At 39.8% G+C, this 238,149-nt stretch overlaps 1 protein-coding gene and 1 long non-coding RNA gene across 15 annotated transcripts; one reads left to right on the top strand and one right to left on the bottom strand.

Moving 5' to 3' along the window:
• Positions 1-82,640: 82,640 nt before the first annotated feature.
• On the bottom strand, positions 82,641-193,908 carry EMSY (EMSY transcriptional repressor, BRCA2 interacting). 14 transcript variants are annotated; one of them, XM_037840747.1, is made up of 22 exons: positions 193,557-193,908; positions 191,741-191,849; positions 186,510-186,609; positions 184,967-185,041; positions 183,576-183,617; positions 179,891-180,066; positions 178,072-178,224; positions 175,843-176,102; positions 167,258-167,534; positions 143,424-143,678; positions 132,616-132,765; positions 130,128-130,298; positions 122,709-122,845; positions 120,005-120,178; positions 111,177-111,375; positions 98,761-98,925; positions 96,863-97,018; positions 95,747-95,788; positions 93,302-93,453; positions 91,062-91,625; positions 89,583-90,083; positions 82,642-85,761 (listed from the first exon to the last, which is right to left on the bottom strand). In XM_037840747.1, the coding sequence occupies exons 2-22, from the start codon at positions 191,808-191,810 to the stop codon at positions 85,567-85,569; spliced, it is 4,014 nt and encodes a 1,337-aa protein (XP_037696675.1). In that variant the 5' UTR covers positions 191,811-191,849; positions 193,557-193,908; the 3' UTR covers positions 82,642-85,566. The 14 variants fall into 14 exon arrangements, with proteins under 14 accessions (XP_037696682.1, XP_037696683.1, XP_037696675.1 ...); XM_037840742.1 differs by having other exon boundaries at positions 193,345-193,632; XM_037840743.1 differs by having other exon boundaries at positions 178,072-178,221; positions 193,345-193,632.
• On the top strand, positions 193,600-219,245 carry LOC119538044. The gene is made up of 3 exons (XR_005217501.1): positions 193,600-194,428; positions 217,388-217,469; positions 218,600-219,245. It is a non-coding gene; the product is annotated as an uncharacterized LOC119538044 (long non-coding RNA).
• Positions 219,246-238,149: the final 18,904 nt, after the last annotated feature.

Here is a 238,149-nt window from a genome sequence, read left to right as displayed (position 1 = left end):
CTTATGAAAAAATATATATCTTTAAGCTTTGTGCACTGAAATGCCTAGAAGCCGTAACCAGTCAAGCAGTACTGAGTGTCCTTGGCCCCCAGATCTGTGATGTCTAAATACCATTTCTCAGAAAAGAACCAGGGCTTCTTGGAGAAATAGCTGATTCCAGGCCTGGGGCAGAAATGCACAAGATGAACTTGGACATCTTATCACGTGTCAGAAAGTCAGGAAGTTACTAGAGATGACCAGAGTCATGACAAAGGGACCCAAGTGTTAATAGAAGAGGTCCCCACTAGCCAAAGATGGCAGCACGAGAGTGTTAGCAAGGATAGTAACTGCAGCGGATGGAAACACAGCAAATGTTTAAAAGACTTCTGAGATGATACAAGAAAACGCAAACATACAAAAGCTTCATGGTCACCTTTGGAAACTGCCAAGGAAGCAACTCATTCTGAAAACGGCTTAAGCATTAAGTATTTATCTCACCTTTCCTAAAAAAGCTATGCCTCAGAGAAACCAAATAGTTGATGAGAGAAGTTCCTCTCCAGCTAATAAATGACAAAAGAATAATAAAATTAAAATATCACTGCTTGACAAATCTCTAATGAAATAAAGGATCTAGGCAATGATCATCAAAGGCTTCTACCGCCACAAAAATAGAGACAACCAGATATTATGTGCCTCCTAAGGAAATTACACATCTCTGTGAAGTACTCTTGCCAAAACTGAATCTATTGAAGTCCTCGGATCTAATTGCTAACTAACAGGAAAGGCAGGGGACTGAAGAACATGTTCAATAACACCATGGAGATGCAGTCAGCAAAGTCTAAAAAGTGGAAAACTACATAGGACAAAAGACTTGGTTTCTTTAACAAGTAAGTGAAGAAAAAATAATAGAGGGAGGAGAAACCTATAGATTGAAAGACACTTAAGAGACATAACCAACAAACACAATGTCTGGACCCTGTTCAGATCCTGATTTAGAACAAACTATAAATGATCAATTATGAGACAATGGGGGAAACTTAAACACCACTGTATATTTGATGAGAATAAAAAAATGTTATTGGAATTATAGGGATGATGATAATAGTATTCTGGTTGTGACTTTGTCTTTTAGAAATGCATACTGCAATATTTATGGATAAAATTATTTGATGTTTTGGATTTGCTTCAGAATAATCCAATGGGGGGATATAAATGAAACAGGAGTGCCCTGAGTCACTATATAGATAACACCTCTTAGGTTTTAATGTATTGGAATAGCTAGAAGTAAATACCTGAAACTACCAAACTCCAACCCAGCAGTCTGGACTCCTGAAGACAATTATATAATAATGTTGATTACAAGGGGTGACAGTGTGATTGTGAAGACCTTGTGGATCACACCCCCTTTATCTAGTGTATGGATGAGTAGAAAAATGGGGATAAAAACTAAAGGACAAATGGGGTGGGATGGGGGGATGATTTGGGTGTTCTTTTTTTCACTTTTATTTTTTATTCTTGTTCTGGTTCTTTCTGATGTAATGAAAATGTTCAGAGATAGATTGTGGTGATGAACACATAACTATGTTATCATACTGTGGACAGTGGATTGTATACCATGGATGATTGTATGGTGTGTGAATGTATTTCAATAAAACTGAATTTAATTAAAAAAAAAAAAGAGTGCCCTGAGTTGGTGAGGGTTAAAGCTGGGCAAAGACTACCTGGGGTTCTTTGTCCTACTCTCTGTTTTTGTGTATGCTTGAAATTTTGCACAATGGGGGGGGGGGGGGCATGATTTAGACATGGTGGTGAAGAGATCACTGCCATCCAAGGCACCTCTGGGTGGTGGGGGAGGTCCCAGAGTACCAATGCCAGCTTCCCTCAGGAATGAAAATAAGCAGGAATGTGCCTGCAGAGGGAGGACACAGCTGGAAGGTGTTCCCAGTAGAGGGAACAGCATGGGCAAATCCAAGAAGAGTCCACAACCCAGGACGGCAAGTAATTTCTGCCTTGAGGGAGCAAAGGAGCCTATCGGGGGTGGTAGCTGAGGGGAAGCGGGCGCCACGGGAGTGACGTCTTGGGCTTTGTTTTAGCCATATCACCCAGGCAGCGGGACAGAGGACGGATTGGCGGAATAGGCCTGGGTGGGGGTCCTGGTGAGAGACAAGGAGGCTGGAGGAGATGGAGGTGAGGGCGGCAGTGAGGGGCGCGCAGTGGCGGAGGAGCCGGGTTGACGCCATTTTCTGGCTTGGGAAGCTGGGTGGATATTGGCGTTGTTATTGAGGCAGGGTTGGGGCGCAAGGAGGCTCTTCCATCCAGAGCTGGGCTGGGAGGTCTGGATTCTGTCCCCGGGCGTGTCCCTGCCACTCTGGCAGAGGGTTCCCCATCTGCAAAGCAAGAGGGTGGAACCTCAGGTCAGGGGTTCTCCAAATCCACCCCTGGACGGATTTGCGTTCAGCCCACATGTGCATCCTTCTTGCCTACGTGGGGATCACAAGTTCTCCTCTGGCCTCGCTGAAAGTCCAGTTGTGTGATGTCAATGGCATTTCCCCTCAGAAAAAGGAAACGAGGCTAGCGAGCGTGCTACCAGGAAAGGAAAGGAAAGCCAGTTGGGCCCCGCCCCCCGCAGGCCCTGCTCCCGCCCCAGCCCCTCCCCAGAGCACGCTAAGCCCCTCTGCCCCAGGCGGGGACAGGACCCAGAAGTGCCGTGGTTCAGGCAGAGGCACAAACATTATATGGGCGGGTGTTGTCTGACGCAGCTTTGACTGCTGAGCAGGGCCAGGCACTCTGGGGAAGTGGGGAGTGGTCAAGGTCACCGGAAGCTGCAAGGTTTCACTAAGTGTCAGCAAGGCCCTAAGATTAGCAATTTGAACATGCGGTCCCGGAGCCCAGAGAGAAGGGACCTGGCCGAGGTCCCAGGACAAGCCAGAGGAGGACCCCACGTGCAGGCCAGGAGGACCTGAGGGTTAGGTGGTTCCAGAAAGCCTGTCATGCTGCAGAGCTCCTGGGATGCTCTGCTCCTGGAGGATGTCCCAGAAAGCCCATCTTCGGTTATAAATGTTAAGTGTCTTTATTAAACTAAACCACCATCTCTGACCCTCAGCTTTTGACCAACTGAATATTTCTTAAACTGCTACTAGAAAGACAAAATGAAAGCCAACACCAACCCTCCAATAAAATTGCTGGTAAATTGATAAATTTGGTATATTCAGTAAATTGGTTATTTGAAAAATTAATCAACTGGCAAACTGGCCATCAAGTGACTAAATTTTTAGGGACTTGACCTAGAGCCTTCCCCTGACCCCACCCACTACCACCCTCGCCACTGAGCCCCTATGGGCAGGGGGCAGGTCCAGTTCATCTCTGCACCCCTTACCTCTGGCCCGCGGCCTAGCACCCAGTAGGTGTCGGGTGGTTAGTTAATTGCTGAGTAATTCTGATGTTGGACTTGAATGGCCCCATGGGCTGGAGGGGTTGATGGGAGATGGATTGGCCTTGGGGGCCCTGGTCATGTTGACACCGCGAGGAAACGGCAGAAGCAACCTTCACCTTTGCTCTGATTGCAAAAGTCAAATCGGGTCATACTTTCCACTGTGACCATGCAGGGAGGGCGTCTGGTTCACCCTCCCACACATCCAGGGGCTGGGAGTTTTCAGGTGAAGTGCAACTAGGTGTTTGTGTCTCTGCACATTTGCAGGGTCACTTAGCCACAAGGGCGCAGAAAAGGCGGTATGTACCCACAGTTAGTATAGCATTGGCAAACTTGGATATGTGCACGTAGGGGTGAGTATGTGTGTGTGTGTGTGTGTGTGGACGGCTGTGTCTGTGTGGTTTTATTGTGTCTGTACACATGCATATGTATCTGTGTTTATTGTTCCTGTGTGTGAATAGGTGTGAATGAAGTATATATGCACACCAGTGTTTGTATGGCCATGCACGTGTTTGTGTGAGCATCTACGTATATGCATGCTTTCACAATGTGAGTGTATGTACCTGTTTAGCCATGGAAGTGTATGATGATTTGGTGTGGGAGAAATGCATGCTTGTGATTTGTGATTTTGTATAAAAATATGTTTGTATATGGATGTTAATCCTTATTAATTGTGTGATGTGTGTATGTGTAAAGAATGTGTGTACTCTGTAGATCCATCTTAATGTTTGAATAGGGATGGGTGTGACAAGTAGGCACATGTGACTATAAACGTGTGTGTGGAGATCTATGAACGTGTGTGCATAGAGGTACTTGTGTGTGTGCATGTGTGATACGTGTGGTGTGTGTCCATGCATACAGCTGTAGGCGTAAGTATATGTATGTGTACACACAAACATACCTTGTCCTCCTTCTCTGTCTTTTCCTCTTGGGGAATTACAGAGTGTCTGAGGCCTAACCAGGGCTGGTGGCTTCCTGGACCTGAAAAGCAAGAACGTCAGAGGCAGCATCTGAGGGAGGGAGGAGGTGGGCCTGAGTCTCCAGCTCCTCGGAGAGCAGGGCGGGAAGCCCCCAGGGCTGCTACTGAAGAGCGGACTGGGGACAGGGGCTGGGACTCCTGGGGCCAAGTCCACCCCTTAGTAGCTGTCAAAGCCCTTTTTTTTTGGTAGCGTAACTGAATTTTTACAAGGATGATGCATTGGTGAGAATAAGATGCGTTAGTGGGAAATGCTCTGGCTGGAGAGTAGGGTTGGGCAGGGGTCAGGAGGGTCTCCTGAGAACACAGTTTAAGCTCCTAGCCTCAGATGTCCCTGGGGCCTGTCCAGTTTACATTCTAGTTTACCGTTTACAGCACACCCACATCTGTAATCTCACCTGGTCCTCATGACCTCCATTCCAGCCGTGCTTTGAGAGGCCAGAAGCAGAGCAGTTAAGAGAGCCGGCTCTGGCTCTATTTCTGCTCCTCTTCTAGCTGAGCAGCTTCTGCCTCCTGCAGCCTCCCTTACAGGGCCATCACGAGAATCACACCAGATAGCACCATGAGGTGTTCAACCACCATCTGGCACACGGTAAACCCCGAAATGTGGGCTATTGTGCTTACTACTGTCCCCGTTTTACAGATGAGCACACTGTGGCTCAGAGAGACTCCCTGGCCTGTCTGACGTCCACCTGGAGATGGTAGAAAGGAAGTGAGGCCCATCTCCCGACCTCAGAGCCCACCCTCCGTCATCAGAAGTGTTTTCTTTTTCATCCTGGGCTTGGCCAGGCCGTGGTAAACCCATGGCTCTGCATTATTACAACCATGTGGTTCGGTGGCTGCCCACACAGGCCTAAAAATAGCCAACAGGAGCCCAGGGGCTCCCCCTTGGTAAGTGGCAGAGGCCCGTTCCCCACAGATGGTCAGGTGCTAACCAAGGAGGGCCCATGTGGTCTGGTCTCCCAGGTATTATGTGTCAGTGGTTGTGCCAAACTGGAAATGGAGGTTATTTAATTTTTTTTTTAACTGTCTGTGATGTAAAGGTTATTATCTCATTGGACAGATGAGGAAACTGAGCCTCAGAGAGGCAAAGTTATCTTGCCCAAGGTCAAGGATCTTCAATAAGAAGCCAAGTTGGTCTGATCCCAAGGTCCATGTTCTTAATCTCTGGGGGCATCTGGTGCAGTGGCAAGGCCTTGGGAGCCACACAGGCCCGGCTTCAGGGCCCAGCCTCGCTGCTGACTCCTTGTGGCCGTGCTAAGTCGCTTCACCTCACCCAACGCTGGGAGCCACATTGCTCATTATATAGGATTACAGTGGGCACCACAGGAAATAAGGCATGCAAGTGCCCACCGTTGGGCCTGGCATGCAGTGAGTCGGTGGCCGTTCACCATCTGTCCACCTCCCACCACTTAGGACCATGTCCTACAGGTGGCAGGAGAGGGGCAATGTTGGTTGAGCCTCTGGAAGTGTTTTGCTAGGTTAGGGAAGTGGGACCACCGATGAGAGTCAGAACAGGAGTCCCTGTGGCAAATTAGATTTTCCAAAAATGGCCACAGGTGTATTTCCACTTCCACATGCTCTTCCAGAACCTTGTCATTCCCCATCCGGAGGTGGAGTCTGTTTCCCCTCTCTTTGATATTGGTCAGACTTTTGTGAATGCCCCCGATGAATAGACTGTGATGGAAGTGACATTACATGATTTCTGCGTCTTAGAAGGTGATACAGCTTCTACCAGACTCTCTGGTGCTGTCACTCTCTTTCTCAGGATGTTTGCCCTAGCCACTCAGCCCTGTATTGGGAGGAAGCCCAGGCTGCATGGAGGGGCCCTATAGGTGTGGCCAATGGCCCCTGCTAAGGTCTCAGCCAACAGCCAGCTTCTACCACCAGTCATGTGAGTGAGCGAGACTTCAGATGATTCCAGCTCCCGGACTTCACAGCAGCCCAGAAAGTGTCAAGTGGAGTAGAGACGAATTAGCCCCTCTGCCCACTGCCCAAATGCAGGCTTGGGAACAAAACAGATGTCTTTGTTTCAAGCTGCTAAGTTTTAGGGTGGCTTGTTACATAGCACTGTATAACAGGAACAGCCCTCCTCCTCCACTGCAGCCCTCGGCACCATCCTCTGCTAGGCACAGGTGAGACCCCCACCCCCGCCATGGGCAGGACGTGGAGTCAGTCCTCCTGCCCACCACTGGACCCTCCACGCTGAGCTGGCCAGCCCTGGCTCGAATCCCAGCTTTGCAGCTTCCAGCTGTGTGGCCGTGAGCAAGTCACCCACCCTCTGTGATGCTCAGTTTCCTAGGTGTTAAATGGCAATTAGAAGAGCACCTCTCAGGAGGTCTCAGGGCTCCTAGTGAGTGCTCAAGAAGTGGAGGCAAGGATGTGAGACTTGGGAGAAAGGAAGAGGCCCAAGATGTTGCCTCAGTTTCTGACTTAGCCGGATGCTGTAGCCGGGGTTGGAGGAGGAGGAGCAGATTTTCAGGGAGCCAGGTAAGTGGTGAGTTCTGATTGGATGTGTTGAGGAGCTCAGCCCCTGTATGGGATCCATTGGGTCCCCCATGACGAGCTGCTCTCAGGTTGCTCACAGATTGACCAAAATAGGGGAGGAAAAGGAGTGGGCTGGCAGGACCTGGTCAAGAGTTAATGGGGTGGAAGAGTGGAGGGCAGTGCAAGCAGGACCTGGAAAGGAGGAAGAGGGGTGGGGGAGGTGGGGTGCAAACCACACAGAGCCAGGTGGGCTCGGCTGCACCTGAGCGTGGGGCGCTGAGGCGTCTCAGAAGAGTGGGGCACCCTCCCCTCCCCCCAGACGGCGCTGCCTGGCCCTATCTGGGCAGATAAAGTCAAGTCACCGCGGAGGCTTGCAGACCAGACATCCTTATCAGCCGCCGTCGTCCAGGCTCCTTGGGAATGTAAACGCGCCTGCCACGCAGCCCCAAAATGTGCCGGACAAGTCTGGGGAGACACAAAGCAGACCCGCGGTGGGGAGGGGCCTCCCGTGTGCGCCCGCCCCCCCAGCCGGCAAGACTGGGAGGAGGACAGGGCCTCACGTGGTGCAGGAGACAAGCCCTTTGCCCCCTGGGCCTCCCCATCCTCCTCTGCCTATACCCCGGGATGTCTCCTCCTTCCGTAACATCACACGCAAGAAGCCTTTTCTGCTGCGGTCCTGCCGGCCGACATGCCCCATGTGGGGACAGCGCAGGCCCACCCTGCCCAGAGCACAGGAGGGGCTTGACCTGTGTGTGAACAAGAGCGAGTGCCCCCACACGACCGGCTGTCCTTCCTCACCAACGTGTACTGAGCCCCTCTGCTGGACCAGGCTGGGGCTGGGGTAAAGCGGGAACCAGAAAACCCAGCCCTCTGGAGTTCACTGACTAGTGGGTGGGATGGACAGACAAGGAATAATAATAACTACAGTGTTTTTGAGCAGGGACAGTGTGCAGGCACTGTCATCAGTGCTTTGTGCATCCTAAATCATGGAATTCACACACTTCTCTAAAGGAACACCATTAATGTTTCCATTTTACAGATGGGGAAACAGAGGCACAGGGAGGTTAAGGCATTTGTACAAATTCCCAAAGCTGCTGAGTGGCAGAGCTGAGATTGAAGCCCAGAGGGCCTGGCCTTATAGACAGCACAGTGAGGGCCGTGGTCCCACAGGCCAAATTGTGGCACAATCTCTGCCTTTCTAAAGGTATAATGAGCTTTAAAACTGACAAGGAAAGGAAGGAATAGCCTGGAGTAGGTGTCCCCAAAGGCTGTTGCCCACCCCTTCCCAGAGCCTTACGGGGGCCTTGCACCTCCTTTTCACTCCCCTTTGCCTCCACTCCCACCCCCTAGCCTCCAGTCGCCCCATTACGCTTGGGCCTATGGCTTGGAGCTCCCATGGGTCCAGGTGAGGCTGCCCCACATATGTACTCCCAGGATCCAGAGGTTCCCATCAGGCAGCTGGAGCAGGGCCTTCCCCCACCCTAGGAATGCACGGATGAAGCGGGTTCCTGAGAAGGAGCAAGGGGTTAGGACTCAGATGGACCTGAGTTTAAATCCTGGCTCTGCTCCAGTCTGACGGAGCAGCTCAGCAGTCCCTGCCCATCTGTGGGCCTCACTTTCCCCATCGATAACCCGAATGGTTTCCAAGGCCCGTTCCTTCAGCTCTGACATTCTAGGTTCTGTGTGAACACAAGTCAATCTCATGTGACTTACCTGTGAGTGTGCCATGCAGAGATACAAACAAGGGCTGGGTGGCTGTGAGGACAAGCTGTTTGGAGGTCTCCCTGCGGGGAGGAGGCTCTTGAGCAGACACCTGAAATAAATTCCTTCCTTTGCCCACCTTTCCTTTCTTCTACCCTCTTTTCCTGAGCCTAATCAGATCTGGTCCCTGGCGTTAGGTGCTCCCAGTCCAAGGCAGGGGCTCCACATTCAGTGTCACAGAAGCTCAGACCAAAGTCTGTGTAGGAAGGTACAGGAGGGATGGCTTATAGAGTGGGGTGGGGTCAGGGCCACCTTGGGGGGGGAACTGACTTGGGGAATCTTCAGAGGACATGATCCTTGAGGAATAAAAGGGCATCTGCCAGGTATACCAGGAGAAGGAGAAAAGAGGCAGAAGGAGCTGGGTGGACAAGGGCGTGGAGGTGGGCTCCTAGAGTCCAGCACGTGTGGAAAATGGCACACAGTGGGTCAGGCTGGGGGATGGGACTCACGAGGTTGGCAGGGGCCAGCAGAGAGTGAAGAAGGGCCTTGAACCCCAGGGTGAGGTGCTGGAACCTTACTCTCAGGGTACTGGGGAGCCATAAAAGGGTTCTGAGGAGAGGAGGGACGTGATCAGGAGTGTGTGTCCGAAAGGTCTTAGGGTACCGTGGGGAGGTTGGACTGGAGAGGGCACGATGGGTAGGAGGCTGGGAGGCCCCGGGAGAGACAGGTGCAGAGATTCAGTCAAGAGAGAATGAGCCTGAGCCTGGTCAAGGGCAGTAGTCAGGGATGGGCTATCTCAGAGATGAAGCAATGGCCTTGGGAAGCAGCTGGTTGTTGGGTGACCCCATGTGTCTGGTATCCACCACTGACAGAGACTAGAGGGTGGGGGGTACAACCAGGACTGAGGAACACATTCTGTTTGGGACACATCACGTATGGCTATAGGGTGGCCAGGTCCTGGGCTCAGAGGCAGGAAGACCAGAGCTCCAGGTCAGGCACCAGAACGGGGGGCTGGGGTAGTGAGGGGGTGGGAGGGCAGCTGCAGGGGCATGGTGGGTGAAGTGGTGAGGACAAAAAATGGGACACTAGGAAGATGCCAAAGGCTCCTCCTTCCAGGGGTTTGGAGAGGAGACCTCAGGGGTCAGGACAACAGAAGCCTCTGGGGCAGCCAGGTCACTGTGTCCATCCCTCTGCCTGTGGGCTGGCCTGCTCCTATAATTGAGGACAACCTGAGCTTTATGGGCTTCTGTTCTGTGTTTGGCGGTGGTGGCAGTGGTTGGGCCAGAAGACCTCTGACCCCTCCTTCTCTTTCTGACTTTTTCCAACTTCTTTGATTTCCTCCACCTTTTACTGACCACGTGGCCTTGTGGAAGGCTTGTCCTACCCTTGGCTTCATCTGCCTCCTCCATCCAGAGCTAGAAGAAGCCTGGAACGGTCCCTGCAGTTGTACGGCAGGCCTCAGTAAGTGTGTTTTCAGAGAACAAACGAGCAGATGCCCCCTGCCTGGGCCCCAGCCTCTGTTCTCTGAGGAGTCTGCGCTCAGTCCTGCCGCTCGTCCTGCCTGCCCGCCCCTCGGCCCTCAATTAGTCAGGAGGCAGGATCTGGACACAGAACCTCTGCGTGTCCTGGGGAGGAGCAGCCTGCAGGCCGGGAGGCTTTCTCTCCACTCTCAGGATTAGCGCCAGCTCCTCAATAAAACCCGACGCTCAGCAGACCCTGGGATTCAGAAAGAAGGCAGCTGGCGGCAGACAGATGACCTTCATCTGGGTTTTTTTTAACCCCCTTCACAAAGCGCAGGACGCTATCACACAGACCCTCCCCACTACGGCTCTGTGTGTTATAGGGAGAGCTATTACTATGCGGAAACTGTGGCTCTGAGAGAGAAAAATAATTTGCCCAGCAAGTGGTAGAGCTGACACTGAAACCTTGACTCTGCCACCAAGCCCATCCTCAGCAGAGACATCTGACAAGAGATCCCCATGGTTCTCCCCAGAACTCACATCCTATTCTAGGGATCCTCCGGGCAGGATGAGCAAGGCCAGGGATTGGGCAAGGGCAGGACAGTCTGAGCTTGGTAAGCCAGGTGCCAATGTGTGCACCACTGTGAGAGCATTGCCTGGCTCTCCCCACCTCCTTGTGGACCCAAGGAACTGCCCTGGCCCTTGGCAGTCCTGGATGGCCTGGCTCCAGTGGCTGTCCAGTCCCTTCTCTTCCCTCTTCCTCTCTGGCCGTGCAAGTTCCTGCCACATGGTCATCTCTGTGCCCTCAAACACAGCAGGCTCCCAGCCACAGGACCTTTGCACATGCAGTTCTCTAAACTGAATTGGCTCTCCCCAAGCCCCAGCCCCTCCAAGTCATGGTTAATATTTCATCATCCTTAGATCTTCTTGTAAGAAGCTTTACTGAGATGTAATTCACATAACAGACAACTCACCTACTTCAAGTATACGATTCAATGGTTTTTAGTATATTCACATCACCACAATCAATTTTAGAACGTTTGCATTATCTCCACCCCTTGCCACCCCACCCCACCCCCAGAAAACCATTCCCATTAGCAGTCACTCCTCTTCCCTTCGCTCCCACCCTCGACAACTGCTAATCTGCTTTCTGTCTCTGTAGAGTTGCCTGTTTTGGACATTTCGTATAAATGGAATCATACAATATGTGGCCTTTTGTCATTGGCTGCTTTCACTTGGCATAATGCTTCAAGGTTTATCCATGCTGTAACATGTATCAGTAGTTCTTGTCTTTTTATTGCCAAATATATTCCGTTGTATGGATATACCACATTTTATTTATCCAGTCATCAGTTGATGGACATATGAGTTGTCTCCACTTTTTGACTATAATGAATAATGCTCCTATGAATAGCCACAAGTTTTTATGTGGGCATATGTTTTCACTTCTCTTGGGTTTTTCTTAGGAGTAGAATTGCTGGGTCATTGTGTCTTACCTTTTGAGGAACTGTCAGACAGTTTTCCACGGCAGCTATTCCATTTTACATTCCCACCAGCAGTGTATAGGGATTCTTATTTCCCCACATCCTCACCAACACTTGTTAATATCTGTCTTTTTTATTATAGCCATCCAAGTGTGTGTGAGATGGTATCTCATTATGGTTTTGATTTGTATTTCTCTGATGGCTAATAAGGTTGAGCATTTTTTCATGTGCCTATTGGCTACCTATATATCTTCTTTGGGGAAATGTCTATTCCGGTCCCTTGCCCATTTTTAAATTGGGTTATATGTCCTTTTATTGTTGAGTTGTTAGAGTTCTTTATATGTTCTAGATACAAGTCCCTTATCAGAGTTATAATTGCAAAAATCTTCTCCCATTCTGTGGGTTGTCTTCTCACTTTCTTTTTGGTGCTCACAAAAGATTTTAATTTTGATGATGTCCAGTTTATGTGCTTTTTCCCTGCTTCTGCTTTTTGTGTCATGTCTAAGAAATCATCGCCTAATCTAAAGTCATGAAGGTTTAGATCTAAATTTTCTTCCAAGAGTTTTATAGATTTGGCTCTTACATTTAGGTCTTTGATCCACTTTTGTATATTTTTGTACAATTTTTGTATATGGTGTGAGGTAGGGGTCCAACTTTGCTTTTTTGCATGTGGTTGTACAGTTGTCCTAGCGCCATTTGTTGAAAAGACTATTCTTTCCAACTGAATTGTTTTGGCACCCTTGTCAAAAACTGTTTTCCTGTAAATGGCACCCTTTCATCTGAACTCAAGTAGTGTCACTTCCTCAGGGAAGCCTTTGCTGACATCCCTACCCCCTCAACCCCTGCTCAACCAGGTTCCTATATATGTACACACACACATGTAAAACACAGTGACAGCACCAGAGGTTATAAAATATATCTGTATAATGTCATAGTTACAAGCACACACCAGAAGGCCAAGGTTCAAATACCTGCTTTGCCACTCATGAGCTTCCTGGACCTGGATATATTTTTTCACTTATCTTTTCCTCAATTTCCTCATCTGTAAACTGGGGATTTACTTAACATCATAGGATTGTCACAATTGTTGGTACATGGCAGGTGGTGATGGTGATACTGTGTGGGCTCTTATCAATCACCGTCATCTCCCCCACTAGACTTGAAGCTCCATGAAGACAGAGACCCTATTTTGGCTTCCACCGAGTCCTCCAGTTCAGCACCACACCTGGATCATAGAGGGCACTTGATACATACTTGAATTAATTTGTGAATAAATTCATGGGTGAATGAATGGATGGGGCCGGCAGGAAGCATTCTGAGCCCCCCTCACCCTGTCTGGCTGTGTGACTTCTCTGGAATTCCATGAATGAGAGCATTGGACATAGGGATGGTTTACATCCTTTCTCTCTTTGGATGTGGAACCCTCTCTTCACTTGAAATAAGAGGACCCAATATCCAAAGCAGATAAGGGGTGCTGCTGCAAGAGAAGCCAGGGTGGAGGACTGAGCACCCCCAAGGCCCCCCAGAGCCTGTGGGAAACTGTGCAAAAGCCACCGGCCTGGACATGATCCCTATGTGTTCCCCCTGCTCTGAGCAGCCCGTGATTCAGAGGCAGCTGATGTCTGACGCCTTTAATTCAGTTCAAATGCTGGAGGTCTGGGTCTTGTGGTGTCGGGGAAGCGGAGGGGCACATTCCAAAGGGGAAAGCTTTTTCCTTCTCCTGCCCACAGGAAAGGAGCTCTGCTCCCTGAAGTTCCCATGCAAGGATGAGCACATCCTTGCTCTTACGCCCTCCCTCCCTCCTTGGTTTCCTGGCCCAGACCTGGAATCTCCTGGTCTCCTGGGCCAAGCTTCCTCCTGCCCACTCCTCCATCTTGATCTGAGACCCAGCTCACTTCCAAGGAGGCCCCTATATCCCTGCCCAGGTTACCTCCAAGCCCTCATTTCACCTGCAAGACAACCCCTGGGAGGCTGACAGAGGTCTGTGACTCATTCAAAATCATGGCACAGCAAATAAGTGGTAGAGTAATAATTCAAACCCCAGTCTCTTGACTCCAAGTCCGGTGCTCTTTCCCTACAGCTGCCTCCCATACATGAAGAGGGCACCATAGCTCAGAGACCATGGGCCCTGGGAGGAGACGTGGATGGAGGGTCTCAAGAGATGCCTGCAGGGCAGCTGTACCCTCACTGCCCCAAATCTTCCTCCCAAACCCCTACCCCGCAATGGACCTGATGCTTCCCCCAGGCAGGGGTGCCCTGGCCATAGGGGAAAGGGGTGGGGGAGAGCTTCCTGCTTGGTTAGGCTGCCGCTGCATCATCTGGGCCACCGCCAACTTCTCTGAGCCTCAGTTTACCCCCAGGATGTGAGGATTACAGAAGCCACATCACCAGGTTGTTTTTTCTTTTTTTAATCTGTGTAATGATAATTTATTTTCTGGTTATAAAATTAAGGCAAGTTCATTATGGAAATTTAAAGAGAAAATGATCTTTTTTATAGTCCAAACAATGAAATACAAAACTTATTAATAATATAAAAGCAAAATAATCCAAAGACAGTGATGGTAGGCACTTGACCAACATTCTATCCCCTCAGAGTTTTTCAAAACTCTCATCCATAGAGGGAAAAAGTAGTAAGTTAATATATCTAAAGGATGAATAATAAAAGTATCACCCTATGAGGGAATATGTCTTTTTTAAAAAAATTAATGGAAAATACCATATTAACCAGGTCGTTTTGAGGATTGAATTAGCCCTTGGCCCAGTGAGGAGCCACCACGTGAATGTAGTTATTATTACTGTCCTCAGTGCCGGGGATGTTGTCGATTGGTCCAGACAGGAGTTGCGAGGCAACCTGGAGAGTCCAGCAGGGCCCAGGAGGGGCCGTTGACTTCCCCGTGCCTCCTAGGTCTTTGGGCTCAGAGTGTTCTGCTTTAGGAAGTGTATTTGCCCAGGAAAAGGAGGTTTAGAATGCTCATGGTGTGGAAAGAAGAACTTCGGAGATTCTCTGGCAACTTTTTAGTTCATTTTTAAGTTTTTTTTTTTAATTCAGATTTCTTTCTGGACGTGAACTTCATTTGTCATAACTCAGGAGAGCATGGAAAAGGAATGCACATGGCGTGTGAGGAAAGGCCTGGGCTTACGTGTCACCCTGCTTTGAACCCTTGCTCTGCAGTTTACCAAGGGTAACTTATTTAACCTCTCTGAGCCTCAGTTTCCTCATCTGTAAATTAGAGAAAAATGAGATAATGCGTGGGAAGGGTCCAGCCCAGCCCCGGGCCCAAAAGCACGTGCTGAGCTGGAGCTGTCATTTGAGGCCCTTAAGGGGGACCCCATAAGGGAAAGACGTGTTCCAGCTGGGGCAGCCGGGGAACGCCTCCTAGAAGCAGTGCTGGCGGCAGGGCCTGATCCCAGCCGCAGTCTGGCTGTGACTTCTCCTGAACTCTGTAAAATGAGCGCGTTGGACGTAGGGCTGGTTTACTCCCCAGAAGAACACAGAAGGCTGCCGAGGTAGAGAAAACGGCTTGTGCAAAGGCATGGCAGAGGGAAGCCCTGCCCGAGATGTTCCCAGTTTTGGAGGATTCACGGAGGGAAGAGCAGGAAGGAGGTAGATGAGGATGAGGCTTGGGGCGTGCAGGTGACCGTCTGCTCCAAGGGCCCCGCAGAGGCAGGGTCCCAGCTCTGCCTTTCCCTGCACACCAGGCGGCTTCTGGGAAGGGCTCCTGGATCTATTCTCAGCTCCCGAGGGCAGGGAGGGCGCCGTGACTCAGGTCTGCTCTGCTGTTGACACTCGGCTTCCTGACACTCGTGTTGAGGGGCGGGGTCCCGGAGGTGTGGCCCACAGTAGGATCAGGGGAAGTGAGGTGTGACCCATGCCTGGGATTATTCATTCAACCAGTCCAAAAAAACCCAAGCCAACAAGAGACGCCCACGTCAGTAGTAAAAATAACAATTCCCTAAATGTTATCAGACACATCAGAGCTTGCTCTGCTGTTGGTGTGCCTCCCTGTGAGGTCATTCTCATCACCCTCCTTCTACAGATGGGGAAACCGAGACTCCGGCAGGGGGCGTGATGCCACCGAGGCCGTATGGGGAGTCGGGGCGGGCTGGTCATTCCAAGACTGTGCGTCTTCGTCCAGGGGTGTCTGGGGGTATTTCCGCATGTTTTGGGTGTGGTGGGGGGTGGGCACAGCAGGGAAGTGATCATGGACCAGGGACATTAACCCCACAGGCTGTCACATTCTTAGGGAGGGGGCAAAGAGGCCAGTTTACTGGGGGCTGGGCCCAGGGCCTCGCACTGCCGTCTCAGGTCTCCAGCAGAAGGAGCAAATCTGTCCACTTAGAGGTGATGTTTTAGCAAGGCCATGAAAGATGAGTCAGGTAAGACAGCTAAGCAAGAGGGAACAGACATTCTCAGCCATCAGAACAGCGGAACAGCGAGGCACGTGGTGCTTGGCCAGAGCTTAGTGTGAACGGGCTGAGTGGGGACTTACAGGGGCAGGGCAAGGGGAGGTGGGCTCTGAGCGGGGAAGTGGGGGCAGACCCCTCAGGCCATCTGCTGACATACGATGGGAAGCCTGCGGCCCAGGAAAAGAGAGACTTGTCTATCCCTGGGTGCACTAGATATTCCAGCCCGGGTCTGAAATGAGTTGCTTTTGCCCTGTGGCTTGGAAGCATCCCCATGAGGAATCCTGAAATGCCGGAGCCCCCGCTGTGTCACTGATGTAAGTGCAGGACTCTCCCAAGGGGGCTGCTTCCAGTGGAGTGAAGCCTGTTTGGAAGGATGAGTCCTGGATGAGCTGTGCGGTCTTCCTCACAGCTGGACCGGCACCTCCGATATCCTGTCTCAGGCAACCCTCCTCAGGGAGAACCCCTCCACCCCCCACTGAGGGTGGGGTCGGAGGTGTCTATTGTCTGATCACAGCTTGTTTGTGGATAGTAGGTTGAGTTTTGAACCCAGGCCTATGCCAGGAGTCTCTGGACCAAATTCTCCCCTTTGACCAGCTGCTATTCTCCTGGCCGGACAGCCAGGGCCAAGCCAGACAATGAGAGCTCTTGAACCACTTCCAGGCATGTCCAGATTTGGCCCTCCAGGCCTTCCAGGACCAGAAGGGACATTATGACCCCTTCCTGCCTGGCTCTGACTAACAGGCTCTTGGCTCTGTGAAGCATCACAACAGAGCCTGTTGCCAGGGAGACCTCCAAACTCAACAGCCTGGGACCTGGGGCCTCAGCCACGTCACACTGGCTGCTGGTGTTGAGCACGGTTGTGCTCCTGGGCTGTGCAGGGGGAATTAGGCAGCAGGGGAGCTCTCGTCTGGGCCTTTGGGGACATCTCAGACATCAGGAAAAGCCCTTGGCCTCTCCACCCCGCCCCAGGCCCTGTCCCCCAAGTCCTCTTTACCAACTACCACCCCATGCAGGTCACTTTTGGAGCCCAGCTACTTCTCCTGAGCTTCAGAAATGGCTACTGATGGCCTCCTGACTTCTCCAGCAGGAACCCTACATAGACTCAGACGGCATCCCCAACTGAACTGCCCCCAACCTGCTTCTCCCCCACCTCTGTCTCCCTGACACGTGGGCCAGTGCCCGGGGTGGCAGCACGGGTGCCTCCAAGCTCAACACCCTTCCCCACACTTTGTCCTATCCATCACCACAGCCCGCCCTTCTGCCTTCTCCAAAAAGCCTCTGGAGTTCTCCCCCGACGTCCCCCTTCCCTCAGTCCAGCTCAGGCTCCCCACTGAGCCCTGGTGTGGAACGTGGTCCTGCCTCCTCTCTAAACTCTGGGCCTCCAGGCCCCAAAGTGGCCTCAATCAGACCCCACCCCTTCTTCCTAAATCCCCCCCTACCTCCCCTGTCACCCTTGGCCACAGGGTCCAACTGGGTTAATGCCTGTCATAGTTGACATATGCCTTACCAAGAGCCGTAGCACCACGTGGAAGCAGCTGTTCTTGGCTGTGCTTTCTAAATCACGAGGCATGATTTTCAATTCCCTGCATGAGTTTTTTGTTGAAATTTGGCTTAACTGATACTAGTCAGTTGTTATTATAAACTAAACAGAACATGTTATGTTTTTAACAGATGAGTTCAAAACCCACTCAAAATGTTCACTTGGAAAGTTTTTAATATAGGTTACAAGATTCCATTTCCCTGTTTTAAATGTGCAGATGTTACAGACAGGTGATACGCTAACCACCACTTCAGCAACAAAATCATCCTGAAATAGTGTGAAAAATGCCCTCTTCAGAGCATGAGTTTCTTTCTAAACACAGTTATTTTCTCACTCGGTTTTAAAATGACCATGTTATCTATGCTATGTATTTATTTTTGTTTTACTATCTGCTGAGTACTACACCCTTGTTGTCACAGGAAAAGCCAGTGCATTTGGGTCATTTGTCCTCTTGTAAAAGAAAAAAGCATTAGTCAACTTTAAGGTAGCAATTCTTTTAAGCATTTTGCTGTGAGATAGCTGGCAAATTTCTGCATGGTACTAAAGATTTTTGTGGCCCCTACCTCTCTCCATAATAGGATTGGTCAAGATTCTACTATTTAAAGCCTTTGGTTTTATAAAAAACACCTCCCTGGCACCCTCCGGCAGGTCAACCGAAGGCATCATAGTGGGGAGTGGTGTTGTCACCCAGGCTTCCCTCAGGGGGCCCAGGGTATGGGACACATGACCTCTTATCGTGTGGACCGGGTGAGCACACCATAATTTAATGCTTTTTAAATATTAGTACAACTTAAATTTTTCTACCTTTTTTTAAGGTCAAAAAAGTTCTAGTTTTCTAGTATGTTCTTTCTACATGAAAGGATCACCTTGTGTGCTCCATTTTGGACACTTCTGGGCTGCATGACAGGGTTTTGACCAGGTTCACAGCTCTTCAGGGTCAGTTCAAGTCTTCGTCTCACCCGTAAAACACAACCCCGTGTTCCCTAGAACGTCACATTATGTCTTTGCACTAGGACTCTTTTCGCCTAGTGTGCTCATCCCCAAGGGAGTAGCTCAAGATTCTATCCTTGCCACCAGAGCCAGCCCCAGAATCACCCTTCTGATTCTCTGCACATTCATTCAACTATTCAACAAATATTTATTGAGCCCCTACTATATGCCAGGCATGGATCCCGGGGTTGCTGAGCATACAGCAGGGAAAAAACAGATGAAGTCCCTTCCGCAGGGAGCTTGCATTCTAGTGGGGTAGATGTTGATGTTCTAGGACCAGCCCTTATTCCATTTATCCATGAGCTCGATGGTCGTTTACGTGTTTGTCTCCCCAGGACAGCATTTGCTCCTGTGCAGGGATGAGCTCCAAGCACAGGTCCTGGCCCAGAGCAGGGCCTCAATGGATAATACTTGAAATTAAAGTGAAGAATAATACAGAGGTCACCCAATCCGTGGCCCCAGTCATGGTCAGAGACCTGACACCAAATTCAGACTGAGTCCTCAAAGGCTAGCCCGGCACTTGGAGCACAGACTCACAAACACACTGCTCTCAAGAAGCCTCGTCTCTGCCCCAGTGAGAAAGAACTGGACGGCCCCCCGCAGCTGACAGGAACCACTTCCACCTCCGAGTGTCCCTATATTTAGCTGTCTGCCGTGACCCCGCAGCCCTCTCCTCTCCATGGCCGGAGGGAATTGCCAAGGCAGCTGGGCCCCGCTTTGATGGCCTGTTTTCCCAGGCCCTGCTCCTGCTTCCCAGACCTTCGGCAACCCTGCGGGAGGTGGGGCTGAGGAGGGCAGACTTCTCAAGCCCAGGCCCCATTCAACTGGCAGGTTTCACATCCCGAAATAGCGAAATAGCATCGGCGCTTGGCAGGGAGAGTTAGCCACCTGTAGGGACAGAGCTGCCTCAAGGGAGGCGGGGCGGGGCCTGGATGGAAATCTCCCAGGTAGCACGCTCTACATCCCCTGATGCCCTTCCAAGTATTAAGTCCTTGGCCCCAAATTCTTCCACTGTGCATTAGCTCCTGCTAGCAAAATAAAGTCCGGAGCTGCATCTTCCATGATTCCTCTTACCCCTACAAACCCAATCCAGCCACCATAAACACATTATATCCCCAGCAGACAGTGTTCTTTCTACCTTGGAACCTTGGCTTACCCCGCCCACCCCTGCCGCAATGCCTTCTTTATCTGTTGAGACTCAACTAGACTGTGAAGAATCATTTCAAATGCTGCCTCGGCCACAAAGTCCCTCCTGATGCCATAAGCTCAGGGTCTAAGCAGCCAAGCCTCAGTGCTCTCCGTCCCTGGTTCAGGCCTGCCAGCCCTATAACTTCTGCTCATTTCAAAATGCCCCCAGACTAGGAAAAATTAAAAAAAAAAAATTTTTTTTTTTTTATTGCCCCAGACTAAGGTTGGAGGAGGCAGGTTCTAGCCTCAGCTAGCTGTGTGATTTCAGGGAGGTGCCCCACCCCTGCCCTCACCACTGTCTGGGCCTCAGTTTCCTTGCAGTGAAATGGGGAGTTGTATTTCATGATTTCTATGAGTCCTTCCAGATGGCAGAGCCTGTGATTCACCAATTGGGAGGATAAGAGCGTTTTGATAGAGGGACCTTGCCTTGACCGCTGAGCTGTTGGAGGTGTGGCCCCCTCCTCTTGCCCCGTTCTTCCTCACAAAGTTGGTTGCCTCTGGCAGGTGAGGGGAAGTTCTAGCTGCCAGCCGTGGGCTGGGGTGCTCTGGGCGGGCTGGCTTCCAAACCCCCCATGTGAGGCGGCCTCCCGCCCCTGCCCGTGGGGAAGCACCAGCCATCTGGTTCAGGTTTCTCTGTTCTGTCTCAGCTGGAGAACTCAGCCCACAGGTCTTCTCAGCTGGGATGAACCATCCCAACCACGGCATTTCCATGCTGTCGACTTCACGTGCGCAGGTCCAGGGGTCTATACAGACGGCACAGGATACTAGAAAATCCCAGCAGAAGTGAAGCTGACAGTCCTCGCTGGGATTCCAGTGAGGCACCATCGATTCCAGAGGATGTGGACCTCCACGGGCTTCTAGATGGGCCCTCTCTCCTTTCAGTAGAGATTTGCAGCAGCTTCCAGGAACTTTACCATTTAAAGAAAACCATACGAGGCTATCTAAACCAGACCATATGTCCCACCAGGACGTGGAGTATATTCATGCAATAAATGTTCACTGTGTCTTCTTTGTGCCAAGCACTGTTTTAGGCACTGGGGGACAACAGTGAACCAAACTATGCATTTCCCGCCCTTATGGAACTGATGTTCTGGTGGAGGGAAGTAGACAAATAAATAAATAATAGTCCAAGGGGTGGAAAGTGCTATGAAGAAAAATAAAGTGGGGCAAAGGGAGACTACAGGAAAATTGGGGGTAGGGGGCTAATTTTAAATAGGGTGATCTGGAAAGCCTCTCTCTGGAGTCTAACATTCGGATCAAGACCTGAAGGAATTGGGGGGGGGGCATCAAATACCTGGGGGAAGAGTGTTCGGGCAGGGAAAACAGCAGTGCAAAGGCCCTGAGGCAGGAGTGTTCCAGGTGTGATACAAGAATAGCAAGGAAGTCAGTGAGGCTGCAACAGGGTGAGCGAGGGAGCAGGAGTAGGAGATGAGGTAGGGAGGGAGGCAGGGGCTGGGGGCAGACACTGTTGAGCGGTGATTTTTTAATTTTTTTATTGACTACAACCCACAGTAAGAAATAAACTTCATATTACAATGCAGTACAAACATATCTTCAGTTTACTTCAGTTTTAAAGTAAATATATTTTTACTATATGTGATGCAGTCATATAGTTTATTCTACTCTCTTACTTTTAAAAAATATATACTGTTTGTCATGAGTTTAACAGTGTATAACAGAAGTGACTTTATGGCCTACTAAAGGGTCATGGCCCACAATTTGGAAAACACTGTTATTGGGCCCCACAGATCATTGTAAAAAGTGCAGTGGGAGCCATTAGATGGGTTTGAGCAGAGTGCTGATGTGTTCTGCTTTGCTTTTTTGTTCCATTTTCAAATTAACATGCAATTTATATACAGTAAAATATGCCCCTTTTAGTACACAGTTCTGAGAGTTGACGAATGCATACAGTTGTGTAAACATCGTGTCTTCCTTTTGAAGGCGTGGTCAGACAGCTGAGCTGAGATGAGCCTGGAGGGGACAGGGTGGCAGCAGGGGACCAGCTGGGAGGCCCTCGCAGCAGCCCGGGTGAGAGACACGGTGGTGTGGAGCTGGGGCCTGCTCAGATGGGCTTCTGGGTGTATCTCTGACTGGTGCGCTGATAGGATTTCCTGACATTTTGGATATGAGGTGTACGGGAAACAAAGGACTCAAGAATGACTGCAAGACTGTTGACCTCAGCCATGGGAAATTGGGGGGCAGGGGAGGTTTGGGGAGAAAATCACCAGTCTGGCTTCGACGGGTTAAGTGTGAAAGTCAATTAGAAAACGAGCTGGAGATGGTGAGGAGTCCAGGGGAGGGGTCTAGGCTGGAGATTTGCAGGTGGGTGTTCGTGGGGTCTTCATTGTCCAAGGACATTGAAACCATGGTCTTGCCTGAGACCCCAAGGGAGTGGGGGTTGATGGAAAAATAAAAAGCTCCCAGCAGGAGAGAAGAAGCTGCTGGGTGGGGTGGGGGTGCAGTGAGACCCAGGAGGCAGTGAACAAAGTGCCTCCATACCTCAGAGGGCGAGACCAGTAGCAGCCAAGTTGGGTAAGATGAGGGCAAAAACCTGACGACTGGAGCTTGCTTGGGCCTTGTTCAGAAGTCACTGGGGAGCCATGGTAGGTATCTGAGCAGGGAGTGGCTGGAGCAGAGCTGGGCTTCAGGAGTGATAATAATTTCTCTATTATTGTCATTGGTTGAGCCCACATTCCAGCCAGGCCTGTGCTAGGACTTTACACATAGAAACTCACAGATCCTCCCAACAACCCTGAGGTAGAAACGAACCTTCTCCCTGATTTAGAGGCAAAGACACTGAGAGGTTTCATGACTTGTCCAAGGTCACACAGCCAGGAAGTAGTGGAGCTGGGACTAGAACCCAAACTGGCTCCAGAGTAAGACTTGGCAGACGGGAAAAAATTCGCTTCTGGGAGCAGAGCCTGGATTCATACTCAGAGTGTTTGGTCTATTGCCCAGTGGCTGGTGACCTTGATAAGGTCACTGACTGGGTATGGGCCTTGACTTCCCACCTCTTAAGCTGGAGGCTGGATTGCCTGATTCCACGGCCCTCTCCTCTGACTTGGCTGCCTTGGGATCCTGGCACCACCCTCTGCGTGTCTCAACCCAGTGGACCAGGGTGGGTTTTGGCTCTAGGGCCCGGAGCAGCCCCAGAACTGTGGGCCTTTGCTCTTTGCCTGGCTTGGCCCTCCTCTGGAACCCACCCCACCCCACCCCTCGGCTCCAGAGTGGTGAGTTTCCTGAGGACTCTGTTGCCATCTGGTCCCCATGTGCTGCTTGTGGGTCTGACTGGGGCAGTGGAGGATTCCATTCCAGCCTAGAATAATCGTTACCAGAGGTGGGCAAGACTGCTGGGAGGGACGCGGAAGGGGTGGGGGCACTGCCCAGAGCAGCTGGGGCCCTATAGTGATTTGAGAAAAGGGAGAGTGAGAGAGAAGCAAAGAGAAAATCAGAGACAAGGTGACAGAGAGACAGCAAGACAGAGCAGAGCAGGACCAGGAATGAGTTAGAGCAGGAAGGGAAAGGGGTGGAAGTGACAGCAACAGAGTGAGACAGAGAAAGAAAGGAATTGGGAGATCGCGCCTCAGGGAGATGGGCAAAGACAGCCAGAAAGACCAAAATCCAGGAAGAGACTAAGAGAGGAAAGAGGAGCAGCCAGGGAGAAAGGGGGAAGAGGGGAAAAGTGCAAGGCCAAGAAAATGCCAGGACAGGGAGAGCTGGCAAAAACAGAAGTCTCAGAGCAGCCGAGCCCCCCAGGCCCAGACAGTCCCCGGCCACGGGCAGCAGTCCCGGGAGAGCCGTGGTCACCCCCACAGAGGTCAGCTCTTGCCCAGCTGGCCTGATCTAAGCCTAGACCACCTCCTCATGGAGCCCACTCCCTGCCCTGCACACTCCCCAGGGACGCCCTTCCTCCTGGGCCCTGGAGGCCCTAGTCTCTGACTCTCCCATAATCACCATCCCCACTAGGCTCCAGGAAACCATTTCTCCAGGAGTGGTCTTTGGAGGTGGGGAACATGCCGGACTGGGAGCTGAGACCTGCCTCTGTTCTCCATGTGACTTCGTATGTCCTCCGTCCCCTCCCTGTGCCTCAGTTTCTTCATCTGTGGAAAGGGCTGGGCTTAGTAATCACCAAGGACCATCCAGCCCTATGTTCTCCAGCAGCAAAACTGGGCTACAGAATCTATGGCCACTCCCGACACACTCTCGGCTCACCCACTCGCCCACCCACTGGGTTTCTCCTGCTTTCTTCCACTCAGGTACTCCACCAGCTCCTCTCCTTCTCTCCCTCCACCTTCTTCTTCCTCCCTCCCTTCTCTCCTCTTCCTTCTCTTTCTTTCTTCTTTGCGTTTCTTTGTTTCCTTCCCTCTCTTCCTTCCTTCCTTCCTCTCTCTTTACCATTCACTGAGTTCCCAGGCCCTGGACTGGGCACTGATCCTCAGAGGTGGATCCTACGGAGTCCCAGGGCTTTGGGCACAAGGTCTGGGGCCACCAGGTGCAGATCAGACTCGAGGCCTAAATGCCCCCTGCCCCAGGCCAGCGGACCCCGCTCATGCCACTTGGCCCAACCCCATATTTGTTCAAATAGCCCTGTTTTTGGCAGCTCAGCTCTGGACACTGACCCCAAGATACACAGGGGCTAACACTGCCTGATTAATGAGCTAGTCCTTACATTTCCCATGTCAGAGTCAGAGGAGGCCAGAGAGCCCAGAGAGGGGCAGAGACTTGCCCAAGTTAACACAGTCATAGCCTGACTCACGCACTACTTTGCCGTGGTCTGTCCTGGGGGCCTGGAGGCTATGCAAATCTGGGGTGAGGGCAGACTCTGCCAGACCTCTGCCCCGCCAGAGAAAGTCTAGTGATGGCCAGTCAGGGTGAGGTCACTGATAGGATCCATGTGTTCAACACCCACCCACCCCCGCCCCCCTCCCCAATACACAGCCCTCCCCACCCAGCCCCGGGAGGCCCGGGAGGTGAGGAGGAGGCTGCGGTGTGTCAGACCCGGCACTGCGCCCAGTGGTGATGAACAGTGAGGCTGAGGCTGAGGCTGCAGGAGAGAAAGTGTCCTCCCAGGCCCCACCCCTGCCACTGTGTACCTGCTGTTTCCTGGGATCACTTCCCGAATTAACTACCTGCAGCCTAATACTTGCTCAGAGTCTGCTTTGGGGGGAACCCAATTTACAGCAGCAGTCATGGACACTTTCTTGCAAAAGTGGAGAACACCAATGGGAAAGAGGTCCTATTGGCTCACGTTTCTTCCCGAACAATCCCAGCTTCGGGGAGAGAGGATGCCTTTGGAGACATGCAGCCCCTCCCCCAAGCCTCAGCACTGCAGCTTATTAACAGTGCAGCCTCGGACAAGTCCCTTCGCCTGGGGCAGCCTCAATCTCCTCAGCTGAAAATGAGCCGTCTGGGCTCTATGTGGGTCCCCACGCAGACCAAGGACTAAAGGAGAGCTGCAATCCCACTGCCCCCTCCCCACCACTGGCTGCCCCCTTGGTGCCCACCTCCCCTACTCAGCAGCTGGGTGAAACTGTCCCTTAACAACCACCACTGACTATAAACCAGATCTTGCACTGAGGGCCACATTCATGACTGCATTTAACCCCCAACAACTCTATGCAACAGGTGCAATGATCACGTCCATTTCACAGATTAGAAAACTGAGGCATAAGGAGGACAGGGCTGCTCCAGCCACATGGCTAGGGCAATGCAGAGCCTGGATCCACAGGCAGGTCTCTGACTCCTGAAGTCACACTCTTGAGCCACACACGCGTCTGCCTCTCACCCTCAGAACCCTCTCAGAAAACGCAGGGGATTCCTGGGGACTGACTCAGGGCCTGGGGCAAGAAACCGCAGCCCTGGGGTCTGCTGGGAGGGAGAAAGTGACGCCGAGGAAATTCCCACACAGCTTTGAGGCTCAAACCTGCGGGGAAGCTGGGGTTTGGAGGCTTTGTTGGCCACACTCATCCTGGGGGTCCGGGGCTCCACTTGGCTGATGGGGAAGCTGCATGATGTGGGGTGAGGTGGGGGGCAGTGAGTGAGGCTCTACTGAGTGAGTTCTGGAACCCAAGGGCCATCAAGGAGCAAATGCTCTTCAGAGGTTGCTGGGAATTCCAAAGTCTGCTTTTCCTGAGATCTTCCAGGAAGATGCCCTGGAAATGACCTTTCTAAGTTCTAGTGCAGAGCTATCCAATAAAATATAATGCAAGCCACATATGCAATTAAAATTTTACTAACAGCCACCTTAAAAAAGTAAAAAGACACAGGTGAAATAATTCTAATATTTAACCTTTTATATCAGAAATGTTATCTTTTCAATATGTAATCGATAATAAAAATTAATATCCTTTATATTCTTTTTTTTTATTCAGTCTTTGAAATCCAGTGTGTACTTTACACTTAAGCTCAATTCAGATGAACCACGTTTCAAACGCTCAGTAGCTCCATATGGCTAGTGGCTACTAAGTTTGGCAGTGCAGTTATGGGGGTCCAGGGGCGATTCGGGGATACTGGCTTCCCAAGAAGGAGTGAAGAGGGCGAAGATCAGTGCCAGGCGCTGCCTGGGCTGGAGACCCAGAGATAACAACAGGGCTCTAGGTCCTGGCCATATTTCATTTAGTCCTCTCAACAACCCCATGAGGCAAGGAGTATTATCCCTGGGAGGTAGATGAGGAAGGTAGCTCAGAGAAGTCAAGTGACTTGCACAAGGTCACACAGCAGGTTGGAGTTCAGTCACCCCCCAGCACTGAGAGTCATGTTGCATCCCACCTCATCCTGGGGGCAAAGAGGATGCACACTCCAGAAAGGCTGGACTCACTGATCCTATCCCTGGCCCCCCGCTCACCAACTCAGGGTCGAGCATTTCTAGGGAGACTCCCTGTGCACTCTCTCTCTCTCTCTCTCTCTCACACACACACACACACACACACACACACACACACACACATGGAAGAGCAGGGGGATGCCACCCACCCAGCCTAGATGTGGGGCTAGGCAGGCAGCAGAGGAGAAATGAAGGTGCACAGTGAGTGACTCACATAAGAACAAAAATCCCATTGGCTGATCCCAACCTTGGGCCCTGGGTGGGCATCCAAGGGTGGTAATGTGGCCAGAGACCACCCCTTCCCACTGCCGTGCCCCAGGACCTGTGATGCCTGCCCTGGAGATTCTCAGAGGCAAGAGATCAGTGAGACTTGGTCTCAGACACCTGGGAGATGTGTACGGGTCTCCCTGTGCCCCCATCCCCACCAATCATCCTGCATTCTGGGACCACCTCCCCCAGGGCCTGGAAAGGGGAAGAGACCTACCAGCAGGCACAGTGTCCCTTACAGGCAGGACACACCTGGGCCAGTGTCTTCCTGCCCCAGACAGCAGGCGAAAGAGGTGGGAGAGGGCCCTGAGGGTGGGATGCACGAGAGGGGAGGCTGGGGTGGATCTGGGAGGTGTCTCTCTGGAGGGGTCTGCAGCTTGGGAGGGGCAGCGAGGCAAGCATCGCTCAGCCTCCCCTCCCTGTCAGCCTTCCCAAACCCCCCCAACAGACCCCAACCCCTCAACACTTCCTGGCCCCTTCCCTGCTTGATTTTTCTCTATGGCACTTATAGGATGTAACACACTATTAACCCTTATTTAATTTACCTTATTTATTGTCTGCTCCCATGTGAGAGGATTTCATCTGTTTGTTTTCTCGTGCTTTGTTTTCCTGCTGGGCTCCTGTGCTTAGAACACTGCCTGCTTCAAAAATACACGAATGGATGATTGCCTGAGTTGCTGAGGGCTCAGGATGGAGCCTGGGGGGCATCAGCCTTTAAGGGGTGGTAAAGAAATAGGCACCAGTCAGTGAGGTCCACTGTGCCTGTCTGTAAAAGGAGGAAAATAAAACCTGTTGGGGGTGGGTGGGTGGGGGGTTGGCTTTTGGAGATTAGTGCAAGCTACTGGCCAGGCTAAGCCCTCCTGCCGTGACCACTAGGACCCATTTTTGGTCCCACTAACGTGGACCTGGATGCACATAAGAATCCCATAAAGAGTGTTCATAAAATACTGATGCTCAGGCCTCATCCGCGGGGAGTCTGATGTAACTGGCTGGCAGGTGGGGGGCATTTTGTAAGCTCCCGGGTGATTCTGACGTGCAGGCAGGGATGGGAGTCTGTGCACCAACTCTGTGTGTACATGAAACCTGCTTCCTCATCAGCAAACCCATGTGTGGCTGACACAGTTGCCACACAAACCCTGCCCCAAATCCACCTGCTCAGGGCTGGAGCCATGTGAGGACAGACAATGGGACAAAGAGGTTTTGTCCCCAGCCCTACACCCCAGGTGGAGCCCGGAGTGAGGAGAGTGGTTCCCAGGCTATGATTCTTAGAGCTGTGGGGATTATGCAGTCCCTGCTTTCCCAGGGATTGCACCTAGAAAGTCCCCTCCTGAAGCCTGGGGTCAGGGAAGGAGATGAGCTGAAGCTTTCCAGCCCCATGGTTTATAGGTGAAATCTGGAGGAAGTCAGAGATTGGGATGGTGAGAAGAGAAGGAGGGGAGAGGGCTGGTACTCAGAAAAGGAGAAAACCCATGCAAGGTGCAGAAGTAAAGCAGTGTATTGTGGCAGCTAAGGCACTGCTTCTGATATTACACCTGCATGGATTCAAATGCCAGCCTTGTATGGTCGGGAGACAAGTGGCTCAACATGTCTAGGCCTCAGCTTCCACATCTGTAAAATGGAAATGGCAGATATATAACACCTAAACTGTGTGTGTTTATGTGTGTGTGGTTGGGGGCAGGGGATAGTGTGAGAATAAAAATCAGAGCTGGCCAATACAGTCCTTTACTCTGTCTTCAGTGCTGTCTTCCCTGCATGAGACTGAGTTAACCCCTCTGCTCACCTCCCTGCCCCTGTTGGGGCATAGCCTTGGGGCCACACCTGGCCACACCATTCACCCTCACCCAGGGAGGCCCCTTGCAGTTTCAAACTCGCCTTCCTTTCCCCTCCCCACTCCCGGCAGACTGAGGGTCTGTAGGGGGTGGGGAGCTGGGCTTCACCCGTCTTTGTCCTGGGCCCAGGGTTTATGCTCAACCAACGGTAGGTCCCTTCTGAGAACCACAGCTGAAGTGGAGATAAACATCTCTAAGGGTTCTCAAGAAGTACCTTGCAGAACTGAGCAGCTCATTTTTTGTGTATGATGTATGCAACACCGGGCCAGAAATATGCTTTGTTTCAACAGGTGCTAGGAAGTGCTTGACTAAGGGCTGGATGGATGTACAAATGCGGCATTTCCCAGTGGGGTCCACAAATACTAGTCCCGTGGGGGGCTAGTGATAAGTGAACACTCACTAAGCGTCCACACTCTGCACCATACGTGCCCTCCTCATTTGCTTCTCAGGGCAGCCTTGGGGCAGGCGCTGCTACTCGTCCCTGTTTTGCAGATGAGGAAAGAGAAGCCTGAAGGAGGTGAGCACTTGCTGGAGAACTTCGCACCATAGCCGCTGCCCGCCCCACCCCTCTGCAGGCAGAGGACACCCGAGGGCATCACCTCATCCTGCAGGCCCCATGTTGGGAGGCTGCCCAGCACCCACCAACTTGTACCCGACTGTGCCTGGCTCTGATCTCCCACTGGACCAGAGCCCCCTGGAAGGCAGGTGCTGGGTCTGATGCATCCGGGACCCCCACACCCGGCCCAGCACCAGGCCTGGTGCAGACAAGGGTTTAATGAGTATATGAATGAATGAGAGAAAGCACAAAATGTTCAGGGAGTGGAGGACCTTGGGAAGCATCCGGATTCCCTTTCTGTATTCTCAGGGCCAGCTGAAGTGGGGACTTATGAAGATAATAGAGGGAAAGGGGCTTGGGGCACTAGGAGAGAAGTTTCCCCCTGTGCATCTCTCTTTGTACAAGGAGGAAGCAGAGGCCCAAAAGGGGCAGGGACCTGCCCAAGGCCAAACAGCTAGTTAGTGGCAGAGCAGGTTTAAGGCCAGGTCTCCTGGCTCCCCAGACAGGGTCCTCTCCTCAAAGTCTAATTGTTGAGATTGTTCCCTAGATATCGATGACATGCGATCTTGCCCTTTAGGAATGTCCCTGGGGACACCCTGTTGGAACTATAGCAGCCACTCCTGGGTGCACTCCTTTGGCCAGGAGGCCTTGCTCCACACCCATCTCCTTGTGTCACAATGATCTAGATCATTCTCCCTGGGTTGGGAATGATGCTGGGAGTTAGTTACTCAGGTGAAGGCACACGGATGGGGTGGGTGGGGGCACACTTGATATTCTTTCCCCTCTTCTGCACAGTGGAGAAATTTGCACCCACTCAGGGCATCCTGTAACCAGAGCACCTTCTGCCCCTTCCTGGAAGGCCTAGGAAAGCATTCATTGCTTCCTCAAATCTTTTCCTGGCTCCTGCTCTTGGGGGGCCTGGCTGGGTGCCGGCAACACAGAGGTGTGGCCAGCCTGGGCTCTGCCCTCCAGGAGCTCAGCACAGAGGCCCCCCAAGTGGCCGGCCATGGGTGGACTAGGGTCCACTGACACCTGCAGACCTCAAGGCTGGGCTGGGAGCAGAAGATGAATTGGTCAAGGATGAATAAAGTGTTCAAAAATGCAGTAGCACTTGCCCAGGGCAGGGAGAGCTAGCTCAGCTGACCTGAGGCTGTGACTCTGGGAGAAAGGAGGTGAGAGCTGGGGTGAAGCCCCCAGTCTCAGTGCAAGGTGAGGGGCCTGAGCACAGAAGCCCTGTAGGCCTGGATTGGAACACAGCTCTTTCCCTCACGCTTGGCAAGTCACTTCATCTCTGAGCCTCAGTTTCCTCACTCCCCCAGGCTTGTGAGAGGTCTATGACTTCATGCACATACAATGCTCACCTCCGAGATGAGCAAGTGCTCAAAACGGTATCTACTCTCTCCCCTCTGTCCCTAACCCAAATCGTCCTGAGCTCCATGCCCTCCACATGGGCTCTGTCTTAGCTCCGAGAACCCTCTAAGCAGTAAGTGGGGGAAAGGGAGGTGGTGGTGGAGAGATTTTAGCTGCTCTGGCCCCAGACCCATGCTCCAGGGCTGACTATGGGCTCCCTGCCTCCCTGGGCCCCAGCATGAGTCGCTCATGTGTCAGAGACCCCAGGCCCCCATTGCCATTGCCTTCCCTTCCTCTGCCACACTTCTTTCTGGTGGCCAGGCTCTCAACCCTGCAGCGTGGCCTGATGTCTGGCCCTGCTACCTGCACAAGCTTCCCACAGTTCCCCTGTCCTGTTACTAGGGGCTGCACTTGCCAGACACAGACACTTGCAGATGTCCCGGCTCAGCTGGATGTCACCTGGGTCCTGTGCTCCCCACTCTGTGGGAAAACATCAGGAGCATGAGGTGAGGGGTGGAGGCAAGGCCTTGCCCACCCTGGTCACAATGTTATCCCCAGCACAGGGCACACACTCCAGGCTGCTCCATGAATGTCTGAGTGAATAAAGAGTGAGTGACCCCTGAAAGAGAAATATCCCCAGCACCCAGAGCCAACTCAGTCTCTGCAGGGTTGGGCTGCCCCCAGGGCCTGAGCCAGGACCCTGCACTCAGGGGACTGACCAGTTCCACCTGCAGGGATGAATGTGGAAGCCTGGGGCGTGTCCAGAGGAAGGGGACAGGAGGAGAGGGCTCTAGAAACCACAGCTAGGAAGGGATGGCTGAGGGAGTTGGGGTGGCAAGTTATTACCCTGGAGAAGATGCCAGGGGCCTACTGATTCATTCATTCATTCATTCATTCATTTAAAACACTTTCCCCAGCAGTCTTCTCATGCCACCCCCTGACCTGGGCACTGGAGGCACAGAGATGACAGCTTCCTAGCCCTGCCCTGGAGAAGCTCCCAGGCAGCAGGGAGACAGCGCTGTGGCCAGGCAGGAACCCTCCCCATGCGGCTGTGGACACAGGCTGGGCCAGGGCAGGGGGAGTCCAGAGGAAGGGGTCCCCTGCAGCGGTTGGCCAGGGGGCACGGGGATGGCCTCAATGCTGACTGAGCAGCTGGATAGGTGGTGATCCCACCACAGAAATGGGGAACACATCAAACTTCTGGAAAAACATGGGGCGAAGCAATACAAAATTCGTTCGGACTTGAGGTGTCGGTCAGACATCCAAGGGGCTTCCAAGAGGACGAGATGGACAGGTCAGGCCCAGGCTGGGGCCAGGGTCCTGGGAACGCTCAGGGTCGAGATGGTCCTGGTGCCCCAGAGCAGGCGAAGGGGAGGAGAGTGGACACCGCACACGGAGAGGAAGTGCCTCCCCCCAGCCGAGCGGAGCCCACTTCCTCCCTCTGCTTGGAGCCGGCTGGTGGACAACGCCTGGCCTCGGGCCTCGGCCCCGGCACAGCAGGGCCTCCTGGCTCAGCAGCGGCAGCACACGAAGGAAATAACTTTATTAACTCGTGGATGAAAAACAGGAAATGTACGCTGTGACTCCGGCACCGGCCGAGTTTCACTCACATCTAGTTTCTAGGAAACAGTTATGTGGCCTCAGACTAGGTTGGGGTTTTCTCAGCCAAGTCTTTCTGGAAACGCCATGCTTTTCTCAGGAAAAACCATGTCCTGTAGGCCCCCCAGACTAGGGGGTAACAGCGTCAGACACCCCCGCCCCAGAAAAGGCCTCACTTCCCTTCCCAGCCCCCCATGCCCAAAGGCCTCCAGGAGGCCAGAGATTGACAATTGTTCGCGTCCTCAGCACTTACTACTATGTGCCATATGGTAGGAAAAAAAATGAATATGTTAGTAATCACAATAAAAAGATGAAGTTTATCGAACTAAGCAGGAAAAAAAAATCAACTCTAAGAACACAAAAGTTGAACGTCAAAGGATAGAACAAGATGCACCAGACAAATATTAACCAAAAGAAGCCTGGTGCAACCATATTAACATCAGACAAAGTAGACTTGATGACAAAAACATGACTGTGGATAAAGTGGACCATTATAAAAGGGTTAAAATTTCAAGGAACCAGGAAGATATAAAAATGTTGAATTTATACCACGTAACATAGCTTCAAATAGATATAAGTTTAAAACAGTCAAATAGTGGAAGATCTATTAAATTTTGATAGTTCAAGTAAACAAGAAAAACATCAGTAAGATTTTAACAACACAATTAAAAGGTGACTTAATACATGTACTAGCCCCCAATGACTAGATTTTAAAACTAGTTAACAAATTTTTTTTATCATTGACATAAACTTACATATGTAAAATGCACAGATCTTAAATACACAATTCAACAGGTTTTGAGAAACATGTAACCAGCACCTTTATCAAGCTATAGAACAGTTCCATGAATACAGAAAGTTCTCTCTGGACCCCTTTAAGGCATTTTTTATGCCCCAAACTCCATACAAGTAGAATTGTACAGGATGTAATGTGGATTTTTTGCTCAACATGAAAATATAAAACTAGTTTCAAAACTCATTTGGAATACCTTCATGGATTTATAAAGCACTAGGTCAAAAAGGAGGCTCCACAAATTCCAAAGAATCAGTTTCAAACAATGTTCAACATTAGAAAAAAACCTACACATGAATTGGTTTTTGTTAACAGATTAAAGGGTGCCCATATAATTATTTCAGTAAATATATAGAACACATTTGATAAAATTCAACATCTATTTCTGATTAAAAATAAAAGTTTTGGCAAACTAGTAATATAAGGAAACTTCCTAAACCTGGTATCTGCAAACACACACACACACACAACAAAACTACAGCAAACATCTAATTCTGAAATGTTAAAAGTGTTTCTTTTTAAATCAGGAATAAGACAGGATGCCCATTACCACCTTTTCTATTCAACATTGTACTAGAAATTCCAGGCAGTACAAGAAGACATGAGAGAAATAAAATTATAAGGATTGAAAAGGAAAAAAACAAAATGCTCATGTTTCATAGATTACATGATTTTCTATATAGCAAAGCAAAAGCATCTACAGTCAAATTATTACACTTAATAAGCAGTTTAGCAAATTGATGTAAGATCAGTATACAAAAGTCAACTGGTCTCTATACACTAGCATTTTTTCAGATAGAAAATACATTTTAAAAAGGATACGATTTGTACTAGCAATAAAAATATACAAAATCTTGGAATAAATCTAACAAAATATGTGCAAGATCTTTAATAGAGCTTCATAGAAAGACATTTAACAAGACTTAAATAAACAGAGATGTATACCACATTCATGAATAGGAAGGCTTATTATCTCAAAGATGTTAGTTCTCCACAAATTGACTGTAGGTCCAATGCAACCCCAAACAGAATTCCCAATGACTCGTTTCATTGGAAAAATACTCAGAATGGATTTGTTTCCTTATGTTTCCTCATGATTAGATTCATATGGAAGAGGTGAAGTCCAGGAATAGCTAAGGCAGAACCTCACTGGACAGAAAGGGGACAAATTGATTATCAAGGAGAATATTGACTGAAATGGAGCAAAATACTTAAAAATTAATGAGTTCATAATAATACTTTAAAATATTATTGTTCACCTTTGGAGGATGCTAGAAAATTCATTATTCTCTAAAACTGGTAAGTAAAGGGAAAGAGTCAAACATTTATCCTGACTTGTTATTTGAACTGTACCTTGTGGAAATGAATGAGTGTAATTGATAAGGAAGTTTCTTTTAAAAAGAAATTCTAGCCAGGAAATAAAGAAAGGGTAATAGAATTAGAATATCATCATTTTGCATTTCCTCAGAGAAATGGCTGAATATAGGACATGGGGCAGGAAAAGTACAAGATGAGCCTGGAACATCTTGTTAAGTCAAAAAGTAAGCAAGCATTTAAAGAATGACAAACTCTTCAAAACAATGCAGGAGCCGCTTGAAGGAACTCCCAAACTGGGAACAACTGAGCATCAAAACAAATAATGATAATAAAAAATTATAACCCACTGAATAAAACAGGAAACCATAAGTCCACACTGATTTAAACAAATAAAAAAATTGAAAGTTTGATGAGGAATGAGATATTTGCAGAGTTTCAAAGGGTCTCTGTATAAAATAACAAAGGAGAAAAGCATAACTGCACAGTGGAGAAGCCTGACAGACACCATCTTAATCAAGGGGTCAAAGCGAACACGATCAGTAGTGGGGAAAATCCAAATGTATCCAGATAAGATACAATGAGGAGAAACAAGTCACTTCTGTGACTCTCCCGCCAAAGATGCATAGCCTGATCAGGCAAAGATGCATAATCATGAGGAAACACCAGACAAACTCAACCTGAGAAGTAGTCTACAAAATAACTGACCTATAATTTTCAGTGTCAAGATCATGACAGTCATGAAAGTCAAAGAAAAATTGAGGAACTTTTCTAGACTGAAGAGGACTAAAGAGACATGACAACTAAACCCAGTGTGCGAGTCTGAACTGGATCCTTTTGCTTTAAAATGTACTGTTGGAGCAATTGGCAAGACTTGAATGGTGGCTGAGGAGTAGATGATAGTGATGATTCGATGTTAGAGCTCCTGGTTTTGATGGTTGTCTTGTAGTTATATGGAAGACAGTTCTTGTTATAGGAAATATATAAGATTTAGGAGGTGAAGGGGAATCAGGCCTGCAACGCACTTTCAAATGGTTCAGGGGAAAAGTTCTTTGTAATGTGCGTCCAACTTTTCTGTAAGTTTGTCATTATTTCCTTTTTTTTTTTAATTTTTAAAGAGACCAACTCAAAGGCAATATCTGGACCTTATTTTAGATCTTTATTCAAGCAAACAAATTATTTTAAAAAAAGACAACCAGGTAAATTTGACTTATTGGCTATTTTGTGTTATTTTAAAAATCGTTGATTATTTTAAGGTGTAAAGGAGTTTTTGCCTTTGAAAAATACTCACTGAAATATAGAGTCTGGCATTTTCTTCATAATAATCTGAGGCTAGGAATCCAGATGGAACACCGTTAGCCATGAATTGATAATTTTTGAAATTGGGTGATGAGTACATAGGGGTTCATTATACCATTCACTCTACTTTTGTGTATGTTTGACATTTTCCTTAATAGTTTTTGAATTTTGAAAGCGAATGTGATAAAAAGCTAATATAGTGAATGTGTGGTAAATATGGGTAGTGGGTACATAGGTCTATTAGATTCTTTGCTCTATCTTTTCTGCATTTTTACTTTCTTAAAAACACCCTGTTTAGGTTTTATTGTATTGGAATAGCTAGAAGGAAATACCTGAAACGATCAAACTCCAACCGAGTAGCCTTGACTCTTGAAGACGACTGTACAACAATGTAGATTACAAGGGATGACAGTGCGATTGTGAAAGCCTTGTGGATCACACTCCCTTTATCCAGTGTATGGATGGATGAATAGAAAAATGGAGAAAAAAACTAAATGAAAAATAGGGTGGGAGGGGGGTGATTTGGGTGTTCTTTTTCACTTTTATTTTTTATTCTTATTCTGATTCTTTCTGATGTAAGGAAAATGTTCAAAAATAGATTGGCAGATGAATACACAATTATAAGATGGTACTGTGAACAGTTGATTGTACACCATGGATAATTATATGGTATGTGAATATATTTCAATAAAACTGAATTTAATTAAAAAAAAAAAACAAAACCCTGTGTTGGTGAGAGTGTGAGCAGGCAGGCAGTATGATACAGTGCTAATGAGAGTTTAAATGGGTACAGTTGGGAGGGGTAATTTGTTTATTGAGGCAGAGCTAATGAAAATGAGCCTTTAGAAACAACACCAACGTATTTCAAAAAGGAATTGGTTAACTATGTTAGAATAATTCTCTAACATGGGATACTTGGCAAGTATTTTTTTTAATAAGGTAGTTCCATTTTTCCAGCATGAAAATATATGTGACATATTTCTAAGTGAAAATATCAAATTTCAGAAAAGCATAAGAAAAATGATTCCATCATAATGTATACGTAAAGGCATTCTGTGTATGTGTTGGTATATACACTGAAAACTTTTTATATAAATATATACCAAATCATCAAACTCTTACTTTCTCTGTTATAAAAACTTTAATGTGAATTCTTAAACTTAATAGTTACTAGTGTTAAGAGAACTTTTATACAGTATTTTAAGAGAACTTTTACATAACTTTATATATAAATGAAATGTTAAGAAATTTTAAAATGAAGATTAAAATACACAAAAAAGTAGCAAAGCCATTCCTGAAGAACAAAAGATGTTTTTTTGGAGGGGATGTGTTGGCTCTACCACATATGAAGACTTATTATAAAACTCTAGTAATCAAGACTGTGAGGTATAAATGCAAGGTCAGTTATAAGAGAGAGACGGCATTGCAAATCAGTAAACAATGCTGAGACAGTTGCATATCGATATTTTAAAAACGAAATTAGAGCCCACTTTGCACAAAAACCAATTCCATATGAATTAAAGGTATATTGGAAAAGTGGCATTTTAAATTTTTAGAAAAATATAGGAGCTTCTCTTAAGACCTCAGGATAAGAAAAGATTTTTAAAAAAAGACAACAGAAGTGCAGAGTATAAAGAGAAAGATGGATAAATTTCACAACATAAAGTTAAGAACCTCTGCTCACCAAAAGATACCATAAAGAATGTGCATTGACAAGCCCCAGACTAGGAAACATATTTGCAAAATATGTAACAAAGATTATTACCAGGTAGATCTATCTAAATGTTATATGTATATTTATATGCATTACACACAATTCATAAATTAATTCCCCGAAGAGACAGTCAACCCAGCATCTCCACCCAGTGGCCATCTACCCTTCATATATGCCCACCATGACATGGCCCTCACTCCCTCAAGGTAGGCTCTTCCTTGAGGACCAGCTCTGACTCAGAGAAAGTTCTTCCCCTCATGGAGCTAAGAACTGAGCTCTGGTCCCTATGTCTCTCCCATAGGACCCAGGTCTCCTTACTTCCTGAGGACGGAGAGGGGACAAACAGGCAGACCTCAGCTTCCTTTTATCTTCTCACTATGAGAAGCCTCAAGGCCCCAGGCTCATCACATCCACCCACCAGCCTCCAAGCAGGTCCTATCAAAGCCAGCATGGTACAAAGCACCTTCTTAGTGCCAAGTCATGTAAAATCATGTCCTGGGTCTGCTACTCACGGCTGTGAAACCTTGCCCGCGTCATGCCCATCTGAGCCTCCATTTCCTCATCTGTAAAATGGGGAGTGGTAATATATACTATGCAATATGAAAGGCTTGCTGTAAGGACCAAATGGGATGATGTCTGTGGAAATGCCTAGAGCATACTAGGCACATGGTCAACCTTCAGTACATATTCGTCTTCTCTCCCTCAGTATCCAAGAGTTCCTCCAGGACAGGAAGCCCAGCCATGCCTTCCAGTGGCTTGGAAGCCCTCGAGGGCAGAACTGTGTCATACACTTCTTAATTCCCCCAGTGTGTGGCCACTGCAGCTGTCCCATCAGCGTCACCAAGTCTGCAACGCGTGACCCTTGGGAAAAGACACCAAGAGAAAGCCAGTCACCACTGGGAAAGCAGTGGGTGTCTCCACACTCATGTCATGAAGCAAAGTCTTGACCTCAAGAAAGGAATTAGAAGGACAAAATCTGAACTTGTCAGTGGGCGGCCAGCCATGTCCCGTTCCCTTTCCCCTGTCTTTGGAGTCTGGCCCCATTGAGATTTGGGAGTGTTTATTTTTTTTGTGGGAAAACAGAGTGGGATAAAATATTTCCTTGCGTCTGGAAAGCTATTTTGAGCTGGGCCAGCAGGGTGATGCTCCCGGTGATGGACACGGCTGACCCTGGCTGGGGCCCTGCCTTCCGGCCTCATTCCCTCCCAGGGCTGGGTGTCCTGGCCCCAGAACCTGTGGGAGCCTGGGTTCCAATCCCAGCTGGTGATTCATCCCGAGGTGGTCTCAAGAAAGCGTTTCGTGCTCGCTGGACCTTGTCTCCCAAAGGAGAGCCGGAGGCCTGTCCTGCCCCCTCCTGGGGATTTTGAGAGAAGAAATCGGATCATGGATGTGAACATGCTGTAGAGCTATTTAGGTGGAGGCAAACCACAGGACTGCCACATAGCCTGTCCAGCGCAGGATCTCAGATCCAGAAGGGGCCTCATCGGGGGACCTTCGGACCCCCCACCAAATTCCACCCACCCAGCCATGCCCCCTCTGACTGTCCCTCTCCACTCAATGCCTCAGTGTCCTGGAGGTTCTATCAGATTCAGCCCCAAACTTGCTGAGCCTTTCACCAGCCTCCCACGCTCTTAGCACGAAGTCCTACTCCACCCTGCGGCTTTAGGCCCCGCCTGGGCTGGAGCCCCTCAGCCTCTTGTTTCTTGGGGCTCTGAAACCAGGCCAGCCCTCTGTCCCTTCCTCAAAGTGCTGACAAATCATGGAGGAGTTTCATTTGCCTCACCTTATTCCACCCTCACAATGTCCCTAAAAGGCAAGTGTACCCTCCAGGGCTGAGGGTTGGGGGGAAGTGATGTTTGCAAATGTGCCTGCCACACAATGGGACCTTAATAGATGTTGGTTTTCTTCCTTCCTTATGAACACACACCCTCTTTTCTTTACAAAACCCCAGTGGCATCCACATAAATCTCACTCCAGCAGCTGCTGATATTGAGCAGGCAAAGAGGGAGGGGCAGGAAAGCCCGGGCAGGCCCCGTGGATCAGCAAAGTCAGCAAGGCCTCCTGGCCGGGGGACTCTGCAGGAGGCCTGCTCCGACATCCTTCCCCGGCCTGCACGGTGGAGCCGGGAATCTGTGTAATGAGCTCCCAACATCCTCAAGAGAGATAGAGCTCTGTCTCCCCACTGATGGCAGGCCCATGGGGAAGGAAGGAGCAGCTTGAGAATTCTTGAGCCTGAAGGTGAGGCAGGGGCAGATGGAGGGGAGAGTCCCAAAGAGGGAAGAAAGCACTCCCAAAGAGAGGTTTCGGAACCACCGGGCAGCCTGGTATGGGGTGGGGTCAGGGAAGGAGGCTTCTCGGAGCACTTAGGGTTCCTCCAGGTCTTTGATCTCAAAGTGTGACCCCAGGGCCAGCTGCAGCCGCAGATCCTGAGAGCTTGTTAGAAATGTAGATTCTCAGGCCCTGCCCCAGACCAGCTGAATAAGACTCTGCATGTTTACAAAGTCCCAGTGATTCACAAGCGCATTCAAGTTTGAGAAATGCTGTTTTTGGCAATTCCCCATTTTACAAATAAAGAAATCGTGGCCTTGAGAGGAGAAATCTCCAGCCCGTGTTCCCACAGCAAGTCAGTGGCAGCTTGAACTAGCTATTCTCCATCCCAGCCCCCTGGTAGGAAACTGGCCTCCCTCCCTGGGTTGGTTCAGGACAGAAAGGGGCTGAAACTGGGGGAGAAGAGCCCTGCTTGGGGAGGCAGGGGCTCTGAGTTCAGTCCCGGCTCTGACATCTACTCCAAGTGTAACCTATGCTCTTGGGGCCTTAGTTTCCCCTGTGGTCTCCTGAGACAAGCTAAGGTAGGGAATACAATCAAGCATTAGAATCATCCATATTCCTTTTCCTCACAGCTGCCTGATAAGGCAGGAAGGCCAAGAGATAGCATCCCTATTCTACAGATGGGGAAACTGAGGCCTTGCAGGCAGTGGCTTACCTGAGGCTGCCAGCCCCAGCCACCCTGCACTGTTCTGCACAGCCCAGGAGAGTCTGAAATGTGCCCCCTCAACCCAGCTCTCCTCTCAAATGGTTCTTTCAGCTCCTGTCAGTTATCAGGGGGCCCTGACTCGGCTGACAGCCAGAGTGTCTGCTGTTGGTGCTTGGATGCCCACATTCCTGGGCTGTGACGGGGAGCACACTCAGAGCCCAGGCTGGGGGCACCCAGAGGGGTTCTGCTTGGCTGCAAACCCTGGGGCCTGGCTGTCTGGGGAGTGTCAGGATGCAAAGAACTTTCCTTCTCACTGTTGGGGGTAGGAGGCACATCTCTAGAGGCTGAGTATGATGGGGGCTGGAGAGGGTATAGGTTCAGCCAGGCCCCGAGGCAAGGCCTACCACTTTGGACTGGAGACTGGGAGGGTGAGAGGGCCAGGAATGGGCTAGAGGTCAGTAACTACCCAGGGGAGAGCTGTCTGAGCAGCAAGACTGAAAGACCTCGGGCTAGAAAGTCAGACCAGGCTGAATTTTTGTCCAAGCTCTATCACTTATTAGTGGCAAGTCACCCACCATTTCTAACCCTCAGTTCCTTTATCTGTAAAGTTCTTAACACAGTTCTGGCACATAAGTAGTAAACCTGTAACATAACCTATATGAAGCCAGAGGCACCCACGGTTCAGGCCAAGAGTGGCATGGCATTTGAAAAGCACAGTTAAACAAACCATTAAAATGACTCCTTCTTTAGTTGATTCTTTAGAAGAGAAAAGAGAATCTAGATACACAGTTCATGCAAAACTCTCAGAATCAACTGTTCTTCCTTTCTACTCCTGTCCTGTGCCTGATTTGGTTCCTCTTTCCTCAATCATCTTGAAAACCTTCTCCACTCCCAAACTATTCAGGCTTTTCTCCTCTTTCCTCCTGCTTTACCTCACCCCAATATTTAATTAAGTGGATCAGCTTGTCCTCTCATCCAGCAATAAGGAAAATAAAGGAGGTGGGGAAACTGCAGAGACCCCTCATAGGGTTCCCTTTGGCAGGTTTGGGGAGGACAAGCCCATGTTGATGGCCTGTGCCCCATCCCAATTATTATAACGATTCAAAGGTGTAACAGGACAAAAATTGCTAACATACCAGTATTCGAGGGTTTTTCCTAACCCTTGTCTACTAAGAAGACTCTGCCTTTGTCATTCAATTTCTTCCCCATCCTTGCCCTCTAACAAGGGCCTTGCAATGCCAGACAGGATCTTTGACTTGAGAATGAAAAATGGAGTTGGAGAGTAGGCAGAGAGGAACAAGAGCAGAGGGCAGGAGGGAAGGGGAAGGACTTGGCAAAAGAGGTTAAACTATTTATTAAGAATGGAAGGAAGGAGGTTTCACTACTGCCCAAGACATGGAAAGAGCATTGCTCCCATCCTAACAAGAAAAAGCCAGATAAACTACAGATCAGAACTTTTCTTGAAGCCATCAGAGAGCTGAAGTCACAGGACAATCACATAGCCTGAATCCCAAGGAGGAACAGGCACCTCCATGGAGAGATGAAACACGAAGACTGGTTCACCTGTGACAGAGCACAGAAAGAAGAGGCACTGGCCACCATACAAGCAGATGAGAAGAAGACAGCTAAAATTTTAATGAACTGCTGAAGGTCAAGTGTTGGCTAGCATGACAGTATAGAGCCCCAGACTCAAATAGAGTTTAGCATACCTTCAGGTTCTCTTCCATGGATCTCTACTAGGTACTTATGAGAAAGACTGGAGGAAGGATGAGAGATTGTAGAGAGCCACCTTCAGTAGTGCAGATGTGCAGGAGGAGATAAGTGACCACCCCAGGAGAGGTGCACAGCCCTGTCTGTCTGCAAAGACCTTTCTCTCATGTGGATCAAAAACCTTAAGCTACTAGAGGGGAGTCAGCAAACCCTGTTGCCCCCAAGGGCACAGGCAAGATGCCATTGCTGATGGGGAAGGATAGGAGAAAAATTCCTCTCCCCTGGCAGAGGGGCAAGAAACTCTCCTGGGTCCAGAACCCTAAACTACTACCACTAGAGATCTCCTATGGCAGGAAATCCTCTCTGGTACAATATTCACTGGGGATATAAGGCAGGGATTGGCTTCTGTGAGGAGGAGGGGCAGGAGTGCCGAGGAAGACCCTCCCCTGAGGCTCAGGCACACAGTGCCTGCCTAAGGCTGAAGCTGGAACATAACAGCAGAGAACACCTCTCTGCCCCAAGGATGAGCCTAGCAAGCTTTGAATAAGCAACATTAGTCTACTACTGGGGGAGGAGCAAGAATGTGGAGTGGGAGCCCCTCTGTGGTGCAGGAGTACAGGGATGGCTGAAACCTGAGTGGAGAGCAATGAGAAAAATCCCCCAGCACCCCAGCTCCGACTCTAAGCACGGACAGTTCTAGAGGAATTTGAAGACTGTGGTGTGCTGAAGATAAACAGTAACAACAAAACCTAAACCCAGATCAACTTCTGACTAGGTTGACTCAACTCCACATGCTAATGATCCAACAGAACAGGAGATATGCCTCCTTCCAGATGTAAATCCTGTTTACCTCAGTCTCTACTATTCTACAATGCCCAAAAATACAAGACATATCAAAGAAGCAAGAAGCAAACAACCCGTTTTCAAGAGACAAGGTAATGAATAGAACAGAACAGAGAACCAGACACACAGATGTTCCAGATGTTGGAACTATCAGAATAGGCTTAAAAATATGTTTAGAAACTATAAGATTGAGTCAACTGGAAACGCTCGAAATAAAAATCACAGTAACACAGATGAATTCCTTCAATAGCTCATCAGTAGACTCAATACAGCTGAGGAATGAATCAGGGAACTTAATAAGTCAATAGAAATTACTGAAACTTAAACACAAAGGAAACAAGAGTGGGGAAAAAAACAGAATGGAGGATCCAAGAGTTGTGGGACAATATTAGTCAAACATAAGTGTAATTGGAGCCCCAGAAGGTGAAGAGAGAGATTGGAGAACAAGAAATATTAAAGCAATATGGCTGAGAATTTTGCAAAAATAATGGAAGAAAAAAAACAAAAAACAAAAAAAACCCACCTCAAGCCACAGAATCAAGAAGCTAAGAGAACCCCAAAGATAAATGCCAAAACACAAACAAACAAACAAACAAACTAGAGACATCATATTAAGAAAAAAACAAAGATAAAGTGAAAAGCTCAATGACTACCAGAGGAAAAAAAGAAAGCACATTACTTTGAGAGTAACAAAGATAAGAACTACAATAGCCTTCTTACTAAATGATATCTTTAAATTGCTGAAATAAAGAAAGAAAAACTATTACCCAGAATTTGATTTCAAGTAAAACTATCTTTCAAAAATGAAGGCAAAATTAAGACTTTTTCAGACAGACACAAGCAGAGAGACATTATTGCTAGCAGACCTGAGCCATAAGAAATATTGAAAGAAGTCCAAGCAAAAGGAATATGATATCAGACAAAAATTTAGATTTACACAAAGAAATGAGTAGCTCTTGAAATAGAAAATAAAAATGAAGGTAAATAAAAAGATTTTTTTCTTTTCTATAATTGCTCTAAAAGATAATCGACTGTCTAAAGCAAAAGTAGCAACAATGTATTGTAGGGTTTAAAAGAAATATGAAAGCAAAATGTATGACGACAGCAGCACACAGGATAGGCAGGAGGAATTGAAAGTATACTGTTGTGAAGTTTTTCTACCTTTTGTGAAGCCATTTAATATAATTTGGAGATAGACTGTGACAAATTAAAGATGCATGTTTTAAACCCTAGAGAAACCAAGGGAAAATTAGAAGTAGGTATAACTAATAAGTCAATAGTGGAGTTAAAGAGAAATTTTAAAAATTACTCAATCCAAATGAAAAATAAAGGCAGAAAAGAAGAAAAGTGGAACAAATTAAAAATGGAACACACTGAAAACAACCAGTAAGATGGTAGATTTATATACAACTCTATAAATAATTACATTAAGTGTAGATGGTCTAAATGTACCAATTAAAAGACAGAGATTGTCAGATTGGATAAAAAAGTAAGACTCGACCATACGCCATGCACAAGAAACCCACTTTAAATGTAAAGATATAAATTGGTTGAAAGTAAAAAGATGGAAAAGAATATACCATGAAAACATTAATCAAAAGAAAGTTGGAGTGGCCATATTAATATCAGACAAAGTAGACTTCAGAACCAAGAAATAACCATGAACCTCACAAACAAAGTGTTGAGCAAAAGAAGCCAGGTACAAACAAGTACATGCTGTATGATTCCATTTTTATAACGTAAAAAAGCAGGCAAAACTATGTTGTTTGGAGTCAAGATAATGTTTACCCTTTGGCAGGGGATGGTGATGACTGGAAGGAACATAAGGGGGTTTTTGGAGTCTGATGATGTTCTCTTTCATGAACTGAGTGCTGGCTACACAGAGATGTTCAGTTTGTGAAAATTCATTGAGTCAAGTTTTCAATATGTGGAATTTTCTGAAAATTTTGAATAAGTAAAAATTTTACTTTTAAAAAAATTAAAATTTTTTTGAGAAAAAATATTTTACTTTGAGAAAAACTACACAATAACAATGGCATGTCAGTCAGGGGTGGGGGATAAATGTGTTTAAATACACATTTTTTAAAAATACAGTTTTATTGAGATATATTCACATACCCTACAATCATCCACAGTGTACAATGAACTATTCACAGGACCATCATATAATTGTGCATTCATCACCAGAATCAACTTCTGAACATTTTCCTTACTCCAAAAAAGAAATAAAAATAAAAGTGAAAAAAAAAAACACCTAAAACATCCCACCCACCCTCCATACCACCCTATTTTTCATTTAGTTTTTGTCCCCATTTTTCTATTATCTGTCCATACACTGGACAAAGGGAGTGTGAGCCACAAGGTTTTCACAATCACACAGTTACACCATGTAAGCTACATCATTATGCAATCATCTTCAAGAATCAATGCTTCTGGGTCACAGTTTGACGGTTTCAGGTATTTCCTTCTAGCTATTCCAATACACTAAAAACTAAAAAGGGATATCTATATGGTGCATAAGAATGCCCTCCAGAGTGACCTCTCTTTAATAAAGGTCTTTAATAAAGATATTAACTTACATTGGATTTTGGTAAGTTCAGGATGATTTTTTTAATTCCTGAAGAAACCACTAAAAAGATAAAAAATAGATTGTATATCTTCCAAATCAGTAAAGGAAAAAATGGAGTGATACCACATAATTGATCCAAATGAATATAAGAAAATAGAGAAGAGTAGAAAACAAATGGAATAAACAGAAAGCACAAAATAAATCATAGATATAAATGCAATATATCTGTAATTAAATTTAATGTAAATCGAGTAAATGTTTTAGTTAAAAGAAAGAGGCTTTCTGGTTATCAAAAGGCATTATAAAGAGTGAAAAGCAAGGCATTAAATAGGGAAAAGCATACCATCAGAAAACAACTTACACCTAGAATACAAAGAGAAGTTCTAAGAAAAAATAAGAAGAAAAGAATCAAACAGGCAAAAACTTGAACAGGCACTTCATAAAAAGAAAAATCAAATGATCAATAAATATATGAAAATACACTCAATCTTGATAATAATCAGAAAAATGAAAATTAAAAACACAATTACACTCAAAATCAATCTTTATTGGGAAAAATTCAAATTAAAACAATGATATTCCACTACACACCTATTAGAATAACTAAAATCTGAAAAACTGACAATATTAAATGCTGACACAGCTATAGAACCACAGGAACTCACATTCAATGCTGCTGGGATTACAAAATGATACAACCATTTTGGACAACAGATTGACAGTTTCTTATAAAGTTAAACATAGACTTACTATACGACCCAGAAATCACACTAATAAGTATATACCCAAATTAACTGAAAACTTATGTTCAAAAAAATCCTGCACATGAATATTTATAGCACCTTTATTCATAATTGCCCCCAAACTGGAAGCAACTGACACGCCCTTCAATAGGTGAATGTAAAATGAAACAGTGGTACAATGGAATACAAGTGATAGAAAAGATCATACAAAAGCATGAGTTCACACAAAAGCATGAATAAATCTTGATTGCATGTGCCAGTTTGGATGTATTATGTCCCCCAAAACACCATGTTCTTTGATGCAATCTTGTGGGGGGCAGACATATGAGTGTCAATTAGATTGAAATTCTTTGACTGAGTGTTTCCATGGAGATGTGACTCAATCAACTTCGGGCAAGGACTTTGATTGGATAATTTCCATGCAGGTGTTACCCCACCCATTCAGGTGGGTCTTAACTGAATCACTGGAGTCCTATAAAAGTGTTCACAGACAGAAGGAGGTGCTGCAGACGAGAGACACTTTGAAGAACTCACAGGAGCTGAGAGTAGAGCTGGAACACATCCTGTGACCAGCAGATGCCAGCCATGTGCCTTCCCAGCTAACAGAGGTTTTCCAGATGCCATTGGCCTTCCTTCGGTGAAGGTATACTTTGATGCCCTCATTTGGACATTTTCATGGCCTCAGACTGTAACTTTGTAACCAAATAAACCCCCCTTTATTAAAGCCAATCTATTTCTGGTATTTTGCATAACAGCGGCATTAGCAAACCAGAACAATGCATTTTGCTAAGTTAAAGCTTGGCTTGAAAAGGCTACACATATTGTATGATTTCATTTATATGACATTTTGGAAAAAGAAAATTAATTGTAGGGATAGAAGACAGCTCAGTATTGCCAGGGATTTAGGAAGTGGAGAGTTGACTGCAAGGGAGAAGCACAGGGGAAATTTTAGGAGATTGAACTAGAGAGGTGTACATAACTCTATGCAATTGTCAAAACCCATACAACTTTATAGAATAAAAAGTGAACTTCAATGTATGCAAATTTTAAAAAAATCAATCTACCAGGAGGTCAAGGGATCCCAGGATGAAATGCAGACTGTGACCAAAGAAAACCTTAACTGTTACAAAGATATGGTATAACATTTGAAAGGGGTGGAGAAAAAAAGGAGCTTACCTGAGTAACTTTGAAAAACAGCATTTTAACGGGAAATTGTAAAGCTAAAACCGAAAGGAACCATATATAAATATTGTGCTCTAGGTGGTAAAATTATTTCTCACAGGAATATGGGTTAACAATTCTGAAACTGCTGTGCATGTACACTGAGGCTGAACAAATAAATAAATGGTTGGTGGGTGTTTGGAGCCAGGTTTATCACTGTTGGAGAGGGCAGTTATAGATTAACAAGGGGGGAGGCTAGAATAAATAGTATAGTACTGGATTACAGTACTGTAGTACAGACATCAGTATGGACTCATGGTTAGCTTAAAATAGATACAGTTAGGTAGACCAGAAATAATTATAGATGTGTGTACTAGCAGGTTAGTATCCAAACATACATTTCCCAGCTCTGTCTGCTGAGATGTCCTAGATGCAATGGCACCCTAATAGCAATGAGCACATCCAGTGTTCAGATCTTGGTTTCTAATACTATTCTCCAATAAAAAGACTGGAGATCCTCGGAGAAGTGACTGGAGCAGGGGAAATAAAGATGAGTCCAGGGAATCTCATAGTGACAGAAAGTAAGGAAGCACTCAAAAACACAAAAGAAGGGGGGCCTGCCAAAGGGACGTAAGAGCCAACCTGAAAAAGCCCCCAATGGCCAAAGATGGAACAATTCAAACAACAAAATATATAATGTAGTACTAGATTATAAGCCCAAGTATAAAATACATATTCATGATTTCATATTGATATGAATAGATTATTGAATAAATAAATAAATGGGGAAGAAGAGACAAATCTCCTGTACAGAAGAATTTCAACTAATTTACATAGATGCTCTTCCTCCCAGAAGGTGGATCTTAATCCTCTCCCACCTTGAGTGTGGGTGGGGTGTGCTTAGTGATTTTCTTCCAAGATGAGAGCAGGGAAGGTGAGGGAGTAACTTTGCAGTGGAGAAACCTGGCAAACACTATGTTGGCCAGGTGATCAAGATTAACCACCATTGCTGTTTTAGTTTTCTAGGCTGCCCCAGCAAATACTGTGAAATGGGTTGGACTTAAACAATGGGAATTTATTTGCTTACAGTTAGAGTTCAGGAATATGTCTAAATCAAGGCATCACAAATGATGCTTTCTTCCTAAAGACTGGCTGCCGGCTATCCTTGGCTCTTCTGCCACATGGCAAGGCACATCGTGGTGTCTGCTGGTTTCTCCCTTCTCTTCTGGGTTTCATTGCTTTCAGCTTCTTGCTTCCATGGCTTTCTGTCTCCCTCTCCCTTTCCCTTTCCTTCTCTCTCTCCGGTCCATTTATAAAAGACTCCAGTAACAGGATTAAGTTCCATCCTCAATGAGGCAGGTCACACCTTAACTGAAATAGCCTCATCAAAAGGTCCTACTTACAATGGGTTCACACCCACAGGAGTGGATTAGATTTAAGAACATACAGCTTTGAACACAATTGCTGTCAGTCAGGTCAAGAGCAGGTACCCCTGATGTAACTCAATGTCAAGGGCACATCACCTCTGTGGTATTCTTCTCTGAAAACCATAACCCAAGTCTAACCACATGGAAAATATCAGACAAGCACAAAGTGAGGGACATTCTTCTTCAAAATATCAGACCAATACTCCTCAAAACTGTCAAGGTCATGATAAACAAGGAAAAGCTAAGAAACTGAGAAGAACCAGAGAAGACTAAGGAAACATGACCTCTGAATGCAACATGGTGTCCTGGGTGAGATCCTGAGACAGAAAAAAGAATATTAGTGGAAAAATTAGTAAGATCTGAATAAAGTGTAGAGTTCAGTTAACAGCAATGTACCAATGTTGGCTTCTTAGTTGTAACAAATGTATCATCTTATATTAATAAGATGTTGACACAGGAGAAATTGGGGGAGGGGTATACAGGAGCTCTCTGTATCATCTTTGCAACTTTTTTGTAAATCTAAAACTATTCTAAAAATACATTTATCTTTTTAAAATACAACTATGTATCCATCATATTGCAAAACATAAGTGTAAAATTACCAAGTGTTGGCCAAGATGGGGAGCACACAGTGTTAATGGGATTGTAAATTACTTGACTAGTTAAGAAAATTATTTGACATTATGTAGTAAAACTGAGTGACCCAGCAATATCTTTATCTATCTATCTATCTATCTATCTATCTATCTATCTATCTATCTCCTGTGCTTAGAGAAACTTTTCAGCATTTTCATGACAGCAAGGGAAACCATCTATCAACAGTAGAGTGGATAAATAAATTTTGATATATCCATTCATTGAAACACTACACAGCAGAGAAAACGAATCGCCACATCCATCAACATAGCTGTATCTTATGAAGACAATGTTGAGTGAAAGAGGAACATCATGGAAGAATAAAAAAGCAAAGTCATGATTATAACAAAAATCAGGAGAGTGGGTTTGTCAAGAGAAGAGGAATGTGACCAAGGAGAGTCACACAGGAGACTTGGGGGATGGCTGGTAATATCTTATTTCTTAACCTGGGTGGTGGTTACACAGATGCTTGATTCATAGCTATTCTTAAAAACTGTACATACATCTTTGTGCACTCTTCTGTATGTGCTATGTATTTCTAAATTTTAAAAATTGTTAAATGAGCGTGTAGGAGTGCTGCTGGCGGTAGTGTGATGCTGGAGTCACTGAGGCGTGGCCCCACCCCCTCCTGCAGATCTCCGTGCCTTGCTCCTTGGTGCCGCCATTTCTAGCCCTAGTGCATACCTCTGACAATTCCCTTGGGCCTTGGGTGACTCTTAGTCAACAACCAAGTGCTAGGCACTGTTCTAGGAACTGTGAATACAGCAGAGAACAAGCAAGATCCTTGACCTCAAGAGTTCACGCTGCATTCTAGTGCAGGAAGACAGACAGTAAGCACATCAATCAATAAATAAGGTGGTTTCAGGTACCGAGTTCCATGAAATCGATAAAATAAGTGTATGTGTGGTTGAAAGATAGTGTTGGCCAGTGTGGTCTAGAAGGGACTCTTTGAAGAGGTGACATTTCAGTTAAGATACGACTAATGAGGAGGGGGCAGTTGGAAGAGTTGGGAGAAGAGCCTTCCAAGGAAAAGGAATAACAAGTATAAGGGCCCTGAGACAGGAATGAGCTTGCCATGCTCAGGAATAGAGAGCGGGCCACCGTACCTGGAGGTACCTGGAGCAAGGTGAATGAAAACAAGAAGACAAGGTTGGAGAGGTAGGCAAGGGCCTGTCACACCCGAGGTAGAGACTAAGTGCAGCGAGAAGCCATTTGGTGTTTGTTTGGATATTTAACCCAAGATTTGTTTACAAAATTTAGCACTGCTTTTTAAAAAATAACAGTTTATTGAGATATAATTCACATACCTAATTCACATGCCTACCTAAAGTGTGCAATTCAATGGTTTTTAGTATAGGAAGAGTTGGGCAACCATCATCACAATCAATTTTTAGAGCATTTGCATGGCATCGAAAAAAAAAAATCACATACCCATCACCCATCACTCATCTCCCACTCCCATCCCCCAACCCTAGGCAAACGCTAATCTATTTTCCATCTCTATTGATTTTCCTATTTGGGACATTTTATATAAATTGAGTCATACAATATATGGTCTTTGGTGACATGTTTCTTTCCCTTAGCACAATGTTTTCAAGGTTCATCCATAATGTAACATGTATTAGTTCTTCTTCATTTCTATTTATTGTCAATAATATTCCACTATAGATACACCATATTTTATATATCCATTCATCAATTGATGGCTATTTGGGTTATTTCATTTTTTGGCTATTGTGAATAATGCAGCTATGAATATTTGTTGACAAATTTTTGTGTAGATATATGTTTTCATTTCTCTTGAATATGTTCCTAGTATGGAATTGCTCAGTCATATGGTAACTCTGTTTGACCTTTTGAGAAACTGCCAAACTGTTTTCCACAGTGACTGCACCATTTTACATTCCACCAACAGTATACAGGGTTCCAATTTCTCCACATCCTCACCAACACTTATTATTATTTATCTTTTTGATTATAGACATCCCGGTGGGTGTGAGGTGGTATCTCATGGTTTTGATTTGATTTGCATTTCCCTGTTGGCTAATGATGTTGAGCATCTTTTTACGTGCTACTGGCCAATTGTATAAATGTCTGTTCAGATCCTTTGTCCATTTTTAATTGGGCTATTTGTCTCTTTATCATTGACTTATAAGAGTTCTTTATATATTCTAGATACAAGTTCCTTATCAAAGATATGATTTGCAAAATTTTTCTCCATTCCTTGGATTGTCTTTTCATGTTCTTGTTGGTATCCTTTGCATTGGGTAGTTCAAGCAAGGAGATGATAAAATCTGATAAATACTTTAGAATCTAATTCTTGGATGTGAAAGGTGGATTTTAGGGTCCAAGAGTGGATACAGACAACATAGAAGGAGAATTTTGTAGCAGAAGACAGTTGATGATGACTTGGGCTAGACTCCAAGCAGTGAAGGTGGTAAGAAGTAAGTGGTCAGCTCTGGCATATATTTTGGAGGCAGAGCTAAATAGGTCTTCAGATGGATGGGATGTGGGGTGTGAAGGAAAGAGAGAGTCAAAGATGATGTCTAGGTTTTTAGTGTAAACAACAGGGTGGATAGTGGCGCCATTTACTGAGAAGGGGAAGATGCGATTGGAACAGGTGTGCAGATTTATGGGAGAGAAATAAGTACATCTGCTTTGGTCATGTGAAGTCAGAGGCGCCTATTGTCCATCCAAAGAAGAAGCTGAAGAGGCTGCTGGAGATGAATAAGATGTGGAAGTTCAGAGAAGAGATTGGAGCTGGAGTTGTAACTCTGAGAATCATCAATGTTAAGATGACAACTAAGCCATGGGGCTGGATAAACAACTCAGGGAAAGCCCTGGGATTCTCCAAATTTCAGAGTCCCAGTGTAGAAGGAAAAAGAGCAGCAGGTGCAATAAATAGAAAACCAAAAATATCATCGACGCTTAGGGAAGAAAATGTTTCAATATGGAGGAAGTGATCAAACAGGTCAAATGCTGAGAGATGAGGTGAAATGAGAATGTCAAGGGACCATTGGCTTTATATGATATGTGGGTTTGGCAACCTTTATAAAGAGAAGTGGCAGGAAAAGGGGATGACGTTCCAATTAGAGAGAGCTGAGGAGAGCATGTGAGGAGAGGAAGCAGGGATGACTGGTGTTGAAAACTCTTTCAAGGAGTTTTGCTTTGTAGGGTAAGAAAGAAATAGGGGGCAGCTGAGGTGGCATGGATTCAAGGGACTTACAATGAACTGCTGACTGTGATGACAGTAAAGTATGAGGCAAGGTCATCATCCAAGGGTAGAGATTTGAGGAGAGAGGCAATGTCACCCTCAGTCAGGGTGTCCCAAGTAAGACTGCATGGGCCCCATGTGCTACAGCTGTTGGTGATCAGTCTCATTTTAACACAGGCATGCACATGTGTGTGCACATGCAACAATTTCCCCACAGCGCTGAGAGTCTATAGGGCTGTATTATGGCACACAACAATAGGAGGCAGCAAGAAACACTGGAAAGAGCTCTCAATGTGGAGCCATAAGCCCTGGATCTGCTTCTTGGTGAGTTGTAAATTAGGAATTGGATTCTGAGTCGATAAAATGGTGCTAATTAACCACCTGGGATTATTGTGAGAATAAAGAGAAACAGCATGTGAGATCACTTTATAAACCCTAAAGCATCGTGCATATGGAGGAATTATTATCAGCAGAGGCTGCCTGGTACTTGTAAAATGCCTCCAAAGAGTCACTAAAGATAAGCTTCCCAATAAAACCGTGCAAGATCTCAAGAAAACCACAGGGAGAGCAATAAAGACTTGATGTTCAAAGAGTGCTCTTTGGACCAGCAACACTGACATTGCCCAGGAGCTTGTTGGGAATGCAGAACTGAGATCCCAGCCCCGATCTACTGAATCAGAATATGCATTTTAAAAAGTCCCCTGGATGATTCAAATGCACCTGGAAGCCTGAGGCTCCTTGATCCTCTATTGGAGCTAGGACCTACTTCTTTTCCCACACCAAAACCTCTGATTTCTGAGGCAGTTCAGCTGTCTCTGCCTTAAACTGTAGGCTGCAGTCTGGAACTGCTCCAGGGAGAGACTGAGCCTGCCTCCCAGGTGGCAGCACTGGATTATACCTTCCTCTTTCTCCTTACAAGGCTCTGAAGTCTCAAAGCTGAACTAGAAAACTATTATAACTATGTTCATAATAATGATTCTAAGAAAATAGATGGTAGAATGTTCAGAAAAGTGTGATAATGCATTTCTGAAATTTCCTACCTAAAATGGTTAAAATTAATAACAACAACAATAATGTTCTGTTGCTTAATTTATCTGACCTGTGGCAATCCGGAAACGTCGTCAGTGCAAAATGACTCATTCCTTCAGGGTTCTGAATAAGATTCTAAAATCACCACCCATGGTTTTCCTGCACTTTGAAGTGACAGAACAAATGACAGCAGAGATGGGCACTATCCTCTGAGTCCAGAGTGGCTGATACACAAACATCTCACAATAATAACATCCTCAACTGAAAACAATCAGAAGTAAGGATGCTATTTTGGGGAGTTGTTTATGCATTTTAGTTAATTTAAGCATTTGTGCACCCATGGGTAGAGCCCTGGGACCAGAAATGGTCTGGGGGCTTTTGTACAGTTGATCAACAAACTTGTTGATGCCTCCTCTTCTGAGGACTTGGAGATGAATACATCTCTCGGAGCAAAACTCTCATGGAACAAAAATTGGGACACCAAATGAGAAGAAGTATAAAGGCGATATGAATGAGAAGGCTAAGGGAAAGCAACCCAGAAGGTGACCATGGAGATGAAGGGTAAGACTGGCTTTGGCCAACAATCAGAGGAGGTAGGCACACTGCATGAAAAGGAAAGAGCCTGTGCAAGGGCCCGAGGGGAAAAGGGCTTGCCAGTGTTCTTCTACAAGCAGCACAATGATCAAAAGCTATGGAAGAAAAATTTAAGATAAGTAGTCCTTTTGACCATGTAACAAATTATGGGTAATTGGATGTGTCTTGACAGAATGCTTTGTTTGCATCTGGGTGTATGATAGACTCCAGGTAGCTGCTCCAAGTCACTGCTCCCTCTTCACCCCACACCTTGGCCCAGTTTTCCATGCCACATTTGGGTGCTCTGCCTGCTTCATTCTCCCAGCCCCTTGCCCATATGGCAAATATTTACACTCATCTTCCAGCCTCAGCTCTGGGGTTGCCTTGTTCTTGAGGACTCCACCCCATCCAAAAAACTGACTCCTCTCCTGAGCATGGATGAGGATGCCACAGACATAACACAGAAAGAAGAGTGAGAAAGAGGGAGAGGAGTTGATCTTAGTTTGGGACAACTTGAGGCTGAACTTGTAGGAAATCCAGATGGGGATGTCCTGAAGCAGTGGGATATACTTTTGTGACTCTGGGAAGAGAGAATGACTATAGATATGAATTTGGGAGTCATCAGAAAATTGAAGAAAATGCTTCTACCCACCTACGTCCTTCTATTCCCACAAATCTTTCTTTCCTGTCACAATGAATGAACCCAATGCCTCCATTAGATCCAATATCCTCTCATTATTCAAGAACAGTGTACCAGAAATTCTTCTCCTTCTTGCATCATAAATTCCTCCTCTCTATTGGATCAGTCTCATCAAGAATCCCAATTCCGTAAAAACAAACAAGCAAAAAAAAGACTTCCAGTTGACTAAATGGTGGTGTAAAATGCTCCAGGGTGCTGTTCCCCCACAGAAACTTTGGACAATTAGCAAAACCTTGTAGAGCCATCTTCCTCAAAACTCCTGAAAAGAATTAAAGGTTTGCAGTAATTGGGTGAGTGCCAAATCAAGAAACACAGCTTTAAAAATGGTAGGAGAGGAGAACCTAGGATGGTGGCTAGGTGAGACAGGGCAAAAAAACACCTCTGTGAAAATTACTAGATTAAAACCAGAAAGTGACCCAGAACACCAGTTTCAGAGATGCACCAGCTGGACAAGGTCTGCCAAAACCACAGGGACCGTGCACTTGGTGAAACTGGTAGTCTGCATTCTGAAATGAGTGAGTAAGCTGGCTGAAATCCCGCAGCCGTGAGGCGATGTGGGAAAACTGCAGGTTGGCGTTTGGAGACAGACTAGTTTTTTGTTTTGTTTTTTTTTAAAAAAGGTAAAGATAGATGATAGATGATAGATGATGAAGACTGGGACTGTATAACGTGGCAAAAACTGGAGTGGCCAATGACTGTTACCAAATATACAAATATAAAAATGTTTTTGCATGTGGGAAAGCAAATGAATGTCAACCATGTAGAAATTTGAAAAGGGGATGGTATTCAGGAAAAAACATAATCAAAGCAAACTGGAGTCTATGGTCAACAGTAACATTGTAATATACCTCCATTAAATGTAACAAAGGCAATATGCCAATGCTAAATGTATATGAGAGGGGGATATAGGGGAGGAATATGGGATTCTTGGTGGCGGTGTTATTTGCTGTCCTTACTAGTATATTGTATTGTATGACATGTTATTTTTCTTTTTATCACTTTTTTCTTATTGCTTAAAAAAAAACAATTTTTCTTGTAGTAATCACTATGTTCAAGTGCTGATTGTGGTGATAAATGTACAACTTTATGATGATACTATGAACAACTGATTGTACACTGGATAAATGTATGGTATGTGAATATAACTATAAAATTGTAGGAAAATATATATATATAGGAGTAGAAGTGTTGGAGAAAACATGGTGAGAGGGATGATACCTCACCAATATGGACTAACTACAATGTGTAAACTCAGAATTGACTCTTAGAACATAGCCTAACGTGGACATAATAATTGTAATAGTCCCTAGATTGTAAGCTCTTACAGCAGTTAACTCTATCCCTGAATTGTAAGGCCTATCTCTAAACTTTGAGATGCTGATCCCCTAGCATATAACCTGATTGGTCTCTGGAACAATGCATACCTCTGAGACACCTGAAACTCAGAGCTAGAGCTCGGCAGATATGAATGTCAGTATTAGTGCATACAGCCACTGTCAAAAAAAAAAGCTGAAAAAGAGCCCAGACTTCAATTAGTGATATGAATGAAGCAGGTCTGGTTAAGACCAGGGCAAGCCAGGCCAAAGGGTAAAGGTTGAAACTGATTGTGTTTTAAAACTTCAACTTCCATATGAGACCAAGGGAATAGATATCTATTTGGTACAGGATCTAAATTTTCTAAATGGTACAACTCTACAGTTGATTTGTTCAAACACCACAATTGCATGAACTTTGAATAGGAAGTGAGATACGGTAGGTTAGTATAGGCTGGAGTGAAATAGTGACACATCCCAGAGTAATTTGGGCAGATAATAAAAAATATATTTACAGCCTCCCCCTCCCCAGCCCCGAGGATCTGGGGGAAGGTGCAGATGTGTTGGACATCCTCACCTGGACTGGTGTTGATGTTGTCACAAACATTGGGACTGGCGGTTTGATGTGCTGAGCCCTTGAGCATGGGACTTGCCCTTATGAAGCTCATTACCACAAAGGAGAGTCTAAACTTGCATGTAATTGTGCCTAAGAGTCTCCCCCTGAGTACCTCTTTGTTGCTCAGATGTGGCCCTCTCTCTCTCTAACTGAGTCATCTCGACAGGTGAACTCGCTGCCCTTCCCCCATGTGGGACCTGACTCCCAGGGGTGTAAATCTCCCTGGCAACGCAGGATATGGCTCCCGGGGATGAATGTGGACCCGGCATCATGGGACTGAGAGTATCTTCTTGACCAAAAGGGGGATGCAAAATGAGATGAAATAGTTTCAGTGGCTGAGAGATTTCAAATGGAGTCGAGAGGTCACTCTGGTGGACATTCTTATGCACTATATAGATAACACCTCTTAGGCTTTAATGTATTGGAATAGCTAGAAGTAAATACCTGAAACTACCAAACTCCAATCCAGCAGTCTGGACTCCTGAAGACAATTACATAATAATGTAGGTTACAAGGGGTGACAGTGTGATTGTGAAGACCTTGTGGATCACACCCCATTTATCTAGTGCATGGATGAGTAGAAAAAGGGGGATAAAAACTAAAGGACAAATGGGGTGAGATGGGGGGATGATTTGGGTGTTCTTTTTTCACTTTTATTTTTTATTCTTGTTCTGGTTCTTTCTGATGTAAGGAAAATGTTCAGAGATAGATTGTGGTGATGAACGCATAACTATGTTATCATACTGTGGACAGTGGATTGTATACCATGGATGATTGTATGGTGTGTGAATGTATTTCAATAAAACTGAATTTAAGAAAAAAAAAAAAACAACAACCCAGAATCAGCTGCAGATACGGCAGTGAGAACAGCGCAGTGAAGCACTGCAGGAGTGGGCTGTAGCCAATGCCTCAGTGTCTGGCGTGGAGGATAGCCCTCCCCATACCCGCTGCTGATTGTCCTGGGGCCAGAGGGACAGAGGGGAGAGCCAAAAGGAGAATGAAACCGCACCCCTTGCAGCTGGCTTCCCAGCATGCTGGCGACACTCCTGCCCAGGGCCATACCCACAGCCCAGAGCCATGCCAGGAAACCCAGACTGATGGGGAGTGTATCCCATGGCACAGCTAGTGTCCCGGAGCTGTGAAGGCAGAGCTGTGTGAAAATGGGGGGAGTGGGTTGAGATGCCCCATTCATCCATTTTTGCATCAGGCTGGGAGTGCCCCTGCAAGGCCCAGCAGCCCTGGATTTCCCTTGAGGGAAGGCGTGCACTTGTGATGTAGCACAGCCTTCCCTCAGCAGAGGTCCTGGAAGATTATGGCTATCAAGCAAAGCAAATGCCAAGAGGCCAAAAACAACAGAAAATCTTAAAGCATTTGATAAAACCAGATGATATGGAGAACCCAATCCCAACACCCAAATCAAATGATTGGAGGAGACACAGTACTTGGTGCAATTAATCAAAGGACTACAGTCAAAGAATGAGAGCATGGCACAGGATATAAAGGACATGAACAAGAGCATGGCACAGGATATAAAGGACATAAAGAAGACCCTAGAAGAGCATAAAGAAGAAATTGCAAGAGTAAATAAAAAAATAGAAGATCTTATGGAAATAAAAGAAACTGTTGGCCAAATTAAAAAGACTCTGGATACTCATAATACAAGATTAGAGGAAGCTGAACAACAACTCAGTGTCCTAGAGGACCACAGAACAGAAAATGAAAGAACAAAAGAAAGAATGGAGAAAAAATTGAAAAAATCAAAATGGATCTCAGGGATATGATACATAAAATAAAACGTCCAAATTTAAGACTCATTGGTGTCCCAGAAGGGGAAGAGAAGGGTAAAGGTCTAGAAAGAGTATTCAAAGAAATTGTTGGGGAAAACTTCCCAAACCTTCTACACAGGATAAATACACAAAGCATAAATGCCCAGCGAACTTCAAATAGAATAAATCCAAATAAACCCACTCCGAGACATATTCTGATCAGACTGTCAAATACTGAAGAGAAGGAGCAAGTTCTGAAAGCAGCAAGAGAAAAGCAATTCACCACATACAAAGGAAACAACATAAGACTAAGTAGTGACTACTCAGTGGCCACCATGGAGGCGAGAAGGCAGTGGCATGACATATTTAAAATTCTAAGAGAGAAAAATTTCCAACCAAGAATACTTTATCCAGCAAAACTCTCCTTCAAATTTGAGGGAGAGCTTAAATTCTTCACAAACAAATGCTAAGAGATTCTGCTAATAAAAGACCTGCCCTACTTCAGATACTAAAGGGAGCCCTACCGACAGAGAAACAAAGAAAGGAGAAAGAGATATAGAGAATTTTAACAGACATATATAGAACCTTACATCCCAAATCACCAGGACACACATTTTTCTCTAGTAATCATGGACCTTTCTCCAGAATAGACCATATGCTGGGACATAAAAAAAGCCTCAATAAATTAAAAAAAAAAAAAAAAAAAAAACAATTGAATATATTCAAAGCACATTCTCTGACCACAATGGAATACAAACAGAAGTCAATAATTTTTGATTTGTAACTCCACTATTTACTTCCTACAGGATATAAAATACATAAACTCTAATGACAAATCAGTGGTTTTGGACTCAATATAAAATATGTAATTTTTAACAAGAACTATATAAAGGTGGGGGAATGGAGGAGTATAGGAACATAGTTTACAGGTCCTATTGAAGTTAAGTTGGTATCACAGAAAACCAAGATTGTTATGGATTTAAGAGGTTAAATTTAAGCCCCACAGTAAACACAAAGAAATTATCAGAGAATATGACCACAGAGATGAAAAGCAGAGTATGGGTTATGAGAAGTGGGGGAAGGGGCAATGGGGAGTTAAGAAATGAGTGTAGGGTTGCTGTTTGAGGTGAAGGGAAATTTCTAGTAATGGATGGTGGGAAGGTGATAGCATTACAACATTCTAAATGTGATTAATCCAACTAATGGAATGCTAGGGAGGGGGTGGAATGGGAAGATTTAGGCTGTGTATATGTTTCCACAATTGAAAAAAAAAAAAAGACAGTCTAAAGAGATGACAATTGAATGCCAAGGATGATCCTGGATAGCATCTGAGGGTGGAGGACAGGAGGCTCAAAGGGACACAGTTGGAACATAAGGGGAAAAAAAAGGAAATGTAGAATGTAAGCTTTGTATCAATGTTGAATTTCTTGAACTTCTTAGCTGCGCCTAATGGGATTGCATAAAAGAATGTTCTTGTTCATGGGAATTTTATATGTGAATTATAGTGTTTGTTCAATGATGTGTGCAGATTGCCCTCATATGTTCAGAAGACAGAGCAATAGATGATGGATGATAGGGAGGGAGGGAGGGAGGAAGGGAAAGAAAGAAATGGTGTGACAGCATGTTAAAGTTGATGGATCGGGTTATCGGGGGAGGGGGGTCAGGATATGCTGTGTATGGGGTTTGTATTGTTTTTGCAACTGTTCCTGTAACTTTGAATTTATTTCAAAATAAAATTTAAAAAAAAATGGTAGAAGAGAGGCGGGGCAAGATGATGGAGTGGTGAGGTGTGGAATTTATTTACTCCTCTAGGGTAACTGGGAAACAGCCAGGAACTGTAGGAAACAGCCTTTTTGGGGGTCTTCTGAGAACAGTCACACATTGTACACCAGTCTGGAATGGGCAGAATGGCTGAAATTGCAGTGAAAAACTATAAGTTTCCCCAACCAGGGGTCTGGTGCCCCTCCCCAACCCAGGCATGGCAGACTGTCTTGAAGCAGGTACCACAAGGGAAAAGGAAACAATCTGTGCTGGGAGCAAAGAGGGGAGCTCAACCAGGCCCAATTGCAGAATTAATTAACAACCTCAGGCCGCTGAATAAAAGTTCCAAGCATAGATAAACCAAGAGCAGTCACCAAAGAAACTGGGAGCAATCAGTCCAGCAGAGAGGAAGCAGGGCTAAAAACAATGAAAACAAAGCAAAACAAAACAAAACAAAAAACACCAGAGACTTTTGGAGTTGGAGGTGTTCAGAATACTGGAAAAGGGCTGGGCTCCAAGAAAAGGGGGTACATAGAAATGGGTACCAACGACCATCTGCAAACCTGGATTACTGGAGCCTGGCTCTGAAAAGTGTTTTGTTTTGTTTTGTTTTTTCTCTTCTTTTCTTTCTCTCCAACTCTTCATCTTTTTGCTTTTTAATAGCCCATCAGAGCTCTTGCTTCAGCATTGCCCTGGGCCAAGAGCAGAATTAAAGTTGTCTCAGAGTAACTATTCAGGTGAAAGAGAAAATAGCTTAAAGCGCTTATCTTTAAATAGCCTATGCTAGGATTGATAAAACTTGGGGGCTGGGGAAAGGCCTTGAAAAGGGATTTCTTTTTCTTTTTCTTTTTCTTTTTCTTTTTCTTTCTTTCTTTCTTTCTTTCTTTCTTTTTCTTTTCTTTCTTTTCTTTTTCTTTAATAACTATTCTAAGTAGCTCATTACAGAAAACTTCAGATATTTGCAACTGGCCTCTGGACCTAGGCAATGGTGGAACTAAGATAGATCTGAGAGACAAAGCAATGAATTTAATGGGGGAGACAATTTCCTAAAGGGCATAACTTCCCCAAGGAAAGGGGGCATGGCCCAGCTCAAGTGGTGGCCCTTCTTCAAAGAACTCAGACCCCCATGGCTGGAAAACAGAAACCAGCTTGAACCAGCCAGACCCTGGCAGGGGCAGGGTCTGTGGAGAATTAAAGGCACCTATGGCACCTCTTTACACTGGTGGGGTGTTGTGGGCTGACAAGTACCACCTGCTGGTCATGACAGGAAAAGCACAGAGTCTGGAGGCTTCACAGGAGGGTCTGACAACCTGCAAGGTCTCATTCTCAGGGAAACTTCATACTCTTCTCCTGAGACCTTAGCCTGTTTGGACTGGGAAAATCTGATTGGGGTTGGCCATATCTGGGGAGACCCTCTCACCAAAAGGTTTCATAGAGGCAGTGCAAGAAAAAGAAAAACAAGAAGTGAAAAATTCTGATCAACTAAACAGAAGCTATGTTAGAGGCTTAGAATAAGTCAAATGGAACACCAAACAACAGATAGAGAACAAAGCCAACCAACAAGAAAACCATAGGTAAAAGAGTGAAAATGAGCTCCAAAATAAACTAATCAAGAAAATCAGATGCCTAGACAGCTGAAAATAATGACCCATACTAGGAAGCATGAAAATATGGACCAGCCAAAGGAACAAATTAACAGTTCAACTGAGATACAGGAATTGAAACAACTTAAGATGTTCAAACAAATCTCCTAAACCAAATCAACGAGCTGAAGGATAATGTGGCCAAAAAGATGAAGGATATAAAAAAGACACTGGGTGACCATAAAGAAGAATCTGCAAACTTGAAAAAACAAATGGCAGAATTTATGGGAATGAAAGGCACAATAGAAGAGATGAAAAACAGAATGGAGACATACACCAGTAAATTTGGAAGAGGCAGAAGAAAGGACCAGTGAACTGGAAGACAGGACAATTGAAACAATACACATAAAAAAACAGATAGGGAAAGGAATGGAAAAATACAAGGAGGGTCTTAAGGAGCTGAAAGACAACATGAAGCAAATGAATATACATGTTATGGGTGTTCCAGAAGAAGAAGACAAAGGAAAAGGGGCAGAAAGAATAATGGAGGAACTAATCACAGAAAATTTCCCAACTCTTATGAAACACATAAAATTACAGATTTAAGAAGTACAGCATACCCTGAACAGAATAGAGCCCAATAGACCTACTCCAAGACACTTACTGATCAGATTGTCTAATATCAAAGACAGATAATTCTGAAGGCAGCAAGAGAAAAGCGATCTATCACATATAAGGGAAGCTTGATAAGACTATGTACAGATTTCTCCGCAGAAACCATGGCAGTGAGAAGGCCGTGGTATGATATATTTAAGGAGAAAAACTGTCAGCCAAGAATTCTATATCTGGCAAAACTTTCCTTCAAAAACAAGGGAGAGATTAAAATATTTTCAGACAGACACTGAGAGAGTTTGTGCTTAAGAGACCAGTGCTACAAGAAATACTAAAGGGAGTGCTACAGGCTGATAGGAAAAGATAGAAGAGAGAGGTTTGGAGAAGAATGTAGAAATGAAGACTATCAGGAAGGGTAAAAAGAGAGAGAGGGAAAAAATAAGCTATAACATATAAAATCCAAAAGACAAAATGGTAGAAGAAAGTACTGCCCTTACAGTAATAACACTAAATGTTAATGGATTAAACGCTCCAATAAAAAAGACATAGACTGGCAGAATGGATTGGAAAACAAGACCCATCTATATGCTGTCTACAAGAAACTCACTTTAGACACAAGGACAAAAATAGGCTGAAAGTGAAAGGTTGGAAAAAGGTATTTCATGCAAACAAAACCAGAAAAAAGCGAGAGTAGCTATTCTAATATTAGACAAATTAGACTTCAAATGTAAAACAATTAAAAGAGACAAAGAAGGGTACTATTTATTAATAACAGTGTCAATTCATTAAGAAAACATAACAATCATTAATACTTATGCACCAAGCCAGAGTGCCCCAAAATATATGAGGCAAACACTGAGAACACTGAAGGGAGAAGTAGATACCTCTGCAACAATAGCTGGAGACTTTAATACACCACTCTCATCAATGGATAGAACATCTAGACAGAGGATTAATAAGGAAACAGAGATGTTGAATTGTGCAATAAATGAACTAGACTTGACAGACATTTTAGAACACTACGCCCCACAACAGCAGGATACACATTTTTCTCAAGTACTCATGGAACATTCTCTAGGACAGACCATGTGTTGGGTCACAAAGCAAGTCTCAACAAGTTTAAAAATATTGATATTATACACAACACTTTCTTAGATCATAATAGAATGAAGTTGGAAATCAATAACAAGCAGAAGGTCATAAAATTCACATATATATGGAGGCTAAACAACACACTCTTAGACAACTATGGGGTAAAGGAAGAAATTACAAGAGAAATTAGTAAATACCTCAAGGCAAATGACAATGAAAACACAATGTATCAAAACTTATGGGATGCAGCAAAGGTGGTGCTGAGAGGGAAATTTATTGCCCTAAATGCCTATATTAAAAGAGAAGAGAGAAAAAATTGAGGAATTAACTGTTTACCTGGACGAACTAGAGAAAGAACAGCAAACTAACCCCAAAGCAAATAAAAGGAAAGAGATAACAAAGATTAGAGCAGAAATAAATGAAATTGAGAACATGAAAACAATGGAGAGAATCAACAAAACCAGAAGTTGGTTCTTTGAGAAAATCAGTAAAATTGATGGACCCTTAGCTAGGCTAATGGCGGGGGGGGGGGGGGGGGGAGGAGGAGACAGGGGGTTGCAAATAAATACAGGGTGGGTGAGATGCAAATAAATACAATAAAAAATGGGAAAAGGGACATAACTACTGAACCTGCAGAAATAAAGGAGATAATGAGAAGATACTATGAGCAAGTATATGCTAATAAACTAGAAAACTTAGAAAAAATGGACAACTTCCTAGAAAAGCATGAACAACATTGACCTAGAAGAAATAGATGACTTCAGCAAACCAATTACAAGTAAAGAGATTGAGTCAGTCACAAAAAATCTCCAAAAAAGAAAATCCCAGGACCAGATGGCTTCCCATGTGAATTCTTCCAAACATTCAAGAAATAATTAGTACCAATCCTGTACAAACTCTTCAAAAAAATTGAAGAGGAGGGAAAGCTAACCCAACTCATTCTATGAAGCCAATATCAACCTAATACCAAAGTCAGACAAAGATACTACAAAAAAAGAAAATTACAGACCAATCTCTATAATGAATATAGATGCAAAAATCCTCAACAAAATACTCACAAAATGAATCCAGCAGCACATTAAAAGAATTACACACCACGACCAAGTGAGATTTATTCCAGTTATGCAAGGCTGGTTCAACACAAGAAAATTAATTAATGTAATACACCACATCAATAAATCAAAGCAGAAGAACCACATGATCATCTCGATCCATGCAGGAAAGGCATTTGACAAAATTCAACATCCTTTCTGATGAAAACACTTCAAAGGATAGGAATAGAAGGGAACTTTCTCAATATGATAAATGCAACATATGAAAAATCCACAGCTAACATCATATTCAATAGGGACAGATGAAAGCTTTCCCTATAAGATCAGGAACAAGACATGAATACTCACTGTCACCACTGTTATTCAACATTGTGCTGGAAGTTCTAGCTAGAGCAATTAGGCAAGAAAAAGAATTAAAAGGCATCCAAATTGAAGAGGAAGAAGTAAAACTTTCACTGTTTGCAGATGACATGACCCTATAAGTAGAAAATCCAGAAAAATGTACAGCAAAGCTACTAGAGCTAAGCAATGAATACAACAAAGTGGCAGGCTACAAGATCAACACACAAAAATCTGTAGTGTTCTTATACACAAGTAATGAGCAACAGGAGGGGGAACCAAGAAAGCAATTGCATTTACAATATCAACCAAAAGAATCAAGTATTTAGGAATAAACTTAACCAAGGCCACAAAAGACCTATACAGAGAAAACTACAAAAAACTGCTAAAAGAAATCAAACAGAACCTTAAAAAATGGAAGAATATACTGTGTTCATGGATTGGAAGAGTAAATATAGTTAAGATGTCAATTTTACCTAAACTGATTAATAGATTCAATGCAATACCAATTAAAATGCCAACAACTTACTTTGCAGAAATAGAAAAACCAATAACCAAATTTATTTGGAAGGCCAAGGTGCCCCGAATAGCCAAAAATATCTTGAGAAAGAGGAATGATGTGGGAGGTCTCAGACTACCTGACTTTGAACTGCATAGTACTGGCATAAGGATAGATATACCAACCAATCGAATCGAATTGAGTGTTCAGAAATAGACCCTTGCATCTATGGACAATTGATCTTTGATAAGGCAGTCAAGTCAAAGCAGCTGGGACAGAGCAGCCTCTTCAATAAATAATGTTTGGACAACTGGATATCCATATCCAAAAGAATGAAAGAGGCTCTCTAGCTAAGCCAACTTGAAAGGTGGAATCACTGCCCTCTCCGCTATGTGGGATCAGACACCCAGGGGAGTGAATCTCCCTGGCAACGTGGAATATGACTCCCGGAGGAATGTAGACCTGGCATCGTGGGACAGAGAACATATTCTTGACCAAAAGGAGGATGTGAAAGGAAATGAAATAAGCTTCTGTGGCAGAGAGATTCCAAAAGGAGCCGAGAGGTCACTCTGGTGGGCACTCTTACGCACAATTTAGACAACCCTTTTTAGGTTCTAAAGAATTGGGGTAGCTGGTGGTGGATACCTGAAACTATCAGACTACAAGCCAGAACCCATGAATCTCGAAGACAATTGTCTAAAAATGTAGCTTATGAGGGGTGACAATGGGATTGGGAAAGCCATAAGGACCACACTCCACTTTGTCTAGTTTATGGATGGATGAGTAGAAAAATAGGGGAAGGAAACAAACAAACAAACAGACAAAGGTACCCAGTGTTCTTTTTTACTTCAATTGCTCTTTTTCACTTTAATTATTATTCTTGTTATTTTTGTGTGTGTGCTAATGAAGGTGTCAGGGATTGATTTAGGTGATGAATGTACAACTACGTAATGGTACCGTGAACAATCGAATGTACAATTTGTTTTGTATGACTGCGTGGTATGTGAATATATCTCAATAAAATGAAGATAAAAAAGAAAAAAGAAAAAAATATAAAAGAAAAAAAAAAGAATGAAAGAGGACTCGTATCTCACACCTTATACAAAAATTTACTTGAAATAGATCAAAGACCTAAACATTAGGGCTAAGACCATAAGACTCTTAGAAGAAAATATATGGCAGTATCTTAAAGATCTTGTGATAGGAGGTGGTTTCCTAGACCTCACACCCAAAGCATGAGCAACCAAAGAAGAAATAGACACATGGGATCTCCTCAAAATTAAACACTTTTGTACATCAAAGGACTTTGTCAGAAAAGTAAAAAGGCAGCCTATGCAATGGAAGAGAGTATTTGGAAACCACATATCAGATAAGAGTTTAACATCCTGAATATATAAAACAATCCTAAAACTCAACAACAGAAAGACAAACAACCCAACTGAAAAATGGACAAAAGACATGGACAGATACTTTTCTGAAGAAGAAATACAAATGGCTCAAAAACATATGAAAAGATGCTCAACTTCACTGGCTATTAGGGAAATGCAAATCAAAACCACAATGAAATACCATCTCACACCTACCAGAATGGCCATTATCCAAAAAACATAAAATTTCAAATGCTGGAGAGGATATGGAAAAAGAGGCACACTTATTATTCACTGTTGGTGGGAATGTAGATTGGTGCAGCCACTCTGGAAGGCAGTGTGATGGTTCCTCAGGAAGCTAAGTATAGATTTGCCATACAATCCAGCAATTCCATTTCTAGGTATATACTCAGAGGAACTGAAAGCAAAGTCACAAATGGACATTTGTAAACCAATGTTTATAGTGGCATTATTCATGATTGCCAAGAGATGGAAATAGCCCAAATGTCCATCAATGGACGAGTGGATAAACAAACTCTGGTATATACACATGATGGAATATTACTCAGCTGTAAGACAGAACAAAGTCATGGAACATATAATAACGCGGATGAACCTTGAGGATGTTATGTTGAGCAAAATTAGCCAGAAACAAAAGGACAAATACTGTATGGTCTCACCAATACGAACTAACATTAATGTGATGGTTAGGTTCATGTGTCAACTTGGCCAGGTGATGGTACCCAGTTGTCTGGTCAAGCAAGCACTGGCTTACCCATTGCTGCAAGGACATTTGTGGCTGGTTAATAAACCAACAGGCTGGTTTATTAAATCATCAGTCAACTGGCTGCAGCTGTGAGTGACATTTTGAAGTGCAGCTGAGGTGACATTTCGAAGAGGAGCTACAGCCAAGAGGGACGCTTTGAAGAATGCAGAGAAACTGAGAGTAGCTGCAGATGAGAGATAGTTTGAAGACGGCCATTGAATGCAGACTCTTGTTCCAGAGAAGCTAAGAGAGGACAAACACCCCAAGAGCAACTAAGAGTGATATTTTTGAGGAACTTCAGCCTAGAGAGGAATGTCCTGGGAGAAAGCCATTTTGAAACCAGAACTTTGGAGCAGACACCAGCCATGTGCCTCCCCAGCTAACAGAGGTTTTCCAGACACCAGTGAAGGCACCCGTTTGTTGATGACTTACATTGGACACTTTATGGCCTTAAGACTGTAACTGTGTAACCAAATAAACCCCTCTTTATAAAAGCCAATCCATTTCTGGTGTTTTGCACTCCAGCAGCATTAGCAAACTAGAACAATTAATGAGCAAACTTTGAGAGTCAAAAGCTGAGAACACAGGTTATCAGGAGATAGAAAGAGTGTAGAGATTGGGCATTTGATGCTGAAGGAGTATCGAATGGTCAACAAGATGGATTGTTTAGATCCAGAAATGGATAACATAATACTTTGTGATGGTAACACAATATTGTAAGTACACTGAACAAAGATATCTGTGAGCAATGCTGAAAGAGGAGGGCTAGGGGCATGTATGACACCAGAAGGAAAGATAGATGATAAAGACTGGGACTGTATAACTTACTGAAACCTAGAGTGGTCAATGATTGTGACTATATGTATAAATATAAAAATGTTTTTACATGTGGGAGAATAAATGAATGGCAACCTTGCAAGGTGTTGAAAAAGGGATGGCATAGGGGTAAAAAATATAATCAAAGCAACCTGGAGTCTATGGTCAACAGTAACATTGTAATATGCTTCCATTAAATGTAACAAAGGCAGTGTACCAAAGCTAAATGTCTATGACAGGGGGATATAAGGGAGGAGTATGGGATTCTTGGTAGTAGTGTTGTTGTCTGACCTTATTATTATATTGTATTGTTTGGTATTTTTAAAAAATTATCTTTTATATCATTCTTTAAAAAATCTTTTTTTGTACTAATGAATATGTTCAAGTGTTGATAGTGGTGATTGTGGCACAACTATATGATGATACTGTGAACAATTGATTGTATACTGTGGATGATTGGTATGTGAATATACCTCTATAAAATTGCAGGGAAAAATATAAACAGGGATACAAGTGCTGGAGAAAACATGGAGAGAGGGATGTACCTATTTACTGTTGATGGGGAAGTAGAACGGTGTAGCCCATCTGGAGGACAGTGTATTGGTTCCACTGTATGTGGGTGCCATAAGGTCCTGCAACCTTATTCTGGGGTATATACTTGGAAGATCTGAGAGCAGGGACACGAATGGACATTTGCACACTGGTGTTCGTGGAGGCAGTGTACATGATTTGCAATGAATGGGGGGCCTAAGGATATATTGGCTGATGAACAGAATGGTGAACTGTGGTCTATGCATACAATGGAATATTGAGCAACTGCAAGAAGTGAAGCTGTGAGACACACGACGAGGCGAATGGACTTTGAGGACAGCATTTTGAGTGAAGTATGCCAGAAATGAAAAGACAAACATTATAATGCCTCACCAATATGGACTAACTACAATGTGTAAACTCTGAGAATTGAATCTTAGAGCACAGCTTATCGGGGAATGCTTATTGCAATGATCCCTAGATTATAAGCTCTTACAGCAGTCACATCTATTCCTGAGTTGTAATGGTAATCTCTAAATTCTGAGATGCTGAGCTTTTTGTGCATAACTTGGTCAGTCCCTGGAACTTTGGGTATCTGTGTGACACCTGAAACTCAGAGCTAGAGCTTGGCAGCTATGAATGTCAGTATTACCGCACGCAGCACAGTTTAAACAGCTGAAAAAGAGTCCAGACTTCAATTAGAGATATGAATGAAGCAGATTTGGTTAGGACTAAGGCCAATCAGGCAAAAGGGTAAAGGACAATATTGACTGTGCTTTAAAACTTCAACTTCTGTGTGAGACCAAGGGAAGAGATGTTTATTTGGTGCAGGATATATATTTTCTGCAGCACACTAAATAATTTAACTTGTGTGGTCAGTTTATTCAAACACCATAATTACATGGAACTTCAAATAGGAAGTGAGACCTGGTAGGTTTGTACAGGTTAGTGTGAAATACTGATATATCCCAAAGTAATTTGGGCAAAGAATAAAAATATATTTGCAGGGACCCCCCTGAGGAACTGGGGAAAACTTCAGAAATATTGGACGTTCCCACCTGGGTTGTTACTGATGTTCTCACAAACTTTGAGGACTAACAATTTAGTAGGCCAAGCCCTCGATCTTGGGGCTTGCCCTTAAGAAGCTTGTTACTGCAAAGGAGAGGCTAAGCCTACTTATAATTGTGCCTAACAGTCTCCCCCAGAGAACCTCTTTGTTGCTCAGATGTGGCCCTCTCTCTCTCTCTAAGCCCAATTGGCAGGTGAACTCACTGCCCTCCCCCCTACATAGGACATGACTCCCAGGGGTGTAAATCTCCCTGGCAACACAGGACATGACTCCCAGGTATGAACCTGGACCCAGTGTCATGGGATTGCGAAAATCATCTTGACCAAAAGGGGGAAGCAAAATGAAACAAAGTTTAGGTGGCTGACAGATTTCAAATGGAGTTGAGAGGTCACTCTGGAGAGCATTCTTATGCACTATATAGATATCCCTTTTTAGGTTTTCATGTATTGAAATAGCTAGAAGTAAATACCTGAATCTGTCGAACTGCAACCCAGTAGCCTTGATTCTTGAAGACAATTGTATAACTATGTAGCTTACATGGTGTGATGGTGTGGTTGTGAAAACCTTGTGGCTCACACTCCCTTTATCCAGGGTATGGATGGATAGTAGAAAAATGGGGACAAAAATGAAATGAAAAATAGGGTGGGATGGGGAGCATGGAATGATTTGGGTATTCTTTTTTACTTTCATTTTTTATTCTTATTTTCATTCTTTCTGGAGTAATGAAAATGTTAAAAAATTGATTATGGTGATGAATGCACAACCTTATGATGGTACTGTGATCAGCTGATTATATACCATGGATGATTGTATGGTATGTGAATATATCTCAATAAAACTGAATTAAAAAAAAAATGAATTGGGAAAAACAAATAAACAAACCAAAGGAAGGGTGCACATTAAAATTAAGAGCATGTGTTTTGGGGGAATGTAATTCAACCTACTACAGCATGAAATATTGTGATTTGATATTTTACTCATAATTTCATTTTCAATAAAAACATGCTGAATTAAAAAAAAAAGAATGAACTTGTGAAATGCAAAACAACCTGGCTGAACCTCAAGGCATTATGCTGAATAAAAGAAGCAAGGCTAAAAAGGTTACATCTGGTACAATTCCACTATATGACTTTCTTGAAAGAAAATATTATAGTAACAGAACAGTTCAGGGGTGCAAGGGTGAGATAATGAAGGATTCATTTTTTTGAGGATGATGGAACTCTTCTGTATCTTGATTTTGGTGGTGATTGCTTGAATCTATGCATGTATTAAAATTCATAGACATACACAACAAAAGAGTCAATTTTACTGTCAATCTAAAAAATAGGATTAAAAATGATTTGATCGTACTTTGAAAGTTATCATTTTTCTGTACGTGTGTAATATCTCACAATTAGTAAATAACTGAAATTGTGGAACTGTAACCCATAACATTCTTTTAAATTTGTTCTTTAACGACTTGTTAAATCATACTTTGAAAGTTATCACCTTTCTGTATATATGTTATATTTCACAATAAAGAAATATATGATTTGAAAGAAAACAATACAAGAAAAAAAAATGGTAGCAGCAGCTTGCGGCATCCTTGTAGCCTCCTCCCCAAGCCCCTCCCCAGCACAGTGTGGAGCCAGTCTACACTCCCCTTGTGGGTCCCTAGCACAGTCCAGAGTGAGCAGTGTAACCCTTGTGTGCACAGGGGTGTCTACATGTCAGTGCCAATCTATTGGGATGCCAGCCGAACCACTAAACCAGGAAAGCAGTCTCAGGCTGCCCTCTCCCAGAACTTGCCCTGCAGGCAGAAGCAGTTTGTGGACAACTAAAGCAATGTAAGAAACAATTAAGTCAATGTGGCCTGGTGCAAAAGATGACCAGCTTTAAGACATACAATAAAGCACCCAGGAGGGAGGAAAGTCTATTTCATAGGGAATAGAGGGGGAATTCAGATTCCTGGGAAAATTCCTAAGGCCATTAGGGAGCACGAGCCCAGGACAAGATACAGGCTCAGAAAAGATGGAGAAGACCCTGCACTTCACTTTCATCATGATCTTCTGGATGGGAGGGCTAAACTCTGAAGGAAAGCACCCGCCAAAGCACAGTCAATTTGCAGACTGTGATAGGTGTTTTTGGCATTGGTTGGTTTGTTTTTGTTAGTGCCTAGCACTAAAGGAAATCTCTGTCATAGGATGCAAATTTAAGAAACAGCAGTCCCAGGAACTAAATCAGAGTTAACACATTAAAATACTTAAATATACAGTGTGCAACAAAAGTTTATAAGACAAAGAAACAGGAAATGATGAACCATCCAAAGGAATAAGATAAAAATTCAGAAACTACCAATGAAACTTTGGACATAGGGGACAAAGAATTTAAAAATTGACTTTTCAGGATGCTCAAGGAAGTAAAGGAAAACACAGAGAAAGAACTAAAGGATATCAGGAAAGAAATGAATGATCAATATGAGAATCTCAATAAAAAGAAAATTTTAAAAGGAACCAAACAGAAATACCGAAATTGAAGACCACAATAACTGAAATGAAAAATTCCCTACAGTGATTCAACAGCAGATCAGAGATGGCAGGAGAAAGAATCAGTGAACTCAAAGACAAGACAACTGAAATGATTCAGGCTGAGGAACAGAAAGAAAGAAGAACTCAAAGACACATAGCATTCAAACTGTTGAATGCCGAAGATGAAAGATTTCTGAAAGCTGTAAGAGAAAAGCAATGTGTTATATATGAGACAGCCCCAATAAGATCAAGGGCCAATTTTTCACCAGAATCCATGGAGGCAAGAAGGCAGTGAGAAAACGTTTAAAATGCTGAAAGAAAACAGTTGCCAATCAAGAATATTATATCCAGGGAGACTGTCTTTCAAAGATGAAGGAGAGATTAAGACACTTCCAGAAAAACAAAAGCTGATGGAGTTTGTCACAACTAGACCTGCCCTACAAGCAATGATAAAGGGATTTTTTTTCAGACTGAAAGGAAAGAACATGAGACAATGGACCAAAGCAACATGAAGAAATAAAGACCTCCAGTAAAGGCAACGATATGAGTAATTATAAATGCTAGTACTAATAACATATTCTTGATATGTAATTCTACTTCTTCTTCCATATTATAAAATAAAAATGCACCAAACATGATGAATCTATGGTTTAAACATACAACATATAAAGATATAATTTGTAACAAGTACAACAAAAAGGTGGGGTAATAGAGGGATATAAGAACAATGTTTGTGTATGCCATTGAAGTTAAGCTGGTATCAAATCAAATGTGATCACTATAAATTTAGAATGCTAAATTTTAGCACCATGGTAACCACAAAGAAAATATCTGAAAAATATATACAGAAGGAAACGAGAAGGGACTCAAAATGGTACACTACAAAAAATCAGATAAATATCAAAGTAGGCATTAATGGCAAAATTGAGGGACAAAATGGGATAAGACTTACAAAGACCAAATAACAAAATTCAGAATAAAGTACTGCATTATCAGTTTACTTTAAATGTAACTGGATTAAACTGTTTAGTCAAAAGGCAGAGATTGGCAGAAAGATAAAAATAACATGACCCACGGACGCTATTTACAGGAGGCTCACATTAAATTCAGACACAAGTAGGTTAGAGGTGAAAGGATGGGAAAAAAATACACCACGCATTTTAGTTTCCTAGGTTGCTCAAGCAAATACCATGAAACGGGTTGGCTTAAACAGTGGGAATTTGTTAGCTTACGGTTTTGAGGCTAAAAGAAGGTACAAATCATGGCATCATCAAGGTGATGCTTTCTCCTCGAAGACTGTGGCATTTTGGGGCTAGCTGCTGGTGGCTCTTGGTCTTCCTTAGCTTGTCACAAGGCAATACACATAGCAGCCTCTCCTGGCCTCCCAATTCTCTTGTGGGATCTGTTGATGACCACCTCTTGTTTCCTGTGGCTTTCTCTCTGTCTGAATTTCACTCTGCTTATAAAAGACTCCAGTAAAGGGATTAAGACCCATCCTGGTTGAGGGAGGCAACACCTTCTTAACTGAAGTAACCTCATCAAAAGTTCCTACTTTTAATGGATTCAAGCCCATAGGAATGGATTAAGTTTAAGAACGTGTTTTTCCAGGGTACATACAGCTTCAAACCATGCAAATAGTAAAATAAAAAATATACGATGCAAAGAGTAAAATGGAGCTGGGGTAGCTAAACTAATACCAAATAAATAGACTTTAAGTTAAAAATTGTTACAAGGGACAAAGAAGATCACTACATACTGATAAAGGTGTCAATTCAATAAGAAGATGTAACAATTATAAATATATATGCACCTAATGGCAGAGACCAAAAATATATGAAACAAATGTTTAAAGATTAGAAGGGAAATGTAGATGGCTCTATGTTAACAGTAGGCAACTTCAATACACCACTTTCAATAATGGATAGAACATCTGGACAGAAGATCTATAAGGAAATAGAACGGTACTATAAACCAACTAGAACCAACAGACATATATAGAACACTTCACCCAATAGTAGTAGAATTCACATTCTTCTCTAATGCACATAATTCATTCTCCAGGATAGACCACAAGTTAAGTCATAAAACAAGACTCAATAAATTTAAAAAGCATTGAAATAACACAATGTATCTTCTTTGGCCACAATGGAATGAAGATAGAAATCAATAACAGAGGAGAACTAGAAAATTCACGAATATGTGGAAATTAAATAACATGCTCTTAAACAACCAATAGGTCAAAGAATAAATCACTAGGGAAGTTAGGAAATATCTCGAGGCAAATGAAAATGACAACACAATATGTGAAAACTTATGGAATGCAGCAAAGGCAGTGCTGAGAGGGAAATTTATAACTCCAAATGTTTACATTAAAAAAAAAAGAGAGAAAGATCTCAAATCAGAGACGTAATCTCACAAACAGAGGATCTAGAAACAGAAGAGCAAACTAAACCCAAAGTGAGCAAAAGAAAGGAAATAACAAAGATTAGAGTGGAGATAAATGAAATTGAGAATAAAAAACAACAGAGAGAATCGCCAAAATCAAAAGTTGGTTCGTTGTAAAGATCAGTAAATGTGGCAAACCTTTATTAGAGTGACAAAGACAAAAAGAGAAAGGATGAAAATAACTGAAATTTGAAATGAAAGGAAGTACATTACTACTGACCCACAGAAATAAACAGGATTATACTATGAACAACTATATGCCAAAAAATTCAATAACTTAGATGAAATGGACAAATTTCTAGAACCGCACAAACTACCTACACTAAATCAAGAAGAAATAGTAGATCTCAATAGAAAATAACAAATAAAGAGATTGAATCAGGAATTAGAAACCTCCCAATAAAGAAAGGTTCAGGACCAGATGGATTCACTGATGAATTTTACCCAACATTCTAAGACTTAACACAAATCCTGCTCAAACTCTTCCAAAAAATTCAAGAGGAGAGAACACTTCCTAACTCATTCCATGAGGCCAGCATCACCCTAATACCAAAGCCAGATAAAGATACCACAAGAAAAGAAAATTAGAGACCAATATCCCTTATGAATGTAGATGCAAAAATCCTCAACAAAATACTAGCAAACTAAATTCAACAGCACATTAAAAGAATTACACATTATGATCAAGTGGGTTTTACCCCAGGTATACAAGAGTGGTTCAACATACAAAAATCAATTAATATAATACACTACATTAATAGAATGAGGAAAAAAAACCACAAGAGTACATTAATTGATACAGAAAATGTATTTGGAAAAAATCTAGCACCCTTCTTGGTAAAAACATTTGGGAAACTAGGATAGAAGAAAACTTCCTATGATATTTGGCATATATGAAAAACCCACCTCTAACATCATACATATTGATGAAAGACTGAAAACTTTCCCTCTAAGATCAGAAAGAAGACAAGGATGCCCACTGTTGCCACTGTTACTCAACACTGTACTGGAAGTCCTGGTCAGAGCAATTTAGCAAGAACAAGAAATAAATAGCATCCAGTTTGGAAAGGAAGATGTAAAACTTTCTGTATTTGTAGATGGCATGATTCTATATATAGGCAATCTTGAATAACCAACAACAAAACTACTAGAGCTAATACATGAATTCAACAAAGTGGCAGGGTACAAGATAAACATGCAAAAATCAGTAGTGTTTCTATACATTAGTAATGAATAATCTGAATAGGAAATCAAGAAAAAATTCCACTTACAATAGCAACTAAAAGAAGCAAATATCTCAGAATAAAGTTAACCAGATATACAAAGGAGTTGCATGTAGAAAACTACAAAATATTGCTGAAAGAAATCAAAGTAGGCCTACTAAATGGAAGGACATTCAATGTCCATGGCTTGGAAGACTAAATATTTTTAAGATGTCACTTCTACTCAAAGTGATTTACAGATTCAACATAATCCCAACAAAAATTCCAGCAGCCTTCTTTGCAGAAATGGAAAAGCCAATCATTAAATTCATATGGAAGGATAATGGGCCCTGAATAGCCAGAACCATTTTGAAACAGAACACTGAAGTTGGAGGACTCACACTTCTTTATTTTAAAACTTATTACAAAGCTACAGTAATCAAAACAGCATGGTACTGGCACAAGGACAAACATATACACCAATGGAATCAAATTGAGAGTTCAGAAACAGACCCTCACATCTATGTCCAGTTGATTTTTGACAGGGTTCCAAGTCCACTCAATTGGAAAAGAATAATCTCTTTGACAAATGATGCTGGAGAACTGGATATCCGCATGCAAAAGAATGAAGGAGGACCGCTACCTTCTACCATGTACAAAGATTAACTCAAAGTGGATCAAAGACCTAAACAATAGACCCCAAACTATAAAACTCTGAGAAGAAAACATATGGAAGCATCTTCAGAAGCTTGTGTTAGGCGGTGGTTTTGTTGCCTTTGCACCAAAAGCATAAGCAACAAGAGAAAAAAATAGATAAATGGGAATTCATCCAAACTAAATCCACATATCTGATCTGATAAGGGCTTAATATCCAGAGTTTTAAAAGAAAACTTACAACTCAACTACAAAAAGACAAATAATCCAATTAAAAAATAGGCAAATGACATAAATAGACCTTGCTCCAAAGAAGATATACAAATGGCTAATAAGCACATGAATAGATGCTCAACATTAATCATTAGGTAAATGCAAATCAAAACTACAATGAGATATGACTTCACACCCACTAGAAGGGCTACTGTTCAAGAAATGGAAAATAACAAGCACTGAGATGATGTGGAGAAATAGAAAACACTTACTTGTTCATTGTTGGTGGGCATGTAAAACGGTGCAACTGCCGTGGAAAACAGTTTGGCAATTCCTCAGAATGCCATATGACCCGGCAATCCCACTTTTAGGTACGCACCCAAAATAACTGAAAGCAAGGATTTGAACAGATATTTTCTCACTGATGTTCATAGCAGTATAATGGCATCATTCACAATTGCCAAAAGATGAAAGTAACCCAAATGTCCATCCACAGATGAATGGATAACAAAATGTGGTATAAGCATGCAGTGGAATATTATTCAGCCATAAAAAGGAATGAAGTTCTGAAACATGTGACAACATGGATAAACCTTAAAGACACCATGCTGAATGAAATAAGCCAGACACAAAAGGAAAAATATTGTATAATCTCACTGATATGAAATAATTTGAAAAAGGAAGTTCATAGAATCATAAACTAGAATATAGGTTACTAGGGGTTTGAGTGAGTGTAAGGAATGGGGACTTAATGCTTAATTGGTAGAGTTTCTGTTTGGGTGATGGAAAAGTTTTGATAATGCATGGTGGTGATGGTAGCACATGTGAATATAATTATCATGACTGACTGATTTATTTGAATATTATTAAGGGAGAAATTTCAAGTTATATATATGTTCCTAGAATAAAAATTTGTAAGAACCATAGGACTCCACCACACAGTGAACCCTAATGTAAACTATGTACTATAGTTAATAGTATAATTATAATATTGTTTCATCAATTGTAACAAAGTTACCACACGAATGCAAAATGTTAATAGGGAAAACTGGGTGTGAGAGGGGTTATATATGAGAACTCTGTATCTTCTGTATGATTTCTCTGTAAACTTACTTCTCTAATTGAAAAAAAAAAAAAAACTCTTTACCACACTTCCCTTCCAGCAACTGCTCCATTATCTCTGCTCCTCTTTACAGTAACTCATTGAATTATTTGTACTCTGGGTCCCCAATTCTCTCCTCCCAGTCTCTTTAGTTTTTGCCCCCAGCTCCACCAAAACTGCTCAAGTCAAGGTCACCAATGACTTCCACTCCATGAGTCCTCATCTTTCTTGACTTAGCAGGAGAAACACTTTTTTTCCACCTGTTTTCAAGACACCATAATCTCCAGTTTTATCCCGTCCTTTTGGTCATAACTTCTCAATCTCTTCTCTGGTTCTCCCCCATCTTCCTGACTCCTAAATGGGCTGAACTGCCCCAGGGCTTGGTCCTTGGACCTTCCCTCAATAGAAGTGACTCAACTTCTCCACTTGATGTCTAATAGGCCTCTTGTATTTAACATATCCAGTTGGCAGTCAATGTCTCCCACCACCACCTCCTGCAAATTATTTTCCCACAGTCATTTCCATCTTAGTTAATAGCCATTCTACTCTTCCAAATTTCTCAGGACAAAAACCTTTGTATCATCTATCATCTTTGCCCCCTTTCCTTTTCTCACATTCCACATCTGGTCATCATCAAGTCTTTTTGGCCCTTCAGAATATGTTCAGAATTCCACCACTCTTAACACCCTACTGTCGTCACTCTTGTCCGAACCATCATTTTATGTCACCTACACTATTGTCAATCCCTCACAACTGGTCTCTCTGCTTCTGCCTTTACAGACTTATCTCAACATCAGTCACAGCAATCCTGTTAAGATGCCTGATCATGTCATTCCTCTGCTCAAAACTTTCCAGTGGCTTCCATTTCACTCAGGAAAAGCCAAAATCCTTAGCATGACCTACAAAGCCCTAAATGTTTTGCCTTCCAGTTCTCTCTGACCTCTTAGCCTACAATACCCTCCCTCCCCACTCAACCTGATCCTATTATTCTCCTTACTGTTCTTTGAAATGGCCAGGCACACATCTCAGGGTGTTTGCCTTGCTATTACCTCCACTGGAGCATTCTTCCCACAGACACCAGCCTGGCTTAAATTTCACACACACACACACACACACACACACACACACACACACACACACTGGAGCATTCTTCCCACAGACACCAGCCTGGCTTAAATTTCACACACACACACACACACACACAGGAATTTCATATTCCCCTTCCCTGCTTTATTTTTTCTTCTTCTTATTACTCATCATTAAGATACTATGTATTTTATTTATATTTGTCTTTCTCACTGTTTAGAATACACATTCCACAGGGCAGGTGTTTTTTACTATTTTGTTCACTGCTATATCCTTAATGGCTAGAACATAATACGTGCTCAATAAATATATGCTGAATTAATTAATCAGTAGATAAGTGGAGAATGAAGCCATGAAACAGATGAAAGCCTCAGAAAGACTGTGCAGAGTAAGAAGCAATGTGGGTTAAGGACAGATCCTGGTGAACACCACCATGCAAAAAAAATAGCAGTTGATCCCATGGAGGACCAAATAGGAATGCTACTGAATTGAATGTGAGGGTGAATCTTGTCAAGACTATTAATGATCTCATTAAACTCTTTCCTGAATATTAACCCTAGAGATTCAATTCAAAGGCATAAGGGAAAAAGAACTGAGAAAACTCAGCACCTCTTCTTTTAGGCTGAAAGAATTTTTTAGAATGATTCCCTAGAACCTTACATTTCAAGCACTCATAGATGGTCATGTTGTGAGGGATTTCAAAGGAAACCCTCACATTGTGTGATGGTGGTATACCTAGAATTCCACCAGGTATTGTATAAGGAATTTGGTAACTTTTAAAAATAAAATTAGCCATACAAAGGACCCTCATGCATTGCAAATAATTTTTCAGTAAGTAACAAATGGTAAATGCTAAGTAAACGTGTTTTTCCCAAAATATTAGAACCTAAGAGTGGGGTAGGATGAGTCTTCATTGGAGATATCTGGGCAGTCTCATTGAAGGAGTTAGAATTCAAGCTGGACTTTGAGGAATGAGTGAGGTTTTCAAAAGCAGAGCACACAGTGTGTGTGGTGGGAGGTAAGCAGCAAGTCAGGGGTAGTGACATGAGATTTTGAACTAGAAAAGTAGGTTGATGCTTTGCCCAAGAGCCTTGAATGCCAGAATTATACTATATTATTGAGGAACCATTAAAGATGTTTGAGTAAAGGACATGAAACTGGCATGAAAAAAGAAATGTCAAATATATTTTTCTGTTCTAATGAACCAACATGGCTCCAAATATTTTGTCAATGTAGAAATGTATCTTGCCAACTCCAAAGTGGCTTAAAACTTTTTTAGTGACTTCCATTGCTCTTAGAATAAAGTCCCAAGTCTTTATCATAGCCTGCAAGGTCCCAACAGTTTGGTCTCCACTTCCCTCTAGCACCGCTATGCCCTTGTTCTCCAAGCTGCTAACATGCGGACCTACTCTGAGTTCCCTGAATGCACCACGCCCCTCCTACTACAGGGCTTTTACACCTGCTGTCCAATCTGCCTGGACAGCTTTCCTGCTTCTTGCCTAGTTAAATCCTAGTTCTTCCTCTTCCTTTAGATCACAACTCAAGCATTACTTCCTGAGGAAAACGTCCCCTGATAAGTCTCCCTTTGCCCTGCCCATTTAAATGCTATCACGGCAATTTGTATTTCTCCAACACAATACTTATCACTTATTACATTTTGTTGTGACCCTTTAACACATCTCCTTTACTAGGCTGGAAGCTCTGTGAGGGTGGAGGCATTTCCCTGAGTGACAAATGTATTCTCAATGTCTGCACATACTGAAGTGCTCAGTAGTGATTATTAGAAGGGAAAGAAAAGTCAGTAAGGATTTGTGAGGAGGATTGCTTATCAGCATTTTTTAAAAGTAGGAATCAGGTAATGCTGTACTAGAGTTCATTCCATTCTTTGCTGTTTTAAGTCTCTAGAGCTTGTCCAAGGTCACATGGCTTGTCAGTGTTCAAATCCAGTATTGTCTGATTAAAAAGAAAAAAAAAACAAAACAGCACAAGTGTTTTCATATTCTTTGTATACAGTGTGTGTAAGCCTGGAAGAGAGAAGGCAGAGTGAGCTTTCTCACAAGTACGAAGCTGACTTTACTGTTTCAGTTCTCGTTTCAATCCATAGGTCATCAAATCTCACTTAAAGGCTTATAAACCTGCAAGCAGAGGCAGCAGAACGTTGTTTCATTGTCCTTTCTGGGAAAGGCCTCATTTATATGGTACTTTTCTTCACTCTACTTCTTCCTAAATGGGATTTGTAACACATAATTGAACTAAAAAAAAAACAAAAACAAAAACAAACAAATCTACATTGAGTACCTCTATGTGCAAGGCACCTAAGGCTAGTGAAGAGTTCATAGTATACACCAACACCAAGTTCCTCTGTCATTTCAATGGCCAGTCCTGTATCTGATGACATAAACACATCCTTCTACAGAGTAGCAACTCGTGGCTTAGCCTAATAATGGAAGTTTGTGTATATCATTTAACTTCACTGAGCCCTCTAATTACAAAGTAGGAGTGATATAACTACTAGACTCAAAAAAAACCCAAGCACATAACTCAACTTTCTGTGCCTGGCATTTTTACATGCACTATTTAGCCTTCACAATAATTCCACGGAGTCAAAAATATTCAATTTGAATTATGGGCAAACTAACTCGAAGAGGAAATGTGACTTGCTCAAGGTCACATGATCAAAAAAGAGAGGAGTCTGGGACTCAAATCCAGATCATCTGACCACTATTTCCTTTGTACTGTCTCCTACCCTGACAGATTACTTTTCTCCTAAGAGTAGTAATATTTCCTGTATTTCAAAAGTTCTCAATTTATTTCTGTTTGGGGTGATGGAAAAGTTTTGGTAATGAATGGTGGTGATGGTAGCACAACATTGTGAATATAATTAATGCCACTGAATATACAACTTAAAAATGGTTAACGTGATATTTTACGATATATATATATGTCTATATCTATCTATCACAACAAAATTAAAAGGGAAAATAAGTTCTCAATTTAAATAATAAAACATAATTTAAAACCGGGCAAAGGACCTGAAAAGACATTTCACCAAAGAAGATATGTAAATGTTAAGTAAGGACAAAAAAAGATGCTAAAACATTATTAGCCATCAGGGAAATGCAAATCAAATCCACAATGAGATGCCACTTTGCACTCACTAGGATGGATATAATAAAAAGACAGGTAATAACAAGTGTTGACAAGAATGTGGAAAAATTAGAACACTTACTTGCTGGCAGAAATATAAAATAGTGCAGTTGCTTTGGAAAGTAATGGCAGTTCCTCAAATAATTAAACATAGTTACCATATAACTCAGCAATTCCACTCCTAGACATATACCCAAGAGAAATGAAAACATACATAAAACTTGTACACAATGTTCAAAGCAGCATTATTCTTAACAGCCAAAAAATGGAAACTATGCAAATGTCCATCAACTGATGAATGGATAAATAAAATGTGGTATATCCATGCAATGGGATATTATTCAGCCATTAAAAAGGAATGAAGTACCAATACATGCTACAACATGGATAAACATCGAAAACATGATGCTTAGCAAAAGAACCCAGTCACAAAAGACCATATACTGCATGATTCCATTTATATGAAATGTCCAGAATAGGCAAACTATAGAAACAAAAAGTAGATTAGTAGATAATTGCCTAGGGTTGGGAAGGTGGGAATGGTGGAATAGGGGAGTGACGGCTAAGGGGTACAGGGCTTCTTTTTGGGGTGATGAGAATATTCTAAAATTGATTGTGGTGATGGTTGCACAACTCTGTGATTATACTAAATATCTCTGAATTGTACACTTTAAATGGGTAAATTGCATGGCAAATGAAATTTCAAAAAAAACCTGTTATATATATATGTAAGTTCTCTAAGTTACCATAAAATGCATCTGCAGTACTAGGCACTTATTAAAGTTTACTTAAAACTGAATGGATTTTTCTTATTACTGCCTATAATGTCATTAGGATCCTAATAATTTTGCATCATTTTCATTGTAACCTCTGAATATCCCTCAAAGGTATGATTTTTAAATTACATTTAACTTATGGATTACATTAGTACTTCATATATATAGCTAAAATTTTCAGTAAAAGGATGTCTGGAGATCAATATATGGCATCACCACCCATCCAGTTAGAAACCTAGGTCATTGTTTCCTTCTTCCTTCATCCCTCACACTCATTTCATCAACAGAAAGCAAGGCCTGTTTGTAAACTCCATGAGAGCAGGACTTTGTTTACTGTGGTATCGTGGGGCTTAGAAATTAGTACCTGGCTCATAGAAGACACTTAATAAATATTTGTTGAATAAATAATTCATGCTTTTCTTGGAATTAGCAACTTAAAAAATATTTTAAATCCCTTACTTGGTAATTTATTAATATCTATCATCATCATATCATCACCATCATAATAATAAACATAGACTATGGAAGTTTCATTTGCCATTCCAGTTGTTGAAACATATTAAGACTAAATTCTCAAAGGGACACAGGTATGCTATGCTGCCAGAATTTGTAGAACATAATAACTTTATTCAAGTTTTCTCTTATTACCTGATCCATGAATATTTAAAAGATATTTTATTTTATAAAAACTTACATCTGTAATGGATTGACCAAAACAGAGGGCTTAATCTGGAATATACATAGATAGGCTTGAGGGCCCATGAACCCCTAAAATTGTATGCAAAATCTAACATGTATATTGACATGTGTATCGTTTTGGTGAGAGAGAGTTCATAGTTTAATCAGATTTTCAAAGAAGTCTATGACCCAAAAGAGGTTAAAAAATCACTTAACTAGAAACAGAGTCACAAAGTCTTTTAAACAAGAATTTGTACAGTAAAATATTATCCAACAGCTCCATCTATAGGTAAGTTCATTATCACCCAGTAAAATATTGACAACCACCAGAGAGATCAGTGCATCTTATGAATGCTTGTCTTTAATCTTCAGTGTCACTCTAATTGGAATTTATTAACTATAATATCACAGCTTTTTTTTCAGATGTAGATGCAAAAATTAGGAGACTGTTGATGAATTCTACTTACAGTACTTCAGCACCAAAAAACTGGGCAGTTATGCTGATATATATATGTACAGTTTAACATTTGTCAGTCTTAAAATGCTTATTTATAGTGAAATCCATATAAAACCGTTAAAAACTCTTCTATTTACATTTTTTAAAAATGAGAAGTATAGTTTCCTTTGTCACAACTTGTCAAAACTGACTCTTACCCTCCCCCACCCTCTTACCCCTCACTCTACTTGTGACAGACAGCTATCACAGGACCCAAACATATTGCTGGAACAAACTGTGTCCTAAAAAGGTAGGATGTTTAAAAACATTACATTTAGAACTGTAAATGAACTTATACATTTCAAAAGGGTTTAAAAAAAAGTATTTAAAAGTTATTTTCAAAGTCTCAGTCCAACATGAATGTGCAATTTCAATGTAAAACAGCATCATAAGGATGAATAATTTGTTTTCCTTAACATAACTGAACATTTCCTTTGGGTCAGAAAATATTTCTTTTCCTCTGCTTCACAATGAAACATTTTCTCATAAGTTGTTGTAAAAGGGGAGGTGTGGAGAAAGGGAAAGGGGAGGAGGGGGAGGCTGGAGGTGGAGAGGGTAAGCAATCCTGGTTTACAGGAAATATGTCAGAAGGTATACAGCCTGTTCTGAAATTTTTAGACTTAAATAAATACAAGGAAAAGTGTGCTGCCTAGAGCACAAAGAAACAATAACACAATAAATTAGCATACAACTGGTCAGAATGTACAAGCCACCAAAAAAGCACTTTCCACTGGTTAGTGATCTAATTTCCACCATCCAACAAGGATTTTTTAATGCCAGTATTTTTCTAGAAATTTTATAAACTAATTATGAACTGAGCAAATGTAAAATGCTAACCAATTCAACACTTCCAGAGATTTTCAAAAATGTACAAGATTCAAAAACAAAAACAAAACTATTCCTGACACACCATTTCAAAAATACAAACTCTTCACATTCTTCTTTTTTGATGGTGTTTTGCTCAGTAGAAACCAGCTGAGGAACATTCATAGGAAAAGTCTCTTTCCGTTGCAAGACAAACTTTTCCATCGGCCATGGTCCAACAGGGAAAGAATATCAGGTTGTAAGTCACTGTAGATGTGCATTTTTTTCTCTCTTTTTTTGTTTTTTCTTAAAAAAAGTACATTCTCTTGTGAGTTTGATTTAGTTTTAAAACATTGCTCCTACAGCAGTATCTTGTTGAAAACTCTGCTGTTTCAAGGTCCACAGCCTAATTATGGGCAAAGTGCTCTCTTCAGACATCAAAATACAAGGGCCTCCCTGGACACTTGGTAACCAAGCAGATTTTAAAGTGCTCTCCTGTGTCCAAATCACTAGGACCTTTCAGCAGAACTCTGAGAGGGGCTTGGTTCAGTTCCATCCTCTGTGCTACTGTCTATGTCCTGCTCCATTGCTGTCTCATCATCATCCAGCTGCTGACTAGTGAAATTGTTTAGCTCAAGGAGCCCACTGGGCTCCACCACCACGTTGGAGCTGGAGTGACAAGGAATAGCATACTGGGGAATGGCCTGGAAGAGAAGACACAGGAGAAGCTTTACAGGAAGAAAAGGTAACAGAAGGTTTCTCCAACAATGCTAAGGAAGGAAAAAAGGAAGTCAACATTTAATGGGCAATGCCAGGCACTGTGCTAGGTGCTTTCCCATATATTCTACTAAATCTCCATAACAACGCTGTAAGGAAAATATTCCCATTTTACAAATGAGGAAACTGAGAGGTTAAGTGACTTAATCAAAGTTACACAGTTGGTCAGGGGTAATGCCAGTATTCCAATCCAAGTCTTGTACAACTCAAAGTTCCACTCTGTATGGAGCCTCTTCTAACAAAGGAGAGGCTAAAATCTGTGGCCTAATGCAACAGACGGACTTTGAAGGACATTTTCACTTGATCATTAAGCAAATTTAAATATAAATGTAGTCAAATTTTGCTCTTTTCTGCAAGTTGAATGATTAATTTGCTGACACCACGATGTTTTTTGTCTTTTGGTAACCCTCTTGTAATACAAAGGGGAAATTATATGTCTGGGTCGCATAATAACAATTTTTACTGAAAATGAGAGTAGTGAAGGATTCACATACAAGAGAGGACAAAACTGCTTTTTAAAAATGAAAATACCAGTAGATGCAGACATATTATGGGCTAACATTACCTTGTCAGATTCTTTTCCTCATCTTTATTAGACAGCTCCTTTTAAAAGGTGTATCAGTTAATGTCATACCCCTGCTTAAAACTCAACAATTTTTTCCTATTGTACTTGCTATAAAATCAACCCCCTTGATCTTATGCCAAACTCACTTGTACCTCAGAGCCTTTGATCTTCCCCGCCTCCTAGAATACTCTTCCCCCAAATCTCCCTCTTGTCATCTGTAACTTAGTGCAAATAATTGGAAAAAAAGGCTTAGAGACACCTTCCATCCATGACCATGAAACCGAAAGTACTGGGCCATCCATTTCCCATCTCTATTACATCCTGTTACATTTTCTTCATTGCATTTACCATCTGCTTGTTAAATTGTTTCTTGCCCTTAGAATTTAAACTCCATGAGAACATGGACCAGAGCACAGATCTTGACTATCCTGTCCATTGCTAGATGCCCAGAGCCTTTTGAACAAGGCCTGTCTGGCACACATCAGATGCTCAATAAACATTGGCAGAATGAATAATAAATTTCAAACATTAAAAATCTGAGAGCAAAGTTGAATATTAGCACTTTGCAAATATACCTGGCCAAAACCTCCTTTACTGGAGGGAGATATAAATTTAGTTTTAACACTACCAAGAGAATAATGATGCCTAGGCATTCATTCTAAGATGGTAGTATTGCTTGTTTCCTCTGTTCCATATACCTAATCATTGGGAAAACATAGGATTGTGGAAAAAAGTATTAGATGGGGTCAGAACACCTGGATTAGTTCAGCTGTGGCTCTGACTTTCCTGTGTGCCTCTGAATAAGCCACTTCCCTTCTTTAAGGCTTAGTTTAATCTGGCATAAAATAAGATGGAGGAGATAGGCTCTAAAGATCCTTGCAGTTTGAAAACTCCATGTATTCCATATATGGAGACTCCATCAGGTAAGAAGATAAATCTATCTTGTTTACTCGTCCATCCCCAGCACGCAGCACAGTGCTTGGAACACAGTAGATTAATAATAGATGTGGAATGAATGAATGAACAAATAAATGAAATACAGATTGTCCACAAAGAACAATGCCACTCTTTCAAAGCATTTAATATTAAACTAAATCTTTACAATTGTTCTTTAAGGAAATCAACATTCTTCAAGGAGTCAAAGCACTTCTGCAGACTTCCTTCATTAATCCCTATAGGTATTTTACTAAATTAGTAAAATCAATAATTAAGATCAAAGCTAAGCATAACTAATAAGGTCTGAAAATGTTCTAGCAATATATTATTGATGATTATAACAAGCAGTATCTTTATTAGAATCTACTCTGTATCAGACACTTCACCAGGTGTTTTATATACATTTTTTCACTTAATCCACATAACAACCCTAGAAGGTGTTACTGTTTACATTTCACTGGTAAAGAACCTGAGGTAGAAATGTTAACTCAGTTGCCTAAAGACACAATGCTAGGAGTAGAGGCAAAATTCCAATCTAGGTATTTTTGACTCAAAGCTTGGTTCTTAATCACTATGCTGCCCTTCCCTCTGACATAGCACACGTAGCACATGGTACATGCTAAAAGTGTGCTGAGTATTCTGTAGAGAACCTACTCATTAGTTACCATTCTTGATACATGAAGCAAATCACATTTTAATCCTTCGTAATAAAGATACATAAAAATAATTTCCAAATAAGCTATCCAAAATTATTTTCAGTTTAGTGATTATACCAATCTAAACCTGCTATAGCCTTAGGAAATTTTAGTAAAAATAATCACAGCTACCATCCATTGGGTGACCCCTACCAGGTACTGAACTAGGTGCTTAATCTCAATTTTGTGCAATCCTCGCATTAATCCTGTAAAGTAGGTATGGTTTATTACCATTTTACTGATGACAAACTAAGCAGAGAGAGGTTAAGTGGCCTTGCCACAGTCACACAACGTATGGCAAAACCAAGAAACCATTCCTTTCTACTTTACCCTCCACCACTTTAGGGGGAAAAATAGTCACAAAAGATCCTTTAGTCAAGAATTGTTTCATTCACTAACATTTAGTTTTAGAGAGGGGAATGATTTATTTGAATAACTCAATAGCCATTTCTACTTTCCTTCAAGCATTTCTGCCATGCTTAATTATATTTTGTTTGATTTAACCCTGGTGAATTTGCATTCTCTCACAGACAGCCTAGACTTGCATAGGAGGAAAGTTTGCCACAGGAACTTCCAAGTCACACAACAATGATTCTATAGTTAATCCTACACTACCCATATTTCAATAAATCCAAATTCTCAATAAACTGAAATGTGCTGCTCTGATACCTTCCAAGCTCATAAATCAGTTTAGCAGAAAATGACAAATGACAAAACAACCTGACAGCTTGCAAGCTGAGAGGGAAATAAAGCACAACTTCCAGAGGATAGTCTGGAATCTGTAATTCCTTAGCTTTTATCTATTATGCACAATGACAGATGACTGAGAATGAAGGGAATGTGAGGCACAGAACATCTACTGCCAATGAATTAATCCATCATGATCTCTAGCTTGTACTTACCAAGGCAGGAAAATACCCATTACAAAATTTTTAACAACAATGAAATAAAAAGCAGTTTTAAGGTTAATCTCAAGTTAGATATAAAACTAAATTATTTAGAAACATTCCCATATAACATGTTTCTTCTGAATTTCCAGGTAATTGTGGTTTTATTGTCCTGACAACCATAAATTTGTTTCAAAAACAAGAACTATGTTTTTCTAAGGATGGTCCCTGAAATTAATTTGAAATAGAAGTGCAATCTAGTTATGTTTCAGGAGTTTTTGAGCCCAGATTGGGGGGCCCAAAGTTGGGACCCAGGAAACTGCTGATCTTTTTAGTTGACTTGCTGAGTTGACACAGGGAAATGTGACTGGCACCTATAAAAGCAAGCTACCGTATGGCCTCAGGACTCTTGATTGCCTCTAAGATACGCTGTGTGACAATACTCACAAATTTTCTGTGATTTTCTTCCAAAAAATAAATATAGATTTGTAAATTTTTAATAGGTATTAAGCCAAATTTGTCAAACATCATCTCAAAAATAATCTCTATGTCTCCTTGGTCATCTTGGCTCAAAACATCTGATCCTTCTTATGACATACCAAGACAAACCCAAACCCACAACCCCCAAGATCCCCAAGATTTTTCATTTCCCTTCTGATTCTTACCTGGATGATAATTTCTGCTGGGCTCTCTTCAGCTTTCTTTTGGCCTATATTCTGAATACGCATAAACTGGCCTGTGGTAGGCACTCCTGGTGTATCGATTTTCCTTGTTGTTAGGGAAGGGCCAACAGCAGATGGACTTGAACAGGATTCTCTACATTTCTGTTGCTGGGGACTGGAATTCACCATCCCTGCCACCACCACACGGGTGGAGGGTAACGATCCTGCTTCACCAGTGAGCATACTAGTGGCAAGAGCCTTCTTTGGGGGGTCCACTACCATATGCTCTACATTTGTATCAATCTGAGCTTCCATCAAAGACATTTTCAAAATGTCTGACACTGCTGTCTTCTCAGTGGCCTGCATGGGAGATATGCTTGTAACTGGTGATGTCAGCTTAGGCACAGAACTGCCACCAGTTATCTTTGTAACTGTGGGAGGCTGGCGCCCCTCAAAAGTTATCTTTGTAACAGAGGATCCTTGGGTTATAATTGGCTGCTCCACCTGAAAATAAATTGGGGTTGTGTGTGTTACAGCTACATCTCTTTTGAGAAAACCTCATCAAACACCCCAGACAATACGGCAAAAGAAACATTTGTGTGGTATTAGGAAGACATTTTGACGCTTGGTGTTTTAATAAGGGGGCTTGATGGGAAGTATCTGGTTACTTTTAAGGAACCTAGGAAAAGAGGAAAGATTGAAAGAACCTTTTTCAGCCAGCCAAGGTTCAAAGCAGTAAAGGAAAAAAAAGTCACAGCAGCCTTGTTTTCCTTTGGGATTTACATCCCCACACAGTATACCTTCAATCCACTTCAAATTATTTTGTATAATCTTCGGCTTTGCAAAATAAAAAGAAGTTTTTTTTTAACCTTTGCTTCAAAATACATTTATACAAACATTTTATATATATATATGTATTTATAATATACACATACACACATATATATCACTCCAAAGCCACTGATTTTCCCTAGTATAATTTTTCTTTTGATTACCCACAGATAATTCCTCTGCAATCTAGAAGATAAATCTAGAAAATAAATTTATTAACTAGATGGTGATGATGTAAACTTCAAAGGAAGACATTCAGTGAAGCTCCTTAAAAAGACTGCAGTTTACTTAGCATTATTGACACAGAAATAAGCATTTACAATCACAAAAATAAATATTTTATACCTAAAAAATAAATATAATTTAGGGACATCATTCTATGCACTGTTGGTCAATGCTGAAGTGATTTCATTAAAAACTGCCTGCAAAATCAAGTTCTGAGTGCTATCATTTTTTTTTCTTCCTATATTAATGTGTGCATTTCTTTCCTAATGTCAACTTTCTGATGGGGTAAAGTAATACCAGCGTAATGAGGCTTTTGGATTTCCTCTTGCCAGGAGAAAGCACTGCTATCATGATAGGATCGTGATGTTCTCATTTTTTTCCGTGAACAGAGAAGCTTAACTTTGCATGCTATCAATATTCCGTTACCTGGCTTGCCGGCTGTTTCTCTGATGAGGCTGGGAGCGGCATTTGGCTCTGGGGAGTTTGGGGTTGCACGTAGATTTTTGGTTGGTTCGGAGCCTGCTGCAGTTTAGGGAGCTGCTGCGTGGTTTTCACCGCGAGCACCTGCACTACAGTTTGCGGGGGCTGTGCCATTAAGGTAGGAAGCTGCCTGTCTTTGGCCACCATGGGATGCTGCGTGTGCTGTACATCTGTCTTGGGCTGTGCTTGTTCTTGCTGGAGAGGGGTGAGTTTTTGTTGCCTGATGGAAAGCTGGGGCATTTGCGGGAGTTTGTGCTGGAGCTGGTCTGCCTGCAGGTGGATGGTCTGCTTCTGTTTAGTCTGGAAGCACTGCAGAGTTTTTACTTGCAGCTGAGTCTGTTCCAGCTGGGGCTGGCTAAGTTTCTGCTGCTTAGCTGACTGTGGCTGAGTCAGAGCAGATCGGTAAAACAGACCTGTCTGAGGGTCTAAAGTGTCCATCTCTTCAACCTCGCCCTCCTCAGTTCCAAGTTCCTCGCTGTGTTTGGTAAAAGCAGTATGACTGCTTAATGCCTAAGTAAAAAAAGGCAAAAAGTAAGAATGAAGTAAGAAAAACTCCTACATTTCTATGTTTTCCTCAAACCAGAAAAGACTTGGTTATGAGATTCATTCAAAAATTTTCAGAAGGAACAGCCTAAAAAGACCAAGAAATTTCCAGGGGACTTTAGATTGAGACTCTTGTAACTCCAACTCTCAAACATTAAATACTGCAAAAACAAGCCTATTCACTTCTACAGGGTAAGTACTGGCATGCACAGAACTAGTAGATAAGCAGCATAAGGTTTCTCTGAAAGCACAGCCCAACACAGAAGAGGAAGAGAAAGGCTTCCTGGCTCAGGAAACAGCTCTGCCCAGCCTGGTCATCAGAACTGTTAACCCAGAGAAAAGCCAATATTCAGAGACGCCCACTTTGGCCATATGCATGCCCAGCACCATCTGGAGGGTAAGTGATATTGTCTGAGGAATGTGCCCATCCCAGTCCCCACAGGGACCCTTCCTGCTTGGGGTGAAGATGGTTCATTAGGCTTCACCAAGGTCTGTGTGAATAACCCACCTGACTAGCTCTCCTGGCCCCTTTGCTCGGATTTCAGGTCTACAGGCATCAGCTTCCCAGAGACTTGGATTCCAGAAAGGTAGGAAACTGGAGAGGGGTAAGAGCATTCCTAACAGCAGAATGGAGGTGGCCTTGTGTAAGTTATAACAGTGTTGGGAGAAGGCATCAATCTTGAGTGACACAGTTAGGGCCATCCTATCTAACCTCTCTAGGTATCCTGAGAACCTGTGCCAGATAAAGGCCAAACTCCAGGCCGAGACCTGCTACCCAGCAAAACCTCTGGCTGCTGGCTTTCCTCAGTGACACGTGAAGATCCACCGCATCTCCATTCTCCCTACTGCATTGTCATATGCTACACCTCCACTCTAAACTTTAAAACTTTGAGATTCAACTGAAACTCTCCATTATATAATAATGCCTTTACACATACAAGTTTTTAATTCAACATTTCTTCATTGCTTTTCAGGTATTTTGCCTACAATTAGGGTCAACTGCTACCAGTTGAGTGATGGTGATTTATTGACTACCATTAATAAGTCATGCATAAATCTGATATCCATGACCTATCTAAGATTTATATAATAAAAGAGAGGCAGTATGCTTGGAATTAGATCAGTTTAAATCTTGGCTCTGACACCTAGGGCAAGTTACTTAACCACTGTGAGCATGTGTTTCCTCATTTGCTTAAAAAAAAGAAAAAGGATAATAATATATCAGCCTTGCAGGATCATAGTGAGAATTTTAAAAGTTAATGTTTAGAAAGCGTTTAAAAGTTAATGTTTATAAAGCTAAAAGCACAGTATATGACATAAAATAAACATATAAATTCACCTTAGTGATAACTTCTTCTATAACAATAAAAACAGCAAAACACAATAAAAAAAACAATAAAAAAGTGGACAATTCTGATGTTGACAGATTCATCTTTTAAAATGCTAAGAGTTCACAGAAGATCCAAAATATGTTTCTTAAAGACCCTCAATTCATTTATTCCATTTGCTTCTCAAAGATGAAAGAACTACATAAACACTCTATATTTCAACTATTTCTCTTCTTAAAATAAGAGATGAAACAATGTTATTTCAGCTATGAGGAAGTTACAGAAGGTAGGAAGAAAAAGAAGAGAGAATACAACCTGCTGCATAATGTGGGTGATTGCACCAGTAGAAGATGCCGGGATGGATTTCACCACCACTGAAGTCTGTGTTGCAGTCTGTGACTGAGCCACATGCTGGAGCAGGGTCCGCTGGGGCTGGGAGGGTTGTTGGGGCTGGGAGCGATGGCTGACTGAAAATAGAGGAGGTGATGATATTTCTCCAGAAATCACCACAGCAACTGAAACCAACAGTCATTTTAAACAAATGTCTATGAGCTTGTGTCACCAAGAAAGTGTGGTCCTGTGAAATAGGAGGCAGAAGACCAGAGCATGCCCATCTATGAGCTGTGTGACTCTAAGAAAGTCACTTATCTTCTCTGAGACTCTGTCACCTTATCTGTAAAATGGCAATAATAGAGCTATTGTAAGGATGAGATGAAAAATGCATGTGGAAGCACCGTGAAAACTAAACTAATCTTTCAAAGGAGGAATAAACCCCTTCAGGTTACATCCTCCTGGCAGTGTACTCTTTTCTCCAATGACTTTTATTCCTATAAGGTAACAAATCAATAATCAGTTTCTGTAATTAAATCCCAGACTAATATCTTTAAGGATAGTTAGGCAGTACAAGTTCTTTAAACTCTTGGTCCTAGTTCCAAATGCAATACAAAGATAAGAACTCAGTCCTTTGTATGAAGTGATACTGTCTCAGAGTCTTACAGTTCCTAAAGATGTAAGAGGTCAAAGCGATACTGCAGAAAGAGAACTGGTCCAAGAGAACTTGGATTCTGTCTCACTCTGCCACCAACCAGTCATGTGAAGAGGTCACTTAACTCTATTAAATTTCTAAAATTAGAGGTTTTGTTTTGTTTGATTTTTGTTTTTTTAATGGAATAAAAAATAGACTGTTTCTACCTAGAAGAAAACCAAGTGAAATAATGGATTAAAATATGCTTTCTAAACTGTAAAATACTAAACAAATGTAAGGTTAACAAAAGAAAACAAAACTCACTGTTTTTTCATATTCCCCAAATTAGTTATCTGACACAAATGGGTGAGGGTGTTGTGTGGGAAACAACTCCACTTCTTACTGTTATGAAGGTCCCATGGAGTAACTGAAATTATATATCCACATGATGCCAATCTAACATCTTTTACCAGTCTCAATCTTAACTATCTAAACAGTAGAAACCACTTCTTATTCTACAGAGTTTTAAAAAAGCTTATGGTTACTGGGAAACCAACCCTTTAAATCAGGAACAAAAAGTGTAAAACAGATCTGTAAATTAGCTAAGGATTTTGAGAATATCAGTATCCTTTCATTAATGCACAATCCTAACACTCATTTACCTTGATCTACAATTTCAAATAGAACTGGTTACATCTTTGAAAGGTCATAGTGGGGTGTTCAAGAATAAGATAATCACTATAGAAATCACTGTAAAAATGTCATTTATATATTAAAAGCACAAAACTTCAAAACTATCCAGTGGAATATAAACAAACTGTTTTTATATGATATATCCTATCCATATTCACAAATGCAGTTTTTCTATTGTTGCTGTACATATACCTACATGTGATATATAAGATCAGAAGCAGCAGTGCCAGTTTTATTCATAATCTAAATAAATGGTGTTCTTTATATGTATGTTTTTAATTACATAAGTTAATAAAATCCTTAGGGCCTTATGTATCCAACTGAACTGAAAAAAAAAGGGAATCAGGGTTTACATTAAGGGAACAACTACTAAAATTATTTATAATATAATTTTATAAGATAAAAAAGAAATCATACCAGGATTAAAAATAAACAAGTAAATTAATGAAGTTTATTTTTGATGGACACATTATCAGAAATGTACGTTTGAAAAATATACAATAAATTCCTGATGAAATTATCTGATTATATGAAATATTTCTGCTGCCTATACTAATCTTCATAATTACATTACATTTTTCCATTAAGAAATGAAATGAATTAAATAGAAGATTGACTAAAACCATTTAAAAATAATCCTCATTCAAGATACTATAAACCTCTTCAAAGTTATTCCCCAGAGTTCCAGGAAATTTAGAGAAAGCCAACACCCACTGCAGGATGGTACAAGGGGCCAGGGCCAGGCAACTGGCTTTGAAGTCAAAAGAAAGCTCATGTGGCCAGGGTATGATGGGAGGAGATTGTGGAAGGAGATCACATAGTGAACATTCAAACATTCAGAAGACAGCTGAAGTGACCTTAACTGGGCCCTATGCACAATACAAAAACAGTCAATGATTTCCTTAAACAACTCTTATTCCAGATTTGTCATTTCTGAGAAAGAATCCCACTATTCTGCAAAATGAAAATCTCTCTCTCTTTCACTAAGTGGAGCTTACCTTTCCTCTACCAGATCAGAGTAGAGCGCATCCATTTAAGTGGTTCCCCTAATACAATGATCTTTTTACCTTCAATCATGCTACAAATGGATGCACACCACTTACCTAGAAGGGGAAAAGCAACCTCTGTCCCCTCATCAGTGCGTTCTGAAAAGGATAAGTAAGGGAAGAAATCATAGGTCTTTCATCTATTTACGTTTGATAATCTAATTTACCCCCAGAGGTTAATATTGATTTCCCCAACACTCCGGCCTCTGCTTAATTAGCTTCAGTGAAACATCGCTAAAGAAAGATCCTAGATGGTTTTCCACAATCTTTTTTTTTTTTAAAAAAAAACTGGAGTTTCCCTTTTTGCAAATTTAATCCATTAGTCTTAATATCTCCTGAAATGATGTCAAAGAATTCCTCTTCCTCTTTGGTATTTACATCCTTCAAACATTTGTAACTTATTTGTTTTCCTATAATCTCTTATGAAAACTTAAGACAGGAATCTTCACATACTGCCTCATGAGTATCTCTCCTAACTCTTTAATTATTCACATTACTATTCTCTGAACTGTTTCGAAGTAATGAAGTGTCCAAAACAGAAAGCAGAATTCCAGGTGTGGTCTCACCAGAATATGAGAGAAAGAATCTATTATCCTTCCTGTTCTACTTCTTCATGCATGCCACCCAAAAATCTCAGTGTTTCTGCTGCCACACCACATTTTAAACAAATGCCTAATTTGCTTTCCAACATAACTCCTCAGTGTTTACAGATATTTCAAGTTTTCCACATTTTTTCTTTAGGCTAAAAAAGGTTTAGCTTTTATACCTTCTTTCTCCCTTGACCCACCTCCCCACAAACTAAAAATTCCAGATGCACAAAATTACTTATTGTTAGAAAAAAGATATTTTATCCCTCTCTACAACTGTTGCCCTACATTCAAAGTATTCAAAGACGTTATTTATGGCCAACTTGCAGTTTTATATTGCTTGCAAACTTTGTAGCATCCTATTGACTTTTTTTTTCCTAGTCCTTAAAGATAGGGTAAAACCCCAAGGACAATGTGAATTTGCTCTAAGAGCAAACTGGAAAAGAGCTGGAAATATAAAGAATATATTCTTAATTTTATATATAAATATATGTACTTTTTCTTATTCTCCCCCAAATAAACCATCCCACAAAATACAGAAAGGTAGCTCTCCTTCCTTAATACTACTTTTCAATAGGACACCTACCAGTAGTGATGTATTCAGCAACTAGCTCTGACTCTACGACAGCAATGGATGGACTCTCAGGAGAATGTCTCTTTTCCTGGGTCATCTGGAGAGGTACTGCCATTTGACTCAAGTCAATAGTGGGTTGTCTTGGTTTAGATTCCAATTTTTCCTTTACTGCATAAAAAAATCAGGGGAAAAGTTAACTTTTATTACAAACAAGTACCAAAACCAGAGTTGTCCATGGGAATAGTGAACCAATCCTCTGGGGTGTACCCTGGCAGTGACTATGGAGGCAGAGAGTTGAAAAGAAAGAAGTAGAACTGTTATATATGGCTGTACAGTACTTTGAACAAAACAAAACAATCTGAGACTCATATACAATCAGACTAAAATCTCCCCCACCCCCAACAATTACCAGGCCGAACAACTGAGTCTGTTTTTTCCCTTGTCTACTCCCTTAGGACATTTCCTTTAACTTTCTTCAAGGTAGTCCCTGGTATTCATGAGTTAACCAACCTAAAAACAAAGAATGAATAAGGAGTACACAGTATGATTTCTTCTAGGACACATCTACCCAGAATTGTACAACCCAGTGACTAATTTAATTTAATCTATTAAAAACTCAAGATAATCTCCAAAGAAATGTTACAATGTCTTCAAGGGCTCTCACAGAATAAACATGTTCAGTGTTAGGAAAAAATGTCCTCTCTATTCCTGCAAAAATGTCTGAAGGAGCATTCTGGAATCAAGAATGGTTTCAGTGGGTAAACTTACTATCCATCTTATATTCGCTTTTTCTATAAAATCTACTCATTCGGTTCCTACCCTCTAACTTTTAAAGTTGTGCAAAGAGGACACTGATTGTAAGGCACTAATGGAAATGGCTGAGCATGTCAAAGAAGGAGCTGAGGAAATGCCTAAGGCCAAAATAACGCCAAAAGAAAGATTAACCAGACTTAAGTTAAATGCTAGCATTCTTTGAACAGTATAAAGTGGATGTTATAGTAAAAAATAACCAGTAATTAAGTCCACTGAATGATCATTCAGATTATTCCCACCCAGTATGTAATATGACTAAGTCAAAACAATCATTTAAACAAAGCAAACAAAACAAAACCAAAGAATACAAGTGACCCCACAAGTGGAGAAGACATGGAGGTAGGAGTCAAAAGACATGGAGTCTCACTCTGCCTCTAACCATTTCAGTACTTTTTCTGGATCTCAATTTACTTATCCATAAAATGAAAGGGTTGGATGAGATAATTGCTAAGGTCTCTTAAATACTGTGACAATCTTTGACCTATTATAACAGAAAAGTCAGGATAACTAACCAGGCTTGTCCTGTAGTCTATCAAAGATATTTAGTAACCAGACATGCTGATATCTTGTTGTACAAGGATAACTTGCTTGGATGCTCAAGCAGCTAACCCATATGAAGGAATAAATCTGAATATAAAACTAAAACAATTTGGAATGTAACCAAGAGGCCATTAATGGCATTTTATGACCACAAAATTCCTCCACCAACAACAAGGAGGATGGCAGGGGCCCTTCACTCTGCCTCTTGCTATTCTTGATTAGAACTGGCAGCGACACTGCATCTATCCTTATGCTTAGAAGTAATAGACCTTTCTGGGGGCAAGAGGCAGCAGGATTGTCCATTTTAAGCAGGAGACAGAAAGGAAGGAGCTCTGCCATTTTTTTTCTCCTTTCTACTATTTTCTACCTGTCCTTCAGTACTACTGTGCACACCTTAATGAACTGACAAGTAAACAGACTGTACCAATGATTACAGACAAGTCCTGAGAGGGGAAATGTGCTCAAGAGATAACAGAAAATATAACAGTGGTAGTATTTTAGCCCAATCCATCTCTAGAGAAAACATGCTTCATTCAATTGAGCATGTGAATCCATACCTGTTGTCTGTTGGAGTTCTAACAGAGCTTTGATTGTTGAAGTAGCTGATTGTGATTCACTGGATACATCCTGATAAATTATGGTGGGGCTAGTCTCCATTGCAATCTCATGTTCTGACCAATCCTGACGCCGGGAAGCAATTACATGAACTACAGGCTGGGAATCTGTTTTATATTAGTTAAAAAAAAACAAACCCTATAAACAAAGTTTCTTTTTAAAAAACAATTTGTTTTTTGTTTTGTATTTATTGTAAACTTCATGCTTTATCTCCCCAACAAGACTGTAAGCCCCCAAAGGGCATAATGTCTTTCACTGCTGTACTCACTTCTGGTTCATTCATTGATTTAACAAGCTGGGCACCTATGTGCCAGAATCTGTATTTGGCACTGAGGATATAAAGGAGCTCACAGAATAATGAGAGGATCTCAAGAAGCACACAATCTGATTGGGGAGACAGACATGTAAAAAAGCAAATTACAATTCAATGTTATGATTGCTATAATAAATAGGTGTGCATTTGGGTAGGTAGGTGCATGTTTGTGTATAATAAGAACAAAATACTGTAAGAGTCTTATTTACCCCAATGCATCTGAAAATGTGTTCTGTATTACAGCATGAATCAACTTATTGGATGGCTGAATTACTGAAAGGAAATCCTGTCCACCAACAACAGGAAAGGATAGATGACCTAGAAGCATCATGATATTATAGGAAAAGTATAACATTTGGAGTTAAAAGTCTTGGGCTATACCCCCCTACTTGGGATATGACTCCCAGGGGTATATCTCTCTGGCAACGTGGGACATGACTTGAGAGGATTAGCTTGGCCCTGGAACCATGGGATTGAGAAAGTGTTCTTGACTAAAAGGGGGAAGAGAAAGGAAACAAAGTTTCAGTGGCTGAGAGATGTCAAATAGCGTCGAGAGGTCATTCTGGAGGTTATTCTTATGCATTTTATAGATATCCCTTTTTTAGTTTTTAGTATTGGAATAGCTAGAAAGAAATACCTGAAACTCTTGAACTAAAATCCAGTAGCCTTTATTCTTAAAGACAATTGTATAACTATATAGCTTATACTGTGTGACTGTGTAATTGTGAAAACTTTGTGGCTCCAACTCCCTTTATCCAGTATATGGACAGATTAATAGAAAAATGAGGACCAAAAGTAAATGCATATTAAGGAGGGATGGGAGGGATGGGATGTTTGGGGTGTTCTTTTTTACTTTAACTTTTATTCTTATTCTTTTTTTGTGTGTGGTAATGAAATGTTCAAAAATTGATTCTGGTTGAATGCACAACAATATAATGGTACTGTCAACAAGTGATTGTACACTTTGCATGACTGCATGGTATTTAAATATATCTCAATAAAATTGAATTAAAAAAAAGTCTTGGGCTACAGTCTGGCTCTATAATTACTAGCAAGTTGATTCTTTGGGTCTTAAGTTTCATCATTTCTAAAAGAGAAACAATAAAATTACCTTACTACCTCATAGAAATTCTGAAGATAAAATGAAACGATGTATGTAAAAAAGCTTTATAAACTGTGAAGAACAACAGAAATGTTGGTGTAGCAGAACCCGAAAATTCTCTCCCAATTCTAAGACTCTTTGATAGTTTCAAAATAACTGCAGCTCTAATTCAAGGTTTGTCATATTCATACTATATGTATGCATAAAATACTAAATGTACATCAAATCAAACTACAAATTATTTTATTGAGTTTTCCATCTATAAAATAAGCAGGCTAGACTAGACTATTGCTATGTTTCTAACTTCCTTTGTCCAAGACACCATATAGGAAATTGTGGAGGATATAAAGGCATGATCCCTACTCTCACATTTAGATTACAATGAGGGAGACATAAAATAAAGATATACATATGACTTTGTATTTTGGGGTAAATATCAAATGATTGGGGCAAATAAGACAAAAAAGATAGGAAGTAAGAGACTGCTTTGAATTGAAATGGTCAGTGAAAGCACTGAAATGAATTCAGGTAGCCCCCAAACCAAAAATATAAATAAAAGTTCAACCCTCTACGAATCTCATATTTTTGAAAGTCATAAGTTGCCCAAAATATATGGTGGGTGGGGGTGGGAGGAGGCTCTTCAAACAAAATAGCCTTACTAAAGAAAACAAAATCAATATACAGTAATCTGGAATTTTAAATTACCATTTAAAAACTGTATTTCTCCCCCCACCACACACACACACACAAACACTAGGTAGAATATATGCCATCCCAAGGATGTAAACTTAAAAAAATACAGAAGACTGAAGGATACTGTCCTGCACTATCAAATGCCACATGAAGCATGCAAGTTTTTCTTTATTCATTCTAAGGAAATATATAGAATTTAAACTTAAGAAAGCTGATTATATTAGGGAATGATTCCTTTTATACAACTTAAGTTCTCAAGCTTAAGAAATACTCATGATGAAAGTATCTCTTGGTTAGGTAAGAAGAACTATAGGCAAAGAATGATTTTGCAACCCAATTCTATGAGACACAAACAGACATCCAGAAAACGGACTGTGTTTGTAGTGATAAGGTAAGAAGAGATTATAACAGGAAGACAAATTTCCACAAGGAAGTACCTATAGGACACCATCACTCCAAATAATATCATCTCATAGGGATGGAGATTGCTCACTCCCTTTCTGCCCATACTCAGTAAGAACAGCTGATCATCACAAAACATCACTGCAATAATGCCAACAGCTATGAACCCAGATGTGGAAACTATTCTTTGAGTGACTCTCTCTCCTACTTTTGGCTTATGCTTTGACCCACATAAATCTACTGCCTATGAAGTCTGACATAGGGTTCAATGAGTAGAATGGCTGGGTCACGAGGAGCCTGATCTCAGTAGTTCCATCTGATTATACAGTGTGCAAACATCTAGACTTGTTTCCCCACAGTTCATTTAACAAACATTTATTGGACACTTGTTACATGTTAGGTATTAAAGATACACACTATAGATACACAGCCAAAGGCAGACTCAGACAGGCTTCACTGTATGGAAGACTATTTCCTATGTCTATACTACAAAGGGCTAATACTACACTATCACAGAATCTTAAGACCTCTCAGTCAGGAGGGACCTTAAAGTGCATTTAGTACTTTCATTAGTCCTATACTAAAATCTTCACAACAATACCCCCAACCAGTCTGAGAACTCCAGCACAAGAGAATTTACTACTTTCTAAGACAGTTCCCTTCCATCTCTACACAGCTCTAACAATTAGAAATTTTTCTTATATTGAATGGAAATCAGTCTTCCTGTGACCTCTATACAATGACTTTAGTTTCCATCCACACACATACAAAGACCAATACTTTTTCCTCTCCACACAACAGTCCTCAAGATAAGTGATAACAGTAGGCGGTGGGGCAAGATGGTGGCATAGAGAGGTGTGGAATTTAGCTTGTCCTCTAGAGCAACTAACAAATAGCCAGAAAACAAACTAGTAAATAGTCTGGAATAACTGATGGGGTTATTCCAGAAAACATCGTGACCAGAAAACATCGTACACCAGCCTGGAATGGGTGGAACGGTTGAGATTACAGCATAGAAGTGTAAGTAAACATCCCCAAACTGCAGAGCTGGCACCCCTTCCCCACCAGCATGGCAGGCTGAGTTGCAAAACTTTGCTGTGGGAGAAAGAAGCAGTCCCTGCTGGGAGCAAGGAAATGTAGCTCAACCAAGCTCCAATTTTGGTTTTAATTAACAAATTTGGACTACTGAATACAGGCTATAAGCATAGATTAAACCCAGAGCAAGCAGGAAATGAACCTGATGTTCCTCCCGGCAGAGAGGAGGCAGGGCTGATAGAAAAGAAAAATAATAATAAATAAATAAAAACAGAGGCTTTTGGAGACAGCTGAGCTAAGAATACTGGAAAACGGCTGTGTACCAAGAAAAGGGGCACAGAGAACCAGGTACTAACACAGGTTGACTGCCAAAACTGGGGACAGGCTCTGAAAAGGGGCCTTCTCTCTTTTTCCTTTTTTTCCCCCTCTCATTCTAAGTAGCTCATTAGAGAAAGCCTCAGGCATTTGCAACTGTCATCCCTGACCCAGGCTAGGGTGGAGTTAAGAGAGTCAGAGAGACAAAGGAGGAATTCAAGTGCAGAAGATAACTCCCTAAAGGGTGCATCTTCCTAAGAAAAGGGGGAAGGGCCCAGCTCAAGTGGCTGCCCTCCTTCAGAGAATTCAGACCCCAGGGCCTGAGGGTGGGGGGCGGGTAGGGAAAACAGGAACAGCTTAAGCTTGGCTTCTGTCAGCCCCTGGTCAGGACAGGGTCCCCTAAAAATTAAAGGGACCATACCTCTTTACACCAGTGAGAAGCAGCGGGCTGACAAGAGACCCCTGCTGGGCAGGATAGGAAAAGCACAGAGTCTAGAGGCCTCACAGGAAAGCCTGAAAATCTGCTGGGTCCAGAGACCTGGGCCTGTCTGGTCTAGGAAAATCTAATTAGGGTAATCAAGAAAACCAGATTCCTAGACAACAAAAAATTACAATCACACTAGGACAAACGAAGACATGGCCCAGGCAAAGGAACAAACTTACACTTCAACTGAGATACAGAAATCGAAACAACTTGTTATTAATCAAAATCTTCTAAATCAATTTAAAAATCAAATCAACAAGTTGAGGGAAGATATGGCAAAAGAGATGAAGGATATAAAGAAGACATTAGGGCGAACATAAGCAAGAACTCAAAAGTCTGAAAAAAACAATTGGCAGAACTTATGGGAACGAAAGGCACAATACAAGAGATGAAAAACACAATGGAGACATACAACAGCAGATTTGAAGAGGGAGAAAAAAAGATACATGAACTGGGGGACAGGACATCTGAAATCCTACACACAAAAGAACAGATAGGAAAAAGAATGGAAAAATATGAGCAGCATCTCAGGAAATTGAATGACAACATGAAGCACATGCATGTACATGTCATGTGTGTCCCAGAAGAAGAGAAGGGAAAAGGGGCAGAAACAATAATGGAGGAAATAATCACTGAAAATTTCCCACTTCATCAAAGACATAAAATTACAAATCCAAGAAACACAGCATATCCCAAACAGAATAGATTTGAATAGACCTACACCAAGACATTTAATCAGAATATCAAATGTCAAAGACAAAGAGAGAATTCTGAAAGTAGCAAGAGAAAAGCCATCCATCACATACAAGGGAAGCTTAATAAGACCATGTGCGGATTTCTCAGTAGAAACCATGGAGGCAAGAAGGCAGTGGTATGATATATTGAAGATACTGACAGAGAAAAGCTGCCAACCAAGAAGTCTATATCCGGCAAAACTGTCCCTCAAAAATGAGGGAGAGTTAAAGCTTCCCCTATCTTCCCACCAGAGTAAATAATAAACCATCTTTTCTTCTTCAAAAAATTAGAGTTTAAAATATTCTCAAACACTGAGAGATTTTGTGAACAAGATACCTGCTCTACAGGAAATGCTAAAGGGAATGCTACAGGCAGATAGGAAAAGACAGGAGAGAAGTTTGGAGCTAGATATTGGGTGATGGTAGCACAATATTGTAAGTACACTGAACAAAGATAACTGTGAGTACAGTTGAAAGAGGAAGATTAGGGGTATGTAGGACACCAGAAGGAAAGATGGAAGATAAAGACTGGGACTGTATAACTTAGTGAAACCTAGAGTGGTCAATGATTGTGATTAAATGTACAAATATGTTTTTACATGAGGGAGAACAAATCAATGTCAACTTTGTAAGGTGTTCAAAATGGGGTGGTATTGGGGGAAAAATACAATCAATGCAAACTAGAGTCTATAGCAACATTCTAATATGCTTCCATTAATTATAACAAAGGCAATATACTAAAGCTAAATGTCTTTAACAGGAGGATATAAAGGAGAGGTATGAGATTCTTGGAATCCTTGTTGTCTGACATTTTTATTTTATTTTTATTTTATTTTTTCTTTTGTTGCTTTTTAGTTGTCATTTTTTTTTCTTTCTTTTTCTTTTTTTGCCTTTTCTTCTTTCTTTGTGGGAGATATGGAAACGTCCTTACACAGATATTGGTGCTGGATGCATAACTATGTTATTATACAGGGAACGACTGACTGTTTACTTAGGAGGGAATCTATGCTGTCTGAATAAAACCATCCAAAAAATAAACAGAGGGATACAAGTGCTAGAGAAAATGTGGAGAAAGGGATGTCCCTAATCACTGTTGATGGGGAAATAGAATGGTGCAGTCCAACTGGATGGCCACGTGGTGGTTCCACAGGAAGCTAGGCATGGGGTTGCCATATGGTACTGCAACATGGTTATTGGGTATATACTTGGAAGAACTGAAAAGAGCAGCAAGAATGGACAATTGCACAAGTGGGGCTTATGGTGTCAGTATTCATGATTTGCAGTGGATGGAAGTGACCTAAGTGTATATCAACTGATGAACGGAACGGTGAACTGTGGTGTATACGTACAATGGAATACTTAGCTGCTACAAGAAGTGAAGTTGTGAGGTGAATGGACATTAAGGACAGTATGTTTAAGTAAAATAAGCCAGAAATGAAAAGAAAAACATTATAATGCCTCACTAAAATGGACTAACTATAATGTGAAAACTGAAAATTCAGTCTGAGAGTAAAGGTTATCAGGGGTAGGTTTATTGTAAAGGTTCCTAGATTGTAAGCTCTTACAGCAGTTACATCTATTCCTGAGTTGTAACGGCTATTTCTAAATTTTGAGATGCTGAGCTCCTTCTGTATAACCTGGTCATTCCCTGGAACTTTGGGTATCTGTGTGAGCCAGAGTCCAGCAGCTATGAATGTCAACATTACCCCACACAGCAAACATTAAAGAGTCTGAAAAAAGAGATCAGACTTCAGTTATGAAGGAAATTATGAAGGAAATGGACTTGGGTAGGATTAAGGTAAATCAGACTATTACGAAGGAAATTATGAAGGAATATGAAGGAAATGGACTTGGGCAGGATTAAGGTAAATCAGACTGAAGGGTAAAGGATGATACTGATAGTGTTTTAAAAACTTCAACTTCTGTGTGAGACCAAAGGAAGAAATGTTTATTAGGTGCAAAATCTGTATTTTTTGTAACACACTATATAATTTAACTTGTATGGTCAGTTTATTCAAACAACATAATTACATGGAACGTTGACTAGGGAGTGAAATCTGGGTTTATACAGGTTAGTGTGAAGATCCAGTACATCCTAGAGTAATCTGGGCAGAGAACAAAAATGTATTTGCAAAGCTCCCTTGAGGGACTCGGGGAAAATGTAGAAATATTAAAGTTCCCTACCTGGGGAATTAATGATATTCTCACAAGCATTGAGGGGCTACCAATTTAGAAGGCCAAGCCTTCTGCAAAGGAGAGGCTAAACCTACTTAAAATTGTGCCTAAGAGTCACCCGCAGAGAACCTCTTTTTTGCTTAGATATGGCATCTCTCTCTAAGCCAACTCTGTAGGTAAACTCACTGCCCTCCCCTCTACGTGGGACATAACTCTCAGTGGTGTAAATCTCCCTGGCAACATGGGACATGACTCTTGGGGATTAGCTTGACTCTTGAATCATAGGATTCAGAAAGCACTCTTGAACCAAAAGGGGGAAGAGAAATGAAACAAAATAAAGTTTCAGTGACTGTGAGATTTCAAATAGACTCAAGAGGTCATTCTGGAGGCTATTCTTATGCATTATATAGATATCCCTTTTTAGTTTTTAGTGTATTGGAATAGCTAGAAGGAAATACCTGAAACTCCTGAACTAAAATTCAGTAGCCTTTATTCTTGAAGATGATTGTATAATTGTATAACTTATACTGTGTGACCATGTGATTGTGAAAACTTTGTGGCTCCCACTCCCTTTATCCAGTGTATGGACAGATGAATAGAAAAATGAGGACTAAAAGTAAATGCATAATAAGGAGGGATGGGGGGTATGGGATGTTTTCGGTGTTCTTTTTTACTTTAACTTTTATTCTTATTCTTTTTTGTATTTGGTAATAAAAATGTTCAAAAATTTATTATGGTGATGAATGTACAACTATATAATGGTACTGTAAACAAGTGATTGTACACTTTGGATGACTGCATAGTATGTGAATATATCTCAATAAAATTGAATTTAAAAAAAGATAACTGATAACAGCTCCCATAACTCCCCAATCAGCCTACCCACTCCCCCCATCTCCTCTCCAGGGTAAATTATCCTGTTTCCACCAATCATTCCCTATGGTTGAATTAATTCACAAGGAATCAGTTTTGTGATCATAATACACAAAATGATTCCTAGTTGCCTCACCCACCTAAAACATCTCATCCCAAGATGTCTTTATCCCTTCCATGATGTAAAATGTACTTCCCTATGAAGTACTGTCATAAAGCCAAGACCTTCAGAGTATTTACCTGCCTAGTCAAAACTGCCAAAAATGTTCCAGAGAACATTAGTTCCTCAAAATGGTCTACAGAAGAAGGGTTCCACAGTCAAAAATGTTTGGGGCACATTTCACATTATATTTCATTATTCTTCTTATACATATTAGCACATAATGGCTCTGGCAAGTCCTGCAGTAAGTATGTTTTGTTGAACACTGGTTTATTCCCTACCCTCACCCTGACCTACCAAGATAATGCAGCTTCAGGGAACATCATCTTAGAAACCTAATTGTGACCTACTCAAAGCAATATCTTTACAGGGTAGATTTCTGTATTTGCCTTATGCCTTGTCCATTTTAAATCCCTATCCTTGGTTTTACCTCTTTGTTCTCTTCTGTTTTTCTTAATATACTCTTGTGTTCTACTTACTCTACTCTAAAACTGTTGGAAATAATACAGACTGTAAGAAAGAAACCTTTAATATATGTGTGTGAGTACTGCTTGCATCTAAACTAAACTAGAACATTGAGATACAGAGAGCAAGGTGGTCTCACCAAAGGCAAATGGAACCCAGTGAGCCTAGGCCAAGCCAAGTGAGAAAGGGAAAAAAGAAGACCCATTTAGGAAGAAAGCACAGGAACTATGGGAGGTATATGGCCCAATCTTCAGTAAGTGACATATGCAAGTATGGCCTTAATTCATCATGCTTAGGCACCTAGTTATCTGTCAATATCTAAGCAATAGTCCAGGTATACACCACTTAAAAGGCCTGTCACAAAATTAGGAGTACCCTAGAGAGGAAACAACACTTTGGCCTCAGGTAACAAAAATAAGTTTGTATGGCTGAGGCTTAAACCCTATGCCACAGTTACTATGGTTGCCTTTCTGCAATTCATTCAGTGAAACTTTTACTGAGTGCCTACTCAGTGCTCACTAGCCTCTTTACTAAATATTGGATGTAGAGATGAATGTGACCCTTGGCCTTGAGGAGCTAGTAGCCTAGTGGAGAAGAAAATTATAATAAGCAAACAAAAAGTACAAAATAAAATGCCCAATGTTAAAATAGCTGGTAGTACAAAGTAATATTGAGAGCATAGTATGGAAGGAGTGATGAACTCTCCCAGGGGAATCAAAGAAAGTCTCATAACAGGGCAATGATGAAGCCCTCTATTCTAGCTATGAGGAGACAATTCAGGAATAAGGTATGGAGCCTAAACTAATCCTCCTTAAGGGTAGGGTACAGTGGGGAGAAATTTAGGAACCCCAAGTAGAATTGAGGAATTCTCATAGCATAGACAATATTCTTATAGTCAAGGACTTGTGTAGGGCAAGTCTCCAGAAAAAGGATCTGAAATTAAGAAAAGGGTGATTCTTCCTTGCCATTGAATGCTAACTAATAAATGTAAAAAGAATGATGGACTTTAGAAAATCATCATGGATGCTAAAACTAATGGATAAATGTTGATTGAGAAACATGATATTTACATAGTCTCAAAGTATCTCCCAGAAATTAATCTCAAAGGGAAATACGGTAACTTCATAGTGGAGGAAACTAGAGGACACCATCTTAACCAAGTGATCAAAGTTAACAGCATCAAAACTGGGACAAACTGACATCATGTGCCTCCTGATATGATAAAACTGAGAAGGCCACAACATTACATCTGTGAAAATTCTGCTGAATCTAATCATGAGGAAATATCAAACAAAACCAAACTGAAGGGATGGATATTCTACAAAGTAACTGCATATACTCTTCAAAAATGTCAAGGTCAAGAAACACAAAAGAAGGCTGAGAGACTATTCTTGGTTAAAGGAAATTAAAGAGTTTTTTCTGTAAGTTTGAAATAACAGCAAAAGAAAAAGACACCAAAAAAGGAAAAAAAAGGCTTAAAAACTCTAAATCAATTTAAAGGAAAAATGGACTGCTTTGTAGGCTCGTATAAAAACCTGAATCATCCCTTTCTCTTTAAATCATAGCATTTATATTTCCCACCCCTTGCCTTTGTACCAAGGAGCTATACAAGGATTGGGGCAGGGGATTGGGGGAGGGGGAATGACAGATTCAGACTATAAAATCTGTCTTAATAGTCAACTATATTAGATATGACTGTTCTGAACTGTGAAAAAATTCTGTATTACAGGATATTTTTAAAAGAAACAATACACAATGAAAGAAACAGAACAAATACATAAAACAGATGTAAATAACAGAAGAGCACAAAAACTTGACACTTACTTCCAAAAATAGCCAAATTTTTGTCCCATTCTTAGCAGGAAAACTAAAGACTAACTAATGACAATGGCACATTTGGGAAGTATGAATTGGCTTATTGCTACCTTAGAAAAAGACTAGCAATTTCAAAGGATAATCTGAGATATTATGTATTTGTAGATATCTACTGTTCATGCCTCCCCTATAGTGCCAACTCATAAGCTAAAGATTTTACCCGACCTCTATGAAAATATTTCTCAAGGACAAAAAAAAAAAAAAAGGCTAACATTATTCAAGGAACTGCAGACATAAAAATAAAAGAGGAAAAAGCAGCCAACCTGATGGACTAAGAATGAGACCTATAAATATCATCAAATCAGTAAATCCAAAAGAAATGATTGGAGAATAAGCATCACTCCACTGTAACTAGAACATAAACTGATTTAAAATCAATATACAATGATAAAGTGAATCTTAGCAAACTATTCAGAAAATATCGCTGTCACTGTTAATATGCTGAAAAAACTACCCATTTTCTAAAATGAGTACTGCATTGTTTGTCTGCTAAAACAAACATTGTAATTTATTTTTAACTGATGAGTTTCCAAGGGCCATTTCAAATGCTACCTCCTTCATGAAGCTCTTTGTCATCATCTCCCTATTGAAGTGTGAACTTTCAGCCTTTGGCATTTTGTGTTACTAATAAAATCCTACATTATACTAGAGACGTATATGTATGTTTTATTCCCTATTTAGATTTTAAGCTCCTAGAGAGTAAGAACTATATTTTACTTAATTTCTATAGGGTCTAGCACAATGCTTAGTACATAGCATAAAGTAATAAATAATTGTCAAATTGGATTAATGGAATAATCAGTAATTTGAATCTTATATGGGAAGACTCCAATGAATCTGGGAAGACTCCACTGAAAAGTTAAATAATAAAATGTTTGCACAACATGAAAAATCTGTATTAGAAAAGTGAAGGTGCTAAGAAAGCAGTCCAGAGAGGATAATGAGGAGGTAGGAAGAGGAAATGGATTGAGTGAGGAATGAACAAGGGAAGATAAACAGCTTTACTTAGTGGTATGAGAACTCATAAGCATAGGCATAAATATACCACCTGACAATAATGGCAGTTAACATAACTGGTAGACATGAGTACTAGATTTGTAGAAGTATCAGATTTATGTTGAGACTTCCCAGAAGAATAAACATAAATAAAACAGCACTGAGAGCAAAGAGCTTCCGTGCTGTAGAGTCTAGCTTCATAGTTCTTTCCTTATAATTAGGACGACCATAAGATTATCATCCAAACTGAGATACATTTGAAAATGAAAGGGAGCATTCACTATTAATTATGCTAAACTAGAATGTAGTCACCCTACTTAAAACCTGCTCATAGCTCACCTCTGGCCACCTCAATTCTTTCTCAAGGTTCAGAAACAACCATTTCAAGACTATATTCAATTTCTTGCATACTATCTCCCTGCTTACCCAAACTAATTGGAAGGAATATGAGAATTACCATTGGGGGATCACAGCTCTGTCCAGTTTAACAGTCCTACCTGACAAAATCACCATCTAAAGTGTATCAATTATTTGATGAACATATGCCATGCAGGAAAAAATGCTAAGCCTCACCAAAAATAAAACTTCAGCCCATTGATTAAATGTCAAACAAAAGAAAATAAATAAAAAGAATTAACAAATCAAAGCATAAAGTTTGTTTTAAAATCCTTAGATGCAACTTCTAGGGCACTATGTCAGTAGTAATTGTATAAATAAGAAGTAAAATGAATCCTACCTTGGGAACTTTGGGAGGACTCTGTAGAAGAGGAACTATTATCTGTATAACTCTGTGGGTCTTCTTTTCCCTCCTGAATAGATGCATTACCAGTCTCTGCTACCCTAGATGCTTGCTGTAATGTTTCTGTTACCAGTTGCCTTGTTTGTTCACTAACAACTGTAGCTTGAAATGTCACTGGTTTGGGTTTAATAAGAACCTAGAAGAAAAGCAGAAATATATCCAGAAGAAATTTTTTTTTTTAATCTTCATTTTATTGAGATATATTCACATACCACGCAGTCATACAAAACAAATCGTACTTTCGATTGTTTACAGTACCATTACATAGTTGTACATTCATCACCTAAATCAATCCGTGACACCTTCATTAGCACACACACAAAAATAACAATAATAATAATTAGAGTGAAAAAGAGCAATTGAAGTAAAAAAGAACACTGGGTACCTTTGTCTGTTTGTTTCCTTCCCCTATTTTTCTACTCATCCATCCATAAACTAGACAAAGTGGAGTGTGGTCCTTATGGCTTTCCCAATCCCATTGTCACCCCTCATAAGCTACATTTTTATACAACTGTCTTCGAGATTCATGGGTTCTGGGTTGTAGTTTGATAGTTTCAGGTATCCACCACCAGCTACCCCAATTCTTTAGAACCTAAAAAGGGTTGTCTAAAGTGTGCGTAAGAGTGCCCACCAGAGTGACCTCTCGGCTCCTTTTGGAATCTCTCTGCCACTGAAGCTTATTTCATTTCCTTTCACATCCCCCTTTTGGTCAAGAAGATGTTCTCCGTCCCACGATGCCAGGTCTACATTCCTCCCCGGGAGTCATATTCCACGTTGCCAGGGAGATTCACTCCCCTGGGTGTCTGATCCCACGTAGGGGGGAGGGCAGTGATTTTCACCTTTCAAGTTGGCTTAGCTAGAGAGAGAGGGCCACATCTGAGCAACAAAGAGGCATTCGGGAGGAGGCTCTTAGGCACAATATAGGGAGGCCTAGCCTCTCCTTGCAGCAACCGTCTTCCCAAGGGTAAAACCTATGGTAGAGGGCTCAACCCATCAAACCACCAGTCCCCTATGTCTGTGGTCATGTTAGCAACCATGGTGGTGGGGTAGGCGAATACCCCTGCATTCTCCACAGGCTCCTCAAGGGGGCAATAAATCTTTTTTTTTCCTTTTTTTTCTTTTTTTTTTTTTTTTTTAACTTTCCCTTCTTTTTTAAATCAACTGTATGAAAAAAAAGTTAAAAAGAAAACAAACATACAATAAAAGAACATTTCAAAGAGACCATAACAAGGGAGTAAGAAAAAGACAACTAACCTAAGATAACTGCTTAACTTCCAACATGTTCCTACTTACCCCAAGAAAGTTACCTAATATAGCAACATTTCTGTGAACTTGTTCCTACTATACCATCAGAAATTAACAGACCATAGTCATTTCCTGGGCATCCCCAGAACGTTAAATAGCTTATCTGTTCTTCTTGGATTATTGTTCCCCCCTTCCTTAATTGCTCTCTATGCTAGTTCCCCTACATTCTACATTATAAACCATTTGTTTTACATTTTTCAAAGTTCACATTAGTGGTAGCATATAATATTCTCTTTTGTGCCTGGCTTATTTCGCTCAGCATTATGTCTTCAAGGTTCATCCATGTTGTCATATGTTTCACGAGATCGTTCCTTCTTACTGCTGCGTAGTATTCCATCGTGTGTATATACCACATTTTATTTATCCACTCATCTGTTGAAGGACATTTGGGTTGTTTCCATCTCTTGGCAATTGTGAATAATGCTGCTATGAACATTGGCGTGCAGATATCTGTTCGTGTCACTGCTTTCCGATCTTCCGGGTATATACCGAGAAGTGCAATCGCTGGATCGAATGGTAACTCTATATCTAGTTTTCTAAGGAACTGCCAGACTGACTTCCAGAGTGGCTGAACCATTATACAGTCCCACCAACAATGAATAAGAGTTCCAATTTCTCCACATCCCCTCCAGCATTTGTAGTTTCCTGTTTGTTTAATGGCAGCCATTCTAATCGGTGTTAGATGGTATCTCATTGTGGTCTTAATTTGCATCTCTCTAATAGCTAGTGAAGCTGAACATTTTTTCATGTGTTTCTTGGCCATTTGTATTTCCTCTTCAGAGAACTGTCTTTTCATATCTTTGCCCATTTTATAATTGGGCTGTCTGTACTATTGTCATTGAGTTGTAGGATTTCTTTGTATATGCAAGATATCAGTCTTTTGTCAGATACATGGTTTCCAAAAATTTTTTCCCATTGAGTTGGCTGCCTCTTTACCTTTTTGAGAAATTCCTTTGAGGTGCAGAAACTTCTAAGCTTGAGGAGTTCCCATTTATCTATTTTCTCTTTTGTTGCTTGTGCTTTGGGTGTAAAGTCTAGGAAGTGGCCGCCTAATACAAGGTCTTGAAGATGTTTTCCTACATTATCTTCTAGGAGTTTTATGGTACTTTCTTTTATATTGAGATCTTTGGTCCATTTTGAGTTAATTTTTGTGTAGGGGGTGAGGGTAGGGGTCCTCTTTCATTCTTTTGGGATATGGATATCCAACTCTCCCAGCCCCATTTGTTGAAAAGACCATTATGACTCAGTTCAGTGACTTTGGGGCCTTATCAAAGATCAGTCGGCCATAGATCTGAGGGTCTGTCTCCGAATTCTCAATTCGATTCCATTGATCTATATGTCTATCTTTGTGCCAGTACCATGCTGTTTGGCAACTGTGGCTTTATAATAAGCTTCAAAGTCAGGGAGTGTAAGTCCTCCCACTTCGTTTTTCTTTTTTAGAGTGTCTTTAGCAATTCGAGGCATCTTCCCTTTCCAAATAAATTTGATAACTAGCTTTTCCAAGTCTGCAAAGTAGGTTGTTGGAAATTTTGATTGGGATTGCATTGAATCTGTAGATGAGTTTGGGTAGAATTGACATCTTAATGACATTTAGCCTTCCTATCCATGAACATGGAATATTTTTTCCATCTTTTAAGGTCCCCTTCTATTTCTTTTAGTAGAGTTATGTAGTTTTCTTTGTATAGGTCTTTTACATCTTTGGTTAAGTTTATTCCTAGGTACTTGATTTTTTTAGTTGCTATTGAAAATGGTATCTTTTTCTTGAGTGTCTCTTCAGTTTGTTCATTTCTAGCATATAGAAACATTACTGACTTATGTGCATTAATCTTGTATCCCGCTACTTTGCTAAATTTGTTTATTAGCTCTAGTAGCTGTATCGTCGATTTCTCAGGGTTTTCTAGATATAAGATCATATCATCTGCAAACAATGACAGTTTTACTTCTTCTTTCCAATTTGGATGCCTTTTATTTCTTTGTCTTGCCGGATTGCCCTGGCTAGCACTTCCAGCACAATGTTGAATAACAGTGGTGACAGCGGGCATCCTTGTCTTGTTCCTGATCTTAGAGGGAAGGCTTTCAGTCTCTCACCATTGAGTACTATGCTGGCTGTGGGTTTTTTCATATATGCTCTTTATCATGTTGAGGAAGTTTCCTTCAATTCCTACCTTTTGAAGTGTTTTTATCAAAAAGGGATGTTGGATTTTGTCAAATGCTTTTTCAGCATCTATTGAGATGATCAATTGATTTTTCCCTTTTGACTTGTTAATGTGTTGTAATACATTGATTGATTTTCTTATGTTGAACCATCCTTGCATGCCTGGAATGAACCCCACTTGGTCATGGTGTATGATTTTTTTAATGTGTCTTTGGATTCGATTTGCAAGTATTTTGTTGAGGATTTTTGCATCTATATTCATTAGGGAGATTGGCCGGTAGTTTTCCTTTTTTGTAGCATCTTTGCCTGGTTTTGGTATTAGATTGATGTTAGCTTCATAAATGAGTTAGGTAGTGTTCCATTTTCTTCAATGTTTTGAAAGAGTTTGAGTAAGATTGGTGTCAGTTCTTTCTGGAAAGTTTGGTAGAATTCCCCTGTGAAGCCATCTGGCCCTGGGCATTTATTTGTGGGAAGATTTTTGATGACTGATTGGATCTCTTTGCTTGTGATGGGTTGGTTGAGGTCTTCTATTTCTTCTCTGGTCAGTCTAGGTTGTTCATATGTTTCCAGGAAATTGTCCATTTCTTCTACATTATCCAGTTTGTTGCCATACAGTTGTTCATAGTATCCTCTTATAATTTTTTTAATTTCTTCAGGATCTGCAGTTATGTCACCTTTTTCATTCATTATTTTGTTTATATGGGTCTTCTCTCTTTTTGATTTTGTCAGTCTAGCTAGGGGCTTGTCAATCTTGTTGATCTTCTCAAAGAACCAACTTTTGGTGATATTTATCCTCTCTATTGTTTTTTTGTTCTCTATGTCATTTATTTCTGCTTTAATCCTTGTGATTTCTTTTCTTCTACTTGGTTTAGGATTGGTTTGCTGTTCATTTTCTAGCTTCTTCAGTTGATCCATTAGTTCTTTGATTTTGGCTCTTTCTTCCTTTTTAATATATGCGTTTAGTGCTATAAATTTCCCCCTTAGCACTGCTTTGCTGCATCCCATAGGTTTTGGTATGTTGTGTTCTCATTTTCATTCGTCTCTATATATTTAGCAATTTCTCTTGCTATTTCTTCTTTAACCCACTGATTGTTTAGGAGTGTGTTGTTTAACCTCCAGGTATTTGTGAATTTTCTAAGTCTCTGATGGTTATTGACTTCTAATTGTATTCCATTGTGGTCAGAGAATGTGCTTTGAATAATTTCAATCTTTTTAAATTTATTGAGGCTTGTTTTATGTCCCAGCATATGATCTATTCTGGAGAAAGTTCCATGAGCACTAGAAAAGTATGTGTATCCTGGTGATTTGGGATGTAATGTCCTGTATATGTCTGTTTAAATCTAATTCATTTATCAGATTGTTTAGGTTTTCAATTTCCTTATTGGTCTTCTGTCTGGTTGATCTATCTATAGGAGAGAGTGATGTGTTGAAGTCTCCCACAATTATTGTGGAAACATCAATTGCTTCCTTTAGTTTTGCCAGTGTTTCTCTCATGTATTTTGTGGCACCTTGATTGGGTGCATAGACATTTACGATTGTTATTTCTTCTTGCTGAATTGCCCCTTTTATTAGTATGTAGTGGCCTTCTTTGTCTCTCAAAACATCCCTGCATTTGAAGTCTATTTTATCTGAGATTAATATTGCTACACCTGCTTTCTTTGGCTGTAGCTTGCATGAAATATTTTTTTCCATCCTTTCACTTTCAGTTTCTTTGTGTCCCTGTGTCTAAGATGAGTCTCTTGTATGCAACATATTGATGGTTCATTTTTTTTGATCCATTCTGCGAATCTATATCTTTTAATTGGGGAGTTTAATCCATTTACATTCAACGTTATAACCGTGAAGGCATTTCTTGAATCAGCCATCTTATCCTTTGGTTTATGTTTGTCATATTTTTTCCCCTCTCTCTATTAATATCCTTTATTGTACCCATACCGAATCTCTTTAGTACTGAACCTTTCTCCAAGTCTCTCTGTCCTTTCTTTGTTTCTCTGTCTGTAGGGCTCCCTTTAGTATCTCCAGTAGGGCAGGTCTCTTGTTAGCAAATTCTCTCAGCATTTCTTTGTCTGTGAAAAATTTAAGCTCTCCCTCAAATTTGAAGGAGAGCTTTGCTGGATAAAGTATTCTTGGCTGGAAATTTTTCTCACTCAGAATTTTAAATATATCGTGCCACTGCCTTCTCGCCTCCATGGTGGCTGCTGAGTAGTCACTACTTAGTCTTATGCTGTTTCCTTTGTATGTGGTGAATTGCTTTTCTCTTGCTGCTTTCAGAACTTGCTCCTTCTCTTCTGTGTTTGACAGTGTGATCAGTAATATGTCTCGGAGTGGGTTTTATTTGGATTTATTCTATTTGGAGTTCGCTGAGCATTTATGATTGTGTATTTATGTTGTTTAGAAGATTTGGGAAGTTTTCCCCAACAATTTCTTTGAATACTCTTCCTAGACCTTTACCCTTTTCTTCCCCTTCTGGGACACCAATGAGTCTTATATTCGGACGTTTCATATTATCTATCATATCCCTGAGGTCCATTTCGATTTTTTTCAATTTTTTTCCCCATTCTTTCTTTTATGCTTTCATTTTCCATTCTGTCATCTTCCAGGTCACTGATTCGTTGTTCAACTTCCTCTAGTCTTGTACTATGAGTGTCCAGAATCTTTTTAATTTGGTCAACAGGTTCTTTAATTTCCATAAGATCATCCATTTTTTTATTTAGTCTTGCAATGTCTTCTTTATGCTCTTCTAGGGTCTTCTTGATTTCCTTTGTATCCCGTACTATGGTCTCATTGTTCATCTTTAGTTCTTTGAGTAGCTGCTCTAGGTGCTGTGTCTCTTCTGGTCTTTTGATTTGGGTGCTTGGGCTTGGTTATCCATATCGTCTGGTTTTTTCATATGCTTTATAATTTTCTGTTGTTTTTGGCCTCGTGGCATTTGCTGAACTTGATAGGGTTCTTTTAGGATTTGTAGACCAGATTGAAGTCCTTATCTCTAATTTATCAGATCTACAGCTTCGTGGAGTACACTTTCTCTAACTAACCAGCAGGTGGCGTCCACGAGCCACCTGTTCTCCACAAGCCAGTTCTCCCCTGCTTAGCCTTTTTGGTGAGTGGGGGAGTGAGTCTTGTGGGGTCCAATTGGTGTACCAAGCTTGCGTGTGTAGTTGGTGTTGCCCTGCCCTGTATATGGGGCGTGTTTCTGGGCAGTCAGGGAGGGGGGGTGGCTCTAACAATCAAATCTCCCTGGTGATCCTAGAGTTTTAAAGCTAGCTGCAATAGTCTAATCCTTCAGTTCAGTCCTGCCACAGTTTGTCTCTGCCACTGACCCACAAGTCCTTGGTATTGGCGTATGGCTCCTGAGACTTGCAAGTGGGGCCCCTCTTCCAGGCCGTGCACCCCGGGTCCTCTGTTGAGGGATGACTGTGCTATGTCACAGGTGAGGTGCCGTCCCCCCAGGGCAGTTCTGGGCTGCTGGGCTGTGTAGGGAGGCTCCCAGTCTGCTGAAATGATGGCTGAATGGGGCTTTGTTAATTCACACTGCTCCACCTTCCCAACTCTGGGACAATCAGCTGAGGTTGCAGGGAAGGCTAATGTCCACGCCCAGTTTTGTGGTGTGTGCCTGTTATTTGAAGCAGCTTCCGTCACACTGGTTGTCTGGGGCAGCTCTGGGCTATGGGGCTGGCGATGGGCAGGAGTGTTTCCTGTCCACCAGGATGATGGCTGTGAGCGGACACCCCCCTTTTCTTGGGAAGTTGTGGTGTTTAGTGAATTTTCTCAGCCACTGGATTATTGCCTTTTGTCTCAGAGCTCTCTTAGTTCTGCTCTTGTCTTGACCTGCCCAAATTGCAAGTCTTTGAAGCTTTTCTGTATTGGGCTTCTTAGAGTAATTGTTTTAGAAAAAGAGAAAAGGATTAAAAAAAAAAGGGCCCTCCTCAGAGATCTAATGGGTTATTGAAATGCTAAGAGACAAAACAACCAGGGCCATTAAGGAAAGGTCCACAGGGCAGAGAGATCAGCTTTTCTTCAGGATTTGCATATGAGCCTCAGGGCCTGAGCTCTGCCCTTCCCCTTTCTATGTTCACCAGAACTCCAAAAATCCTCCGCCTCCGCTTTCATTTTGGAGTTTTTCGTGCTGTTTTTTTCTATGCCTGTCTCCTCTCTGCTGGGCTGGCTGCTCTCAGATTCTCTGGTGTCTGGTCTCAGTCTATCTATGGTTGGAGTTTCGATCAGTAGAATGAGTTTCTGATAAGGGCTGCCACTGCAGTTCTCCCTTCTCCTTCCTGGAGCTGACAGCCCCTCCTCCCACAGGACTGAGCCTGGCAGGGAGGGGTGCGGGTCCCCTGGCCACAAAAACTTACAGATTTCGCTGATCTCAGCAGTTCCACGTTTCATGAGTGTTGTATGAAGTATGCCCAAAGTCAGATTGCTCTGTGGTGTCCAGTCCACGCAGTTCCTGGCTTTCTACCTACTTTCCTGGAGGAGTAACTAAAACATACAGCTCACCAGTCTGCCATCTTGCCCCGCCTCCTTCAGATTTGTTTTTATTAGCAAACAAACAAAATTCCTGACACACCTGCACAAAGTAAACTTGGGACCTAAGTTATCTTTGAAGAAAACCCTCCAGAGGAACAATGGTTTAGACAACAATTAGACACAACATGGAATGTGTAGTGGATCAAATTCCTGATAAAAGTTAAAACCACAGACATGGAAACAAGTGAAATGAGGGAAAAATTTTCAAACAGGACCATTCCACTTCAAAAATCTGAACTCAAGGAGTTGGACTTCAATTGGGTCCATGGATTAAAATGTTGTCACCACATGTTTATTTTGCCATATATAAAATCCTAAATCCTATCTTCTATTGGTTGAAAAAATGAGTATATCTCTAGCTTCTCCATAATTCAGGGTTCAAGTAAAGCGATTTATAAGTAAATAAAGTGCCTTAGAAGGCCATTTTAGCTTACAAAATGTAAATACTTTTCTCTGAGAGATTCTGAATTACTACCACCCTCCCTTAACCATTTACTACTCAAAAAACAATATACACCATCAGCAAATTTTATTCCAAGGGGCTTCTTCAATCTTTGTCTATGGCATAAAACAAATATTTAGATAACCAGGAAAAGTGCCTAAAGAGAAAAATATAGGTTTTGAAAATAGGCAAATAATTATACATTGAGTCATAATTTTTAACATTCTGCTTTTTTTTTCCTTAAGAGTACTGATCTTTTCCTTCATATTGCTACCTGGGAATTCAGGATTTAAAATATTCAAGAGTCAAGAAAAATCACCAGAACTTATAGCATACCTGTGTTTTCCCTTGCTGCCCATAAACAATTTTCGTTGGGATGATTTTAGCTGCTGGTTGAACTGTGGAGCCTATTCCTTTTGGCTGAGTTACAATCATTTTGGTGATGGGTCTTGTAGCAGTAATGATAGCTGGCTTTGCTCCTGTTGGCACGGTCTGAATCGTCTTTTCTCCCTAAATTGAAGTCAATAGTTATATAAGAGATTGATATACACAAGCTTTTAAATGATAAAAAACTGTCCTTTTACTAAAGATCACAGAATGATTTTACTGGGATGATGGGAAAAGGGACTTTAGATTATGTGATAAAGTACAATGTTCCTGGGTGATCAAATACTAGAATTAGTTGAAATGACTTTAGAAGTCCTCTCAACCACCCCTGTCCACAAGAAAGAATTATTTCCTGATGAGTGATTTTTTTTTAAAATGACCTCATTTAAGAATACTTATTATACTATCCTATTCATAGAACATGTGTGTAAATACATATATATAAAGGAAGACAAACTGGAAGAATATATTCCAAAATGTTAACAATTTTATCTCTAAGAATTGGGATTATAGGTCTCCTCTCTCACCCATATTCATCTTTCTTTTTCTAATTCATCTGAAATGAACATTATGTAATAAAAAATATATTACTATGCAATATACCAGTAGCTTAAATGAACACAAACAAAATAAACTTGCTAAGCTCCCCAAATATTAAATTATAAGGCTATAGGGTGAAATGAAAAAGTATGGGCAAAACATGAATTCAGCAGAGATATTAACATTCTTTCTAAGGTTATATGAAAAAATACAAAGGAAAAAAACCTTAAGGAGTTTCGTATGTTTTATTATTAGTATGCTACTAACATCACTTTAGTCTATTCATAGACAGCTTTAGCCCATTAACTTTTCATCATTTTCTGCATTTTACTTGCTTTATTCTTAAGTATCATTTATAGTCATTCATGCATGAACTCCAAATTTTTTACTTGAACTTAACCAAATTAAGTTCGAATACAGCAATTTTACTAAATTGTTAAAATTAAAAATTAAGATCCATAAAATCAAAAAGTATATGAAGAGACTTGAAATTTCTCACCTTATCAGTTTTTCTTAATTTTTAGTCATCATCATCTAATGTAAAGCCACCTAAACTTAGTAGCCAGTAAAAACAAAGCACCCAGGTGAACTGGCAAAAAGCAATCACTCCAGAAACTTGGAGGTAAATATGATTACAGACCTTGCAAGTTTAACTACCTATTGTAATTATCTAAGAGAAACATGAAGTGTGTGCCAGTCATGTGACTACTTATTTCAACACACACATTCCCTTCACTGGTATCCCTGGAAAGAGCTCTAGTTTGTTTGCTATGAGCTGCTAGTTTGCAAATGGGAATGCCTTCTTTTAAACAGCTCAACAGGCCCCTCCAAGAAAGAGGATCCATTCAAAACTAATCAAAACTAACTAGCAGGCTATGTTTTCAAAAAGCTGTTCTGATGTGTGAGTATGGGCATGCACAGGTGAGCAAGTTGAGTATAGGTGCAGGTGCATGTCTGGTAAAGAGGCTGGTTTTATACTCTGATCTGCTTCTCTACTATCACTTCTTGGGGTCAAATCATTGCTATCAAATATATCTAGCAACTATGATTCACATGCAACTCTTAGCTCTAAGTGGTCATAGGACCTAGGGTGCATGGTATTCCCTCTTATGTATCAATATCTATGGAAATGCAAACCATACTATAAAGGTTTCCAAAAATCTGAATTCTAATCCTGACTTTACTTTTTGCTTGGTTTGTGAACTCAGGCTAAGAATAATCTAAGTTCTCCCATGTGGTGAAAGAAAATCTAATGCTGAAATCCTGAAAACATTGTAAAGACTGTGATGCCTAAGAAGCTTTAATAAGATCTACTTAAATGAAGTGTAACATTCTATTTTCTAGTTAAGTCAGATAAGGCAGGGGCACCACCAAGCCATAACAGCTTAATTACCAAGAGTAATAATAATAAGAAAACCTTTATTACGGACTTTCTATGTCCAGGCACTGTTATAAACACTTTCAACATAGTTACCAGTTAATGAACAACCTCAATAACAGATATTATCTCCAGAGTACAAATAAAGAAATTAAGGATTAGGAAGGTTGAAGAAGTTACCCAAGGTCAAATGACTACAATACTAAGACAAAGCCCAAGTATCTCTCTCCCCAAAGCTCTTAACTACTATGCTCAACTGCCTTTAGAGCAAGTGAATCTGTTCTTTATTGTTTTGTTTTGTTTTGTTTTGTTTTTACTAGCTCAAAGAGGGAAAAAATAAAAGTAACAAATCTCCATCAATTAATTTGGTCTTAACCCCAAATACTTCTCTTTCTCCAGCCTAAGCCAATTACTAGACCAACATCTATTGGCAGGAATAAAATTTGTTCAACAACAGGACTCTCTCTGCCATTAAACCAGTGGAGTTCTCTATCTGGAACCAAGCTAAGAATCTACATCATGGTTACAAGCAACCTAGTTATGAGCAATATGTTTTAGAAATTAAGATGAAAAATGGCATCAGTAGGTGGTGTTTTAACAGTTATTACATCACAGCAGTGGTAAATCAAGCCATTCTGCCATCGTGGATTCTGAAGTTGTTAGGCAAATATTTGTATAGCTGGTCTATAAAATCCTCAGTGGATCGCTGAGTCTGCAGTTCAAACTCTTACTTACTCCAGCATTTAGCAATGTTGTGACAACGTTTTTGCCTGGGAGGCCTTGAATGGTCGTTCCTTTTCCTGTAGTCTTTTGCACAACAATCACATTGGGCTTGGAAGTCATTGGAATTGTAGTGATTTTGGTAGTTGTTCCTATAAAGAAGGGGGAATAAAAGGAGGCCTGAGTTAAGGACTAGTAATATTTGGTAATTTCTATGTTTACACTGTACACAATTAATGCATGTAATTGCTGTCATCCCTAAATGACATGAAGACTATCATGAGGATGAAAAAGAGATGGCTTGGAATTTTAAGTTACAAATCTTCCAAGTATGAGAGAATATTAAGAACTGACTTTTAAAGCAATCATCACTTTGAAATCTGAGGACCTACACAACAAACCTAGAATCTAAAAACATCACCATCAATTCCTCCATCAATATTCCTTCTCTAACAGTTAACTAAAACAAATAAGAACCTCTATTTCATGATAAGTATTTCCCCCAAACTCAGTACTACATCTATATGACTGGCATGATGGGAAAACTCCAATAAAAGAACAAAATAAAGAGTAAATACTTATCAAAATTCACACATACTAAACTCTAAAGAAAATTTATGAAAAGAAATAAACCATGTATTCCTGAGTGATTAAAAAAGACAAAGCAAATATTGACCCAAAGAACAAGTTACAGATTAAATGTATGCTTTTGTAATCTGCAGCACTCTGAAGAGTCTGAGAAAGAAATTCTAATCTATACCCTCATCCTGTATTTTCAACCATTAAGATCACTCTACTTGCATCTACTAATCCAAGCACAATATCTTCCCTCTTATACACATCCTTCCACAATCTGCTTCTTGTCTACCTATCAAATTTATGCCCCACATTCTTCTAATTGACCAAACTGGAACTCTCAGTTCAAATTAATTTGTTCCTTACCCTCACTCCCTGTATCCCCCAATAAAATGTAAGTCCCCAAATTCTGCAGTCTTTTTATGTCATTGATACCTCAGTGCTTAGCAGTGTCTGGTACATACTCAATAACAGGTGTTCAATAAGTATGTGAATAAACCCAGTATGTCATGAACATATATCATCTTTCAAAATGCTAAACAGGCAGGCCCTAATCTCCTTTGGCTTCCCATATTATCTTCCTATTTAAATTTCTTCACCATGCATGTAGCTCTGGTGCTCCTTGCCAAATAAAACATACTAAAAAACACTAATTTCATCATGTCAAGAACCCAGAACATGTTGAATTGGTCAGAAACCTCCCTAATCTCTATTGCATCTAGTTCTAATCCCCTCTTGGATTTCAAAAATCTTATGTAATCTGAGTTTTCATCTACCAATCTGATCTCACTTGTTCCTACTCCACAAAACACAATATAAACTCTAGGTTAATAAGTAACTTCTTCACTATGACTCCCCATTACCCACCACATAGAGCCCCAACTTCCCTGCCTAACTTTCCAGATTCCGTCAGACTTTAATTCTCATGATTATCCAAAATACACCTCTCCGTCAATAGGCTGGTTTCCACATTAGTCCTTGAGCATACCAGTCCCAAAGCTACTTTTGTTCCTCTGCCTTTCAAAGAAGGCATCCCATATTTTTTTCTACAGGCCTACAAATCATCTATCAAATGGCAATGCACACTTTTTTGCAACAGGTTTGCCACCAGAACGCAGGTGTCATGAAAACCAATGCTGATTCTTAAGCCAAAATGGGAAAGGAAAAGACTCATATCAACATTGTAGGTACTGGACACGTGGATTCGTGCAAATCCACCACTACTGGCCACCTGATCTACAAATGTGGTGGAATTGACAAAAGAACCATCAAAAAATTTGAGAAGGAGGCTGCTGAGATGGGAAAGGCGTCCTTCAAGTATGCCTGGGTCTTGGATAAACTGAAAGCTGAATGCGAGCATGGCATCACCATTGATAGCTCCCTGTGGAAATTTGAGACCAGTAAGTACTATGTAACCATCACTGATGCCCAAGGGCACAGAGACTATTAAAAACATGATTACAGGCACATCTCAGGCTGACTGCTGTCCTGATTGTTGCTGCTGGTGTTGGTGAATTTGAAGCTGGTATCTCCAAGAACGGACAGACCCATGAGCATGCCCTTCTGGCTTACACACTAGGTGTGATACAACTAACTGTTGGTGTTAACAAAATGGATTCCACTGAGCCACCCCACAGCCAGAAGAGATATGAGGAAATTGTTAAGGAAGTCAGCACCTACATTAAGAAAATTGGCTACAACCCTGACACAGTAGCATTTGTGCCAATTTCTGGTTGGAATGGTGACAACATGCTGGAGCCAAGTGCTAGCATGCCTTGGTTCAAGGGATGGAAAGTCACCCATAAGGATGGCAATGCCAGTGGAACCACGCTGCTTGAAGCTCTGGATTGCATCCTGCCACCCACTCGTCCAACTGACAAACCCTTATGTCTGCCTCTTCAGGATGTCTACAAAATTGGTGGTATTGGGACTGTCCCTGTTGGCTGAGTGGAGACTAGTGTTCTCAAACCAGGCATGGTGGTCACCTGCTCCAGTCAACGTTACAACTGAAGTAAAGTCTGTTGAGATGCACCATGAAGCTCCGAGTGAAGCTCTTCCTGGGGACAATGTGGGCTTCAATGTCAAGAACGTGTCTGTAAAAGACATTCGTCCTGGCAATGTGGCCGGTGGACAGCAAAAATGATCCACCAATGAAAGCAGCTGGCTTCACTGCTCAGGTGATTATCCTGAACCATCCAGGCCAAATCAGTGCCAGCTATGCACCTGTGCAGGATTGTCACACAGCTCACATTGCTCGCAAGTTTGCTGAGCTGAAGGAGAAGATTGATCATCGTTCTGGTAAGAAGCTGGAAGATGGCCCCAAATTTCTGAAATCTGGTGATGCTGCCATCGTTGATATGGTTCCTGGCAAGCCCATGTGTGTTGAGAGTTTCTCTGATTATCCTCCTCTGGGTCATTTTGCTGTTCGGGATATGAGACAGACAGTTGCTGTGGGGTGTCATCAAGGCAGTGGAAAAGAAGGCTGCTGGAGTTGGCAAGAAAGCTCAGAAGGCTAAATGAATATTACCTATAACACCTGCCACCCCAGTCGTAATCAGTGGTGGAAGAACGGTCTCAGAATTGTTTGTCTCAATTGGCTATTTAAGTTTAATAGTAAAAACACTGGTTAATGATAACAATGCATCGTAAAACTTTCAGAAGGAAAGGAATGTTTTGTGGACCATTTGTTCTTGTGTGGCACTTTTATTAGTTTTTAAAATCAGTACTTTTTAAATGGAAACAATGACCAAAAATCTGTCACAGAATTTTGAGACCCATTAAAACAAAGTTTAATGAGGAAAAAAAAAAAAAAAAAAATGGCAAAGCACAAGGCAGTTACTCAGTAAACATCACTGGTTAATAAATCCTTAAGGAGAAAAAGAAAACACAATTTTATTCTTTTTCACTGGAAAAGCTTAGCATTCCTTACTAGAACTTTAGAAATAAGATTGCTCTAATAAAAATATTCTAGTTAAGCATTAATTTTGGTAATATTGTTGAAAAAAATACCTTTATAATATACTTGCCTTCATCTACTGTCTCATCAGCCCAAAGTAACACACTCAGAGGTTACATATAAAAAAGCACTTTTTTCTATGGAGCAGTTTCACAACTGTTTTTCCCTTTATCTGTAGTTTCTGAATGAATAGTGGGCTGTTAGCCACAGAAATCAAGCTGCTTATTATTCACTTATACCAACTTTAACTCTTACTTAACACCAAACCCTTAAAAAATGTGATTAGCTGTATACACCTCTTTTGAATCTGCAGCTCACAAAATATTTGATTAATGTCAAAGTGTTTTTAGAAAGTAAACATTAAAATTTACCTCAAGGAAATGTAAACTACATTTTAACTCTATACAAAACACAAGAACCACAGTTTTTGACAAAACTTGCTTAACAAGCAAATTGTAATTTTATCTACTAAAATGTCTAATCCCTTCCATTACAGAGGACTGTCAATTTATGAGACAGTTTTAACCAAGTTCACCAGCTTAACAAAATGGGGGGAAATGTTAGAAAACAGAAGAAAAAGGCCTATAAGGAAAAGCAAGCACAGCATTATATTAAAAAAAGAATAAAACTCATGACTAGAATTACTAATCATAAAAGTCTAAAATTCCAGTGAACATGTTTCTAAATCTCAGGGATACCTATACTGTATTGAAGAAAGAAGTGTGGCTCTTTCATATTTAAATAGAAGGTTCTCCTCTATGCTTTTATAATACTTGGTATATAGTTCATGTTACACAAAACTATATACAAGTTCATTTGATAAGCATTCTTTAGGGTAGAGAATGTTCTTCATGTACAATCCTATGAACAATAGCACCTAGGATAGCAGCTGGCTCACAGCATATCAGAGAACCCACATGGACAGTTTTTACTTATGGTCAAGATATAATGGGTGCTGACAACTGTGAATCACATCTGGTTCATAATGGGCTATGTTACTGATGCATTCCAGTGATTTCTTTTTAAAAAAGACACCTATAAAAAGTTTTAGCACTATGATAGTAGGCTTAAGGAAGAAGACAAATTTACTGACTCAGATTTCACTATTCACAGATTCTTAAATCACCTTGACAATCTTGGTCTCTCAAGGAGTAAATGAAGCAACGGGTAACATTTTAGGTTACTTTGCTCAAATAATGAGCAAATGAATGAAAGACTAAGCATATAAACCCCAGCTACTTGCCTGGACACTGTACTAAATATCAACAGAATCAAAATCAAGTCTTGTCATTGTCATGGGTTCTCATAATGCCCTTCAGAGTCAGAATGAGTTCATCTTTGAAGGATCCAATCTTCTGTTCAAAATGAGTGTGATTCCTCAACCAACTTTCAACAAAGCTTACCAAGAAACTTAAAAATATGTTAGTACTCTCTCTATATAAATAAATATTTGACTCTACAAGTTAAGTAATTGCAAAGGTAAGAGTTATGTCCTTCATTTAATGGCTCCTTTAATCAAAAAGAAAAACCTGACCTTTCTTTCTTAGAAAGCACTTTGAAAGCATTAACTTTCCCTCTAGGACATTATACAAAGGAATTAAGAACTTCAGATAATAATTCATGTATCATGATATCCATCACAGGATTATTTACAATGACCAAAAAACCATGAACAACCTAAAACACTCAACAATAAGCAAATGGCTAAAATACATTATGTGAGGCACTTTTGTGCAGCCACTAAAGGAGGGGGAGTTCAAAATACTTTTGACAGTATGGGAAAATAATATTATATGAAAAAAGGATAAAAACAGATTATATTAGATGTCAATTCAATTTTTTAAATCTATATGTATACATTAGCACATTTATACACACACATGAACAGACAAAGGAATGAAAAGAAATATACCTAAACTTTAACACATTTCTCTGGATGGTGAAAATTAAAGGTTTCTATTTTCTTTCTCTTTCTATATTTTCCAAACTCCCCACAATGAGAGAAAAAGTATATATATATTTTTAAAGAAAATCCTTCTATTCTTATATCTAGATGTTTTAACATATTTTAAGAAAGCACTTCTTTTTTGTTGTGTTGCGGGGAGGAGGTGGGGAGGGAAAGGACTCTAGAATTCAGCATCTGCTGACAGACGAAAGCAGCAAACTGTCTAAATTCATACAAACAATTTTGTCAGTTTACTAAGAATAGAAAACGAGAGATTAAAAACTACTAATTAACCAAAATCCCAGTATTATGGAACAAAAAGAAAAATACAAGATAAGGGAAGGGTCTTTATAATGCTTATTGACTTGTACATAAGGTTCAGTTCACAGCAATCAAAAATGAGGAATAAAAGGGTCAAGCAGTAAAGCATAGGTAGAGACATAAAGAGTTCCACGTGCTTATTGTTTCAACTGTATGCCCAGCATATCCTGTAGTGCTGCAAAAGTTCAGTAACTCGTCTCCAGCATACCTGTGCACTTGACATAGCAACCAACTATGAGTTGCTTTACATTTAAACACAAAGGCAGGTAATACATATACATAAATAGGGTATCTATCTCATACCACCTCTCTACTTCTAGGAAAATGTGCTTACCGGTATTGTTTTAACAAAACAAAGCAGCTAAATCATTAATAAAGTCTGGAAACAGAGGCCTTGTGACATCTGGACGTTCCTTCAGACAGTATAGTACTATGAATTCACATAGAAGTGAGAAACCCTTAAGGTCCTAAAAAGCTACCTACCAATGAAAAATGTGATCACTTTTAAAAAAAATTTTAATTAAATAAGTGTCTATACTATTTAAAGATATTGTTAAGTAATAAATTATACTTTGAGTTTAACTGTGTTATTTAAAATATCCTCCTAAAAAGTTGGAATATGAAGATTCTTTCCCTCCTGGCTTCCCCTTTCTTAGTTTGGCAAGCACTGGATTTTCTCACTTACACTTAAAAGCAAAGCCAAAATTAACAGCTTTAAATATAGTGCTTTATGCCAATACCATGCCCTGCTTTGTTTTTTTTTTTCACTCCTGAAGTTATCAGCAGTATCAAATTACTGCCAGGAATTTCAATCCCTTGATGTTAAAATGTTAGAAAACCTCACCTGGGACATACAAAGTATGGCAAGCCTACAAAAATGGTAGACACTTAAAGTCCACAAGGCTTGCTTGAACAGATTATTTACAACATTTTAATTAAAAAATAATAATCAATAAAAATGGATGCCAAATACTGCAGGAATGAATGAGCCAATAAAAACCAGGTAAAGTTTCAAATTAATTACCAATAAATAAGCCTTCACTATCCAAGTAAAATTTTTTTAAAAAGTAAACACTCAACATAAACGGTGAAAAGAAATAAAGATGTTCAAATATTTTAATGAGCTAAAGTGACATTAGTAACTGAAATTATGAGATCTGTTTCCTCAAACATATTTAGCTAAACAAATATTAGTTCTTCCACTGTCTAGTTTGTGGAGCCCTTGACAGGTCAATTTCACCTCTCTAAACCCAAATCTGTCTTTATCTGTAAACTGGGAATGATACCTACTACCTCAGAGTTGTTAGGTCTAAATGGGTTGACATACGGGAGAATACTTTGTAAATGAAAAATCTCTGTGCAAATGTAAACCATCATCTTTCCATTTTGATGAAAAACAACTAAATATACTTTCTATTTTAGAACTATCAAAAGCTTAATATGTGAGGATTTAATACTAGAATTAAAAAACATAAATTCAGACTATACTTACTCAATGTAAACATAAGGGCTGAAAGTAAAGCTTTAAATTTCTAACCAGGAAATTGAGATCAAACAGAATCCTTCAGCAGTGAAATATGTTTTTTCTTTTTACTGAAGGTCATCTATACCTCTAATATATTTCAGATATACCTACCAGAAACTATATTACTGCTAATTATCTTGCCCCCCAAGGTAGCTAATGATTTGGGTACTACTGTAATGATGCTACCACTGGTAGTCTTCACGTAGGTTGCAGCTCCAGGGGTTGCAGCCATTCGACCTATGGATGGGCTCACTGTTGGCCTGGTATAGGTTGCCTGTGTGCCTATAAAAAGGGAGAAGCAAAAGAAAACTTCGTCATTGTTTATAGAAGAAAGATAATTTGTACGGTTTAATTATAATTCCATACGATCTACATTGCATTAACTTGAAAATGGAATTTCAAAGTGTAAAAACGTTTATTACAATTTTATAGCCAGTTCTCAATGCAAACAGCAAGATCTATAGCCAAATCAATTTGAATTAACTTTACACAAGTTTGCAACGTGCTGTATCAAATTACTAACCCAAGAAAAAGTATAGCTAACTTTGTTCCCTTCTTTCAATGCCCTTCTTCCACTAGTTTTATGCCAAAAAAACACTTAAATTTAATCATCTTTCCTGCCAGAGCATTTTAGCTATCTCTTTTGTAAAATTTAAGGTCTCTGCATCTGTTTTATGCTGTTTTCAGTGCCAAACCCAATGTAGCACTAAGCCAACAAGGAATTACTGTTTGCCTAAAATTTAACAAACTTTAAATGTTTTATACTCTGCTACTTTCTAAGTATAGTTCCATCTTTTAAAGGGTTATTCCATCACTTTACTAGAGATTCAAATTGAAGTTTCCAAAAATTGCCAGGAATATTTCTCTTTAACCTAAAAAGTTCTCTATTAATATATTTCCTCAACTTTAACTGACCTGTTGGAATGTATTTCTTCATATCTATAGAAAGATTTTTACACCCATTCTCACTTTTTCTAGTACTTTTTCCTGTTCTCAGACTTCTCAGACAAGAATTAAAAACTAATCAGATTAATCTACTACACTTCTTCACATATCAAGTAAATCAGAAATATTGTTCTTAAGCTAAGAATTATTAGCCTTGGGAGCATTTAAAAAAATGACAAAGATAACTCTTCAAGTGAAAAAACTTTTTCATATTTATTCAGAGGCTACCATAATAGCCCTTTTCAACAAACCCAGATTATAAACAATGCTTTAGCAAGTTATCCACTTCTTTTTTTAGAATACAACCATTATTCAAAAAAGGGGGTAGGGGGAGAACATTAAGTAGAATTAGTTTAAATTGATTACAAGCACACATCTGAATAAGAAAAAAATCTCGAGCAAAACAACTTTGCTACAGAGATATATAGTTTTGAGTCAGCTGAATTACAACTAAAAGTTTTTTCAACTTAAGCTTTGGTTTTAAAAAGGGAAATACTTATTCTTATACAGACATATAAATATAGACTGTTAGTTTTCACTAACTTTCCCTAACATGAAGAATCATATACACATAACAGTATTATCTTTGTGCTAAATGGAGAACAAGTTTGGGTGGGAAGTATGACAGAGAGATCCAATAAAAGAATAGCAATATTTGAAAGCATAGGCTTTGGACTCAGACCTGGTTTTAAATCCCAGTTCTGCCTCTTATTGGCTGTATGACTCTGGGCAAGTTGCTACGTCTCTTTGTTGCCACCTGAAAATGTAGACAATAAAGCCTAATAGAGATTAAATGCAATGCCTGTAGAGAATTTACATACTGGCCAATAAATGATAGCTTATAAACTTGAGATAGGTCTCACTTTACACAACTTACACTATGTCATCTAAATAATGGCCCTCCTCAAAAAGAGGTAAGAGTTACATACATTTAAAATAATAGTAATGGCTAATTCTAATATTATTAATTAATAGTGATAGCCATTAGGCATTGTGCTGGGAATTTTACATACCTGATTTTACATAATATTCACAATAACCTTATGGCATATATTATTATCTCACTTAAATAGATGAGGAAAAGACTTAGAAAAATGAAGTAAACTGCTAAAGATCACAAAGGGTGGTACCATGGAAATGTTCTACAGTGTCACTTCCTTGAGTGACCCCTGGGAACAATGGCATCACGTGCTTCCCTCAGTTTCAGTAGCATTTATTACTGTAAAACAGACTCTCAAACTCATCAGAGCAAGTTCCTTGTGGGCTGGAACCATGTTTTCATTCACTAACAAATTCTGACTTAGCACCTACTTCAGGCCAGCTCTCTACATATGAGTAAAATATACATGTGAGTAAAATAGATATGGTCCCTTGTCCTCATTCAGCTTATGGCCTAAGGAGAACAACATTAAACAAGTTCACAAACAATTAGCTAAGAATTCAGAAATTGCAGTAAGTGCTATAAAGGAAAAGAACAGGAGACCATGAGAAAAAAGAGGGAAAGAGAGAGAGCGAGAGAGAGAGCTAATTTCAATTGGGGGTTGAAAGGCCTCTTTGAAGTATCATCTCATTAATCTCTATTATACCCAGAGGCAAGATATTGCTAGTACAGAGAAACTGCTCAATGAATGAGAAGTTGTTCAGGCAAACTTACCAGTAGGAGTGGTTACCAGTTTAGTTGTCATAATTGCACCATTACTGCTAACCACCATAATAGGAGAATTGCTACTGGAGGGCAGAGTTGCTGTCACTGGTTTGGGCAAGATTTTACTTGGTTGAACCTGTTGTGTGATGATTTTAACACCTTTAAAAGAAGAAAGATAAATCTCAATACAAATTACCTTTTAAAATAGGTCCCTTATATCAACCCAAGAGGGCAGTGGTTGCATACATTTCCTCAGTCGTGTCAAAAGAAAGGCCTTTTACATCTACAAAACTTTTACCTTTTATCCTTCAAATTCCTATATTTACTAATTTCTCTGATTCAGGAATGCAACTATAAACATTACAGAACATATTAACAAAGTTCCTACAGAAGAAGAATTTTTTTCTATTGTCTCTGATCATGTCATATTATGTACTTTCAAATTAAATGTAAAGTTAACCACTGTAACTGAACTATTATAGTCAAATAAATAATCTGTTCAATGCAAATACTTGGAACGAAGAGACCAAGACAAGAAGTCAAAAATAAAAACTAATGTACTTTCATATATTTCCACCTCTATCAAAGATTTCCTATAACCGCTTAAATTAAGAGAGATGTTGAAAATTATAGAAAGAATATTTTCTTTTTGAACTTTTATTTTTAAACTGCTTCTTTAAAAAGTATTTTTAATATCACATTTTTTTCAAGTACAGAATACAAAATAAAGACTATGTTATTATTGTACCTACATAAAACATGTGTGAGAACAACAACTTAAAGGCAATGTGCAGAAAGAAAATAAAAGTCGCATGGTGGTGATGTTAGGATTTTTTTATGTTTTCAAAAATTTTATTTACAATGTTATATTTGTCACACTGACTTCAAGTGTAAATATTAACATAAAGAAAATTTTCTTATGATTACTACTAATTTAAACACTATTAACTGACAACTGAGGAAAGAAATTTTGGGTAACACTTTTCCCCACTAACTTCACAGAAATAATCCATGGGATAAAATATATTGCTACAGAAAACTAAGAATTATATTACTTTTTTGTATGGTGATTTAGGTTGAGGCATGAACCTATTTATTTAATAGCCTTAAATAAATTTAAGCTTCTTGTAAACAACAAAGTTTAATTACATCATGTAGGCATAATGAGGCAAATTACTTCATTCCTGTAACTCAGTATTTTATCCATAAAATGAAAATACTATTGGCATTTACCTATAAGGTAAGGAGCCCAATACATAGCAATAATTCAATAAATAATATAGTAGTATTGTATAAATACAGAAATTCTGATTATACACAGTGAGGCTGCAGAAAATGATTTCTAGTATTATCTCATTAATGAATTACAATAATGTTTAAGGTTCATATAAAAAGAAGCCATCAAAGAAATGAATACAGACAAAGGAAATTGTAAGGAAGGGTTAAGTTTAGCTTTCACATAAAGGCAACATGGAATAGGGAAAATGGAGACTCGGTGGCAGAACTGGCTTAAACTGTCCCTGTGGTAAAGGGAAGGAGAGAGAGAGAGCTGTGACATAAGCCTAGAACAAGCGCCAGCTCCTCATATGGGAAAAATAACCAAGGTTACTGGAATACGAAGGGATGTGGGGGTATAATCAAAGGCGGGAACTCTCGGCAGGAAATTTAAACTAGTTAGCTCTCTCTGATAGACTACAATTCAAAATCCCAAAGGCGGGCTAGTTAGCTCTCTCTGATAGGCTGTACAATTTAAAATCCCAAAGGCAGGCTAGTTAGTTCTCTTGGATAGACCGTAACCTCTGGAGTATCCAGCCAATGGAGAAACAGGGGAGGGACTTGCATGTTAGGCCTAGGATATAAAATTTTCCTGTGTTCTGTTGTTCGGCGCACCTGCCACGTTTCCGGCTATGCTTCCGTTCTTGCAAGATCGTGACTAAATTCTTTTCTTCTCCACAATCGGGTGAGCATTTATTCCTTTTTGCTTGTTTCTAACAAAATTAAGAGTCTTTAAGAGACTATTTTGATCAATTCTATGCAAGTAAATTGAAAACTTGAGTGAAAATACAATTTTTTAGAAAAATATTTACCAAAATTGACCTAAGAAATAATCTAAATAGACAAATTTCCATGTAAGAAAAAATTAATAGTTCCTTCCCTTTTCCCCAAAAGTAGAAGGCCCAGAATAATTTTACAGGATAAATTCTACAATGCTTTAAAAAGTAGATAATTCCGATATATTTAAAACCATTCCAAAGATCAATTTCTACCACGATGGCATGAGAAGTTCCACTGAACCACACTCAGCAGTAAAACTGGTGAAATTGATTTAAAAAACAAAACAAAACAAAACAAAAAAACACCAACCATTTAAAGCCTCTGGAAACAGTCCTAAGGGCAAGTTGCAGATGAAGAATCATCTGTGCAAGAAAATCTAAGAAAACTCAGTAAGAAAGTAGAGAGTCTGTGGTACTTGAACCAAGACTTCTCATTTCCTTCTCCCTCCCAGCTCAGACAGGCAGAGACTTCAATCCAGACTCCTGGAGCCAAGAAGACAGGGCTCCTTATGCTCCAACTCACAGTCAGAGAGCTTTTTTCCTATGAAGAACAGGACTTCAGGGTTTCTTTTCCTGCCCCCAGCTCCCTGTTGCTGAGGCTAAGTCCTGGTAAATGAGGCCAAGAGGAGGGAGCTAACTTCTACTGCCAAGGGCCCATGCATGGAAGAAGTCCTATATTGTATGCAGCCCCAGTAAAAACAGTGGAAACCTGATTGTAAGGTGGTGATTCCACACCAAGAGAGGTAAGCTGAGAGGTCCTCAGACTGCTCACCCTCACCAACACCTAGCACTCAACTCCTTGAGCTGGGTTGTCACTCAGAGAAAAGCTTGCCATTGTTCCTATTCCCATTTCCAGAGCCCTGGCTCAGAGATTTTAGGTGGGAGAAGCAGGCTCCTAATCTCTTTCCTCTTTCAAAAGAAACTGACTTGTTTGCAACAGATCCTAGAGAAGTTCAAATTTGAGAGTACACTCAAGAACAATGGAGACTATGGTAAAAGGCAAATGGAAGGAGATTAATGGATTTAAAAAAGACAAAGCCTAGACTGTAGGCCAGTTAGGTTTCCAGAAACAACTGAGATATACACAGCTGGGGGGAGCCTTCCTGGGGTTCAGAACAAATATCAAAGGTGACCTCAGAAACTATTCCTTTGAAGTAGCCATAATTCGATTGAATTGGTTTGTAGAGCAATGTATGCCCCACTGGCATTTATGGAAACAAGAGAAAACAGCCAGCAATTAGGAGCTAAACAGGTGAATGTGATCAGTGAAAGAGAAGAAAAGAGCCCTCTCAATACCACTGTCATCTCAGGATGAGTGCCTGCTTAAGTTACAGCTAAGCCTCCTTGAGGTGCAGCACTGTAGGCTCAACACTGGGGGGGGGAGAAACAGACTTCACTAAAATAATTGAGCCATTCACCAAATAAATAAATGAGCAAGTAACAATACAAGCCCCAGAGAGAGGGAACCACTACCAAGAGTTTTTATAATATATTATCCAAAATGTCCAGTTTCGACAAAAACTTATAAGGCATGCAAAGAAACAAGAAAGTTGGACCCATATATGTGAAGAAAGAGAGGCCATTGAAACTGCCTATGAGCAACCAGATGTCAGATTTAACAAAGACTTCAAAGTAATCATTATAAATATGTTCAGAGAATTAAAGGAAAGCATGAATAAAGAAGTAAAGGAATATTGTCTAATGAGTATGGAGTTTCTGTTTGGGGTGATGAAAATATTCTGGAAACAGACAGTGGTGATGATTACACAACACTGTGAATGTACATAATGCCAATGAACTGTAAACTTAAAAATGGTTAAAATGGTAATTTTTTATGTTAAGTGTATTTTACCATAATAAAAAAAATATTTTAAAAAAGAAGGAAGGCATGATAACAAAGTTGCATGAAATAGAGAATAACAGTAAAGAGATAAAAATTATCAAAAAAAGAACCAAATGGAAATTCTGGAGTTGAAAAAATACAGTAACTGAAATAAAAAATACACTAGAGGGGCTCCACACTAGATTTGAAGGGCAAAAGAAAGATTTAGCAAACCTAAAGACAGACTGATATGCAAGCAGAAGAAAAGAGGAAAAAAATGAAAAAAATTGAACAGAGCCATAGAGAAATGTGGGATACCATTAAGCACACTAATGTACATGTAAGAAGTAGCAAAAAGGAAAGGTGAGAAAGAAAGGAAAACAAAAAAAAATTAATTAATGCCATAGCAGAAAACTTCCCCAAATTGGAAAACAATAACCTATAAAATCCAGGAAATTCAAAGAACTGAACTCCAACTAGGATAAAGTCAAAGAGATCCACAGCCAGACACATCATGGTAAAAATGCCAAAAGTCAAAGGCAAGGAAAAACTTGAATGCAGCAAGACAAAAACAACTCATTACAAGGGAACCCCAATAAGGTTAACGGAGGACTTCTCAGCAGAAACAATGAAGGTCAGAAGGCACTACAATAATATATTTAAGGTGCTCAAGGAAAAAAAGCTGTCAAACAAGAATCCTATATCCAGCAAAGCTCTCTTTTGAAAATGAAGGCAAAATAAAGATTTTCCCAGATAAACAAAAACGGAGAGAATTTATTACTAGGAAATCCACCTGACAAGAAATACTAAAAGAAGTTTTTCAGGCTGAACGTAAGTGATACCAGATGGTTATCTGAATCCAAAACCAAGAGCAATGATAAAGGTAATTATGTAATTATAAAAGATAGTAAAAATGCATATTTTCTCCTTTCCTCTCTTATCTGATTTAAAATGCAAATGAATAAATTAAAATGTATATAATGTATTATTGGGCCTATAACATATAGAAGTGTCATATATTTGTAATATATTTGTCTACAACTGCACAAAGGAGGTGAGTGGGGAGCATAGCAGAGTTGGACCAAGGAGATGACTATGGTGGTAAAATAATTAACACAACGTACTGTTGGATTTGTAACATTAATAGACGTAATATTTGTAACATTAATAGACGTAATATGTGTAACAATAATACCACAAAAAGGGAGCCAAGGGAAGAGAGCTACATAGGAGTAACCTTATGATATATCACTGAAATTACGCTAGAATAAATCAGAAGCTGATGTACGTAACAACTTAAAAAAGTAAAAAATATAGAGAAAAAATCATTAAAGAAATTAAAAATCTGCATTACAAAATATTCACTGAATACAAAACAAAGTAGTAGAAGAGAAACAGGAACAAAAAAGACATGAGACATATGGAAAACAAAAAATAAGATGGCAGACATAAATCCAACTATATCAATAACATAAATGTGATTGAATTAAACAATCAAAGGCTGTAAAAGCATGATCCAGCTACATGCTGCCTGCAGGAGACATACTTTAGATTTAAAGAGACAAAGAGATTGAAAGTAAAAGGGTGGTAAAAGATGTATCATGCAACTAGCACCTACAAGAAAGCTTGGGAGGCTATACTAATAGCAGACAAAATAGACTTTAAAATAAAAAATGGTACTGGAGATAAAGAGGGACATATCATAATGGTAAAAGAATAAATCTATCAGGAAGATATAACAACTATAAACATATATGCACCTAAAAACACAGCACCAAAATACATGAACCAAAACTGACAGAAATGAAGAGAGAAATAAACAATTCAACAATAACAGATGGAAACTTCAATACTGCACTTTCTATAATGGATAAAACAATTAGATAGAAGATTGATGAGGAAATGGGAAACAACCCTATAAACCAACAAGAACCTAACAGACATCTAGAGAACATTCCACACAACAACAACAGAGTATACACTATCATTCTTCCCAAGTACAAATGGAAAACTACCCAGGATGGACCACATACTAGGCTCGAAAACAATCCTCTATAAATTTAAAAAGAATAGAAATAATACAAATTATGTTCTTTGAACACAAGGAAATAAAAAATTAGAAATCAATAACAGAAAAGAATTTGAGAAATCACAAATATGTGAAAATTAAATAACACATAACTAAACAACCAATGGGTCAAAGAAGAAATCAAAAAGTAAATCAGAAAATTCTTAAGAATGAAAATGAAGACACAACATTTCAGCACCTGAGGAATGTAGTGAAAGCAGTACTTAGGCATTTAACAAAACCCAACACCCCTTCCTGATAAAAACACTTAGAACACTAGGAATAGAAGGAAACTTCCTCAACATGATGAACAGCATATAGGAAAAGCTCACAGCTAACATCCTACCTAAGAGTGAAAGACTGAAAGCTTTCCCTCTGGGAACAGTAACAAGACAAGGATGCCCACTGTCACCACTGTTACTCAACATTGTACTGGAAGTTCTTGCCAGAGCAATTAGGTAAGAAAAAGAAACAAAAGACATCCAAATTGGAAAGGAAGAAATAAAACTTTCCCTATTTGCAGATTACAGGATTCTATATACAGAATATCCTAAATAATCCACAACAAAGCTCCTAGAGATAATAAATGAATTCAACAAAGTGGCAGTGTACAAGACCATCACTTAAAAATCAGTAGTGTATCTATAAACAAGCAAAGAACAATCAGAAGAATAAATCAAGAAAAGAATTCCATTCACAATAGCAACTAAAAGAATCAAATTATCTAGGAATAAATCAAACCAAGTATGTAAAGGACTTACATACAGATAACTAAAAGCACTGCTAAAAGAAATTAATGAACTAACTACATGGGAGGATATTCCATGTTCATGGATTGGAACACTAAACATCGTTAAGATGTTAATACTGCCCAAAGCAATTTACAGATTCAATGTAATCCCAACCAAAATTCCAACACCTTCTTTGCAGAAATGGAAAAGCAAATCATCAAATTTACATGGAAGGGTAAGGGGTCCTGAATAGCTAAAGCCTCCTTGAAAAAGAAGACTGAATTAGATGACTCATACTTCCTAACCTTTAAACTTATTACAAGGGCACAGTAATCAAAACAGCATGGTACTGGCACAAGGACAGATATATAAACCAATGGAACAGAACTGAGAGTGAAAGCTTAGAAATCAGTCCTCACATTTATGGCCAACTGATTTTTGACAAGTAGTCTTTGACCACTCAATTGGGACAGAACAATCTCTTCAACAAGTGATTCTGGGAAAACTGGATGTCCATTTGCAAAAAAAAAAAAAAAAGGAGGATTCTCAACAAAATATTAACAAATAGAGTCCAACAAGGTATATAAAGAAATGATCAAGTGGGATTCACACCAGGTATGCAAGGCTGATTGAACAGAAAACCCATCAATGTAATCCTCCAGAACAAAATTATGATCACATCAACTGACAAACAAAAAGCATTTGAGAAATCTACAGGCCATTAATGACAAAAACTCAAAAAACCAGGAAAGGAGAGGAACTTCCTCAACTTGATAAAGAACATCTACAAAAAAGCCTTCAGCTAACATCATACTTAACAGTGAAAAAGCAAATGCTTTCTCCCTGAAATCAGGAGCAAGGCACAGATGTCTACTCTCCCCACTGTTATTCAACATTATACTGGAAATTCCAGCCAGTGAAATAAGGCAAGAAAAGGAAGCATAAGCTATACAGACTGGAAAGGAAGAAATAAAACCGTTCTTTCTTACAGATGACATGACTGCCTACATAGAAAATCCCAAGAAATTTATAAAAAATACTCCTAAACTAATAACTGAGTTTAGCAAAGTTGCAGGATACAAGATCAACACCATTTCTATACACTAACAATGAACATCTGGAAATAGAAATTAAAATCACAATACCATTTACAATAACTCCAAGAAAATGAAATATTTACATATAAGCCTAACAAAACTGGTACAGGATATATTTGCTGAAAACTATAAAACACTTCTGATGAAAGGAATCAAAGCAGACTTAAATAAATGAAGAGACATACCATGTTCACGGACTAGAAGACCAACACAGTTAAGATGACAATTTTCCCCAAATTGATCTATAGGCTTAATGTAATTCCTAGAAAAATCCCAGCAAGGTTTTAGTAGACATAGACAAACTTATTCATAAATTTATATGGAAAGGCAATGGAACTTGAATACCTAAAATAATTTTGAAAGAGCAAAATAAAGTAGAAGGAATTGCTTAGTGTTAAGGCTTACTTTATAGCTATAGTATTCAGAATTGTGGGGTATTGACAGAGGGATAGACACACAGATCAGTGGAACAGAATAGAGAACCTAAAAATAGACCAACACAAATACGCCCAACTAATTTTTCATAAAGACACAAAAGCAATTCAAAAGAGGAAGGATATTCTTTTCAACAAATGATGCAGAAGCAATTAGACATTTATAAGCAATAAATGAACTCTGACCTAAACTTCACACCCCATACAAAAATTAACTCAAAGTTAATCATGAGTTTAAATGTAAAACATATGAAACTATAAAACTTTTAGGGGGAAATGTTCAGGACCTAGGGCTAGGTAAAGATTTCTTAGACTTGACACCAAAAGCAAGACCCACAAAAGAAAAAACCGAGAAACTGCCTTCATCAAAATATACATTAGTGAGCAAAACCCAGCCCTATTAATTGGGATTTTTTAAATGACATATTCCTTCCCTAATTCTGGTATATACTCATGGTATAAGACTCCGTGATTGAGGAACTAAAGATTTATGGGTAAAAATAAGATTAGAGATCCGAGGTTTTGACTAAATATAGAAAAGCTTTTAGGGAGGATCCTAAATAGAGTTGAGAGGCTATCCTGGAGATTTCTCTTATGCAAGCTCCAGCTAGACATTTCAAATGGCCACAGTAAGCCATGCCCTTACCAAAAGTAGCCCACAAATACCTAGGTCCCTACCTGAGACTCTATAAAAGATGTACTCACTAAGTTTTATCTTTCAGAAACTTAAATCCACCAGACTGTTCCTATACCTGAGAAGTCCTAAAACCTGGGGACAATAGCCTCTTTAAGATCAACTATCAGATATGGCCCCCTTCCTCATACTGTTGACACCCCCTTTCAATAAGAACAAGTTAGGGTGCTCAATGCCTAGACACCCCTGAAGATGGAGAAAGAGATTAAGTGAGAGAAAGGGGTAGCAACAAACAAGATAAGATTGAACAAATGTCTACGAATACTGAAACTTTATATAAATATATATATATACTTTTGGATGCTGGGGTGTTGAATGGCTGGAAGGAGGTCAATGACACGGTAGAACTGTAGCCTATAGTATCCTTTGGGATTTCCTCTATAGCTGCTCATCAAATTGTGCCTTGAAGATCTTCACCATCCTGTATAAACCTTGTATTGCATAATAAAGAAAGAACTGATGCATAAAAATGTAGCTTATGAGGGGTGACAATGGGATTGGAAAAGCCATAAGGACCACACTCCACTTTGTCTAGTTTATGGATGGATGAGTAGAAAAATAGGGGAAGGAAACAAACAGACAAAGGTACCCAGTGTTCTTTTTTACTTCAATTGCTCTTTTTCACTCTAATTATTATTCTTGTTATTTTTGTGTGTGTGCTAATGAAGGTGCCAGGGATTGATTTGGGTGATGAATGTACCACTATGTAATGGTACTGTAAACAATCGAAAGTACGATTTGTTTTGTATGACTGCGTGGTATGTGAATATATCTCAATAAAATGAAGATTAAAAAAAAAGAAAAGAAAGAAAGAACTGAAACTGTGGAACTGTAATCCATACAATTTTTGAAATTACCTATATGGCTGCTTGTTGAGCTGTACCTCGAGAGATGACACCTTTCTGAATGTATGTTATATTTTACAATAATGGAAATGGCTGAAGTTGCGGAACTGTGACTCATGACATTCTTTGAAATTTGCTAACTACTTATGAAATCATACTTTGAAAATTATCACTATTATGTACTTATGTTAAAGTTCACAATAAAAAAAGAAAAAAAAGCTTCTAAGTGTTTTTACATGGATCAAAATAGAATCTAAACACAATGAATAGATAATATTGTATAGCTTAAATTAGCCATAATAGATTTTTTATAATTAGTATAATTTACCATTCCCTGCTCACCAGAAATTTTTCAGGATCTCCCAGCTCTGCTATTCCAAGGAAATGGCTAAGAATTCATTTTATTTTCTTAAAGAGATTCAACATATTAAGAGGATTTGTAATTTCCCTGGGTCTGAGCCGCCATCCTATATCTTAATGATTTTATGCCTTATAATAAATGAGTCTCACGTCTGAGTTCCTATGCTGGAGATGCTTTCAATAAATTGCTAGATTGTCATTCCAACTTCTCCCTTGTACACAGGTCCTATAATCTTAGCACCTCTGCCGGTGACAACCTAATGCCAAATTCATATTATCCCTCTTTCACAAGACACTTCATATCCATTTTTCCACTGCCCACTTCCCATAATCCCAACTGGCCTTGGAGAATAGTTCAAAAATCCAGGTTTGTTTAATCAGCTTCCTTTATCTCTCCTGAGACTTCACTGAAAAAACCTCTTCCTGCTCTGCAAGCTGATTTTTTCTCCCTTTTCTTTTCCCAAGCCCTATGGGTCTATTCCCAAACTTTACATAGTTCTCTCTATACATAGTATTTCCAACAAGAAAGTTTCACAATATATTTTGAAATTAAAACTCTGGTGCTTGAGGAAAGTATATATATATATATTTTTATATATATATATTTATATATACATTTATATATATTTATATATACATACACACACATATGCAGTCTTCAGAGAACAAGTGATACAGGAAGAATCACATCTTGTAAAAATTTTCCAGTTACCTGATTCCTGTTTGATTTGGATGGTAGGCTTGATACCAGGTGGCAAAGGAGACTGCTGAGGTTGCTGCTGATGAGATACTGGAGAAGGCTGGGTCACCTGTTGCTGGGTCTGTTGCTGCACCTGATGTAATGGCTGCTTAGAAGACTGTTGATGCTGTTTAGGAAACTGTGCAAGAATCTGAGTTGGGGCACTCACTAAGCTTTTGGGGGAAGGAAGTCTTGTGGATGCCATTTTGATTGCTGATGTAGACACACCTATAGAAGAGTAAGGGCAAAGAGAATTTAAGAGTAAAGTACAATTAAATTTACTTCTGGTTATTGTAAAATAGGCAATAATTTAAAGATTAGGTAAACTGATGAAAACTGATTAACTGAGCAGCTAGTGAGTGTGACATAATGTATGGCGCTTTACATATTTCATATCTACAAGGGAGGCATTACTGCTTCCAGGCTTAAAAAAAAATTAAATGATTTTTCCCTATGGTGAAGAGCTAGAACATAAGAAACAAAGTATCAGGCAGGATAGTCACAGACCTATTTCTCCAAAGATTTTCTAACAGAAAATGCAGGTTCTCAATGCAAATAATACAAGAACAAAGCAGACTAACTGAGGTTTGACTCTTATTTGTATACATTTTTTGAAGTACCACTTTTGGGGTTCTAATTAGCCAAATTAAACAAAGTATCAGATAACTCAAACTGGAATATTCATGTTTTTAAAATTTAGCATAGTAAAGAGGCTTTTCTATATCTCATTTCCAATTGTCATCATTTCCTGAAAACTATGAGTCATTAAATAGTCATGAAAAAAGTTACCAGTGAACATACTCAATATATTCACAACAAAAATATTCTGATGATATAAGATTTTAAGACATTTCTTTTCAGTGCAATACTAATATAATGCAAGCATTCATAGGTAAGGAGTACTACTAACTTCCACTAAAGATGCATGAGCTTCAGACAAATTCTTTCCTCTCTCCCAGATTTTTCATCTGTAATCTTCTAATTCATCAACTACCCAACAGGACTATTATCTGTCAACTGAGTTAATATTCCTAACAGAGAATCTGGAATGTAATTCACCACATTAACATTTTGAGAACTGGTGAAACAATGAAAAGAAACTAATAAACCAATAGCTTAATTTTCAAGTACTTACAAAAGGAGGCTATTTTACATCTTTATCTACCACATGTCCACCATGACAATTACATTGCATTACAGAAAATTTTAAAAAACAGTATCACATTCCCATGTAAAATGTCTCTGAGAATGATAAAGATGGAGAAGAAACTTGATAAAGAAACTTGATAAAGAAATAATAAAGGAGAATCACTATGACTCTCTGGGCCTCAGCTTCCTTTCTTGTTGAATTTTTCCTTGCCCTACAAGTCTCTAAAGATTATCCTGTGGATCAGGTAAGATCATAGATTAAGGAACACTTTGAGAGGAGCCTAAAGGTGTAGGCAGAATAGCCTGGAGGACTTACTCATACTACACTTCCTTCACTTCCCTACCCCTCCTTGAATACTAGTTGCAGCAGGAAGACATTTTGGTGATATGTTTGCAATATCTCTCAGCTGCACTGACTTAGATATGTCTGCAGCCACCTTCAATGCCAACAATGACTATAAAGTGTCATACAAATGAAAGGTATTGTTTTCTAACTATCATATTGCACTCACAATGTACCACCCTGTATTAATTGAGGATAATTGTGCACATGAGTGACTGAGTCCACAACTGAACTATGATCTCCATATACTTTTGTACAGGAAACGTATCTGACACAAAGTATTCAGGGTGGCTTTAAAGTCAGAGAGAACAGTGTTCAAAGCATGCCTTTAACACATAAACATGTAAGAGCCATGTGATCTGATGAAAGTACTTGACTTTTCTTGAGTATGTACCCATCCAATAAAAATTTATCCAGCACATACTTTATGCTAGATCCTGGGGAAACTATTTTAAGTACAAGAAACAGTCCCTACCTTCAGGAAGGTTAAAGCTTAGAGAAGAAGACAATCAAATGATCACAAAAACATATCATCACAAACTGTGATAAATGCTACTTTTGCTTTAATAAGTAAAAGTTCCTCTTCCTCTTTCTCTGCCCTTTCCTTCCCAAACAATTCAGTACTAAAGACATCAGGTGGCACAAAGCAAGATGGGGGACTGGGCAGCCATTCAGAAGAGTGACAAAGAGTGGGGTGTCAAGAGTCCAATGCAGAGACTGGCCTAGAATGGGAGCTGGACCCAGAATACGATGAAGAGGGTGTCCACACTGAGGAAGGTGAGGGACAGTTCAGTGTGTACAGTTAGAGCCCAAGTAGGATGAGGAGGATTTGAATAAGTCCATCATTCATTTTAACCTAATTGGCATGCATAGGACCAATGAAGTCAATTGTTTTAAAACCATTTATTAAAAATCTAAAGCAATACACACATTCTTGGTTGCCTGCTTAATTTCCTTTTCCCTCTGCCCTTCCTCCTTTCTACTAGAACCCTGTTTTTCTCCCCTCAAGGACCCACCTTTCTGAGAACTGGCATGTATTTTTGGGGAGACTGGTCACAAGCCTGTCCTAGAGGCAATTCCTAATTAATCTGGGCCAGTCATGGTGGCCCCATATCCTTTGCCAGGGTCTACTAGTTAAGACTAAGGTATATGACATTTCTGGCCAATAATACATAAGGGGGATCTCCTGACAGCTTTTGGGAAAGGTTTTCTCTTTCCTAAGACTGACCCAAGCAATCCTTTTTTCCCTTGGACATTGTCTGGATGTGATACCTGGAACTGCTTTATTTATCTTGCAACCCTGCTTCTTTACTTCTGGTGCTGTGGGATAATGAATTTTCTTCTAGTCAAAAATTCAGTTGGTGCAGATTTATATAAAGTTTTTCTTTCAGGTACTCATCACATTTTACAAGTACATTTAGATATTTTATTAACAATCTTGGGGCTCTATAATAATGAATTTATTAACTAGCTGAATTGCCCAAAACAATATGTGCTGCTGAAAAAACCAGTGAAGCAAACATATTTCCAGTTCAAGCTACATTAGTAGTTTTTGATAAATATGAAATATTTAAGAGTTTCAACATGAGCTCTGGAGAAAGAATGAAGCCTGAGAGACATTTAAAAAAAAAAAAAAGCCATTTAAGTAGAAGTGGGAAAAGATACATAATGTAAGAATATCAAATTTGGTAACCCTGCTCTTGAGAGCTGGTTCTAAGAATATTAGAGAACTAAACCAAATTCACAAAAATGTTCACTATAGTTATATCTATAATATCAAAAACTGAAAATAATCTAAATTGTCCAATAATAAGAGAACAATTTAATAAATGATAGCAAAGTTATATATATATAGATATAAAATGATTAGGATAATCATAGAAAAAAGAATGCTAATAAAGCAGTGAAGAAAGCATGAAACCAAATGGAATACATATTTTTAAGTCCAAATGTGTAAAAAATATTATCCAAATTGGTGAAAAAGGTAATAATACATAAAAACAGAAAGTGCTATTGTGGTAGAGTGGTGAGATTACTGTTGGACATTGTTCTTCAAAATTGATTAATTCACTAATACTTTGAGGTTTTAAAAAAACTTAAAAGGATGCAAATTGAGGATGACATTAGAATTGTAGGGTTGGGGGACTTCGAAAGGATAGGACTTACAGAAAAAGGGATGGAAAATAGGAGTTGAATTCAATGTGAGCCCAAAGAAAATTTTTTAAATGAAAGGACCAGAAGTACTAGTAGATACAATGAAATTGGAAGCAACATGCTACTTAGGATTATTTGGGATGAAACAGGGAAAATAATGGGTCAGTGGAAGATTGCCAACACATTGGGTAAATAATTCATGAAGTCAACAAAAGAATATGAGGAGAAGAATGAGATGAAAGAAAATTTCTCTCACCAAAGTGACAGAAAAGACAATAGCAACACGATTTATCTTACAAATAGGCAGAATAAGAAGCAGAAAGGTCAAAGAATCAACCTGAATATATAATAAACAATAGCCTATTCTTTGGTTAATAGAGAACAAGACAAATCAGGCAGTTCGATAACAAAAAAAAGACATTTAGGACTTCTAGGCTGGTAAGTATGTAATCTGGAGGGGAAAAAAAGGAGGAATGAAATATAAAGCAATCAATTAAAACAAATGATTTCCCTCTATACATACACAATCACATTTCAACTATCACCTTCTTCTGTGTCAGCAGCATCAGATTTATAACCACCTGTGCTGGTTTGAATCCATTATGTCCCCCCACAAAAGCCACATTCTTTTTACCCAGCTTATAGGTACAAACTTATTATGGGTGGGATCTTTTGATTAGGTTGTTTCCATGGAGATGTGACCCACGCAACTGTGGGTGAGACCATTTGATCAGATCATCTCCATGGAGGTGTGGCCTTGCCCATTCAAGGTGGGTCTTAATTAGTTTACTGGAGCCCTTAAGAGAAACCAGGGGCCAACACAGACCCAGGCAAGAGATGTAGACAGAAAGACATTTGGAGATCCTAAGCTAAGAGATGACGCCCAGATGCTTGGAAAGAAATGCCCTGAGAGAACAAGCCAGGATGCACAGGGGCTGAGAGAAAGAAGCTAAGAAAGACAGAAGACCAGAAACATTTTGGAGAAAGCCATGTTGAAACCAGAACCCAGAAGAAAAGGACCAGCAGACGCCAGACACATGCCTTCCCAGCTGACAGAGGTGTTCTGGATACCACTGGCCTTTCTTCAGTAAAGGGACCCTCTTATTGATGCCTTAGTTTGGACACTTTTATGGCCTTACAACTGTAAATGTGAAACCTAATATATCCCCTTTATACAAACCAACCAATTTCTGGTATTTTGCATAATGGAAGCTTTAGCAAACTGGAACACCACCCAATTAAAAATTATCCCTTCCTGTAGCCTTTCTGGAGGACAGTGTGGTGGTTCCACAAGAAGCTAAATATGTGGATGTCATAAGGTCTTGCAACCTCATTAGGGGCATATACTGAGAGCAGGGACATGGGCCTTTGCACACTGGTGTTAATAGAGGTAGTATGCGTGAATTGCAATGGGTGGAGGTGGCCTAAGGGTATACCGACTGTTCTAGGTTGCTAATGCTGTGGGAATGCAAAACACCAGAAATGGGTGGGCTTTTATAAAAGGGGGGTTTATTTGGTTACACAGTTAATAGTCTTAAGGCCATAACGTGTCCAAGGTTAACACAACAGCAATGGGGTACCTTAACTGGAAGATGGCCAGTGGTGTCTGGAAAACCTGTGTTAGCTGGGAAGGCACGTGGCTGGCATCTGCTCTGGAGTTCTGGTTTCAAAATGGCTTTCTTCCAGAACGTTCTTCTCTAAGCTTCAGCTTCTCTCCAAAATGTCAGTCTCAGTTGCTCTTAGGGCATTTGTCTTCTCCGGAGCATAAGTCTGCTTTCAAAGGCATCTCCAAAATGTCTCTGTAAACTAGAGTTCCTCTCTCAGCTCCTGTGCATTCTTCAAGGTGTCCCTCTTGGCTGTAGCAAGCTTGCTCCTTCTGTCTGATCTTTATAGTGCTCCAGTAAACTAATCAACGCCCACGCTGAATGGGTAGGCCATGCCTCCATGGAAACTATCTAATCAGTTATCACCTACAGTTGGGTGTGTCACATCGCCATGGAAACAATCAAAGACTTACAATCTAATCAACACTAATAATGTCTGCCCCCACAAGATTACATCAAAGATAATGGTGTTTTGGGGGACATAATACATTCATACTGGCACATCGACTAAGGAACAGAATGGTGAAGTATGGTGTGTGCATACACTGAAATACTGAGCAACTGCGAGAAGGAGTAAAGCTGTGAGACATGCAACGAGATGAATGGATCCTGTAGACACCATTTTAAGTGAACTATGCAAGAAACAAAGGCAAACGCCATAATGCCTCACCAATATGGACTAACCACAATGTGTAAACTGAGAATTGAATCTTAGAGAATAGCTTATCAGAAGAGCGCTTATTATAATGGTCCCTAGATTGTAAGCTCTTACAGCAGACACATCTATTCCTGAGTTGTAACGGCTATCTCCAGATGCTGAGATACCGATCCCTTTGTATATAACCTGACTGATCCCTGGAATTTTTGGTTTCTGTGTGACATCTGACACTCAGAGGTAGAGCTCGGCAGATATGAATGTCAGTATTAGCGCATACAGCAACTGTTAAAAAAGCTGAAAAAGAGTACAGACTTCAATTAGAGATGTGAATGAAGCAGATCTGGTTTAGAATAGGGTAAACTGGGCCAAAGGGTAAAGGACGATACTGACTGCGTTTTAACACTTCAACTTCCATGTAAAACCAAGGGAAGAGATGTTTAGTTGGTGCAGGACCTGTATTTCCTAAACAATTTAACTCATTCAGTTTGTTCAAATACCACAATTACACGGAACTTTGAATAGAAAGCGAGACCTGGTAGGTTTGTACAGGTTAGTGTGAAATAGCAACACATCCCAAAGTAATGTGGGCAGAGAATAAAAATATATATGTAGGGCCCCATGGGAAGCTGGGGGAAAATGCGGACAGGTTGGACTTCCTCACCTGGATTGTAGCTGATGTTCTCACAAACACTGAGGACTGACGGCATGGTATGCCAAGCTCTCTGTCTTGGGGCTTGCCCTTATGAAGCCCATTACTGCAAAGGAGAGGCTAAACCTGCGTATAACTGTGCCTAAGAGTCTCCGCCTGAGTACCTCTTTGTTGCTCAAATGTGGCCTCTCTCTCCAGTTAACCCAACTTGGCACGTGAACACACTGCCCTCCCTCTACGTGAGATTTGACTCCCAGGGTTGTAAATCTCCCTGGCAACAGAGGATATGACTCCCGAGGATGAATCTGGAACCGACATCGTGGGATTGTGAACATCTTGACCAAAAGAGGAATGCGAAATGAAACAAAATAAAGTTTCAGTGGCTGAGAGATTTCAAATGGAGTTGAGAGGTCACTCTGGTGGGCACTTATGCACTATACAGATAACCCTTTTTAGGTTTTAATGTATTGGAATAGCTAGAAGTAAATACCTGAAACTATCAAACTGCAACCCAGAACTCTTTACTCTTGAAGATGACTATATAACAATGTAGTTTACAAGGGGTGAGAGTGTGATGGTTAAAGTCTTGTGGATCATGCGCCCTTTATCCAGTGTATGGATGTATGAGAACAAAAATGGGGACAAAAACTAAATGAAAAATAGGGTGGGGGAGGAATGATTGGGGTGTTCTTTCTTACTTTTGTTTTTTATTTTTATTTTTACTTTTTGTGGTATAAGGAAAATGTTCAAAAAAATAGATTGGGGATGACGGCAAAGAGAGGAGTGGAAGCTAGTTTGTTCCCCTGGAACAACTAATAAAAAACCAGGAACAACTAGTAAATAATCTGGAATAACTGCATGGGAACAAATGTGACTGTCCACTCATCATACACCAACCTGAATTGGGAGAAATGCCCGAGATCACACCGTAAAAACTGCGGATCCAAGCCAGAAGCCCCCTCCTCCCACAGCCCGAACTGCAAAGCCTCATGGTGCCAGAGAGCAGCACTCTCTGAGCAAGTGAATATAGCTCAGCTGAGCCCCAGCTGGGGTTTTAATTAACACATGTGGACTGCTCAATACCAGATATGAATCCCCAAAAATCAGACAGAGGCTTTTGGCGATGACCGATATTGGAGAGCCGGAGGATGGCCATGGACTGGCCCTGAAGGGGGCTTTCTGTCCCTTTTTCGGCTCAGTGGAGAAAGCCTCAGCCATTTTCCATTCCCAGTGCTCTAACCAGACAAGGGTGGAGTTAGCACAGGCAGAGAGTCTATTCAAATGTAAATAACTTTGCCCTAGGGGTTTATTTTCCCTAAGAGAAAAAAGGTGGTGCCAAGCTCTACTACCTGCCTTCCATTCAGAACCAGACCTCAGAGCCTGGGGGAAAAGAGCCACAGGCCACACCTCCTTACACCAGTCTGGAGTGACAGGCTGACAGGCACCACCTGATGGGCGGAAAAGCACAGTGACTTGAGGTCTCACAGGGTCTACCAATCTTCCAAGACAAACCTTCAGGGAGACATGATACTATTGCCTCCTGCTGAGACCTGAGCCCATTCTGGTCTGTGAAAACATGATCAGGGTAGCCAAGGAAATCAGATGCCTAGACAACAGAAAACTACAACCTACACTAAGAAAAACAAAGTTATGGCCCAGTTAAAGGAACGAACTTACACTTCAACTAAGATACATGAACTTAAACAACTAATACTACATCAATTCAAAAAGTTTAGGGAAGATATGGCAAAAGAGATGAAGTGTATAATGAAAACACTGGGCGTACATAAGGAAGAAATCAAAAAGTTTGAAAAAAAACTGGCAGAATCTAGGGAAATCAAAGGCACAGCACAAGAGATAAAAGACACAATGGAAACATAGAACAGCAGAGCTCAAGAAGCAGAAGAAAACACTCAGGAACTGGACTCAGGAACTGGAGAACAAGGCACCTGAAAGCCTACACACAAAAGAACAGATAGAGAAAAGAATGGAAAAATATGAGCAATGTCTCCGGGAACTTAAGGACAAAATGAAATGCAGGAATGTACATGTCATTGGTGCTCCAGAAGGAGAAGAGAAGGGAAAGGGGGCAGAAGCAATAACAGAGGAAATAATCAATGAAAATTTCCCATCTCTTATGAAAGACATACAATTACGGATCCAAGAAGCGCAGCATAACCCAAACAGAATAGATCTGAATAGGCCCAGACCAAAACACTTAGTAATCACATTATCAAACGTCAAAGATAAAGAGAGAATCCTGAAAGCAGCAAGAGAAAAATGATCCATCACATACAAAGGAAGCTTGATAAGACTATGTGCGGATTTCTCAATAGAAACCATGGAGGCAAGAAGTAAATGGGGTGATACATTTAAGATACTAAAAGAGAAAAACCACCAACCAAGAATCCTATATCTGGCAAAACTGTCCTTCAAATATGAGGGAGAGCTTAAAATATTCTCTGACAAACAGACAATGACAGAGTTTGTGAACAAGATACCTGCTTTACAAGAAACACTAAAGGAAGCACTGCAGACAGAAAGGAAAAGACAGGAGTGAGAGGTTTAGAAAACAATTTTGGGAGATAGTAGCAAAGCAATGTAAGTACACTGAACAAACGTGACTGTGAGTATGGTTGAAAAAGGAAGGTTAGGAGCACATGGGACACCAGAACGAAAGACTAAAGATAAAGACTGGGACCGTATTAACTCAGTGAAACCTAGGGTGCTCAACAATTGTAATAAAAGGTACAAATATGTTTTTACATGAGGTAGAACAATGAATGCCAACATTGCAAGGTGTTAAAAATAGGGTGGTATTGGGGGGAAAACACAATCAATGCAAACTAGAGACTGTAATTAACAGAAACATTGTATTATGCTTCCTTTAATATAACAAAGGCAATATACCAAAGCTAAATGCATATGGGGGGCCGGAACATAGGGGAAGGGTGTTGGACTATTGGCTTTGGTGATGTTATCTGACTCTATTCTACTTTAGTTTAATGCTATCTTTCCTTTTGTTGCTTTCTAGCTGTCATTTTTTTTTCACTCTCTCTCTTTCTCTCTACCTTCTTTGAAAGAAGGTAGAAATGGAGATGTCCTTATATAGATAGTAATGATGGTGCTTCTTCTAGTTTGCTAATGCTGCCAGAATGCCAAACACCAGAAATGATTGGCTTTTATAAATGCGGGTTTATTCGGTTACAAAGTTACAGTCTTAAGGCTATAAAGTGTCCTTCAACAAAGGGTACCTTCACTGGAGGATGGCCAATGGTGTCTGGAAAATTTCTGTTAGCTGGGAAGGCACCTGGCTGGCGTCTGCGCCAAAGTTCTAGTTTCAAAATGGCTTTCTCCCAGGACGTTCCTCTCTAGGCTGCAGGTCCTCAAAAATGTCACTCTTATTTGCTCTTGGGGTGTTTTGTCCTCTCTTAGCTTCTCCGGAGTAAGAGTCTGCTTTCAATGGCCGTCTTCAAACTGTCTCTCAACTGCAGCTACTCTCTGTTTCTGTGCATTCTTCAAAGTGTCCCTCTTGGCTGTAGCTCCTCTTCAAAATGTCATTCTCAGCTGCACTGAGTTCCTTCTGTTTGTCAGCTCATTTATATGGCTCCAGTGATTTAATTTAGACCCACCCTGAATGGAAGGGGTAACACCTCCACAGAAATTATCCAATCAGAGTCATCACCCACAGTTGGGTGGAGCGCATCTCCATAGAAACAAAGAATTACAATCTAATCAACACTGGTACGTCTGCCCACACAAGATTACATCAAAGACAATGGCGTTTTGGGGGACATAAAACATTCAAACTGACACAGTGCTGAATACATAAATATGTGACTATACAGGGAACCAACAGTTGTTTATTTAGGATGCAATGTATGGTGTGTAAACAAAACCATTTTTAAAAAAATGGGTTGATGAAGAAACCTTGGGGGCACTCTACTGAGTGAAATAAGACAGCTACATAAGGACTAATATTGCAGGGTCTCACTGATATGAACTAATTATAATAAGTAAACTCATAGACATGAAATATAAGTTACCAGGATACAGAACGAGACTAAAGAATGGGGAGCGGTTGCTTATTATGAGCAGAATGTTCAACTAGGGTGAACTTAAGCATTTGGAAATGGACAGAGGTGATGGTAGGACATTGTGAGAAGAACTAATAGTGCTGAATGGTATGTGAAGGTGGTGGAAAGGGCAAGCTCAGAGTCATGTATGTCACCAGAAGGAAAGTTGGAGGTTAAAAGATGGAAATGTATAAAACAGTGAATCTTGTGGTGAACAATGTCTGTGATTAACTGTACAAATAATAGAAATCCCTCTCATGAACAGAACAAATGTATGGTAATACAACTAGAAGTTAATAATAGAGGGGCATATAGGAAAAAAATATATATACCTATTGCAAACTATATACTACACTTAGTAGCATTTTAACATTCTTTAATCAAGAGTAACAAATGTACTATACCAAAACTATGAATCAGTAATAGAGGGGGGTTGGTTAGGGGATGGGAGAATTGGAGTTTCCTTTTTTTTTGTCTTCATTTCTTTTCTGGAGTAATGAAAATGTTCTAAAAATTGAAAAAAAATTAATTGTGGTGATGGATGCACAGCTGTATGATGGTACCATGGGCAACTGATTGCACATTTTGGATTTTTGGATAGTTGTATGGTATGTGAATAATCTCAACAAAAACTTAAAAAAAAAAAAAAAGGGATGAATACAGAGAGAAAGCAAGAAAGCCTTCAAAGCAAGAAGCTGAAATCAACAAAACACAGAGGAGAAGGGAGAGACCAGAAGATGCCACCATGTGCCTTGCCATGTGCCAGAGGATCCTCAGATTGCCAGCAGCCAGTATTCAGGAAGAAGGCATTGCCTTGATGATGCCTTGATTTGGGCATTTTCACAGCCTCAAAACTGTAAGCTTGTAAACTAATAAATTCCCATTGTTAAAATCAAAAAAAAAAACAAAAAACTAGACTGGGGTGATGAATGCACAACTGTATGATGGTACTGTGAACAATTGATTGTATACCACGGATGACTGTATGATGTGTGAATAAATCTTAATAAAACTAAATTTAAAAAAAAATTATCCCTTCCAAACATTGTTGGGTGCACAGTAGTGTGTATAATGTTACCTTTTAATCTAACAAAAAGGGAAAATATATATGCATATTTGCTTAAATGTTAAAAAATGTAAAGATAAATAAAAAACTAAGTAAGAAAAAAAACTACCTATCAGGGAAGGACAGAACAGAGTTGTGGTATGTTGACACATGTTCTATTTTTTTTCAAAAGCAGTTTTATTGATATATATTCACACGCCATACAATTCATACAAAGTATACAATCAATGATTCACAGTATAATCACAGAGTTGTGCATTCATCACCACAATCAATCTTTCATTTTCATTACTCCAGAAAGAACCCCATAACCTTAGACATCCCCCCCATTACTGACCCTTAGCACTGGCATGTACATTTGTTCCAGTTGATAAAAAAAATTAAAATATTACTGTTAACTAGAGTCCATAGTTTGTATTAGGTGCATTTTCCCCATAAAGCACTCTATTATTTAACTTGTTGCAATAGTTATGTACATTTGTTCTAGTTCATGAAAGAACATTCTTATATTTGTACTATTAACGACAGTCATCATCCACAATGGGGTTCGCTGTATTATACAGTCCCATGTTTCATCCTCTAGCTTTCCTTCTAGTGACATACACAACCCTAAACCTCACCTTCCAACTACAATAACATGCACAATTCAGTGCTGTTAATTACACTCACCTTAATGTGCTACCATCACCTCCATCCATTTCAAAACATTTATATTCAAACTAATTAAAAATTCTGCACATATTAAGCATCTGCCCCCATTCTATCTCCTGGAAACCTATATTCTAGATTTTAACTCTATCAGTTTACTTATTATAATTACTTCATATTAGCGACATCATATGATATTTGTTCTTTTGTGTCTGACTTATTTCATTCAACATAATGTCTTCAAGGTTCATCCCTGTTTTCGCATGCATCATGACTTCACTCCTTCCTCCAGCTGAATATATTCCATTGTATGTATACACCACACTTTGTTTATCCATCATGCATCGGTTGATGGACACTTGGGTTGTTCCCATCTTTTGGTAATTGTGAATAATATCACTATGGACACTGGTGTACAAATGCTTGCCATCCCTGCTTTCAGTTCTTCTGAGTATATACCTAGTAGCAGGATTGCCAAATAATATGGCAGTTCTATACTTAGCTTCCTGAGGTACTGTAAAACTGTCTTCCACAGCAGCTGTACCATTGTACATTCCCACCAGCAGTGAATAAATGTTCCTATTTCTCTACATCCTCTCCAACACTTGTAGTTTTCTGTTTGTTTAATAGTGGCCATTCTAGTAGGTGTGAAATGATACCTTATCGTGGTTTTGATTTGCATTTCCCTAATACCTAAGGATATTGAACACATTTTCATGTGCTTTTTAGCCATTTGTCTTCTCTCTTTGGAACAATGGCTTTTTAAGTATTGCCCATTTTTAAATTGGGTTGTTTGTCTTTTTCTTGTTGAGTTGTAGGATCTTTATATAATTGCTCTAGCTAGAACTTCTAGCACCATGTTGAACAGAACTGGTGACAGTGCCCATACTTATCTTGTTCCCAATGTTAGAGTCTTTCACCATTGAGTATGATGTTAAATGTGGGTTTTTCACATATGTGCTTTATCATGTTGAGGAAGTATCCCTGTATTTCTATCTTTTGAAGTGCTTTTATTAAGAAAGGATGCTTGATTTTTGTCAAATGCTTTTCCTGCATCAATCAGTATGATCATGTGTTTTTTCCCCTTCAATTTAATATGGTGTATTACATAGTTTTTCTTGTGCTGAACCACCTGTGCATACCTGGAACAACACCCACCTGATCATGGTATACAATTCTTTTAATGTGCTGTTGGATTCAATTTGTAGATTTTTTTTTGTTATTGTTGTTGTTGTTTGAGGATCTCTACCTATATTCATTAGCAAGATTGGTCTATAATTTTCTTTTCTTGCAGTATCTTCATCTCACTTTGGTATTTGGGTGATGGTAGTTTCATAGAATGAATAAGGAAGTATTCCCTCCTATTCAATATTTTGGAAGAGTTTGAACAGGATTGGTAATAACCCTTCTTGGAATGATTGGTAGAATTCACTACTGAAGCCATCTAGTCCTGAGCTTTTCTTTTTTGGGAAGTTTTTGATAAGTGATTCACTCTCTTATTGGTTTGTTGAAGTCTTCTATTTCTTCTAGAGACAGTGTAGGTTGTTCATGTGATTTTAGGAAATTATCCGTTTCATCTAAGTTGTCTAATTTATTGGCATACAGATGTTCACAGTATCCTCTTACGACTAATTTTTTTTTTCCTCCTTGTAGGGTCACTAGCAATGTCCCCCTTCTCATTTCTGATTTTATTTATTTGCATCTTCTCTTTTTTACTTTGTCAATTTAGCTATGGGTTTGTCAATTTTATTGATCTTCTCAAAGAACTGACTTTTGGTTTTGTTGATTCTATTGTTTTTTTTGGGGGGGGGGAATAATTCTCAATTTCATTTATTTCTGCTGTAATCTTTATTTCTTTCCTTCTGCTTCCTTTGGGATTGGTTTGCCATTCTTTTTCTAGTTCCTCCAGGTATAGCGTTAGGTCTTTGCCTTTAGGTCTTTCTTCCTTCCTAATGTAGCATTTAGGGCTATAAATTTCCTTCAGCACTGCCTTCACTGCATCTCATAAGTTTTGATCTATTGTGTTCTCATTTTCTTTCATCTTGAGATATTTACTGATTTCTCTTGCAATTTCTTTTTGACCCACTGATTACTGAAGAATGTGTTGTTTAACCTCCATATATTTGTGAATTTTCCAGTTCTCTTGTTGATTTCCAGTTTCATTCCATTATGATTAGAGAAAATGCTTTGATAATTTCAGTCTTTTTAAAATTGAGAACTGTTTTGTGACCAAACATGTGACCTATCCTTGAGAATGATCCATGAGCACTTGAGAAGAATGTATATCCTCCTGTTTGGGGGGGTGCAATGTTCTGTATATATCTGTTAGGTCTAATTCATTTACCATATTATTCAAGTTCAATGTTTCCTTATTAACCCTCTGTCGAGTGTTCTACCTATTGATGTGAGTGCTGTACTGAAGTCTCCAATTATTATTGTAGAGATGTCTGTTACTCCCTTCAGTTTTGCCAGTGTTTGCCTCATGTACTTTAGGACACCTTGGTTCAGTGCACAAATATTTATGATTGTTATTTCTTCTTGGTGGATTGACCCTTTTATTAATACACAATGTCCTTCTTTGCATTTAAAGTCTATTTTGTCTGATATTAGTATAGCTAACCCAGCTCCTTTTTGGTTACAATTTGCGTGGACTATTTTCTAGCCTTTCACTTTCAACCTATTTGTAACCTTGGGTTTATGGTGAGTCTTTAGTAGATGGTATATAAGAGGGGTCATTTTTTTTTCTCCATTCTATCTGTATCTTTTGATTAGAGAGTTTAATCCATTAACATTCAATGTTATTATTACAAAGGCATACTTGCTACAATCATTTTATCCTTTGGCTTTTATATATGTCCTATCTTATTTTTTGTCTTTTTATCTTTTTAGTTACCCTTACTAATAATCTTCATTTCTATACTCTCCTCCAATCCTCCTGTCTTTTCTTTTCAGCCTGCAGAACTCCCTTTTGTATTTTTTGTAAGGTAGGACTCTTGCAAACAAACATTCTCAACTTGTGTTTATCTGCGAATATTTTAAACTCTCCCTATTTTTGAAGGACAGTTTTGTAGAAAAAAAGAATTCTTGACTAGCAGTTTTCCCCTTTCAGTATCTTATATATATATATCACTGCCTTCTCACCTCCATGACTTCTGATGAGAAATCGGGACTGAGTCCTATTGAGAATCCCTTGTATGTGATTGCTTTTCTCTTGCTTCTCTGAGAAATCTCTCTTTATCTTTGGCAGTTGGCATTCTGAGTGTCTTGGAGTAAGTCTATCTGGATTTATTCTGTTTGGAGTACACTGCACTTCTTGGACATGTACATTCACATCTTTCATAAGAGTTGGGAATTTTCAGCCATTATTTCCTCAAATATTCTTTTTGCCCCTTTTCCCTTCTGTTTTCCTTCTGGGATACCCATAATGCATATGTTTGTGTGCTTTGTGCTGTCCTTCAATTCCCCCAGACTCTGATCAAATCTTTCCATTCTTTTCCCTATTCTTATGTCTATTTGATTTCAGATGTGATGTCTTCTAGGTTGCAGATCCTTTCTTCTGCCTGTTTAAATTTGCTGTATTCTGCTAGCATCTTTTTAATCACATCTATTTTGCCTTTCATTCCATGGGTTCTCTTATTTTTCTTTGCATGCTTTTAAATTCTTCTTTATGCTCAACCAGTGTCTTCTTAATATCCTTTATCTTTCAGCCATATTTTCCTTTATCTCCTTGAATTGGGGTGTGTGTGTGTGTGTATACACACACACACACACACACTGGAATATTATTCAGCAGTAAAAATGAATGAAGTTCTGATACATGCGACATGGATGAACCTTGAAGACACCATGTTGAGTAAAATAAGCCAAGTACAAAAGGACAAATATTTTATGAGCTCACTGATATGGAATAAATAGAATGTGCAAATTCAGAGTCAGAATCTAGAATACAGGTTACCACGGGATGGGGTTGAGATAGGCATTAGGGAAGTTAAGGTTTAAATATAGAGAGTTCCTGTTTGGAAAAATGGAAATATTTTGGAAATGGATGGTGGTGATTGTGGCACAGCATTGTCAATATAATTAAGAGCACTGAGATATATATCTGAATGTGGTTATACGGGAAAATGTTAGCTTGTATATATAGTAACAGAATTAACAGAATGAAATGTTTTTTAAAATCCATGGAACTACACTACACAAACAGTGGATCCTAAGTTAAACCATGGAGTATAATAAAAATGGGCTTTCATCAGTTGTAACAAATGTTCCACACCAATGCAAGATATTGGTGGTGGGGTGGTATATGAAAATTCTGTTATTTTATGTATGATTATTTTGTAAACTCACAACTTCTCTAATAAAAAAAAAAAAAAACGTTACATAGAAATTTTTTTTTTAAGTGGGAAGTGGAGACTTGAGCACTATCCACTGATGAGATCAAGAAACAAAGACCAACCCAGTAGCACAGTAGCAATCACTACCACCAAATACTCAGATTGTGGTGTCTTGAAGAACTAGCAAAAGATAGTTCAAGCCAAGCCTAAAGTAAGCAAAAGGAAAGAAAGAAGTAAAATTAGTGAAGAGATAAATGAAATAGAGAATAGAAAAACAATTGAAAAACTAAAGCAAACCACATTGGTTCTTTAAAAAAGATCAATAAAATTGAATCTTTACTAGAGTGACAAAGAAAAAAAAACAAATAAATAAAACCAGATATGAGAGTAGAGACATTACCACTGATTTAACAGAAATAAAAAGGATTATAAAAGAATATTGTGAACAAATGTCCAGCAACAAATTACATAACCAAGATAAAATGATCAAATTTCTAGAAAATTAATTAAACGGATTCATGAAGAAATAGAAAATCTAAACAGATTTACAATGAGTACAGAATGAGTAGAGAAATTAAATCAGTACTTAAAAATCTCCCAATGAAGAGAAGTCCAGGACCAGATGGTACCACTGGTGAATTCTACCAATTCTGGAAAGAAGAATTTATACCAATTCTTCTCATTCGTCCCAAAAATTGAAGAGGAAAGCATACTTCCTAACTCATTCTACAAGGCCAGCATTACTCTGATACTAAAGCCTAAGAAAGACATCACAAGAAAAGAAAATGACAGACCAATTTCTCTTACAAACATAGATGCAGAAATTGTCAACAAAATACTAGCAACCTGATACCAACAGGAAAATACACCATGACCAAGTGGAATTTATCACAGGAATGCAATGGTGGATCAACTTAAAATCAATCAATTTTTTGTTTAATAGAACAAAGGTAAAAAACCATCTCATCCCAATTGCTGCAGATAAAGTACTTCACAAACTCCCACACCTTTTACTGATATTAAAAAAACACTCAGAAAAATGGAAATAGAAGGGAACTTCTTCAACATGAGAAAGGGCATTTATGAAAAACCCACACCTAGCATCATACTCAATGGTAAACCATTGAAAGCTTTCTCCCTAAGATCAGAAGCAAGACAAAAATACCCACTTTCACCACTGCCATCCAACATTGTACCAGAAGTTCTTGCTGGAGCAATTAGGCCAAGAAAAAATAAATAATAGGCATCCTTTTCCCAAAAAGGAAAAAGTAAAACTGTCTATTCACAGATGTCATGATTATATACACATATATATATATAAAATCCCAGGGATTGTACAAGAGACGACTAGAACTAATAAATTTAGCAAAGTTGCAGGGTACAAGATTAAAACTCAAAGATCAGGTTATGTTTCTATACACCAATAATGAACAATCCAAAAAGGAAATTAATGAAACAATATCATTTATGATAGCATCTAAAATAATAAAATATATAGTAATAAATTTAACCAAGAATCTTGTACACTGAAAACTACGAACATTGCTGAAAGAAATTAAAGACCTAAATAAATGGCAAAAAATGCTGTATTTATGGGTTGGAAGACTTAATAGTGTTAACATGTCAATACTACCCAAAGCAATCTATAGATTCAACACAATACCTATCAAAATTCCAGTAGCTTATATTGCAGAAATGAAAAAGCCAACTCTCATATTCCTATGGAATTGCAAGGAGCCCTAAAGAGCCAAAACAATCTTGAAAAGGAGAACTAAATTGGAGGTCTCATACTTCCTGATTTTGAAACTTACTACAAAGCAAAAGTAATCAAAACTGTGTGATACTGCCATAAGGACAGATGTATGGACCACTGAATAGAACTGAGAGTCCAGAAATAAACCCACACATATGTGGCCAATGGTTTGTTGACAAGGTGCCAAGTACGTTCAAAGGAGAAAGGACAGTCTCTTTAACAAATGATGTTGGGAAAACTGGATGCCCATATGCAAAAAAAATGAAGATGGACTTCTACTCTAAACAATATACAAAAATTAACTCAGAATGGATCAAGGATCAAGGACTGACATATAAGAGCGAAAACTGTAAAACCCTTAGAAGAAAACAGGGTGGCATCTTCTTGACCTTGTATTAGGCAATGGATTCTCAGATACGACACTAAAAGCATGAGCAACAAAAGAAACAATAGATAATTTTTATTTAATCAAAATTAAAAGTTTTGTGCTTCTAAGGAAATTATCAAGAAAGTAAAAACATGGCATACAGGAGAAAACAGTTGCAAATCACATATGTGATAAGGGTTTGAGATCGAGATCATAAAAAGAACTCTTACAACTCAGCAACAAAAAGATAAACAAGCCAATTTTAAAATGCACAAAGGACTTGAATAGATATTTCTCCAGAGGAGACAGCCAATGAGCAATAAGCACATGAAAAATGCTCAGTATAATTTCATTAGTCATTAGGGAAATGCAAATCAAAACCACAATGATAAAGTGGTTATTTTGGGGGGTGGGGGAGGGGCCACAATGAGATACCATTTTGCACACACTAGGATGGCTATTATTAGAAAAAATGGAAGACTAAGTGTTGGCAAGGACTTGGAGAAATTGGAAACCTAGTACACTGTTGGTCAGAATGTAAACTGCTACACTCACTATGGACAACAGTTTGGTGTGTCTCAGATAATTAAGTACAGAATTATCATATGACTCAGCAATTCCACTCCTAGGCATATACCCCAAAGAACTGAAAACAGGGATTCAAACAGATAGTATTATTCACAATAGCCAAAAGGCAGAAACAACCCAAATGCCATCAACAGATGAATGGTTAAACAAAGCATGATATATATATATATATATATATATATATATATATATATACACACACACACACGATGGGACATTATTCAGTCATAAAAAGGAATGAAGTTCTACAATGTGTTACAATATGGATGAACCTTGAAAATATTATGCTTAGTGACATCTGTCAGACACAAAGAAGTTAAATATTGTATGATTACATTTATATGAAATATCTAGAACAAGAAAATTCATAGAGACAAAAAGTAGATTGGAAGTTAAAAGGGAAAGGGAGAGGGTGAGTTACTGCTTAACAGGTACAGAGCTTCTGTTTGGGTGAAGAAAAGTTTTGGTAATGGATAGAAGCAAAGCTTATTAATATAATTGGTACCAATGAACTGTGCACTTAAAATAGTTTAAATGGAAAATTTTATGTTACATATGTTACAATAATACAGTTTTTAAAAAAAGGATATCTAATAATGTGGGGTATAAAAATCTCAGACACTGAACCAACTCATTTTCTGAAAATAAGTAAATAAAGGGATATATCAGGCATTTGAAATATCAGGCATATGAATTGTGCCTTAGGGTGACTAATGGTAATAAGGGAAGGTTCTTTTTTAAGAATTACAGCTAATAAATGAAGAAAATAAAGATGAAATCCATTTTGCAACTACCAATAAAATAATAGATATAGTCAAAGAATATCAATAGCCACTAAAACTGCTGGGCAACAGTTATATCCCTGATTGACATTAATATCATAAAAGACTGGCAAACAGACGTTATGTGCTCCCAATGTGATGCAACAGGAAGTACATATATAATACTATTTATAAACTGTTCATTCCCCCCTACATCCAACATCAACCAGACTTGAATATGATCAAGCTTCTAGATTTAATTACCAGTTTTACAGAAATACATGGAAGAAGAAAACTTGTTAAATACCATGGGGATGAAATTAGCAAAGCCCATATGGTGAGATATACGCAGGATTAGTGACTGGTTTCTTCAACAAATAAAATGCAAGAGAAAAAAAAAAAGAGAAAACTATATGTTAAGAGATAAAACCACATCAGTCTATGTAGAGTGTGGACCTTGTGGGGACCCTAATCCAAAAAACCCAACTGTAAAAAAAAAAAACATTATATGATCAAGGAAATTTGGACACATACTTGTTATTTTACGTCAATAAACTTTAAAATTTTAGGTATGATCATAGTATTGTGAGTCATGATTTCTATTAGAGATACATACTGATATATTTATTGGTGAATTATTTGGTATCTGAGGTTTTCAAAACATTCCAGGTCAAGGCTATGGTAGAGGGAAACAGCGGGTATAAAATGAAGCAAGACATAATTGAAGCTGTAAAATGGGAAGAAAGGTGTTCATTTTACTCTTCTCCCTACGTTTGTTATGTTTCAAATATTTTAGAATACATTTTTAAAAATATCCTTTCCTCTACAAGACCAAGTAAGTCAGAATAACCATTTTAATTGGTACAATTTTAAGAATTCCCATATTTCAAATATTACAGAATTCCTTTCCCTTCCTACTGCATAATGCAACAACCCCCAATCTCCCTACTCCCGATCTTTGGAATCATCTCTACACTTATAAAAATGGAATCACCAGTCAAGTTGCTGCTACTAAGACTCTCATACCTCTATCACCAGCTGCCCCTGCTCTAGTCCCCAACAGAAGCAGACATTGAAGCCCCTTGTCCCCTAGATACACACACAAGAGCTGCTAAAGAAGCCCTGGCCCCATTATTCCTAGAGAGCTGCAGGCAGTGTATTACTACTTCTACCAACATTTACCTTTTCTTTTTTTTAATAAAATGTCTTAATTTCTTAGCTCCAGTAAGATCTAAATAAAATATCTCTAGAACAGAAACTAAAAATAATTATCACATACCTTCCCTGAATCTACATTTAGATAGTTTACTCTTATGTCCCTCACATTCTATGTGTTCCACTGACTTTACAAAAAATCCCGGAGATGTCATGTCTAGTTCTCCCATAACTTAACACTCAAAGAGATATAAGATGCTAACAAGCAAAGGAGAAAACAGGCAAAGTCCTGAGCTCCCAAGAGATTCAGATGCCTGGAGAATATTAAGAATGAAAAACAGAAGCAGGGAATATTCATTTTGCCTGAAGAAAATTCATTAGTAACCAACAAAAATACCTCTCTTATCCTAAATAACAACATCTTCCTTGGAAGAACAGTAACATTTCTAATACAGGAAAACTTTTGCAAAGTATGTGATGAGTAGTGGAAGAGAAAAACAATTTTCAATGGATATTACTTACATTAGTTTTAATACAGGGATCAGTCAGGTAAGGAGTCAGTTCCCTTTGATACGGTGAATTTGAAATGTGTCTGCATTTTAAACAGATTTTTCTGTACAAAAATTATTTCCATATTTAATAATACTATATTACAATTCACTGCTGCACAAACAGAAAGGCTGGAGTAGTTTTTTTAAAGTACTGAACAAATAAAAGAAAACTTGGATCTTATTATTTCCTGTCATTGACTGAGACATTAAATGAGTATTAAAACCAGAAAATGACAGCTGCTCTCATATCCTACCATCAGGGCTATCGAGTAAAGTAATACTGCCCACATCCACATCAATGTAACCTCTTCCTTGGTAACACAGTTATATAGTACATACTGAACATTACTAAAACAATTATAAAAAACTGAAAACTGTATTTTTCTATTTTGGTGCATGCATTCACTACTAGTTCAGAACCTGGGATATTTCCAAGCCTCAGTCTATTTTAACCTATATTTTATTCAAGTAAAATTCAATGAAAACTCCCTCCCTGCTATGTGGGACGTGACTCCCAGGGGTGTGGAACTCCCTGGCAATGTGGGACATGACTTACGGTGATGAGCTTGGCCCTGGCATTGTGGGACTGAGAAAGCCTTCTTGGACCAAAAGGGGGAAGCGAAATGAAATGAAATAAAGTTTCAGTGGCTGAGAGATCTTAAATAGAGTCAAGAGGCCATTCTGGAGGTTATTCTTACACATTATATAGATATCCCTTTTTAGTTTTTAGTGTATTGGAACAGCTAGAAGGAAATACCTGAACTGCTGAACTGCAACCCAGTAGGCTTGATTCTTGAAGACAACTGTATAACTATATAGCTTACATTGTGTAACTGTGTGATTGGGAAAACCTTGTGGCTCCCACTCCCTTTATATAGTGTATGGACAGATGAATAGAAAAATGAGGACAAAAAGTAAATGAATAATAGGGAGTATGGGGGATAGGATGCTTTGGGTGTTCTTTTCCACTTTAATTTTTATTCTTATTCTTTTTTGTATATGGTAAATGAAAATGTTCAAAAATTAAATGTGGTAATAAATGCACAACTATAAATGGTGCTGTGAACAACTGATTGTACACTGGGGATAACTGTATGGTATGTGAGTATATATCAATAAAATTGAATTTAAGAAAATTCAATGAAAACAAATACCAAGTACAGTTTTATATTGCTTCTTGTGCCCCCTTTAATAGACTACAAACATGGCTATGAATTCTGTATAATAAATATTTTCCTCTGATCTCTGACAAGTTTTTATCAACATGCCAAAATGAAAATTTCAGACAGGTGGTACTATTTACATTTCATATGGGAAGAACACAAAAATATGGAGGAGAGACATACTGATTTACACAAAGATGGAACAAAGGTCTACACGTTTCCTTTCTTCTACTGTCAAGCAGCAATTATCCTGCAGCTCAGCTCTCAGTTTCTCTCTCACTTAATACCTCCATCATCCACACTTACAGAAAAATTCAGGAGACTAAGGAAAAGGCAAATGGCATGTGCTTGAAACCCTCCCCTTCCCCCTACTTATCACTGAGGAACTTGCTCTGAAGACAACATGTACTTGCTAGTTTCTCCGAAGACCTATAGCTACATAATTTCAAAGTCCTCAAAATAATTTCAGTATATCAAAGATTTTCTTTTGGTACTTCGAAATTCATTGTGACAAGACTTAACCTACCTTTTGTAAATGTTAATTTCATAGCTGATTATGTACCATTAGTTTTGAAAAAAATTTTCAGGTAAGCATATTAATTTAAGAAAACTGAGTAATTCATTATTCTGACATTCTCCAACTGGAGGAATGGCAGGGAGAGGGAGGTAATCCCTGATATAATAGAAGGAACCTTTACATCCAAAGCAAAAAAAATACATCTACAGAGTTTTCTTCAAAATTCCCATCCACCAGCAGGGATAGAATTTAATGCTAAATCACCACTTACCTTGTGCTACTGTTGACATAACCACAGATGGTGTGGAAGATACAACAGCTGTTACTGCAACTGTATTAGGAATAGGTGATGGTGTAGAACTGCTGCTGCCACTGCTGCTACTACTGACCAGAGAGGACTGTGAAGCAGTTATAACCACTGGTGGCTTCTGAGTTGTGGAAGCAATGACTGATGTTGGTACAAGCTTAGTGACTGCTGCATAGTTATGGGATTTGGAGAGAATGTTGGGCACGAAGGTTGAACTTGGTGATGTGGTCACTATAATAACCTAAGGAAGGGAAAATAAGTTATATACAATTCAAAAATAACTTATAAATCATGAAGAAACAATTCAACAAAGAAGAATATGCAAATAAAATATATAAAAGTTCTCCTTTACTAGTAATCAAAATATATTTAAAGGCACAATAATTTTTACCTATCAAATATTTTTAAAAACAGCATTCAACAATGTATAAGATGCAGAGGAGTATTTCCATATACTGCTTAGGAAATATAACTTGGTACAATCTTTCTAGAAAGTAATTTGGATATTCAGTTATAAATATTTATTGAGCATCTACTATGTGCCAGGCATGGTTTTAGATGCTGGAGATACAGCAATGAATAAAACAGATAGTTCATACTTTCATGGAGCTCACATTCTAATAGGGAGAAAGAAACAAACAAGTAAAAAAGTAAATATATGTCATGTAGTAATAAATGGAAGAGAAAAGTAAACCAGGATAAAGGAATAGAGGATGATGGGAGTGATATATGATTTTTTATAAAGTGGCCAATGAATACCTTTCTGATAAGGTGACATCTAAGCAGAAAAAGAGGAAGGAGGGGCGTGTACTATGTTGCTGCCTGGGGGACGAGCATCCTGTGGCACCAGGGATAGCAAATAAAAAGTCCCTGAGGCAGAAAAAGGTCGTTATGTTCAAGAAACTTTAAAGAGCTAATGAAAGGGAATGGAATTTATAAAGTGGAGAGTGGCAGGAGACAAATTCAGAAAAGTAATGGAGGACTAGATCACATAAGACCATGTAGTATATACCCTTGATATGATACGATGAAAATGACACCTTACCTCTGTGGGTCTTCCTCCCAAAAACCCATAACCCCAGTCTAATCCTGAGAAAAACATCAGACTAATTCCAATAAAGAGCCATCCTACAAAATACTTGAAACAGTACTCCCCAAAACTGTGAAGGTCATCAAAAACAAGAAAAGTCTGAGATACTTTCACAACCAAGAGGAGCCTAAGGAGACAGGACAAGTAAATGTAATGTGGTATCCTAAAAGGAATCCTGGAACAGAAAATGACAACAGATGAAAAACCAAGGAAATGTGAATAAACCATGGACTTTACTTAATAACAATGTGTCATACTGGTTCACTAATTAAAACAAACGTACCATACTAATATAAGATGTTAAGAATAGGGGAAACTTGAGTGTGGGGTATATGGGAACTCTCTGTACTATCTTCTCAATTTTTCTGTAAATCTAAAAAATAAAGTCCACTTTCTAAAACAGTATTACTCTATCCACTAGGTGTAAAGTGCAGTAGGAAGTAAAAGTAGAAAGACAGAGAGACAAATTTGGAGGCTCCTGCAATAAAACAGGCAGAGATGACAGTGACCAGTGTGTCTGTGGTAGAAGTGATGAAACGTGAACAGATTCTGAAAATATTTTAAAAGTAAAACCGAGAAGATGTGCTCATAGGCTAATATGGAGAACAGCAAAAAAAGAGGCAAGAAGGAGACTTCAAGGTTTGGCTAGCATGGCCAGAAAAGTAGGTGATTTAGAGGCAGCATTCCAGACAATGGGAACAGCATAGAGTAAAGAACCTAAGGTGGGAAATGACTTCATGTATTTAAAAACAGAAAGAAAGCCAGTGTGGCAAAAGCATATAAGACAAGGAAGGGTTAGAAAAGTAAGTAAGGGCCAGATTAAATTTGTAGCCCAGGGTAAAGAATTTAGATTTTATGCCAAGTTGAATGGGAAGCCATGGGAGGATTTTAAGCAGGGAAACACCAAAATCTGACCTACAGTTTAAAAGATCACACTAGGTAAAATGTGCTAAAAGGCAGCAGTGGAGGTAGTGAGAACAGTAAAGGAGCTATTGCAGTCGAAGCAAAAGATGACAGAGGCTGCTTAGACTGGGGTGTTAGTAGCGGAAATAAAAAGAAGTAATCAGATACAGATTGTTTTGAGAGAGTAGATAGGACTTGTGGATGGACAGAAATGGAAAGGTTAAGGAAATGAATGGAATCAAGAATAGCTTTTAAGGGTATTAGGCATAGGCTTAATTAAATATCACAATGATTCTGTGATGCAGATACTACTATTATCCCCATTTTACAGGTGAGAACACAAAAATCATTTACAGATCTGAAGCATCACAGTTTTATCCTGTGGTGAGTATAATGGTGGTGTAGTGATACCCAAAACAGAGCAGAGTGTCTTTTTCCTTTCACCCAAGTTATTCATACCTACCCAGGTAAGAAAAATTGTTTTGAAAAAAAATCAAAAGAATTTAGGAAAGAAATTTTTTAATATTTATATCAGTCCTAGAGAAGATCTGAAGTCAAATCAGTCAGTCAACATTTACTGAATATGTCTGTACTCAGTACCTACATCTCAAAGAAGCTTTGGCTAGATCACTAAATATTTCCAGTGTTACAGAGAATTATAAGACATAAGTACAAGCCCATTACTCTAAGGAGTTTGTTTATTTCAGGAGTCAAGAAAGAGGCTTGACCAGCAACCACCTATATAGAACTGAGCAGCATACTTCTAAATAGACTTGATCAGCAAATACCTATATAGCATTATTACAAAAACAATTACCAATCAAACAAGCTAAGAAGAGGTAGAAGCATATAGCAAAAAACAAAACAAAACAAAACAAAAAACCACAAGCCTAAGAGTTAAATGAACCTGAGTTTATATCCTGCCTCTGACACTTACAAATGACATGCCCCTGGACATATTAAAATCTCTGTACTTCATTTTTCACCTATAAAATGGGTATAATAACTACCTTGCAAAATCATTACAAGGATTAAATGAGATCATGATGTGAAGCACCGAACATAGTGCTAGGCACATAGCAGGTGGTCAATATTTGGCAGTCAACAAATAGAACTTAACAGTAGCTTATTATAACTACTTAATTAATATTAAAGGGATAATAGAATCCATCTAAGAATGTATTTTAAGGTCCTCATTTTTGTTTCATTAAAAATATTTTATATACCTTTTTTACCAAATTCTGATATCCCTGAGAATCCAAAGAACTCATAGTTACTACCACAGCCAAACCAATTAGAATAGTAATGGCAATTAGATTTCATGTTTGCCAATTCTGAACAAATAAAGGTAGCTTCCTGGAGCACAGTATTTATAAGGACTCTGAGCCACTAACGAAGATTCACTAGGCTTGGCAGGAAAATATGCCACAATTAGTTATCAATGTCTGTCATGGGCAAGGGACTTGTGTCAAATATTTGGAATTTCAGAACTAGAGTATGCATGTAGGCTTATAACATTAAAACAACAAAATTTCAGCAAAATAAACCTAGATTCTCTAAAAGAGTCTTTAAAAGCATGTTTATAGATACAAATGATAAACCATATTTTGAAAGTTCAGTATTCAAAATGATTTGTAATCTGAAAAGGGATTATCCAAAATTATAGATCCACCTTGGAGAAAATCCACTTGTACTTTAAAGTTACTTATTACCACAGGGAAAATAAAGGGATTTTGAAACCAAGTGAACCAAACAGTGTTTATTCAGGCCATAATTCAGATTACTGACCTTCTAGCACTCACAAAAACTCCTTAAGAGTGCTGGGACTTGCACCCTAAGGACAAAATGAAAAATATCAATCAAGCACATGAAAGCATAAGGCTGTATTCTGTTGCTTTGTTACAGAAAAATGTTATAAGTGCTGTACCAATGTTATATTTAAAATGAAGGCACCATATTAACATAGGTGGAAATTTGTGTACTCTGAAAATATATGACCTATCTGAATTTGAATGAAGCCCACAAATTCATAAATTATTATACTTAATGTAAAAGTCACTTTACCTAAAATGATTCTTAAATTGACTTACATTGGAATTTGTGAAAAAGCCAAGGTGAATATAGTAACGGCAACAGCCTTGGGTAGATTTCAAAAAAAATCTAATTACCCAGCAAAAGGAGAACAAAACAAAACAAAACAAAAACCCAAGGAATATTTACTAGTCTTATGCACACTTAGCTTGTCCAAGAAATAAAACTGATGACACTGAGCACACATGGGGTGAAAGAATACAGTTTAGCATCTAGAACAGAGTAGATGTTCATAAATATTTGTGGAATGAACGAGTCTTATTTTTTAATTTAATTTGTTTTAAATGTTTATTTTTTAAATGCAACAGGAAAATCTAAAATTCTTGAACCCGTAATCTCACAGAATATATATAGCTCATACATGACTTTAGAGATAAATATACCATCATTTAAGCATCACAAATCTGACAACCTCAAATACCTATTCTCAATTGAGAATTCAGAAGGAAAAATAAATAAATAAATATATGGTAAAGTTAATGAATGAAAAAAAAAAAGATTCACTGACTTCACTCATAGACATAGATGAATCCCCATCTATTACAGGTATTTTTATTCAAGTCTACCACAGAAGATTGGAAGGTTATTATTCAATGACATTTACTGAGCACTCATTATATGTACTATGTTAAGTACTTTCTGTGAATCATCTCATTTAATTCTCCCTATAATGCCAGGAATTACATACCTTTGTTATATAGAAAACTGAGGCTCAAGAGAGGTATTGAAGCCAGGATTGGAACCAGATTTATTAATTCATTAATTTATTAATTCATTCATTCATTCGTTCAACAAATATTTATTAAGCACCTATTACATGTCAGGCACTGTTGTAAACATTAGGGAATACAGCAATGAATAAAACAAAGTCCCTACTCTCAGAAGTCTATGGGAGAAATATAAAATAAACAAATATGTAACATAATATCAACTTGTTACAAGCATAATAAATAAAAATAAAACAGATTCAGGGAATAGAAGGATATGGATGGGAAACAGGTGCTCTTTTAGCCACAGCTTTGCTACACTATTTCTCAAATACCAAATTGAAAGAGTAGATGAGAGGGCGGGGTAACACAAGAATTGCTAATAAAAAAAAAACCACCACAGAAGGCTGCAAAAAAATTACAATAAGTAGACATAAAAATTCAGTGTATAGTAGGCTGATGCCGTCTAAACGGGGTTAGTCCAGAAAGCAATAACTGTATTATAATATTATACAAAAAGTGATATTCAGAAAGATTACCTTGGAGTCATTAAAGAAAAATGTAAAAATTATGTTCAGTATACCATTTAAGAAGTCATCAAAAATAGTTAATTTCTATAATAAGGGGTAAGCTTCAGCTAACTGATAAATTCACTTATTTGGAACCACTCATTCTCATTCTCAACAATGTAAATAAATAAAACACTGCTTTTCATAAAATACCTGCAAGGGAAGGGAGCTAATATTTTTGAGCACCTATTTTACGCTGGATTTAAATACCCAATGTTCTCATTTAATCCTCACAATAACCTTATAAGACTGACATTTTTCACATTTCACAGATAAATAAACAGATTTAGAAACACTAACTAATTTACCTCAGGTCATACTGGAGGAGCCAGAGTTCCAACCGGGGCCTCTTTGATTACAAAAAGTCTTGCTTGATTTTAACACTACACCATGTTGACTTACCATAGGACTCAAAATAGAATTACATTCTATATAGTGGCTTGTTATCACTTCTAGTTATTAAGAAAACAATGATAATCTTTTATATATTATATATTTCCAAGAACTCAAGGAGGTGCTTTTTAATGAAAATTATCATGGGGCAGAAGACTCAAAGATAGGAAAGACCATGAATTGAACACAAGAATTTACCTCCACTCTTCCCCCAAATCCCTCTAAAACAGTATGAAGGGATTTTTTAAAAGACAGAGGCACAGAAACCTGTAAAGTCAAAACAGAAAGAAGACAATAACTATAAAGTTTTGGAAACTGGAAAATAGACAAGTAGCAACCAATCTTGCATACCCAAGAAAGTGGAAACCTAAGGCAGCAAATGGAAGAAAAAAAAAAAAACAACTTGCATTAGAGAACCCCAGGAAGACTAGGGATTAGGGGCACCAGGCACTTCTGAAGTGGGGTTAAAGGTGGGTCAAAGAAAGGAAAATTGAAAATTTGCTTAAGAAGCATTTAGATACCTAGCTATCCTTCTCCATCCCAAAGGAAGACTAGGAATTTACTCTCTTGAGGGAGAGGTTGAGGAATATGATGATTCGGATTCAGGCACAGCTGAGGGTGGTGAGGGGTGGGGTGGGGGCAGGTGCTATACTGAAAAAAGAGAAATTAAGTAAATTGATATACCCATGGTGAGACCAACCACTCCTCTCCCTCCATTTACTCCGAAACACTGACAGCCAGGATTATACTATTCTAGGTAGGAGACTGGAAGATGCCTCTCTGAGGAACCTGGCCAGCCCAAAGAAAAGCCCTAGAGACAATGACGGCTGGTAGGGGCAAAACAGTAACGGGTGTTTCTCAACAAAACAGCCCAGCTAGCTTACCCTACAATGAAATCCACCAATCAACATATCCCACTCATACACACAGAGCTTTCTCTCTGCTTTTTAGTGCTCACTCATATATATAAGCAGAGAGACATACATTTAACGAAACTTTGAAAGGAAGAGAACAAAACAAATAGATAAAAGGAACTTGTAAGAGAAAAGGGTATAGAAGAAAAAAAATCACTAAAAAGATTATCATGAATATTGCCAAAAAGATAAGAGACTGTAATGATTCCATGAAAGAACAGGATGCCATATATATATATATATATATATATATATACACACACACACACACACACACACACACACACATATATATACACATATATATATATACATATTTTTTTTTAAAAAGAACTCTCAGAGAAATTTCACTAGAAATTTAAAATATGACAGCAAAAATGAAAACTTCCATAGAAGCAATGAAGGATAAAGTTCAGAAAATAATAATACTTGTATAGCATTTACTGTTTGCTAGGCTATAGTCTAACAGTTACATATACATAAGCTCATTCATTTACACCAATTTAAAAAAAAAACAACCTATAAAATATACTGTTTTCTCTATTTTACAGATGAGAAAACTTAGGTATAGAATTTAGTTTTTCCCACAGTCACACAGCTGGAAAGTGGCAAAAACAAGGTTTCAATACAGAATGTCTAGCTCCAAAATCTAGACTTTTAGCCACTATATTAGAGTAAAAATAAAAGGCAAACCTATGGAAAATGGTAGAGAGAAAAGATATAAGAAAATCAGAAGATTAATCCAGGTGGTTCAATATCCTGAATAGCAGGAAATCCAGAAAGAGGGAAAATAGAAAACAGAGAAAAATCAAAGAAATAAGTCAAGATACTTCCTAGAATTGAAAGACATGAATGCCCAGATTGAAAGGGCTCACTGAGTACACTACCCAATGGATAAAAAAAAGGAACATCACCTTGAAATTTCAGAACTCTGAGGTCAAAGAAAAGTTCCTAAGAGTTTCTAAGAGTTTCAAAGAGAAAAACAGAATCTGAAATAGGAAGCGCACTGGGCTTTTTCAAAAGCAATATTGGAAGCCAGAAGCCAATGGAACAATATCTTTAAAATTCTCAGGAAAAAGGACTTAAACCCTAGAAAAATCATCAATAAAGTGGGAGGATAGAATAAAGAAATTTTCAGTCCCCCATGCCAGGTCTTAAAAACTTACTTCCCATACTTACTGTGTATGGCAGTAAGCTACTGGAGGATGTGCCCCAGCAAAATGAGTAAATAAACCAAGACAGAGGAAGACCAGAATCATGGTAAAGGGAGATCTCAGAAATACAGATGTGCAGCAAGCCTAGAGAGCAACAGGGGTCCACAGTGGTGTGACAAAACAAGACAGTTCTAGTAACATAAAATTGACAGAATACTGATGATTTGAAAATACTGAGAGGAGACTTTAGGAATGAATTAATGATAGTATACAAAGAATAAAAGAAAATGACAACAATTATTCGTCACTTAATTATGTTCTTCCTTTCTTCTATGAAACACCTAACTTTGCTACTTTGGAAAAGTAAAAATTGAGATTTTAAAGGTAAGGTCATCCTAAGATAGGCTAAAAAAACTTTTATATTTTAATTTTTTTCCAAATGGAATCACAATTATAAAATAGGGCTAAAGTCTCAGAAATAGAAGACCTGCTAGCAGTGTCATCTTAAACAACTCATTCAGCATCTCTGAGCCCCATCTGCAAAAAGTAAAATAATACCTATTCCAAAACCTTACGTGCTGAATTAAACCAAGTAAAGGATGCAAACATTCCCAGCATAATGCCAGGCACATAGTAAGCACTCAGTGCATGTTCATTAAATCTGAGTCATACTGTTTAAAAACGATGGAAACAGCAATAGGCAGGCAGAGACTCCCTCTACCACATACCTTCTGTGTTGTTGTGTTTGTTGTCAGTGTTGAGGGTTTGGTGAAGGTTATTTTCACAGGAGACATGTGGGGCGGTAAGGAGTTGGCAATACTCTGCATGATGTTACTCATCTTGGGACTGCCACTCACAGGCACAGTGATCGTCTTTGAGACTGGAACAACAGCCTTTGGAACTTCCTTTAGGACAACGGGGGAGGAGCTAGAAGAGTTTGTTCGCCTTCGTTTTCTGGGTTTTTCATCTTCATCTGAACAGCTAACACCTGAAAGGCAATAACAATATTGCTGTATCTATACTGAACTAACTTTGCTTTTTATACTTTATTTTAAAACCTCTATGTGCATTAAGTCATCCTTGACCTCTCCCTTTGCCTTAAGTCCAATCAGCTAATAAGTCTTATCAATCATCCCTCTGAAAAGCTGTCTCTGAATGCCTTCCCTCCTCCCTACAGCATTGCTTCATGTCAGGCCTCCTTATCTCCTGCCTGTAGTTTAGCAACAACTTCTTAAAAGATGATCACACTTCCAATCTCTCCCTTTCTATTCTACCCTCCATCCTACTACCAGCTGCAAAATCTCACTGTCTCAAAACCTCTAGTTGCTTTTATCTCTCTACAAGATGAAGCACAAAAGCTTTACCATATCATTCAAGGCCCTATATCTCTCCAAGAATACAATACCCCGTTCCACCCAATCCCATGTGCCCCTATAGTATTGGCATGCTGAAATGCTCACCATTACCCAAAGCCACCTTACCACATTCTATCCAATCTCTGGGTCTCTACTATTGTTCTTTGGGGAATGCCACCAACACCAATGACCTCTCAATCATCCTGCAAGATCCAGCAATCTCTTCAGTGAAGATTTCCTTTACTCCTCTTAAGCAAAGCTAATCTACATCTCCTCTGAGCTTATAAAGTACTTTGTACACTCCTTTCTGTATTGCTTACCACATGGCAATGTGACTGTGTCTGCATGTCTCCATTAATAGGCTCCCAGGCTATGTCTTATTATTTATTTCTCCAGTATAGTGCATCACACATACAAAGCTAGGTAAATGAAAGATTATATCCCAAACTAATTTGCCTGTGTGACTTCTCAGTATAAAAGCAACATAAACTTTCTGTTACTTAAAGCTTATGTGAAATGATTTCTTCATATTTGGGATTCACTTTTGTTATTTTAAAAATGATCAAAAATAGGTCTCTACAGTTATTTTAAAAGACTACCTTGGCTTAATCTACAGAAGTCAAGTATAAATTAAATTTAATAGTCCCAGATTCTTAGTTTTCCCTTTATGTACTAAAGCCTCGGTTGTTTTTGAAATGACTTTTGAAAAATTAAGTAAGACACATAAAATCTAGCAACCTACAAAGGAAATTTCTAAAGAGCAGACATAAAAAAATTATACAGTACGACTCATGGAACTGGTAATAAAAATGTAACTTCTTACACATTCAATTTATAGACTCTAATTTAAACAGACTGATAATGACCTAGAATCACTTCTGCTTAAAATAGCAAACTTAACCTCTGAAAGTTACAAAGAAATCAAGTTTATAACTATATTGAGAAGAATGAAAATCAAATATTAATGATCTCTAGTTGGTATCAAAAGCAAAGCAATACTGACATATCAGAAATAAAAAATTAAAAAATAAATTTGAAATCAAACTGTCTCACAGGATAGAATCAAGAGGTAAAAAACTGCAAATAAAAAAACTTCAAAAAATTATAATCAACTAGAATTATAAAAGATGGACTCTCTAGAATGCTTCACTGGATCTAATATTTGGATGATATGTTATATAAAATAATTTTAGAAATTACAACAATCATAGGAGTAAACACTGAATATGTCACATAAGCACATTCCTTCAGTTTTCTATTCACAACATTTCTATTCCATGACCATCAAAACAAGTGAATATTCAGAGGAGAGCAGTGTTCAAAGGCAGATTCCCCACAAAGAACAAAAAAGAAGTCATTTCTTAATCCCCCAAACTGATTTTAAAAAAAGCAAAGTATACGTATCCCCAGAAATGATTTTTAAAAAGCAAAGTATACCCAGTCATACATAAAGAAAGGAATTCTTTAAAGCTGTCAAAAACTAACCATTGCTAATGGCCAGACAGTGGACCAATGATTTAACCCAGGGAGGCAGATCTAATCAGAACCTATGCTGCAGCTTTTAGCCAAGATGGCCCTGGTAACACTGAGAGTATCACTTACTTTTGACATAAACAGTACTTCCACTTGGCAAGACAACTACATTGGAGGCAGGACTGGCAGGTCTTGGAGACTTAACCGTTGCTATGCTGCCACTTGGAACAGGGGTAGAGGTTGGGGTTGACGTGGTACTTGTGTAGGAATAGCAAACAACTACTGAAGGAACGATAAAAAAGTCTGCTGTTAACTTTCACCAAAACTGTCCAGCATACAGCAAAATTACTTACTTATTGCAGGCCAATTTTTACATTTTCATGTGATCGGAAGTTAGAGGCCTGTATTAGGTATTAGGATCTCAGGTTAAAAGGTATTAAAAACCTTTTTTAAAAATCATCACTTAAATGGGTGTTCTCCAAGTATTTAACAGTTGTCTACAGGTGACACTGCCCATGGGAAAGAGAGCAGTCACAAAGAAATCAAGTTTTTAAAACTATATTGAGAAAAATGAAAATCATTTCTCATTCATGGCAGAGGTTAGACAACAGGTACATACTTATATTCCCTCTTAATGCTAACGGCAGCACCATTGATGGGGTGATGGATAAATTTTCTCTAACCATAGCAATTTCCAACTTGGCTACTAGGAGGGAACCAAGGCAAGGTTTTTTTTATTATGAAAGAGCTCATTAATCATTTGCCATTCAAGCAGTGCAACAGTAACTCACCTAATACATGACAACACCGTATTTCAACTTCTTCATCATTCAATGAAGGAATACAACTCAACAACAGCACGAATATCTCATACTGCCATTTACTGAGTACCATGCACTTTGCAGAATTCTTTCCATACACTATCACTAATTCTTACAACACCACAAGGCAGGTCTTCTTCTACTTCATTTTAAGGATGAGGAACCTAAAGCTCACAGATGCTAAATAATTTAAATGACTTGCTGGAGGTCACATGGCTTGGATATGGCAAACTAGGATTCAAACACAGCTCTATCTACTAGAAATCCTGTATTCTTACCACTCTACCAGAGAGTTGGTGAAATGAAAGGGGAAAAGTGAGAAGAAAGACACTGCAACAACAAAGAAAACAGGAACTCAATAAAGGCCAACTTTGCACACTGATAATTGTCTCTCTTTTAAAAATAGCTTCCTGCAGCCTAAAACACAAGCTGACACACGTGAAAAGAGTGTCTCATTCTGCTCCACATCTCCTTGCTAGGCAAGAAGACAATTCCCCAAAGCAACCTGACAACTGCATTGTTTTCAGGGTCATTTTTATGCAATACCAAACTAAGCTATGAGAAGCAAGCCAAATATGCTCTCTCAAATTTAATGTTACTCTTGGTGGCCTTGGGATTCAAGAGTTTTTAAAGCATGTGTCAATTACTAAATTAAATAACAATAAGAGAGCCTTTCCATCTACAAGATAATCTCTAGCAGATTTAGCACATCAACTAGGACAGAGAAGCAGCATATACCATGATTCTAGAAGACAAAAACAGAGCTTTATTTTCTAAAGCTATCAGTTCAGCATCTTTCTCCAGTAACTAAATGACTTGTCATCTTATTTATTTTCTATGCCACCTATTAAAGGCATCTGTTCACTTCTAACAAGACAAACCGATGTCAAAAATTCATTCCAAGGAGGCTTTTGCAATTTTGTAATTAACATAATTCACACTTTCAACAAAAGGGAGATTTATTTTGGCTGAGACTAAAAACTTGGCAGTTTCTAGTTTCAGAATCAGAGTTGCTCAGTACATTTTGCAACCTTTAAACAGTGGAATAAAAACATACGGAAAATAAGACAACTTTCCTTTAGCTAAAAAGAAAAATAATATCTAGACACAAATATTTTTCTACTCACCTTCCTTGCTTCCTGTTTCCGCAGGCACTGGAAGAGATGCATTGTGCTGAACAGCTGCATTGGCAATGGCATTAGCTGTTACAGTGAAGGCGGTTTGGGGAACCAGCCGGGGCATCAGTGGCACCAATCGACGACCTTCAATGGACCATTCTGAAGAGCTATTAGGTCCAGACATACTAAACAAAAAAGAAAATGCTGCTACAAGAGTTCTCAATCACTAAAAATGAATCAAATATATTTTCTTGAACAATATAGCTTTTTAAATTATAAAAAGTGCCCTTACTGAATAGGAGAGCCTTTTTTATAAGCAAGCAAGATCAAAATGATGAAAAATTGGAATTTAAGGAATGCCCCACATACTTAGGTTATTATATATTTTATTCTATAATCTGAATCTCATAATGAACATAATTGAAACCATGAAAATTTTTCCCATGACTTTTATATTGATATGGATGTCAGTTTCATTAGTTTAAATCTGATAACTACTATTTCTACTAACTTTTAGAATTCAATTTTGTAATTAAATCACAAAAATTAAAAGTACTCAAATTTTAAAACTCAGATTATCCTTAATAATTAATAATGGAATTTATGGGAACCTTTGCAAGATAAATTTTTTTTTTTTAAATCTAACTGCCTGCATGGCCAGAGGTTCTAAGGCTTTCAAACTTAGAAACTGAGGCAGTAAACGAGGGAGAACAGGTAGTGAGGGATGGAAGAGGGCTGTATATATCACACCATATGTCAATGACAAAGTGCCATATTATTATCTGTCCTGCTTAAAAAAGAAAAGACTAGATCTAAGGGCAGTGGATAAAAGCTGCCACAACTTTATCTTTATTTATTTATACCATCCTTCACTCTAAGAAGGATTTGAGGCAATCAGACTCTAACCCTAAGCAGACACCACTCTAAGTTTCTTTATCCCACTCTTCTTGAGCAATTTTATCCCAGGAATACAACCAGAGGTTGAACTATCAAAATGTAGTTGTGTTACTTCTCTTGACTTGGCTTCATGTACGTCCTTGACTAACAATTAGTGTCAAGGCTTAAAATTCACCCATAATCAATCAATCAACCAACCAATCTCTTTAATGCATCAGAAATACTTCTGCACCTTTTTCAAAACCAGAGATTCTACAACCCAACCCAGGATTTAAGACTCTAGGTTCAGATTCTTCAGATTTATATAGAGTACACAAAAGCACCTGTTAGTGGACAGTGGAACAATGATGATGATGACAATGGTGATGATAGTTAACATCAATTAAGCACTTACTATATGACGAATACTGTTCTAAACATTGTACACATTCTATTAACTCATATTATTCTCTAAATGATCCTATAAAATAGGTACTATTATTCTCTCCATTTTATAGATGTGGAAACTATAGAGTCACAGAAAGGTTATATACTTGCCTAAGGTCACATAGCTATTAAATGTCTTCTTCAAAAAGCATACATCATGCTACTGAAATTATGTGCCACATCATAAGTAGAAAGCATAAAATTCTTCAAATAAGTTTTATGTCCAACTTCGCCTTTGATTTATACCAATTGGGCACAACTGACTAATTACTACCAACTTTCACTGCATGGAATAAATTACTTCATGACTTGAGAAGCATTAAATTTCAGTTCAGAAAGTAATTTCTAGGAGCCAATTAACCCAATTATTGTGGGAAGCTGGTAAATTCCCTCATGGTTTAACACAGACCTACTGTGTACAAGAGAAAGAGAAGTTCCTAAAACCCAATAACCCTTGCAAATTTGTCATTACATAATCTCCATGTTGATGCTAGTTCTGAAACGGAGAATGGAAGAAACTAAGAAGAGATAGAAAAGGGTATAGCTAATTGTCAAAGAAAAAAAATTCTAAAAGCTATCTAGCCTTGTCTTGGCTTACACCTATTCTGCTATAATTTTATTAGTATATCACTAATAAATTTGCTTGGTGAGAGTTAATCACACAAATAAAATGATATCTACACTTACCTTTAAAAGTTAGATCTATTTTCCTGCTAGTAACTGCTGAATTGTTTAAATGGTGGCAGAAATTATGGAAGATTAATAATTTGAAGCACATGAATATATGCTATGGAAAAGCCAGAACTTGCAGTGCAAAAGACACAACTGCAACTTTTAGAAAGATCTATAAATCTTCCAAATTTCCACTCATGCAAACACGCTCAAATTTTTTTAAGTGAGTGAAAATTAAATATATGTTAGAATTAAATCAATACATCCTATATGCTTAGTAATGAGTGTAAATATGCATTAGTTGCACAGGTCTAGACATCTAAACCGAATTTTACAGACTTTTGTAAATACCATACTTCAATGGGATACCTTAGTCTCTCTATTTATACTACATATGGCAAGGGAGGCTGGGGATCCTTGCTCCCTCTCCCTTAGATTTTGGGAGAAATCTAAAATGACACTAATCAAACTACCTTGACCTTCACATCCTTTAGCATGCAGGGTACCAGCAAGAAATCCTCATCCTCACACAGAAACTCACTCAGTATCCTGAGAATGTCTGGCTGTTGGGGAAAGGGTTAAGAGAGCAGAAATTCCAGACAGCCACTTTCTTCTAACCCTAGAGACAATATCGGCAAGAGGGGCTCAAGTAAAAAATCTGAAGCCTCTTGACATCCAAGGCTATAACAGTGCAATACTCTGACATAATTCAAACTGAATTAAAAGTATCAAACTTAATAAATGGCCTGGTGCCAAACAATAAACACATATTATGTCTCAAAACCACAAGCCAGGCTTTTCTTTGATCCCAGGCACCCTACTCCTTTTGTTTCCCCAGCCTTTGTGCTCAATCTTTTCGGCTTTCCCATTACCTCCCAACCACATTCCTTCTGGCCTAAGCTGCTGTTTTAAGTGGGGGAGGGAAAGGAGAGGAGAAAGGGAATGCAGTCAGGTCAGATGCGCTCCTCCTCAGCTCTAGTTCTTTCAGGCTCCGAGTATGAAGCCTGCCAATAGACAATCGTTGAAACTAGACTCTGCTGATACTTTTGAGGGAAAGGGAGCAGAGGAGATGGAGAGAATGAGGGATCCATGCCTACCTCAACAATCCCCATTCACTGACCCTTGGGCTCAACAAGTAAATGTAACATCTGGTCAAACTAAACGACAATATAAAATATTAAAACAGAAGTATGGAAAGACCTAAGGAGCTTAAAATTATACACTGAAGTAAACTCTTTTCAAAAAATAAAATTCATGTATTAAAGAAATCAGAAAGGAGAGGAAAAAAGAGGAAACACAGGCAGTTAAAGGCAACTCTCAATTATCCATGCTACTGGAGAGAGGAGGGAAAGGGAGAGGTCAAATAGATTAAAGAAACTGACGTATTATCCAAAAATATTATTTTGGCAAATACTTGTAAATTCTTCCACCAAAACTTTTCCAGGACAACTAACACACAGTAAAATAGCTAATTAAAAGTTTCATCTCCTCTCCCTTCCCATCCTCTGACTAGAGGTACTCCCAAGCAGCAAAATGGCAAAAGGATGGGCGGCATTAGGAGAGGGAGAGAAGACAAGAAGGAAAAGCAAGGGCACTGTTAATTTCATAAATGGAATAATGTGCCCCTGAATAATTGAGAGCTTCAATTTGAAATAAATACAAGTAAAAGCCTGAAATAATAATAACCTATTTTGCATACCTGTAACTTGGTCTTTCACCCAAATATAAGGATAAATTCATTCTTTGAAGGGGAAAAAAGGAAAAGGAAACTAAATAAATGTTATCCTTTAAGTATGAAACTGATGCATCAACTTACAACTAGTTGCCCACAATACTGTTCCAATTCTTACAAGGTACTAATTTTGTTTCTAAGTGCCTCTGAATGCAAACTATTGATTATTACTTTATAATCTAGCATATCAGGTTCCTCTTACCAGTTCTTAAATTAGAATCTAAGCTCAGTTGTCATTATTTCTAGAGCATCCCAACTCAAAAGTTTAGAGCAAATTAAAGGAACAAATTAATATTTGAATGTTTCAAGCCTGACAACTAAATAATAAATGCCTCTAATGGAAATTTTCCAAATTTCTATAGTGTATACCTACCACTGAAGAATCTCAAAATTACAGGATAAACAGCTAAACCTTCAAATTATGCAGTTAAAAAGGCAGCACCCCATTTTATGAGTTAAGTAAAATGAGGGACAGTGAAACACAACTTGAAGCTAATGGATCTCTGGGAGTCAAATGAAACACACTACCAATTGGTTTAAATACATTGTTTAAGTTATCACATTATGGAAATGCACTGAATTTTTTTTCCTTTAGATTTCTTTCACATTAAAAATATTAATATAAAAAATAAATTATACTATCTTATTTTATGAAATGTTCCCATCATCTTGTGTTAACATTTGAGGAATAATTTCTGGTCTTTTCTATTCTTTTGGAGGCACCGTCTCCATACTTACTCTATTAATGCTTGATTATGGCCCTCAGTCCTCAACCACCCACCCCTCCATGTGTCAAATAGTTATGATCTGAAAACAATTTGATAAAAATTCTTTATAATTTTACTTTGTTGGCTTTGTAAAGTAAATTGAGATATATTACATTCATATTTCTTAAAATCAATGGTTTTTTTATGAATCTCAGAATACATGAAGTCATTGAGTATCAAAAGAATTATAATTCCTATTTATAAAGCAATATACATATCAAAAGAATTATAATTCCTATTTATAAAGCAATATATATATCAAATACCATTGTTATCAAATTTGGGGGCATACTACTTTGTTATTGAACTTTGCTTCAAATAGTAAATCACCTGCCATATTGTGGTGGTCTTTAGTTATACAGAGATTTCATTGTAACAGATTTGACCTGTGTATTTAAAAGCTTGCCTAACCAAATGCAAAACCATAACCAATTGAATAAACAGTTAACATGCTATGGTCAGGATCCCTGAGTATAGAGATATATTATTATGATAAAAGACTCAGGAATGTGCTACACAATAGGAAGACTGTTTCAAAACTATGTTATACTATGTCATAAAAAATCAGGGTTGGTATGACTAATGGCTTACTTATGTGCAATTGTTGTTAACCGTTCATCGTTTACTGCTCTCCGAACTTCAGCACGGTGGCGTTCTGTTGAGATGCTATGAAAAAAAATAGCCATTATAGAACTCTGCCAAGCAGGCAGCTCTTTCCTGTATTTTAATTAATGCTTAAATCAACATTTTGCTTGGGGAGATAGGGGGTTAAGATTGATTTGTGAGAAGATAAAGAGGGGAGGCCTAATTTATATCTTTAAATGCTTTGAAATCATAGAAAAGGATTCATACTGATTGTATGTAACTGAAGAGAGAATTAGTTGCAAATCAGAAATCATAGGAAGACAAATTCAACTTGATGTCAAGGCATTACTTCTAAAACTCAGAACTGTCAGACAATGAGCAAGATTGGCAAAGGTTCCCGTTATCTAAATATGCAAACAGAGCACAGATGACCTACTAAACATGGCTGTTGAGAAGAGAATTTGGGCACTCAGAAGAAAACATTCTAAGATTGCTTCTAAAGCTTAAAGTTCCACAATTTTATTTTCAATGAATAATAAAGAGAGTGGCAAGGTAGTCTGTTTCCTGTGGCTATGTGCTATGAAACTTGATATCAGGCTAATACCCCTTTATTACTCAATACTTCAGCCATGTATCATCTACATTATATCAAGTAACCCATATGGTAAAAATGTGCTTATACTAATCCTGATTAAACAAATGTAAAGCTAATACTGAACAACTAGAAAAGGTTATACCCACTCTATTTATAAATTCTCAATAAAATGAATATCACTCTCCAAATTGCAATCTTTACTGTTTAAGCCAAAAATCCGTATCATGGACCAAAACATTTAAGGGTCTGGAAAGCAGAATTTATAAGAAATATAAAAAACAAACAAAAATATAAATTGTTAAATATGAAGATAATAAGACTGAGGATTTGGCTTACTCACATTCCTGTATTAATGTTAATTAAATAAAGGAAGAACCTACAAAAAGACTATTGAAAAAATAGGACAAAATGGTTTTAAGTGGGGAAAATGAAACTTTGGTTAAAACAGAACATTTTCCGAGAAAACTCAAGAAGCTAGAAAGGATCAAGGCAAAGTGTCAAGGAACCCCTATCACAAGAATTTTTAATGGATTCAAGTGCCACTCTAGTGGGACACTGAAGGAATAGACCATGCTTAAGGTTATTGACTATTTATATAAAATAAGACAACATCTTCCTTGCATCCCCTGTAACCCCTCAACAAATGCCAGTAGAAATCTTCACATGCAGTTGCTACCAACTCTTACTTCCTTCACCCATGTCAAAAGTAACTCCCTTTTCCAGATGGTCAAAACCTAAAATAATCTACCTTAAACTCTTTCTGACTGGACTACAAAATAAATGGTAAGTTACACAATTTTCCATAACAGAGCACACAACTAGGATGAAATCATAAGCATCAACAATTTGAACACCTCTGAAACTTACATTGAGAGTTACTGAAATGAACAGTAATGAAACCCCTCAAAATGAAATTTCTAGAGTCATGTCTCACAAACTTTTATGATAATTTACCTAAGAACTTTTGAGAGTTCTCCAAGAAGATCTTTCTTTTCCTTGGTGAGATCTCCCTGTGCCCGAAGTGCACTGATAACTCCAGCATATGCCTCCAATTCTAGAAGAAGAAAATTATTTCATCAAGATAGGGCTTCAATATTTTAATAATATGGTTATGTATAGTGAAACTTGAGGGCAAGAAACCTAAAAATCAACTGCAATTTTTTTATTCCTTTCAATAATTTTTTCTAATAACCAGTTAAAATGTTGCTTTTAAAAATTTATATCCATTTATTCTTTATTGCCTCATAGAAGTCATGTATGTAAATTGTTTAGGTAAAAAAATTTAACAGTAAATATTTTGTCTCACCTATTATCACTGAAGAACTCAGATGCTACCAACTACTGGGAAGAGACTCCAAGTGACATAAAAGGCTGATGGGAAGCTTTCAGCATAACTGATCAACCCTTCAAATAATTCCTTAACCCTGCCTAAGAAGTCAAACTATATTCCACATCCCTCCTGGGTAGTCAGCAGAGAGTACTGTGGAACCAAAAAAAATAACGCGAAGAGAGTCAAATGACCAGATTCTGGCTCCAGTGCTGCCACTCTGTAAAACATACCTGGTATTATCTTGGTGGTTGTGTGACCTTGGGCAAGTCCCTTCTCATTTCTAAACCTCAGTTTCCTTATCTAGAAGGAACTTCTAAGCTACCTTCAAAATGACCAAGACAAATGAGGGGGTATGAAATGCTCTTATAAAACCAAGATATAATAAGCTAAATCCTAATGCCAGCCAGTTTCATTTCATTATCTTTCCACAGAAATAACCACTGTGAAATTAAACAGTCAGTCCCTAGAACTGACAAAAATAGAAAAGGAAAAAGTCCAGTGATTGCACACTTCAAATGATTTGTATGGTGTGTGAATATATCTCAATAAAACTTCACTAAAAAAAAAAAAGGGGCAAAAAGTCCCCAATGGCCCCCAATGTACCATGCATGCCTCTCAATACAGTCCTCTTGTTTACTACCCTTGTTTAGTTCCTTCCTATCCTGACTCTGGGCTTGGCATGCAACTTGCTTTTGCCAATGGAACATCAGAAGTCCATTAAGCACTTGTACATGGGGCTTTGCTCTCTTGGTACCTTGAGATGATCAAGTTGTGAAGAAACTCAGGATGAAAGGCCACATGGAGAGAGAGAGGCCCAGCCCAGCCATCCCAGCTAAGCTCAGTCCCCCAGCTAAGCTACTAGCTGAATACAGCCACATGAGAGAACTCAGGCAACACAGTAACCCACAGAATCATGAGAAATAATAAAGTAGCTGTTGTTTTAAACCATTTACACTATGAGATAGATATGTCTAAGCAAAATAAAATAATGGAAAATAAATGCCCAGGCTACAGTTATCTGTATACTCAATTCAAGTTGCTATGAGTATTCAGTATTTGCCAATGCCTGACACACAGGAGACATTCAATAAATGTTAGCTAAATAATATATACATGCATACATGCATGCTAGTTACTATACCAAAAATAAATTAGTAGCATCATTCAGTTCATCCTATTCACAGTTCTGACTGCCAAAAGAAAGCTTTATATAGAAGAGTGAGTTGACTATATTAAACAGAAATGTCAGGTCCAACTGAACTACCCTATGTACAAACATCCTGCATGTTCAGTCTGTGACAGATACTACATAAATGTTTCATGCATTCTCTCTTTAAGAACTAAACTCTGCTGCTCTGGAGTAGTAAAAGAAATACTTAGTTCCAGGAAACACATATTTCAGCTTTTATCAGGACCTAGAGCAGAGATCAAAAGGCACCAGGAATAACCAACTAAGAAATCACCATATTCTAAATGTTTATATCCCATTTATGGAATATCTTATGCAACAAATGAGTGTTAAATCTCCATTATATAAGCCGGATAGTGTGCTAAGCTAAGTCCTGCCCTCAAGGAGTTAACTCTAGAATAGAGCTACAGTGAAACAAGTTATCAGACAATTACGATACAGTTTACAATACAGTGGTAAAGGCACAGAGGAGAAACATATCATCTAGTCTGGAAGCATAAACTTGAATCAGAAAAACTGTGGTACAGACAGCCAGGGGAAAAATGCAAATGTGCAAAAGGATAGAGAAGGTAAGAGAACAGATAATGTTTCTTATAGATATCCAACTTCCAGTAAGAGTCAGTGACTATTTTTTATGTTTGAGAGTTTTGCACTAAAATATGTGTGTATATAGATAGTCACTAACTCAAAACAAACTACTACTTGAACTTCTACTACAAGGTATCCTGGAGAATATTCATATTAACAAAAATGTCCCTATCCTCAAGGTAATTAAAATCCAATAAGGGACTTAAGAAATATGTACAAATAACTATTATAAAGATTTTGGTTCACCCATATAAGGCAACAGACAAGAGTAAAAATGGAAAAGCAGCTTGGAGCCAGAGTGAGAAAAGTCTAAAAACTAATTACAATCTAAAAAAGTAATTGAATAATAAAGGAATGACAGAAGGAAAAGAGTCAGGTTTTACAGTGCATCGTGTTTTAGGAGAATGGCAATGCCAAAAAAAGAAATGGAGAGGTCAGAGAGAGAGGAAGAGGTTTGAGGAGAAGGAAAAATTTACTTTTGGCCTGTGGAATTTATGGTGATCAAGACATTATTTCAAGTAAAATGAAATTAACTAAAGAAATATAATAAATATTTCTGCCAAGTCTAACTAAAAAGTCATGCACAAAAATAAGATGTGGCAATCTCACACAAAACTTGGACTCAGTTATCACAGGTACACACTTCCAAAGAACTTCCTCCTCTTCCCTAAACAATCACTCATTGTAAAGAAGCCTCATTAGCTTCCCAACCTCCTTCGTATTTGTTGATGTTCATTTTGATGGGTAACCTCAGATGCTAACATTAACTGAATTCTGGTATTACCTTGGTTGCCATTCTATTTTAGTACTTACTCTAATGATACATAAATATAATCAATAACAAACACACGTAAACACCCCAGAAAATAAAAGAGTTGACAAACCATTTTTTACAAAGCCCTCAACTCATTCCATTTAAACAAATCAGCTATTCAATTATACTATAATCCACAAAGCCCCATGTTAGAGTTACAGCTCAGGAATGGTCATAAAAACAATAGGGCAGGGGAGAGGCAGGATACAAGGAAGGAAGCATTTATCTATCTCTGGTACAGCCAATACATCATAAATTCTCTATCCCAATTTTTTTATCTTGGTTAAAATTTAAATGCTTGATGTTACATGAAAATGATATGTACTTGTTTTTAAAAAGACAAAGCTAATTCTCAAAACATTTTAAGCTAATCCTCAAATAGAGCATCTTCTCTAAATTTTGGACCTAGAGCTCCTGTGTGAAGGCAATTCAAATGTCTTACTGTTATGATAATGAGCCAACAGGTGGGGGAGGAAGTCTTTAAGCAAATCACTACCAAGGCTCACCTTCCAAAGTGAAGGGTCATTAGAAGACAGATGTTTTCTTTGGTATAGATAGCATTACCTACACAGCTCTGACTAAAATTAGAGATATACTTAGACTTACAGATTACCATTTTTGTATTTAAACATAATCTCTTGATGCAAGGTCCAAAAGCCCAGATAGTTGGGCTATTCCTCAGCAATTATTTTAGCTATGAAACAAACAGGAGTCCAACTTTATAACTGGCAACTAATGAGTTACAGCAATTGGATGTAACTGTACAGAAAACCATCTTCACATTAGTATTAAAAGTTTGGACAGGAAGTAAAAAAAAATAAAGGAATGATTGATTAAAAAAAAAAAAAAAAGCTTCCTAGACACTGCTGAAATACAATACTAGGAAGAGATTTAAAGTAGAGAAATCCAAATAGTAGCCCAAGGGAAAATGAAAAGGGCAAAGGTTATTAGCAGGCAGGGCCAGAGCAGCTATGATTCTACCTGATATACACATAGGAATTCCAAAAAAAAAACTACCTTTGAAGAAAAGGTTCACCTGCAAATAAATCATGTCTGAAAGCAACTGCTTTAAAACACTATACAGTCAAATGTCAGGCACTGTGACAGGCCCTTTAGATATAGTTAATTCACATAACAAACTAATGAAACAGATATTGTTATCCCTCCCCCCCCCCCTTTTTTTTTTTTTACAAAACTGTTGACAGATTTAGGGAGATTAAATAACTTGCCCTTGGTCATTAGTAACAGGACCAAGACCCCATGTCTGTCTGCCCACTCTCCCCTAAATCAAAACCATGGATATCTAAATAATTCATATCCACTGCCAAAACAGTTCATGTTCTCTTTCAAATTATTTATTCATTTACTGAGCACCTACTATGTACTAGCCCAGAGGCCACAAATAAGTGTTTGTAAATAAGACAGACAAGATCGTTTTGGATCTTACAGTTTAAGATAGCCTCTCTCAACCAAGGATCCTAGCTGGAACGACAAAACACAGAATATTATTTGAGTGATCCTTTTCTCAATTTTCCCAAATATATACATAACATACCATTCTAGATGCGTGGGAGAAGTTAATTCATTAAATACAATGGATACTTTAGCATTAGGGCTTAATTCTCTCCCTGAATGCTGGTTGAGAAAGGCTGTTTTAAGGGAGAAGCCCTAAATAAGTAATTACAAGCATGAAGTGTGTTTTATTATTGATAATAAAATATAATTTGGGAAAGTCAGCATAGTTTACATTAAGTTAGAAATCAGAAACAGTACGTAATCATCCATACATTCATGAAGGAAATACAGTATACTGGTTAAAAATATGCTAAAGTAAGACTGGAATCATACTCCCTAGGTTCAAATCCTGATTACACAATTTAATAGCAGCATCATTTTGGGTTCTAACCTTCAATTTCCTCATCTATACGATGGGGACCCAAAAAAACAAAACAAAACACCAACCCTACCTTTTCGGTTTGAAGTAAGGATTAAATGAGATGTTGAATGTAAAGGACTCGCAAAAGGTTCAAAACCCCTCAATAAATCTTAGCTGCTATTATTGTTAATATTATGATTCACGTACCTACTATATACAAAGCACTATGCTAAGCACTGGGGAAATAATAATGAATAAGACAAGAACTATACCACCAAGGAGTTTCTAATCTCGCGTGAGTTATGACATCTATGCAAACGGCCATGACCCAAAGCAAAAAGGGAAAAGTATACAGAATGCTATAAAACATAAAAAATGAAAATCATACCCAATTTTCGAAGAATCCTTTTGCATTCATCCCTGCTGAGATCCAAAAGGGTTGGCCACACAACAGGCATTGCTGCTTCTGTTTGATAGCCCCAAAGAGCTTGTCTTTCCTACCAAAAGAAAAAGGGGGATGGGGGAAGGAAAGAAATCAAATTACCATGGTACATTCAAAGGGCCACTCACCTGGAGATCTGCAGTCTGAGAAATAAAACCAATACTTCACAATGCTTTTTCACTACCACACTTTCTAACTTTTGACAACTTAAGAATTAACCATTTGAGAGCTTACTATGCCAGCCTACAACAGCAGAATGACACAGGCTCTAGAGACAGACACATCTAGGTTCTAGTTCCAGCTTAAATTACTGACTATGATTCTGGGTCAATTGGCCTCTATTAGCCTAAGTTTTGTAAACATCTGTAAAAAAGAGTTAACACCACTCAATTTGTAATGAAGATTAAAGAACAGTGTGTGAAAAGTTCTTACCATAATAGCTAGCATGTAGTTTAAAAAATAGGTAATAAGACCTGTGTTAGCTTGGGCAAGTAAACTTGACTTCTCGAGGTATGTTTCCTCACTTATGAGTTAAATGAGATAAAGTATGTAAGGCTGCTAGCACGTTACTTGGCTTAATAGAATTCAATAAAGAATTCTCTCAAGTCTTAATAAAATATGAATTTAGACCCTGTAGTCATTAAACAACCATTCACCAAAAGTTTACTATAAGCCAGGAACTTACTTCGTACCGGGAATCCCCTGGTCTAGAAAGACAAAAAGACAGCTCTAGACGCTTGTACAGTGCAACCTTAGCACATACAGACCCACAGTAAATATTTGTTAAACGAATGGTTGAAGGAGGGAGGGACTAAAATGAATGAACGAATGAATGAATGAATGAGCTCACTGCCTAGTCTAGGAGTCAGACACCGAACTGAAACAACTAACAGCTAAATCCTGTTCCAGGCGCTGGGGCTTCTAACTCCAACTCTTTGCCCCGAGTTGAGCCCCCTCCCCCTACTTCCCATAGTCCTCTCAGCTCAGAACCAACCCAGAGCAAGGAGAACTGGACTGCGCGTCCCCGCCTGCAGGATGACATAAAGAAAAGGGGTGGGGAGGAGGAAGCAAGGGCAGAGCCAAAGGAATCCGCTCCCTCCACAAGCCAGTCCCCGCCCCCCGACAGGATCTTGGAGGCGGCCGGCGACCGCCGAATCAGGGACCACGTCACGGCATCCCGATGCGTCCCCGACAGCGACCCCACCGCGGGGCCGCATCGCTTCGGAAACCTGGGTAGTAGTTGCCGAAGCCCGCTGGGGGAACCGGAATCTCGCATAATCCTTCCCCCACTCAAGTGTCAAGGAGGCAAGCCCGCCCCGCCCCCTCCCCAAACACGCACTCTCTTGCAGCACCACAAGAGCAGCCAGCCTACCCTCCTCACCCGTGCCTTAGAGCCGGCCCCAATGTCAAGCCCACGACCCAAGCCCTTCAGGACCGGCAGCCAGTGTTAGGGGCCCCAGCTGGCATCCGCGCCTTGCTCCCTCCTCAGCCGAGAGGACAACAGAGAAAGAGTAGGCGCGCGGACAGCCAGCCAGACGACCGAGACTCACCCGGAGGCTCCCAGAGCTGGACCCCCCACGGCCCAGCATCAGGCCTGCTGGAGTCCCTCGCATCCCACCTCCGGGAGCCCCACGATCCCGTTAGGAGACAACGGGGGATGGGGCAGGGCGCCCCAACCTGGGCTCCGAATGCTTGGTCTGGCGCTCCGCTAGCCTGGCTAGCCTGGCAGCTCTTCCCATGATCCTGCCTGAGAGTCACCCACCTGCCCGGCCTTTCGGGGCTCATCTAAAAGGCTCCTCCGCCAAGACTAGGGGACACCAGGAATTGGGTTTGTTTGCGATGCCTCAGAAGCGGCAAGATGGCGACAGGTATCAGGGCGCAAGCGCAGCCGCGCGCTGCTAGTCGGGTGGTGTAGTTCTCCTTTCCCGCCTTTCGGAGAACGGACACCAGAAGGCCTCCATTCTCCGTGTCCCCCTTTTCCTCCGCATTATGAAAGGAAAGGAGAGTCATCGCGGGGGCTACTGGTAGTTGTGGTCCAAACCCAAACGTTCCTCTCTTTCGCTCCCGGTTCACTGTCGTATGCGCAAGGAAGGCTGGGAGTGTAGTTTCCTTGGTTTCTCCTGCGTACCCTCCTCTCTCTGGCCTCGCGCGCCTCTCCTTCGGCACCGTCTCCCAGCCAATCGGCTGTGCTCTCTGCTACGTGTGGCGTCACACGTAGCGGCCGAAATGGCGTCAGTAAGTGGAGTTGGGGCTTCGCTGTGTGTTTTGCTCTAGCCGACGTCAGAGGTGGTGGGAAAGCAGCTTCATCGCAGAGCTAACATTGAGGATTAAAACTGGATTCCTCAGAGCCATGGGAGCAATTCTCAGCGGCCGCCGGCCCCCCAAACGGCAATTCGAGGAAAATATTCCACGCTGTGGGAGCCGATTATGACATTGCAGTTGCCGAAACCAGTCTGGGGGCTGCAGAGTCCCAAATAGAGAAAGGAAACCCGAGCGGTGAGGCTGAGATTTGAGTTTGAGTTAGTTTCGACGTCGGGTTCCTCCACCTGTGAAATGGGAACGATAATGATATCTCGGGCTCTTATCTGTCCAATGCCGGAAGGAGAAGGGACTTATTTGAGGCCCTATGACGTGGTAGGTGCCCCTTCAGCTTTTGTCCTTATTTAACCCCACAATTTTAAGAAGATAATTTTATAGATGAGAAGAGGGGCTCAATAAATTATATAAACTCGAAGCCAGTGCCTGACATTGTTATGATTGTCTTCCCTCTTTAAATATTTGTATTTTTGGTGACAACATGGGGTTTGGGTAGAAATGATCAAGTCAAAAGGGGTTCTTAATGTACATTCTGCTATCACCAGAACTAGTTTTTTTCCTCTGAAAAATGGGATTAATACCTCCCCATGGGAATGTTGTGATAAACAACGTAGATAAAAGTTATTTATAGTTTGTGAACCACTATACAATCGCGAGACTGTTGTTCTTGAAAGGAGCTGTAGATTAGGAAGAAAAAATAACATTAAAGTTTCCTACTCCTATTTGTACATTAGCTAAGCATGCTCTGCCAAGTCCAGGAAAATGATTGTTGAAACCGAAGCTTTCCCCTTAAGAAAATCTTGAAGTGGGGTGGATTACTCTTCCGATCCTCCATCCACCTCATCCCTGACCTGCTATTGCGTTCCCTTCCATCTGTTGCCCACTAAATTAAGGGAACCCCTGTTTCAGACCAATTGCTTTAGAATATGTGAGAATAATAAATGAAACCTTAATAGAAGATTATGCAGTTTAACATACATTCTTTGGTTTGAGGACCCCCTCATATTATTGATGAGAAAATCTCACAGATATTCAGTAACTCACCCAAGTTCACAGAGCTAGAAATTGAAGGGAGCTGGTCTTTGCACCCCAGGTCTTCTGACCTCACTGTCCTTTTCTCTACAACAGTGTCAGAGTAACTAACATGAGTCTAAATAAGTTATAGCTAGTCCTTGTGCTTACTAGGTAATTCTAAATATTTCATATATTAATCATTTAGTCCTTACAACAACTGTAAGAGGTGCAAACTATTGTTGCTCCTACTTACAAATGAGGAAATGGAGACATGGAAGGTTAGATATAGCTTGTCTAAGTCGCACATTCTAAGTTATGGTAAAGCAAGGATTTGAACCTAAGCATTTGGTTCCAGAGTCTATGCTCTAGACTAGTGGTTTTCAAACTTTAATATTCAGTAGGGACCACTGAGAATCTTGTTGAAATACAGATTTTGATAGAATAAGTCTGGGGTGGGGCCCGAGGTCCTGTGCTTCTGACAAGCTCCCAAGTGCTGCTTCTGCTGCTGGGCACTATATACTATCTCTAATGTACCACGCATTCCCCCCTCCCTTTCCTGCTAACCAGATTTCTTTTGCAGCCAGAAGCTACATTCCCCATACTGTCTCTGACTGCTTCACATTCCCAGTCATTTCCAATATTAAATTCTCTTTCCTAAGGATCAGTCTCAAACTTCATCGTCAAGAAGCTTATCCTGCGCCTTCCTTTCCCTTTAGAATAAGACAGGCATTTCCTTCTCTTCTCCCATACCACTCACCATATGTCTTGTTACTGAGCTCAGAACACTGAATTGTGGTCATTTGTTAGAGACTCTTCCCAAGTAGGCAATGAGGGAGGGACCAGGTCTGTGCACACCAGTCTAGTGCCTAGTACATAATAAGAATAATAACTGATACCTACCCAGGGCTTTCTCTGTTCCAGGTACAGTTACATATGTTAACTTATTCAATCCCCACAACAGCCTTATGAAGTAAATAAACTTTTATCCCCATTTCATAGCTGAAGAAACTAAGGCACAAAGAAATTAAGTTACTTAACCAAAGTCCACAGGCTAGCAATTAGCAAATCCATGATTTCAAATTAAGGCACTTTGGCTCTAGGAAATTTGTGGTAAGTAAAATGAGAGCCACCCTATACTTCCTTCCAAAGAAGAAAAATTAAGACTTATCTGCTAGACGTTAATGCAGCTGTCTCTAGCCTGGGAAAATATTTGAAAGTATAATATCTGTTTCAAACTTTATTGCTCTATTATCTAAGCAGATTACTCTTGATATAGAAACTTCTTTTAGATGCCTACCATCCACCAGCCTGATTTTGTACTGTTATATTGGGGAAGGTATATTTTATCATTATCATTAAGGTATCTGTTAAATGTCTGTGGTATTGTACAGGTAGGTGAATTGAAATGGTTGAAACTTTAGAGATTCATTTTCTAAATGGAAAAAAAAAAAAAAAAAAACTGGTCTAAAGAAGTCAAGTGAATTAACCAGAGAGTCACACAGAGATTTCATGTCAGAGCTGGGATGGAAACCAGCTCTTTTGTCTTAGAGGCTGCTGCTCTTTCCACTGTACCACACTGCCCTTAGATTCTTACTTTGACAAAGTTTATTACCACACTGGGAATAGCAAGACCAAAAAAAATCCAAAAGTAGATCAAGATAAGTAGATTTGAGGGACAGAAAAGAAAGGAGGAAAGTAAACTGGGGATAACTGGCAGTTACATATCCAGGCTCAATGGAGGATCAGAAACTCTTCTGAACAATCTAGAAAGGCTTCAGAAAAGAGGTGAAAGATCTGGCCACTGCTTTGCCAGCTGCCTCCACTCCTCTCTCTCCCTAACTTTCTATTAAATTCTGTAGTTTCTGTTTCCTAAATAGCTGACCTACTGTTTTAATGGGATGATTATGGAGCCCCATCACATCTGTGGAATGAATTTTTTTTTTACCAGCCCTGTTCCTACAGGGGCACCTCTCTGAACCCCTTGCGCAGTACTTCCACCACACTGCCACTGCTGTCAGGATGAGCTTTCTAAGATTCAAAGTTTATCATGTCATTCCTCTGCTTAAAACCTTCCGGTGGATCCTAATTGCCGACAGAATAAAGTTTCAGCTGCTTTACAAGCAGCCCTGAGCTAGTGCAAAGAAACTTCTTATATAACCTCTTCCTAGAGCATTGCTCTTGCCTCTTTGTCTTGTCTAAAATCTCACATTTTCCTTCAGTGCACTGTTTCCCTTGAAACCCTCTCAAGTGGAGGTCTCAATTACCCCTACCTTCAATATCTTGAACCAAGCATTGTCCTAACTTCACTTCAGCTTCCAAGCCAACTCCTCCTGCACTGAGGCTTTCATCATTAAGCCATGTAATCTCCATGCCATCCTCATTCCATGACTCTCTTAGGGAGAAGATTTTTAACAGTCTTCTATTGTCAGTTTAGGTTGTTCCATTGTCTTCTCTGTCCTTGAATTCACCAGTTGCAAAAGGAGCAATGTCTTTTTTGATTCAGCTTCAGATAGATCATTTCCACAAAATTCTGTTGGTTGTACAGGCCAGCCCTATTTAGTGTAGGAGGGGACTACACAAGGATATGAATACAAGATGCATGAATCATTGGAGACTAATTATTTATCAGGTTTTATATGTATATTTGTTATGTGTAAATGTATGTATCACGCATGTACTTTGAAAGGGAATTTGTACCAAGTGGTAAACAAGAATAATTTGATGGAAATAAGTTGAAATAATATTAGATAGCATTTATTCAGGTCCCATTATAACAGGAATACTTTGTGTGAATAATCTCATTTACACCTCACAGAAGTCCCTTGACATAGAAATTACAGATACATTTTACAGCTGAGGAAACCAAGGTTTAAATAGAGTTAAAAATAATTTGGCCAGAGGCAAATATCACCAGAAAATTCTTCCCCAAAACACATAGGTATTGAGGAGTTCTAGCTATCTGTGAATCCAAAACAGACCATTGTTGTGGCTTTATTTCACTCATGAATCTCTAATTTGGGTAGACCTTAGTGGAAAGAGCTTGTCTCTACTCCTCTTGGCATCAGCTGGTGCAGTTTGAAGGCTGAGGTCTAAAATCATCTGAGTGCTCATTCATTCACATGACCGGTAGTTGCTGGCTATTGCTTGGAACCTTTGCTGGGGTTGTTGGCCAGAGCATCTATATGTGGCTTCTCCACGTGGTCTAGGCTTCCTCACAATACCTCGACCAGATTCCAAGGGCAAGTGACCAGAGAGAGAAAGCCCGGAGGAAGCTGTATTATTTTTATGATCAAGCTATGAAAGTCATATAGCATTATTTATGCCATATTCTGTTGGTTGAAACAGTCACGAACATACCCAGGGTCAAGGGGAGGGGAAATAGATTTCAGCTCTTAATGGAAGAGTGGCAGAGTTCTGAAAGAAGGGGAACAGAAATATTGCTCTGGCCATTTTTGAAAAACATAATCTGCCACAGTTTTTCTGTTCACAACAATTCATATCCCTCCCATGTGCAAAACACACTTGTTCAATGTGTGTCATGACAATTAAATGCAGTACATGTTCCTGAACTAGATCTAATAATAAAGGAGAGAATGCCCAAAAAGCCATTATTGGAACAATTGAAAAAATTGGAATGTGGACTATATGCTTTATATCAATGCTAAATTTCTTGAACTTGAAATCTCCATGTAAGGTGCTTAATAAGTGAGTTTTCTTGTTCACTTAAAAAGGGAAGTGTTAAGTGTTAGAGGAGCATAATGTATGCAGTCTATTCTCACATGTTCAGAAAATAGAGAAATAGAATGATATAACAAATGTGGCAAAATGCTAATAGTTGGTCAATCTGGGTATCTGGGTGGGAGGTACATTAGAGTTCTGTGTGTTGTTTTTGTATTATTTTTGCCGCTTTCCTGTACATTTGAAATTATTTCAAAATAAGAAGTTAAAAACCACACTCATTCTTTCCCCCAAGACTCTCAAGGTATTTTTTCCTTATAGCAACAGACTTGGGCTTGATTTCTAGGATTTTGTTGTCGAAAGCAGTTCTGGGTGTGAATAAATTTCCTCAAGTGCAGTTCCTCTCAATCTAAAGGCTTGGGAATTAGAGACAAGTTATCTTCTCCACAGACATCCAACACACAGTGGTTGGACTGGTATAGAATAACCACTCTAGATCCACTGATCCATAGCAATTCTGAAGCTTGTTCCTTGATTAGGGCACAGTCTTATAGCCTAGGAACGGTTCTCCACAGCTCTTGATTCCACCTTCTGGACTCTAGGTTGTATCTTCTGAGTCATTCTTCCTTTTCCATAAAAAAATAGTCTGTGTTTGAAGCCAAGTTTTCTCAGCCTGATTCCTGTTCGTAGAAGTTCAGGCTTTTCATTTTAAACTTTCTGTTCCCTTTAATCCAAACTTGCCTTTGGTACAATTCTCTTGAAAATTTTGTGGATTTTTTAATGATTCTTATTGAGGTTTATGTATTCCATTAGACAAAAGCCACACCAAGAAGTCTCTTCAAGATAAGCTGTTCTCTGTCTTGGTCTTCCTATAAGGCTCCTGTAGGACAATACCCTAAAGATTTATAGAAATCCCATTGTTCAGAAAAGAAGATTTGCTAGAATCCTGTTGTTTAGCAAAGGTGTTCAGAGGTCTTTGTTTGAGGTACCACCTTAAATCTGAGGTCTTAATAGAGGGTTTTACAGTCATGCCCTTGGCTTCATCTTTAGAACATGTTTTCCTGACAGCATCATAAATTTAATCTCTGTCCAGAAGCCATTTCTTAATTTTAACATCATTTGGTCTGGAGAAACCAGGAATGAGAGAATTTTATTTTGAAAACCAGCAAGTTCTAACTACTTTATCCCTAAGCAGTTCTTTCTTTACTTTCTCTCTCTTTTCTCTTATTTTATTATAGCTAGTTCGTGCTTTTAACAGTCTTCCTGGGAATTTCTTTAATGAAATAATATAGTCCACTAAGTACATTTCCTATTTCCACATTACCACAGGTAACAATGTTGCTAAATTTCCTCTAGTACTTAACGATGTTATACTTTCCTCTAGATTCCAGTAATGTTTTCCTCACTTTTCTTTAACCCCTGACAGACAGTCCCTTCAAAGGAAATCAGGCTTCTACTGTCTTTGAGGTCCTTTACATTTTCACTAACGTCCTTAAGGTCCACCCAGTGCCAAAGCCACATGTTTTAGGTTTTGTTAAGCATCCCTCTTCTGGTACCAAAATCTGATCTGATTATCTATTGCTACATAACAAGTCACCACAAAACTTTCTGACTGAAAACAACTATATTTGTTTTTGCTATTTGAGCAGGGCTCAGCAGAGACACTGACCATTTTTGGAAAATACAAACAGCACCAGAGCCAAACCAAGATTTCATCTTGGGTCTGACTCCAAAGCCCATGCTTTTTCCATTGTATAATGCTGCCTTTCTTGTATGGATGAATATTAAATTTACAAAGAAAATGTCAATCAGAAAACAAGCTATATAGTACTACCATTATTTTAAATTTATTTTAAATTTTACATTGTAAGATGTGAGAGTAATTCTAAAGGCTAGATATGTGCTTTCTCTCCTTCCAAAAATGAATTGGGGTAAACAGTAAATAATTTATTCATTGTTGAGTACTAACTATGGATAAGGCCCTATGCCAGGCACTGGAGAAACAGATCATTGCCCTTCAGAAGCTCACAATTTAGTGGGGGAGACAGACACATAAATGGATAATTACTATACAATATCCTGTTAATGGTATTATTGTAAGAGACTATGAAAAAAGGATTAAGGGGCCATTGACTCTTCCTGAGAGCTAGTAAAGAAAGTTCGCCAACAAAGCAGGAAAGGATATTCAAGACACTGAAAGAAAACAACAATGGCAAACACATAGGCATAATCAACACTGGAATTTGAGGAATTGCATGCATTTCACTTTAGCCAGAGTGAATAGTACATAAGGAGACAATGGGAAGAGAGAAAGATGGGGAGGCTATTAAAGGTAAAATAGAAAATACTAAAGGCTGGTTTGAATCTATTTTGTCCCCCACAAAAGCCATGTTCTTTTAATCCAATCTCGTGGGTACAGACTTACTGTAGGTGGGACCTTTTGATTAGATTATTTCCATGGAGGTGTCATTCAAGGTTGGTTATAATTGGTTTACTGGAGTCCTTAAGAGAGACACTTAGAGAAAAAAATGCCCAGAGCTGACACAGACCCAGATGCATGGAGATGCAGACAGAAAGATGTTTGGAGATGCTAAGCTAAGAGATGAAGCCCAGAGTTTCCCTGCAGAAGCTAAGTGAGAACCCACAGATGCTTAAAGAGAAAGCCACTGGAATCAGAAGCTGAAAGCAACACATTCTGGGAGCAAAGGACCAGCAGATGCCAGGCACATGCCTTCCCAGCTGATAGAGTGTTCTGGACACCATCAGCCTTTCTTCAGTGAAGGTATCTCTTGTTGATGCCTTAGTCTGGACACTTTATGGCCTTAGAACTGTAAATTTTCAACTATGTTCAACAAAGGAGCTTGCACTCAGCAATGAGGGGAGTCTCCTCATCCAGTCAGTTGGAGGTCTTAAAGAAAGAACTGAGGATTTCAGAAGTCAGAAAGAAGAATTTCTGTCTCTCCTTCAGCCAGACAGCTTCTCCTAGGGAATTCAGTGTTTCCAGCCTGCAGCTTCTCTTGGGGAATTCAATTACACCTTCATTAAGTTTTCAACTTGCAGCCTACCCTATGGAATTTAGACTTGACAATCCCTACAATCACATGAGCCAATTTCATGTGTGTGTGTGTGTGTGTGTGTGTGTGTGTGTGTGTGTGTGTGTGTATACATATAACTTCTTTGTTCTCTTTCTTTGAAGAATACTAACACATTCCTAAAGTGTATTTTGCTTTTTCAGTACTCATAAAATGTGTGCCACATCCTTCTGATCTCCCTGGTTTTTGATTGAAATGTCCACTGTTACTTGAATTGTCTTTCCCCTACAGAAAATAAATAGTTTCTCTCTGGCTGCTTTCAAGCTTTGTTTGTTTGTTTGTTTGTTTTTCTTTAATTTTCAGAAATTTGATCATGAAGTGTCTTGGCAGGGACTTCCTTTGATTGATCCTGGAGTTTGCCCAGCTTTTTGAATCTGTAGGTTTTTATTTTTCAAAGTTTAGGAAAAATTCATCCGTTATTTGTTTGAATACTTTTTCAGACCCACTCTCCTCCTAGGGTCCAATGACATGAATGTTAGATATTTTGTTATAGCCCAACATAACCCTGAGACTCTGAACAATTTTGTCAGTCTATTTTATCATTATTGTTCAGATTGTGTAATTTCTATTCTATCTTCAAGTTCACTGATTCTTTCTTCTGTCCTGTCCATTCCTGCTATTGGGTCCCTCCATTAAATGTTTTGTTATTGCAGTTTTTAGATCCAAAATCTCCATTTGATTCTTCTGTATATCTTGTTTCTCTGCAAGTATATTTGTTATTGCTTTTTAAAAAATACATATTTATTTTTAAATGTAAAATATGTAACATAAAAATCATTTTAACCATTCTTGGTGGACAACTCTTTGATATGAAGTACACCAGTATAACTTTTACCACTATTTCCAGACTATTTTCATCATCCTAAACCAAAACTCATATGCATTTAACAATAACTTCCCACTCTTCCCCCTTCCTCCACACCTTATAACCACTATTCTGCTTTCTGTCTCTATGAATTTGCTATGCTAAGTATTTCATACAAGAGAAATGACACAATATTTGTTCTTTTGTGTCTAGCTTATTTAATTCAGCATGATAGTTTCAAGTTTATCCATGTTGTAGCATGTGCCAGCACTTCATTTCTTTATACAGCTGAATAATGTTCCATTGTATGGCTATTACACCTTTTGTTTATTCACATGTTGATGGACACTTGGGTTGCTTCCACCTTTTGGCTATTATGAATAATGTTGAGATGAACATTGGTGTACAAATATCTTCCCAAGTCCTTGCCTTCAATTCTTTGGTGTATATACCTAGAAGTGGAACTGCCGGATCATATGGTAATGCTATAGTTAATTTTCTGAGAAACCACCAAACTGTTTTCCACAGCAATTGTGGCATTTTACATTCCCACCAGCAGTGTATGTGGGTTCCAATTTTTCCACATTACTTACATTTTTGATTATAGCCATCCTGGTAGAAATAAAATGGTATCTCATCATGGTTTTGATTTGCATTTCCCTAATGACTAGTGATGTTGAGCATGTTTTCATATGCTTACTGGCCATTTGAATGTCTTTGGAGAAATAAACTATTCAAGTCCTTTGCCCGTTTTTAAATTGGGTTGTTTGTCTAATTGTTGAGTAATAGGAGTTCTTTGTATACTCTGGATATTAAACTCTTGTCAGAGATATATTTGCAAAAATTTTCTCCCATTCTTTAGGTTGTGTTTTCACTTTCGTGATAATGTCCTCTGAAGCACAAAAGTTTTTAGTTTTGATGAGGTCCAGTTTATCTTTTTTTTTTCTTTTGTTGCTTGCACTTTGGGTGTAATGTCTAAGAATCCATTGCCCAATACAAAGTCATGAAGATCTTCCCCTCTGTTTTCTAAGAGTTTATGGTTTAGCTTTTATATTTAGGTTGTTGATTTTGCTTTTCTTTTTTGTCCCTGACACTGGGGGAAGGGGGTATCCTTATTACTGCTGTGCAGTGACAAAACTCCTGATATTCCATTAGGCTTCCTCTGACACTACCCCTCCCCGGGAAGGGGAGGGGCACCTCCTTACCACTGGTTAGGAGTGGAATTCCATGTTCCTCAAGTGGTATCCACTGACAAGAGGGGGTGATTGATGGAGGGGGCCTTGTTACTGCTCCAAGGGGATGGAAGTCCTCACTTCCCACTTGATTTTCTCTGACAGGAATCTGAGTGCATGGGAAGGGGCTCGGTAGCCTCATTACAGCCTGGCAAGGGTGGAAGTCTAAGTTCTTGGCCTTTGCTACAGTGTTTTCTGTAGTGTTTGGCTAGAGTAGACCACTTACTGTACTAAAGTTTTCTGTCTCCTTAGGCTGCCTTTTTCCTTGTCCTTTGGGTAGCGAGAACAGTCTTTTCATGGGACTTTTTTATCTGCACCCACTGGCATTTCTGGGTTGCTAGCTTCTCAGTTACCCAGTCTGGGATTTATGAGGCTAAAAGAAAATCCAAGAATTCACTGCTGTGTCATTCCCTGGATCCTGGAGACCCTAGCTGGCCACCTTCTCTCCACCTTTCAGAGTCTTTTATGTTTTTTAATGTTTGTTTTATGTATGTTATACATATATATAAAATGTCCAGGATTTTCAGCTGTACCTAGCAGGAGGAGTACAGAAAAATATGGATACTCCATCTTTCTGAAAACAGAAGTCTCAGGTGAATTGATTTTACAAAAGTGTAAAGGCATTGCTCTGCAAAAAACATTAAGAAAACAAAAAGACAAGGTACAAACTGGGAGAAAATATTTGCAAATCACTTATCTGATAAAGGGTTTGTATGCAAAATTTATAGAGAACTCTCAAAATTCATAAGTAAGAGAACAACCCAATTTGAAAATGGGCAAAAGACTTGAAACGACCTTTCACCAAAGAGGATATATTGATGGTAAATAAGCACTTGAAAATATGCTGAACATGAGTAGCCATTAGAGAAACGAAAACTAAATTCAAGATGAGATGCCACTACACACATGGCTTAAATAATGTATATCGATAATATCAAGTCTTAGAAGAGATGCAGTGCAACTGGAACTCTCACACATTGCTGATGGGAATGCAAAGTGCTATGGCCACTTTAGAAAACAGTTTGACATTTTCTTATACATGTACACATATACTTAACATATGACCTAGTAATCCTGCTGTTAAACACTCCCCCTAGAGAAATGAAAACCTTATGGTCACACTAAAACTTGTATACAATGTTTATTGCAGCTGTATTCATAGTCATCAAAAACTGAAAACCCAAATGTCTTTCAATGGGCAAATTAATAAACTGGTATATCCATACAATGGAATACTACTCAGCAATAAAAAGGAAGAAACTTGATGTATACAACAGCTTGTATGAATTTCAAAGGCATTATCCTGAATGAAAGAAGCTTGTCTCCAAAGATTACATACTATACATTTCCATTTATATGACCTTCCCCAAAAGACACAACTGTAAGTATACAGATCAGTGATTGCCAGGGTTTAGAAGTTGGGACAATGTGTAACTACAGAGATAGCATGAGGAGGATGTGGGAATGATAGAACTGTACTGTATCTTGATTGTGGTGGTGGTTTTGAAAATCTGTACATGTGTTAAAACTTCTACAACTGTACTCCATTAAAAGTTGTTTTTACTGTATGTTAATCTATAAAATATATACCCTAAAAAAGTATGCAATGTTGTAAGTAATCTTTTAGAACTTACTGTTTTCATTTAATACTATATTGCTAAGAGTCTTCCATATTGGTGCATGTTGTTATAGTTATTTCATTTCAAATGTTTTTCCATTGTGTGAGTGTTCCACAATTTTTTTTATCCATTCTCCCATTGCTGAGCATTGATTTGTTTTTACTCACAGTCAGTAGTTTGCTCTGAATATTCTTGTTCATGCCTCATATTGAAATATCTAAGAATTTCTCTAAGGTTTTTACCTAAGAATGAAGTGGGTCATAGGACATGTGAATATTCAACTTTATGAATTAATGCCAAGACTGTTTTCAAATGTTAGACATAATACTTGAAGCTGTAAGAATGAGGATAAGGGTGTAAAAGGAGAGGAGTGGAGGTGTGGAGGCCCGGGTTTGGGACGCCCTGTGACACTCTGCTCTTCATCCAGGAGACTTTGCCCAAATTGACCATTTTCCAGAAGGCTTCCCTCCTGCCATCCCGGTCGTAGTCACAGTCTTTCTCCTGTAAGTTCCCAAGGCACCTGTTTGATGCCACACTTCAGGGAACTATCAGACTATGTGTGAGATAGTTGTTCTTTCTACTAGATAGTGAGCTTCTTGAGGCAGAGGCCAAGTGTCTTTGTATTCCCTGTGCCCAGCACTTGCACCTAAACTGACAGAATAGAGACATCAATAAGTATTTCAGTATATAAAATGTTCTTTCTTAAATGTATGCCTCCACTTTCCTAGTGAAGTATAATGAATGTAAATATTGTTTCCTTAATAATGTAGATTATAATTACTTGTTTACTTCTTTCATCTAGAAAGATGAGCTCCTTGAAGGGAGGGTCTATACCTTTTTTATCTCCAGCATTTAATATAGTGCCTAACAAATGGTAGATGGTCAGTACATTTTAATGTTTGATAAATCAAATCTTGCAGCATTTTAAGAGTATTTATTCTGAATTTCAGTTTCCATGGTCCAATCCTGAATAAAGAATATGTAGGAGCTTTGGCTAAAATGTATGTAGAACATACCCATACGTCTGGTTTAAAAAACAAAAACAGACCAAACTTGCATATCATAGTGCAAGATTCCATTTATGTAAAGTTCAAGGGCTGTCAAAAATAATCTATAGAGATAGAGGTCAGAATAGTTAATACCTTTAGAGGAGTAACTACTGGGAATGAACACATAGCAACCTACTAGGGTGGTATTAATTTTCTACATCTTGATTGAGGTGGTGGCTATATGGTTAGATATACATGTGTAAAAGTTTATCAAGCTATACACATAAGATTTGTGGGCTTTTTATAAGTTCTACCTCAATAAAAAAATAAAAATAAATAGTAAAAAGGATTAAAACAAAAAACCTACCTGTACCTGTTAGGATTTGGGGGGGGGGGCACAAATGATAGGATAAGTGAATAAATGTATGAGTGAATGAAGTGGTTTAAGGAACAAAGGCAGTTTTGGGTTCACTTTACTGAAGAGTCCTGGGGTAATTCTGGCTTCAGGCATTACTGAATCCAGGAATTCAGACAGGTTGAGTCTTAGTATCTCTCTCTGTTTTACTGTCTTCTATTGTTTTGGCTTCATTCTCAGGTTCCATGTGGTGGCTCCCAGTAATTCCAGGTTCACATCATCCTCCCTGTGTATAGACTCTGCAAAAAAGAGCACATGCTATCTCTTCCAGCAATCTTATCAAAAGTCTTATTGCTCCATGCTGGTGGTTCCGTGTGGGTCATATGCCCATCCCTTAACTGTGGCCAGGGAAATGTAATGCCCTCATTTGCCAGGCCTGAACCATATGTTACTCTCTAGAAAATGGGGAAGGGTTGTGGGTAAAGTCATTTATTCCCAAAGTACATGGAGTGGGTATGGGGGTGGACTTGGTTGACCTTATGAAAATCAGGGTACTATTATCAGAGGAAAGTGAATGAATTCTGCACAGCAAGATCACAGATTCTCACTACACTGCACCATGGCAGTGTGTTGTAAGAGTCAAAAATGTTCATATCTTTTGATATAGGGCTCTCATATGTGGGAATAAACCAAAATATGGGAAAAGATATTTACATGCTATCAAAACTGGCAAGAACCTAAATATTTTACAATAGAGTATTTCCATATCCCACACATCTACACAGTATGTAGTCACTCAAAAAGAAAATTACACATAATTAACATCAAGGAAAATGTTTATGATAAGTGGAAAAATGATATACAAGTGAATATCAAAAATAACGGTAGGAAACATGCCAAAACAATAGTGATATATTACATTATGTTAGAACTGTAGATTGTGTTTTCTCTATTTTCAAAGTTTCTTTTTAGGTATTTACATTATTGTTATGATTTAATAATGTATTTTGTAAAACTCCTTAGTATCTTATTAAGAATAGTTCATTCTCCAAGTTATGGAATAGAGCCAAAATGTGAAGAAAAAAAAATTTTTTTAACTGCTACATCAGTTAACTGATGATTCTGATTAAGGTCATAGAATGTTAGAGCTAAGAGAAATCTCAGAGATATTCCAGTTTAACTCCCTCATTTTTTATAAGAGAAATCTGAGGCCTTAGAGAAGGCAGAGAGGTAAAGTAACTTGTGTGAAGTCACACAGGAACCAGAGAGCAAGTCTGATTTTCAAGCTAACATTCCCTACACTGATGAGACCAATGAAAGAATTGAATTTTTGTGTCTGCTTTCCTGAAAACACTTTCTCAAATTCAAGTTGACATCCTGTCTTCCAGTACTAATCAGATTAAACAAGCTATTGTTCTTGTTGGGAAAGTGATGTTTAAAAATAATATTTAAAAATTATATCATAGAAGATGGAAGACTGGTGAGCTGTATGTTTTAGTTACTCCTCCAGGAAAGTAGGTAGAAAGCCAGGAACTGCGTGGACTGGACACCACAGAGCAATCTGTCTTTGGGCATACTTCATACAACACTCATGAAAATGTCGAACTGCTGAGATCGTCGAAATCTGTAAGTTTTTGCGGCCAGGGGACCCGCGCCCCTCCCTGCCAGGCTCAGTCCCGTGGGAGGAGGGGCTGTCAGCTCCGGTAAGGAGAAGGGAGAACTGCAGTGGCTGCTCTTATCGGAAACTCATTCTACTGATCCAGACTCCAACCATAGATAGACAGAGACCAGACACCAGAGAATCTGTGAGCAGCCAGCCCAGCAGAGAGGAGACAGGCATAGAAAAAAAAAAACAACATGAAAAACTCCAAAATAAAAGCAGAGGATTTTTAGAGTTCTGGTGAACACAGAAAGGGGAAGGGCGGAGATCAGGCCCTAAGGCGCATATGCAAATCCCGAAGAAAAGCCGATCTCTCTGCCCTGTGGACCTTTCCTTAATGGCCCTGGTTGCTTTGTCTCTTAGCATTTCAATAACCCATTAGATCTCTGAGGAGGACCCTTTTTTTTTTTTTTTTTTTTTTTTTAATCCTTTTTTCTTTTTCTAAAACAATTACTCTAAGAAGCCCAATACAGAAAGCTTCAAAGACTTTCAATTTGGGCACGTCAAGTCAAGAGCAGAACTAAGAGAGCTCTGAGACAAAAGGCAATAATTCAATGGCTGAGAAAATTCACTAAACACCACAACTTCCCAAGAAAACGGGGGTGTCCGCTCACAGCCACCATCCTGGTGGACAGGAAACACTCCTGCCCATCGCCAGCCCCATAGCCCAGAGCTGCCCCAGACAACCCAGTGTGACGGAAGGGCTTCAAATAACAGGCACACACCACAAAACTGGGCGTGGACATTAGCCTTCCCTGCAACCTCAGCTGATTGTCCCAGGGTTGGGAAGGTGGAGCAGTGTGAATTAACAAAGCCCCATTCAGCCATCATTTCAGCAGACTGGGAGCCTCCCTACACAGCCCAGCAGCCCAGAACTGCCCTGAGGGGACGGCACTCACCTGTGACATAGCACAGTCATCCCTCCAGAGGACCCGGGGTGCACAGCCTGGAAGAGGGGCCCACTTGCAAGTCTCAGGAGCCATACGCCAATAACAAGGACTTGTGGGTCAGTGGCAGAGACAAACTGTGGCAGGACTGAACTGAAGGATTAGACTATTGCACCAGCTTTAAAACTCTAGGATCACCAGGGAGATTTGATTGTTAGGGCCACCCCCCCCTCCCCGACTGCCCAGAAACACGCCCCACATACAGGGCAGGCAACACCAACTACACACACAAGCTTGGTACACCAATTGGGCCCCACAAGACTCACTCCCCCACTCACCAAAAAGGCTAAGCAGGGGAGAACTGGCTTGTGGAGAACAGGTGGCTCGTGGACGCCACCTGCTGGTTAGTTAGAGAAAGTGTACTCCACGAAGCTGTAGATCTGATAAATTAGAGATAAGGACTTCAACTGGTCTACAAACCCTAAAAGAACCCTATCAAGGACAGCAAATGCCACGAGGCCAAAAACAACAGAAAATTATAAAGCATATGAAAAAACCAGACGATATGGATAACCCAAGCCCAAGCACCCAAATCAAAAGACCAGAAGAGACACACCTAGAGCAGCTACTCAAAGAACTAAAGATGAACAATGAGACCCTAGTACGGGATATGAAGGAAATCAAGAAGACCCTAGAAGAGCATAAAGAAGACATTGCAAGACTAAATAAAAAAATGGATGATCTTATGGAAATTAAAGAAACTGTTGACCAAATTAAAAAGATTCTGGACACTCATAGTACAAGACTAGAGGAAGTTGAACAACGAATCAGTGACCTGGAAGATGACAGAATGGAAAATGAAAGCATAAAAGAAAGAATGGAGAAAAAAATTGAAAAACTCGAAATGGACCTCAGGGATATGATAGATAATATGAAGCGTCCGAATATAAGACTCATTGGTGTCCCAGAAGGGGAAGAAAAGGGTAAAGGTCTAGGAAGAGTATTCAAAGAAATTGTTGGGGAAAACTTCCCAAATCTTCTAAACAACATAAATACACAAATCATAAATGCTCAGCGAACTCCAAATAGAATAAATCCAAAAAACCCACTCCGAGACATATACTGATCACACTGTCAAACATAGAAGAGAAGGAGCAAGTTCTGAAAGCAGCAAGAGAAAAGCAATTCACCACATACAAAGGAAACAGCATAAGACTAAGTAGTGACTACTCAGCAGCCACCATGGAGGCGAGAAGGCAATGGCACGATATATTTAAAATTCTGAGAGAGAGGAATTTCCAGCCAAGAATACTTTATCCAGCAAAGCTCTCCTTCAAATTTGAGGGAGAGCTTAAATTTTTCACAGACAAAGAAATGCTGAGAGAATTTGCTAACAAGAGACCTGCCCTACTGGAGATACTAAAGGGAGCCCTACAGACAGAGAAACAAAGACAGGACAGAGAGACGTGGAGAAAGGTTCAGTACTAAAGAGATTCGGTATGGGTACAATAAAGGATATTAATAGAGAGAGGGAAAAATATGGCAAACATAATCCAAAGGATAAGATGGCCGATTCAAGAAATGCCTTCACGGTTTTAACGTTGAATGTAAATGGATTAAACTCCCCAATTAAAAGATATAGATTCGCAGAATGGATCAAAAAAAATGAACCATCAATATGTTGCATACAAGAGACTCATCTTAGACACAGGGACACAAAGAAATTGAAAGTGAAAGGATGGAAAAAAATATTTCATGCAAGCTACAGCCAAAAGAAAGCAGGTGTAGCAATATTAATCTCAGATAAAATAGACTTCAAATGCAGGGATGTTTTGAGAGACAAAGAAGGCCACTACATACTAATAAAAGGGGCAATTCAGCAAGAAGAAATAACAATCGTAAATGTCTATGCACCCAATCAAGGTGCCACAAAATACATGAGAGAAACATTGGCAAAACTAAAGGAAGCAATTGATGTTTCCACAATAATTGTGGGAGACTTCAACACATCACTCTCTCCTATAGATAGATCAACCAGACAGAAGACCAATAAGGAAATTGAAAACCTAAACAATCTGATAAATGAATTAGATTTAACAGACATCTACAGGACATTACATCCCAAATCACCAGGATACACATACTTTTCTAGTGCTCACGGAACTTTCTCCAGAATAGATCATATGCTGGGACATAAAACAAGCCTCAATAAATTTAAAAAGATTGAAATCATTCAAAGCACATTCTCTGACCACAATGGAATACAATTAGAAGTCAATAACCATCAGAGACTTAGAAAATTCACAAATACCTGGAGGTTAAACAACACACTCCTAAACAATCAGTGGGTTAAAGAAGAAATAGCAAGAGAAATTGCTAAATATATAGAGACGAATGAAAATGAGAACACAACATACCAAAACCTATGGGATGCAGCAAAAGCAGTGCTAAGGGGGAAATTTATAGCACTAAACGCATATATTAAAAAGGAAGAAAGAGCCAAAATCAAAGAACTAATGGATCAACTGAAGAAGCTAGAAAATGAACAGCAAACCAATCCTAAACCAAGTAGAAGAAAAGAAATAACAAGGATTAAAGCAGAAATAAATGACATAGAGAACAAAAAAACAATAGAAAGGATAAATATCACCAAAAGTTGGTTCTTTGAGAAGATCAACAAGATTGACAAGCCCCTAGCTAGACTGACAAAATCAAAAAGAGAGAAGACCCATATAAACAAAATAATGAATGAAAAAGGTGACATAACTGCAGATCCTGAAGAAATTAAAAAAATTATAAGAGGATATTATGAACAACTGTATGGCAACAAACTGGATAATGTAGAAGAAATGGACAATTTCCTGGAAACATATGAACAACCTAGACTGACCAGAGAAGAAATAGAAGACCTCAACCAACCCATCACAAGCAAAGAGATCCAATCAGTCATCAAAAATCTTCCCACAAATAAATGCCCAGGGCCAGATGGCTTCACAGGGGAATTCTACCAAACTTTCCAGAAAGAACTGACACCAATCTTACTCAAACTCTTTCAAAACATTGAAAAAAATGGAACACTACCTAACTCATTTTATGAAGCTAACATCAATCTAATACCAAAACCAGGCAAAGATGCTACAAAAAAGGAAAACTACCGGCCAATCTCCCTAATGAATATAGATGCAAAAATCCTCAACAAAATACTTGCAAATCGAATCCAAAGACACATTAAAAAAATCATACACCATGACCAAGTGGGGTTCATTCCAGGCATGCAAGGATGGTTCAACATCAGAAAAACAATCAATGTATTACAACACATTAAAAACTCGAAAGGGAAAAATCAATTGATCATCTCAATAGATGCTGAAAAAGCATTTGACAAAATCCAACATCCCTTTTTGATAAAAACACTTCAAAAGGTAGGAATTGAAGGAAACTTCCTCAACATGATAAAGAGCATATATGAAAAACCCACAGCCAGCATAGTACTCAATGGTGAGAGACTGAAAGCCTTCCCTCTAAGATCAGGAACAAGACAAGGATGCCCGCTGTCACCACTGTTATTCAACATTGTGCTGGAAGTGCTAGCCAGGGCAATCCGGCAAGACAAAGAAATAAAAGGCATCCAAATTGGAAAAGAAGAAGTAAAACTGTCATTGTTTGCAGATGATATGATCTTATATCTAGAAAACCCTGAGAAATCAACGATACACCTACTAGAGCTAATAAACAAATTTAGCAAAGTAGCGGGATACAAGATTAATGCACATAAGTCAGTAATGTTTCTATATGCTAGAAATGAACAAACTGAAGAGACACTCAAGAAAAAGATACCATTTTCAATAGCAACTAAAAAAATCAAGTACCTAGGAATCAACTTAACCAAAGATGTAAAAGACCTATACAAAGAAACCTACATAACTCTACTAAAAGAAATAGAAGGGGACCTTAAAAGATGGAAAAATATTCCATGTTCATGGATAGGAAGGCTAAATGTCATTAAGATGTCAATTCTACCCAAACTCATCTACAGATTCAATGCAATCCCAATCAAAATTCCAACAACCTACTTTGCAGACTTGGAAAAGCTAGTTATCAAATTTATTTGGAAAGGGAAGATGCCTCGAATTGCTAAAGACACTCTAAAAAAGAAAAACGAAGTGGGAGGACTTACACTCCCTGACTTTGAAGCTTATTATAAAGCCACAGTTGCCAAGACAGCATGGTACTGGCACAAAGATAGACATATAGATCAATGGAATCGAATTGAGAATTCAGAGATAGACCCTCAGATCTATGGCCGACTGATCTTTGATAAGGCCCCCAAAGTCACCGAACTGAGCCATAATGGTCTTTTCAACAAATGGGGCTGGGAGAGTTGGATATCCATATCCAAAAGAATGAAGGAGGACCCCTACCTCACCCCCTACACAAAAATTAACTCAAAATGGACCAAAGATCTCAATATAAAAGAAAGTACCATAAAACTCCTAGAAGATAATGTAGGAAAACATCTTCAAGACCTTGTATTAGGAGGCCACTTCCTAGACTTTACACCCAAAGCACAAGCAACAAAAGAGAAAATAGATAAATGGGAACTCCTCAAGCTTAGAAGTTTCTGCACCTCAAAGGAATTTCTCAAAAAGGTAGAGGCAGCCAACTCAATGGGAAAAAATTTTTGGAAACCATGTATCTGACAAAAGACTGATATCTTGCATATACAAAGAAATCCTACAACTCAATGACAATAGTACAGACAGCCCAATTATAAAATGGGCAAAAGATATGAAAAGACAGTTCTCTGAAGAGGAAATACAAATGACCAAGAAACACATGAAAAAATGTTCAGCTTCACTAGCTATTAGAGAGATGCAAATTAAGACCACAATGAGATACCATCTAACACCGGTTAGATTGGCTGCCATTAAACAAACAGGAAACTACAAATGCTGGAGGGGATGTGGAGAAATTGGAACTCTTATTCATTGTTGGTGGGACTGTATAATGGTTCAGCCACTCTGGAAGTCAGTCTGGCAGTTCCTTAGAAAACTAGATATAGAGCTACCATTCGATCCAGCGATTGCACTCCTCGGTATATACCCGGAAGATCGGAAAGCAGTGACACGAACAGATATCTGCACGCCAATGTTCATAGCAGCATTATTCACAATTGCCAAGAGATGGAAACAACCCAAATGTCCTTCAACAGATGAGTGGATAAATAAAATGTGGTATATACACACAATGGAATACTACGCGGCAGTAAGAAGGAACGATCTGGTGAAACATATGACAACATGGATGAACCTTGAAGACATAATGCTGAGCGAAATAAGCCAGGCACAAAAAGAGAAATATTATATGCTACCACTAATGTGAACTTTGAAAAATGTAAAACAAATGGTTTATAATGTAGAATGTAGGGGAACTAGCAGTAGAGAGCAATTAAGGAAGGGGGAACAATAATCCAGGAAGAACAGATAAGCTATTTAACGTTCTGGGGATGCCCAGAAATGACTATGGTCTGTTAATTTCTGATGGTTGTAGTAGGAACAAGTTCACTGAAATGTTGCTATATTATGTAACTTTCTTGGGGTAAAGTAGGAACATGTTGGAAGTTAAGCAGTTATCTTAGGTTAGTTGTCTTTTTCTTACTCCCTTGCTATGGTCTCTTTGAAATGCTCTTTTATTGTATGTTTGTTTTCTTTTTAACTTTTTTTTCATACAGGTGATTTGAAAAAAGAAGGGAAAGTTAAAAAAAAAAAAAAAAAAGAAAAAGAAAAAGAAAAAAGACAAACAAGGGGAAAAAAAAAAAAAAAAAAAAGATGTAGTGCCCCCTTGAGGAGCCTGTGGAGAATGCAGGGGTATTCGCCTACCCCACCTCCATGGTTGCTAACATGACCACAGACATAGGGGACTGGTGGTTTGATGGGTTGAGCCCTCTACCATAAGTTTTACCCTTGGGAAGACGGTTGCTGCAAAGGAGAGGCTAGGCCTCCCTGTATTTGTGCCTAAGAGTCTCCTCCTGAATGCCTCTTTGTTGCTCAGATGTGGCCCTCTCTCTCTGGCTAAGCCAACTTGAAAGGTGAAATCACTGCCCTCCCCCCAACGTGGGATCAGACACCCAGGGAAGTGAATCTCCCTGGCAACGTGGAATATGACTCCCAGGGAGGAATGTAGACCTGGCACCGTGGGACGGAGAACATCTTCTTGACCAAAAGGGGGATGTGAAAGGAAATTAAATGGGCTTCAGTGGCAGAGAGATTCCAAAAGGAGCCGAGAGGTCACTCTGGTGGGCACTCTTATGCACACTTTAGACAACCCTTTTTAGGTTCTAAAGAATTGGGGTAGCTGGTGGTGGATACCTGAAACTATCAAACTACAACCCAGAACCCATGAATCTCGAAGACAGTTGTATAAAAATGTAGCTTATGAGGGGTGACAATGGGATTGGGAAAGCCATAAGGACCAAACACCACTTTGTCTAGTTTATGGATGGATGTGTAGAAAAGTAGGGGAGGGAAACAGACAGACAAAGGTACCCAGTGTTCTTTTTTACTTCAATTGCTCTTTTTCACTCTAATTATTATTCTTGTTATTTTTGTGTGTGTGCTAATGAAGGTGTCAGGGATTGATTTAGGTGATGAATGTACAACTATGTAATGGTACTGTAAACAATGGAAAGTACAATTTGTTTTGTATGACTGCGTGGTATGTGCATATATCTCAATAAAATGATTAAAAAAAAAATTATATCATAGACCTCTAGCTCCTTCCCTTTCACATCCTTGCTCAAATTTCCTTATAAGCAACTTACTGAATACATGCAGAGAAAGCCAAGATCTGGCTACATTAAACAGACCAATGTAAAGTCTCATCACTTCTTTGGGTATCAGCTTCCTCATTCATTCAGTAAATGAGTGCCAGGGCCTATATCAGGCTCTGGAGAGATGAAGACAAATAAAATGCAACCTTTATCCTCCTGGAGCTACAGTTGAAGGAGAAAGATAGACACATATGCACATAATTCTAAATACCAGGGCAAAGTTAATAACAGGATGACAAAGGTGTTTAAGAAGTGCTAGGGGGAAGGGAGCAAAGAAGCTTATTTCCATCACAGAAGGACTCATAGCAGAGGTAGCTTTTGGCCTGGGCCTCCTAAGGTGAACAGGATTTTGTCAGGCAGAGAAATGTGGAGGGGATATCAAGGGTATCAAATCAGAGGAAATAGGAGAAGCAACGGCATGGAGGCATGAAAGGACAAAGAGAGTGCCAACTTTAAGAAGAAAAATTAGGGTTGTTGGAATCTTAGTGGTCCTCAACCAGTAATACTTGTCAGAATAACCAGAAAGCTCTATCGAATTTCAGATGATTGTTTTGTACACCCTTGACTAAAAACCTTAGATGACTCCTGAGATCTTATCTGTGCCCTAAAAGTTTCTGGGTCTGTGATTACCACAGTATATCATGAAAGAACACCAGAACTAGTAACACAAGTTATTGCCATTTAATTCACATTGAAACCCAAGTGGTAAAAATACTGTCTGTGCCCTGGAAAGTGATTTGACACTGATTAATGGCTTGATCATTAGAAAGCCAGAGGGAATTGCAAATGAAAACAGAAATAAAGACAGTCTCAAACGTCGAGTTTTTCCCAGTTGATTAAAAAAAAAAAAAAATTTTTTTTAGGTTCACACAAGTGCTAAGATACCTCAGGTGAGGAGTTGATGATAAACTAATTATCCGAGGTGAGATCCAAGATGTTTCATGAAGATGGAAATAATAACCCTGTCGGAAATGGAAATCAGCTATCATGGGGGAGGGGGCTATAAATCCAAACATAATATCCAACTTGTCTTCACCTCAGAGAGTTTCCAGCTGTTCATGACATTCTGCTGTGATTTGCCTGAGATGAAATACCTTTTTTTAATGCTCTGCTCCAGCCAGCTGAACTAAAGGCCCTCCACTTGGAGCCATATTCTCTTTCAAGAAGTGTTGAGCACTTGTGAAGTCTACAGAGAACTGGTAGGTGTACACTTTCTTGTCATTCCAGTTAAGATCTTTTCCTTGCATCTCCAGAGTTGGTCATTTCTTTTCTATGTGAGCTAATAGAAGATTGGGTCATGTCTCTCATGGGTTGAAAGGGCACCTGTTGAGAAAAAGTGAGATGCTATGGGCTTTAAATGCATCACTTCAAGGCTGGCAGTTAAATCCAAGCCTTGCTAGAGGCAGAGGTAATAAAGGAACACGTGCTTATGGAGAACCCGGGGAGTACAAGTGTTGAGGAATGACTGTGGGAAGGAAATGGTCCAAATAATGCTTGTATGAATATGTGCACGTGTGTCATGCACACACACATATACACAAACACGCACCCCACCCCGTGCTGAAGTGAACAAGACAATCAGTGATGATAGCAGTTATCTCACCAGATTGTAATTAGACTGGAGACTCCTTGAGAGCAAAGACTGAAGCTTTTTTTTTTTTTTTTTTTTGAATTGTAACTCCACTATTTACTTCCTACATGATATAAAATACACAAACTCTAATGACAAATCAGTGGTTTTGGACTCAATGTAAAATATGTAATTTTTGACAAACTATATAAAGGTGGGGGAATGGAGAAGTATAGGTACATAGTTTATGTGTCCCATTGAAATTAAATTGGTATCAAAGAAAAACAAGATTGTTATGGATTTAAGAGGTTAATTTTAAGCCCCACAGTAAACACAAAGAAATTATCAGAGAATATGACCATAGAGATGAAAAGTAGAGGATAGGATAAGAGAAATGGGGGAAGGAGCAATGGGAGTTAAGAAATAAGTGTAGGGTTGCTGTTTGAGGGGAAGGGAAATTTCTAGTAATGGATGGTGGGAAGGTGATAGCATTACAACATTCTAAATGTGATTAATCCCACTAATGGAATGCTAGGGAGGGAGCAGAGTGGGAAGATTTAGGCTGTATATATGTTTCCAAAATTGAGGAAAAAAAAAAGAAAGACAGTCTAAATAGATGACAGTTGAATGCCAAGGATGACCCTGGATGGGATCTGAGGATGGAGGACAGGAGGCTCAAAGGGACACATTTGAGACATAAGGAAAAGGAAATATAGAATGTAAGCTTTGTATCATTGTTGAATCTCTTGTACTTCTTAGCTGCACTTAATGGGATTGCATAAAAGAATATTCTTCATCTACTTGACCAAAAGGGGGATGCGAACGGAAACGAAACAAACGTCATTGGCAGAGAGACTCCAAAAGGAGCCGAGAGGCCACTCTGGTGGGCACCCCCACGCACAATACAGACAACCCTTCCCAGGCTCCAACAAACCGGGGCAGCCGGTGGTGGACACCCGAAACAACCCAGAACCCACGAACCTCGAAGACAACTGCACTAAAATGTAGCTTATGAGGGGCGACAATGGGACCGGGAAAGCCAAAGGACCACACTTCCCCCGGTCCAGTCCATGGATGGACAAGCAGAAAAACAAGGGAAGGAAACAAACAAACAAACAGACAAAGGCACCCAGCGCTCCCCCCCACCCCAATTGCTCTCCTTCACTCCAATCACCACTATTGCCATCTTTGTGTGTGTGGCAACGAAGGCGCCAGGGACCGACCCTGGCGATGAATGCACAACCACGCAACGGCACTGCGAACAATCGAATGCACGACCTGCCCTGCACGACCGCGCGGCATGCGAACACATCCCAACAAAATGAATATTAAAAAAATAATAAAAATTAAAATTAAAATTAAAAAAAGTGAAAAAAAAAGAATGTTCTTGTTCATGGGAATTGTATATGTGAATTATAGAAAAAAGAATGTTCTTGTTCATGGGAATTGTATATGTGAATTATAGTGTTTGTTCAAGGATGTGTGCAGCTGGCTTTCATATGTTCAGAAGACAGAGCAATAGATGATGGATGATAGATAGGGAGAGAGGGAGGGAGGGAGGGAAAGAAATAGCGGTCTGACAACATGTTAAAGTTAGTGCATCGGGGTATCGGGAGGAGGGGGTCAGGGAATGCTGGAGTTCTGTGTATGGGGTTTGTATTGTTTTTGCAAGTGTTCCTATAACTTCGAATTTATTTCAAAATAAAATGTTAAAAAAAAAATTACTCCCTCATTTCCATCAGAATTCCTCCAATTAGAGGAGGAAAAAAGAATAATGTCATTTTATAAAATACTACCTTTTCACAATAATTAAAATTAATCCAGCTAATAGGATTTTTTTTTTTAATCTTCATTCCACCGAGATACACTCACACACCACGCAGTCACACAAAACAAATCGCACCCTCGACCGCCCACAGCACCACCACACAGTGGCACATCCACCACCCAAATCAATCCCCGACACCCCCACCAGCACACACACAAAAACAACAAGAATAACAATCAGAGTGAAAAAGAGCAACCGAAGTAAAAAAGAACACTGGGTACCCCTGTCTGTCCGTTTCCCTCCCCCATCCCTCCACTCATCCACCCACAAGCTAGACAAAGTGGAGCGCGGCCCCCATGGCCCCCCCAATCCCACTGCCACCCCCCACAAGCCACACCTCTACACAACTGTCCTCGAGATCCATGGGCCCCGGGCCGTAGTTTGATAGCTTCAGGTATCCACCACCAGCCACCCCAACCCTCCAGAACCCAAAAAGGGCCGCCCAAAGCGTGCACAAGAGTGCCCACCAGAGCGACCCCCCGGCTCCCCCCGGAATCCCTCCACCACTGAAGCCCACCTCACCTCCCTCCACATCCCCCCCCTGGCCAAGAAGATGTTCTCCGTCCCACGATGCCAGGTCTACGTTCCTCCCCGGGAGTCATATTCCACGTTGCCAGGGAGATTCACTCCCCTGGGTGTCTGATCCCACATAGGGGGGAGGGCAGTGATTTCACCTTTCAAGTTGGCTTAGCCAGAGAGAGAGGGCCACAACTGAGCAACAAAGAGGCATTCGGGAGGAGGCTCTTAGGCACAACCATAGGGAGGCCTAGCCTCTCCTTTGCAGCAACCGTCCTCCCAAGGGTAAAACCTATGGTAGAGGGCTCAACCCATCAAACCACCAGTTCCCTATGTCTGTGGTCATGTTAGCAACCATCGAGGTGGGGTAGGCCAATACCCCTGCATTCTCCACAGGCTCCTCAAGGGGGCCCTACATCATTTTTTTTTCCTTGTTTTTCTTTTTCTTTTTTTTTTTTTAACTTTCCCTTCTTTTTTAAATCAACTGTATGAAAAAAAAGTTAAAAAGAAAACAAACATACAATAAAAGAACATTTCAAAGAGACCATAACAAGGGAGTAAGAAAAAGACAACTAACCTAAGATAACTGCTTAACTTCCAACATGTTCCTACTTTACCCCAAGAAAGTTACCTAATATAGCAACATTTCTGTGAACTTGCTCCTACTATATCCATCAGAAATTAACAGACCATAGTCATTCCTGGGCATCCCCAGAACATTAAATAGCCTATCATCTGTTCTTGGATTATTGTTCCCCCTTCCTTAATGACTCTCTATTGCTAGTTCCCCTACATTCTACATTATAAACCATTTGTTTTACATTTTTCAAAGTTCACATTAGTGGTAGCATATAATATTTCTCTTTTTGTGCCTGGCTTATTTCGCTCAGCATTATGTCTTCAAGGTTCATCCATGTTGTCATATGTTTCACGAGAGACTGAAGCTTTTTGAGCCCTGAATTCCCATCAGCTAGTGCTGTGTTGAGTAAGTTAATGAATGGCATGCCAAATCCAAGGAGACAGCAATATGAGCAAGTGGCAATGCCTTCCCTCAGCCACAGCAGATTGCCTAAGGTTCCCCATATAAGCTTCATTCCCTGCCCTGTGCCTATACTTCTTCCCAGTCTTCCTCTGCCTGGAATACCTTTACCACATCCGTTTGTCCACCTTTCAAAACCTGTCAAAATCCTAATCATTTTTTAAGGTCCATCTCTATTGTCTTTTGAAAATAATTCTCCAAGCATAAATGGAGGGCATGTTCTTGGAAAGCTGAAACATCTGGATTTGAATCCTAATCTACCACTCTCAAGTTTTTTGTTTTTTGTTTTTTTTTTTTTCCCATTTCTTTAGAAGGGCCTAAGAGATAACTTCTCCTATCAAGTCCTTGATCAAATTACTTCACCTCTTTGTGCCTCAGTTTCCAGATGGTTTGGGGGAAGATTTAATGTGATAACGTATGTAAAGCCTCTAGCTCAGTGACTGGCACAGGATGGATTATCAATAAATAAATGTTAGCTCTCTCTTTTGGTTCACCTTCCACTGTGAAACCCAGCTTAATAAATGCTGCTTCCCCTGCCTAGTATGTGCTTTAATGCCTTTCTTAGACTTCTCTCCCCTACCCCACCACTACATTATCAGATATGATTGCTCCCTTCACTGTTTCCTAGTGCTTTCTTTAAGCCTCTTTTCTAGCATTTATTACAGGCTGATTGGTACTTGAATTCATCATGTTTGCCTCCCCTGAAGGCTGCGATCTCCTCAAAGGCAGTGTCTCCAACACCTAGCATAGGAATTAGCTTAGGGCAGAAATTCCATAAACGGTTGTCTAATTGAAACAGCATTTAATCCAGTTTTCCAGGAGGCAAAGTAAGCATGTAACATGTCTTCTCCCAAGTGCTAAATGGTCTAAGTAGCAAGAAAGAAATTCCATTGCAATTAAATGGTTCAGAGTTGATTGCTGTCTGTCCAGCCCAAGTAAGCAGAGCCTCAACTTCCAGATGTCTTCACTTCTCCCAGTTCCAGCCCAGCCAGGCCAGAAGATTATTCCCTTAAGGGTAACCCAATATATCCTTTTGTGCTGATCTGATGAGAGTGTGAAATACTTTCTTTGGAGAAAATACAAGAGAGTGAGGTTTTTTCTGTTTTTCCAAGGAAGAGAAGGTGAGAGAGAGAGAGAGAGAGAGAGAGGAAAATTGAACCAAGAGGAAAATCTGTCGTACCCCAGGAGATGAAGAACACATGTAGCCAACGCAGTGGATCCCATCCTGGGTAAAAACTTCAGAACCTGAGGCATAAAGGACTCCATTCCCTTGAATTAATCCTAGGAAAAGAATTAAACAGAAAGAAGAAGAAGAAGAAAAGCCAGCTCTTCTCCAGAAGCTATTCTTCATGGTGATATCTATACCAACAAATAACTGGAAGCAGTTTAAAAATTCAGTCCAGTTCAACAAATATTTGCTGAACTGCTGAATGCAAAGCACTTTCCCTTCTGTTACTTAATTTGATCCCTACATTGCTTAAATGATGAGAAATTAAAATTAGAAATTAAGAAATAAGAAACTAATATATTAAGAAATATAGTTAAAATATTAATTTGATTAGATCATTTTATATTAGCATCAACCGAATTCTCCAAGGGCTGTTTAACCCTCAAGGAAGTGATTCAATGGAATTTCTCACTACTCAAAGTTGCACCTTTAACTCTGGCCCAAAATTTCTCCACCAAGGCTCAAATACTCCTGAAGATGGGTTGGTACTTGCCTGCTTGGCCAGGATGCCACCACTTTTCATGGCAAGACTCAGGATAATATTATCCCATGCAAATGCTTATTTCCCAAAGCACAGCATTTACATCCTGTCTGGCAACCTCTGCCTTGTCTTCTGCACTGTGACTCCATCCAAGTTTTCTTGAACTCCAGATCTATACATACTTAGACATCTCCATTTGGTTATCCCATATATACTTTGAATTCAACATTTCCAAAACCAAACATGTTTTCTCTTCTGTTTTTTGGCATCACATCATCCAAACACTTTTGTCTTATCCTCCATTTTCATCAGTTACCAGGTCCTATTGGTTGTACCCTTAAGATTCTCTTTCCACCTTCACCAGCACCACTACCACCCCATTGTCACTACAGCACCCAGTTAAGGCACCCAGGATCTCTTGTCTTGGACTAATTGCAACAGCTTCCTAATCAGTATTCCTGTATTTCATTAAATATTTATTCAACAAACATTTACTAAATACCCATTCTGTATAAGTCCCATGCTCAACACTGGGATGCTGAGATGACTATGAATGTCTGTGCCCTCAGGGAGTTCTTAAGGTGGAAAACAGACAAGGAAATCAGTAATTCCAGGACAGTGTGGTAAGAGGTTTGATTGCAGTATGTTTGGGGTGAAAGCATAGAAAGAATGACGAGCACCTAGTCTTACAAAGAGAAGGGTAACTATCAGGAGAAAATGTAGTTTGACCTGCATTTTGAGAAATTGCACAGGCAGAGAAATGGAGGGCAGACATTGCAGACAGAGACCAGCAATGCAGAGGTGTGAAGACAGAGGAAAGCAGAGTTTGAGGGGCTGGAGATGAGTTGGTGTGGTCGGAAAGCTTTGCAGTACAGTGGGAAGTGGAGGGAAATAGGGTAAAGCCAGATCATGAATGGCCTTGACCTAAGGAGCTCAGACCTGACCATGTAGGACAAAGGTGGCAAATTGTCAGGGTGATTTAGCCCAGAGATGAATGTTGTTTGCCCTGCACAGTTAAAAAAAATTTTTTTTTTTTTTTTTTTTTTGCTAAATTTTAAAATTGGGAGATTTCACATGAAAGTCTGGATTGCCACCTTCTGTTGAAGAATCAGTAAATCTGGCCACACCAGATTCTTATTCCCACATGAGCTAAGTGGCTATGTGTTGTTTGTCCTTAGATGAGACAAGTGTTTTGCAACTCCATAGTCTCCACCACACCCTTTTCCCATCATGCTTGCACTCTTGTTTTTCTTTAAGAAGAGAAATAGTTATTAGTATTCCTGTCTCTATGAAAGGTGGGAAACTGGAGGATGAACCAGGAAAAAAAAAAAAAAAAAAAGGAGAACATGTTTCTTTCGGGAAATGAAGAAACAAAGTATATCTGTTAGAGAACTGCCAACTTTCTCTTTTAGTTTATGTTACCTGCACTGTTTGCTATAGAAAGAGCAGTGACATCAGGGGCCACCTTACTTTTTACAAAATCTTGCATTGCTAACAGACCATCAAGAAGGAATGTGCTGGGAGTGCTAGTCTTAAAAAAGGTGTTGGGGACATGTACATGTCTGGCCAGAGCTTGTCGAAGAGAGGCCAATACTGACTCTAAAGGCCTCAAACAGATGATGAATCAAGTAGAAAGAAATCAAGCGGACACAGAAAAAGGCTTGTCAGGTTGTCATAAGTCTTAGCTGTTTGTAGCCCCAAAGCAGCTAACAGCAGGAGTTCTCTCCAGCCAGTGACAGCATGGAGGAAATGCAGTGCAACCCCCACTTCTAGATCCAGGGCCAAAAGACTGAGCTGTTCTGGGCAATCAGGCAGAACTGGCCCAGCTTCTTAGTAAGAGAGTTACTGGATCCATCAGAAACCTCCTGGTCCTCACTTTCTGGGACTGTACTGCATTTCCAAGTATCTAATTCCTCCAGCCCTCTCAGAGCCTTGAATTCTTGCTTCTGAGCTCTTCGCAGCTGGCTGCAAGAAAGCTGCCTTGGGCTCCTTCGGGACCTCCAGTCTTCAGCGATGATTCTCTGCAGCTTAGCTCCGGCAATCTTACCTTCTCTGCTGGTGTAACTGAATCTCCATCCTCTGGTTCTATCAGCGCCTCTGCTGCATACATTATGACATGTGTGAGTTCTAGCTGGGCAGGAACCCTCAGAGTGAGGTATGAGTTTCCTCCCAGGCCATTGAAGCTGCCTTTCTTCAGTAAGCCAGACACTTGGGTTCCACTCAATAGTCTTAGAGGCTGTGCTTTCACTAAGCACAAGAGAGAAGGGATCCCTTAAGTCTTCAAATTGCTCTCTTGGCCCTCCATCTTTTAGCTTGCACCTGCCAAATGAGTGTACATTATAAAGCATAATGCTAATTGAACCATGTTTCTGATCAAAACCTTCAGTAGCTTCTCATTTCCTGCTAAATTCAATCCAAGTTATCTGCTCTGGCATGTTAGACCTCCCCAGTAGGACCCCAAATGATTTTTGTTGGCTTATCTCTTACTATAAATACCAAATGCTCCAATCAGGCTGACATCTGCCCTTCTCTGCAGACATCCAGTTTTCTTACCTTGGTTCTTCTCTTCTTTCCTCCATACTCAATTCCACCAGCCCAAAGCCTACCCATTGTACCAATCACATCTCAACACCACCTTTCAATATCCCTGATGGCCCTGGTCGTGTGGCCTCATCTTGCCTGAGGTTCCTGCCACGCATTGTGTTTTCCTTGTCAAACCCTAGCATAGTCTTACTTGCTAGACTGAGCTTAGACAACAGAGTCATGTATTGTTCATCTGTATCACTATGTCCTGGGCAGGGTCAGGTAAAACAAAGATCCTTAGAAATATTTGATGGAATTGATTGCATTCATCCTCCCTACTATATTTTTTGGTAGATTCTAAAGAAAGCCTTCCTGGTACTCTTCAGCAAAGGAGTGGATCTTAACTGTCATTTTGTCCAAACCTGCATTTGTTCATAGAGATTTCCTCCTGACACCCCTGCTAGTGGATAATACCAGGTAATTTCCCACTGCAGCATGTGGAAAATGGTTAGGCCCTTCCAGGTGGGACTAAATATCTGGGGCAAGAGAGTAATTTCATGTACAAAGGCACCAGAGTTAATCTAGTTCTAGCTCATCAGGGCCAACCTGTCCCTTTCACCAGATGTTCTCAGGCCCCACTGGCAGGAAAGGCCAAGCCAACTCATGTGCCTGGGCCCCTCTCACTTGCAACAGTCCTGCCCTGCATCCCATGACTGCCCATCCTCATCCTCATGGGTGGCCGTCATATATGAAGGACCACAAATTCATGGATTCAAGTTTCTCGTGTTATCATCCCAGAAATTGGAAAGCAATGAAATGTGGAAGAAAGAGCATGGTCTTTGGCTCCAGCCAGAATGTGTTCAATTTCCATTCTGTCTTGCTCAGTATGATATAATGTTAAGGACTCTGGCTCTGGAATTAGGCAGAACTAGGTTCAAATACTATTCTTCCATTTCCTATCTCTGTGATCTTAGACAAATTACCCAACTTCCCTGAGCCTTCATTTTCACCTATGTAAAATCAGGGCAATCACAACATCCTTACTGATTTGTGGTAATTATTAAATGAGAAAACATATGTGCATCAGCCAGGATTTCTTAGCTGCAAGTAACAAAAACTCAAAACGGCCGAAACAATAAAGGAAATTTACTATCTCCCATAAGAAGTCTAAAAGTAGGGAAGTTTCAGGATTAGTTAATTTATCAAGGACCCAGGTTCTTTCCATCTTTAGTTTGCAGGTATTCCTAAGCTTTCTTCTCTCATGGTCAAAAGAGGGCTGCCACAATCCCAGCATCACATCCAGACATTTATAATATGCAGCCGCAAAAGATGGTCATCTTTTTCTTTTGTGTTTTTAAGAGTGAGAAAACCTTTTCCAGGAGCCCCTCAGCTGACCTCCTCTCCCATATCTTTAGCCGCAAGTGGGTCACAAGACTAACTTTAATCCAGTCACTGACAAAGGGAATAGGATCACCAAGATTGGCTTGGCCTATCATGCTGGGGATAGGTTCTCTTTTCCCGAGGGATGGATATCTGAACAAAATTAGGAATTTGTTAGCAGAGAAAGGGTAGAATTGCTGTTGGGTAGTCAACCAAAAGTGTCTGTTATGGCATGGAGTCTTACACATGGTAAGCCTTAAATATGTTAGCTATTATTGTTATTAACTCTTACTAGCTATGCGGCCTTATTCAGGGCCCATACCTCCTAGAGCCCCAAACTCCTCATCTGTAAAATGGGAATAGTATATGATTTTTTGGATGGTTATAAAATTAAATGAGGAGACATATGTATAGTCTTTGGTGCTTAATAAATGATAGCTATTTATTATAGTTGTATATAATTATTTGAGCAGCAGGCTGAGGCTCCAACAAAGGTTCCTGGAGTTGGCTACAGCCTGAAAAGCTCAAACACATGAGCACTAGAAACAGCTCATACTTAATGTTCTGTAACTGTGATTGTGCATATTAATTTACCAGACCATAATTCTGCAGGACCAGTCCTCCCATTGTGTCAGGAAACCCAGTAAGATGAAGATTCCTGCTATGTGATCTACCACCCTAGTGCCCCTGCCCCTTGAGGGCACTAGACTCACTCCCACTTCCCCTGCTGAAGGAATTGGTGGTTCAAGAGTAGGTCTCATTCCTCGGCCTTTGAGTCTTCAAGTCAGGATGCGAACTTGAAAGACAGAAACCATCTTCTATCTCTTCTACAGCACACAGGGCTATGGTGTATCAGATTCAGTTTCTGATCCCAGCTTTGCCACTTAGTGTGACCTTAGGCAAGGCATTTTCCCTCCCTTTGTGTATCATTTTCCTCCCCTGTAAAATGGGGATAATAATATAATAATATAATATCCATTTCATAGAGTTATGGTAAAAATTAAATTATATGGTGAAAATACATAATATTTATCAAATAGTGAGGCTCAGTAAATGGTGGCTTTGTTGTTGTAGGCACTCAATAACTTTTAGCCTTGGAAATAGAAGGTGAATCCATGTACATACTCACTTGAAGATGGTGATAATTAACATAGTTCCAGTACTTACTCTTCTATAAACTAGTTTTCCCTAGTGAGGTAGCAATTAGCCTTATCCTAATTTTCACATGAAAGCAAACTGGGACTCAGAGGATAGAAATTTGCTGTGGATAACACAGGAAATTAGTGGTAGAACAGGGATTTGAACCCACATATCTCTGACACCAAAGCCCCATGCTCATCCACTGACCCATCTTTCTCTAGTAGTCTTCCATTTAACCTCCTCCCTGAAGACAGAGACCCTCACTAACCACCCCTCCACCCTTCCCACAGTGGTCTCTCCAGCCTCTGAGTTCCTAGAGCACTTGCCAAACCTCCTATTGGGGTAGGGGATAGGTACTATATACACACATACTTGTTCATCTAGTTAGCCAGTCCGTAAACCTGTGAATGCCCTTGACTCTTCCCTCTCTCTCATTTCTCACATCTAATAAGTTGCCAAGGTCTGTCAATTCTACCTCTTAAATAACCTTCAAATCATTACATGTAGACATCTTTCTTCCCACTTCCACCACCCTATTTCAGGCTTCCAGCATCTCATGCCTGGACTAATGCAGCAGCCTCATAACTGGTCTTTCTGCCTTCAGTCTTATCTCTGTCTTCATGTCATCCTCCAGAATGCCATTTCCTACAGAGAAAGTTAACCGTGTTACTCATACACTTAAAATCCTTCTAAAACAAGTGGCCCTTCTCACCAGTCCAGCCTCATCTTGAATCACCTTCCCCTCTAATTCTGTGCACTGGTCACTTGGAATGATATGCTCTTCCTGAACAGACCATACTGTCTTTTCCTACCCCCAAGCCTTTGCAAATGCTGTTTCCTCTGCCAGAATCAATACCTGGATAACCCCAGTTCATCCTTCAGGATGAGGTTCAGGAAAGCATCTCTTCTTTCTCCACCTCCAACCCACAGCTTAAGTGATCCTAAAGCAACTTGCATTTATTTCTATCACTGCATTGATCGCACTGGATTGTAACTGTATATTACTTATCTCTACCACTAGATTGTAAGATCCGTGGGTTGAGGGAAGGTCCCCCAATTTATTCATTGCTCTACTCCCAGATGAGTAAAGAATGTTGAAGTGTTATCACCAGCACTGATGTCATCTTAGTGAAAAGGGACTCTGCAGTTTCTAATGATGGGTGTTTTGTCATGCCCCAGGTAATAGCACCACAGAGTCACTCACCCTTCCTCCTTCTCCCCGCAAGCCTTCAGAATCTCAACCACAACAAAATAGCATGATGACTTGCTTCCTTGGGAAACTATCCCAGCAAGTGGAGCACTTCAATAAACAAACAATAAAAGTGTGGAAAAAATGGGAGAGGGAAATATAAGCCCCCAAGAGGAAGATGGAATTAGATTTGGCAAGAGGTTGCAAATGCTTCCAAAGCTGATAGATTTATGTTTGGGAATTTGTGTTTCCACATGGACCTTGCCTGCCTCCAGTATAGTAACAGGCAGAGCCGGACATAGAGCCAAAGAGATTTGGAGGAGATTGGAGACCTAGATTCATTTGACTTGGAAGGAGCTTTGAATTTTTACATTCCATCTTCAAATATAGAGGTCCTAAATGGTCTTAGGCAGATGCAGGTGCCTTTTTGTACACGTGCCCTCACTCTCTGTGTCCTCTCTTTCCCTACCTCTCTCTCTCTCTCCCTCTCTCTCTGTCATACACACTCACACACACTTTTGTATGCAAGAATTTATTTAAACACACACACACTCATGATCATACTCCTATGTTTGCCTAAGAAATTAGATAGATACAAAAGAGACCCATGAGCTTTTGTTTATTTTTCTGGAGCTTAGGAGGTTTGGGCATTCTAGGTTCTCATATTTGTCTGAGTTGAACCAAGCGTCTACACTTCAAGTCTCAGGATCCTATTGCTTTCTGAGCAATACCCTAACTTTCATGTAAGATACCTGGGGGAACTTTTTTGAATTTTACTGATATTAAAATTCTGCACCATAAGATCCAAGTTTAGGTCTGATTTTCAATTATATTAATCTTGCAGCTATAATAGGTGTGATGGTTAGGTTCATGTTTCAATTTGGCTAGGTGATGGTGCCCAGGAGTCTAGTCAAGCAAACACTGACCTAACCGTTACTGCAAGGACATTTGTGGTTGGTTAATAAACCAGAAACCTGGTTTATTAAGTTGTCAGTCAATTGACTGCATCTGTGGCTGATTATATCAATGAAGGATGTGTCTTCCACAATGAGAGAATTCAATCAGCTGGATTTATTCCAATCAGTTGAAGACTTTTAAGGGAGAAGAGACAACTTTCACTTCTTTGGCCAGACTCTCTTGGGGAGTTCATCGAAGACCTTCGCTGGAGTTGCCAGCTCACTGCCTGCCCTATGGAATTTAGACTCATGTATCCTGCCCTACAGAATTTGGACTCATGCATCCCCACAGTTGCGTAAGACACTTTTATAAAATCTCATATTTACAGATATCTCCTCTTGGTTCTGTTTCCCTAGAGAACCCTAACTAATACAATAGGTAAACATTATTTTAGAGCCTAATAGAAGCTGTTTATCCAACAACGCCTAGAACTGAGCTCATAATTTTCTCTCAATAATTTCTCCAGTGCAGTCAGAAGTAGCCAACCCATCCCCAAATATTTGAAGTCACAATTTCCACCCTAACAGTCCATTTCAGCAGCATTTGGTCTCCCAAAGGCTTGTCTTCAACAGATACATCATCCCGGGTATTCACAGGTGATAAATTAACTCTTGTTATCACACACTATGAACTACTAATTGTTGGGAGAGGTACGCCAATCTGGACCCAAGGGTCCCTGTACATCCTTGTTGAGTGTGCCAGACTCCAGGGCCTAACCACAGTCTGACCCTGAGTCATTTCTGTAACTAGTCTCACAGGCAATTAAGTAGGTCAAGGTAATAAGAGAATGATTACCTTACAAGTAGTTGCTCCCCAGAGGAAGGAGAGAGGCTTTTCTCTCTTCCTTTACTGCTTGCTATAAAAAGTTCTGAGCCCCTGGGTGAAGCTGGTCCACAATCACTACTGATCTATCAGGAGCTCAGCAGGAACCCAGGAGCCTTCACTGGGTGCTATTACTGCTGCTGCTGGAGGTGCCACTGAAAAGCAGGACAAAACAATGTCTTCTCCCTTTTACACACCTTTCAGTCTCCTGCCAATACCTTCCATCTAGTAAGGGAGTCTAAACAATGTAATTTGCAAGTTTCCATACTTCCTCCAATTCTCTGGAAAGCAAAGGTGGGAATGTATTTTATACTAAACACACAAATAACTGCAGAGTAGGGATTTTATCAATAATAACATTATTAGAACAGGTACCAGGGCCCCTATCCAATAGCTTACATCAATTACCTCATCTCAACCAACTGCTCCCTTGCCCTTTATCTTCTAGTCATATAAAATTCCTTTCAGATAATAGATATGGTTGAAAGAAAGGGGGGGGGGAGGAAGGAAGGAAGGAAGGAGAAAGAAAGGTAACAAATGTAAAATTGGTAGATACGGATATCTGGGGGGGGGTGTTAGAGTTCTCTGTGTTTGGTTTGTATTGTATTTGCAACTGTCCTATATGTTTGAAATTATTTCAAAATAAAAATTAAAAAAAAAATTCCTTTCAATTCTGCTCTAACACCTTAGGATCTCATTCCTACCCAGATCTTGCAAATATTGTTCCCTCTGCCTGGACTCTTCAGATATCAGATCAGATGTCACCTCCTCTGAGAGCCCTTCCTTGTCCTTGCCAACATGCCTAAAACAGCCTCTTCCCACCTTCCTCCCCAGCCATTTCCTCTCATGCCATCCTGTTTATTTTATTGTCCTTTCCTTCATTGAAATTTTCTACTTTGTTAATTATCTGTCTCCCCTTACTAGAATATAAGTTCTGGGAGGGTAAGGGCTGTTTGTGTTGTTCGATGTTGTGTTCTCAGCATTTAGAATAGTGCCTGGCATGTAAGAGGCACTCAATAAATATGTTGTCTGAATGAATAGGTCCCATTTATCCTTCAGGTCTGAAATCTTTGTTATCTCCCTAGCTGGGTGAGACATTTCTGCTGTTCCCATAGAGCATTCCCCTATTGTAACACCTAAAATCACTATAGTTATTTGTATCTGATCCCTTGTTAGACTATGAATTCAGTGGAAGCAGGGATCCTGTCTGTCCCCAACGCTTGGGCTATAGCCAAAAGTGATACATTACCTGGTGGATTTGATTATCATTCTGTTCTATCAAAGAGTTTTGTAAATGATTTAGTGATGGGCATATAGAAATTAATGAAAAACAGAGAGGTAATTATTAACCTTAGGAAAAACTGAAATTTCAACAAGAATGGAAATGTAATCATAGAGCTGTACACAGCTTGTCTGTGAATAATATTTACATAGTCATAATCAGGGCTGACATGAGTATATTAGATATATTAGACTGTATTAGTTGTTGAAGTGTTGAAATATTTCTATACTGGTTAGAAAATAATAGATACCTCCAGCTCCCTGAGGACCCCCCCACTCCCACTGCTCCAGCTACCCCCATGCTCACCTTAGAATTTCCTGGACCTTCCCAGGATTCAGCAACTGTTCTAGTTTGCTAATGCTGCAGAATGCAAAACACCAGAGATGGATTGGCTTTTATAAAAAGGGGGTTTATTTGGCTACACAGTTACAGTCTTAAGGCCATAAAGTGTCCAAGGTAACACATCAGTAATTGGGTACCTTCACTGGAGGATGGCCAATGGCGTCCAGAAAACCCCTGTTAGCTGGGAAGGCATGTGGCTGGCATCTGCTCCAAAGTTCTGGTTGCAAAATGGCTTTTTCTCCCAGGACATTCCTCTCTAGCAAGCTTGCTCCTCTTCAAAACGTCACTCACAGCTGCACTGAGTTCCTTCTCTTTGAGTCAGCTCATTTATATGGCTCCACTGATCAAGGCCCACCCTGAATGGGTGGAGCCATGGGAATATCTCATCAGAGTCATCACCCACAGCTGGGTGGGGCACATTCCAAACAAATCTAATCAGCACCAAAACGTCTGCCCCACAAGACTACTTCAAAGATAATGGCGTTTGGGGGACACAATACAATCAAACTGGCACAGCAACTAATGAGACACTATCTGGCACAGCCAGGGGCCCCATAACCCTGCTTGAGAGGCATCTGTTCAAAGAGTCAGTGCCTTTGCCAATCAATGGTTTCTAGCCCTTCCTGGGCACTGCCATTGGCTTCCCCAGAGAGCTTGCCTTGGCCCTGCTTGCTACACCTATGTGGACCCAGAAAGCCCCATGTGGGAAGCATACAGGGACTGCTCTGGTGGCCACCAGCTTGTCAGCTGACAGCCAGCATGCCCACCTCCCATATTCAGCCCCTGTCCCAGGGTGTTCCTCCTCCTCCCAGCAGGCTCACACTCACCAGGGAAGACAGCAGTCCTGGAGACGATGGTGTCATCTCAGAGGGCAATTTTTTTTTTCCTGAGTGGTGAAACCAGGCCCTCCCTTACTTAGCTGGCCTTTAAGGAATCACTGTGTCCAAGGTGCTGAGTTCTGACACTGGATTTTAAATAGACAAGGGTATTTTAAAAGAGGAACAGGGCCAAGATTTGGCTGCAGCAGAAGAGGTTGTGGTTGGATATAAAGAAGAACTTTCTAAGCTTGAGAGCACTTAGAGACCAGAATGGTATGGCACTGACTGTGCTGAAGATACTGGGTAGAAGAGTGCTGGCAGTCCTGGAGGTCTGCCTGGAGGAGCTGACATCTCCTCTCTCAGTCTAACTTCAGCCTTGTCATGAACCATCCAGCCTGTGTCAGTGAGATTGCTCTGAGCCTCAACAACAACCCTGGTGAGATCCACCTCTTCTTTTTCTACATCTAGACTCTCTTCCTATTTAACAACCTCCTTGTCTTCCCTGTCCCCCAATTCTCAGGACTACTACCCAGGCTCACTTTACTCCCACCATCAGTTTCCCTGTCCTGCCCAGCCCCATACCAACTCTTTTACTTCCTTTTTTAAAAAAATATTTACAAACACTCTTCCATCTTCCCTTCCCCAATACCCCCCTTCCCCAGTAACCTCTGATATTCCTTCTATCTCTGCAAATTTCCTATTTCTAGTAATCTCTTATTGTAATATACAATTTTTGTCCTTATATTTCTTGTTTACTTCACTGAGTATAGTGTTTTCAAGGTTCTTCCATATTGCAGCATTTTCTCATAACTTCGTTTTTTTCTTTTGGCTGAATAATATTCCATTTTGTGTATATACCACATTTTTTTTATCCAGTCATTTGTTGATGGGCACTTGGGTTGTTTCTGGCTTTTGGCTATTGTGAATAATCCTGCTATAAACATTAGTGCACAAGTATCTGGTTGTGACGCTGTTTTCACTGTCTTTGGGTATATGCATAGAAGTGGGATTGCTGGGTCAAATGGTAATTTTTTGAGAAATTGCCATATTATTTTCCACAGTAGCTGCACCATTTTACATTTCCACTAAAAATGCACTAGAGTTCCAATTTCTCCATATCCTCTCCAACACTTGTTATTTTCTGTTTTTTTAATCATAGCTATCCTTGTGGGTGTAAAGTGGTATCTTACTGTGGTTTTAATGTGCATTTCCCAGATGTCTAATGATATTGAGCATCTTTTCATGTGTTTATTGGCCATTTATGTATCTTCTTTGGAGAGATGTCTATTCAAGTCCTTTGCCCATTTTTTAATTGGGTTACTTGTCTTTTTGTTCTTGAGTTGTAGGAATTCTTTAAATATTCTGTACATTAAGCCCTTATCCAGTATGTGTTCTCCAATTCTGTAGATTGTCTTTTCATGTTTTTGATAATTTCCTTTGATGCACAAAAGTTTTTAATTTTGATGAAATCAAATTTATTACTTCTTTGTTGCTTATGCTTTTGGTATCATATCTAAGAATCCATTGCCAAATCCCAGGTTATGAAGATTTGCCCTTATGTTATCTCCTAAGTATTTTATAGTTTTAGCTCTTATATTTAGGTCCTTGTTCCACTATGAGTTTATTTTTGCATATGATGTGAGATAGGGGTCTAACTTCATTCTTCTGCAAGTGTATATCCAGTTTTCCAATGCCATTTGTTGAAGAGAATATTCTTTCCCTACTGCACGTACTTAGCACCCTTGTCAAAAATTGATTGGCCATAGATTTGTGAGTCTATTTCTGGACTTTCAATTCTGTTCCACTGATCTATTTGCCTGTCCTTGTGCTGGAACCACACTGTTTTGATTACTGTCACTTTGTAATACAATTTGAAATCAGGAAGTATGAATCCTCCAATGCTATTCTTTTTCAAGATTGTTTTGGCTATTTGGGGCCCCCTGCAGTTCAATATAAATTTGAGGATCAGCTTTTCCCTTTCTGCAAAACAGGCTGCTGGAATTTTAATAGGGATTGCATTAAATTTGTATATTGCTTTGGATAATATTGACATATTAGTTAACGTTTCCAATCCATGAATATGAAATGTCTTGTCATTTATTTAGGCCTTTAATTTCTTTCAGCCATGTTTTGTAGTTTTCAGTATACAATTTTTTATATGCTTAAATTTATTCTTTGATATTTTATTCTTTTAGATGCTATTATAAATTGAGTTGTTTTCTTCATTTCCTCTTTGTATTGTTCATTGCTAGAATGTAAGAACACAATATTTTTTGTGTTGTGATCTTTTTACCTGGCAACTTTGCTGAGTCCATCTATTTTGTCTAATTTCTTGTGGGTTCCTTTGGATTTTTATATATAAGATTATGATGTCTGAAAATAGAGACAGTTTTACTTCTTCCTTTCCAATTTGTATACCTTTTTTTTCCTTTTTCTTGTCTAATTTCTCAAGCAAGAACTTCTAGTACATTATTGAATGGCAGTGGTGAAAGCCGGCATCCATGTCTCGTTCCTGATCTCTTAGGGGGAAAGTTTTAAATCTTTCACCATTGAGTATGATAGCTGTGGGTTTTTCATAAATGGCCTTTCACATACTGAGAAAGTTCCCTTCTGTTCCTATTTTTCTGAGATTTTTATCAAGAAAGAGTGCTAGATTTTGTCAGAAGCTTTTTCTGCATCTATTGAGATAGTCATGTGTGGTTTTCCTTCATCCTCTGTATTTAGTGAATTACATGAATTGATTTTCATATGTTAAACCATCCTTACATTCCTGGGATGGATCCCACTTGTCATGGTGTATAATCTTTATAATATGCTGTTGGATTCAGTTTGCTAGTATTTTGTTGAGGATTTCTGCATCTATATTCATAAGGGAAATTGGTCTGATGTTTTCTTTTCTTGTGATGTCTTTACCAGGCATTGGTTTCAGAGTAATGCTGGCCTCATAGAATGAATTAGGAAGTGTTCCCTCCTCTTAATTCTTTGAAAGATTTTGAGAAGGATTGATGTCAATTCTTGGTGAAGCCATCTGGTCCTAGACTTTAAGAGGGCAAATATTTTTAATATTAATCCTGGCCATAATATGTGATCTAACCAAAACTTGCAATATAATTATATTGGAGGATGGGGAAGGGAAGTGATATTGGTGAAATCTTTCATTGTTCAAAATCAGTATATCATGTCTAAATTTAAAAATCAGGAAACAGCAGTCATTTTATTTGGAAAATGGAAGTAAAAACAAAAAGGGAGAGGCAGAAGAATCACAGAGATTGGGCATGAAGCTGGGGTTAGAGGAGGACTGTTGCTTGGTGAGCACTTGGATGCCAAGTCTACCTCCAGGCACCACAAATTGCAAGAGTGACTAACCTTGTTTGGGAGAATTGGAACTAGTTCACAGAGGAAGGGGAATTTGAGCTGGGTCTTGAAGAGAGTATAGAAGTCCCCCAGTTCCACAAAGGCTGAACTCTAAGGTGAAAGAGTATCTTAAGAAAAGAATATTCTTGGTCAAGATGGTGGAGAATAATAGGAAGTACAAAGGCACAGAAGCATAGGAGCACTATTTTTGCAGAAAATAGTCCCATGTGATTCGTGTGAGGGAGGCATGACAAGGGTAGGAAATGGGAGAAATAAGACAGAAATGGTAGTTTTTGGTCAGAGCCCAAGGGCCTATAATGTGATCCAAGTGGACCTCCCCTTCATGCTGGTGGCAGCATAATAGGTACAAAGCTTCTGAAAAACAATTTGGAAATGCACATCAGAATCCATTAAAATGTTTCTAACCTTGTCTCAGTGATCGTATTCCTGGGGATTGTTCCTAAGGAAATAATTTTTTTAAAGGATAAAGTGAGCAATATACTCTAAAATATTTATTGTATCATTATTAGAAATAGTGAAAAATGGGAAAGCAACAAAAATTTTTATCCTAGGAGAATAGTTAAGTAAAATAGGGTGCATTCACTAAATAAATAATAAATATGCAGACTAGTATGCCTGTCAGAATTCAGGTAGGCTCACCCAGGGGCCTGTGGAGCCCAGGGGTGGGGAGAAGGTCAGGTGTGGGCAAGAGAGGAAGGGAGAAAGCAGAGTGGACCCTAGGTCTGGACCCAGCAAGGGCATGGGTAATTCACCATTCATTGAACATTTCCTTCTTGTTATCTTATTTAATTTTCACAGCAACCCCATGAGGGTGGTACTAGCACCACTCCCTTTATAGATGATGACTGAGGCTCAAAGAGATGGAGTGGTCTGACCAGGGCCTTCTAGCCTCAAAGTGGAGGAGCCTGATTCCAATCCAAGTCTATGAGATGGAAGAGCAGTCAGTGCTCTTCCTGTGCATCATGATGCCACTCATTGATGGCCATCATGTTATCTAGGGGGCATTCCCTTTACATGGCCCCTGGCATCTTTCTTCAGTCTTAAGAGAACAGAACCAAGCCTATATGAATACCAGGGGCCAGCAGAAGTAGAAAGTGGAAGAAAAAAAAAAGCTTTATAATACATTTAAGCAATAAACATAGACAATGTAGTTGCATCAGTTCAGTGATAGAAGTGGCAAAAAATGTTACGCTTACAGACCACAGCAGGAAGGGATAAAGAGAAATGAAAATAGATAATGTGTAAGTGGGTGCTCTCTCCTCTTTCTCTTATTTCTGGTGATTCCATTCTTATCACTGTATTATTTGCACAATAAAAAAAAAATCACAATGAAAGTTGGAAAGACTGGAAAAATATGAGTCCCCAGAGTGGCCCATACCCATGCCTGAG

The sequence above is a fragment of the Choloepus didactylus genome, chromosome 6, assembly GCF_015220235.1.
Source record: "Choloepus didactylus isolate mChoDid1 chromosome 6, mChoDid1.pri, whole genome shotgun sequence".
NCBI classification, from domain to species: Eukaryota; Metazoa; Chordata; class Mammalia; order Pilosa; family Megalonychidae; genus Choloepus; species Choloepus didactylus.
This window is presented reverse-complemented; position numbering and strand designations above follow the sequence as displayed.

What these genes read in the sequence shown, in the direction of transcription:
- EMSY (XM_037840742.1), bottom strand. Translation starts at nt 193,407, where the DNA reads ATGCGAGGGACTCCAGCAGGCCTGATGCTGGGCCGTGGGGGGTCCAGC. An exon ending in AAGTACTGTTTATGTCAAAA is followed by an intron (nt 176,103 to 178,071) that starts GTAAGTGATACT and finishes ATTGCCTTTCAG; the next exon opens with GTGTTAGCTGTTCAGATGAA. An exon ending in GGCAGCAAGGGAAAACACAG is followed by an intron (nt 111,376 to 120,004) that starts GTATGCTATAAG and finishes CTTTTCTTCTAG; the next exon opens with GTTCTTATTAAACCCAAACC.